At 37.5% G+C, this 220,246-nt stretch overlaps 4 protein-coding genes and 1 long non-coding RNA gene across 14 annotated transcripts; 2 read left to right on the forward strand and 3 right to left on the reverse strand.

Moving 5' to 3' along the window:
• Window positions 1-504: 504 nt before the first annotated feature.
• niban2a (niban apoptosis regulator 2a) lies at window positions 505-27,443 on the reverse strand. Its single transcript, XM_044095717.1, has 14 exons — window positions 27,305-27,443; window positions 20,562-20,692; window positions 17,695-17,823; window positions 17,512-17,617; window positions 16,047-16,214; window positions 8,874-8,989; window positions 6,998-7,102; window positions 6,767-6,929; window positions 5,056-5,243; window positions 4,806-4,961; window positions 3,740-3,853; window positions 3,545-3,652; window positions 3,357-3,468; window positions 505-2,347 (listed from the first exon to the last, which is right to left on the reverse strand). The coding sequence occupies exons 1-14, from the start codon at window positions 27,357-27,359 to the stop codon at window positions 1,485-1,487; spliced, it is 2,514 nt and encodes an 837-aa protein (XP_043951652.1). The 5' UTR covers window positions 27,360-27,443; the 3' UTR covers window positions 505-1,484.
• Window positions 27,444-27,512: 69 nt separating this feature from the next.
• On the forward strand, window positions 27,513-57,106 carry stxbp1a (syntaxin binding protein 1a). Of its 3 annotated transcripts, none has more exons than XM_044095720.1 (19): window positions 27,513-27,619; window positions 36,146-36,195; window positions 36,519-36,600; window positions 37,031-37,107; window positions 38,155-38,233; window positions 38,548-38,651; window positions 40,990-41,138; window positions 41,303-41,387; window positions 42,283-42,413; window positions 42,486-42,593; window positions 42,688-42,748; window positions 44,265-44,330; window positions 44,418-44,498; window positions 44,587-44,725; window positions 45,784-45,893; window positions 45,986-46,087; window positions 46,362-46,447; window positions 47,554-47,708; window positions 50,272-50,425. In XM_044095720.1, exons 2-19 carry the CDS (start codon window positions 36,151-36,153, stop codon window positions 50,379-50,381), a joined length of 1,770 nt encoding a protein of 589 aa, XP_043951655.1. In that variant the 5' UTR covers window positions 27,513-27,619; window positions 36,146-36,150; the 3' UTR covers window positions 50,382-50,425. The 3 variants fall into 3 exon arrangements, with proteins under 3 accessions (XP_043951655.1, XP_043951654.1, XP_043951653.1); XM_044095719.1 differs by lacking the exons at window positions 27,513-27,619; window positions 50,272-50,425 and adding exons at window positions 29,196-29,410; window positions 54,809-57,106; XM_044095718.1 differs by lacking the exon at window positions 27,513-27,619 and adding an exon at window positions 29,223-29,410.
• Window positions 57,107-58,832: 1,726 nt separating this feature from the next.
• akna (AT-hook transcription factor) lies at window positions 58,833-90,704 on the reverse strand. Of its 6 annotated transcripts, none has more exons than XM_044095726.1 (24): window positions 85,601-85,904; window positions 81,880-82,250; window positions 80,488-80,956; window positions 77,737-78,034; window positions 76,754-76,828; window positions 70,412-70,553; window positions 70,226-70,314; window positions 70,099-70,158; window positions 69,905-70,026; window positions 69,408-69,585; window positions 69,219-69,377; window positions 68,493-68,674; window positions 68,164-68,310; window positions 66,794-67,004; window positions 66,153-66,256; window positions 65,403-65,626; window positions 64,454-64,592; window positions 63,018-63,188; window positions 62,160-62,302; window positions 61,298-61,408; window positions 61,124-61,222; window positions 60,318-60,413; window positions 60,068-60,206; window positions 58,833-59,134 (listed from the first exon to the last, which is right to left on the reverse strand). In XM_044095726.1, exons 2-24 carry the CDS (start codon window positions 82,187-82,189, stop codon window positions 58,882-58,884), a joined length of 3,921 nt encoding a protein of 1,306 aa, XP_043951661.1. In that variant the 5' UTR covers window positions 82,190-82,250; window positions 85,601-85,904; the 3' UTR covers window positions 58,833-58,881. The 6 variants fall into 6 exon arrangements, with proteins under 6 accessions (XP_043951661.1, XP_043951657.1, XP_043951659.1 ...); XM_044095722.1 differs by adding an exon at window positions 85,215-85,289 and having other exon boundaries at window positions 69,219-69,585; window positions 85,601-85,756; XM_044095724.1 differs by lacking the exon at window positions 85,601-85,904 and adding an exon at window positions 90,603-90,704 and having other exon boundaries at window positions 69,219-69,585.
• An 825-nt stretch (window positions 90,705-91,529) lies between these two features.
• whrna (whirlin a) lies at window positions 91,530-214,039 on the reverse strand. Of its 3 annotated transcripts, XM_044095728.1 has the most exons (13): window positions 212,774-214,039; window positions 158,932-159,150; window positions 147,882-148,007; window positions 118,826-119,034; window positions 116,995-117,031; window positions 108,977-109,189; window positions 108,582-108,803; window positions 107,431-107,463; window positions 102,825-102,899; window positions 100,457-100,973; window positions 99,275-99,441; window positions 96,449-96,571; window positions 91,530-92,109 (listed from the first exon to the last, which is right to left on the reverse strand). In XM_044095728.1, the coding sequence occupies exons 1-13, from the start codon at window positions 213,506-213,508 to the stop codon at window positions 91,927-91,929; spliced, it is 2,859 nt and encodes a 952-aa protein (XP_043951663.1). In that variant the 5' UTR covers window positions 213,509-214,039; the 3' UTR covers window positions 91,530-91,926. The 3 variants fall into 3 exon arrangements, with proteins under 3 accessions (XP_043951663.1, XP_043951664.1, XP_043951665.1); XM_044095729.1 differs by lacking the exon at window positions 107,431-107,463; XM_044095730.1 differs by lacking the exons at window positions 99,275-99,441; window positions 100,457-100,973.
• On the forward strand, window positions 144,525-145,812 carry LOC122819200. The gene is made up of 3 exons (XR_006368570.1): window positions 144,525-144,593; window positions 144,758-144,833; window positions 145,405-145,812. It is a non-coding gene; the product is annotated as an uncharacterized LOC122819200 (long non-coding RNA).
• Window positions 214,040-220,246: the final 6,207 nt, after the last annotated feature.

The following is a 220,246-nucleotide window of genomic DNA, read 5'->3' on the forward strand; positions in this document are numbered from 1 at the left end:
CAATACAGTGTTTTCTTACTTGTATCCTTTAATGTATTTATAATATTGTTTAAAAGATCTTATGTGGTTACATGACAAATCTGCAGAATGTGCCAACTTTTTATCTAATTAATCAATTAATTGTCAAATAAATTGATTAACAATTGTTAGTTGCAATTATTAAATGCCTTTTTAGTGTCTATCTCCAATGTGGCCAGTATAAAAGTGACTGGAGTTATGATTTGACAAATAAAAAAATAATTTAAATGTGGAGTTAAACTAGAAAAAATGGAATTGGACCCTCAACCCTAACCTGGACTCATGACAGACTTGTTTCAGTTATATATAAATATTTACTATGAAATGTGGCTGGATGATATTTTGGTTAATTAACATTTAAATGAGTTTTATAAATTGTTTTGATAGCAGAGTTTAAAGAACATTATTGGCCTTTAGACAACCTGGTTTCCAAATAATGCATAATTAATGCCATCACCAGTTTTAATTAAGTTTTATCTCGAGAAATACACAAAACTACAAACCTTTATTTAAATAACTGATAGAGTAGCGTACAGTTTGATAATCACAGCTATGATCCCATTAATATGAGCGAATGAAATCAACTTTACATCATGACTGGTTACAAACTCCATGAGATTATAAAATATTAAACAAAAACATTAAATAAAAAAAAAATCACATTTAACTCAAATGTATTTACTATAAACACGTTCATGTATTTAAAACAGACGTTGTTGATTACCTTAGAAGATCAATAATTGTGTTGAAACAAAGAAAATACAGGAGGTTCTCAGCTGTGGCGCCCCCTGCTGGTCAGATGCACATATTTACAATCAAATGAAGCAAGCTGATTAAAACAAGGTGATAAAATGTTTGCAGATGATGAATCTGGGTGAAGTTCACAAAATTGGTGAGTTTGTGCAGTAAAATGTTTTGTTTGTGCCGCTATCATTTTAAATATGTTAATAAAAACGTTTCCAGAGGTCATCATTAATATCTTCAAAGCAAAAGCGGCACAAACATAGCCGAGTTGTTTGACACCAAATTTGTTTTCTATTAATATCTTTAAAATTATAGCGGCACATACATTTGACACCAATTCTCTTAGATTTGGGTAACATGAGTGGTCTGATTGACCTTTAAACTGTCAATAATATCTTCAAAACTAAAGCAGCACAAACAGAATTGTTTGTTGCACAATCTGGAATAAATGTAGTCGAGTTAATTGACACAGATTTTGTCTGTTTTGAAGAAGGTGGGGGTTGGTTGACCCTTCATGACCTCTGGAAACATTAATAAAATCACAATGATAGCGGAACGAAGAATTTTGTTGCACAAACGTTTGACACAGATTTTGTTAGACTTCTCTCGGGTATGAATTTAACGGTCTTTACTTCCAACGATTACTTTTTGTTAAATGTCTGACAAACACATTAATAAATAAACGTATATTTTCTCATCGTGTTTTGGGTTTTTATAGTTTTCTATGCTAGCAGCAGTTCCACGTCCGCCGGGTCGGCTGTTTGGTCCGGACCGTTAGTGATCGTTTCGGCCTCGGCCTCGTTGGTCGGGGACTGGAAGCCGCTGTCGTCGTTACGCGAGGCGCAGTCTGTCGCTAGCGGCTGAGAGTCGGAGTCAGAGGCTTCTGCCGTCTGTTCGCTCGTTTCCTGTTCACTCGCCGGTTCGCTCGCCGGTTCGCTCGCCGGCTCGCTGTCCTCCTCCTGCACCGCCATCTCCATCTCCTCGATGGCTTTCTGGACGGCCGCTTCGTCCTGCTGCTCCTTCTGCTTCCTGCTGCCCATCAGCTGCTCCATGATGGACTTGGACTTGTTGATGTTGTCGCCCACGATGGTGGTGACGTGCGTCACTTCCTCCTGCAGCCCGTCCTCCATGGTGATGGTGCCGTTGGTGGTCTCCGTTCCGTTGGTGGCGTCCTTTTCTGGACCCGGCAGAACCACCTCCACCACCGGGTTGATCAGGTCTCTGATTTGGTTCACGCTGTCGGGAGACTTTGGGTCCTCGGACGGACCTGGGTTCTCCTCGTTTTCCACTCCGTCGTCCTCGGCAACGTCCCCGTCCTCCTCGGGAATGAGTTCCACCCCCGGGACCTCGAGGCAGGACTCGTACGGGATGGGCAGCCCCTCCAGCTGGATCATGGAGACCACTTGCTTACGTCTGTCTCTGAATCCCTTTTCTTTTCCGCCGTCTGGACCGTCGGATCTGAACTTGGCGCCCCAGTCCACCGACGGGGTTTCCTCCAGGAGGTGCAGGTTGGGGTCGCTGTTGGTCAGAACGATGCTGTCTCTGTACAGGTTGTGTCTCCGCTGCACCGCCGCCTCCTTCACCGCTGGACAAACAAAACAGACACAAAGTCATTTATCTTCACACAGTTCCTACATGTTTTTATTAAAAATTTCAGAAAAGGCGTCCGCACGTCTGCCTGTCAGTAACATCGATTCCTGGACGATAAATTATCCCAGAAATTATTGCGATAAACAATATTTTGTTTAATCTATTTTCAAGTAATACATTAATAATGGTATAATGCAAATTTACCTGCTTAAAGATTAATAAAGCTTAAATTTTAAAAAAGACCTCACACTGTAACAAACAAAGCAAAATGACCAAAAACAATAAATTAAAATTAAAAATATGCAAAACCATGAATTAAATATATTATGAAGTCTAAAGAAAAATGCTTTTCCAAAAAATATTAATAATTACAATAGAAATTAAGCAACACAACTCTTCCTGATAGCCCCAGAAGTTATTGCAATAAACCATAATATTTTTTTGACAATTTTCCAGTAATATAATGCTAATGGCATAATAATAAAAGAACACTTTTATTTCATTTATAATAAACATTTAACAGTAAGACTGGAAAACATTTTAAATATTCAAAAAACAATAAACACAAAAAACATCAAATAGATTATGAAGTTGACTGAAAATGTGAAAATATCACTAAGTAATTGTGTTTGGAAGACATTATTAACAGCACATAAATACCAGCAATAAACTAAACAAGCAAACATTAAAATAAATATAATTTGTTTACACTTAGCTTGGTGGGAGCAAATAAAGCCTGGTGACCCGCCAGGCTTACAACGCATTGAGGCTAACTGATCTTTACAAAATTAAAGTTTATTACGGTAATCTTATTATTATTATTATTATTATTATTATTATTATTATTATTATTATTATTATTATTATTATTATTATGCCATTTTCGGTATATTTACCTGAAAATAATTTCCAAACAACAATGTTATAGTTTATCCCAATTCCTGATAAAATCCTCTTTTTTGGAGCGAATCAAAAGGGCAGCTGTTGTGTTTTTTTGTCCTCACCCATCATGATGTCCTTGGAGACGGACTGCAGGACCACCTCTTCGTACATGTTCTCCACCAGCAGGAAGCGGGACAAGTCCTCAAAGATCAGCTCCTGGAAGCGAGGCAGCTCCTGCAGAGAGCATCACAACTTTAACACGGCGAACAAACGTCTGACAGGAGCGTGGAAGAGCCGCTGCGTTACTGACTGGTGTGCAGGACGGGGCGAGCTGCTGCAGCATGTAGGGGATGACGATCTGCAGCAGAGCCTCTCTGAAGAACATCTTCCGCACCGTGCTGCTGTCGTAGTCGTATTTCTGATAGGAAGACAAACAGAGCCGACTGTTTTCATTCTGCTTGTTAAAAATAAATCGGATTTAAACGCAGATCTGCAGCTGGTTCACCTTGATAACTCTGTCCTGACACTTCTGGATGTTTTTGCAGAGGTCGTCCTCGCCCTGCGCCTCCAGAGCCTGTTGCAGCAGCTGCTCAAACGTGAACACCGCGTTGTCCATTTGCTGCCCAGACGAGCAAATTTAAAACGTTTCCACACATGAAACTCCATCATTGTTCATGCAAAAGTTTAAATATCAAACCTGGAAAAACCAAAGACTGCAAACAAGAAAGAGACGGACGGAGAACTGCAGTACTAAAGAGTAAAATATAACGAACCAAAGCGCGCCCTGCATGCAGAATGCTGTACTTTTAAAATTATTTGAATTTTAATGGAAGCAAATTATATTAAAATTAATTTACAGCTGGTTGTATAAACCTTCCATGCCCTTAATGCCCAAACTTCATGTTCATTTATTTATTTATTGTCTTTTAAAAGCTGAAAATTTAAAGATTTAGTAGGAATATCGTCATGGCAACATTCATCTTATCGTGCAGCCCTAGAAATTAATGGATCAGTTGGTGGATAAAAATTTGGGTCTAAAATCTGTAAAAATCCCTGGAACACACCTGTACCTCATTCCAGTGTTTTTCTGCTATGGAGTGTTAGGATAACTGTAGTTAAAATATTAAATAAATGGCTATGAAGGAGTGAATTTCCACCAATAAAAAAAACCTCTCAATTTTTAAGATTAATTTTACATAATTACAAGAAAAGCTTAGAAATTTTCCTCAAAAAAGTTACCAATTAAAAATTTCCATAATTAAAGCCATAAATTTGTAAAACTAAAACAAAAACATCGTTTGACTTTGTACAGTTAGGAAATTGTTAAAATGCCAGAAAGTCAAAGTGGTAAATGTAGATACCAAAATTTCCTCTGAACTTCTTATTTTGACCCATCTGATTATGTAATTTTTAAATATTAAATGATTAATTTGATCATTTACTCAGCACTTGAGTGGACTTTATACCAAATACCTTTTTCCTTCTTACTTGAGTATAATTTTCGGGTTCTCTGCCCACATCTGGTTATTGTAAAAGGCCAGCAGGTGGCAGCAGAGTTGCGCATGTCTCACCTCCCTCATGAGGATCTGGGCTCTGCTGACGAACACGTTGGGGCTGGAGACGTCAAACCTCTGCTGCAGCCCCTCCAGGTTCAGCTGCTGCATCTGCTGGTAGCCACTCTGCATCTTCACCGGGTGGAAGGCCAGCATGGACAGCCGCTCCAGTTGCTGCAGCACAATCACAAAGGCACACAGTGATCTCAGGCGTAGCCTCAGACACTCCCTGGTGAGCAATCTAAGGCCGCCGCGTTCCTCCGCTCACCTCTCCCAGCTTGTCTTTGCCGCCGCCGTTGAGCGAGTTCTTGCTGATCTCCACCACCTCCTTGAAGAAAGTGTCCCGGACCTCGGCGAAGCCGCGGCTGGTGGGCTCCATCAGGGCGTCCAGGATGGAGCCCAGGTACGGCTGGATGCTGCTGCGCAGGAGCTGCTCGGCTTTCGGCATCACCAGGGCTGGAGGTCAGCGACAGAACACCAGAAGAAGAGTCAGAACACCTGTGGGTTTCTCTCGGGAACACGTTGGTGAACACGTGTCATGTTGTTCTGGAGGATTTTTTACAACAGGTGGCTGGAATGCAGATCTTCCACCCCGCCTCAATAAGAAGAGCCGCATGTTTGAGATGATGACACGGTGTCAGGATCAGCGGACGACATTTTTGACTAATTTTTAAAGTGTAAAAGTTCACTGTGATGACGGAAAATGCAAAACATGAAGGAAAAACTAAGAAAAAAAGGGAAAGACTGAAGGAACTTTAAAAAACGTAAAGGATAAAAATGAGAAATACAAAACAAATGAAGGATGTGAGGAAAGAAATAAATAATGAAGGTGAACTGTAAAGATGTTTGGATGTGGACTGAAAGTTTAAATAGTATTCCCTTATGATAAGATAAAAAGCGAAAAAATTTGGTCCTGCACCAAATCCTAAACATTTCCTGACGGTTTAAGAAATTTCAAATCAACATCTTGGTCTGAGAGGAAATGCAGGCTGTAAAATGATCCACAAGTGGGTTGAAAAGCTTGATTAAAGATGAACGTTGTGAAAAATGTAGGCGATGTTAGTTGATTACTTTACCAAACGTCCAGGAAGCAAAGAACTTAAGTAGAATAAAGATAGCCTCTATTTAAATAACCTGTTTCATTACTAGATCTCATTTAAATGTCGTTTAGGTTTAGTTCAACGTGACAATAAAATTCCCATAAAAGGAAAAGCTGCTGAGCTACTTTATTCCTTAACTTGCAATGCTGACATGATGATGACATCACCATGAAACTCATTTTCTTTATATTTGGAAGGACTCAAAAAAACAGGATGCTTCCTCTCGATGTGTCATATTGGACCAATGAGAACAAACGGAGATGAAAACTGGAACCTAAAATAAGAGATGATTCATAAAATAAACCAGATGAAAACTGAGCTTCTCTGGATGTTTTCAGTCAGACTGACGGTTATCAGAGCGACGTAAATTAGTAAAAACTTGAATTCAGAGCAGTAAGCCTTAAAGATGCAGTATGTAGCTTTTATAAAATATATTTGTTGAAACTGTAACTATATTAACACTTCAATGTGACAGATAATCTGTGTCCAATTAGAGCAAGGAGGTGGGTCTTACTGCTGTCAATCATCCTTCCCACACACCCTCTTGCTCTTCCTGCTAGGCTGCAGCTAGCATCAATGCTGAGGCTAGTTAGCATAGCCAAAAGAGATGGTAGAGAAACGGCAACATTAAGCTGTTTCCTGGTCATTCACAAGCTTGATTGGCAGCGTGAAGCCCCGCCTCCTGGTTCTGCTTGGTTGATTTTGGTGCATTTATTCAGATGGCAACAGTAGCTCATGGAAAAGGTGGAGGAAGTTGATGTTTTTACAGATATTTTACTGTCACAACATGGTGACAGAAATGTGAAAAACATTTATTTATTTCTAAAAGTTGCACACTGCAGCTTTAAACCAGCGTTAGCAACTTCTAACTCCAACCACCTCTGATCTTGCCGATGACGTGTTCTTTGGTTGTGACGAGCATGTCCATGTCGCCGCGCAGTCTGACGTCCAGCGAAGGCTTCTGGGCCTCACAGGCGTCCACCAGGGCGGCGTACTGGCCAGTTGTCTGGGTCAGAACCTGCCGGTACACGGCGTCAGAGATCTGGAGAACAGGGAGACGGTCAGAGAGCCTGAATGGACTGAGAACGTGTCGGTGGGACAGAAACTCACCAACATCCACTTCCTCTGTCTGTCCTGCAGCTTCCCCTTGAGCCGAGGGCCAATCGCATTTCTGAGCTCAGGCTGGAGCGTCTCCAGAACCAGGTTAGCCAGGATCTGGAAAACAGAACCCGGTTGTCATGGAGACAAACAGTTCGACCAAGGAAACACCTAGAGCTAAATCTGATGAACGGACAGACAGATAGATGGACAGATGAACGGGTGTATGAATTTAGGACATTAGCGACTACTGCTTAGCATTTAGCTTGGATTAGCATGTGGCTAAGTAATACCCGCTAGCTAAACCGAGCTAAAGACGTCGGCTTTCAGAAATGAAGGTTGTAGTAAACTTAGAAAAAAACGTGTGAAAAATAAAAGCTTCGTCTGAATGTAGATCTGATTGAACTGAAATTACGTTTTTTTTTTTTGTAAAGTACCTCGTAATAAACTGAATTAAAAATAAGCCATCCGCTCTTATTTTAGTTTCCCTGCGTTTTGGGAGTGTTAGCTTTAGTCACAACCAATCAGGGAAAACACAGACGTTTAAAAACAGCACTCCGTCTTTTCTGTGTGGCTGCACGGTCGCTTTAGGGAGGCTGATTTACGGAGGACACATCAACCTCAGCACCAACATGGAGGCTTACATGTTTACTGAGACATTGTTCAGACTGAGCGGTTGGACAAACTCCACTGTTACCACCTGTTTATTTAAAAGTTTGTTGGTCTGGAAGCGGCTTGCAAGATGAAACTGTATCAGTTTGCAGCAAACATTGTGGTTTTAGTCCAAGAGTCACAAACTACTTTTGTACATTATTTTTTTAAATTTGTATATATATTCTTATTTTCATTTTAAATATATATATATATATATATATATTTCTAATATATTAATAATATAGTATTATAGTATATAATTTTTTAAAATATATTTTTCTTAAATACATATATTTTAAAAAATTTTGTCTTTAAAAATAACTTGTGTGTGTACATGTATATTTATAAGAGAAAAAAATTGTTGAAAGGAAAAAAAAACTTCTTAAAAAAACTTTTGAAAAAAATGCTAAAAGAAAATACTTTTACATATAAATAAACCCGTAAAGCAGCAGACTGCAGGCTAGGTATCAAAGGCGTTAGCTTTATAAAAATCAAAATGAGGTAACACTCATAATCTCATTTTCATATATCTCTATAGCATAAAAACTGATTGCTACAGACTTTCTTTTGCTCTTTGCATTTCTTTCGTCACACCTAAATATTCCATATCAAGCATATTTCACACAGCTGCTCCTTTCCTGCTGCAGGAACGCAGAAAAGTATGTTGCTGCTTGTTTTCAGTTCTGCCCTGAAGGACCTGGCAGCTCAAAGGGCGCGAGGCGGCTTCAGGATTACTGAAACTATTCAGGCTATGTGTTTTTTATAGCGGTCCTTCACACGGTGAAAAGGCTGAAATAGAAATATTATTGTCAAATTTAACTCCTTGTCTGCTAATTATGAACACATTAATGTGGGGGTTGTTTTTGTGGTTGTGTAGGTAATGCTGTCTTCAGGAAACGGGATGGTAAATTTGAATAATTGAAGTCTATGGAGGAAATTTCAAAGCACAAAGCTTTGGCAGAAACAGAAAGTAAATTATTTAGAGAGATGATAATCAGAAATGTTTATAAAAGCTCCAGAATTCAGGAGGAAACCTCTCCGTTAAAAGCTGCACGTCTCTCATCACCTGAACTCTTCCTGAGAAATACCTCCTCTGTGTTTAACCTGAAGGAAACCCGTCACCACGGTAACAATCCTCCCTTCAATTAGGGCGTGGCTCGTTAAAATATGCAGAGGCTCCCACAGAGTTTATGTTGCGGACATGTTTGAGACGTGAATAATTTAAGGTCCTGACCTGAGGCGGCGATCCGCACATCATCTCCCAGGTGCCGTAGTGACCTTTGACCTGTCTGTAGCGCCTCACAGAGTCGGTGAAGGCCGGAGTCTGAACCGTGTTTTCCTCTGACAGACCTGGACACAAATAAAGGCAAATAAAATATATATAATAGCTAGATAATTATACTAATAATGAAAAAATAAGTTAATTAATGCAATAATTAAAAATAAATTAATGCAGAAAAATAAAAAAACATAAAATGTAGTTGAAAAAAATTGAACCAAGTGCTTTTATATAAAAAATAAGAATTTTTATAGTCTAAAAATACTTATAAAACTTTGTACATTTAAATATGTTGGAAAAACATCACAAATATTTAAACCATATTAAAATTCTGACCAAAAAACAATAAAAATATTCTGATTATTAAGATAAGCCTAAAAAAAAAACAAAGAAATCTAAATATTGCAAAAATATAAGACGTAAATATGGAAATTTACCAAATAATATTTATATAAGTAAAATAAAATGTCTATTATAATAATTATATTAACCTGTAGTTTAAATAATTGAAATAAAATTAAATGATTTTTTTTTTCAAGTTTAAAGATAAAATCCAAAGTTGCAAAGTAAATTAAAACGGGCAATTAAAATGTTTTAAAAAATTGTATTTAATAAATTAAAACTATGCAACGAGTAAAAAAAAAGAAGAATTTGTTATATTTGGATTTATTTTGTTTCCCTGCCAACTGAGTCACATCAGAGGGAACATCTCTGATGCACCGTCACACACGTCTGTGTGAGCCCTAAAAACAGGAAGATGTTGACCTGCTGGTTGCTGTGGCAACCCTCCCAGTCTCCCCCTCAGCCAATGAGACGACAGAACAAAAACGTCGGATCGGTTTGAGGAAGTTTACTCTGGCGAAAACAGAACTGAGCTTCTGATTCTGAGTCGTCCGTCCCAGATGTGTTTCTACAGTAAATACCAAACATTAGCCGCAGTGGGACCTTCATGAATCGGAGCCGCTGGAAGCTGCTGTTGGCAGCAGGTGGCATGAGAAGCAGCAGCTTCCTGCTCTCCTGTTGGATGCTGAGTTAGACAGGAAGCCAGAGTGATGATTTGTTTGTTGAAAACTCCAACACACACACACACACACACACCGTTGAATGCCTGTCAAGCCGTTGACGAGTGTGTGACTAAGAGGCGGCTCACAAAGACAGGAAGTTACCCAGAACTCTGGACGAGGAGGGAAACCAGACAGGAAGTTCTGCTGCGCAGCCGGACTTTGGGCTCCATGTTCTCTGGATAAATGGCCACAGCACTCAAACACACCTTACCAGACTGATCAGCATCACTGGGACCAGTGAGGACATGCATGTGAATTTTTCTGTGTTCAGATTTAAACTTCATGCAGCGAAGCGAGAAGCTTAAAAATGCGTAACTTGCTGGATCAACCTGTGGACATTCCTGTGGCTTCAGGTGCGTTTCAGACGGTGCGACTAATTCAGAAGAGAACAAAACTTTATAAAGTTCAACATACTGGATGTTTTTACTGTGTTTTCATCAAAATATATCATAACTGATCCACTGCAGTCGCTCTGATGCAACACAGCAAAGTGAAGCGTTAACCACTATTTACTGCTTTTATTAAATATTTGTATTTTTTATTTACTTTTAAACATTATTTTAGCCTTTTGTTTTTAAAACTATTTGTAAATCCTTGTGAACTGCATTTTATGTGTAATATTTTCCTTATTTATTTTGGCCCAATTCTGATCTTTTCGCAGTTTGTTTCTCTTCCGTATGAGAAACTAAATGTGATAGAAGTCAGACAGACAATCTGCAGTCATGTCACATTAAAGCAGACCTGTGTGTGATTTATTTTTTAAAGTTACATATGCGTCATAATTCTGCTCCAGAAGAAGCCTGGGACTGAGAAAACAAATAATTACCAGAATAAAATTATGTGAGAAAGTTGTAATAATGCGATAAATATTTGTGTTTTAGGAGATTAAAGTTAAAATAATATGAGAATAATATAGAAGAATTTTTTAAAAATTAGGATAATAAAGTAATATAATTTAGTTATATTAAAAATAGTAATATTACAAGAATACAGTCAAAATTATACAATAAAGTTGTAATATTACAAGAATAACCTGATAAAATTGAGACAATAAAGTTGCATTAAGTTGTATTATTACAAGATTAAAGTTGTACGACAAAGTTAAAATAATACATTAATAAAGTTGTAATTTTATTAGAAAACTAACAGAAGTAGTTAAGATGAATGTTGAGCATCTTCTGAATTTATCTTATCTGTTTAACAAATCTTCATCTTTTAACGTCAGCATCAAATTATCAAATTAGAAATAATTAAACAATCGAAATCTGACATTTTTGATTCAATCAAAGCTTTTCTCTCTTAACTACACGTCTTTATTCTGCTAATATTATGACTTTAATCTCATAAATGTTTCAGATTAATATCATAATTAATATGAAACATAATTATTCCTGACTGCATCAGTTTTGACCCTTAAAGAAAAACATTAAATCTTAATTCTATGAATTTTCCAGGAGCTCTCCATGTTTTATCCTGTCAGGCCTGTAAAAATCTAAACATTTTCCAGCAGCGAGCTCAGTTCAGATTACAGCTGTGCTGCTCTGTGCGTGTGTGTGTGTGTGTGTGCGCTGAATGTATTATTAATAGAACATGTGGCAGCACTTACCACGGTGGTTTTATTTAAGGCATTTCCCTTTCTGCCCGCCTCACCAACACTCAGCCGGTTCTCTCTTTCCTCTCTGACCTCACAGAACGTTTTTCTCTTTGCTTTTTGTCATTTTCCTTCCGCCTTTAAAATAAAACCTGGTTCAATTTAAGCGCGTCTTTCTTTAACACTTCATACAGCGACATGCATGAGTGCTGTTTCCACATATGGTTGTAGTGAATGGAAGCAGCCAAACCCACAGGACAGTAAACACCCACGGAAACACACCATCAGCCGCAGACATCACAACCGCCGAGCAGCTTTAGGTCCCCGCCCGCCGGCCGCCTGACGGCCTGGCATTGAATGGGAGCAGCAGACCCAGTCAGGGTTTATTTAAGATGTTCTGGAAGCTAACACACACACACAACCAGGCAGGATTTCACATCGTAAAACAACGTGCAAAGAGCAAGTTAAGATGTAAAACTGCCCTTTAATTAATCCTGGCATGGTAACAAATTCTGCTGGACGATAAATAGTCCATGAAGTTATTGACATAAAAGGTAATATTGTTGTTTTGAGACCATTTTCAGGTAAAATAACTTTTCAAAGATTAATAAACTTTAGATTCTAATAAACATGTAACACTGGAACTGGAAGAATAAATATCCAAGATAAACAGTGTTTATAAGAGCTGTCATTTGGTACTTTTTTAATACACAATGTATTATTGCATTATTCTGTAAATAACGACACTTTTAAAGAAAGGTTACCTTAAAACTTGCACTAAAAGTGACATTATTTACATAATGAGACTTCTGGAAGGTTGATACAACAGCAGCAGATCTTTAAACCGTTCAGTGATTTATAAATTAACAGTGTTTTAAAGTCTATTCTCTGAGCTACAGGCAGCCAGTGGGAGGACTTTAGGATTGGTGTGATGTGCTCTGTCTTCCTGGTTTTAGTCAGAACTCCAGCAGCAGCGTTCTGGATCTGATTGATTATTTTTTCGGCAGACCTTTGAAGATGCTGTTGCAGTAATTAATGCGACTAAAGTTAAACATGTTGATTAGTTTCTCTAGATCTCGCTGAGACATTAGTCCTCTAATCCTGGAGATGTTCAAGTCACAGAAGGCCGACTTTGTATCTGTCTTAATGTGGCTCTGAAGGTTCAGGTCAGATTTCAGCCTAGTTATCTGTCTTCTGACACAAGATCATCTTTATTAGTTCAAGGGGGGTCAGAGATGGAGCTTTCCAAGTAAATAAAAGTCCCTTCCTGTTCTGAGAGGGCGGGGCTTAGATGACGTCAGACCACAATGACATAAGATGGTCAGGCATCCAACCAGGATCACTCATACCAAGTTTGGTGCAAAATGAGCTTTTAATGTGAAGCTGTAGCGACTCTAGTGTCCAACTGTAGTAACTGAAGCTGTGCGTTGACTTTAGATCAGGGGTGGGCAACTCCAGGCCTCTGGAGAACCTGACTGCACTTGTGAGGTGAGGCTATTGGATTCAAGTGTGTTGGACCTGGGAGACATCTAAGAGTTGCAGGACACCGGCCCTGGAGGACCAGGATTGCCCACCCCTGGTCTAGATAGTTCCTCTATGGGTCCAAAGATAATAACTTCAGTTTTGTTTCAATTCAACTGGAGAAAGTTTTGGCACATCCACACATTTATCTGTTCAGTGTTTGGATGGATTCAGAGTCACCTGGTGACGTTGTAATGTAGAGCCGTGTATCATCTGCGTAGTTATGGTTTCCTGTTATAACCTGAGCTACAGGGAGCATGTAGACATTGAATAAGAGGGGTCCTAGGACAGAACCTTGGAGAACCCCACATGTTACTTCTGTCTGCTTTGATGAGAAGAAATCCCTGTTCTTTGTGTAAAATTCAAACCGGTACCGAGTACTGGACTGGAGAGTCCGAACCAACTCTCCGGTCATTTCAGTAATATGTCATGATCAACACTGAGGTCCAACAGAACCAGCAATTTATTGATTCATTGCTTATTGTAACGGGTCTACCTTTATTCAACTTTTAAAAGATCTGATCAAATGAGACTAAAACTAGTTTCACTTGATGGGAAGATGGCGCTAAATGCAGAAAAATCCTGAAAAAACTCACCAACCTTCCAGCAGGAATTATAACCCAAAACGTTACGTGTTGGAATGGCCTAGTCAAAGTTTAGGCCAAAAATTCTCAAAATAAGTGAGTCTGACGTTCTGCATCCATTCAGCCTGATTAAAGTTTAAGTATTTTGGATAATGAGCAACAAAATTACTAATGTACTCAAAACTTAATTCTCCTTAAATCACATTTTGTAAAATCCCAACAAAATGCTCTGCAGCTCGTTTTAAACAACATGGACACGCTCCGAGTGTCCAGTTCTACATTTCTAGAGTGCGTCCAGTTTTAGTCGGATGATGAACTGAATGATTTGCAAATCATCTTGTTAAGGTGATGCAAAGCAGTGGCCAGTCGCTCAACTGGCTGATTATCAAGGATGAAACAAAGAAAGCTTTAGCTGATTCAAATGAGCCCTCGGTTTCTCTGAGTCAACATCTAACTCGCGGTTTCTCCACATCAGAGTCAGCTGAACAGTAAACAGCTGAAGAAAAATGCTTTATATTCCATCTAGGTATTGATATACCTAATTATTTTTGCAATGTTTCACATTCATATAAATTTTTTCTGGTTTCCGGCGCTCTGGTTTCATGTTTTCAAATGTCTGCCACTGTGAGACGGAACCACTGGAGATAAATGTTGAATATGGAGCAACAAGAATCAACAAACCAAACTGATTCTGATAAAACCTGATGGTCCTCATGTTGTAAACGGAGGATAAATAGTCAAAACCTCCAGGTTACAAACTCATCCACTTCTACCTCAGATGACCTGTTATGGTCTGGAAGGAAAAATTGAGATTTGTTTTCATTTATTGATTTATAACGAACATTAAAAGCACATGGTAATCCAGTTTTAACACTTAAGAAGAAACAGAAAGCTTAAAAAGGAATGTGCTAAAGACAACATTAAAGCAGCAGAGAAGTTTGTTATTGTCACAGCGAATGTTTTATAAATTAAAAGTGAAAGCACTGACGTGTGTAGTGCTGTTGCTGCTTTCTGCCCAGGCCTCTACATCTACTCAAGCAGAAAGGGTTTCATTTTGTAAATATGTTGCAACATAAATGTCACATCCCTCCTGCTTTTCCACCTGGCAGAAATCAAACAAGTCCATTCATGCAAATGTTAGTCTGCATTTCTTCATCAATGATTCTGTGAGAGTTCACATATTCCTCATTTCCTGCTCGTCACCATTCCTCAGAATCAACTGCGCTGAACTTCAGAAACGTGACCCTTGTTGTCATGAAGGCAGGCGGTGAGCGCCGCCAACCGAAGATCACCGAGGCAGGAGGTGGGGCATGACAACACAACAAACAAAGTGGTTCCAACTTCCTGCTGCGTCGCTGTTTTCAGTGTCTAAACAATGAGATGTGAGTCATGTCACTGCAAGTAGAGACGGCTTAAGAGTCGCTCCCCACCCTGATGAAAGGGACCGAGAAAAACTTTAAGTATCCTCCTCACTGCTAATATTTCTAAACAGAAATGCAATGCACAAACAAAAAGGACAGTTTTTCGATTCCTCCACCAAAGTAGCATAAAAATGTTTAAACATCTGTGAAGACGTAACGTAGCTTTACTCCTCCAGAAACTAACGCCACGTTCACACAGCAGGTTTTGATGCTTGGTTCTGATTTTTCTTGTTTGTTGCTGAAATCCAATTTATTCTGCGTGATTATTTACACCACGTCAAACTCAAGTTTCTGGCCCCCTGTAGCTTTTTATGCGACCCTCTAGATTCTAGACTAAACATTAACTGCGCTTAAATAAATATTATCAATCAAATCAATGCAGTTTTTATCCATTTACTGCCAGATTATTTCAATCAGTTCTTCCAGTTTCTTGAGATTTATTGTGGAAATTATCGCTAAATCAACAAGACCCCACATTTTTTTGCACTAATAATTGGGAGTTTATTGCAGATTTTTCTTAAAAATTGTCAAAAACTTTCTTACTTGTATTGAACAGCTGCCTCTTCCTTAATTGATGTCAGATTATAATCCATTTTCTTTACAGCGAGTAATATAAAGTTACATTTACCTAATTTAAAAACAACAAATGCTGTTTAGGGTTTGGCTGCTGAACAAACACCAACCAATACTATCAAGTATAAGTATATATGCCAAAATATTTCAGCTTCCTAAGTTGCATTTTGTTTTGAATATTTTACGTTTGTGTTACGTAAACTTCTAGAAATAAACAGATTTTCCACAAATACTGAACAGTAAAAATCCAAAGGAAGGCTTGGATTGTTTTTGGTGCTCAATTAAAAGACAAAGTTTGTTTTCTAAAGTAAACCTCTAAATTAAGGTACGTGCTGCCTCAGTGTGTCTACTGCGTGTCTGTGAGATGTCATTACTGTTGTTGCTGTGTCTGACGCAGTCCTGCAGCACGGCGTGCCACTTCTGCTGCTCCTTCTCCGTCATCACGCAGAAGTAGTAGTGGCGGGCGTACGGGTGCCACAGGATCAGCGGGAACTGGGTCGCACACTTGATGAAGGGAGCGTTGCTCGGTTTGGCCTTGATTTCTGAAACAGAACAGAAGGAGTCATTTGACATATTTTCGACAGAAAATATTTTTAAAAAAGGTTGAAGAGACGTGGCTTTAAAGCATCGTTCTTGTGTTTTTGATAGTACTCTGTGGTCAGTGTTTCGGTATGCTAAATGCTAGCCTAATTAACCTGAAACAGGTAACAGGAAAATCAGAATGATATGATTTTTATTAAACTCTGTAGAAACACAAAATAAGTAGTTTAAGGCCTTGTGCATGTAGCTGAATCTAAAAAAAATTAAATGTCATTACACAGAAATCAGAACACATGTAATCCACATGAACTCACATAAATCTGCTTTGAGCGTTGTTTTTAACATGCCAGGCCCATAGGGGGCAGTGTAGCACAAAGCTAAACCTGCGTCAGCCAATCCGATCGCTTTAAAAATGCTTTATTTATTAAGTAATGTTGGAACATTTTCCCTCACCATTTATCGATTCACTTTCATTTAATGTTTAATGTCAGTAAGATGCATTTCATTCAGTATTGTAAATTTGGAAGAATAACTTATTTTATCACATTTGACTGACAACATGCTTGCTAACGTTAAAGCAGCAAGATAAATGTGGTAACCATGGCAACAAGTGAGCATCGTGTTTATAAATAATCCCTCTAAGTTGTGTAACCGCTGTGAGACAGTCAAGCGTTTTATTTTTATCTTCATAATTTTTTTTTTATCACTCCCACAAACTGTAGGAGTTTTATAACCGTCAAAATCAACTGAAATTTCTCTACAAATGAATATTTTCAAGAATTTGAGTGATTTAAGTCGTGCTTTGTGATGTAGCTGCAGTGAAACACTGAAACCCTACAGGGCTAACCATGAACATTAGTTCTGCAGAAGCTAATGCTAAAGCGCTAACATCAGATTGCTTCAAAATAACCATGATTTCCTGTTAGAAAGTAAACATGGCGTCAGGAAGTTCCTTTGTGTGGACAGATTAGAATATAAGTTAAATAAAACAATGTCAGTTGGGAATCATGTGGATATATTGGCGCGTTATTAGTCACAGACTGTAAAGTGCCGGATCCTAAATCTACGTTTTACCCATGTAACACAAAACCAAAGTTTTCTCAAATCTCCAGTTTGGTTGGAGTTTTTGTTTGGATGAAACGCTAAAATGTTTAAAAATCTAATTGTTATCCCAGGAAAACTTACTACTTACTCTGTTAAACAAATAGGAAAGAACCATTTTCCCATGTCTGATGGTAGATTTTTTTGTAAAAATTGATACTACGGTTTTATTTTGAGGCGTTGGGATCGTTTTCCCACCTGGCAGGCTGCTGTTGAGCAGCTCCATGTACTCCTCCATGGAGGTCAGGGCCTTGTACCCGGCACAGTTAATGGAGACCTTCGGATGCAGCATTCGGTCGTGGGCCTGCGAAGCAAACACGGGGTAACAAACCGGTTTCAGATCCTCAGAACCAGCATCGGTTCACTCCGACGTCCACTCACCGCTTTGCTCTCGTAGAGGTCGACGGCGTAGCTGTTTGGGATGAAGACGAAACGGTTCCTCCACTTCCGGTTCTCCTCCAGGTACTGGAACAAACCCCCGGAGAAGATGGTGTGACCCGCCAGAGGATCCTGGAAGAACCAAAGATCTTCCGTTAATCCTGTGAAGACGTTCCTGACGCAAATCAGACTGGACGTATTTCTGACACGTTTTGGATTTATTTCATTCCCACGAGTCTCAAAACCTGAAGAGGAATTTCCAAACAGTGATGGGAGGGGAGTTTTACCTCAAGGTGTTTACAGAAGGATGTGCAACACCCCGGTTTGTTTGTAGAGTTCCTGCCTTGGATCAAATAATTTCCACTCAAAGGCGAGGAAAGTTTAGGTTGCAACAGATGTACTTTTATGTATTCTAAAAATGTATCAATTAATAATCAAAGAAGTGTTTCTTAGAGCTTAGGGGTGTCGGATAATACAGGCTAGCATTAATGTGATGGATTTATTAGTTAGGATTTTATTTCATTTTGAGGATTTTCATCATATTAAATTTGATGATTAAAAACAGAACAAAATGGAAGATTTTTTATGCATATGAGCAGCTGCCTGCATCTCTGTTCATGTGTGAAATGTGCTCCAGTTTCCCTCCAGTGATGGGTGGAAAAGCTCAACATTAGCTCCATTCATTAAAGATGCACAAAATAATCTAAAAACATTCAGTAACATCCTGGATCGGCTCATTGCTACATTTAAAACAAACTGTGATCCCTTCAAAATAAAGTCAGAGAAATCATGCACCATTTAAATACATAAAATATTGTAAATAATTCTATCCAAGCAGTTTATTTAAATACAGTCACATTCTGATCTAATTATATTCACTCTTCAGCGACCTTATTAGACTTATTAGTTTAGCTGCTAATTAAAACAGTCAGCCAATCACATTTATGCATCTACAAAACTTTGTGCAAATCAGCAGAGTTTCACTTCTTTACTTAATTATATTTTAAGGTTTGATGTTGAGAGATTTTGGCTTCATTCATAAAAGATGCGTTAATCGTATATTTGTCTTTAAATGGGAGTGACTTTACTTACTGTAGCATGTAACCGCTGTGAGAGAATCAGGTGTTTTATGTTTATCTTCATTTTTATTTTTAAATCTCTTTTGCAAACTTGGAACTTTGTGAGTTTTAGAACCATCAAAATTAACTAAAATTCTTTTGCAAATAAGTGATTAAAGTCACACTTTCTGATGTAATTGCTTTGAAACACTGAAACCCTAAAGGGTTAATCATAAACATTAACTACGCTAACGTTAAGAACGCTATGCCAAAACTGTATTTAGCATAATGCTAATGCTAAAGTGTTAACATCAAATTATTTGAGAGACTACAACCCTGGAACATCAATTTAATTGCCCATTTTTTGTTTCTTGTTTGAAAAAAAGAGGAAACAGAGCAGTCATTCACTTCAAAATAAAAGCATGAGTATAAATGTCTATTTAAATTAAGTTAACTACCAAAACTTCAACACAGATGTTGAACTTGATTCAACTGCAAGTTTACAAAAGCGCTTTAGAATTAATTTAGGGGAAGCTAAGTGTGCTAAATTGTTTAAAAGTTAGCTAAGTTATCAAAGTTAACTCTGACATTCATCCTGTATTGATCTAATTTTAAGGAGGTGGTTTCTGTTCTCAGATCTTAAAGCTGCATGAATGACTCAGTCTGAACAGACAAATAAAAAACTGGAAGTTTACAGATTAAAACATAATAGAGGGAGCGGCGCGTCTGTTAGCTTGATTAGTTCTCTGAATGAAGCAGCGACACAGATGCAGGGAGGATCAGGAAGGAGTGACTGTCTCATCACCAGATGATTTACCTAAACAGCGCCGCAGTTAGAACACAAAACGCCCTGCGCTGTTTCGGTTCCTGGGGTTAAAGGTTAAGGTTAACAGATGTGATGCTAATTTTGCTGCAAAAATAAACAATTTTTAACTTGGGCACAAACTTTACGTTGTTTTATTAGGGTTTTTATGTGGTAAACCAACTTAAGTAGTGCTTAAGTAAGTGGAAATTATACAAAGTATAAATAAATATTATAGAATAAAAAGAAATAGATGAATAAAAATAAATTATTATATTTTGGAGATTTTCAACCAGTTTTCTTCATTTAAAGACTGAAATTTCCAGCCATTTTTCTGAATGACTGGCCGGTGGGATGGAGTTGATCTGTGACCAGCAATTTTCAAATTTTGCCTCAGATTCTCACCTTAATTTATATTGAGACTTTGACTAGGCCATTCAATATGATTTGGTATCCAAAGTGTGGTGCAGGGGCCGTCTGTGACCCCTGGATTCATTTTGTGTGACCTTTTCCTCTCCTTTGTCTTGGACTGCATTTCAAAAACAGCCGTATTGACATTTAAAATTTTTTTTTAAGGATGTATAGTTTTTTTAAACAGAAAATATCAAGAATAACACAAATTGTTTTTCTTTAGTTAACTTTTTTTCTCCTTTTATTTCTGTTTAATAAGTTAAACATCCAGCAAATCTTTACTCCTAGCTAAATACACAAAGCAAAATTCTTATTTTTGTTGCATAGATTTAACTGATAGAGAAAATAATAAACTTGAAGTTAAGTAGTTGTAAACATTAAGGCAAACTTAAAATATTACATTTAATTTACTGCTGTGCAGCTAAAAGAGGAAGAATTCACTAATATTTTTGCGTGTTTAATTGGGGGAAAACAGTAAAACTTTGACCTGGACACATTCTTCTTGAGGATTTTGGCCGTTGGTGAAGAATAGTCACTAAATGAAGCTGAAATTTAACTCTCATCTCCGTGTTGTAGACATTTGGAGTGGTGAAACTTGCCTTTCGGTGCAGCAGCTGCGTCTGCGCGGTGCCGCCTCCTTCTATCTCAAAACGAACGACGTTGAAGAGAGCGACGGCGTACTGCTTCTCGTACAAATCGCCAAACTGCCTCATCACATCTCTGGTCCGAGCTGCAGGAGCAAAAACACAAATACAATCAGAAAACTCAATTATTTTCTTATTCAATGGACAATTTGTACAAAATTACACCTTTCAAAGTGAAAAGTGAAGTTAATATCTCCAAAGAAATGCTGGTAACCAGATTATTGTAAATACAAAACCACAAATTGGAAAATCTAACCAATAAGTTGTCAGTTAAAACATAATTTTTATCATTTCTATCTGAATTTGTCAACTATTACCCAAAAGCATCAAACTGCAGGCATTCTGTGTTTAAAGATTTCTTAAAATATATTCTATTCACAGACGTAACTAAATGTAATATTTAGTTTGTGAGGCAATCACTAATTTCTCAAACTACTCTGCATTTTGTCCTAGGAAGTCATGATAAATGACAATATTGTTTGGAGACAATTTTTAAGTAACGTAACGGTAATAATGGCATAATAAGAACACATGATAAAAGATCAATAAAATTTAAATTCTGATGAACACCGGAAATGGAAAACTTTAATGATCCAAAATAAATAAAACAGAAGCAGCAAATAAAAGTAATTATAAAGTCTCGGTAAACTAAACTTGTTTAGCTGGTTGAAACCAAAACACCAAACTGAAGACTTTTGTTGTTGTCAGTTTTTGGTAGGAAGAAAATTATTATTATAAGTTAACAAATAGAAATTTTTTAGCTCTTTTTAACGGGTTTATTGCGACCAGCGTACTCTGAATATCTTTTAAGGCTAAATAATCTCAGCTGAAATCCTAACTTCATCCTTTCGAAGTTAATTTTGTCCAATTAGTCAGAATAGTATTTTGGGTAACAAGTGGGAAGCAGCTAATTTAGATTTTTCTTCTTTCAGCCGTAGCTAAATGAACCTTTGACGTTTCACTTCCACGTCCACAAAAAAAAGCCCAGATTGTGTCAGCTTGGAGGAAGTTGTGTAGCATCCCAATAAAACTGTCCCAAGAACCTCCTGCAGAGGACAAATCAAGTTTTTTACTGCTGTAAACAAGCGAGACGTGGACTCTGGTCTGTTTATGGAAGCTTGGGGACAGGAAGGAGGGAGCAGAGCAGGAAGGAAACCGCTGACAGGACAGGATAGACATGGAGGGAATGTGTAGGAGACGGGGACAGGGACGCACAGGCAGATTAAAAAACATCAAGCCACTCATGGGACGAGATGGGAGGACGAGTCTGAGTCAAAACCCAGTGAAGAAACAGCAAGCACTGCAAGAAACGACACGTTTCTGATGACCAGCATCAGTATGGAGAAATAACTTTAATTCAGTCACATTCAATCGTTCTTGAGCATAAAGCATCTTCCTTAAGGTCACAGCACTATTTCTCAATTGGATTTGGTCCAGACTTTGATTGCAACCTTCATTTTGTGGTCTTTTAGAGTTTCAGCAGTTGCATGGTTTGGAACGGACATTCTCCGTCAGGATTTTCTGGTAGAGACCAAAATTTGTGGTTCCATCAATGTAATGAAGCAAGAAAGCAGCCCCACATCATCACACTACCACCACTTTGTTTGGCTGTTGGTTTCCACAACATTATGCTTCTTTTCATCCCAAACATTTCAGAAAACTTTACTTGGATTCACACCAGCCCTGTTTAGTCCACTTTAATCCAACTCCAGTTCGTTTGCATGTAAAGTCTGATTCATTTAGGGAGGTAAGAATGCGCAATCGAACTCTACAATAGCTCTCTGGGAACTCGTTTCAAATGCATGTATAAACATCAATCGGACCTCAGACAACTCCAAATGCAGGAAGTGGACTGCAGCTCAGCACATTCTGGGTAAATCCAATCAAAACAAACGTGCAAGTGCTAGCAGGAGAAATGGCTTGTGGTCTTGTACAAAAGAGGAATCCTACAACTGCTAAAATCTGACGGCACTCAAATTTAAGTTCACGAAGAAGGAAGTTGTGACTCTTGTAGTTGACTCATGTTCACTGACTCTAACTGAGGAACTCTGCGGTTCTTCACATGATATTTTGGATTCTTCAGGAATCTTCTGGATGAGTCGCCGGTGTTCTCTTGGTGTGACTTTTGTTCCTTCTCCATTGTCAAGTCTCACTCTTGCTGGTCAATCTCTGGTTCGGTTCTAGCCAAGTTGGGTGTGTCTCTATTGGTATTGTGTTCCTCAGTAATTGGTGCAGGGTTGTGGGTGACGTATGAGCCATGCAGAAACTGATTATGTCACTTTGTGCGGGTACACTTGGGAGGTCAGTTTCTCCAAAATCTCTCAGCAGATTTGTTTCCTGTGGATTGCCCAGTCCAGCTGACGATGTATCCACTCTTCCGATTTGCAGTTCTCCATTTCGTCTCGTCCCGGATTCCACATGCCCATCAACAAATTTAGTCTGCTGCCAGTCAAATCACTTGTGCCCGATACCGACTTGTACCACTCCTGAAGTGGTTCCAAAGAAACGGGTAGGAACTGTGCAGGATCTGAAAATGGAGATGAATCTGGGGAATCTGGGGAAGAACCAGCCACGCCTCTGGTGAAAGGGTTTCTGGTTGGCTAGCCATTCTTGGAAAAGTTTGCCACCGTTCTATGTTTTCCCTATTTGTGAATAATGAAGGATTAAGAAGGTCTGAGGTTACTTTTTCCACTCTGTGCCTGGTCAGTTTGGACAGTTTTATCTAAACCAGTTGGTTGAATTGCCATAATGGATCAATGAACTCTGAAGGAGAATGACCAACCTTTAGTCTGTGACTGTAAGCTCAGCTGTGGTTGGGTTCATCAACCGGACAATGATCCAAAACACACCAACAAGTCCAACTGTCAAGATGTTTTTTTAAAAAAGGTCCGTTGGGATCTTTGTGATAGTCCATCTTATTCTTCTTCTCCATTTTGTTCTCTTGAGTCTAAATGCTCTGCTTGCCTCATTGAAACCAAAATAAAAATGATGACTCAACAGTTTGGCACATCAAGCACTTCCCATCTGCATTCTGATCTCCAAACGTAGCAGCACTCTGTTGGATGTTTGCTTTCATGCTCTTCATACCAACTCAATTTTGCACCAGGTAAGTGTTGGTCACTGCGGTTGGCTCCACAATTGTGCACCGAGTTGGTACTTTCCACCAGACGTCCTGCAGGGCCAAAGTCAACAGACTGGAATGCTTTAAATAGTCTACTGGAGACAAAGATTAGAAGGCAAAAAAATAAACCAAAACACTGAGTCTTCTGTGTTTGACCAGAGTGGGAGCACCTTGCCTGGTCTGATGTGAGGAAGTTTCCCTCATTGAACCTTAAAATCCCTTATAAAAAAAAGAAATTTACTGTCTTGAAATGTGAAGGACTGCTGAGTAAGACTGATTCAAACTGTTTTTACCAGGAAATGTGATTTATTCTCTGAGGTCAGACTGGTGAGGAAACAGGTGGCCTATCTTATGTAATCTTGTTGTGTTTTTCATCGCAGCAGAGAGGTGGGGAGTCTTATTCAGACAGACTGAAGAAAAGACAAACCGCTTTTAGACCACGGGATTCTGGAAAAAATTCCCATTTATCTCATTTTTTCTGCAGATTCAGACCATTCCTTTTCCAGTTCAGCCTTTCCTGGTGATCCCAGTTACACCAACAGGTTGTTGACACAATGTGGTCACCCACTGTTAAAGATTTGCTTAACTGAGATATCCCTTTATCTCTTGTGCTGCGATCCATGTAGCATTTGCATGCAACAGAGGGATAAGGCTGTGCAAAAGTCTTGAATCGTCCCTTGTCCTGTATCCTACCTGGCCTGTTCCGTAACCAACATTGCTAGACAATAAAACTTTCAGGATGGTGGAGGACTGGAGATGTAAACCGCTGATCTGGCTGGACTTGCATCCAGATAAAAATCTGATCTTTTTCTGATCAGTAAAAGCTGTCAACACTCTTCAGTGTGAAAGCTGTTAAGGTTAGCAATTCGTAGGATCAGAGAAAGAAAATACGCACTAGTTAAAAGAAAATTTTATTTCCTACAGCATGTCAAAATCTGACTTCAGGGGCGTGCTGTGGTGACGTAGGGAATAGTGTGACCCACATTTGGAGGTTTGATTCCGGGATCCAGCGACTTTTGCCGCATGTCTTCACTCCTCTCCTTCCCCCTTTCCTGTCAGCCTATTTTCATATAAGGGACACTAGAGCCCACAAAAGATCCCCTGGAGGGGAGGGAGAAAAAAAACCTGACTTCAGTTCAGATTGCGAACAAGCAAGAGAGAGCAAGACTTTCAGCAGGAAACAGTAAGGCTAAATGACTGAGATTCCAACTTCAGTCCTGGAAAATGCTGGATTTGGAAACCTTAGCAGAGTTGAGGTAAAGATTTACGTTAAATCGCTGAAACTAAGAAAAGCATGAACATAAATTTAAATCTTCAAAACCAGAAAATTTGATTAATCTACCCTAATTCCATCTCTTTCCTTCCTTCATATTTCTTTTGGCCACCAAATTATCAGCATCAGTTACTATAAATGCATATAAAATAATCCAACTGGCCCCATAAAAGACCTTCAGAGAGAATACTTCTGGTTTTAAGTAATGACCTGAGACTTTTGCACAGCTCCATGCAGACAAACCCGAACAGCCGTTACAAAGTCAGACCAGGACGTGTAATAACAGACACGAACCGAGTCGCTCTCCTGTGGCTGTGGGAGGCTGGTAAAGGTTTGCTGCTTGGCTGCGGTTTCACGCGAGTCGCTGAGGAAGATGAGCAGGTAGAGGCGGCGGTGAGGAAGGGCGCGGCGCTGCCAGACTGAGTGAGGCATGTCGCTGCCTGCTGCACCTCGTTATCCTCCCCTACGACTGCGCTACTCTGAAAACAACGCCAGCGCTTTACTGCGAAAATTCAAACACCTTCCAAGAACTTTCAAGGTCATTTTCAGGCTTTTTCCAGGACCTTTTTGGAAATGAAATCAAAACAAACTAAAAAAATAGTTTCAATTCACCATCATTTATTACTGTTATTAATAATATCTTGTTATATTTATCTACAGTCCCTAGCAAGGACAAAATTAACTAAAATAAAAACCATTCCCACAGCCTGATGCTGCCACTGCCTCATTCAAAAATATTTTTGTAGTTTTTATTTTATTTTAATAAACGTCTTTTTTAACCTTATTATTCTTCATTTTTCACCATTTTGAATGTGAATCTAGTTTCAGTTTTATCCGTTTTGACTGGTGATCTAATTTTTAAAATTATTCTAACCATGAAACTGAAAACTCCCACTTTTTTTTGCCCCATAAATGTATCAATAAATACCACATTTTATCATTTAATTCAGCAGTATTTTTCTCTTTTCTACTTTTAATTCATACATCCACTAAAGAATATTAAACTAATTTGTCATTTATAATTCTTACATTTAAATTATGAGTTAAAATTATTAAATTTAAATATTTTTCTTTTTCTTCTGCATCAGTTTTGGTTAGTAGATGCATGATGCCGCTACGTCATTTCCAAATAGATTTTTTCTTCTTTTTTTAGATGTTTTCATGTGAATTGATTAATTTTTAAGTAATTATAGATTTTATTTATGTAATTGTTCCACATTTTAATTTTTGTTGTTTATACGTCATCTAACCAAGGATGTAAAGTCTACTCATAAAGTTTAAATTGAATTTTAATAAGTTAGAAGCTGAAACCAGCTTCAACATTTGACTGATTGTAACCAGAACCCAAACCATGACGGGTCCTCTACCGTGCTGAAAGCCTTGATGCACCAACCAGTGAGGAATACCAACAAATGTCATGATCCAGTTGGTATTGGTCTGATAAATAAAACTGGGTTGATATGAACAGCCAGTTGTTATTTTTATTTTGTTGCCATTGGTTTCTGGTCTTTTTTTAAGTAGTGAAATGTATAAAATATTGGCCATAACGACAACATCGATATCGGATATCGATATTGATGCATCGCTGAATTCAAAGTTAACTGAATTTTGTCCGTCCAGAGATGATTTTCTGTCTAAGTTTTTATTGAACAGCTGCTGCAGAACGTCTTTGAGAAACTATTTTTGAGTTTTGTCTTGACTGGACTTGGACTAGACCATCTGAAAACATGATCTAAGGTGGTTTTCCCACTGGATGGTGAACCACTACCAGGGTTCCTTCCATTTAACATTAATGGTTCGCTTTGCTACATGAAATCCCAATAAAAACAAAATGTGACAAAATGTATGATTCAGCTTTTATAACCACGCTGAATCTCTCCTTGACAAGCATTTGAACAAAGAGGCCCTTCCCTTTTTTCCTTTTCTCTAGACTTCACCAGAAAGCATTTTATTCGCCGCTTCACAAAAAGCAACAGCTAACAAAAAGAGAGTCTGCAGTTCAACAATCTTCAGATTCCTCCTCTCCAGTAGCAGCAGGGAAACAACCAACAATTAAAAAAGTCAGCAAAGGAGCAGAACCCTGATGTAAAATCCCTCTGATTGGGTTTGTTTCCATGCTCTGCTGGAACATTTCTCAGTGGGAGGCAGATCAGACCCAAACTTAGACAAACATACCCCCCCCTCTGCTGGAAACCTGCTTATTATCTCCTTTTCAAGACTCATTTGAACTCTAAAAATGGAGAAAAGTGCTCCAATTTGGTGCGTTAGAGCCTAAAAAGGATAAAATGGATAAATCGGTGTAACCTGTAATCATCTCCCGCCTGCTCTCGTCCAGGTGAGAGGAAACCACGTCCCCCATGGCGACAGCGTTTCCCAGCGGTGCTAACTCCCAGGTTAAACCTCCAAGACTCCGGCGCTCTGCAGGGAATCTGCTTCAGGCTCCCAGTCCGGCCAGTGCTGCTGTGGCTTCCCTCCTGTTTGGCTCCAGAAAACCCCAGAGAGGGAGGAAGACGAGGAGGAGGAAGAGGAGGTGAACACTACTCCTTTCACAGCGAGGCAGCAGGACACACCCTCTGGGAGTCATCACTGGTCCAACGTGTTCAGTCGGCCATGCCAAAGGTGTGGCCTGGAGTTTGTGTTTACTTGTTTGGCGTTATTGGAAACATTTTAAATTCTTACTGGTTTTACAGCTTCACTGGTTAGCGGTCATGATTAGATCTACTAGCTCTGATTTTAGGCTGTAACATTTTGTTAATGTGGTGTTGAAGTTTCTCTTTGTGTGCTTAGATAAACAGAACGCATACCTGCTGATGGGTTATGAAAACGAGTATCTGCTGCCCCCTTGTGGTGGCGTTCAGAACTACAGTTAAAATCTACTAAGTTTCTAATGTGATTTTGGCTAATATTAGCCAAAAACTGTACTTAAGTAAAGATAAAAAGATATTTGGTAAAAAGTCTTCTAAAGTACTGAGTAACTGATCAAATTATCAACCATTTATTATTTCAAAATTACATCATCAGACAGACCAAAATATAAAGTGAAGTGGAGATTTTGGTATTTTAAGAACCAAACTGACAATAATTCATATAAGTAACAAAAATAACAAAGACAGGCAAAATAAAATGTTTCAAAATCAGTTTCTTTCAATAATAAAACTTGTGAAACTTTAACAAAAACTGCAGGTGTGCAAAAATTCTGTTTATGGTGAATTTTTGACTAAAACATGTTTGGTTTTCATTCAGTGAGTAGAAAATACAGAAATTTTACTTAAATAAGAGAAAAATACTTCAGAATAAAATTACTTAAGTAAAAATATAGTGTAGTAAAAATACTCCTAAGGGGGTTTTTTTCTCAAAAAAGTTAATCAAGTAAATGTAATTGAGTAAATGTTACTAGTTACTACCCAACTCTGAATATTAGTAATATTTACTACATAAGTTGTAAACAAAATAATTCCTAAAACTGGGTGGATAAATAAAAAGATCTCTTTTAAACCAATTTCTTTTCCTGATTTTATTTATGTAAATTATTTCTTTTTTGATCGATGAAATGCCAGAATTTCCACATAACTTAATATTTCTGTCTGATTATGTAATTTGTAAATGTTAAATGATTAATGTTTTGATCAGTTGCTCAGAAAAAAAGTTTTTCTGTTTAATAATAAAAAAAAAAAACTCAATAGTTTTTCCTCCATATTGTGGCGCCCGCTCTACTGTGGCGCCCCTACATGTCAAATGTGCGCCATTGCTCTTTCATTACTTGACCACATTTTTCCTTTTACATAATTTTCCACTTGTTGGTTTTTATTTTATTTTGAAACAAGAATAAAAAAAATTTGGACTCTTCAAAAAATAACACTTTAGACTACATTTGTTGTGAATTTGGTTGTAAATACAAAAAACCCCCAACTTGAAATACTTTGTGGCGCCCTGTGTAGTGCAGCACCCACATTTTGCGCCACTGCTCTTATATTAAATACTTTTTTTTCCTTTTACTTAATTGTCCATAGTATGTTCGTTTTTGTTTTATTTTAATACCTAAGAAAAGAAATAAAGTATCCGTTTTTAAAATTTAAGACATTCCTCACAGTAGATGCTCATCTACGTCTTTAAATGAATTGTTTGTTGCTGCATCGGGATAAAAGTCTCATTTTGGGCTGTAAAAATGTTGCACAGGCGGTGTGTTTATTAGGGTAGCTGGGTTTCCTGATCACGCATGTCACGCAGTCCTGGCTGTCGGGTGGAGGAGGGGGGCTGTTGCGGGAAGGATACGCAGTGACGTTTCCAGCTGGAGACTCGTCCGCTGCGTTGAGAGTCGACCAGAGAGGAGGGAGGAAGCTCATCGCTCCGTGTGGCAAGCAGTCGGCAGCATCATGGCACCTATCGGATTAAAGGCGGTGGTCGGAGAAAGTAAGAGTTTATCCTGTTCATGGCGCTTTATCGGAGTGATTCTGGTGAAAATCTGCCGCTGCAGCGGATGTTTGGATTTCAGCGCAGGCCGCGGGTCTTCATGAGGATGAGGATGATGGTGGTGCTAAATCACTTGTGTAGCTCAGGTCTCCTGCATGGGAGCCTGCGCTGCTGATGCGCAGAAAACCGTGAACCTTATTAGCTCTAATTACGAACTGGTTTCATTCTGAAGCGAGGAAAACGTCCAAGCGCGGCTGAACAGCCATTCAGCGATTTTATATCTTCAATAATCTGCAGTGACGTCTGATTGAAGGTGTTAAATTAATGAAATATGGTAATCCGCGGGTTTCCCTGATTACAGCAGAGCCTCACCCCTCTGATGGAGCAGAAGACGTTGCGTAAAAACAACCCAGCTCGCGCACACGGATGTCGGGAAACATGTTTGCTTTGTTCATCCTCAGTGACGCATCGAGGCGTAGAGGAGAAAGCTGCGCGTTATGTGTGATTTAAGAGGCGATGCTTTGGTTAAACGGGCCGTTCAAAGCTGGATGTTTGGTGATGGAGGCGCCGCTCGGTGCGGGCCTGGTGGATAACAGAGGTCATTAAAAACACCCGGACTGTCACAGGAGTGGGTTTACTTTCATTTACTGCAGGCGTTTTACTGGGGATGCAGTGCAGGATTTGCTCCATTTGTCCAAATAATCAGAAGGAAGAGCTAAAAGCAGGAATGGAGTTAGTTGGAAATGTTTATTATGTAATTATCTTATTTAAATTCAGTTTTTATGTCCTTCTCTCTCCTCGAAGCGTTTTCAAAGCACATGCAGCAGTGAAATATTTAAAAAAATGCAGAATTGAAATAATTTATGGCGCCCCCTGTAGCTGGCGCCCCTATATATCGTATATAGTCCACTCCTACTTTTTGCGTCATGATACCGAGATACTTCAAAAACCTACATCTCCCTATTTTAATAGTTCAAACACCAAATATGCCTTAATATTCATTAACACTCAGTATAAAACAGAACTAAAATATCAATACCAAATCAATATCTGATCAATACTAGCATGATTAGATGGTTTAGTTTGAGATTCCATTTTGAGAAGTTATTTTATTTTTCTATTGTAGTTTCTAATTTCTTCCTCAAAATATATTTTATATTGATTTTCTTTCAGATTCTAACTTTTTTGCTCTTTATTTAGGAGAAACAAACATTTGTTTCATTTTTTTAAGAAAACTTTGTACACGCCTGTAACTAATAGGAAAAAACAGAAAAGCACCTAAATATCAGACGTTTGACACATCCAACATAAATTAATACCAAAATATTCAGTATTTCTAGGGTCTCTAGTTGCATCGTGGCTATTTCAGCTACCAAGCTGCATTTTCTGTTGAATATTTAAGAAATATTTGATAAAAATACATTTCCTGTGAATTTTTAGTAACGTTCCACAGAAAAAACTGCAAATACTGAACCAATATTTCTGTTAGCTGCTTCTTTAGTTCTTTTATACATCACTTTTGATACAGAGAAAAAAATTTAATCTGTTATTTTTTGAAAAGTTTAGTTTACTTAGATAGCTTATATATATATATATATATATATATATATATATATATATATATATATATATATATATATATATATATATTAATACATACATAGGAATAATGTTATATTTTATTAAACACATCAGAAAACTCAGTAGTTTTCATTTTTGTTTTGTGTAATTTAGTCCTTAGGAGAAAAACAGTCTAAATTAAAATTGTAATCAGGTGAAACCTCATCAGAAACGGTCTTAACAGTTTGTGTCCAGGATGTGTGTGGTCTGCAGAGATGCTACCTTTAATGTAGTTCATATCCAAGAACAGAACAAACAAAAAACAGTTGTAAATCTTTATAATTTAGAGCAGAGGTGTCCAAACTTTTTGTCACATGAGCTAAAATCAAGTCAGAAATACTCACAGGCCAAAAAGCTAACATCACTTTTTGTAACTTGCCAACGACAAACTAAGCAAGCTATATTTCAATAAAACAATTTAATCCCACTGCATATTTGCTTCGTTAGAAGAAAAGCATGCAGTTTGCACGATCTTTGGGACTCATTTGGGGAAAAAAATACATAAAAATTGAGTTTATTCTCAGCAAAAAAACAAGATTTGGTTCACTTTTTACTGTATTTGGTGAAGTTTAATAAATCACATTTTGTGGTCAGATTTACTATAAAATTAAGGAAAATGTAAAAAGGTTGGTTATTAAATATGAATATTTTGCTTTGTATCTTTTATTTTTATTATCATAAATTAAAAATAAAGTCAACATCTCCATTAACCAGCATTGCGGGGCCATAGAAAATCAGTCCGGCGACCGCAAATGGCCCTCGAGCCGCACTTTGAACACCCCTGATTAAATCTCACCATGATGTTAAACACGCAGATTAACAGCAGATCAGTTCCTTAAAATAATTTCCCTTCGGCTTTCATAAGCGGCGTTTTTAGTGATTTTAAGCTGCCAGCTACATGAGCGGCGAGCCGTGTTAAACATCGCGGCGGCGTGGACGCAGCAGGCCGCGACGGGATTGGTGGAGGTGGAGAGGGTTCCTGCTGCAGCCTGGAGGAAGGAGGGAGGAAGAGGAGCAGAGGGGGGGAAGGGCAGCAGGCGGAGGCTCCCCTCCCCCCATCAGGAGAGTCAGGACCTGAGGGTGGAGAGATTAGATCCTCCTGATTAGAGCTGCAGATAATAACTGACTCTTTGAATTTTTAATTTATTTTTTGTTACTGTAAATGTTCAGTGAGATTATGTGGAAATATAAACAACGTAAATGTAAATATGGTGATATTTACAATAAATTAGTTACATTTATACACACATAAACACATTACCACCATATAATTAATGCATGATGTGCATACATTTAATCAATTATTCTGATCATAAAAAATTGCCACGTTCTTCAGATTTTTTTATTTAACCAGTAAAGCTAAATTTATACAATATTAAAAAAACACATAAAAAATTTAAAAATATATGTACGGTAATCAATTAAAAAAAGAAAACATATTGGCTAAAATTCAATAATAGCAGATTATTCATTAAGGTTTGTCATCTTTAATGCAAAATGTATTTATGTAGTTCATATCCAAGAACAGATGTGTTCTTGGATAGAAAACTACCTAGCTAGAAATAGCAGCTAGCTAGCTAAACCTTTTGATTTTTTTCAGATATGTTCTTGGATATGAACATAACTTGTATGTAGTTTCAGAAGCTTTGGGTCATGACCGAAAGAACGAGATCACGGATACAAGCGGCCGAAATGGGTTTTCTCCGTAGGTTGGCTGGGCTCTGCCTTAGAGATAGGGTGAGAAGCTCAGTCATCCGGGAGGGACTCAGAGTAGAGCCGCTGCTCCTCCACGTCGAGAGGGGCCAGTTGAGGAGCATCTGGTCAGGATGCCTCCTGGACGCCTCCCTGGTGAGGTGTTCCGGGCACGTCCCACCGGGAGGAGGCTAAACTTTATAGCTCTGGGTTTTAATATGTTACATAAAAATAAACTTAAGCTCAATTACTCTAGTCTGCCGAACAGACTGGAGTGGTTCATCAAACTACATTGCTAACCTAGTAGCTAGCAAGGAAACATAACTAGCTATAAAAAGGCAGGCTAGGTTACAGCTCATATATTTTTTCTTTGCAAACCTGCATTTTCTTTTCTTAATTATCTTTAATAAGTTAACTTAATTTACCATCTACAATTAAGAAAATTACTTTTTGTTGTTGCTATTAGCAAAAAAATAAAAATAAAACTGGCTAAGGTAAAATAAATATATATATTTTTTTCCTCTCTAAGTTTAGTTTTTCACATAAAAATGCGAATATTTCTTACAAGATAACCAAAATGTGACAAATATAACAACAAAACAAAACTACCTAGCTACAAATAGCAGCTAGCTAGCTAAACCTTTTGACTTTTTTTCTATATGAACATTTAATTTATCTCTGGTATATTTTTTTTACAGTATCCAAGCTCTGACTGTGCCCTATATAATAAATTTGTTTTCATATCTCTAGATAACCACAGATCAAAATGTGTTGTTTTATTTGCTACCACAGACGGACTCAATGAGACACTGCTGTGCTAGAAAACTGGGCTAAACCACATTCAGTCAGTACAGATTACAGTCAGCCTGACAGCAGAGCTTGGAGAAACAATCATCCTTACATTTCGTCCTTTAACCCAGACTCTCAAACTCTGTTGGTTCCTCAGAAGGCAAGAGTGAGATTATATAATCTGTATTTGACAAGATGGATGTTGGAAAGTGAAGCACATCTAAAATAATGCTGCACTGAAGCCACCCACTGACCTTGGAGGCGTCACTGAACCAAATTAACACACACACACACACACACACACACACACACACTCGTCTGGCTCCAGTGTGTGACGCAGTGCCCCTCTCTAAAAAACAAACAACTAATACCTCTGAAACATGCAGTCACAAATAAATACCAGTCAGTGTAGAGCATGAAGAGCTCTGATTTATGTTGAGTCTGGAGCTCCAGTACATTTGGTCAGCTGGTTTTACTGCTGTACAATGGCTGCTGGAAAAGAAAAGAGTTCTGTTGTTGACTTACCATCCAGAAACTTCTTGCTGTTTGTGCAGGAGGCTCCACTTGTGCTTTTCAAAGATGTACGGCGGTATAATTGCTCAGGCATTTTATCGTTGAGTTAGGGGGCGTGGCCAGCAGCAGCTTGTTTGGATTTAAAGTGACAGGACGCCCTAAAACAGCTACAATCTCTTTATCTAAGGATGATTTTGTCCCCCAAAAAATATAATGAGCATGTTTTGTTTAGGCCGTAGACGTAGTGTAATGATTCACCTTGAGGGTTTTGCTCTCTGACCTACAAGTGGAATTTTAATAAAGTTGCAAAAACTTCAAACTTCTACTTTTTGTTTTTCTGTAAAGTTTTAGTTGTGTAACATCACTGTTGTTTAAATCCACATTTGGTTTCCACTGATCCGTTTATTATTGCCCAGAAAAGGGCGACTAATCAGAGTAAAGCTAGCAGCAGGATCAGATCTCAACTTTACATGATTTTTTTATCGCTCTGTAGCGTTTGCAGAGTTGGAGCGTTTCATCGAGCTCCGCAGCTTCGGCTCCACGTTCTGCATCCTGTTGAACGGGCCGAGGCCGGAGGAGCTGCAGAGATGTGTTTGTTAATGTTTTAATGTTTGGTTTGCACAGCTGTTTGCTGTGTTTGTTCAGCTCCTTCCCTCTCATTGTGTCTCTATCAGAGACGACAGAAAGGAAAAGTCCACTCTGCTCTTTCCTCCTGACACTAACAGTTTTCCACTCATTCAGCCGTTGGCGCAGGCTGGAGCTGGAAAGTTTAGTTTATAAATAATTAAACATGATTTTTATTAGTGCTTGAATTTAACTCTACAGTAAGATCTACTGATGTAATTATTCTATTAATGCTACATTTTTAAAATATCATTTCAGCATCTCCTGCAGTGAAATTAAGGTTTAAAGTTGTATAAATTTGAGTTAATCTATAAATCAAGTAGCTTATTTAGCAAAACTAGCTAAGACAGTTCATATTATGAGCTAAAGTTATTTATTTTTATTAGCAATTTTTCACTTTTCAAACTCAGATTTCAGAGTTTCTTTTCTAGAAAATCTGAAAATTAAAAAAAAAATTTTTTGCATATTTTTTACTTTTCCAATTCTGATTTTCTTTTTCTAGATTTCTGAGAATATTCTGAAAATTTCAGTTCTCAGAATAATTTTCAGAATTTTATTTTCAGAATAAAATGTTTTTAATTTTTTTATTTTGCTTTTCAAACTCTTAAATTTCTGAGTTTTTTTTCCTAGAAAATTTCTGAGGTAAATCTGAATTTTTAAATCCGTTTGCGTCACAGCAGCGTGAAGGAAATGATGAGTCAGCAGCTTTCGCTTTGATCTTGCAGGTTGTAAAATTTCCGTTTTAAAAATAATTCTTATTGGTTTTACACTTTTAACTTTCTGATTGAATCAACAAACGGTTTAAATAAGTGAGGTTTTGTCTTTTTCTACTGAATTAATGAAACAAATGATCTTTTAAATATCTATTTGTTGTATTTCTAGTGTTTGTTGGATTTTATTTTTTTCTCTAATCCAATCTTTAATTACTTAATGATCTGAATTTTCTTCTTTCTATTTTTTTTACATGTAGTTTAAGTTTCACGTTCCCTGAAAACAACCAATCAGGAGCTTCATAAATCTTCCTGTTTTTTTCTTCAGATTAGTGCTCTGTAATCCAGTTTATTTGATCTCCAGTTAATCTGTGATAATCCGTTGAGGTTTGAGAGGCTGAGCCTGTCGGTCCAACATGATGTTAAACCGCCGGTCCCTGTGAACGTTTCCGGCCTGGACCTGCTGGCAGATGGACGGTCACTGATCGGGCCAATATTGGCGTAAACATGGATCCACATGGCAGCAGGCCGGGTTAATCCCTGAGACAGGCTGGGATTAAAGACTTCCAGCCAAAACAGGAAATATTCACTGTTTAGTTTATTCATCAACTCATCAATTGGCCAAACTGGTGGCTAAACTTTGCACTGATTTCTCCCAGTTTTGATCAAACTCACCTTTTTATTGTTTGTGTGATATTATGATATAAAAGTTTAAATTGTTGGAGAATCTGTTGCTCTTTATTTACAGAAAATCCTGGATTAAAATCCCTTTACTCCCTTGTTACAGAGATTATGAACGATGTCATCAAGAAGGTGAAGAAGAAGGGAGAATGGAAGGTGAGACGTTTTCACCAAAAACTGATTTAAAATCATGTTTTTCTTTCTCTAAAATTACATTTAAAAACTGGCAAAATATGTCAGTATTTCTAAAAATCAACCAAATATTAATAAATTACAGTTAATTTTATTAATAATTACCTCCATTAAACTCTGTTGTTCTGTCTCCAAAACTGCATTCAAGAAAAGTTTTTTCTTTGTCAGTATTTATGAAACTTCTACAGACATTTATAAGTTACCAGTTTTGTTTTGTTTTTTCCATATGAAGAGTATTAATAGTAATAATAATAATGTGCATTAATGTCGGTGTTTTTCTGCCCCAGGCTCTGATTGTGGACCAGCTCAGCATGAGGATGTTGTCGTCCTGCTGCAAAATGACGGACATCATGACTGAGGGCATCACCAGTAAGACACAAACCCAGTTCAGCCTTTAACCCACCAACCAGTTGATCATCCAGCTTCCTGCTGTGTGTCTGAGATTAAAAAAAAAATGTTTAAACTTGGCAGGAAATGTGAAAATGTCACCATGTTGGAAGATAAACGCCAATTATAAAGTTTAAAACAAACGTTTCTTCGGCCCGGAACAAAATAGGAAATAACTGATCACCTAAAATAATGTGAAAATTGATGAAGCCTTTTTCATATTCCATAAAAGTTGGTTTTATTATTGAGCAAATAAAACTAAAAAAGAAAAAAAAAGGTAACAATGAACTTATTTTTTAATCTGTTTTTAATAAATTTTGTGGCCTGTTTTCCAGTTTTGCTCTAGAGTCTAAAAACACTGCTGTCATGATTAGGAATGTTTAATTAAATATGTCTGCCTTTACCTTTAAAGTTGTGGAGGACATCAACAAGCGAAGAGAGCCTCTGCCCAGCCTGGAGGCCATTTACCTGATCACACCAACAGAGAAGGTACAAATACCCAATCATCACTTCGCTTCATCTGTCACACTTTCTGGACTTCATGTTTATTTTCCCCCATTCTTCATTTAAATAATTCATGTTTGGCAACATGAAGTTCGCTAAAAGATCCCAAAAAGGACCAAATGTAAGAAATTCAGAAACTTGAGGTGGGCAGACGTCTGCTAACACGCTAACAGAGAAGCTATTAATTCTTATAATTCTTTGTTTAGTGCTTCGTTTTTGTTTTTCTGTATAATTTCAAATTTGCTAATTTACTTGGCTGTTTTATAAACTTTCAGTTTGTAAAAGTTTTAGTTTTCAGCTGTTAATTATTCAAGTATCTAAATGTTTATGTTCATGCTCTTATTTTGAAGTAACTGAAGACTCTGTTCCGTTTCCTCTCCTCACGTTTTCCTTTTTTCCCCCCAAGAAACTGTATTGATGAAATGGCAAATATAAAAATAAACAACCGAATGAGTTCTACTGAAGAATCCAACACTTACATGAATTAACAACCAAATTTATTCTCACCAGTTTCAGCTAACGTTGATTTAATGTCTACTGAACGCTCAGACCTCAATTTAACTTTAAATGTTTATTTTCAAACATTTAACAAAAAACAAATTCCCTTTGTTTTAACAGATTTAAAAATAATCAATAAATAAATATGGCTACTGACAAGTAAATTATGAAATCTGTGCTAACGAGCTAGTTTTTGTAGCATAAAAGATAAATTTAGCTATTAGCATAAATCTGAAAACTGATGGAGCCATTTGGGCAAAATATGTTGGCATAAAACGTTGCTAATAGTCTAAAATGAAGCAGAATGAAGTAATAAAATATAAATGTACATTTATCTTTATTTAATATTCTTTAACTGTTAGCATTGTTTTATTAGCTTGGCAAACAGAAACCTAAAGTCACTTCATAATGCAAGTTTCTGATAAATTTAACACAATAATATGACTGTTTTATATTTAAGTTGCCTCATTAAGCTCAGCTCTGTTTAGCACTGTTAGCCTAATGAGAATATGTCTGTTGTTTTTAATTTTTCAGTCAGTCCACACGCTCATCGCGGATTTCAAAGACCCTCATTCAGCTAAATACAAGGCAGCTCATGTTTTCTTCACTGACTGTGAGTTACACAAAAATACAACCCTGTGAAATGTTGCTTTTCATGGAAGTATTTCTGCTTAAAATGGGTTTTATTAAGAAACATAATGTGCTAATGTTAGCCACACATGCTAACATTAGCATAAGGTTAGCAGTCAGTGTTTGAGAACTTGAATATATTCTTTTAAAAAGTCTGTTAATATTTTACCATCACAAAACTAAAATGAGAAAGTCGTCCTTCAGTGTATAAATATGTAGTTATTCTACTATGAATGTTTTTTATTAGTTTATTGGTCAGAAGAAAGGATTTTAAATGTTTTCTTTGTTTCTTTCCAGCCTGTCCTGATCCGCTCTTCAATGAACTGGTGAAAAGCCGAACCTCCAAAGTCACCAAGACTCTGACAGAGATCAACATCGCCTTCTTGCCCTACGAGTCTCAGGTAAACAAACGGTTAAATTTAATCACATCAAGGCTACTGATTGGTTTTCCAGTATGCTCGTCAGTTTTCTGCTTTTTTGGCCTCACATTTGATCAATTTTCTTCTTTTTTGGTCTCACATTTCACTCAAAAATACGTAGAAGTTTGTGTTTAACTCAATGTCTGTAAGTTTGTCCGTCTCTTCGCTCATCCACCATCATGTTTGACAGTTTCTGTGTGTTTTTGTGCTACATTGTGTTTTAATTTGCTCCACATATGGTGAAATTATGTCTAAACATTTCTTCTTTGGTGTTAAATTAATTCAGATGTATCTCATTTCCCAATAAGATACGTTTGTTCTTTATTTTTCAATTTTACCAGTTTTCCATCCCAGCAAAGTCTAACCCAAGGAGAAAATCTTTACTGCTGCTCATAAAGTTCTCTTTTTAGATGGTTAAATAATTAAGTTTATTGTCAGTAAATTTCAGAATGAAGTTTTAATGTGAGAGAAAGTATCAGGTTGAAAAATTGGGAATCTTGAAGATAAAGTAAGATGTCATCTGCATATAAACGTATTTCACTTTAACATTGATGCAGCTTGTTACTAAATCCCAAAAAGACAGAAAATTAATATTTATTCTTACAATATTGAAGCATAATTATGAAGCAAAAAGGTATTTTGAGGTTAACAGCTGAACAGATGTTTTGTTCAGTTTCATGGTTTGAAATATTAAATAACTCTATTTTGAACCTTTTTGGGAAAGTGATCAGATTCAGCTGCATATTCCTGATGTTATTATATCTAATAACTGCACAGTATTTACCTGTTATAGCCAATCAATCAAGTTTATTTGTATAGAACATTTCAACCAGGCATTTCAAAGAGCTTTACGTCATAAAAACACAAAAATACACTGATAAACTGAAATGTTACATTTTTCTGTCGTAACATCAAAATGTTTAAGTTTCATTTATGACGATTCAAAAACAACTCTGACTAGGAGGGTTTTTAGTTTAGGTTTAATTTCCTAGAAGTTTATTCTAGATTTATGATTCATAGAAGCTGAATGTTGCCTCTCCATGTTTTTTACAACTATTGTTGTTTTTAAATTTGCTTTGTAAATATTTAAAACTCTTGTGTTTGAACGTTTACCCCTGAATTTCCCTTTGTAGAAATCTGTTTCTGTTCTGTTATTTAAAGCATAAACTGGATGAGATAAATGTTGTTTGTTGGAAAAATTGCAGAAAAAAAATATCCAGAGATAAAAAGTGGCTTTAGATCGATTAAAGCGGGAAGTGAAGGACAGAAATACTATCAGTTTGTTTTGTTTTTTTTATCTTGTTTTAGATTCAAAACAGACTCAGATGCTGAGTCATGATTCGCTCTGTTTACTGCAGACTGTTCCAGAAACGCTCACATTTCTCACACCGACTCCTTTCCCTCCATGTTTCCACTCCCACAGTCGATTCTCTAATTTTCCTCTCAGCTCCTCTTTTATTTATCTTTTTATTTTTCTCTATTTTTCCCTCCATCTTTCTCCATTAACCTCATAATGTTTTGAGGTTTTGCTGCGCTCCTCCTCTCCTGTCAGCAGAGATTAATTCAGAGTCGGTGGTTTTCCTGCTTGAGGCAAAGCGATGCCTCTTTGTCCCGCCCACAAACAGAATGAATGAATCTTATTGGTCAGAGCTGGACATACGCTGCCGTTTGTAGCCAATCGCTGCTGAGCAAAGCAAAGGATCCAACTGCAGAGCAGAAACGGTCATGTGATGATGGACAGATGGAGGCAGAGGAGTAGAGAGGAAGAAAACATGAAAGATAGAAAAAAAAACCTTTAAAAGAAAAAAATAAAACAATAAGAAAGTGAAAAGAGAGAGTAAAATGAAAGAGAAAAAGAAAAAGTAAAGCTACAGAAAGAGAAAGAAAGGAAGGAAGAGAGAGCAACTGGAAGGAAATAAAAAAAGAGAGAGTAACAGGAAGGAAATAAAAAAGAGAGTAACAGGAAGGAAATAAAAAAGAGAGTAACAGGAAGGAAATAAAAAAGAGAGTAACAGGAAGGAAATAAGAAAGGAAGAAAGGGCAACAAAGCAAGTAAAAGAGTGAACAAATAGAAAGATATCGACAGACAGAAACAAACAGGCTCATTTTCTGGTTTAAGTAAAATAAATGGTAAATGTTTGTTTCTAATAGAAGATAATCAGTTAAACTGGTGTGTGCAGGTTAAACTGGTTGAACTGGTGTGTGCAGGTTAAACTGGTTGAACTGGTGTGTGCAGGTTAAACTGGTTATACTGGTGTGTGCAGGTTAAACTGGTTATACTGGTGTGTGCAGGTTAAACTGGTTATACTGGTGTGTGCAGGTGTACTCCCTGGACAACCCGGACGCCTTCCACAGCTTCTACAGCCCCCATAAGGCCCAGCTGAAGAACCCGGTGATGGAGCGGCTGGCCGAGCAGCTGGCCACGCTCTGCGCCACGCTGAAGGAATACCCGGCCGTTCGATACCGAGGGTCAGACATTTTAACTCCTCCAACAATCTGAACCAAAACCTGCAACATTTGGTCTGAATCAGACAGCAAGTTCAGAACAGAGACATTCCTCCTGAGGAAGTTTAATTAAATGTATGTGACTGTTTGATATGTTTATGTTTGTCCTCTTGTTTTCTCTCTTTTAGGGAGTACAAGGACAACGCCACCTTAGCCCAGCTGGTTCAGGACAAACTGGATGCCTACAAGGCCGACGACCCCACCATGGGAGAGGTGATTTAATCCAACATCCCTTTAAAACTCTAATGTCTTTTTCCTTTTCTGTTTTACTCCAGTAGACTTGGTTTTATTGGGAACCAAAATTGCAACATTTGCTACATTTTCAATTGGTCCAGTTTGCTTTCGGTGAAACGATCCAAACTAACTGAAAAACCTGTTCCCTTCCTCGCCTGTGGGGGCGCTGCGTCAAGAACCACTGAAAGAAATGAAACAAAAACCTCCGAAGACACTGAGCGCAACTTTCTTCTTCATGAAATGTAAACAAAAATGGAGCGCCGCCAGACTGCAGCAGTTGTAGGATTTCTTGTTTGTCATTTCTCCCACTAGCGCTAAACTTACATGGTTGATTTGGTTGTATAATGCATATGTGAACACTAAGCGAACCGGAGACCACTCCGAAAGCAGGAAGTGGACTACAGCCCAGGGCATTCTGGGTAAATACAACCAAAACAAACTCACTAAGTTAGGGCTCATGAGAGAAATCCTACAACTGGTAAAATCTGATGGTACTCCATCTTTGTTTACATTTTGTGAGTGAAGAAGTTGTGCTGAGTGTTTTCTTCAGTGGTTCTTGGTGCAGCGCCCCCACAGGCGAGGAGGGGAACAGGTTGTTCAATTAGTTTGTATTCTTTCACTCAGCGAACCTCAGCAGCTGAAAATGTAGCAAATGTTGCCATTTTGGTTCCCAATCGAATCGAATCGAATCAATCAGGTGTGTGAATACCTTTAAAGACGTTTGTAGCAACGGTTGAGGAACATAGAAAACCTCGATGCTAAAGGCCAACCTAGAAGTGTTTCTACCGTCTGTCCTGCAGGATGCTCCCTGTTTTTGTCCGTTTCTTTGGTCTTTTTGTGTCGTTAACGCCTGTAAGTGCTTCTCCGTCTGCAGGGTCCTGACAAGGCCCGATCTCAGCTGATCATCCTGGACCGAGGCTTCGACCCGGTGTCGCCCGTCCTACACGAGCTCACCTTCCAGGCCATGGGCTACGACCTGCTGCCCATCGAGAACGACGTCTACAAGTGAGGGGAAAACAGAAAAGCAGCTGCAGTCTGCTGAGAAGGGAGGATAAATCGTCTCTGGTCCGTCCTCAGATACGAGACCAGCGGGATGGGAGACTCCCGGGTGAAGGAGGTCCTGCTGCACGAAGACGATGACCTGTGGGTGAGCCTGAGACACAAACACATCGCTGAGGTTTCCCAGTGAGTATCCGCCTTCGTCACGTTCTCTGTTGGACTCATAGAAGCTCTGTACGGTAGTTCTGAGGAGTTCATTTTGGTTTTGCTCTGATTTTAGGGAAGTAACACGTCAGCTGAAGGAGTTTTCCTCCAGCAAGAGGATGAACACCGGAGAGAAGGTAAAACCTGGGGTCAAAGTTTAAACCTGAAACTATACCATGAATTAAACAGCGTAAAGATGAATTCATACCAATAATTTTCCATATAGTCTACTGTATGGAAAGAATAAAGTGCTTTAAATATGCTTTAGGTGCCGCTAGGCCTGTAGCAATAATCAATAAATCAATAAATCATATGATAAATTAAAATTGTTTTTGTTCTCTTCAGTCTGGTGTTTTCAATCTCAACTAGCTTTTTTTCTCTACAGAGACTTCATATGTTTGTTGTTTTGTTTACTTTTGAACAAAACAATGTTCTCCCAGTTCCTGAGTTAAATATGGATTATAATTTATCGTTTATCTCAATAACTTATAGGACAATTTATCGTCCAGCAAAATTTGTTTTGCGCAAACAAAACAAAACAAAAAATCTTCCATCAAAAACTAGAAGGAACTTCAATGTTTCTTATTCAGTTACAGGAGCTGCGTCTCCATTGATCATAAAACTGGACAAATTGTAATTATAAAAATAAATTTACTTTATTTAAATACACCAATAAAAAAAAAATCACTTTTATTAATTAAAAGTTTTGCACCAGGATCAGATGCTTTTTACGGCTTTATCAAAATTTGTGTATTTGCCATAAAAACAGTTTTTTTCACACGAGTCACATGATCAACTACAGAATGTTACTACTGGCAGAAACGACAAAGAAGACAACATGAAATGTTAGAAAATGCATATTTCTGTATTATTTATGGCATACACAAACTTATTCATGTTCGATTTCAGTTGTTTCGACCCGGTCGGTGACGATTCAGCCAAATTTGTCGTGCCGTAACTCTGCTCCACTTTGCGCTATCTGAAAAATTCAAACGGTTTCTGAAAGGGGAGACGTTGCGCTTTCCAGCCAATATCGGGTTATTACGGTAATTTCACTCTCACTGTTGCAGGAATTTGGTTTAACTTCATTTTAATCTGATGAAACATTCTTAATAGACGCAAGTTGTGAAAATAAACTGCTAGATATTGAAAGTTCTAGTTGTTATGAATAAATATGTAAAAATATTTACTCACAGGACATTTAAAGAACTTTATACAGTTAAAATGAGCAAAAATATCCAGGTTGAGATTTGAAACTTAGGACTTAAGAGGTTTTTTTTTAAAAACCATTTAAAAGTAAAATATGAATAAGTTTTTCTTCTCAGACACTTTGAATTGTACCAAATATTTATAAAATATTATAAATAAAACACAACCAAATAAAACAATTGTCCTTCAAAAATGTCACCAGAATTAAAATGATCAAGCTCACTTTAATGTTTAATGACATTTATTGCTTATTGTGAAAGACTTATGCATAAAAAAAATCATATTTTTCTCCACCAATGAGGCTGGTTCTCGTTTTTCAAGTTTATTTTCCATCTTTGCATTGAAAGGACATTAAAAAGTTGAATTACCTTTTATTATTTTAATATAAACTCCATTTAAATCTTTGGTTGTGATTCTTATTAAGACTGTGGGTTGTGTTTTCAGACCACCATGAGGGATTTGTCCCAGATGCTGAAGAAGATGCCTCAGTACCAGAAGGAGCTCAGCAAGGTGAGCCTCATGTTTATCCACATAAATCACTTCCCTGCGTTGGGTTTGGATAACAGCACTCAGTGTTTTGTTTCGTGTTTTTGTCAGTACTCCACTCACCTGCAGCTGGCCGAGGACTGCATGAAGCACTACCAGGGAACCGTGGACAAGCTGTGCCGCGTGGAACAGGTTGGCCCGCGTCGGGAGAGAACCCGAACCAACAGTACCGCAGTAATGTTGTGAGGAAAAGCATGAATGGTGTGAATCGGTGTTTCAGGATTTGGCGATGGGCACCGACGCCGAGGGGGAGAAGATCAAGGACCCGATGAGGGCCATCGTCCCCATCCTGCTGGACGCCAACGTCAGCACATACGACAAGATCCGCATCATCCTGCTCTACATCTTCCTCAAGAACGGCGAGTAGACGATACATTTACACAGATCATCCCCTCCTCCGTTTTTAATTTTACATTTTATCCACAATAATTCAGAAGACATGAGACTGAGAAGACATTTTCTATGGTCTACTATCTGAATCCATACGTACAAACTGCAGGTCTGTGTCTTTGGTCAAAACATGTTTGTTTTTCATTCAGTGGGTAGAAAATCCAGAAATTTTACTGAACTAAGAATAGAAGTTATAGAAATTTTAAAATTACTCAAGTAAATGTAACTAGTTACTACCCAACTCTGGACAAAAAGGGGTTTATTTGCTTTGCAAGACAGCAAATACCTGAAGATAAAGGTAATAAAAAGGTTTTAGATGAATTACATTTAGGGACGTAAGAAGTGATTTTATACGGAGCCTGTAAGGGGACATGGAAAACCAAAATAAAGCAATTCCAGCTTACTTTCTCTAGATCCTGAGAAACTTTATGAAAAATCTTGTGCTTCTCTTTTGGTTGAAAAGTGTTTATACAGTTTCTGCAAAGCCAGTAGAGGTGATGGAGTTTAAATGAGATACAGAGGACAATTTACGACATTTCCTACAATCTGGAGAGGATTTATGATATTTACTACGGTCTGGAGACGATTTACTGCGTTTCCTACGGTTTGGAGATGATTTACTGTGTTTCCTACAGTCTGGAGACGATTTACTGCATTTCCTACGGTCTGGAGACATTCTAGATGACGATATTATGCTAAGAGACACGAAGCTGAGGTTGGTTTCTGATTGCAGTTCAGTATCTTTCGTAAATCGTCTCTAGGCCGTGGGAAACGTTGTGAATCGTTCTGTCTCTCGTTTAAACTCCACCACCTCTTAATAAACCCTTTCTCAACCAAAATAGAAACGCAAGATTTTTAAAACATTTTCTGGGAATCTCAAGAAAGTAAGTCGGGATTGCTTTCTTTTTTCCCTAATGATCCCTTTTTATGTTTTACCTCATGTCTCAAAATGTAATTTGCTTTCATCCTGTTGAAATATATTGAATGCTGAATATATGCTGAATATATTGAATGTGTGTGTTTGCAGGTATTACAGAGGAGAACCTGAACAAGCTGATCCAACACGCTCAGATCCCCCCTGAGGACAGTGAGATAATCACCAACATGGCTCACCTCGGCATCCCCATCGTCACAGACGTACGATTCTCGCCTCTGACGTAAAATAACATGTTGATTTTACGTGTTTTTATGTCATTTCCGTTCTGGTTTTTCTTGGTTTTCTTTCTCAGTCCACTCTTCGCAGAGGAAAGAAGATGGACAGGAAGGAGCGAGTGAGCGAACAAACCTACCAGCTTTCTCGCTGGACTCCACTGATCAAGGACATCATGGAGGTAACACACACCTCCAAATCGTAGCTAAAGAAGCTGAAAAAATATAGAACTAGAGTGAATACTTAGGACGTTTCCAATTACATTTGGGTATTTGTTTTTTCCTTCAAGCAAAAATAAGTCAGACTAACTGATTGGTTATTTAATTTTAACTCAACATGAATCCAAATCAGCTTCAGTCAAACATTTCCAGCTTGTGTTTCATCAACATATTTAGTGACTCAGGTGGTTTCGTGCCTGTTTCTGTGAGTAATAACTGTTTTATTGTTTCCTGCAGGATGCGATTGAAGACAAACTGGACACCAAACACTACCCGTACATCTCCACCCGCTCCTCCGCTTCCTTCAGCACCACTGCAGTCAGGTATTCTCGTTCTGGAGGCATCTTGGATTTTTTCTCTCTACAGACTGAGGGTTTGGATCGATTCTAGTTGGACAGAAGATGAGTCAGATAAATGTAGCTTACTGGTGATTGGCAGGTAGTGATCTATGAATTAATTAGATTGTCAATCAGCCTTTCTGCAGACCAGATGAAACTAGAAAACAGGAAATCGATTGATAAAAATCCTGTTTTGAACAAATGGAGATAAAATTAAAGCTGCAGCTCAGCAAACATGGCTGCTTCAGCCAAACATCTCTGAACTGGACACCCAGTTAAACCAGCATGTCGTCTGTTACTGGGAACAGTTTGGTGTCGATTAACTCAAATAGGTCAACCTTTCAAATGAAAACACTAAACTTCCTTTAAGGACTTTGGTGATCTCAGTATTTGACCATTATTCAAAATACAGATTTCACAAAAAATCTGTATTTTGATAACTTTAGATCCCTCATTCTTAACGGACTCATCAGTTTTCAAGTCAACTGATAAAAACCTTTGAAAGGCTAAAAATGGCCAAAACTGGGTCAAAACCAATCGGAATTCCAAGTTCAATCCAAAATGGCTGACTTCCTGTTTGTTGTTGAGTTCAGGAATTCTGGGAATTTCCAGAATTGTACCAAATTTCATACTTACTATCATAGTTTCATGCTATCAAGTAAAGTAAATAAGGATCATTTTTATCGTTTCAAGGGGGCGCTGTTGTAAGAAGCAGAAAATTTAAAATATTTGAATAATTCAGAAGTTGGAGCTTGGTATAATGTCACAACCGATTTTAGGTTGTATTCCTGTTGTAAGTGGGAAAAAACAATAATTTTCCTAATTATTTTGGTGCAGACTACTACTATTACCAATACAACCAAATAATATTGTTTGGGTTTTTTTCTAATTTATGCGTTCAAATGCTAAAAAGGTTGAAAAAATACTTTATGTACCACAGTGTTATAAATAATTCATAGGTAACTCTGGGCTGCTTTGATAAAAATAATTTGATTGGGGATTTAAAATTACTGCTAACGTGTTAGCATGTTGTGACGAGTGGAGAGAAAAGCTAAAAACTTGAGCATAAATCGTGTTTCTTTCTGCGGCAGTGCTCGATATGGACACTGGCACAAGAACAAGACCCCTGGAGAGTACCGCACCGGCCCCCGGCTGATGGTCTTCATCATCGGAGGCGCGTCTTTCAGCGAGATGCGCTGCGCCTACGAGGTCACGCAGGCTAACGGGAAGTGGGAAGCCGTCATTGGTGAGTGGAGAAATGTTGGATCTTGGGTCCTTACTTTACTTTAACTTACTTTTCTACTGAGTCGCACAACATAATCTGCAGACATGTGGCTTCAAAAAGCTCTACATTTATTGTTAGCTGAAATCTAAACAGGTCTAATTGACCTGGAATCCAGTTAAGAAATTCGTTCACTTCAGTGAAAGGTTGCCAGGTTGGAAGTTTAAAGTTCGGTCCAGTGAGTTTCCTGTAAGTTTTGGAAATATTTCATCAAAAACTAGGCAGTAAAATCTGTCCCGTCTGGGTCATTCAGAAAGAAAAACTCAAAGTTGTGTCCAATAAACTCCTCCCTCATTTGTATTTCAAAGTTATTGACGGTGTCTTGCAAAATTATTTATAATCTTTGAGTTTTTTTCCCATTTTTTGACATTACAACCACAGATTTCTGTTTTATTGGGGTTTTATTTGATAAGCTAAGACAAAGTTACTAGGAAATTAATTATTTCTCCATTAAAAACATCTAATTGATAAGTTTATTCTGATACCCCTAAATAAATTAAAATAATTTAGCCTCAACCATCTTGAATCACAGACTTTAAGTGTGACTCACACTTTTGCCTGACAGAAAAGTCCCGTGAGAATTTTTTTTTAAAGTAATGAGATTAAATAGTTCTGTTAAAACAAAATGAAGGACCTGTGATTAACAAATTTTAGACTTTTAATGATGCACAGACACCATGTTTAGGGTTAGTGCATCTGAGTTTATAGTTGGCAATGTGCTATACTGAGAGATAACTCAAATTTATTTTTATAGCACATTTCATCAACCAATTACAAAACAAGCAAAAAACATTAAATGTTGTCCTTCCATTTCTGAATCTCGAGTTTCCTTTTGATATCACATAAAATCCCAGTAAACGGTTCCAGTTTGTGGTTGTGGTGAGACGAAATGTGGAAAACTCAGAAGGTGTGGGTTGTTTTGCAAGGTACGGTACCAACTGTGTGACATCAGTTCTGTTTAGTACTGACGTCTTAAAGTTGAACCATCCACTGTTTTCTTGTTTCCTGTTGCTTTAGCTGTTGTCTCTCAATCAACTGTTATCTTTAACTTGCAGCCTTTTCTTCTTCTGTCTTTTTCTGTTGGTGTGTTTGTGACCCGAGTGAAGTTGGCTCCTCTCACCTACTTCAAATCTAACAAAATTGGTGTCAAACGTTTGTGGGGCAAAAATTTTCATTTGTGCCGCTGTGACTTTAGAGATATTGATAAAAATTTAAAAAACAGTTTCCAGAGGTTTTTATCAATATCGTCAAAGCAAAAGCACCACAAATAAAAATATTTGCTGCACAACAAAAGTTGACTGACACCAAGTTTGTTTGAATCTGTAAATGTGAGCAGGGAAATGGTTGACCTCTGACCTCTGGAAACTTTATTGTCCTAAAACACAGGTGTCAAACTCCAGTCCTCAAGGGCTGCTGTCCTGCAGTTTTTAGATGTGCCACAGGTACAAAACACTGGAATGAAATGGTTTAATTGCCTCCTCCTAGTGTAGATCAGTTCTCCAGAGCCTTAATGACCGAATTATTCTATTCAGGTGCTGCAGCAAAGGCACATCTAAAAGTTGCAGGACAGCGGCCCTTGAGGACTGGAGTTTGACACCCCGGTCCCAAAATGATAGCAGCACAAAAAATCATTTTTTCTGTGCAAACGTTTGACACCAATTTTGTCAGATTTGGGTAATGTGGGGGTGGAGGGCTGGTCGACCTTGTGACCTTTAAACTTTGATTAATGTCTTCAAAGCGAAAGCAGCATTTTGGCTGGTTGTCCTTTCATAACCTTTCAAAACTTTTTCATTAATATCTCAATGAACGCAGCACAAATAAAACATTTTGCAGCAAAACACATTAAAGTTTAGACACCAATGTTGTCTGATTTTAAGAGAGTGGGGTGGTGGTTGACCTTTCATGACCTCTACAAACATTTATTAATATCTTTAAAAAGGTTAGCAGCACAAACAAGAAATAATGCTGCACAAACGTTTGACACCAATTTTAGATGTGGGGAGTTGGTTGACCTTTAAACTTTCATTAATATTGTCACAGCAAAAGCAGCACAAAGGAAAACATTTTACACCAACTTTGTTGGACTTTCATAATGTGTGAGGGCTGTTGAACTTTTGACCTTTAAACTTTTACATCTTTAAAGCAAAAGCAGCAAAATGAAACATTTTGCAGCACAAACTTAGCTTTGAGTTTATTGACAGTTTGTTTTTGGCTGGAAACTGTTTTATTAACATCGTTAAGATGACTGCAGCACAAATATTTTTATTATATTTGGGTAACGTGTGGGGCCTGGTTGACCTTTAAACCTTTTTTAATATCAGCAGCACAAACGTTTGTCCCCAGTTGTATTTGTCGCAGGTGGAGGGGCCGACTTCACGGGGTTGGCGCCGCCCTGTGGGTCCATGTCTGCCAGTGGACGAGTGTCTGTGTGTTTTTCTCTTCACGTCGTTTTTGGGGGTTTATTTTGGAGAGTCGGGCTGTGGGATGCTGTGAGACGAGTGGTGAAGCCGCCTCTGTTCCTTCACAGGTTCCACCCACTTGCTCACCCCAACCAAATTCTTATCGGACCTGCAGCACCCCGACTTCCGAGAGTCCACTAGGGTGTCCTTTGAGGACGCACAGCCCTCAGACGAGTGAGGCAGACAGATTGGGAGGGAGGGAGACAGAAATCACAGGACAAAGTAAAGGCAGCCGCTCAGAGAAGCCCTTTCTGAACGTTTAGCACAAAGGGCTTCGTTTTGGTTCCTCCCTCTTCTTTAAACACTCAGAACTGTTTTATGTACCTCACCTTCCTCCTCCTCTTCCTCCCTGTTTCCCACCGGGATGGGCATTCCTGATCCCTCCTCACTGCATGGTCCGCTCCAACTCCGACCGGCTCTCCTCTATTCAAAACCAAAATAATCAAATTAAAAGCTTTGGTTTAGTGTTTGGGGTGAATCTGTGGATTGAGTCTGGCCTGTGGAGGTCGGCGGCGGCGGCGGCCATGCCCTGAGGAGGTCGTGGCTCCATCCCTGCTGCCTCCTCTCCTCATCTCAGCCGGTGGATTAAATCGCTCTGATTTATGACGGCCACCCGAAGCTCCTTCAGACCGTCTCACTCATTCACTTTTAACCCCCGACATCTTCAGCGTGTGGCGCCGTCAGTGCGACTGCTGTCCTTCAGAGCACAAACTGTGGCAGGTCACCGTTAGCCCGCCGTCACATGATAATACAGGGGTGTCCAAAGTGCGGGGCGGGGGCCGTTTGTGGCTCTTGGAATGATTTTTTTTTTTTGTGGTTGTCAAAAATGATGCAAATTTGACTCGTCCAGCACAAATGGTCAGCCGAGAGGAAGAGTTTTTATTTTTAGTCAGGGTTTAAATTATTACCTATGATGGAGTTTTAGGGCCAAACTAAGAATGAAAAATGAATAAACCTGTGAAAAAAGTAAAAATAATGAGAATAAAGTTATTATTACAGCTTTATTCTAGTAACATTATAACTTTATTCTTGTAATATTTACTTTATTTTCATATTTTTCCGATTTTATTCTTGTGATTTTATTTTTTTTCTTTAGTGTGGCCCTAAAAAAATAATAGAAATGGAATAGAAAATATAAAGTACAACACAAAGTATTTGTCTTTTTATAAGTGAAGCCATCCAGAGAGTTTTACTGAAAAGCTGACTTTGCTGCACTGAAATCAATTTATTTAATTAAACTTGACTAATTAGAGCAAGAGTTTGGAGAGTAAGTTGCCCAAATCTGGTTCTCGTAACTGAGAATAATTTGCCCAAAAAATACTGAAAACTAGATTTTTGTCTTTTAATACCAAAGTTTGAATCAACAGTGAATAATGAAATAATTTTACTGCTTCATCAATTTGATTTTATTTTATTTTTTTGGCCCACGAAAACTTGTGACTTAACTAATTTGGCCAAAAGTTTGGACACCCCTGTGCTAATATAACTAGCGGTTCGTCTGCAGACGGTGAAAAAAACAACAAAGCAGGGAAACCAGCTGCAGTTAGTGGTACCAACAAACAAACACTGGACAGGAGGTTCTTTTCCTTGGTGTAAAAATAAAAAAAAATCTAAATGTAGTAAAAAAGGGAAGACAAAAATTAAAACTTATTAGAGCTGATGCAAGAGAAGCTTCAATAAAAGGAAAACCAGAAAACAAAGAGCTAATAGCAGCAACGGATCCTTTTGGTTTTTCTTCAGTCGACAAGAAAAACCATTAAAGACCAGAAATTATAAAAAGTAGAATAAACTCTCTACAGACCTAAACATCTTAAAGTCATCTTAAACCAATAAATGCTACAGCTTGGCCTCCATCTCAACTTGCTAAAGCATCACTGTTTTTCTAAACAAAATGGCCCCCAAATCTTTACCAAACACTACAAAAATGTCTGGCTTGATTTAAGGAAAACTGAGTTGAGAAAGAAACTTTCTACAGACCTAAGCAGCAACATCTTAAAGTCTATAACCCCAATCAACAAAACGTTCTCATGTAATACGACAAACAAACATCGAATATTTAGATTAATAAGCTAAAGTCTGGATTTCCTGAACAAAATGGCCGCCACTTACTTAAGTAGACCAAGAAAACCATCGCCCAAGATCTTTACCAAAGATTACAAAAGAGTCTGGCTTCCTTCAAGGAAAACAAACAAAGCAGAAAAAATCTTATGAAAAACCAGAAAAACCATCTTATGTACGACCAACATGCTAAAGCATTACGCTTTTCCTGAACAAAATGGCCGCCCCTTGCGCCATCAGATCTACGTTTAAAGCTTTGTTGTTTGAGGCGCATTCGGAGAATCTGTGTAGTTAGAAATCAGAGTCCAGAGTGTTGTGTTTCTGTTGCCGGGAAAACGCCCACAAAGCTGTTTGTTTTCGGAACAACCTGCTCAAACATCTCAATCTTTAACAAATCTTTTCTCACTTTACCAACAAATTCTGCCTCCAACAGATGGAAAAACTCTCAGCTTTGCATCAGAAACAAACCTTATCACTGGTGAAAGGTGCTGGCAGTAAATCAAAGCCCGTTTGTCTCAGAAATAATTTAAACTTCCAAATATTTGAGCTAATTTATAAAGTTGTGGCACAAACTGTTTGCTTTACTCCAAGAAGCATCTTTCACGTTGTACGATGTCGCTAATGTGTCTCCAGCCGCCACAAACGCGTCTCTGTCTCAGAAATTCATATTTTGACTTTGGATTTTATAATTTCTTCAGGGTTTTTGTAGCTTTTCCTCTGCAGACTGATTAGCAAGTTTGGTAGTTTGAATATTCTGGTATTTTAACTTTACTTTCAACACACCGACTCTAAAACTGCTCTTCAAAAATCTCAAGTGAAACTCGGTATATTCTGGTAGGTTACACACAAAGTGATACATCTATGCATTTTACTTTCTGAGGATTGTGGAGTTCATCTTACAGAAACCCAAAATGTAGCTTCTTGCAAATTGTGTATTTTTAGAAGACCAAAAATAAAAATTTTTTGAAAGTAGAAGTACGTTGGTTTTGGGACCAAAACAACCCACAAAAAGTTAATATCCATTAAAAACCCTTAAAACTTTTTATTTTAATCGTTCCAACACCAAATATACCAACGTTTGGATCATAATACGCACAGTGGAAACCATTTTAGCACTTCATGACGCCTACAGTCGTCCTTATCTCCACTCTTGGGGTTTCAGCCAATCACCTTTAAGCAGGACAAATGGAGCTCCCGGATTGGCTGCTTTGGAAACGACAGCCAATAGCGTGTCAGCTTCCCCAGATTTGTTTTCTTTCAAATATTTTGGACGTGCTTTACAGAAAAATCTCTGACTGGATGAATTTTCTGTGAATAATTTGGAGTTATATCCCATAAAAATAGCAAACGCTAAACCGCTAATAATTATGGCAAACAAAATTTTTTTTTTACAAAATTATAGAGAATTTTTAAATGTCTTGAGAAGCGATTTATAAATAAAATGTTTTATTATTGAGATATTTTTGCATCTGCCGTCATTTGCAATTTGTGTGAACTTGGTAATTGATTAACCTATTGATTAATCGGGAAAAAAATGTCATTGTAAAAATTTTTTTTAATTGCTTAAACCTTTTTGTACAATATTAGAAATACATTAAAAGATGCGAATAAACATTTTATTGGGTAAAGTTAAAACATATTTACAGATGTTTTTATCTTAAATGCAAAATGTATATTTATATTGTACAAATTTGGCTTGAATGTGTTATTTTCCATCAAATGACCTTTTTGTTTTTACTCCAGTTAACAATTGATTACAAATTAGTTGAGGATTAATTTACTAGTTAGTCATGATTAATCACTTTTCTACCTACATTGCTGTATTAATCATCTTTCTTGATCACAAACTTTTGCTACATTTTGGGTTTCATTCGCTGTGAACAACCAAACATCTGAAATATAACAAAGTGGAAATTAAATATCGCTGAACTCACATTTTCCCAGCCGTAAACGTGTTTCACTGTGGAATTGGTTTAAATTCAAGCGCAGTAAAAGTCGATACGTAACATTTCTCTCTGTGTGTTAATGAAACCAAACAGCTGCTTCTGTTCGGACCGGATGTTGTGAAGTGTTTCTGGTAGCGAGAGCTTGTAGTCATTTCCTGCCTGCTCATGTGTTTGGTGTTGTGACCGATGGTTTCGGCCGCATGTGCATGTTAATAATGCATCGAAGTCCCAGCAGCGCAGCACTTAACAGCTGAATAACTAAAATATTTCCGCTGTTTGGTTTAAGAAATAAAGAATCCTTTGAATTGTTCTCGTTTCTCTGAGAAACGTCAGTAATGGGAAACCAGATAAAGTAAATCTTTGGTTTTTATAGCGTCTATTTAAAGTGAATATTGCTTTTTTTTTTTTCCTACATGATTCATTATTAACCTTCTGACTAACTGATTATGACTTCATAACTCCGGGCTTCCATCTTTTCTTTCAACGGCTGCTGTCATCTGCAGTAGGCATTCATAACAAAAGCTGAGAACACATTTTAATTTAGTTTTAAATGTAACTAAAGGCTCAGATTTAATGCTGCGTTTGTGTGTGTTGTCTCCAGGATCGACCCACATCTTCACTCCCACCTGCCTGCTGGAGCAGCTCAAGGCCATGAACAAACCAGACGAGGAAGTCACGAGCTAAGAACCCTCCTCTTCATCTCTCCCAGCCAAATCCATCACTTATGTATGCATAATGCCTGGAAAAGAGAAAAACAAAAAAGACGGGAAAAATATATATCAAAGAATAAAACTGTTGCAAGTATTCTTGTTTTACAATGGATGCAACTAATTAAATTTATTTAAAAAAGATGATATTTGAAGGCCAGATAAAATGCAATGTACCAAAATGTCCTATTGTATGCTAACATTATGCTAGGATGTGTAAACAGTTTTTTCCTCTAGCGTTCCTCCGCCCTGTGAGTTTTACTGTTGGCAGATCGAAGGGGGATGTGCAATTTGAGACGACATTTTGTAAAATATATCATGCAATATAAATGTATTCACTTATTTCAGCAGAGAGGAGCGCCATCCGCCCATCTGAGATGTTTGTATTCAGTAGCATGCTTGGACTCGTGTGGACTGTTCCGTGTTTTTGTGTCGAGTGTTTTGAGTGCAGAGGAGTTAGCGATTAGCTTACTTTCTTGGGGTTGAATACGACGCCAAAAACTTCTGAGTGTCAAACTTTTTAAAAACATGCTTGGTAACTAAAAATACACCTTCCTCCTGCTCTCAACTCATCTCCAGATTTAATTAAATATTACTTTCTTTCAAGATTTTATGCTAATAAGCTGTTAGCTACCCAAGCTAATGGCTAAAATCAACCAGTCAGCCATTTTGTTTACAAAATGCAACACGTGCACAAAAGTAAACTATAGCAAGTGCAAAAATAAGTCCTAAATACCGTACGTTGGTAATCAGTTTGTTTACAACAGTAGCTTCTTAGCATGTAGCTGCCAATAAAAATGCTAATTAGCCGTTAGCGAAGAAATCTGATCAGGCAAATCTAAATTTTTCACCCAATTTTGTTTTGAAAGTGTCTTTAAAGTTGTGTGTTCATTCTACATTAATCCACAAAAAATGTTTTACAATTAACTTTCTGCCAAAATTTAATTGGCCTGAGCTAATAGCTCATTAGCTTGAGCTAATTGGCTAAACTTTTTCCTTTTAACCATTTCAAAATAAATTTTACGTCACCACATTTAAGCTTTGCTTGTCTGCTAGCTACAGTGAAACAAGAAGACTAAGCTAGCCAGTTAGGCTAAACATTTTTATCCTTCTGTTACTGTATATTCTTGTAAAAAAATTTCTGTTTTGAAAATCTGAATACATATCATTTGTTTAAAAAGAAACATTTTTAACCAACAAACATCTCAGCAGTTTTTCCCCAGTTGAATTTGCTAACTAGCTGTTTGCTAACCAAGCTAATAAGCTAATCTACCAAACCTGTTTGTTTTTCTGTAGTAAAAACGTTACTGAAAATGTTAAGCACACGACAGGCACCAACAGAGAGAACAATGTTACAGAGATTTTTACGTTCTTCTTGTTTGTGCCGGCTTGTTTGACTCTCAACAAATCTAAAGTTCTTGGTTTCGGTATTCACCCAATAAGCTCAGTTAGGAAGAAGAATAAAAAAATATTAAATGGAAGCTAAAACCTTCACCCCTCCTCACTGTAACTTCCTGCACCAACCTTTTTTCCACTCAAACAGAAGAGTTATTGTTAAAAAAGGCTGTTGCTTGCTGATATTAATGATTAATCCTAAACGAGGCCCGGCTGTGTTTCAGTATTGTATCCTGTCAGATTATTAGTACTAATCGGGCCTTGCACTGAGTAAGTAGTGTCGTGTATCTGCCATTCGTTGCTGTTTAAGCGTCTTACTGTTGAATTGTGATTTATTTTAAAGCAGTGCAGTAGTGAAACCTTTTCTGTGAAGCCGCTGTGTTTGTGACGTTTTAGCTGTAGATGTTAAACCAGGTAAAATATTTACTACTATACTTTGTTTTTCCCTCTGGTGCAACGTAACTCCGTCCCTGAAGTTGAATGGCTTTGCAATGATAAAACTAAACCTGCGTGATATCGCCTCCCTTCTGTAGGCCAAACAAGTCGTATTTTGCACTATACTGAGTTTTCTGTGATGCAAATGCTTGAGTTTTTTTTATATATATATATAATTATAATTTAGGCTTTATTTGCCCAATCACTGCATTTATTTAAAAGTTATTCATCAGAGAAAAATACCAGTGTGTCTGTATGTTTGCGAGTGTGTAAGCACAAACAGTACATCCATGTGTACTGACATGTACTAAAGCTGTCTAATAAATTGGCTTCCATTGCGTTTCGCCGTCTTTCACACCTCATACATGTGACTGGATTTCTACTATCTACTTTATATTTAATTAAAATTAAAACGCTAGCTGGGTGAGAAAAGTGGAGAAGAAAAAATTTTTTATTTTTTTTTTAACATACAAAAGCATAATTTGTCATTACTTTTCTAATATTTTTTAAAATTTAATGATAAAAAAAGGAAATATTTTTATCGTAATTAATTGGAATTTAGAGTGAAAACAATTCTTACATCTTATATTCTTATATATCATAATAAATGATTACTGATACGATAAAGTTCAAATATCTTATTACACCTGAAATACAAAATATCAGCTTATTTTTTTTAGTAAATTAACACCTGAATATTGATTTAAAAAGTACAAGTTTCTCTTATAAAATGACATTCTTTTCCTTGTTTAGTGATTTAATTTGCAGTGGAATTAGAACTTTTTAATCAAAATTAAGGAATTATTTACTTAAAACATTTATATTTCTCAAATATAAATGTTGCTATAAGTTAGTTTTTGTCGTATTTAAAGTGTGCTAAGATAATTACACAAAAATACTTTTAAGATTTTGTTTTAATGTATAATTTTTAATAGATAAAAGTGTGTATCAACTGTAACATAACTTGTATATTTTTGGTGTGAAGTCAAAAATGTGGCGAGTTTAGATAAAAGTTCAGACATAAAACTAATAAAAATTGAGTTTGAGTTTTATCTGTTTTTGCAAAACAGAAATGGTTTAATTTTCTGTTTCTAAATGTGGAAAAGTGGTAAAAAATAAAACTCTGAAAGACCTTCAGCTGCTATTGTTTTATATTCAACCTTCATTGTTTTAAACGTTGAATATAAAACAATACTTTGCATAAAAATGTTGGAAAAAAAAAACATTTTCATTTAATTTCACCTTTAAAATCTCAGCCAATTTTACATAAAGTGAAAATGTTTAAAGTAAAATAAAAGCTAAATGTCTGACTTACATTAAAGCTGGTCGGCGCCATCTGCTGGTGAGCGGAGATCTCTGCAGGTCGTAGGTCACATATCCCATCTGGTCACATGACTAACAAACTATACCTAAAATAATGTCGAGCTCTTATTCTGAAATGTCTGTGATCTCAGCAGGCAGAGAGAGTTTAAAGTTCAGAATAAAAAACATTTTTCTACATAAAGAAAAATAATGGAGAAGTTAGTTTACATATTTATAAATATATAGAAAAGTGAGTTACAAAAACATTTACAACATGTAATGTTCTGTGAAGTAATTAAATCAATATGATCTACAGTATTTATTAAATATGAGTTATTTTAGTGTATGTCAGATCATTATCTAATATACATATAAAACTAATTTATTTTTCCATTGACCAGAAAATTACGCATATTGGAATTACTAAAATAAATTTGCCTGATGGGGAAAAAAAACTTTAAAAAAATTAGCTAAAAAGGTTTTTGTACTGGGATGAGACTTTTTTTAACTTCATCAAAACTGGAATGCAAAAAACAAAACAAGACAAAAAAAACAACAACTTTGTTTTGCAGGCGACCAACAACAGGATGTTACCACTGCTGGTGACGACAAAGAAGACGACAACAGGAAGTGGAAACAACAATTACAAAATTGCGTTTTTTTGACAGACAAAATTTTCACACATTTATAACCGAAATGCAGGAAAAGCAACAATAAAATTCAGCTTCAAAACCCGAATAGAAAAGTTTCTCCTGAGAGTAAAACCAAAGAAAAGTAACAAAGTGGAAAAGTTACTGTTTTTATTCACTTTGGTAGCGCTGCTGTCCCCTGGCCTCTAGTAGTAGCAGGACTGCGTGAGCAGCTTTTGGTAGACGAGGCCCGACGCCAGCGAGCGCGCCATGTGTCTGGACGTGTGCTTCATGCGCCGCGCCGCGCGGATGGCGCGCTCCAGAGAGCCGTCCAGCGACGCCTGACTCTCCACCAATTGCGACCGTCTGCGCCGGCTCTTCCTCTCTCTGGGACGCCAGAGTCCTGAGGCGCGGCCCGGCGACATGTCAGCAGAGGAATACCGAGGTTTGGAGGGCCGCCTGGGGAAAAAGGAGGAAAATATCAGGCTTGATAATAAAAAAACTGAGTATTTCTGTTCAACTTGAGCTAAATAAATTTATATTTAACACAATTAAATAAAAATTCACATCAAAATCAATTTGTATCAGAGTGTTGATTAATTGATAAGCGGCCATTTTCTTTAAAATCCCAGTTTTATCTTGTATCAAGATGGCCGACTGGAAAAACATTTTTATAATACTGTTAGAAAACAAAGCACATGATTATATTACATTTCTTTTATGTCAACTGAATTAAAAACATGAACAAGCTGATGTTTATTTTTCTGAATAATGAAATAAACAAAAATAATTATTTCTGTTTATTAATAATAAATAATAATAAATAGTGTTTATTAAACTTGGACATATTTATAAAATATAAAAAACAGGAACAGGCTGCTGATGTTTTCTGTTGCACTACAAATATTAAAAGTGTGTGTGGGCGCCCTCTGCTGGCTGGAGGAGAAGATCACCTGGGAGGATCAAATCCTAAATCAGAAATTTCAATGTTTTTTCTTGAAAATTCTCGGAATTTCAGATTTTTTCCTAGCAAATTTTTACCTTTCAGACCCTAAAATTTCAAAGATTAAATTAATCTTAATATTTCTGATTATTTTGCTAACATATTTTCAACTCTTCAAACTTTAAACTTCTCTCCATTAAGTTGTAAAAACCTTAAGATCACAAAAATTAATTTTTTTAAATCTTACACACGCCTTTTTAATTTTACCTGCTCAATAATAAACTAAACAATTTCAACTGTATAAAAATGAATAAAATGGTCAGATTTTTGTGTTAAATTGTGTAAATCATCGTAAATGAACATAAAAAGACTGACAGTTTCTACGTTGTTGATGGTTTTCTCATGTATTTCCCTTCGGTTCGTTACAGTTTTTGTGTGTTTCTGCTTACAGCAGCTGTTGCGAGTACAAAGAAACGTGATTCAGGGGTGAAGGAGAAACTGCGGCGGTGCTGAACCTCCTGGTGGAAACTCTGTCTGAGAAACTTGGCTGGTTGTTTACGTGGATGGAGGGAAAATATCTGTAACAATCTGTGAATAAAACAGTTTCATATCCAAGTTAGTCAGCTTTTTTTTGATTTCATAATTACTTTGTTATTGTTTTTTAACCACTAATAATTGATTATTTTCTCCTTATATCACCTGAATCTGTGCATTTGTGTATTTTGAGAAGTCCACAGATGGGACAGAGGCACCAACACGGAGGGTCCGACGGCTCTCTGCTGCCACCTGGTGGACCTACCAGCACATATCAAACAAAGATTCATCAATTATGCAGAAGTCATGCAGAATTATGCAGGTGTTAAAAATGTTTAAATAAAACTCAGAGGCAGTAGATCAAGGCCTTGTACACATGGAAACAAGCACATTAAGAAAAACACTTTTTCTAAAAATACTTTTTCTAAAAATACTTTTTCAAACTCCAAAATGACCAAGTTTTTCCTAGAAAAACTTTTTTTTTTCTTGCACATTTTCTACTGTTCAAACTCCAGAAATCTGCATGTTTCTGCTTGAGAATTTCTCAGATTAATCTGAGAAGCTCAGAATTTTTCTCTGGCAAATTTTTATCATTTCAAAGTTTTTCTAGAAAATTTCTAAAACTAATCTAAAATTTTCTGAGTTCTTCCTAACAAATATTAAACTTTTCAAAGCTCTAAAATTTCCATGGTTTTGCCAGAAAATTTCTGAGCTTAATCTAAAAAAAATTCAGATTTCTTTCTAGCAAATTTTCACTGTTTCAAACTTCTCTTTTTGCTAGAAAATTTCTGCATATTTTGGCAGAAATCTACACCTTCCCCCTGATACTCTCTTGTTTTATCAGGGCTTGGGACTTCGGCTGGTTTTGTATATTTTTTGGAGTTGAGTGAGTTTTCAGAACAACCCAAATGACTGAAATCGTGAGCAGATCCGCCTGAGTCGTCTTGATGTGGGCGGAGTTTGTGATTTACGTTCAGCAGGTTGTCTGAGGATGGACGAACACTGAGGACAAAGACGACTCGGATCTTTGCTGTCAGGTTTGTCTGCGGCTTCCGGAGTGGAGGACATCCCTGCAGAAACAAACCCTGAGTAAAAACACGTTTTATTTATTTAAATCAGCAGCAGAATGTGAGATAAGTCCGTACACGTCTGAGTGTTCCTGCTGCGAATGTCAGAGGAGACGTTATGTGGCGCCAGAAAAGTTTGGGTAAATCTGGAAACCTGAGACTGAAGCTGCTCCGGTTCTGATCCCCGGACTGGAAAAGACAAAACGAGATACAATAAACAACTTCCTGTTATTGAGCGGAGAAAAAAAACAGAGAAAAAAGGATTATTGGTTTGTTGCACCAATTTTTATAAAACCCAGAATGAGTCGTGATTATTCCTGTTTCTATATATTCAGGGTTCGTCCAATTTCCTAACAGAAAAATTCAAGAAGTTTGTAAGGATTTTCAAGGTAACTTTTCAAACTTTTCCAGATTGGAGATAAAAACAATACAGGTGAACTAAAGATCTGATTCACTGTTATGTGATATAATTTATTACTGTTATTAATGATAATTTGTGATTGTATTCTTGTAAACTAAAATTGTATTTCTTACTCAGCCTCTACATACTGACTGGTGCAACAAAATTACAAAAGAAATCTCTAAAAAAAATGTTCTCTTAAAGTTTTAAAAATGTTCTCTTAAAAGTTTTCTGGTGTTTGACAAACATAAATAATTTTTTTAACAAAATAAATTATTTAAGTCTGTCTTTTTATTTTCTTTAAGCATTTGATTCCAACTGTAAATAACATTTGCCAAATTTAGGATTTTAATTAAGAGTTAAATTTAACTAATATTTAGACGGTGCAGTTTAAACATTAATCACTTTTCAAGGACAGAAAGCAAATATTTCCAAACTTTGGAAACACCCAAATGAAATTCAAGAACTCCAGGAACCTTAAAAATACTGCAGCTGATTAAACAGCCTGCAGGGGTCTAGTTAAAGTATTGGTAAACTCACAGAAGTGATTCTGTTGTTGTTTTGGCGCAGCAGTGCCTCTCGTCTCTCTGGTTTGGTGAGAGACGAACGTCTCCGGTTCGATGTCATCGTAGGTCTGAACTAATCTCCTCTCCAGACCGACGTCACTGCAGAGCTCCACGGATCTGAAAAACAGACGAGGAATTAAATTAAAAACTGAAACATGTTTTTAGTTCTTGTTTCACTCAGAGGGAGTTTGAACTAGAGGAGTCCAAACGTCTCTCCGTTAAGCTGAAAAGTTTAAGCGTCTTATTTTATTTTAGCTGCTCGATAATAAACTAAATTTTGATTTAATTAAAATGAACAAATTTTGGATTTACTGACATAAATCAACCTTTTTCACAATATTCTAATTTTATGACCAGCACCTGTACATATGAATATTTTTTATGTAGTGACTGTATGAAGAAAAGCAAAAAATAAATAATATGATAAAAATTATAAAAAGTAAATATATTTATACAAATAAATATAGTCAGAAAATAAATCCTCCACAAAAAACGAAGCAGAAAATGTGGAATATCGTCTGTGATATTGTTATCGAGATATTTCAAAAATATATCGTGATCTAGTATTTTGCAATATTGCCCACCCAGTGAAATAATCTACAGTTTTTCATCAATATTAAGGAATTATTGACTTAAAACAAGCTTATATTTCTTGCTGAAAAGTTATTTTTGTCTTATTTCAAGTGTTGTAAGGTATTTTCAGTAGAAAGTAGATCAGAACTGCTTGGTAACATGTTGTGTTTTTGCAGTGTGTTCTCCGTTATGGTTTCAGTGAGGGGTGTGCAGACTTGGGACCAAGTTGAGGCGCTGCAGCTGCAGGATGAAACCTGACCTGATGGGAGACAGGGAGGAGCGGCGGCAGAAGTTCCTCTGAGCCGAAATCGTCGCAGCGCCCAGCGGCTTCTCGATTTTCGTCGAGCTCAGCGGTTCCTCGTTCCTCCGAGAAATTTCCAGTTTCTCCTTCAGTTGGTTAACTTCGGCTTGCAGCGTCAGGAACGCGTCACTGCAGAGCAGAAAAACAGGCGGGTGACTCAGGATCAAAAGATGCATGTTTACCTGGAAGCCTGGGTTTAGTTTTACACAGCAAACCAGTAAGAAAAGCTGCTTTACTGGGAATATTGCCAGTTAAATCCCACAAACATGCAGCACCACACCATGCAGTGAACAACAGGTTGTACCTCCTATTAGTAATCTCACTGAAAAGCAGCAGATTCTGCAATAAAATACAGAAAATTAAATAGGATTAAACAGAACATCTCCATAAGCAGGAATATTTATTCCAGCACTTTGATTTAAATACAGAGTGATAAATTTACTAAGTTTTATTTCTGAAAATTTCAACGTTTATGTTTACAGTCAATGAAAACCAAGAATTCAGTTTGGAGAAATTACATAAGACAATAAAACTGATTTTGTTTTCTTGTCTAAATATGCTTTATTTTTACCTAAATAAACCACACGTTATTTTAAATTACTTTAAATATCCACCTAAAAGTTTTCAGTGTTTTTCCACATGATCTTTGTAGGAACAGGAACGCTAGAATGTTTTTAAACCATCTAAGTAATATTACCAGTTTTTTATCCACAGTGGCTCAGTTTACCTAAATAAAATCTATTATTGTTATTCATGGTGAGCTATGAGCAGGAATTATTTTACTTTTCAGACAATAAAAGTATTTTCAAAGTAAGTTTTCATCACTTTAGATAAAAACAACACAAACTGACTTACAAAAACAGTTTCAATTCACAATTATATGACTATTTATTACTGTTATTAACAATGACAAGGTAAACTAAAATAATACAAAACAAACGAATTTAACAAAGAAAAAAGAACCAATTTCAAAATAATCTGAAAAATTTTCTCGCTAAGTTTAGCAATTATAAATAGTTTTGGTGACTTTGACCTAAAGTAAGAAAAGTTTAGTCGGATTTAAACTTCAGAGAGCGAAGAAAAAAATATGTCTGTCATTTTATTAGGGGTATGTAAACATATGGTTTCAAATGTAAATAATGTTTTTTTTCCCTCCCAAATTTAGGCTTTCATTCACTTTGTTACCAAACAAACTGTTACTGGAATCAACTCAACTCAGCTCAAAAACATTGCATTTAATTTCCCCAAAGGGAAAATAAATGTTTCTGCGACTCGTTTAGCTAAAAATCTGTTAGATTATAACAACCAGAGCTCCTTTAGGGCGACCTGAACAGAGTGGAGTCGGCCCTGTTTGCTCGGCCGTCGCCGTGGCAACTGCAGTTCCACACACTCACATGGGGCTCTCCCCCTCCCCCTGGCTGGAGCTCCGGGCTCTGGGGGGGTCGCCATGGCGATGGAGGGCGTCCAGCGGGGAGCTGGAGAGAGAGCCGACGGTGGAGCAGACGCTCTGCTGCTCTTCAGAGGCCGAGTGAGCTGAGAGAGAGAAACAGAAATGACTGAACACAGCTGGAAAATACTGGAGATGGTCACTACGTCTGTTTTTAGACTTTTAAAAATATTTGGTTTTATTTGAGTTTTTTTAAGTTAGCCAAAATATCATGACACAAGTTTGTCACTTTAATCCGTTTACATAATTTTGTCAGCATGTGTTAAGGCCAGATGAAGTTCAATAAATACATTTAAGACTTTAAATTTATTTACCAAACTCAAACACATTTACTTAAATATAAAAATGAATAAACATTTGGGTTAAGTGCAGTATGAAAGCTAGTTATTCAGTAACTAATGTGAATATATAAGTCTGGGAGATAAAGTCTGATTTTGATCCACATTCACAGATAACTGTTACTTTTTCATGCTAAAAAATGTTCACATTTTGGTTTTTATTGTAATAAGTAGCGTATTTTTTACATTTAATTTGAGTTTTGTTTATTTCTGGGTCAATATGTTTATAAAATGTAGCGTAAAATGAAAAATAATTATAGCTGTACTGGATCGTTGGTATGCTAAAATCTGCAAATGCTTCATTCTCTAAAATTGCTTACTATTTCCTATTTTAATAGTCCAAACACCAAATATAGTCACACACGGCCTTCTTTATTTTCATCCAATCAGCTCCAAGGAGCTCCTGGATTGGTTGCTTTGTAAACATGTCAGGCAGTAATGCTGTTCTTTAGAATATTCTAGAAAAATGTGTACATTTTCTCAATACTCTGAGTTATGCTCTACCAAACGATACTCCGGGATAAAAACCTGTTGAGTTCACTTTGAGCAGATTTTTACCGTTGCTTGTGCTCGAGTAAAAGAGCATCCAGAGGTCAGAGGGCCTGGAGTCGGCTCTGTCCTTTTTCCTCTGGCTGATGAAGCTCTGGGGGGAGAAGGTGCGCCTCCTCTGCCTGCTCCTCCTCCTCTGACGGGGCCCCAGCTCGGTGCCGTCTCCGGGCCCCGCATCCAGCTGGCAGGCAGACAGGGGCCTGTTTGGGCTTCTGTCCTGAGGTGACGACACGCTGCAGAAACAAATTAACAGATTCAAACAAACAGAAACAAACGTCCAGGAGAAACAGAAACAGAATGAATGAGATCCACCGATCTGAAATTAATATCTGTATTGGTCCTGATAGATAATGAAAAAAATCTAGATCAAGTATCAGTGACAATGTTTCTGATCTATAAAGGCAGATCTATTCAGTCCATCCCTATGCTTTGTGACATACTTAATTTAAATTATATTTATGATTCCCAACTACACTTTCTGAAAAAAGTGTTTGACAGTTTATTTTTACATGTTTGACCAAATTATTGTTTTAGTATCTTTAGTATCTACTTTACATCGGCTGATATTTATATAACGTTTTCCAAACTTGTGAATTTGTTTTGTGTATTTAAGTTATAAAATTAATTTCTAATTCAGTACATTCATGTCTATTTTTTAAAGAGACAAACGTTTTCTGTATTGGATCGGTATCGGCCGATACTAAACCCCAAATCAAATATCGGTATCAGAAGTGGAAAAGTGGATCAGGGGGGTCCCACCTCTCTGTCGCCACCTGGTGGTAGCGGAGTGAAACAGCACCAGGAATCTGATGGCTGCTCTCGGAGCCCATGAACCCGCTGTCTGTCTCTGGGGAGATTCGATCCTGAGCAAGGAAAACAGAGAAAACATTTCTGTTGACATGACAGAGCTGGGTAGTAACTAGTTACATTTACTCAGTTACATTTCATTTATTTATTTTTGATCAGATTCTTATCAACTTGTATATTTATAAAGTGCTTTAACTTGAGCCAGAGCTGAAACAAAGTGCTGAACATCAGTAATAAATTAATAAGATGGAGAAAAATAAAATGACAGACAGATAAAATCAATACCAATAAAAATTAAATAAAATCAAATCTCAGTTGGGTTGATGGCCAATGAGTAAAACTAAGTTTTCAAACTGATTAAAAATGTTTATATCACTAAGCTACTGATAGATCCAACAGCATGTTTTACACATCATGTGATTTCGTGGTTCTCAATCTTTAGCCTGGATTGTTTTAGTAAATATTAAAATCCAGATCATTTAAATGATCATGAACATCTGCTGTTGTATGAATGGATAAGTGTTTGTTTGATGGAGCAGATTAAACTGATTGTAGATCTGCTGGTAACAGGAAGGTCACCAGTCGGCGCTGACCTGAGACAGGACCCTCCTGCTTCCTGTCTGGACCTTGCAGCTCCTCCATTCTGGCGCTCCGTCTGCCAGGCTGCAGGCGCTGCTCAGGCTGCTGCTCCGCTCCAAACGTTTCTTGTTGCGGGCCGAAGCAGCAGGCGGCGTGGAGGGGGGGCTGCATGAGGGAAGGCTGCCCTTAGTGCGCCGCAGAGAGACGAAGTCCGATTCCACTTTTCTGTTACAGAAACAGGTTAGTGAGTAAAATTATCTAAACCTCTAAAATAAAAATGTTAAAAATGCTTTTCAAAAATATTCACACCCTTTCAACTTATTATCTGCCCTATAACAAGTTATGATACAAAATATGTTCATTACATTTTTTGACCAAAATCATTTGTATTGATGAGATTTTAGGTGTTTTAGAGTCTCTGTCACTTTAAATCCAGGTAAGCTGCTGCTGGCCCCGCCCCCCCAACTCAACATTTACAGTCACAGGTGAAAATGATTTGTATTTATAAAATTTGTAAAATTTGTATTTATACAATTGCACATCTTTGAAAAGCAGAAGTGGAGCCTCCTGCACAACCAACAAGAATGCAGCAAGTCGCTTCTGGATGTTGAGACAACAATCAATCAATCAAATTTTATTTGTATAGCACATTTCAGCAGGAAGGCATTTCAAAGTGCTTTACATCATAAAAACACAAAAACACAAAGTCATGCAACATAGAATCAACAATCAAAACACGACATTAAGTCAAGTTCCATCAATAAATTTGTAATTGATTACGATTCCAATACAACTCTAAATAAGTGGGTTTTTAGTTGAGATTTAAAGGAAGTCAGTGTTTCAGCTGTTTTACAGTTTTCTGGAAGTTTGCTCCAGATTTGTGGTGCATAGATGCTAAATGCTGCTTCTCCTCGTTTGGTTCTGGTTCTGGTCTGCTCGGCATCCCCAGAACCAGAACCAGAACCAGAAGACCTGAGAGGTCTGGAAGGTTGTTTCGGTTCAGTTGGAGAAAGTTTTGGCACCTCCACACATTTATCTGTCCTAAGCATCTGTTCAGTGATTGGATGGGTTCTGATTGAAAAGACAAAACACTTGTCTTTTCCAGCAGCCATTGTACAACCATCGTAAAACCAGCAGACCAGACATGCCAGAGCTCTGCTTGGGTTGCTAGGCAACGACTGAGTGCCTTGGCAATCAGGAGGTTTTGAAACGCCTCGCTCTCCAGATACATAAAAACTTTGGTTTTTGGTTTTCAGAAGCAGTTGAGACCCAAATGGAAAAATAAAAACATAAAAAATGTGAATTTTGCATAATAGGTCCCCTTCAGATTTGACATCAGCTCAGAATCAGCAGAACAGTCAGTCGTGGTTTAACCTCGACTCACCTCTGTGCAAAAGTTTCCTGGACTTCGTCGTTTCCATTTCTCCAACCTTTCTGCTCTTCTTTCTCTCCTCCGTATTTTAGAGCCGCCTTTGAAGGAAGGGAGGACGGAGCTTTGGGAACTATTAAACACTCCTTCCGTGTTTGGCAGCTAATCACAGGAAAAATAAATAAAAACAACAACGTAAACATGCTGAAGGAGTGGAAAAAGGATTCTTTTTAATTCTCCATTTACATCCAAAATGGCTACCGATCATCAGATCTGGTCATTTTGATTTTCTGGGAATGTTCAGAAACAAAACAAGACGCTTAAATCAGCAAAACTCCACTTACTAATCCAGAGAATCAGCTTGTTCAAACTCAACACGTTTGCTCCTTCTAGTCAAAGATCTTAAGTAGTGAGACATGAGATCTTCTTCAGCCACATCGTCCTCTTCCTCACACTTCTTACAAGCAGATTTTATCTCCAGCTCTGTTACAGAACCAGAATCAGTCTGGGAAGGTTCAGATGCACTCTGAAAGGAGAGGAACGCCGTTTATCAAACACATGAACGCCTTCACTTTTTAATGACATTTATTTTAAACATTTTTATTTAATTAAAAAACCATGGTCAGAATTATACATAACATAAAACAATTTATGGTTTTCATGTAGAAATTTCAGACTTTCTTCTGGATTTAGCCTCCATACTCCTTTATTAACACAAAATACTAAAGTAGCTTAAACCTCTGGGAAAATTATTACGCTAAATATAATCAGGATTACCAAGATTAATTTTGATTATTCATATCAATGTGTGGGGAAAAACACAATAGTGCACATTTGAAAAGTATTCTTAAAATTGCTTAGAAACCGTGATTATAGTTTGAGTTAACACACAAAACTGTTTAATTCTGGTTTAGGGCTGAAACAATTAATGAGTTTAATCACGATTAATCGATTGTTGAAATAATCATCAACTAATTTAGTAATCAATTAATCGTTAACTGCTGACTCACAAAAATGTTACTGAAAGAGCAAAGTTTCAGTAACAGACAGAAAGAAGAAAATGTTGGAACCTGTGATTGAGTCTGGGTTATTTCTCCTTCAGACAGATCAGATGAGGAGGTTAGAAGAGGTGAAGAACGACAAGAAGCAACAGCTTTGTGCTGCAGAACCTCCTGCTGAATCCGCTTCCTCTCAATCTGCTCTTGCTGAATCGGCTCTGGCTGCTGAATCTTCTCCAGCTGAATCTTCTCCTGCTGAATCTTCTCCTGCTGAATCTTCTCCTGCTCAAGCTGCTCTTGCTGAGTCGGTTCCTGATGCTCAATCAACTCCAGCTGAATCGGCTCCTGATGCTTACGCTGCTCCTGCTGAATCTGCTCCACCTGCTCTTTCAGCTCCTCCATCCGCAGCCCGCACTGAAAAATCAGGCTCTCCAGTTTCCTAAAACACAGCAAAAAAAAAAAACTCTGTGAAACACACCGAATGCCAAGGAACTGGAAAACAGTTTTAAGGCTGAAACGATTAATCGCAATTAATCAATTATTGAAATAATCGTCAACTAATTTTGTAATTGATTAATCATTAACTGATATAAACGGACAACATATTCGGAGCAGTAACTCAGCCATAACTGTACAAAGTTACAAAGTTTTGCTGAATTGCATCTTAAATATTTTATGGTTAAATCTTTTTCATTCGATTAATTGATTAATTGTCAGAATAATTGATTATTAAGCCTTTGTGTGGCTCTCCTGCTCACCGTTGAGGGTCAAAATCTTGGGTTACCAGTTCTCTCTGCTGCAGGAGTTTGTGCTCATCTCGAGCCAGAAGGTATCCTCTTTCTAGAGAGTTCAGCCCCTCGTAGAGCTGAGAAACGCCATGCTGGAGAGAAACGGCTCAATTTGGAAAACGGCAGCCAGACAGATTACTGATCAAAGCTCGGTTTGCTCTCACCTTTAACTCTTCTAAGGATGTGAGTTTATCCTTCTTAAGGAGATCCTCAAAAGTTTGCACCTGGGAAAAAAATCCAAAATTAACATTTTTAAGTCCTGTTGGTAGACCTTTGTTTTTGTTTTGTTACCTGCTGAAGGAACTTCTCAGACTGAGTGAAGAGGATATTAGAGAGTTGTTGTCCGAAGTCGGATGGCAAAGAAGAGCCGTCTAACTTTTCTGTTCAACAAACAGGCTGGTTACAGAAACGCATTCCTTCAGTTCCGTTTGTAAGAAAAGAACCAGATTAGAAAAAGGCAGCAGACGACGGCCTTACCCTGACGAGTAGCTCGTCCAGGAGAGCAGGTCCCAGCTCTGTGAGAAGGAAATAAATCCATCTTGAAGGGGTATAAAGCCTTCTGGTTCAGCCCAGCAGGCACGGCGTGACCGGCCATTGGAGGTTCGGAGTCCAGGTTCACCTGCACAGGAAAAACAAACAGAAAAATTATAAATCACCTGCTTCCAAACGTCTAATTCTACTTCACAATTTGGCTCATTTACACATTTTATCTCCAGAAACTGAGTGTTAAGAGTAAAGTTTGCACCAACTGCAGGACCATGAGGTAGGATTGGGCGATTAATCAATTTTTACTGATTAATCGAGTTTTTGTTTTTTCGAATATTGAATTTTGAAAAATCTTAATATTTTTCACTGAAGCTGCCATCTAGTTTTATAGCTTATTTGAACTTTGAATTCAGGTCAACTTTAGGAGTTTTTTTTTTTTTTTTACAACTTATTAGCATCTCAAAAGCTCAATTGATACCTGAACTATGACCCCAAATCTTCCCCCGGCTTTCTAACCACACAGCCAGAGGGATTTACAGAGGAGCAGCAAAAGCAAAAGAGGTGGATTAGCAGGGCCTGGAGTCATCCAGGACAGGTTACTGTGGAACGTTGCCTCTGCTGCCAGATTGTTGAGCTGTTAGCATGACACGACACTCATAACACAGTCAAACAACAGTCTTCAGTCAGAGACCTCTGTTACTCTTTTGTTTTTGTTTGTATTACATGTTCATCCGCTAGGGGCACTGTTGTGCTAGGAATATATGTTTATGCTTTTGTACTCTTCTTCAGTTGGAGTCGTCTGTTCGTGTGTTGTACTTGGCGGAATAAATGGCTACAAAGAAACAAGTTATTTTTACTGACTAACATTGGTAGCAGAGGATGGTTAGTAACTACAGAGTTCCGCCTACGTTTGAAGAACGAAAGCCTTACGAAAGCTGGAATAATGAAGTCAACATTTGGACGAGAGTTACAGATTTGGAGAAGAAAAAGCAAGCGCTTGCTGTCGCCCTGGCACTGTCTGGAAGAGCGCGGGACACGGCGATGGAAATTCCGGTAGACGATCTCAATAAAGACACTGGAATGACCACATTGTTCGCGAAACTAGATGACTTGTTCTTAAAAGAAGAAAAGGACAGGATCTATGAGGCGTACTCGGATTTTGACCGAATTGTAAAAGCAGTTAACATGTCGATGGCGGACTATATTATTGATTTTGAGCAGCGTTACTCGCGCATGAAAAAATACAACATGGAGCTACCTGACGCAGTTTTGGCTTTTAAGCTTTTGGACACCGCGTGTTTGGACATAACGGACAGACAGTTGGCTTTAACGGCATGCTCAGATGTAACGTTTGCTTCTATGAAGTCCGCTTTGAAGAGAATATTTGGCGAGAAAAGAGGTGCGGCAGCAGAAGGCATTAGCCAGGAGTCCGTGTTTGCAACGGCGGCAAAAAGGCAAGTACTGGGGGCAAAGTCCCCATCAGAAAACTCCGCAGCCTGGTACAAACCCGCTGGATAAGTACGGACGACGGTCAAAATGTGCAGTGTGCCAAAGTACTTTTCACTGGGTTAAAAGCTGTCCGCATAAAGCTGATAGTGTTAAAATTGCTGAAGATGCAAAAGACGTGGAAGAGTGCAACTTAACTCTGTACACCAAAGAATCACCAACAGATGCAGAAATATTCATGACAGAATGTTTTGGCTCGGCAATAATAGACACTGCTTGCACTAGGACAGTTTGTGGACAAGAGTGGTTGGACAACTACAGTACTGTACTACAAAAGAAAAGTGTGAAGATTATGAAAGAGACAGAAACGCAAAGTCACAGGCCCTTCAAGTTTGGAGATGGAAAAATCGTCTACTCCATTAAAAAGGTAAAGATACCTGCTAAAATTGGCAACACAAAGTGTAATATAGAAACTGAAGTAGTACCTGCTAACATCCCGCTGCTTTTGAGTAAAGCCTCGTTAAAAAGGGCAGGGACTGTTTTGGATATGGAAAGAGACAGTGCAGTGATGTTCAACCAGCCTATCAAACTGGACTTTACTAGCTCAGGTCATTACTGCGTGAACATTGTGGACAGTGAAAATAGACATTTTATTCACTCTGATAAACTATTAGAAGCTACTGAGGAAGAAATACTGACTGCAACAGACAAGATGAACAAAAGTGAAAAGATGAAAGTTCTCGAGAAACTTCATAAACAGTTTGGACATGCCTCTGCTGATAAAATACAGAGACTTTTGACTAATTCTGGCAATAAGGACACAGAATGTGACAGCCTGCTGAAAAATGTCGTGAACCAGTGTGAAGTGTGTCAAAAATATTGTAAGACCAAACCAAAACCTGCTGTCGGCTTACCATTGGCATCTACATACAATGAAACAGTTGCTGTGGATCTGCATGAACTTGAACCTGGGGTTTGGTACCTACATATTATTGACCAGTTCACTCGTTTCAGTGCTGGCAGTGTCTTAACCACCAAGAGGTCTTCTGAAATAGTCAAACGTTTTATCCATGATTGGATCAGTGTGCATGGTCCACCACAAAAGTTGTTCAGTGACAATGGTGGTGAGTTTAATAACGAGGAAGTGAGAGACATGGCCGAGAACTTTAATATTGAAGTTAAGACGACACCTGCTTACAGTCCGTGGAGCAATGGACTGTTGGAGCGCCATAATCAAACTTTGACGGAGATCCTACTAAAAGTCAAAGCAAGTACTGGATGTGACTGGAGCACTGCTATGGATTGGGCCCTGATGGCAAAGAACTCCATGCAAAGTGTCCATGGATACAGCCCACATCAGCTGGTGTTTGGGCAGAATCCCAACCTGCCCTCTGTATTAATAGACAAAGCTCCAGCTCTAGAGGGCACCACCAGGAGCGAATGGGTTGCCAAGCACATTTCAGCCTTGCATGCTGCAAGAAAAGCTTTTACAGAAGCAGAATGTTCAGAAAGGATACGCAGAGCATTAAAGAAACAGCTGCGGCCCATAGACGAGCGATATGAAACTGGAGACAAAGTCTTTTACAAAAGAGTGGATTGTCCAGAATGGAAAGGACCAGGAGTGGTGATTGGTCAAGATGGTGCAGTCGTTTTTGTTAGACACGGAGGCACCTGTGTCAGAGTGCATCAACTCAGATTGAGAAAAGTAACCCATGAGAATGAAGCGCCTGAGATTACCTGCAATGAGGAGAACATTCAAGGACAACATACAGTGGACATCATTGAAGAGAATGTAGGAGGAGACACTATGGCAGTAAATCCTGAGAATAATCCTTTGCCTGATCCTGGAAATGCAGAGGCCAAGAGACAGCACAATGGGAACACCATCGTAAAGACAGGTCAAATTGTGACATTCAGAAATGCAGAGGGTGTCTCACAAAAAGCCAAAGTGTTGGGGCGTGCTGGCAAAGCAACTGGGAAATACAAGGACTGGTTTAACTTGGAGCTGCTAGAGCCTGCAGAAGTGGCTGGCAACAGTGAATCAGCTGATCTATCACAGTTGGAGGATCTTCACGTCCAGGCAGATGCTGAGGATATGGATACACGAGGATGTTTTTGTGAGTAACGACATGTCGTTTGATGAAGCAAAGGAAAAGGAAATAAAAAGCTGGAAACAGAACCAAGTGTTTGAAGAAATTGAGGACAAAGGACAAAAGTGTATCTCCACTCGTTGGGTGTGCACTATGAAAGAGACTGAAACTGGAATAATACCAAAAGCAAGACTTGTTGCACGAGGATTTGAGGAGCTACAAGTTTCTGATCTACAAAAGGACTCTCCAACTTGTGCCTCAGAGTCATTGAGACTCCTTGTGGCAGTTATATGTCAGAAGAAATGGGAACTTCACTCTATGGACATTAAATCTGCATTTTTACAAGGAATGCAACTGTCTAGAGACATTTTCATCAAGCCTCCCCCAGAAGCCAATAGAACAGGTGTGCTTTGGAAACTGAGAAAATGTGTGTATGGTTTAGCTGATGCTTCACTGTATTGGTATAACAGGGTAAAAACCATCATGATGGAAGCAGGAGGCATTATGTCTAAGGTTGACCCTGCAGTTTTCTATTGGCTGGATGAACACAAAAATGTAACTGGTGTACTTGCTTGTCATGTTGATGATTTTATATGGGGTGGATCACACATGTTTTCAGAGTCAGTCATACCTCACCTGAGGTCAAAGTTTAATGTTGGTCGTGAAGCACACAATAGCTTTTCCTATGTGGGGGTAGATCTTGTTACTGAAGGTAAGATGGTACAAATACACCAAGAAACATACATTCAGCACCTGCAGTCCATACACCTCTCACCCTCACGAGCAGCAGAGTCGGCTTCACCTCTCACTGAAAAGGAGACAGAGCAGCTCAGATCGAAGATAGGTCAACTTCTGTGGGTGGCGAGACAGAGCAGGCCTGATGTTATGTTTGATGCTAGTAATTTAGCATCTCGTCTCAAACATGCTACAGTACAGACCATTAATGAAGCAAACAGAGTTGTGTGTAAGCTCAAGGCCAAATCAGTTGAATTGAATTTTCAACACCTTGGGGAAGACAGTAACTTAAGGATGGTTACATTCACTGATGCATCTTTTGGAAATCTTTCAGATGGGGGTACTCAAGGTGGGCACTTCATTGTTTTGATGGGTGACAATGGGCGGTTCTCTCCCATTTCATGGCAGTCAAAGAGAATTAAGAGAATTGTCAGGAGCACACTGGCTGGTGAAACACTTGCTATGTCTGAGGGGATTGATAATGCCATTTTTCTTTCCACACTCTTTTCTGAACTCAGTGCTGGTAGTACTGCTTGTCCTCCACCTATAATCTGTGTGACTGATTTCTCTCTTGTAGATGCACTTAAGTCTACTAAGTTTGTTGCAGAGAAAAGGTTACGCTTGGAAATCAGTTCAATTAAAGAGCTGATTCAAACTAAGAAAGTTCAAGTGTTGTGGTCTCAAACAAAAGACCAACTTGCAGACTGTTTAACAAAGAAGGGAGCATCCACAACTTCAATCCTTAAGGCTCTTTATGAAGGACTTTGGATTCTTCAATAAATTCATTTACAAGATGTTTCACATTCCATCGTGTTGACACTGTTCTAACAAAATCCTTAAGGGATGTGCTTTGTCATGAATTTTAAAATATATATATACTTATTTTTTATTTTATTTTTTTTTTTAAGAAAAGCGGGAGATTGTTACTCTTTTGTTTTTGTTTGTATTACATGTTCATCCGCTAGGGGCACTGTTGTGCTAGGAATATATGTTTATGCTTTTGTACTCTTCTTCAGTTGGAGTCGTCTGTTCGTGTGTTGTACTTGGCGGAATAAATGGCTACAAAGAAACAAGTTATTTTTACTGACTAACAACCTCTTCAGATTCACTGCAAGACTGACTGCTACTGGGGATTCTCTTAGAAGAGATTTGGATGATCCGAGTTGCAACATTTGATTTCCTTTTGGGGTAAATAAAGTAGATGCTGCAAAAACCACAAAATAAGTAGTTTTGATTTAGTTTCTAGTGGAAATATCTTTTAATATACTTGAACTGAGACAAAATTTACTTAAACTTTTCAGCAAGAAATAAGAGCTTGTTTTAAGTAAATAATTCCTTAAATTGGAGAAAACAGGCAGATTATTTCAGTGTTTTTAGTGAACTTTTCTATCAATCCCAATGAATTACTGACTTAAAATAAGCCCATATTTCTTGCTGAGGAGTCACTTGGGATTCAGTTTTCTCTTATTTCAAGAGTACTAAGATATTTGCAATAAAAATTAGACCAAAAATACTTGGTAAGATTTTGTGTTTTTGCAGAGTATTTGAATTTGAATTTTCCTTTTACATAAATTAAAATGAAGAAGTGGGATTGTTTTATAGGACATAATGTTTCAGCTTGTATTTAACACACCTTTCTGACAAAATAACTTGTTTTTCACCAATAAAAAGTTGGATGTAACTTTACAAAGATCCAATCCTTCATCTAACTACCATAATGTTCACCTGTAATGTGATTTGTTTGCACTCAGCTGATCCCCGGTGGTTAAGCAGCCATCTTGGAACAAGAGTAAAACTGGATGCATTATTTCGCTGAGCTGCAGAGTGGTCAAATAAAATAAACAAAGGCAGCTGGATTTCATTTTTCTATTTAATTTCAATCTAAAATCTTCCATCTAATCTTCAACCTAAAAGCAATTTTGGGAAACGAGACTGCAGTCATTGTTTTAAAAGTGGGATCAATGATAAATCACATCGGCATCGTTAGTAAGTGATGCTTTCTTGAGAAAACGCAAAGGTTTCCATCTCATGAAAAACGACTTCAGACCCAGAGATGAACTACCTTTGCTTCCAGACGGAGACGATCGATGGTGTTCTCCGCCTCCGCGTACTTGGTCAGCAGCTTGTCGTAGTCTTCCTGCAGAGCGACAAAAAGTGAGTGGATATTCCTCTGAGCAGTTTTGTTCTGGAAAACCAGATTCTGAAGTTAGACTGTGAAAGAAAATTAGTAGAAAGAAAGTAAAATAATTTCTGAAGGATGATAGAATCTAGTAAAAACACTTGGTATGTTTTTGAGTTTTTACAGTGTATTATGTATTAACGTCATTTTATAGCACAACCATGTAACTGTGTTAACTTCAGCTGATAAAAAATGTTCTATACATCAACTATGACCTAAAATAAGTTTTATATAGTAATTTATCACCTTGAAATTGGGCCTCTGTCTCTTTAAAAACTCCTGCTCTTTTTGAAGCTCTGCCTTCAGGAAGTCATCACAACATGGCTCCTCCATTAGCCCTTTAAAACATTTTTAGCAGCACTGAACTGACAGGTGTCTCGCTTAATGAGTTCAGCAGATCCACCAGATGTTTGCTAATTGCTGCTGGCTAGTCTGAAGGAGCTGAGTGGAGGAGTTATGGCGTGGAAGCTGCTCAGAGGAAGAGCTGTGCCTTGAAGGCGGGGCTAGGTCCACCCAAGCATTTTGCACAGCTGAATGGTTGCCATGGTGATTAAAGGATTTCTCAAACATGCATGAAAGAATCAAAACAACACTCCAGGTTTGTTTTGATGATGGAACAACAATATAACACGATGTACAGCTCAAAAAAGTCAATTTTACATAATATTGTGCCTTAATTTAAAACCTTGAAATTGGGCCTCTGTCTTTTTAAGAAGCTCCTCCTCTTTCTGACACAATGTCTTCAGCCCAATGGTTCTCCATGATGCTAATTTTCCATATTACCCAACCTAAGTATTATTTCCCTGCCGCTTTCAGTCAGGTTTGCAGTAGACGGCTAGCTGAGACGCGTTTCCTCCAGATCGTACCTGCAGCTGTTGCAGCAGAGTGCTGGCCTGCTGCCGACACCTGAACTCTGGAGGGACGGTGCAGTTGGGAGCCTTGGTGGGCGTGTTGGTATCGGAGGAGTAGGAGGATACGTCACTGTTGAACAGGACTTCCTGAACGATGTCGGCGGGGGACTTAAATACGAAGGGGGGCTGCGGCGACATCGTGGCTCTCTCTAACGACTTCTTGCCTTTCGGAGGCTTGTAACCTTGCTTAGGGAAATGAATCCTGGGTTCCACCTTCGAGAAGTTTGGGATTTGATGAGTCAGTGATGCTCTCCTGGAAAGGAAAAACAAAAATGAAAGCTAAGATATGAGGTGTCAGTAGCTCATAAATCTTTAAATTGATTAATTTTAAATAACAAAAAAAATAAATTATTCCTTAATGGAAACACTCCGATTTCGGGGGACATAAAATAAATCACATTTTACTGCAAAACGTTTTGTTCTATAGAATCTGGTGGTTTTGTCAGCAGTACACTTTTTTCACATCACGAATTAGATGATCAACTACTGACAGAAATGACAAAGAAGACAACAGGAAGTAGTAGGGGGATGATGGGTTTTTTTCCCGAATAATGTGCTGCTTTCTCTAGTGTAAAATCACCGGCTACAATTTCCCCAAAACGTTGTTTACGTAGCTGCTCCAAAGTACTACAGTAAATATCACTGATGTTTATCTTAGTATTACACAGAGGTGGGTAGAGTACTCAAAATCCCACAGAAACTGCCCTCGTAAAAGTGTTCAATGACATCCATATAAATATGGACTGTGGGAGAACCACAGTGCTGGTTCTGTCGGACCTCAGTGTTAATCATGACATATTACTGAATGGACTGGAGAGTTGGGTCGGACTCTCCGGTCCAGTGCTTAACTGGTTTGAATCTTACATAAGGAACTTCTTTGTTTCAATTGGAAACTTCTCATCAAAGAGGTCAAAGGTCACATGTGGGGTACCCCAAGGTTCAATCCTAGGACCCTCTTATTCAATATTTATATGCTCCCACTAGCTCAGGTTATAACAGGAAATAATATTAGCTACCATAACTATGCAGATGACACACAGCTCTATGTTACGATGTCACCAGGTGACCTTTGACCCCATCCAATCACTGAACAGATGCTTAGAACAGATAAATGTGTGGATGTGCCAAAACTTTCTCCAGCTGAACAGAAACAAAACTGAAGTTATTATTTTTTAACCTAAAGAGGAACGATCTAGACTAGAGTCATAGATCTAGAGTTATAGATCTATAGTTACAGATCTAGAGTTATAGATCTAGAGTCAGTGCACAGCTTCAGTTATTACAACTAAAAACCAGCGATCAGCCCGAAACCTGGGAGTAGTGATGGACTCTGACCTGAACCTTCAGAGCCACATAAAGACAGTTACAAAGTCGGCCTTCTATCACCTGAAGAACATTTCTAGGATTAAAGGACTAATGTCTCAGCCAGATCTAGAGAAACTCATCCATGCGTTTATCTTCAGTCGTATTGATTATTGTAACGGCGTCTTCACAGGTCTGTCCAACAAATCAATCAAACAGCTGCAGCTGATCCAGAATGCTGCTGCTCGTGTTCTGACTAAAACCAGGAAGATAGAGCACATAACACCAGTTTTAAAGTCTCTCCACTGGCTCCCTGTAGCTCAAAGAATAGACTTTAAAATACTGTTGCTAGTATATAAATCACTAAATGGTTTAGCACCACAATACATTAAAGATCTGCTGCTGTTGTATCAACCTTCCAGAACTCTCAGGTCTTCTGGTTCTGGTTCTGCTCTGCATCCGCAGAACCACAACCAAACGAGCAGATGTGGCATTTAGCATCTATGCACCAAAAATCTGGAACAAACTTCCAGAAAACTGTAAAACAGCTGAAACACTGACTTCCTTTAAATCTCAACTAAAAACCCACTTGTTTAGAGTTGTATTTGAAACGTAATCAATTGCAAATTTATTGATGGAATCTGACTTGATGTTCTGTTTTGATTGTTGATTCTATGTTGCATCGTGTTTTTGTGTTTGATTTGATGTAAAGCACTTTGAAATGCCTTGCTGCTGAAATGTGCTATACAAATAAAGTTTGATTGATTGATTGAAAATTGTGATTATGTAATACTCGTAATATATTTTTCCTGTTTATAAGTTAGACAGGAACGAGACGAGAGCTAGCTCTAAGTTTGTGGCTTGTTTATTGTTGTCATAGCAAATCCATAGCAACTGCCTGCCAAGATGGCTGCCGGCTACAAAGTTTCCAGAAGTGCGACGTCTCATGAGAACTACATATAACACATCAGCATTGTTCCATTTCACCCATATATGTACAAATTATTTTTTTACTTAACACCAATATTGTCAATGTCTGTAGGTTTTTTATATTATTCTAGCATTGTGATATTTGTCATCATATTAAAGATTTCAAACAAATGTAATTTGTTTGAAATAAAGTCAAAATACTGTACAACACATCATTATCTAGTCATATTTTCACATTTCCTGGTCACCATTCTTCACTGGAGGACAGCCATAGTGCCTCGCTACCAATGCATTTAGCAAGTTTTCTGGGGGAAACTAACTGGGATTCTTAATGACTTATCGCGTGAACAGGCAATTTTTATTTAATTTCTTATTTAATGTTATTACAGAAGTTGTGAAATGTTGCTGTAGTTTTCTTGACATTAGCAGAATACTGAGGAAGATTTGCTACTGAAAATAATCAGATGAGCCCACCTGAGCTCGTCCGTTCCTGCAGGGTTACTTCTGGCTCCAGCAGCTTTCATGTTCCTGTCACAACCTCTGGCCTCTGGCGAGCTGTTCTTGGCCCCACCGAGGGAACTCGTCCTGGACTTCAGAGCTCCAGGAGGGAATCCAGCTTTCTGCTTTTCTGATCCTTCTGAGAGAATATTCTCCAACACAACTTGTTCAGAAATGCCCATGGTTGGCTGAGGAGAACCTCTGAGCTTCAGCTCCAGGCGCGGCGGGCTGGACCTCACGCTGCTGCGGCTGGAGTAAGACTCTGTTTCTGTGTCTGGGTAGGTTTCTGTGTCTGGGCAGGTTTCTGTGTCTGGGCAGGTTTCTGCTTCGATCCCAGAAGCAGCTGTGAGCTCCTCCTCGGTGAATGTGTAAAGGTGAGGTGAAAAGGAGGAGGTGACCGTGGACTCGGAGACCCGACCGTTAGGCTCTGGGTTTTCAGCTGCTGCTATGAAGGAAGAAAACATTCAAAATTACTTTTACATAAAAGAGGTTGGTGTTTTTAACAAATACTTTTGATAAACTAGCTCATTTTACGCAATGATTTACAAAGTGGTTTCTCAAAATCTTTAGTTTTACAGTTTTAAACTTAATTTGTAAGAAAGGTTTATCAAAATGCAACAAAAAACCATTCTAATAAACAAATACAAGCTTACATTTACAAAAATAAACTGATTTAATTCTGAAACTGATTGACTTTAAGACAGTCATTTTGGACGAAACATTTGAATGTGATTTATTATGCCTCTTTGAAAAGGTTACAATAGACCTATGGGTGATACAAAACATTTTTTGCTCCAAATCATTCTGAGATAATTAGATTTTAACCGTTTTAGGGCGTCTTATCACTTTAAATCCAGATAAATTGCTTCTGACCACGCCCCCTACTCAAAGTTTGCATTCGTATATGAAAATGGCTGCAAACAGATGTGCAATTATACAACCCCACATCTTTGAAAAGCATTAGTAGAGCCTCCTGCACAACCAACAACATTGCAGCAAGTGGTTTCTGGATGGTAAGTCAACAACAAAACAATTGCCATTCCCAGCAGCCATTGTACAGAACATATAGCGCTAAAACCAGCTGACCAAACATGCTGGAGGTCCTCTTTGGTGTAACAGGTAGGATCTTACACTTGTTACCTAGCAACTGTAACCAAGGGATGGGGGAATTTAAAACCGCTCATTTTCAAGACACCAAAAAGCTTTAACTTATTGCCTAAAATTAGTTTTTAGAAGCAGTTAAGACCCAAATAGAAGTACAAAAACATGCAAAAAGTTATTTTTTTACAGTAGTTCCTCTTTACAATATGTCGAATATTTAATCATTTAGTATGAAAACGAGAACATTTCCAGGAGGAATAAACTCACGGGCTGGCCGGGGTTGAAGATCGTCTCCTGAGGACTTTAGAGATGAATCCTTGTCGCCACCACTAGGAACCGTGTCCTCTGGGGAGCAAGGATCGCCACTCGGGTTTCCTAATTCCCACTCCTCCAGGGCCTCCGACAGCCCAATGATGCCATCTTCATTCATTTCCCTGAAGAAGTCATCCTCTTCCTTTTTGTCATTGTCGTTGTCCTCCTCCCAGGAGTCGTCCGAGGTCAGTGTGGAGGAGGGAGACTCTGGGATGGGCGACGGAGTCCACTGGAGAACCCCAGATCTGCTTTTTCTTCTGTCCATTCAGCCCTAACGTCTCAGCTTCTCAGTCGAGCACAGGGAATAGTCGCATCGTTCTCAGGTTCTGTGGTACCAACAGAAACCAGTGCAGTGACGCTTCATTAAAATACCGACAGTGAAATTGAAATGCGGAAGATCAAAAGTGCTGAAATTCAACAAATTATGTATTTATTTCTGATGTTCATTATATGGGTAAGAAATCATTTCATGTTTTTTCTTTGCTGATTTATGGCAATCCTGTCAATTTAAACTGTGGAAGGTTGTAAGTGCCACAATACAATTATAACTTTTTTTTTTATCATAGCTGTGTAATGTATCAAGATTATTGATTATTGATTGATGTTGAGCCTTTAGATATGCATTGAATTTTATATAAAATGATAACATTTATAAATATGTATTTGGCAACAGTTACTGGATGGTGGCATGTTTGGCCCTCCGTAGAGAAGAAAAAATTTAACACAGGTGAATGTTTGTCAACGGGTAGCTATTTTGGTATATATTTACACAATTAAAATAAATATACTTCATTTCCTCTGTAAAGAAACAAATTTAATATTATATTATTAATTTTTCCAAGTAAATTTAAAATTTTATTTTTGCTTATGGTTGTATTGTATTTATTGATTAACACTTTGGATGCAGTAGCTTGTGAATATTTTTGTGAATTATTTCCCATTGGGAATCAATAAATTACATTCTATTCTAGATAAGAAAAACAAAAATCAATTTAAAAAAAGCAAAATAATTTTTTTTCTTGAATAAAAATATACAAGAAAATTTAAATAGACTAATGAATATTTTTTTACAATTATTAGTATAATTTTAACCAGAATTTTAGTTATTTCTAAGATTTAAAATATCAAAATCACAAAAATAAAGAGACAAATGATACCAAACGAAACAAAAACTGTGTTAAATAATTAAAAACAATAAATGGCCACACAATTTTTAAAATCTATAAAGTACAAGCAGAAGTTTTGTTTGTCTTGTTTTCTGTAAGCATTTATCTGCACGTCTAAACGGTCGTCAGATTTTAACTGATTACAGAGGGCTAATCCTCTAAAACAGAAACTAGAACAGACATAAAATATGTTATTTTATATGACGTGTAGCTTGGTGATGATGTAGGATAATAAATTCAGGATCCCAGACAAAAAAAAAAGTGTCAAAATGTGCCTGCCGTGTCATGTGACCTCAGAGGGATTAATATAGATGTTTATTTAATGTCTTATGATTCACCTCATTGTTTTATTGAGTTCAGTCTTGTTTACTTGAGCATTACGAGGCTGCTGCCTTCACACAGAGAAGTAAGATTAACATTCGCTGCTGTGTTGCTACAATGAAACCCCACGGAGCGGCCGACTTTTTAAAATCTATTGTTTTATCAGTAGAAACATAAAAGCTCACCTGTTGACTCGTTCAATCTCCCTGCAGAACTGAGGGTTTATCTCAGCTACCATATGGGGGTTAATCTGCTCTAAACTCCTGCCAGGGGGCTTCACTGACACCCAACAGACCCCGATCACCAGCATACATCTACAACGCTAATCAGCTGACATTCAGGGAGCTGCCATCTTGGACGGACGTTAAAGAAATTAAGGGTGAGAAAAAAGGAAAATAAACTGTGTTTTTTTTTTTATTTAAATGGCGGTGAAATCAGGTCATGTTGAGGATGGGGTGAAGCACGGCCTGATAGGCGGCTCAGATATTTGACTGATAATCTACTTATGGTTCACCAAGCAGAGCCGAGGACACTGGAGGCTCACGCAAGAGGACCAATACGCAAGCTATGTTACCAATGTTACTAAAGCTTAATAAAACTGACCAAATAACAACAAAAAAAACATAGAAAATATTTTCATTAACTGAAATAAACAAAAATGGTCATTTAAAGCAGAGTTGGAAAGAGTATACAAAAATTGTACTCAAGTAAGAGTAACATTACATCAACATGTTTTTACTCAAATAAAAGTAAAAAGTAGCCATTAAAGAAATACTCAAATGATAGTCAAAAAGTATTTACCGAGTAACTGATCAAATTATCAATCATTTAATATTTAAAAATTACATAATCAGATGGAGCAACATATAAAGTTAAAAGTAAATTTTGGTATTTTAAGGACCAAAATGATTCATATAAATAACATAATTACAAAACAACTAAATTAAGCCAAGAAAAATTTTTCAAAATCAGTTTCTTTCAATAAAAAACCTTCATAAAAAATGCAGATATGTGTCTGCGTCTGGTGTTTTACTGAAGTAATAATTCATAATAACTTTCACCTTTTTCATTTCGGCAAAAATAATTCACCAAGGTATGAAAGAAATGTAATTACTACTACAAGTAATAAAAAACTAAACAATATTTTTACTAATAAAAACTACCAAAACCACTCTTAAAAGCTTATTAAAATTAAGTGAATTAGACAAAAAGTCACAACAAAATAAAACTAAACTATAATGAAAAACCCAAAATTATTCTAAACCTGGAAGTGGACCAATGAAATAACATCCAACATATTTTGCTTGGCCAATGTTTACAGTTATGCTAAACTAAAAAATAACATTTGAAAGGACTTTGTCAAATAGTCTGTAATTGTGCCCTAAATTGAAAGGCCAAAGCCACAATCTGGTGAGAATATATTGTTTTTCCAACAGCTGCTGAATTTGGAAATTAATAAAAAAGGATTAAACACTTTTAAAACACATTCTTATGTTCGGCAGACTTTAAAATAAATATTCTGGTAATTTCTACACGTTATTGTTTGGGTCTTTTTTTGTCATTTTGAAATATAAAGCTGTCCTAATATATTTTTCCCCAATATAAACTTATAAAACCAACAATTATAGTAGGTAATTAAGACTTATGATTAGTAGTAAATAGTGTGGTCTAGTAAAACTACTTCTAAAACTTTTATTTTTTTTTTTAGGACTGTTCAAATAAATGTAACTGAGTAATTAGATAATGCAAACCTTTGTAACACAAACAGCATAAAAACTTAGTTTATTGTCAGCTCCAAATTACCAAAGAAAGGAGCAGCAGATCAGATGCAAAATGCAGGTTTTTACAGCAGCGTCTCGTTGCCTAGAAACCATAAAACTAAAAAAAAGAAAAAAAGAAAAGACAAAATGAAAGTCCCACCCCTCCGTGTCTCCATGGCATTCACACCACAACAAACCACCCACTGAGAACTACACACTGAAGGTTAAAAGAAAGAAAAAGCAATGTAAACTTATACCAACAAAATTATCTAATTCGTCACTCAGCATTAACGAGAAAGTGCGTCACAGAAAACCGTTAGCTAGCAGTTCAAAAGTTCGTTACGGTTTACAAACACGGACAACAAGTTAGTTAAAAATAAATGTCTTCAGCCCATTTTAAGATTAATTTTGACATAAAAACGGTGTTACCTTGTTTTACAAAATGTTACAGGACGTCTTTCCTCCAGACAACGTTGGCACAGGTGACATTTAGAAAGCTAATTATCATCAGTCCAGAGCGCAACACTGATTCTGCTGCCTGGAAGGCTAATTACCCCGAGCAGAGTGAACGGGTTAAATTTCGCCCTACGTTATGACTTGCAGGTATTTCTTGGTGAAATTATTGACACAAGCGTACCCTTCATCTGATTGAAAGCATTTGTGTGCTTTAGAAATTAAATATGTTCCACCGATTTTCTAAAATACGTGTTGAATTTCTGGAGATTGCAGGTAGTGTTTACCTTACAGTCAGCGCTGGGGGTTTTGTATATCCTTTCGAAGTCAGCCTGAGTTGTGATTGGTTATTATCTTAAAAGGAGGCGGGATATGTCTTTCAAGAATAAACCTTAGTAAATGTAGTTATTAAGCTACGCCACAAGAGGACACTGTTTAATAACATTTTTTTAAAACTTTATACTCTTCCAAATAAGTTTTAAAATCAAATAATTAGCTAATATATTTATAAATTTTACCCAAGTAATAGTGAAAATTTTTTTGGTAGAAAGTCTACTACCAAAGAAACTGATGAAACTATTAATCATTTAATATTTAAAAATTACATCATCAGATGATGTAATTTCCATTTTACAAAGTTAAATGGAAATGTTGGTATTTTAAGGACCAAAATGACAATAATTTATATAAGTAACAAAAAAAATAACAAAATCAGGCAAAATTAATGTTTTCCAAATCAGTTTATTCCAGTATAAAAGTTCAGAAATGTTAAGAAAAACTGCAGGTGTGTGTCTGTGTCAGGTGAACTTTTGGCTAAAACATGTTTGTTTTTCACTCAGGGGGTAGAAAATCCAGAAATTTTACACAAGTAAGAGTAGAAATACTTCATAATAAAAGTACAACATCCCTCCAGGATTTAGCAATTTTTTATTTTTTGCAAAATTATTGACTTTTGGTGCTAGCTCAGAAATATTTTCAAAAAAAGTGCAGTATTTGTACTTATGTAAGATAGCAAATGTGACATTTTGTCGTGTTCTTCATGAGGTTGAGGCAGCAGAGTAGTAGAAGTAAGAAACACCGCCACCTAAAGGTGGGAGGTACCATCACTTAAACCCCATGTTGTTAATTTTTGCAGAAAATTTGCAGTAAACTCACAATGAATTAGGGCCAAAAGAGTTTGTGGATTTGTGTGAAAACTGGAGGGACTCACTGATGTAATTTGGCAATAAACAGATAAAAACTGCTTTGATTTGACCTGTAGAATAATATTTAAGCACATGTGTGTTATATTTAAATATAAAAAGCTACTGCTGGCCGGATTTGGTCCCCGAGCCTTCAGTTTGACACCTAGTAGACGATGGATGGATGTTAACTTTCATCCATCAGCAGTGACAAATCAGGCTGAATATTTTTTCTTTTCTTCCATATTTCCTCTTCTCCACCTGATGGAAAGTGTCATTTGTTTCCCTGAGAACACACACACACACACACACACACACACAGGCAGCAGCTTGAATGTCACGTCTGGCATGTCTCTGATGCATTAATTGTCCTGAGATGCCCTCTAACGCAGGAAGAGAATATGGAGGCAAGAAAGTGTCAAAAGTTGGGGACAGACTCAGCTTTAGCTTGTTTTAATTTTTATACATGGTATTTTGCAGGTCCTAAACGATTAATGAGTGGAAACTGACATGGTGATATTTTTCAATATAAATGTATGGAGTTAAATGGGGGTCAAAACTTTTTTAAAAAAGAAGGAAAAAAAGACACTGAAAACAAATGACTAAACATAGAAAATGCCCACTCTAAAACACAGCCAGATATTTGAAACTGAAAAAATAGAATCTGATAAGTGGATTTAGACTTTTCCACCTCCATGTTTTGGTCAATTTTTAATACTTTTTATCAGCTTCAAATTATTGTTTCAGTTTTTTTTAATTTCCAAAATTTTTTTCTGATTAAACATTTTTTCAGTTTTTTTCTCAATTTCAAAAGTTCCTTTTCAGTTTCAAATCAATTTATTTTTAATTTTAGTTAAGTGAAATCCAGTTGAGTTTTTTTTTTTTTTTCAGATTCAAAATTCATTTTTTGTTTTATATCATACTTTTCCCTTAGGTAATTTTTTTAGTTTGAAATTATTTAAATATTTCATTTTAGTTTTAAAAAATTGTTTTTGTTATTTTTTTCAGTTTCAAATCTTTTATTCAAATTCAAAATGTATGTTTTCAGTTCAAAATCTTTTTTGTGTTTCAAAAGATTTTGTTTTTTATTTCAGTTTCAAAAAGGTATTTGTTTAATTTTATTTTTATTTTTCAGTTCTATATCTTTTCTCATACAAAAAAATTAGACAAAAAATATTTTCAGTTTCAAATTACTTTTTTCAAATGCAAAGTTTCTGTTTTCAGATAAATAAAAAAAATTCACTTTCAGTTATTTTTCTTTGAACAAACCTTATGGCTCTAATGTAGCTCCATATAAATATCCTGGTATGTCTTCTTCTTCTTTAGATTTTTACGGCAGCTTACATCCATTATTGTTGTTCCAAGTGACTAGAGCAGAAACAGGCCCGCAGCATCACAGATTCTCCACCGTGTTAAACAGCAGGTTCTTCATGTGGTGATCAAAAAGAGCAAAATCAGGCAGATTAACTTATCTGAAAAGGGTTTAAATAAAATGTTATAAAGTTTCTTTTCTCAGGATTTTGGTGGATCTTTTACATTTTGAATCTGTGAAGGTTAAATAAACTTTACTTTATTAGTCTGTTGAATCCAGAATCAGCAGTTTGATCCGATGACAGACTCACTTTAAGTCAGTTTCCATCAATCAGTCGCTGACATTCACCAACGGACAGCAGGATGTGTTGGAAAAGCTCATGTGGTGTTTTCCTTTAAAATGACTGACGAGTGTTTGATGGTGATTTGTCAGAACCGTCCAGGCAAACCGTTTCCTCTCTGCTGATGACATTTATATTCATCTTTAATCACCATCTGCTTGTTTTGACCATATTTCTCTCGTTTCGTCCATTAACCGCAAACAGACACGCGCCATCTGCAGAAAACAAACAGGATGCACCTTCCTGCACCAAGTACAGATTAATTTCTATAATTTCAACCCAAACCGGCCCAACATGAGTCAACAGTGATGAACAGAGGAGAAAAACTCCACAACAAATTAGATTCATTTTTGTTTCCTCTCCATCTTTTATCGCTTATCTGCTAATTACTGTTTCTAAAAACGGAGCGAACGTGGACGCCCACTCGCTCTGCACGTAGGATTTTTATTTTAATATTTAGCAATGTCATTCTGTAAATGTCTCATTACTTTCCCTCTCGGGTGTAATTGCTGCTCCTGAAAGGCCCACAAGAGGGGAATGTGATTAAATGTAGCTGATTAAAAAAATTAAATCATCGTCTGGGGAACCGGTGCAGTCTGGGGTGAAAGGACACAGCAGACTGAGCCTTGCTCATCTGAAAACATAGAAATATCGTTAAATAAAATGGAAATAACTCAACTATTTATGAAAAATAAACAACTTGTGCAATAAAACCCAAATAAAAAAGGCATTTTTCTTACTACTTAAACTAAAACATTTCAAAACACGTACAAAGTGCGTCTTATTTTGTAGAGGTAAAATGCTAATTTGTAGATTGTTGTTAATTTTGAGATTTGAGTCAAAATTCTGAAAAAAACTCAGAATTCTGAGAAAAAAATCTTAATACTGAAACTGAGCTCAGAATTTTGATGAAAGGGTCAAATTTTAAGATTAAAATGAAAATCCTGAGAAAAAAAGTCAGAAATCTGAGGAAAAAAGGCTGAAAATTAAAATCATCAGTGGATGTTTTGATGGGATTCTGATCCAAAACATCTCCTCACATAAACAGACAAATAATTCACCAGACACTGAACTAACCTTCTTGTAAAAGATAATGAAAGTAAAAACTAATATAGTATATAAAATATCAGCTTGTTTTTAACTGCTAAAATGTATTCCTGAAAAAAAGATGTAATAAAATATGTGGTATATAATTAAATCTGTGATTCAGCTTTGTGATGCATTCAAACGACAGGCTGTTTGTGTTCAACAGAGGAAGATAAATCGGGGAGATTGCCTGGTACATCCATAATTACTTCCTTCCCAAACAGTTCGAGTTTTTCTATCATCTGTTCAGATGCTGAAATTATGACAGCAACTCAGGCAAAGAAAACTTTACGAGCAATATTATGCACCTCATCTCTTATTTTTACAGAAAATTATAACTGGGATAAACAGTTTAAATTGCTTTAAAGTCAACAATATGTCTTCTTCGATGGTATTTTATTTTACCAAGCTGATATAGATTTAATTTCTTCATCTTCAAGCCGCTAGGTGGCAGTTTTATAAAATCTAATTAGTTATCCACTAAAAATCTGCTTCATAACAGTAAAATACATTAGCAAAGTTACCCATAAAGTACAGCAGAAAACCTGACGGACACTCTAGTGTTAACATTAGTGTTAGCATGCTAACGCTAACAGTAGCATGCTAACGTTGCATTCTAAAGAAGTTAGATTTTCTTGGAAAAGTATACAGCTCTGATTTTAGTTTATAGTATAGTTACCTTTAGTGTAAAACTGAGATAAATACGTCGTTTTGAACTTGTGCCACTGATAGAAAATGACGTCAACTGCTACATTTAGAAAAGAGCACAGCCGCCATTTTAGGTTCGGACAAACAAGAGCGTTAAGCTGCGTTTTGTGTCTGAACAGCTGATTTTTGTTGGTGATCGGCTGGTTTAGGTTATTGCCCACAAAGGGCTGTTAGCCAACCGCAAAAACACTCAAAACGAAGAGCTGTTTTACGACACCGAGCTGATATAGTCACAATAATGCTGCTCAAGATGCCGCAATCTATTCACAGGCTTTTCAGAATTCATATTTAATTGCTAGCGAGTTTTAGCTACCACACCGTTAGCCAGAAAACAAATAAAACAAAACCTACCGTTCAACCAAATGCCTTCTTGCCGCTCACTTTGAGTCCTCCTCATGTCAACCATTGTTTAAGTTTCTCTACTCTGAGCTTCTGTGTCAAATAAACGAGACTCCTGTGAGGCCTTCATCTTCCCAGGATGTTAGAAACTCTTTTTATTTTAGACTCTCTGTGCTGTTTGTCCGAACATCCTTATTTGTGAACCAATATTTTATCCACAGTGAGCCTATCTCAAATTTACTTGGTAGATTTGAGTTTTAAGACTAGATTTGTCTGATGGTGCACGAGCTATTTAAACAATTCAGATTTATGAGGGGAAAAAAGTCAGAATTTTGATTTTTAAAAAGACAGACTTTTGAGAAAAAAGTCAAAATTCTTAAAAGTCAAATTCTGAAATTCATCTCCAAATTCCGAGGAAAAAAGGAATTCTGAAATTCATGTCAGATTTCTGAGGGAAAAAAGTCTGAAAATGAAATCCAAACTCTTAGATAAAATTAAGCATTTTGAGATTAAAAGCAGAATTCTGAGAAAAAAATTCTGACATTTGTGTCCAAATTTTAAGAAATTAGAATTCTGAAATTCAAATGCAAATTCTTAGAAAATGTCAGCATTTTGAAATTAAAGTCTGAATTATCAGAATAACATCATTTTTAAAATATTTTATTGTTGGCCCTAATCTTCTTCCATACTTTCCATACTGCAGGCATTGGTGAATTTTTTTATCTGCTCTTAATTGTCTGTGGATTGTGGCATGTTGAGCTGCTTTTTCAAAGTAATTAACCTGCTTTATGTCATACAGGAAGGAACAATTTATAAAAATTTGTTAGAAAATTATTAAATAACCCATTTTTATTGATAACTGACATTTATCTGGTACCCATTTAAGTCTAAATCTTTGCATTTCTGAACTCTTCATACAAAAGGTTTAAAGATAACTCAAAAGGTTACACATGTTTTTATTTATATAGGAGCATTTGAATGTGTGCAGCATATATCCATCTGTATCTACATATGTCCATTTTTACATACAGTACAAACCCGAGCTTGTAAAGTCAAGCATCCGTCGGTTCCAGCTGTACAGTTCACTCTCGGACAGAAGCAGAAATAAAGGTTAAAAAATAAATAAAGGAGACGTCAGACAGAAAGAAACCAGAAAGGTAAAGATTCATGAATCCTGGCTGCAGGCGCATCGGGTCTCACAGCTAGAGGTAACACGTTGAGGAAATAATGCCTTTCAGTTAAAGGTTGGATTAGAAAAGAGAAGGGCTCAGAGATCAGTCGGTGGTTCTGTTTCGGTTTGTGCCGTCGGATCGCCATCGTCGTCGCCTGCTAGCAGCTATAGCGCCACGTTGAACTCCGTCACCAGGAAGTCAACGTGGTCCCTCTCTTTGGTCTTGAAGGCCTCGGCGATGAGGCGAGCGGCGTCCCGGTGCTCTCGGCCCCTGAGGGAAACCCCGTTTACCTCCAGGATGATCTGACCCACCTTCAGCTGGCCGCAGTTATGGGCCGAGCCGCCCCTCTGCAGCACAAACACAGGAAACACAGGAAACGCATCAACGCAGCACCAAGACAAGGTCACATTTAGAGCTGCACTAACAGTTAATTTGCTTTAACATATTTATTTTAAACAGACAAAATGTAAAAACAAGAAAAAAATTAAATTAACACCAATAATCTTCCCCATTGACATTTTTTGTTTGAAAAGAAGCAGGTAGAAGATACAAGATATTATGACTTCCTGCCAACAAATATTCTATCGATTAATCTGATGATTAATGGGGTAAAAAATAAAATTAAACACTTAAATCAATAACATATCACAATATGTATGAAATGCTTACATTGTTATAAGTATTTCATTCTAACCATATAACCAAAATATTAAAAATGAAAATAAGCAAATAATTCAATTATTTATTTTGTGAATAATGCTCAGTTTTATTTCAGTATCGTATCAGTTTTATATTTATACCGACCAAAACAAAGTATGGCGTCACCATGGATATTCCTTTAATGCACTAAAATCAAAACCATTAGTAATTTCACATAAGTCTATTTATTTCTAAATAAGAAAAATGGTTCCACTAGAAGACAAAATCACCAGCAGAGGATATTTATTGCTAAATTTGCATCACAAACGGCACAAATCTTTGAAAATCAAACAATTTAAACATTTTACAAACTTCTGCTGAGTTTCCCTCTGAAAATGTTCTCATGCTTTCATTACATCTAAACAAATTGCTTTAGTTAACTTTGTTTTACTTAATTCATTAAAAAGGATTTCTTAGTGTCTTTTGTTGGTAAAATTTACAATATTGGCAATTATTTCCTGAGCTCTTGCATAATGCCTGATTTAAATATGGATTAGATAAATTTTAATGATGCAAAATTATTATAAAGGCTACATATCTTACATAAATACTTACAAGAATGTAATTTCAAAGGTGCTTATGAATAAACATGCTAATTAAACCAACAATAAAACTTATGAAAAACATTTTTAGGTCACTTAGTGAAATGAATATAAATTTTTGAATAAATAGATGGGTTATTGTAATAAATTAAAGTAGCTTTTAATGGAAGTGTGTTATTTAATTCTGGTTCCTTCTAATGTAAAATTCTTGTGCGTCTTTAATTTTTTAATTTCTTATTTTTAAATATAAACCTCTGAAGCTGCATCAAAAGAAACACCATGAAATTAAAATAAATGTCTCAATAAAAACTATCATGTATTTTGTTCATAAATGAGAAACAAACTTTCAGAGAATGACTGTTTGATTATAAACTGACAGAATTTATTTGTAATAAGTGAAGAAATGAGAACCAAAACGAACAACAGAACCGTTTACATCAGACCCACTTCCTCAGATTGGTTTTGAAAGTGACATTTTAATTTTTTTTAACAGGTTAGGGAAGGAATTAAAGAAATATTTTACACTGAGTAGTTATTAGTGCTTTATGGTTAGCGTAGTTAACTTGTTAGCTAGCGCCGTCGCCACTGCTTTACTGGATTAAAATGCAGTTAATGGTTCAAAAACCTTCTAACATTATCAGTAAATTGTTGCATTAATATATATATACATATATACGTATATATATATATATATATATATATATATATATATATATATATATATATATATATATATATATACATATATATATTTCTCCCCTCCAGTGGGCTCTAGTGCCCCTTAAATGAAACTAGACTGACAGGAAGGAGGGAAGGAGACGGAGGAAAACATGCAGTAAATATCGCCGGGTCTGGGAATCGAACCTGTGACGAGGACACAGGGCCTCCAAACACGGCACGCCCGGCTCTAATATATTTAAGGTGTCTATGATAACTACATCACAGTTGTTTTCAAATTAAAAACTGTCCTTTAATTGTGAAATCTGAATGTTTTCTGACAGGAAGTTTCATTTGGTTTCAGGTGGAGACGCCACTCAGCGGTACAGACAGAGCTCCTTGTTCCTTCCTCTGCTATTATCCACTGTAATGAGGAGCATATTTTTCATTATTAGTCTCTGAGTGAAGTGACTCAGAGCTCCATTTTGGAGGAATAAAGGTTGTTTGTGACTCTAAATTTAGAGACACGATGAATTAAACGGAGGTTCTTATCGGCGAGGCAGTAATGGGGAACGCTGCCTGTAAAATGGCTTCACTCAAAGGCTTACTCCATTATTCGTGATAAAGAAATTTAATTCCCAAAAAGCAGAGCGTTGTGTAGTTTCCTCTCACTTGGCAAATGAATAAAAACTTTTTGTAAACCCATGATTGCTTTCATTTGGTAATTCCTGAGTTTTGCATTTATTCAGCAGTCGGTTCCCGTCGGTTTCTGCTTCAGGTAGAAGCAGCGGACCAGAAGAAGAAGAAGTTTCAGAGAGGATTTGTTTTCTGATTGCTATCAGAAGCACAAGCAGCACCGTGACCTCCGACCTTCACGTCCAGAGCAGCAGCCCTGCTCTTCCTCACCTTATTATCCTGCTCTCCAGCCGCCTATTTGATTCTGAATGCACTGATTTCCAAACCTTTCATCCCTCCCTTGGCAATCAGCCGACCCAACCCCACTTCTTCATTTTTTTATTTCAATCAGCGTCTCAGTGAAGTGGGAGGCTGAGCGACGGCTGTGAATGCTCAGACCTTTTAAAATCGCAGGTCCTGTGTTCCCTGAAAACGATCTGCTGACTCACAGAGACAGAAAGTAGAAAGATGCACCAACAGATGCAGACGGAAACCGTTTTATATTTTCTGTTCACAGCAGCATCTCAGTAAACCACAAGCTCTTTAAAAAGTCATTCAAAAATGCATAGTTTCACTTTTTGCATTTTGGATCATATAAGAAATAATGTTTTACAAAATAGTACTAGAAAATAATTTTTTTTTACGAGAATAACGTAATAATATTGAGTTTAATCTCGTGTTACTACGACTAATCTCGTATTATTTTGAGTTTATTCTCAACTCCTGCTTTTCTGCTGGTTTCACAAACTCAAATTTAAGACTTTTTAAGATTTTTATGAATGAAATTTAAGGCACTGAATCAAACAATCCAAAGGAATTGAAAACCTATTCCCCTCCTCGCCTGTGGGGGCGCTGTACCAAGAACCACTAAAGGAAACAACATGAAAACCTCTAAAGACTCTGAGCGCAACTTTCTTATTCACAAAAGGTAAACAAAAATGGAGTAGAGTCAGATTTTAGGTTGTAGGATTTCTCTTTTGTCTTTGGTAAAAAATGTCTCTCGCTAGTGTATGCTAGCAAATTTGTTTTGGTTATATTTACCCAGAATGCCCTGCGCTGTAGTTTATTTCCTGCTTTTGGAGCACTTGGCATTCACATACGCATTCAAACCGCACCAGAATTCACTTCAATCAAACTGAAAGGAAAGTTTGTAGGCAAACCAGAGTTAGAGTTTTTTTGCTACCATCAGATTTTGGTCACACATTCGCAGCTAAAAACTAACTGGAGTTTCTATCCAAACGAACTACAGTTCGATTAAAGTGGACTAAACAAAACTGATGTGAATGGACCCTCAGTCCCAAAATCTAAATCTGAGCGTGAGCGGTCAGTAAAAATGTTATTTATTTCTGGGCTTCTCATGCATTACGTTTAGAGAAAAGTAACAAACTTTTTAGCTAACAGATACAGGAAAGTTCTAGAACACAGGTGTCAAACTCAAGACCCGTGGGCCAAAACCGGTACACCGTAGCTTTTCATGTGGCCCTACAGATTCTAGACTAAACACTAACTGTGCCTAAATATTATGTTAATAGTCAAATTAATGCAGTTTTTATCTGTTTACATCCATATTATATCAATCAGTCCCTCCAGGTTCTTGAGAATTATCATGGAAATTCAAGCAAAAATCAATAAATCCCAGCACTTTTTGGAACTAACACATAATTGGGAGTTTATTGCAGATTTCTCTCAAAAATTGACAAAAACTTTCTTAATTGTACTAAACAGCTGCTTCTGCTTTTACTGATGTCAGATTATAATCCATGATCCACATAAAAAAATTACTGTCATAAATATTTCCAAATTGGTGCCACAAACACTTTGATTTGTATATCCAAAAAAACACAAAAATCCTGGAGGGGCTGACAAGATGTTCAATAATACTATTTAATTTAAAGAATTTATTGATATTTTAACAGTTTATGATCAGGTTTTATCAATACATTCTGGAGTAACCGGCCCTTTAAGAGCTTTCATGATGTTGACCAAAAACTCGTTTGACAGCCTGATCTAGAAGGTTCTGTAACCAGAGAGGAGTTTCCTGCAGCTTCTCATCAGAGAGACCTTTAGGATGCTGAATCTGTCATGGATTTTCCTTTCGTTCTTCTGAACTCACCTGGATTGTGACGATGCGCGGCAGCGGCTGGCGAGTGTTGGCTCCGCCCTCGATGGCAATTCCAAGGGTGCTGGCACTCTTTGGCACCCTCACTAGCATGGAGGTCGGCTCCAAGAGCCCCGGCTGGGCCAGGAAACGGAGAGGAGAGGATTTTATTAAATATTTAAGAGCATCACTTAGTGAAATTATGTTTCTTCTTTGCATTTGCAGTTTGTTCTTTGAGCAAGATGAGTTTTTCTAAAAAGGCCAAGACCTTTTGTTTCTTAACCAACTCAGTGTTATAAATATATTCATGAATACTTTCAACATGTCAAAGGTCAGAAGCATTATCAGGATTTTCATTTCATCTCACTTTTTCTGACTCATTTAAATGTTTATTTCTTCAGTGAATAATCTGAAGCATTAGCATTAGCGCTAGCGGGGTTTAAAGTTCTGGTCCAGTCAAAGCCAACACCAAAGAACATCTTATATCCATGTTATATCATTTCTGTTTCAGATGTTTATGAATGCCCAGTTACCATGAAAACAGAAACAATATAGAATGTAGGTAGTAGAGAAAAAGATATAGAAAACAATATCTAACGGCATTATAGAACATTTAAATTAGAATGTGAAAACTAAATTGGTACTCGACGGTTATAGACTTTAAGGGCAGATATAATTTGAACTGGTGAAAGAGTTTAAGCAGCTTTTAGCTTTTGCTAAATACCATGTTAGTGTGTCGCTTTAGCATTAGCTTCCACTAAATACCATGTTGGTATAGAGCTTTAGCATTAGCTTCCACTAAATACCATGTTGGTATAGCGCTTTAGCATTAGCTTCCACTAAATACCATGTTGGTATAGAGCTTTAGCATTAGCTTTCATTAAATACCATGTTGGTATAGAGCATTAGCATTAGCTTCCACTAAATACCATGTTGGTATAGAGCTTTAGCATTAGCTTTCATTAAATACCATGTTGGTATAGAGCATTAGCATTAGCTTCCACTAAATACCATGTTGGTATAGAGCTTTAGCATTAGCTTTTGCTAAATACCATGTTGGTATAGAGCATTAGCATTAGCTTCCACTAAATACCATGTTGGTATAGAGCTTTAGCATTAGCTTTCATTAAATACCATGTTGGTATAGAGCTTTAGCATTAGCTTTCACTAAATACCATGTTGGTATAGAGCTTTAGCATTAGCTTCCACTAAATACCATGTTGGTATAGAGCATTAGCATTAGCTTCCACTAAATACCATGTTGGTATAGAGCTTTAGCATTAGCTTCCACTAAATACCATGTTGGTATAGAGCATTAGCAGACCTAATGTTTATGGTTCGTTCATCAGGGTTAGCATAGCTAACGTTTTAGACAGCAGTGTAAATTACTGCTGTGAGATTTAAAATGACATTACTGTGGGCGTGTGTCACATTTAAATGTGTCCCTGAGGTCCATATTTGCATTTTTCATATCCACAAGCTGTTGTTTATCAGTTCATAATGTATAAATAAATACCAATCACCACATTATCTATTTTTTTCTTATGAGACGAAGAGAAAACCCCAAAACCATGTTTCAGTTTTTCCCCAGTGACAACAGCAGGAGTTTTTATGTGTAAAATCTGACCGAAATATTTCCAGTTTCTCTCTTTTCCTTCTCTTAATGAAGAAAAAGGTAAATGCGTTGCTCTTTGTGACAATAAAAGCTTTTTATTACACACAGTCCATTTAATCCTTAATTTCCCAGAGACGTAATCCCCAGTGCAAAAAGAAAGCAGCCAGTTTGGAATAAATAAAACACTCCCATCCTTACTTGTTATTCCTGACATCAATCAACCAGGAGCAGAGAGCGATTTCACTTTGGTTACATTAAAGCAAGCAAGTGAACGGATAAATGGCGGATCATGGCTGAATGAATGGATGAATGAGTGATAAATGAAGAAATAAGTGAGACGATGTGAACAAACAAGAGGGAGGAGAGAAGAGATCGCAGTTAGGGTTAAATTCAGGATCAGGAGAAGGATTAAATATCAGACACGCTGATTTATCGAGCTTCTTCCAGCTGGGCCCGATTTCAGCCACACACACACGTTGGCAGACAGCCAATCAGCTGCAAGGAAAATGAATGGAGCTCCGGGATTGGCTGCTTTGCTAACACAAGCTAATAGAGTGTCAGCTAGCATTACGGCTAAGTGTTTCAGTTTCCCAAGCTGTATTTTCTTCAGAATATGTGAGAAATGTGAATATTTCGCAAATACTTTTCAATTATGTTCTGCAAAAAAGAAATAAATAGAAAGTTTAATTAATCATAATTGGAAGCTGATAACGGCCAAGAAGAATTTTATTCAATTAAAAATACTTTACTTATCCCAGAGGGAAATTAAATGTGACAAAATAACTTGGGATGCACAATATATCAGTATTGGCTGATATTAGTGATATATTAACATATCGGTATCGGTCCGATAAATAAAACTGGGCCGATATGAACAACTGATATTTATTTTTTGCTGTTTTTGATTGTTTCTTTTCAAAGGTTTCGAAACAGCAGTGAAATATAATTAACATTGTTAAATATTAGTTATCAGGCTTAACAGTAATATTAATATCGAATATCGATATTGGCCCAAATTTTCATATTGGTGCATCTCTAAAAAAATGGACTTTCACAGGTTTTATTTTCTGAAACAAACCTATATCTTCCTTAATTAAGCCATTATTTTTAGAGTAAAAACAGTTAAACTGAGCCTCAGAAAGACAAAACCACCCGTCTAAACATTCGTCACGTTCTCAGCGGTAGATAATTCTCAATCTGCAGCCGGTTCCGAAGCGCCATCTCACCGGTTTGGTCGTGTTTTCCCCTCCGCCGTCCTGGGAGTGGCGTGCGGGGCGTGCGGATGAGGATCGGGGGCTACCGTCTTTACTGACGTGTCCCGACTCGGCGATGTCCACGCCGCTGTCCTCGCTGAGGGTCTGTCCGCTGTCGGACAGCTGAGACAGGGCGCCGCCTGATGGGAGCACTCCATGTTAAAGGTCACAGATAATCGCTTTCATTAAATTAGTTAAGAATTTACTGAATTTATGAGATATTTATACAAACATTTTTCTCAGATCTTATTAAACTGGACGTAAAAATTATTTGTTTTAATTTTAAGCATAAACAATTATCACTACTGCTGTAAACATAAATCCACATATTGACTATTGCATATAAGATCATCGTTAAAATTCAATTTTATATTAGATTAGAAATAGATTAAACACAAAATAAAACAAGTTATTGCAATTTTGCACTTTAGTGCTTTAGCATTTTGCTAACTTTGAAAACAATTAGCGCACTTAGCTTCTTTCAGGTAAATTTTTCTGATTTACTTCTAAAGCGCTCATTTACTTGGTTGTTTGGTAAACTTTATGTTTATGTGTCAATTGGGCTAGTCAACAGTTAGCAATACTCAACAACTATAAAGCTACTGCCATGAGTGAAAGGTCCATTTGTTGTGCAATAACAAGCTAACGTTATTAGCGTTATTTCACTGACACATGGTGGATTTCAACAAGATTGAATTTAGCACTTTAGCTTTAGCTTCTGCTAAATACCATCTTTATGTAGCGCTTTAGCATTAGCTTTTTAGCACACTAAATCAACATGCAACTAATCTTTTAGCTAGTGGTGGCACCCATTGATGCTTTGGATCTTTTTTGCTGTTCTTATTAACAAGTTAAAAAATAAAAAAACAACTTAAAAATCAGATGTTAGCTGGTTATTTTTGCCTGGAATACAGAGGATCAATTTTAGAAAAGCTCCCATCCACATGAACTTGCACAGTTCCTCCCCCAATTGTTGCATTAAGCATGCCAAACCCATAGGGGGCAGTGTAGCACAAAGCTAGTAACTATGTTAGCCAATCGGATTACTTGATTTTTCTCATCTGTCTCATAACAACAGTTTCAACAAATAGTATTTTTATAATTGTTGCATACTGCAGCTTTAAAATGATAAAAACAGTTCGGATCATTTTTTACCTCTAGCCTGGGGGAGCGGCCGCACCTCGTTGACGTCCGGCTCCGAGTTGGGCCTGTGGACCTCCACCGTCACAAACTGCGGCTTGGAGGCGGCCGGCGGGCCGAGGGAGGCCTTGGACAGGGACACCGGCTTAGAGGGAAGCACAGGAGGAGGAGGCGGGGCAGGAAGTGGCGGCGGCGGCGGGGGAGAAGGGGACGGGGCGGCCGGTTTGGGGCCTCTGTTGGGCGACTGGACCCTGGGAAAGGGGCCGATGTTGTGCTGGGAGACGGAGGCCAGCTGAGCGGACGATATTTTCTCCTTGGGCATTTTCTTCTTGATGGCGGCGTAGTCCCGGGAGGCGTCGCGTCTTGGCGCAGAAGAAGAGCTCGGGGCTGTGAAGTACAACCCAGACTGGGAGGATTCGGAGGACGGGCACTTGATGAGAGCGTCCCGCCTACCTGGGCGCCTCTGAGACCCCGGAGGGGGCGGAGGCTTGAAGGAGGGGGGCGACTCTGCTGTGGCGGACTGAACGTCATCCTGAAGCGAGACGATATATTCACCATCACCGTCGCTAACAGAGAAAACGCAAAAACACATCGACACGGCGCCCGGCGCGCCGCCTCAGGTCCGGATCGTTAAAGCTGACCTGAAACGTTTCCTTCTACAGGTCAGAACTGATGTATGGCCTATTCAAAACACCAGAGCAAAACCAAACAATCATGTTATCCACAGTGAAACGAGTTGTAATGTGGGCTGAAAGGCCGATCAGCAAGGAAGAAGCCATCAATCAAAACGTAACAGAAAGCCATTCTACGGAACTGGCTAGCTGCCATAAATACAGTTTTAACTTGGAAACAAAATGACTTTAGAACTTGCAAACTTGCATTTAAAGGTGACCCATTATGCTTCCTTTAACGAGTTGGGATAGATCTATGGCCTATTCAAAACATGTTCATTACATTTTCCTGCACATAACAATTCTTAGATAATGAGATTTTAGTGTTTTTAGGGCATCATGTCACTTTAAATTCAAATAATCTGCTGCCAGCCACGCCCACAAACTCAATGTTTTGAAAATGGCTACAAGCAAATGCGTAATTATGCAGCTGTACATCTTTGAGTAGCAGAAGTGGAGCCTCCTGCACAACCAACTAAGTGGTTTCTGGATGGTAAGTCCACAGCAAAACATTTGTTGTTTCCAGCAGCCATTGTAAAGCGGATACAGCCGTAAAACCAGCTGACCAAACATGCTGGAGCTCTGCTTCGGATGTTGGGTAACGATGCAGAGCCTGTCAATTAGGACTCAGTAATCGGGAAGTTTCTGAAATAATTTGTTCTTCAGATGCTAAGAAAGATTAACTTATTGCCAGAAAACCGTTTCGCTGTGAATAATGTGAGAATTTTTTAGAGTTGTGTTGTAATTGAATGTTTTGAGTTAAAAGATCTTGTAGAACCATAAAGATGTTCAGTCACCTGTTCTGACTGGATCCTGGCCTTTTTCCAGGACAGGAGAACATTTCTTTACTTCTTAAATCCCTTCACTGCAAATTTTTATCAAGTATTTTTGTCTGGTTTCTGGTACAAATAGCTCAGAGCATTTTTATTAAGAGAAAACGGACTTACAAGTAGCTTTATTGCAAGATATAGGAGCTTTTTAGAGTAAATAATTCCTTAATATTGATGAAAAATTAACAGTTCTACAGGCAGATTATTTCATTTTTACATGTTATAAGTGAAATAATCTGCCAGTGGGATTAGTGATTACTTCATCAATATTATGGAATTATTTACTCCAAACAAGAGCCAATAAGTTGCCGAAAAGTTACTTGTCAGTTTTTTCTTGGTGAGATTTTGTGTTTTTCTGTGATAAACCCTGAATTTGTCCAGTGGTGTGCAGATGAACTCATAATAAACCACAGCCCGACTGTTCTGTATTCACACGGCTGTATTACGCTGCTCCATCAACGTCGGTAACGGTTACGGTCGCCTTGACGACGCATCCAGCCTGGACGGATCCTGCTGATTTCCTGCATTTTCCAAATGTGAGTGAATAAACACAAACTGAAAAGTGGAATGGGCACAGAAACAATATGTGATAAAAAATAATCAAATAATAATAGAAAAAGGAGATGTGTGAGCTGAGCAGTGAAGAAATTAGCTGTTTTCAGTCATGAAATAGGATTTTCAGACCTCACTGAGCTGCTTTCAGGAGGAAAAAAGGCTTCAAGTGTCGCTCACTCCCACTTTTCTTCTTCCAAATCTCACATGGCTCCCACTCCACTCTGGTTTTCAGAGCCTGCAGCCATGTTTCAACCACCTTCCCATCTCCCTTCGCCCTCCCCCGTCGGCCTTATCTCTTATTTTCTGGCTGCTTCCAGCAGAGCTCACCAGAGAGACGTCGGTCAGCAGCGTGTTCAGGCTCTCCGGAGGATCCGCCTCGTTACTCTCCGCCACGCTGTCGTTCTGCAGGCAGGAGGAAGAGGAAAGACACCAGCCGAAGAGTCAGGCAGAAATGATTAATCGTGACTAGTCACGATTAATCGATTATTGAAATTACAGTCAACCAATTTAGTAATCGATTAATCGTTAACGGAAGTAAACAGACTCTACAAAAGACCATTCGCTGAAAGAAGAACCCACTCAGAGCAGGAATTAAACCACAAATGTTGAATTTAAGATGAAAAACCTTCTTTCTATGTAAACATGTTTTACCCAGAACTCAGTTTCATTTTTAGCTTCACCTGATTAAAAAAACCTCCAGCCTCACCTTGTATTGATGGTAAGTCAGGAAAAGGGGCTCAGATTTTCACATATTATTACTATATTTTAGATTCAGGTGAATCTTTTTGCTGCCAATTATTAAACGTTCATTAAAGGATTGCTGTGCTGTTTCATTTTAAGAAATAAAATATTTATTTTCTTGTTTAAACAAAGAATTACATAGATGTTTTATTTGGATTTTTATGTATTCTTAGTACAGAATAAAATAGGCTTAAGTGACTGAATGAAAAATCTGCGGAATTTGCCAATTTTCTTATGCGATTAATCAATTAATCATCATAATAATCAACTAATCATCAAAATAATCAATTACTGAAATAATCGTTGGTTGCAGCCGTAGTTAGAAGTATTTTTTTTGGTGCAGATTTATCCTTTGCTACAGATGAATACCTAAAGGAATGTTTTTCTTATCCGATTAATCGATTAATTGTCGGAATAATCGATTGCTGAAATAATTGTTAGCTGCAGCCGTAGTTTGCAGCCGATGTTTAAATCCCAAACAAACCCCAGATTTCATGGCTGCTCCACGTTTGTTTACAAGCTGGACAGGAAGCAGTGCAAGCAAAGAAGAGATGCAGCCCTCAGACAGACGCTCAGAGGCTCCATGTCTTCTTCCACAAACAGAAACACACACACTGAAATCGATAAGAACCCTTCAGCTCCGCTCAGAGCTGGATCTGGAGGACCGACCCGTCTGACGTGGCAAACGGAGGCAAATCTGAGCGCGAGCGGCGCCCTTCATTTACCTCTGCTACTGAACCAAAACAAAAGCCCCATCCATTCAGCTTGATTAGCCCTCACTGCAGCATGTGCAGCACTTACACCCCGTCCATTTATCACAACAGTCAATCGACTTTCCGCATGCGGAGATGCTTCTCTGCACTGTAAGCAAACCCGGGCTGGCTGCCATGACTGTACAGCACATGCAGCTGTGAGCAGGTGATGCACAAAGATTCAGCAAATTCAGTTGGTTGTGCTAATTTCCTGCAGCGTTCTGTTTTCCTGCCATATATTAATTAACAAATATTAATTAAAAGGACTTTTAAAAACAGAGCTGTTATACAAAATAATGGGAAAACAAAATAACTCATTGTGTTTGTCTTAAGGCATAAGAATGGAAAGTTTAGTGGAAGGTAAATCTACATGAAAATACTGTTTAGCAGAACCACATTTCTATGCTAAAGTCTATGAATAAATGAATAAAAATATACATTAACCTTAAAATTATAAATAAATTAAAAACAGAAATTACAAAAAACATAAAAATAAATAAAAATGACAATTTATGAATAGATAAATAAAAAAGTACAAAATATAGATACATAAAAAATTTAAATACAAATTAGAATTATGAATTATTTAGTGTTTTCATTGGCTTTATAGAAATCAATTACTGAATTATATCACTGTGTAATTATTCTTTATCAAGGATTTTCAGAATGAAAATAAAAGTAACCAAAAGTATTACAGATGTTTCATTCATTTCATTTTGTTGCGTTCTGGGCTTTGGGATAAAAACATAAAAAAAACAAAATGTCCCCACAGTAACAGCGATACAAACATCTATTGCTCTGCACCTGATTATGTAGATACCTGCCTTTGTGAGCGGCTCAGGAACGCAGACCCACCCAGCTCTCTAATCTGCACCAATCACCCACGGGTCCAAAACGGCACAAATGGAAGCCGCATAAACAGCCTGTGGAATAGCCAGCATGCTAACGCGGCTCCTCAGAGGAGGACAGGCTGAACCTGCCTGAATGAGAACCGGCTGGTAAACCTGAAGTCAGTCGACGGCTTATCTCTGCAGACACCCAACCAAATATTCATGTATTTACTACTTCCTGTTTGGGCTCCTATGTGAACCCAAACAAATAAGAACCCGAATAAATACAAAACATGCATGAGAACATTAGCAAACAGAGCTGCTGTTCAAAAACCAGCTAAACTGTTGCCGGCTAGAAAACCCCCCAAATCAAACACTTTCATCAGAATATTCAGAGGTTTTCTCTAAAAACAACAGAAGGCAGGTTTCTACTCTTATTTTAAAAAGTAATATTTAACTGTGGAACAACAATATTGGAGAAATGTTGACAAATATCTTCCGAGTCACGTCTCTAAAGAGTGAAATTAGCATTCTCACGTCTAGGCTGCCAGAAACACAACATTACTGCAGGTCATGAATTTAAATCGCTAACTCTAAAATTAATTTGGTTCACTAACATTTTACTTCTTCATCTGTGTCAGAACATGTAGAAAAACGGAATAATTACTCAACTTAACCCCAAAAACATGAACTGTTGTGACCGTGGATGTTTAGATGCCTGTGAACGCCTCACAAATAACCTTTCTTTTCCAGTTGACAGCTCTGTAAGCTTTGTTCCATAAATTATTCATGATTGATTATTAAGACAGGGATTCGATTTACTAAAGGTGACCTACTATGCCTCCTTAAACAGGTTAGGATACGTCTGTGGGCAAAACAAATCATGTTCATAACTGTTTTTGCACAAAAACTTTCTGAGATAGTGAGATTTTAGTCTGCTTATACAACCGTACAACTCGGAAAAGCAGAAGTGGAGCCTCCTGCACGACCAACAAGATTGCAGCACGGGGTTTCTGGATGCTAAGACAACAGCAAAACACGCAGTGCAAAGAGCAGTAAAACCAGCTGACCAAATGTCCTGGAACTCAGGTCCGGTTGCTAGGTAACGCACTGCAATTGCAAAAATTGCACTAATAATAATAACAGTAGCAATATGTACATGACTCTCCAAAAGCTTTAACATCTCCACTGACAAAATGGCCATTAAAGAACAGAGTCAATGTATGCATTTGACCTCCATTTATTTTATTTTGTCTTGTTTTGGGTTTATTGTCATCGACCACCAGGAACTTCTGCTGCTGCCTGCGAGACTTAAATGCTTTAAAAATCGAGGTTAGGAAATGGGCCGCCATCGTTCATGTAAATAAAATCTATTGAGAGTCACAGGAAGTTATCAAATCCTGAAAATATCCAGATTCTGCTCTGAAAGATGCTTTTTCCTGTGTGGCATCCCATAGTTTTGGATTCCTCAGACGTGAGGCAGCAGGTGAATTATTATCGAACTGACCTATTTAGAGGGAGTGAAGGAATAAAAGATTAAACACTCTGTGAGGGTGATCCATTTGTTTTATGTCAACTCTGTCAGAAAAGTCACACCACTAACCTTTAAACTCAAGCTTTCCAGTTGGTCCAATTTTTATAAATGTGAATAAAATTAGGATAAAAGTAGAAAAGTGTTTTTACTGAATCTTGTTGGAACCACTCAGAAAAAGGAAAAGTGTTTTCTCTGCACCGGCTGCATGTGAGATGCATTAAGATCATTTGCTTGGTGGAACGGACCTCAGGTAATGACTGCTGTCATATTTTGGTTTTTGGTAACAAAGCGCCCGGCTGGATTTGGCAGAGATGGAAAATGATTAATGAAACCCTGAAGAAATGTAACGAAAAGAAACAAATTATTTCTCCTAAAAACCCAGAACTGATTCAGACGGACGATGAAACTGTTCTGACATGAACCCAGAATTTATTCTCAGGATATTAAGATTTTATTCTCATGTTAGTAAGAGATTATTCTGCTGTTATTATGACTTTATACTGTCATATGAATATGTTCTCAGAACTACTTCTTTATTTCAACATTATTCTAAGAACACTGACATTTTGTCACAACTTCTGTCACATATAACTTTATTCTTCTTAAACTGTCATTACTAGTTTTTTTATTACAAGTTTATTCTCATAATTATGACTATTTTTGGATTATTACAATTTTATTCTCGTATTATTAGTCCTTCTATTATCACTTTATTCTCTTGTTATTATGATTTCTTCTTATAGTTTGACTAAAGGTGATACAACTTGTAATTTTTTTCTGACCCTAATCAAACATTGTAGAATAAAAACCCTAAAAAAGGCTGAAAAAGTTACTTTGAGTATATAATAGAGTCTTTTTGCTATTCATAACCTATAATTTACTGTACATTCTGACTTTGTAAGCAATGAGAGCAAACAAAAAGCCAAGAAGGATAAAAAACACAGCAAACAAAGTCACTGCAAAAGCCCAAAGTGTGCTGGTGTTTTTGATTCGCCTCAGGGACGTTAAATTGTGTCGTTCTGTTTGTTCTGCATTGGTGATGGAAGCCATTCATCATGTTCAGCAGCAGATCCTACCTCCATCATGTCTATCAGCCACAGCAGCCTCTCCTACGGAAGGGGAGACGGGTCGGGTTAAAAGCAACAAACTGGGGGAATGAAAACCCATAAAACATCAGCAGGTGGAAAATGAAAAGCGTCACAGACGAGCTGAGCATCAGAACAGCGTCTTTACCAAACAGATATTCTAAAAAATACTGGAAATGACGACGATGTGAAGCAGTAAGAGGCAAACTGAAGGTGACAGGGAAATAAAAACGAGCTGAACAGAAATTTTACTGAGAATCAGTGATAAAATGATACTAAGACAAAATTATAAGAAAGCAAAAGTAATGGAAACAACCATTTGTGGAGCTTTAACTTTTGTTTACATCCAGATTTATCTGTTTTTTTCTGGCGCAGAATTATGAGGCACGTCTCACATCAACGACGTAAAAGTCTGATAAAATACGAAGAGACCGCGTGTCTCATCGTATCTCATTACACAATAATGATGTGTAATCACAATAAAACCCAGAAACATGATAATGATGTGTAATCACATCATTATCATGTTTCTGGGTTTTATTTTATGTGAGTAAAAAAATGTTTTAGAAAAGACGCCTTGAAAGCTTCTTACTAAACTAGAGCTGGACAATCAATCAATAATATATATCACGATAGACACGTGATCAATATCAATAGATAATACTTCTGATAGAATATTTAGTATTCAATTTATAGCATATTAGCCGCACAGCATTCTGGGAGATGTAGGCAGAGGAAATGCTTCAGCTAGCTAACCTAGCCTAGCTTGGTGGAATCAACTGACTCACTCCCTTTTTGGTTGCCTAGCAACAACCTGCTGGGCAGGAAGCAGTTTCAAGTCCCCCCCCTAACTTTGGTTGCCTAGCAACAACCTACTGACTGACTCAGCAGCAGTTTCAAGTTTCCCCTCAGCGCCTCAAAACTGCTTAAAAATACAAAATAACGACATGAATAAAAAACGTGACTTAACAAATGGGAGGTTTTTGAAACGACTCTTTTTTTAGACACTGAAAAACATTAACTTATTGATTTACTAAAATGTTTGTATTGATTTCAGAAGCATTCGAGACCCAAATGGACAAAATGTGAATTTATTATAACAGGTCCCCTTTAAAAGATACGGTTTGGTGAAGCTTTCCTACCCGCGCAGAGCTGAGCGTTGTGTTGGTCATGAAGCTGGCTGATGACGACGTCAGCGTGTCTGGAAACGACACCATGGACAGGCAGTCCGGCTGAGCGTTGGCGGCGCCCGCCGTCCCCTGCCGCGCCTTCAGGGCCTGGATCTCTCGCCGCAGCACCAGGCCGTCGAAGCGCTCCAGGTCCTGCGGCGTGACCAGCCCTCTCACCTCCGACAGGAGGGAAAACTGAGCAAACACAGGGAAGCAGACGCGTGACGTAGCAACTTTGAATCAATTTTTTCCAGCATTAAACATGACGAAGACGACGGAAACCAAAACTCCACGGTTTTAAATCTCAGCAGAGCTCAGGAAGCTTGAGTTCAAACATCAGAGGTACAGAAATCGATCCTCTAGCTCACCTTGGCGTGCGTGTTGAGCAGCTCGAACAGCGCCATGACCAGCGGCTCGATGCCGATGTGTCCGTCCCTGTACTCCTCCACGTAGTAGCTCATGGTCTGACGCTCGGCTTCGGTCAGCAGGTGGCGCGCCTGCTCCTCCAGCATGGCGCGGGATTGGTTGACCAGGCTGGACAGGGTCACCTGAGAGCCGGCAACGCCCTTATAGAAGCCGGGCTGCAGTCAGTGGAAGAAAAGACACAACACAAAGATTTTATGGTCAGACTTTTCTGGATTTACTTGGGTTTGATTTTTTTTTATTGACCAACTACTAATATCAATAAAGCAACAAATATTTCTCAGTGGTTATTTCTTCCTCATGCCTGCAGGTTAAAGTTTTTATAAAACTTCATATAAAGAGACAAAACTTTTGATGCCCTTCTGTTAATGATGGAAAAACCCACAATGATCACTGAAATACCTTGAAACTAATGAATAATAAATAAAAATTTACTGAAAATTAACCATAAAATTGTCTGTTAAATCAAATAATTTTTATTATTATATAGACATAAATGCATTAGTTTAAGATATTTTACCTTGTCTGTATTAAGTTTCCAACATAATCTGTGATATCTGGTTTCATGTTTTCTTCTGACACCTTTCAGAACTGATCTTTATTTGCTTTTACTAATTATTCTATTTTGATTTAATCAGGTGAAAATTTATTTCCGGCTCTTTCTTGAGAATTTCCTGCCCCTTTGAAGTTATTTTCTGATAAATATAACACGATGTCATCTGCAAACATGGTGAATTTTGACGCAAAACAAAGATCAAACAAGTCAACAATCAGTGTTTGACTTTGTTAACTAAAACATGAGTTACTCAAACAGTAAAGCAATAATCATAAACATTAGTTCTGCTAATGCTAAAGTGCTATACCAACATAATATGTAGCAAAAGCTAATGCAAAAGCGTTAAATTCCTACAATGTGTCAATGATACAATTTATATGATTAATTAAGTTAAGAGCTAAGCAATATCAAAGTTAGCTCTGCTATTAGCGCATTAGCGGAAGTTTAACCATCACCTAAATGAATAAAGTGGGCAAAGAGGAGAACAATAAAAGAACAAGAGAAAATAAACTGAATCAAAAAATAAACTTCACCAACTTACACTGGAACTGTATTTTCAATCCAAAATTATAAATTACCCTCAGACTTCCGTCTTCCTGTTTTCCCTCATTCATTATCATTATCCTGGTTGCACTGCAGCTTGCTGCTGAACAGAAGCTGTGATGTTCACACATGTGGGCAGCCGGGATTTTTTTCCTCGTTGTTACAGCTGTCAGCGTAGCGCCAGATGGCGTCTCTGTCATCCAGAAACGTCAGAGCTGTCAATATCGCTTCACGGCTCCATATCTCCTCCTTTCCCTGCATATTTTCTCCCCTCTCTCCGTTATCTACTTGCCTACAAGCAGCTCTTCTTTAATTAACTCCTTAATCAAAGACACCACTTCAAAGTCAACGCTTCGGGGTCTGCGCCTGACTCCGTTTGCAGAGATGAAAACAAAAGGAGGAAACAGAGCCGGTGCAACCTCCCTACGTCTCTCTTTTCTCCTTCCCACCTCATCTTCAACTCTGGCTGTCATTATCAGCTGTGGTTGTCGCAGGTCCCCCCGTTTGAGCGCAGCCAAAAAACCTGACATGGCCAAGGTGAATTGAGCCGTTGCGCTGCCTGAATCCTAATAACCGGAGTGCTTACCACGAGGATTCCTTTAAAGCTTCCGTGCTCTGGTTACTTAACTCAAGGGCGCAGCAGAGCGAAGCGACAGGACCACACCGGGAATGTGAGCGGCCTATTGCTGTCGGATTACAGAGCGGATTGACACTTCAGGGAGCTTTAAAAAATAAAATATTGGTGTCACTCAGCTGGAGCGGAACACCTGGAGTTACCTGCTAATAAGATGTGGGGCATTTTAACCGCGAGGATGCGGTTTTCCAGTGAACGGACGTCCTGTGTAAATGGTCTGAAGCTGGATCAGATCCATCGCTGCTCTCATTTACAGTCCAGGCTGCTCAATGCCAAACAATTCATCAGTATGCCAAGCAAATAAGGCCTCTGACCACACAAGGAAGGGGTGTAACCATATGAAAGCTTTGTGAGATGATTATTAAAACCTCTCTATGAAAACTCAGTGCTGCATTCAGGGCAAAATATGGCCTTTAGGAAACAGCGGTAATGGCTAAGCTACTGCTAAAGTGCTACACAAGCTAATGTACTAAAGCGCCAACTTCAATTCAAACTAGAAACATTTACATTTCCATGCTGTGAGAATGCTATCATTTGGGATCAGTATTGAATTACAGTTGCAATAGGGTTGGAAATATGGTCAGATATAACAATATGAACGCTTAGCTATTGCTAAAGTGCTATGGAAGCTAATGCTAAAGCGCTAACTTCAATTTAAGGGAATTAGGACTGTATTAAGATCGGAAGGAAGGTTGTGTGTAACAATATGAAAGTTTTTTGAGATGATTATTATCAAGACTAAAATATCTCTGTTGAACCTCAGTGCTGCGTTCAGTATAAAATCTGGCATTTAGGAAACAGTGGCATTTGTTAAGCTAATGCTAAAGTGCTACAGAAGCTAAACTGCTAACTTCAATTCAAACTAGTAATATTTACATTTCCAAAACAAGAGCATGAACATAAATGTCTAACTACTTAAAGTACTCTTAAGACTCCATAACCAAAACTTCAGCACAGATTTCAACTGAAATTTTACAAAATAGCGTTTTAGAATTTATTCGGATAAATTAATTTAGGGGAAGCTAAGTGTGGCTGCACAGTGGCGCAGTTGGTAGAGCTGTTGCCTTGCAGCAAGAAGGTCCTGGGTACGATTCCCGGCCCGGGGTCTTTCTGCATGGAGTTTGCATGTTCTCCCTGCGCATGGTGGGTTCTCTCCGGGTTCTCCGGCTTCCTCCCACAGTCCAGAAACATGACTGTCAGGTTAATTGGTCTCTAAATTCTCCCTAGGTGTGAGTGTGAATGGTTGTGTGTCTTGTATGTCTCTGTGTTGCTCTGCGACAGACTGGCGACCTGTCCAGGGTGAACCCGCCTCTCGCCCGGGACGCAGCTGGAGAGGAACCAGCAACCCTCCTGACCCCATTAGGGACAAGGGTGTTCAGAAAATGGATGGATGGATGGATGGATGGAAGCTAAGTGTACTAATCACTTTTTTAAAGTTAGCAAAAGTGCCAAAAAAAAATTTGTTCCCTTGTCAGCGCAGTAACGGAAGTGTGCCAAACCCTGAAATAAAGTAATTATGTTACTGGGGTAGCATTTAAAGAAAACACAGTTGATTTTTTACAATAAAAATATATTTTTTGTAATTTTAAGTTCTTAAAAATGGGTATAAACATCCATGATAACTCTTATTTTGTTCATAAAGTGCTAAAGTATTCTAAAAATTTGATAAACAAAACTTCAAAATAAACTTTATTCAACAGAAATTTCACAAAGCAACCAATTATATCTGCATTTTCCCAGAAAAAATGATTTTGGGGAAGCTCAGTGCGCTACATGTTTTCAAGGTTAGCAAAAGTGCTAAGCTAAAATTAGCCCACCACTGGTTCCAACCATACCATTCATGTTACAACCACTTTCAGATAAAATCTGGATGTGATTCTGAAACAAGGTGATGGAAAAATCTCCAGCCACAAACCCTGACCAACTTTGTGCTCATCCTTTGCTCTGAAGCATTCTGGAGTCTCTCAAACCTCATTCATTTGCTGCAGATCAGCTCCCAAATGGGTTCAGGGGGAAACTAATGATTGAACATTGCTGTGTGACCTACACTTAATTAATTAGCTTATCTGTCTGCTTTGGCCTTTGGGCTGCAATTCCAGTTGGGAGGGAGGTGGAGGACGGCTAAATGTAGTTCAGAACTGACAGAGACGGAAACCTCGTTGCTTGTTTAAGCGGTGTACCCACCTGCAGATAAATATTGATGCTGCGGCGGTGGGAGGTTAGCGGTGGGGGTCGACTCCAACACGGGCTGCCTGACACACATGGAGGAGCAGCAGAGCCTTGAGTTATCGCATTGCTCCTCTCCGCTAAGCCCCAAAGCCCTAGCGCTATACATCTTCCCCTCTTAATGCCCCCAGACTCGCTCCATCATGCTAGCACAAAGCGCCCTGTTCAGTGGCTCATTCTGAGCTTCTTCATGAAAACGGCAGCATTTCATTTTCCTCATGCTGCATTTTATAACATGATTACTTCAAGTTGACACAATCTTCTTCCTGATGTCTGTACCCAGCAGATTTAAGCTAGCTAGTTTAGCAACAGAGCGTTAAGAAAACCCTTAGCAACAAAACGTATGTGTGCTCATTTATTACAATATGTACATAATATTACATGTAAACATTATGAAATACTATACATATTTAAGTGATACATCTTTTAGGGCTGGTACTAAAGACTATTTTAGTAATCAATTAATCGATTGTACTAATGATTAATCAAATGAGAAAATTGGCACATTCTGCATATTTTTTATTTTACCAATTAAATTAATTATTTTATGTAATATTAGAAATGTGTTAAAACATGTATTTTAACAATATACCAAGATTACTTCATGTTGTCACAATCTTCTTCCAGACAATTTAAGCTAGCTAGGTTAGCAACGAATTGCTAAAGGAACCCTTAGCAACAAAAAGTGACAATATATTTCATATGTATTCCTATATTGTGAAATGTACATAGCAATGTATTATTATATAATTTATTGTAATATATATATATTTATGTGATATACTGTAATATATTTTAGTGCTACAGCTAAGAATTATTTTAGTATTTGATTAATCGATTGTACTAAGTATTAAATGATTAATCAGATGAGAAAATTGGCACGTTCTACAGATATTTATTTCATCAACAAATCCTTTTTCATGCAGTGTTAGAAATTCAAATGAACAAATTAATCAATCCCTTTTTAAAATGAGAAAATAGAAATTTTATTGCATAAAATTGAAAACAGCATTTGCTTAGTGTAGACTTTTTTAATCTTTAATGCAAAATGTTGACATTTGTATTCAGTTCTGGCTTAATTAAAGCTCTGACTGTGTTGTTCTTTTAGCAAATTCCTTTTTTAAAAAGTCTGTATACTCCAGTTAACAAGACATAAATAACTGAATTAGTTGACAAGTATTTCAATAATTGATTAATCACGATTAATTGATTAAATGTAATGAAACATTTTCAAAATGCTCTCAATATTTTGGTTTAAGAAATAATCATGTCTGTCATATATTTTAAGATATAATGCAGTGGAAGATACATCAATATAGTTCAGATTAACTGAAAATGTATTTAAAAAGAAGCAGAAAGAAGAAGAAACACCTGGAAATTCAAAGGCAGCAGCATGAAAACAGAGAGCAGGAAGCGGTGAATAGCTGCAGTCAGCGTTGGTGTTCTGCTCCGTCTTTAAGGGCTTGGTGGCGATCCAGTTTCATTTTCCACACCAATCAAGGAAAAGCGTTTATGGATCTGGGTTTGTGTAGGAGGGACTTGTCATCCGAGAAGATGAATAGCTCTTCCCAAAACATGCCCACAAAGTTTAAAAGCACTCAAATATAAAACATTCATACAATTTGTCTTCTCTTTGCCAAATCATTAACATTTTATAACACAAACTTGTTGCAGTGTTAACTATTCCCACTTACTGAAAGGCTGCCAAAGATTTCAAACTACAAATGGAGCCAGGTGAAACAGGAAACCACAGCCAGATTTTATCCACAGTGGATTAAAAAACACAATAACCAAAGCAGTGTTTGTGAAAAATCTCTTTAAAATCTAAAATTACCGCCTTATTTAATGTTAACCAGCAAATCAGACATCTTGATCAACCTGCTTCTCCTTTAATCTTGCAAATATTTGTCAGTTTTATATTTTTTGTGGGTTTGTTGACAATCTGCCTGCACATTTTATGTCACTGACTGGTTGGTAGCCATGATGCATTTTTATTTGGAGGGTTTTGATTGGTCTAGAAACCAGAGGAATGCTATTTGTCGATTTAAACGCAAAGTAAGCATAACTTTCTAATGACTGGGTTTCTGCAGCTTTCAACTACTTACATTTCATACTTTTTAAGACCATTAAGAAAGGAATGTGGGACTTATATCTCCACAAAAATACATGAACTTCATCCATCCAACTGGCAATAAATGAGCATTTATCCAATATAGACACAACAATGTTAGCTAATTAGCAATGGTATGCTAGCAGTGAGTTAGCCGTAGCCTCAAAAGTTCCTCAACAACAAAAAAACCTAAAATATGAGACTAAACAGTCCTGTGATTAACGCAATTAAGGCCAATTTAGTTTTTAAAAGCAGTTTAAATTTTTTTAAGGCCTTAAATTTGGGTGCATAAATTTAAGACTTTTTAAGGATGCATTGACCTTTAAATAATTGTTATAGTCTGTTTGCACGCAGCTCTGGAGTTGGACTGAGAAATCCAGAAATTTCAGAAACTTTTGGTGAAAATTTTAACTTTCTTTTGAAAACAAAAACAAATTAAACAGCAAATTAAACTGGAGTGAAAGATTTAAAGATTTATGGACAGGTTTTCATGTTTTCCTGTTTTTACAGATAAATAAAAAAAATACCTTATTGATCCTCAAAGGGAAATTGATTATTTGTTGTTAAGCAACTCCAATTCAAAGTGTTAAATATAAATGTATAAATATAACAGTAACATAAAATTTATAATGCATTTGAAATTAGAAGTAATTTAAATATGAGCTGGATAAAAACAAAATAAAGAATGTACATGGAAATAATCTGAAAATATGAAGTTTTTATATTCATCTTATGTTCTGGGTCTAAAATTATTAAAAAACAAACAAACAGTATTTTCTTGATTTTATTAATAATTTAGTTTTGAGCAGATAAAATATATAAATATTTGTTTAAAATATATTTTTTGTTTCCCGTTTAACGGGATGTTTGTAAACCACTTCTGCCAGCAGATCTAAACAAAACCAATAAATCAATTTAAATTTGAAGCTTTTTTCAGTTTCTCACTCAGTCAGCCTCCTTTACTGCGGCGTCCCGGTTCTGTTGGACCCAAACTGTCCATCAGAGTCTCCGTAATAAAAGGTGAGCTCTCCTTCCCACCTTGCTCTTCGCTGCCGTCAGCTGCTGTCGCTTCCAACTTTCCTGCCATTTCGACATTTTCTTCACAAAGTCGCAGCCAAAGTCAGAGCGGAGGGAAAGTGGTGGTTCTGCTCCGGGGAATAGTTGCTTAGATTTTTAAAAGTTGATCTCCAAAACAATGTATTTAGAGCAAAAGGTGAAATGTGGATTATATTGCGGCGGTTTTTAGCTCCCATTAGCTAAAACCTGGAGCTGCTGCTCATCCATGCAATCATGAAACGTCTCAGTCGGGTTTCATATCGCTACGTTAATGTGAAATTATTCCAGGGTTTAGTTTTCTCTTATATCAGCAACTAAACATTTGAAAATGTTCACATATCTAAAGTCAGATGGATAAACGTGACAAAAGACTTGATTTTGGATGAATTAGCAACATTTAAATAAACTTTGGAGAGAATCAGTGAATTATTTTGTTACAAAAACACTTAGTGAATAACTACAGATTCAGAAAACGAGGAAAAATAGGTGAATTTCTACATCTTTAAAAAGTATTTCACCTTGTTAAACATCGAAAAAGAAACTGAAACCATATAATTACAAAGTTACTTTAAAATAAATGTCAATAAGGTAAAATAAATTATTCAGATTTGTTGGTTAAATGTTTTGCAGTTGTTGCAGTTTTACTTTTATTTGAGTCACAAATCTATAACGAATCCATTGTGGGGTTCCACAAGGTTCATCACTGGGATTCTTGTCATTTATTACATTTTTTTTGCTTTTAAATTGCCACAATTCGCAATAATTTTGTTACAGAAGGCATTTAAACTTCACTGGTTCTAAACATCGTATAAAACGTTTGTTCAGATAAAAATCTCACCTTTCCTGCTGCTGAAGCTCCTGGATCCACAGAGAAGCTAAAGAGAAAAAGACAAAAAGCAAAAACTGATGATTACAGGAGAAAACATTACAATACAGAAGGTCACCTTACATTCTTGTATACATATAAGATATATCTTCAAAAGATCACTTTTATCTTTTAACAGTGAGGCTATAAAAATATGACAACTAAACTTTTACTTTTTCTTTTTTCACTAATTAAGCAAAAATAATTTCACACAAAAATATTCTTGTATAAAATCTCTAGTAAGAGAAAAAAATTTATTTTGGAAATTTATTCCGACATCCTAACGGTAACAAATTGATCTAATTCAATATAAACAGTCATTTAAATTTTCTTTTATTTTTTACTGTTTTTTTGCAGGTATTTTATTTAAAACTATATTCTGTTTAATTTTTTGTGCTATCAATTAACTGACTTAAAATCATCCAAGTTTACAAAAATATATTAAGTAACTTGTTTAGATCAAACTTACTAAAACTTAATAACACAAACTTTACACATGTAAAAAAATAATATTAACTTTAATAAAAAACAAAACCAAACTGAGCTGAGCTCAAGTTTCTATGCACATATTTTAAATTTAAGATGAAAGGAACATTTGAAACGTCTTGAATGGCAGCTTTTCATCTTTTGTAGCTCATTTCTCATCCATCACAGCCTCTCATTTTCAGTCTGCATCACAGCTTTTGTGTCTCTGAAATGCGGCAGAATCTGTTGTTCAGAGAGGAACTGCAACAGGAAAATGTTTTTCTCAACACATTCGGAAATGTAAACCACAAAACAGCATTAATTTCTCCTCTTCTCTCTCTGAAATGGTTAAAGGGAGTTAAAGCTGATGTCTGGTTGAAAGTAAAGTTTAAAGTACACGGGTGTCTAAAATAAAATAAATACTATGAGGAAGCATTATAAGCCAAAACTCACTTCACTCCTCCTAGTAATGAACTAAAACACTTGATTTAAAGATTTTAATTTAACCAAATGATGCTTTAAAAGTATTTTATTTTCTAATTTTCCTGAAATATCCTCACAGAACGTGAGAATAAATTACAAAATACAAAAAAAATGAACAGAGTCATTAAAAAACATATTTCCTACACATTTATTATTTTTGAAGCAACTTGAACATGAATCAGTTTTGTACTCTGAGTTAAATTATTATCACTTTAAACGTGTAAAACAAAGAAATTGATCCGCATTTTTACTCATTTATGAATGCAACACAGTACGGCTGAAACAATTAATCAGATTATTTGTGATTAATCGATTACTGAAATAATCAGCTAATCTGTAGTAATCGATTAATGGTTAACTTGAATATACAGACTCATAAAGAGCAACATATTCAGAGCAGTAATTATTGTCTGCTCCTCTTTTTGGGTTCACAGGTTCAGAATCTGTATGTAAAAAAACACTAAATTATTTGTTTATTTGCATTTTTAATGTATTTCTAACACTGTATTAAAAATTTACTTTCTTTCCTGTTATTTTTTGACCAGGGAGTCAATTTTGACTTCATAGTTTTGGCCTTTTTGACAAAAAAGCCTGAATACCTCTGGCCTGAAAATAATCTGTATTTTGTTACTTTTTAATATTTTTTGTTCCTTTTGTTCCCGGATCCAATCTGACCTCACAGGTCACAGGTCATAAAAGAGTTTGGACGCTCATGGCCTAAAGAGTCAGCCTTGTTTCTTTTTTCATTGTTTTTAACTTGTTAACCGTTACGTTTTTGTCCAGGGAGTCATTTTGACCTCTCAGATTTGGACTGAAACGTCAGGAACCCAGATCCCGGTCCAGAGGCGGCGCTGACCTGGCCAGGCTGCTGTTGGCGGAGCTCTCTGCGATCTGCGAGCTGGCGATCCACTTGGTCTCCCCCACCACCGTCCGGGCGTGCGGCAGCCGTCCCACGTCCTTCACCGTCATCATGAGGTGGCGCGACGACTTCAGCACGCGGACGGCCTCGTCGTGCGGGACGCTCAGGAAGTTGTGGCCGTTGACCTCCAGGATCTGGTCGCCGACCTGCGGGGGCGGAGCGGAGAAGAGAGGCGTGGTGGGAGGGGCTGAGCAAGGCGGCGAGGGCGGAGCGGGCAGACACTGTCGCATGCATGGGGTCAGAGGTGAGAGGTCAGAGAGAGGTGGAGGTGTGTGAAATGTTTAATGAATCAGAGCGAAGTCGTTGTCGCAGCTGCGGCTCGGAGCTCCTGTGGTCAGCGGACTGTAATAATTAGGATTAAAATTTGCTCTGCTGGTTCGTTTGCAGCTGAAACGGCTTTAAAAGTAATTTAGCTTCGGATCAAAGAGTTCAGGCTGCAGAGGAAGAGTAATAACGTTCACACTGAGAACCACCTTGAACTGCACCTTCAGCTGCCAATAATGAGCCTTTTCTGTAGATACAACCAACAAACTCGACTCTCATCTCCCTGAAGGAAAATGGCTCCTACGTTTCTACTGTTGGTAAAAACTGATCTGAGTTTTACCCACAAATTGGCTGTTCTGTTCAGCCAGGAAGCAAAGGACCGGAGTTCACCACCACCATCTTTAAAACACATTTAGTCCAAGCAGATCTTAAATGTATTCAATACACAAACAACTGAAAATATTTAACCCTCTCAGATGAAGTCTAACCGGTAAAATACCAGAAAACGCCAACAGGAATTTTAAAAGTTGACAAGAAATGTAGAAGCAATTGTAAAACATTTGACCTTTTTGAACTTTTACTGGTGGATTTAATTCAAATCTGGTTAAGAATTAAAAGTTTCACGGTTCTGGAAAAATCTGAAAATCTGTTCCCTTCCGAACATTTCAGAATTTCAGAAACGATAAAAGAAATTCATGCCAAAAATCACAAAACATGAAGTAGGAGATTATTGTAGGACACTGAAAAAACTGAAAGTCTCTCTGAGTTTGTTTGTGTTTCTACATCTTAGAAAATTAACCCAGTTTCAACAAGATATAGGAACTTGTTTTTAGTGAACAATCCTTGTGTATTGATAAAAATCCCTAATTCAATGGCAGATGTTTTCACTAAAAATGTCTTAAAATAAGTTGCCACAGAACTGGTCCTTTTTATCAATATTTAAGAATTATTAACTGGAAAAAAGCTAAAATATCTTTCTGAAATGTTACTTGTAAGTAAGTTTTGTTTTATATCAAGTGAACTAAAATATCTGCATTAGGAGTTAGACTAAAAATACTTCAGATTTTGAGTTTTTACAGTGCAAGTTGTGTGTTTTTGTTTGTGTTTTCAGTTTTTTTCACTACAAAAAACAAAATCTTACCAAGTATTTTTGTGAAGTTTCTACTACACAAATCTTAGTAAACTTGAAATAAGACAAAGTAACTTGTTGGTTGTTTGGTTTTAGTCAATAATTTCTTGATATTTACGAATATTAATTAGTATCACACTGCAGTATTTTCACTTAGTTTCTACTGCTAATATTTTTGTACACTAGAAATGAGACAAATGTAACTTACAACATGAGCTTGTTTTCAGTAAATGTATTTTTAATATCAATGAAAAAGTGCTATTATTTAATTTATAATAAGATATTTTTCTCTTCTATAAGGTTGGAAGTGGAGCCAATATGTTTTCATCAGTGTTAATGAATTATTGATTTAAACCAAGCTACTGCATCTCGCTGAAAAGTTTAAGACAAATTAGTTTTGTCTTGAAGTGTATCGAGATATTTGCAGTAGAAGCGGAACAAAATATTCCCCCTTCATCCCAGATTTATCGTGTTTCTCACGTGAAGCTCGCCTGTAAAACGTCTGGAGGAAAACCTGAAACAAAACCTGAAACATTCCTGTCAGCTCGTTTGGTTTCCAGAAAATGAAAACCTGCAAACTGAACCGTTTTTCTTCCGCTGCGTCTGATCTCAGCACGCCGCCGTGCACGGCTGTAGGAAGAAGGTAATTACTTTTGTCACTAAAATATTCAGCGGTGGAATGAACTGGTGATATAAATCCACATTTTGGGAGTCGAGAAACTGAAGGAAGGAAAAGAGCTGCTTGGGTTGCAAATACTCACTTGTTTCCTCTTTAACTCACAGCCAGGCTGAATAAATGCAACATACAGAGAATATGCAACATTATGATTATAGAGCAATCAGTTCTTATTAATATTTACTACAAATTAAAACACAAAGTGATGCTTTTACTTTAGTTACAAGACGTTTAGTCCAGCTGCTTTCATTTAAAGTAATTCAAACCAGTTATGGACGTTTTTAATCTGATGAATTTACTGTGAAGTCGAGGTTGAATTTACATTTTTAATGTTAAAGGAGTGGATATGCAAATAAAATTTCAGCTTTTTAAAAAACTACCACATAATTTATTCTGATACCAAAGGTGCAGAATGAATCGGCTCACAGTTTGACAAAATAAAAATGAAGAGAAACTAAAACAAAATCTAAAATTATTCATAAACCTGACAAGTTTTAAGTTTTTCCATTTTGAAGCAAAACTTAAACTTTATTCTTATTTTGTAAAAAATATTTAACATATTTTCACATTAACAGATAAAATGAAACCTTTATTTCAAACAAGTAAAATAGCAGAAAAATTAATAACAACAAAATATGTACAGTATGATAGTAATAAAAGATAAAAACAAAAAGTTTAAAAAGGAGAAAATGTTTCCCACATTATTCATTTTTACACATCTACTTTTTACTGATGTCACAACTTCTGCTCAACTTCTTTTCAGGATTTAAAAATAATTATTTTCAACAAAAACCAATAAAAATATCAATACTTGATTGGCACATTCCCAAAAAGAAGTGCAGAAAATAGTGAAAATAATATTTCAGTTATTAACTAAAATTTATGATGACAAATAAAAATTATTGGGGTAATAAACCTTTCATGGTAAATGATAAATAATACAATAACTGCTCAACATCCTGCTGTAAAATCTCACTGGCTGCATCTCCATGAACCATAAAATTGTGCAAATTGAAATTCTGAAAATAAATTTACTTAACGGAAATTTAAAACAAAATCTCACATTTACCGGTAAAACGTTTCTCAGCCATATTGAAACTAATTTATTTTACAACCTGGCAATGGAAACAATTTTTTGGCACCATATGAACCATGTGATCAACAACAGGATGTTACTACTGATGGAAACGACAAAGAAGACGACAGGAAGTAGCAGCAGGATGATGGTTTGTTTTGTTTTGGGGTTTTTTTTGGATGTGCAGCTCTCAGCATCAGACAGATCATAAAAATGTGTGCATAATTCAAACATGTTAAATCTGTAGCTCTTCTGTAAAACCTCTGGCTACAATTTCCCCAAAACGCCGCAAACACAGCGGCTCCAAAGTAGGCGGAGCTTGTCGCTTCACACCTGAATCAGACACATCTCCTCTGATTGGCTCAACTGTTTACATCCGTCGCTGCCATCATTTTTAACAACTTATCGTGTGAACAAACTTATTTACATGCGACTTTAATTTCATTTCCAAACATCACTATTGTGAAATAAATTTTTTTCCTGATATTAGCAGAACACAGTCAAAGATTTGCTCACATTTCTAAAGGAAACCCAAATTCTGTCCACCCAGAAACCTGAATGAAGTGAGTAAAAAAAACTCAGCTTGCGATGCTGCGACAGATTCCAGCAGCCGCCTGATAAACCGCAGCAGGACAAGCCGACATGCCACAGCGAGCAGAAAGAACAGGTGTAAATAATTCAATTATTAATCCACTTTCCTCTTTGCAGCCCGCCGGCTCATCCAGATATTGTTCCTGCTTCCAGGAGGCTTAGCGGGAACTCAGTCCTTCTTAACGATACGAGCAGCACCTCTGGCCGCAGCGCGGCGGCGAGGCGCGGCGCGGGGAAAAGCCTGTTAACAGGCGAACTGATGGAGACGGGCTGTTTGCCTCGGGGTCCGGGGTCAAACTGAGGACATCCCCAAAACAGCAGCAACCGGCTTTAATTCAGAGGTTTTATATGTACAGAAACAATAAGGGGGGAAATCTTCCTGAGCCTGTCATACGGAGGAGGATTAGTGGCTTACGAGCCGCTTTCCTGACGTTCACAACAGCAGGATTTTACTGTCACAACGACGCTACAAAATAAAGCTTGTGTCGCCTGAAACAGAAATGGATTAACATAGAGCTAACTGATGCTGAGTTTTAAAGATAAGGGATTCAATTTAATTTATTTTGAAGTGAATAACAAAAGACATTTACTTTTTCAATTAGCAAATCAGCTTGAAAGGGTCCAAAAAATTTAATGGTTTTTCTGCTTGGATACGTAGGGAATCTACAGAAGTGTTTGTGACAACAGAATCTGCACGGCTTCCTGCCTCTACTTGTTGAATTTTCTGATAAATAAAGTCAACATGGACTAATTTATGCCATCAATATTAAAAAGTTATGACTCACTAAATAACATGTCCAGTGGAGATATTATATAAGTCCATATTTGAGGGACCAGAACCAACTGAAAGTCACTAAAACCCTCAAAACCATTTCTAAAAACGCTTAAAACTTAATATGTTCATCTTTAACGTCCGTCTTAGTGCTAACACAGAAGCTAACATCTACTTGACACGCCAGTAGCGTTGCAGCTAAATATTTCAGCTTTCCAAAGTGCCTTATTGCCCAAATATGTTTGCTAAAAAAATTCAGCAAACAGGCAAATTTTCCACAAATAATTTGGAGTTACGTTCCAAAGAAAAATCCATGAATACTAAAGTAGGAGGTTAGCTTATTGCTAAACTAGCTTCCATTGAACTAGTAGGAGAAAACTGTAGAAAAGTTAAACTTTTGCCTTTTTAATGTAAGTTTTGTTTTCCAATGCATGACATCTAGTTAAGAAAGCACACTAATACACGTTTTAATTAGTATGTAATCCGAACATGCTACTGTCAGCTAGCATCAGCCAACCTGATGAAGCTAAAGCTACTATTAGCATTTTAATTTCAGCTTCCAAAGCTGTAATTTCTCTCAAAATATGTTAGATACAAAAAATTCTGCAAACAGTCAAATTTTCTGAAAATAATGTGGAGTTATTTTCCACAGAAACATCCACAAATACCAAACCACAAATCCTTAGATTAGCTTATTGACGTAGAACCATAAAATTACTGAAAAATCAACATTTTTAAAAGTAAAAGGCTTGTTTTCCACTGCCTGCTTAGCATATAGTTATATAACAAGCTAAACCAAACATGCTACTGTCAGCTAGCATTAGCTGACATGCTAAAGTTATCATTAGCCTGTTGGACACAGAAACAAACGATTTGTAAGATTTGTTAGTTGGTGACGTCTGCAGCCCTCAGCAACACATTAAACTCTCTACTTTTTATAAATGTGAAGTGATTGATGAGCAACTAACAAGATAAGAAGGAAATTTGATGTAAATGTTTAGCATCCATTATTAGCTTAGTGTATTAAAATGAAAAAGTAATTTGGTTTTACTTATTACTTGATACATATTTTTTAAATGCATTTATTATGCATGCATAATTAATTTTAATAGTTTGAAACGTATGTCCTGTGCTGAGTTACTCTTCAAAAATGGCTGAACATCTTTAATTGGATCTGTTTTCAAAGTGTTATTTTGAAACATCTATTTGAGTAAATACCTAAAAGCTCAACAGGAATTTCTGAGGGAAATTTAAAAGTTCACAAAACGTATTTTTACTCAATAAACAGTAATAATTGTGACCATTCTGACCACAACAGAATTTGTATTTAAAAAAGGGGAAAAAAATCATGCAGGTAACTTCATTTTTAAAAAACCTGATAACTCATTCATATTTTTTAAATAATAAAGTAACCAAAAAATTATAAAATATAGAAAAATATTGGAAATGTTGGTTTTCCTTCCTTTAAGTAAAAATAAGCGACTTTTTTCAGTCTTTTTGAAACCTGTGGCTAATAAGAAATGTTCTTTGTAGTATTGAGTTTAAGGCTTTTAGTTGGAGGCATAAATAATGAGTATTTCTGCATTAAGGTGTTACATGTTGCAAACATCCTGATAGTTCATAACTTTTCCCTCTAAGGACCAATAAAAGCTGCTCAGATTAATCATGCTGGCTTATTTGCACCTGCTGTATCTTGTAAATGAACACAACTGTAGTCCTGACTCTAATTACACGCTGTTTTAGTTTTATAACCGTCATTAAAACCACTCCATTAATTACAGAGGAACAAATTAGATAACGCCAATTCACCGTATTAATCTCCCAGTAAATGTCTTCATTGTGAAAAAGGCTCAGGGTATTACGCCGACTCACATTCATTTCCTGAGGACTTACTCTCATCTTAACCTTAAATATCACCTTCTCTCCTCTCAGCGCAGCCTTAATCTAGCAGGAACCTAACCTTTAATTCTTTTCCTCTCGTTTTAAATTGAGGAAATGTCCTCATGCTGCGTTCCTGTAGTGATTTTAAGTTCAAACAGCCTCATGTGGATGAAGGTGAGTCACTGTCTGCTGCCGTCATTTAGCTGCTGCAGCTCCTGTTCTCTCGCCTCATTAATCTGCTACTGCATGTTCTCCTCTCACCCACTATTTCTGTCCACTTTCTAAAGCGAATATCTGAAATTAGACAAAACTGACTTTCCAGCAGGATATAGGAGTTTATTTTAAGTAAATAATTCCTTAATATTGATGAAAAAGTTCTAGTTCAGTTGGCAGAATGTTTCACTGCGCCGTTACCTAGCAACCCCAGCCAAGCCAAACCCGTCGCTTAGCAACCCAGTGCTAGTTCCACTGGCAGATTATTTCACTTATAACAAGACATTTTCCTATGTTGTGAAATAATCTGCCAATAGAACTAATAATACAATATTAAGAAATTATTGTCTCAAAATAAACTCCTTTATCCTGATGACATGCTATTTGTAAATTAGAGTAAATTAGTTTTATTTAGTATTTCAAGTATCATAAGATATTTGTACTATAAACCAGAGAAACATTTCTGTTTTTTTGCAGTGTAGATTAAAAATAACCAAAATGAGTAAATTTTCTGAAATGTTCTGGGAAATTTCTGCATTTGAAAAGTTTAAAATTTGCTAGAAAACAAATTCTGAAATTTTGAGATAAATCTCAAAAAGGTTCTAGAAAAAAAAAAAGTCAAAAACATTTTATTTTTTGAATTTTCTGAGTTTCAAAGGTTTAACATTTCCAAGTTGTTTTTTAGAAAATTTCAGAGATTAATCTAAAAATTTCTTCCAATTGTTTTGGAAACGTCTTCCCTCCTCCCTTTTGCTAAAGAACCATCATAGACTTTGCAAGTTTTCTGTATTTAAAGAAAATCATCTAGTTTTCACTTTCTACTGGGCTCAATTCAGAAAATTTATGTTTAATAAGAACAGAATTTGTGTCACTTTCTTTCAAATGTTTGCTATATTTACTCAACTTAAATAAATTAAATCAAAGCTGATTTGGTCAATTTTCAGTAAAAGTTTCTGGATAAATATGGTTTGTTATGAAACACTTTGTATTGTATTTACATTTTCCAGAGTAAGAAAATTATATCTGTGATAGTTTTACCCTCGTTGCAAATTAAAAGTCTTTTTATCACTTTTGAATTGCGGCACAAAATCAATCCAATGGCCACAAATGGCCCCCAGACCTCACCTTGGACATCCCTAGTCTACATGGAAGTACAAATTATAAACAGTTCATTTTTTGTGATCAATTCTGCAGGTTTGCATTCTGGGTAATTAAACAACCGCCAACATTTACGCTTCGAGTGCGAATCAAAGTCAGTGCATGATAAAAACACATTCTTCAAAAACAGAGTGAAAGAAATCAGGCCGTCGACTCGGAGTTGATTGATTGTGCTGCAACTTTTCCCATTTCAGTAACAACGGCTCCAAACAAACGAATCATCAAAACTGTCTGAAGTGCAGCGCCGTCTCAGCGGACAGGAAACATACGTTTGTGTTTCAGGGCCAAATAAAAGTGTTACAGTGAAGTTTCTTCATTCAGAATGATCAGTTTACAGCAACCTTACTGTAATACAGATAAACCTTCATCATTAAGGGCAGAAAAGTGAGATTTCTAGCTTCTTCCATTCACTGGCACTTTGTTTTACACATTCATCTGGCCAATATCGAGTGTAGTGTTGACTTTGTGCATCTGAGTAAGAACAGGAGTAGAAATTAGAAGATTTCTCCAGAAATGTCTGTTTTTAATCAGGATGATTGATAGGTGATCGGATGATTTATTGACGACTTCCCTCATTTTGGGAGATTGGAGATCAGTTTGGACTTTGATGCTAAACAGATCTTATCTGCCTGAAAATAATGAGAGAGAGTTAGAAAAATATTAAAATGTGAAAATTATGAGAATAAGATCGTTTCCACACCTGGTAGTTTGGTAGATTTGGTTCTATTGGCGACCAAAACTACAACATTTGTTACATTTTCAGCTGCTGTGGTTTGATTTTATTGCACTGTGACAAACGAACAAAACTATTTGAAAAAAACTGTTCCCCTCCTCGCCTGTGGGGGCGCTGCACCAGGAACCACTGAGGGAAACAACACAAAAACCTCTGAAGACACTGAGCACAAAACGTAAACAAAAATGCAGTGGAATCAAACAGCTGTAGGATTTTTATTTTATCTTTATCTAGTGCTTTTATTTTGGTGGAATTTACCCAGAATGCCATGGGGTGTAGTCCACTTCCTGTGGTTTGCGGTTTGTTTGGCATTCACGTATGCATTCAAACGGCACCAGAGTTCACTTCACACCAGACTAACCAGGCTTTGTGAAGCCCTCTACAGGAACAGATGTTTTATATAGTTTATTTCTATTTATTTTTTTTAGCACTTCCACCTCATGAGCAGGTAAAACAAGTTTGATTCACTTTATGGAAATTGTTCAGTGTTTTTAATAAAATAATAAGGTGTGCTGGGACCTTAAAACTGACAGTGCCACTTATAAAAACGTAAAAATAAAATCTGCGTCGACCAAAATCGGGATCAGCAGGTCAGGATTTGAAAGATTGGCGATCGGCCAGGAAGCTGCAATCGGTGCATCAGACATTTGAGTTGCAGGAAGACCTGATCTGAAGGAGGTTCTCCACAGGAAATGATCCCTCAATCTAACATATTTGACATTTTTGGGAAACTATTTCCCATTGATGATGCAACACCAACTCCTACAAAAAGAATAAGTAAGTAAAAATGTATTTTAAGACTGTGCAAAGCAATGCAACTAGATTGAGGACAAACAGATGTTTAATTTACCTGATCGGATTCCATATAGCTGGACATTTAGCTTGTCTAGGCAATTAAATCAGCATTGCTTTCATAAATGGATCCTTACAAAATAATTTACAACATTTAATTAGCCTTTCCCCACAAACCTGATCCCTCAGGAGGAAAGGAAGACAAATCCTTCATGCAAATATGAAATATTTGCAGTTTGGACTTCTCATGTCTCAATGTCACAAGGATAAATTTTTGCTTCATCTGAATATGATTAGTGTAAAGAAAACTCATATTTTTAAAGCCACCTTCTGCACCTTGACGTAAAACCTCGTCTATTAAAATGTGACCATCAGTTTGGATCCCTGATGAACTTCAGGACAATTAAAGTCGGTTTTTATTGTTTCTCGCTGCAGAGAAGCAGCTCAGCTCTACAACACATTAAGCTGCTGCCAGTTTCATCTACAAGCGCTCAACACATTCCCCCAGTAAAACCAGTAAAGTTATACAACCTGTTATAGGACAGGGTATTAAAGGGATTAACACAGAAAACATCTCAATTCTGCCGTTTTTCTCCTATTTGATGACGAATCTGAATGTTAAATAAAGTGGTTCACTGCAAAAACACAAAGTCTTACCAAGTCATTTTAGTCCAGTTTCTAGAGGAAATATCTTATTACGATTGAAATAAGACAAACTATCTTAAAAGTAACTTTTTAGCAACATATAGAGGCTTGTTTTAAGTAAATAATTAACAAAACGTTACTAGTTATATCGGCACATTTTTCCACTTATAACAAGACATTTTTCCCACTTTATTAGTTCATTTATCTGCCAATGGAACCAGAACTTTTTCATTAATATTTAAGAATCATTTACTTAAGCAAGCCTCTATATGTAGCTGAAAAGTTACTTTTTAGTTAGTTTGTCTTATTAGATATTTGCACAAGAAACTAGACTGAAGCTACTGGTAAGATTTTGTTGTTTTGCAGTGTAAAGTAAGTGAGAAATCATATCGTTGCCAAAAATCAGCACCTGAAACTTCAACAGCAATTTAATATTTAAATTAAATGTTATTTAATATTTTAAGGGGATCTTTATGGATATTGAGGTCGTCTTTCACAACAAAAAATACCTTTAATTTCTACAAATTTAGTTACAATTCTTACTTCAGTATGAGTGGATTTGATGTGACAGGGCAGCACAAAGTAGGGACTAATTGTGAAGTTAAAAGTGGTGAAACAGAGGCAGTCCGAAGGAAGATAAATACACCCATAAAGAATATTTGATAAGTGGGATTGGAAAGCTTTCATGAAATTAAAATGTGCAGTTTGTGAAGCACTACTCCTTCAGGAATCAGATTAATTTCAAACAAAAAAGCTGAGTTCTGGATATTTTTGGCACTGTTGCCGTATTACCCTGGCATCAGTTCAGATCTGAGGAGAAAATCCTGTGGTTTTGTTTAACATGTGGCCCAGGAAGCACCGTGTTGATGAAAAACGCCACAGACAGCAGCGTTTCTGAGTGAAAATGTGATGCAGTTATACAGGAAAATAAACTGAAGGTGAGTTGGCATGAGAAACATCTTAAAGGGACCCGATCATCTGCAACAAGTGAGCAAAACTAGATGCAAAACAAGTTACATTTTTTGCACCAAATCATTCTCAGATGATAATATTTCACCTGATCTGTGTATCTTAAGCTTTTTCAGAATGTGCTGTTTTAGACGTCTGTCACTTTTATGCAAATTAGCTGCTGCTGGCCACGCCCCCCCAAAGGTTACATCCCACTTTACTCCATCCACAGCAGCTGTGTTCTGCTTTACATGTTGGATTTTTAACAAAACTAAAAGTCAGGGATGCTTGGAAACGGAGCAGAAAGAGCAAGAAAACAGCAAAAGTCTCAGAAAAGTAATCCGACTGCTCGCGCTCAACGCTAAGTTAAAGCGCATTTAGCTTTAGCACCTCCTGCTAGCAGCGCTGATGTTTTGATATGTGAAATTAGTTTTTTCCCTGGACATAAATCTAAAAACAGTTTGATTTCTGTCAAGATGGAAGGAAGGACTAAGCAAATTTCTCTTCTATGTTGGTCAATCATTTAATAATTGCTGCAGTTAAAATTGATTTGTTAAAATTTAACAAACCACGGCTCCTATACTTTATGAAATATTTCATCCTATTTGATGATTGTTATGAATATCGTCACCTTCTACAAACAAACAAGGAAATTATTAGTCCAGATTTTGTCGTTTTTATTGTAGGTTTAAAAATTACAGCAGCTGCCACAGCTAACGAAAAATAACTGATAAACCAGGTGGAAAACAACTTTGAACCAAAAACTTATACTCTGCTTTTCCTCGCTCTCTGGGTCGGCTGTGCTCTACAGGCAGACCCGTCGCCGTGGCAACCGACACAACACCTTCGAGAGTAACCAGAGTGCTTTGCGCCGTAGTTAGCGTCCTGCTTTTGGAGCGTTCTCCGATTCGGTTGCATTCACACCGCACCAGAGTTCACTTCAACCAAACCGAGAGCCAGGCCTTCAGGCGGACCAGAGTTCGTTTTCTTAGTCCACATTCTCATCTCCCCAAATGAACCAGAGCTGGATTAACGTGGACTAAACAGGGCTGGTGTGAATGCAGCCGCAGTGAGAAGAAAAGTTTGAAACTCTAAAACCTCGGCCCCTAAATCACGAGGCTCCAAGGATCCGCTGGTGTGGGCAGATTAATCGTTGCTGCGACGACTCAAATCACTTCTTTTGGGAGCTTTTTTAAGAGTTATGAGAAAAACTCTTGATCAATTTTAGCTGGAGTTTGTTTTTTTCCCCTGCGAGTCGAGGGTGTTGCAGCTTTGAGCTACGAGCTGTTTTGGGGAAAACACACTCAGGGCTCAGGGGAAAAACACTAAACTACAGAGCTGTGAGCGCGGAGATGGGACGCATTAATTTGACTTTCCCAAGGTTTCCACTGAGCCCTTCATTAAAACGTCCCACTGCAGGTTTCGCCTGTTGTTGAGACTTGAACATTTCCGCTGTAATCTGCAGGAATCGATCAACATCCGAGTTCTGGGAAATGGCATTTCCAACTTACAGACTCCAATTCGGTTCATTTAAATGGAGCTTCAAGGCACTTTACAGCAAAAGTCACGTCAACTCAATAACTGAGGAGGATTTAAATTTCCATTACAGATGTAAAGAAAACATTATTCTGCTTATTTCACAATTAACTAATCACACCTCAATAAATATTTCAATAAAACTATAGCTTCCTGAGAATAAAGTGATAATATTAGTAGAATAAAACAACAAAAACACAAGAAGAAAATTACTAAATGATTATTATTTATGTCGGAGTTAACAGTTTATTCTTATATTATTAAAACTTTATTCTTGTATAATCATGACTTTAGTCTCATAATGACTTTTTATCTTACAACTTTTACAACTTTATTTTTCTAGTTTTATTATTTTTATTCTAGTGATATTATGACTTCTATCTCATAATTAAATTTTTTACTAGCCTCATTATCCGTCATTTCCTTTTGATATTCAAATTGTATTTTATGAATATGACCTTTACTCTCTCATTGGGGGTTAATTCCACTTTGATAAAAGGTAAAAGAATCACTTGTCCTGACCTAACAGCATAATTTAGAGATAGTTTTTTATAAAACATATTAAAAATGTCTGAAATTATTTTATTCTCAACTTGACAGAAGATCAAACTTAAACTAGGAGTTCATTTATTCAAATATTAAGGTTTTTAGGTGAGCAAGAAACTGTTTTTTAAGCTTCAAAGTTCTTCTCAGATGCTGACTTTGTACCTAAAGGGAAGAAAGGATGTCCAGTTTTTCTTGCACTCTTTTTTTTAGCTACATGTTGCTGTTTTTTTTCAAGTTTTTCATTATTATAACAAGCTAAACTCTTTTTGCTCCCTGGCACTCTCTGCTACACATCACACTATTTCTTAATCAGGTCTAATTTTCTCCTCTTTAACCTTTGCCCCCTCATTTCAACCCTCATTCTCTACATCTCCATCACCCTCCTCCCTCTTTCTTCTCCTCATATTTTATCCTGTGTCTGTCCCGGCTCCATTACAGACTCGGACCACAGCCAGTTCAAAGTCCTGCTGCAGTGACTGGTAAAAAGAAACAAAGCTGTTTGATGGCAGTCGTTTTGACTGCTGCGATAACATCCATGTCTAGATGGTTTTGAGTCTTGTTCCGACTCATTTAGATCAAAGTATCTACGTAAAATAACATCCAGGGACTCTTAGGCTGCGTTCTCACTGCAGCCTGAAGTGACCCAATTCTGATTTTTTGCCAAATGTGATTTTTTTTTTTGCCGTGGTCGTTCACACTTCTAAATATATGCAACCTCTAAGTGAACTCCAGTGTGAACGACCTGCAAGTGTCTCCCCTGTGCAGTAGAGGGCGCAATAGCGCCACAGCGTTCTCAGTGTTCTGCCAACCACCATAAAACGTAGAAGAGCTCAGTGTTCATGGACGTAAACATGGATGCTAACGGTGGAGCTTAGCTGACACATTTGAAGCATTTGTCCGACCGGAGCAGCATATTAACAACTTAATCCTCATCATTGTCCGTCATGGTTGTTGTTTTTCTTCCTGCTTGCTCGAACGGGATGCAGAATAGGGACATTTTTGAGAATCGGTGACGTTCAGGTCGGATGAATGCGACCTGAACTTTAGGTCACCCAAATGGCCTGGATCGCATTTGAAAACAATCCGACCTGTGTTGTTCAGACTGTTATGAAAAGATCAGGTGTAGGTCAGATTACATAAACAAAATCTGAATTGGGTCACTTCAGGCTGCAGTGTGAACTCAGACCAAGTGGGCCATTTTATTCGGCACTCCTTGCTAATGCCACTTTGGACCCCGTTTTTTCAGAGCTGCTTAATTTTCACTGCTTGGTTATTTTGTGAACCCTGGATTCATCACGGCTCCCCCCAAAGGTTCCCCAGGGCTCTGTGCTCGGACCTCTCCTCATTGTAACTCCACCTCACTGGGCCAGTCATCCAATCACATCCTAGCTTCTCATACCACCTCTATGCTGACGACACCCAGCTCTTCTCTGACATAATCCTCGCTCCGTCTGCCTCCGTCGTTACGTCCAATGGTGCTTCTAACCAACATCAGTAGCATCAAGAAGACGTCCTTTCTTCCAAACCTCCACCAAGAAGCACTTTGCTCATCCGCCATGTTTTTCCACTGTACGCATAGTTGTAATACTTAAGAGGTGTGCAGTGTGAATGTTTGTAATATTTGAGCATTAAAATATTTACAATATATGAAAATGAAACTATCCAAACAGCACGGCTGTGCAGAAATGTTTGAAATGAGAATAATATGTTCCACCGGAGCCCAAAGGAAGTTCTGCTGTGTTTAGATCTGGTGACTGTTGAAGCCACTGGAGTTCAGTTTGAGACCATTTGAACTTCAAAACATTTTTTTAATTTATTCTTTGGTGAATTTAGATTAATGTAGTACTAACTTGCTGTGATAAATAGCCTGAACTGAACTAGGTATAAAATTTCCAACTGTTAGTTAAATCTGTTTTTCACCCATGCTTGGCCAGACTTTTCTAAATGAACAGTCGGCTTCTGAAAAGGTTGATCAGAGGAGTGCGAGAGCTGGCCTAATGATGCAACACTGACAGCAGTGGCGCCCGTCCGATTCCTGCCTGAATGAAATGTGTCAGAATCAGCCCGACAGATTCACGCTGCGCATACTAAGATCTCGCACACGACGGCTGAAGCAGGACCCGGACATCCAGACTCAGACGTCTCATCATTCCTGGTATTTATTCAGATAATGATAAAAGTGATGATAAAAAAGTGGTTAAAAATACTTTGCGCTGTTTTTTGGCAGACCACTGCAGTCAAAACCAAAAATATCAAAGACACGTATTCTCTATTATTTAATAGGTAAGGATACATAAAGAGAAGGCAATAGTTTTGCACAAGACCATCTAATAGCTGCATGTAACCACACTTATATGGAATTAACAGTGGTAACAACAATACTTAGTTTTTGTGGGTTTCCAAACATCAAGTGGAGTTTAAGAGGTTTTGGACTTTAGTTACTTTTTACCTGATTACAAATGCTGTCTATGTTTTCAGAGTTCCCAGAAGTCTGAACTGGAAGAGATGGGCGCCATCTTGGTAGGTAAGCGCAGCACAAAGCACAGTGGACCGATGGCTTCCAGACCAACAAAAAGGAAATATGTGGAAACTCTTGACTGATGCGTGAGAGAAAGATTCATGAACAAAATGGCTGCTGTTGGGATCGACCCGTATGAGACGTCGATCTTGTACTATGACATAATTAACTACATGAAGAGTGAGAACAAAATGGAGGAGCTTTGCCAGAAACCCATGAACCAATACTCTTCGCATGAATAACAGGTTTCTGGTGACTGTCAGAGTTCGTACATGTAGGAACAGACATGTAGGCTGCATCCCCGTTAGCTACAACTGAAGGGTTCCCAGGAACGGGGTGGTACGGGTCGGTTGACTGGGTTGTTCTTACAATGGAACCAGACCAAATAGATCAAGATTACTTTATTGACCCCCTTAGGGAAATTATTTTGTCAGAGTTACGCAAAATACAGTAAAAATATAGAGCAGAATAGAATGTATCTCAGGATACATTCTATTCCTGAGATACCTATCCTAATTAGGTAGAATTACATAATTAGGATAGGGTTAGATAAAATACCACGTGTGCAATCTGCCGCAGTCAGTCCAGGTAATTAGTTGGTAGCTGTGTGTTCTGGTGGCTGTTGGGATAAATGCCCTCTTGATGCTCTCAGGAACCGTTGATGATGGGTTCTCTCTTGCCCAGCCAGGCTGGAGTTGAGGGCAACAGATTGGGTCGCTCTCTGCCTGCCTCCAGCGGAGCTTCTCAAAGACACTCCCCACATTGTCCGGACTCCTCCTCATGACCAAACCTGCCCTGCCTGGATACGTTTGTCCCAACACTTCAAGCAGCCAACCTGCAAAAATGAATTGCCCCTACATCTATACCTGGGGAACCTTTTCATCAAGTGTTTGCAGTAACTCCCAATGGATGTTTTAAGTCACTGTGGAGGGATGTTGGATAAGTCCAACTATGAGAGTATTAGTTTTCTGGTTGCTCGATTAGAAGCATTCGCTAAACCTCACTGTTTTAAAGGCGAATCAGCATTTATGTTCTTAAATGTGAACATTTCAGCTCCAGTAAAAGAGGATCTGTTGAGGGTTTGATCCCCAATATTCTCCCTCCTATAGAAGAAACACATCATGGCTTGGGTGATAATGACTTTTACATGTGTGTCAATTGTAACTAATTAGTTTAGTCTCAATGGATGAGAAATATGACCTTCCTGCAGCAGTTAAACCAGGCCAGGGAAAATCAATGCTCCTAATCAGCACTAACTACGACTGCTGACCTTTTAGCCTGAACACACTCTTTCACTCGTGGCTTGACAGATTATTCTGGGTTATCTGTGTTGTTTATCTACCAGTTGGAGACTAATTGGGGACGGGGAAAGCTTTTAGGCTTAGGGTATTGCATCCTTCTCTGTCTGCAGCCCATTATATCTCTGAAAACAAACAGGCTTTGTTTGAATACAACAACAGTTGGAAACCTCAAATCATTCTGGATTAGGATTAGTTTTATTGATCACCTTTAGATTTGGTGGCTTAACACAAGTAAAATCTGCAATTTTATGAAATACAAGAAGAAAATTATTTTTCAATGATAAATTAGACCTTTAGAAAAAAGGTATTTCAGAAAAAAAGAAGAGCCAACTCTGGAACATGGTGGAGGCAGTGTGATGATGTGGGGTTATGAACTCCTGCTCTCTATCAGACAATCCTGAAGGGAAATGTCCAATCAGCAGTTTGAGAAGCTCAAGTTTACTTGGACTATACAGCAGGATACCTACAGGTTCACCACAGATTGGTTAAAAAATTCAACGTTGACGCTGATCAATCAACGATTTGAATTCAATCTGATTGATAAGATGATGCATGATGGTACAACCAGCCAGCAGGTCCAGGGGGAAAATACTTAGAACCAGTTTGGTTTGCATAACGTCTCCCTCTTTAAAGAAATGAAACTATCGATTAGGATTGAAAGTAATGTTTATTTTATTTATCGATTAATCAGTTACCCTGACGATTAATTGGTTAAAAAAAATAACAAATTGTGCATATTTAGCCCATTATGTTGTATTAGAAATATTTTAAAAGGTAGAATTACATATGCAGCTAAAAGATACTTCCAACATCAACATGTGCTCAACTTTTGGGCTAATATGTTGACTATTTTTGGATTACCAATAATTGGATGCTTAACAGGAGATTTAAATTATTTTATTTGACAGAATTTGAACAAAGTGAAGCTAAAACTGCCACTTTTTGGTGAGAACATTTGCAGAAACATTTATAGAAAATCCTAAAAGCAAAATTTATATAAAATTTATATACGTTTTCCTCAGTTTTGGCTCTGATTGTGTTGTTCTTTCAGAAAATGACCTTTTCTGAATATGTATACTCCAGTTGATGATTAATCGATTACTAAACTAGTTGACGATTATTTCAATTAGTTGATTGATCTGATTAATCGTTTCAGCCTTACAATCAACCATGTAGCTCACAGGTCTAGATGTGCCTCTGCTGCAGCACCTGAACAGAATAATGAGGTCATTGAGGTTCTGGAGAACTGATCTACACAAGGAGGAGGTAATAAACCATTTCATTCCAGTGTTTTTTACCAGTGGCACATCTAAAAACTGCAGGACAGCGACCAGTAAGGCCTGGAGTTTGAGAGCCCCGATGTAGCTGAACTCTGAAAACAGAAAACTGGAGTAAAAATGAAAAGTCGTTTCTATCTGTTTCAGTGAGAGATGTGTTTCTGTGCTGCATTAGCCTGCATTAATAAGTTTCACCTTGCTAAATAAAGCGCTCTGAGGTTTCGTCCTCTGTGGTGTTTGTGTGACGGAGCAGTTGCTGTAACTTTGTGGCAACAGATAGCGGAGTGTTTCTGCTCTTTAGCTCCGCGGGGAGATTGATCCTGTGGAGCGCGCTCTGCAGGAGACATCACAGAGAAACAGATGGGCTGCACTCCCGCCTGCGCCCTTAATGTGAAATTTTAATTCACCCCCAGAGTAGACGTCCAAAGGAAACTAAGGACACAACTCCATGTTGGGGAATTTTCAGTTTCAGCAGTGGTGTGTGTTTTCTTTATAACTGCACAACAAATGTCACATTTTCAGCCTCCATATGTCAAAAAAGCATTTCTTTCTATCCTTTGGCATTCGGCCCATTTAGAAGTGATTTATGCAAACAACCTAAGTACAGCCATGCTGCCTTTTTGGGATATAAGAGGAAAGGAATCTGGCCAGGCGCTCCGAATGCACTCCATTAATTGATCATTCTCTGAAATGACATTTAGAGTTGGTTCTGTTGCCGGATCTTTGTGTCCTTGGGCTACGATGAAGGAATGGGTGAATGAGTGCAATGTAAAGCGCTTTGGAGTCCTCGGACTTGATTAAGTGCTAAAAAAGAGCAGGAATATTGGAGGCCAACAGAAAGACATCGGATGTTATAGAGAGAATATAAAGTATTCATTAACTGCAGTGTAACTATTAAGGATGTTTTCCCAGCTGATAGTTTAGTAGATTCGGCTAAATGGCAACATTTCTTACATTTTCAGCTGCTGTGCTTCTCTTGAAAAACACAGTTCACCTCTTCGCCTGTGGGGGCGCTACACCAAGAACCACTGAAGGAAACGACACAAAACCTCTGAAGAAGATGCTGATTGCAACTTCCTTCTTCATAAAACGTAAACAAAAATGGAGTGTTGATGATATAATTTCTCTTTTGTCTGGTATTTAAACACAAGCTCTGATCGTGGACCAGAAAATGTTTCTGTCTAAAGGCTAAAACTCTAATTTCCAAGTAACTTGAAGTCCGTCATTCTACAGTAAGGAAGATTAACTGAGTGGACCTGAAATCAAAGGAAGCTCAGAAATCCGGCTAAGACTCTACAGGCCTTGGTTAGCATGCTAAAGACAAAAGACACACTACCTTCAAAAACCAAGACAAATTTGGCCTTCAGGTGAAGTTTATGAAAAACAAGATGAGCCATTAAAGTGTGACTTTTAACTAGAAGCATGCGCTGGTGATTTCTCCATCTCAAACAATAAATTGAAACAAAAGCCAATAATAGTGGTGGCTAGAAGGAGGATCGTAATTCCTATTCCTGGATTCTGGATCCATTCAAAAAGTGACTTTGGTCTGATTAATTTTTTGGTAAAATTAGATTTTGGTGGCGGCCAAACTAACTCTTCAATAAGACAATGATCCTAAACGCTACAGCAAATCTAAAAGTGTAGAAGTCAACCTGACTGAAGCAGGTGTGTGATAAAAATCATTTTTTCTAATACTCTACATTCAGATTTATTTTAAAATAAAAACAAATGTTATTGAGCAGAAACACTGGAGTGTATTTACATCCAAATCACTATTTGTCATTTCCTTCCAGCCCGGTGCAGAGAAAGAGTCGAGGCGTTGCTGGATGGACCTCCAGGTATCAATCACTACTTTCTGCTGTCTGTAAATCCTGATGCATCTCTTTGCATCTGAATCTCATGTTTATGAAGGAGCGCAGCCTCCTGTCTGTTTCTGCACAGCAGGTTGTTAAAGTGAGAACAAACAGTCCAAAATACGGGGCAAACATAAATAAATGACACAAATATGAAACACAGAATAGCAGAGACTGTGTGATGCTTCTACTCACACAAGGGCAAGAAGCAATTTCCCCCCGGGGAATTAATTACATCTAAATTTGAATCTAAAGAGCATTTCAAGCAAATGGCTGCAGGATCGTTTCAAGACATTTTCAGATGATTGCATCGTTTCGCTCAGAGGAGAGACGGCAAACCAAGTAAACAAAATGTTTACTGCCGCAGATTTCATCAATAAAAATATTACAGGTTACTTTCAACCAGGTCAGAATTAGAGCTGAAAAGATTAATCTGATTATTAGTGATTAATTTGATTAATCGAGTCAGTTTGTAAAGCTATCACGATTAATTAACTATTAATCGTCAACTAATTTAGTAAACGGTTAAAAGTAACTGGAGCATACACTCAAAAAAATGTCTAAATATTGTTTATCCAAAACTCATTAAGTGGCATTCCCGTGTTATTTCATTTTAATCAATAAAATGTTTATTTTCTTATTTTAAAAAGTAATTTTATTGCTTTCATGTGCATGTTTTAATGTATTTCTAATATTTTATAGATAAGGTTTAAGTGGTTAAATGAAAAACCTGTAGAATATCATTTTTTAATCCGATTAATAGTCAGAATAATTGATAGTTACAGCCACTCTGCACATTAATGCACATTAAGTGTTTTAAGTGTTTTTAGAGACTAATACACTGTACAAAATGTCCACCTTCCAGCGAGACAGCAACCCCAAACAAACAGCCAAAGGTAAAATGTCAAAACTTTAAACCACAACATTTTCATTTGTTACAAAGGTCCAGTCAAAGTCCAGACCTTAATCCAACAAGGAATCTGTTTAAAACTGATGTTCACATAAAACAATGGGGAAAATATTTTCTACAGTCCAAGCAGACATGTAGCTCCATAAAGTAATAACTCATGAAGAGTGAATATAAATGCATGACACACTTTTCAGATATTAATATTCGACACCATGCACCATTTTCCAACCAACCTCCCAGTTCCAGATCAGAGGGAACTGGGAGGTTTAAAATGTGTGGAAAAACCAAGTCCAGGGATCCAACCAACAATTATTGGATTAATCAATTATTCTGACGGTTAATCGATTAATTGTACAGAAAAAAATATTGGCACTCAGGATTTTTAAACATTTACAAAAATACATTTAAAGATGTAAATAAACAAATTCAAAGACTTGTTTAAATATAAAAATATATTTTTCTAAATTTTATACGATTAATCAGTTAATCGTATAAAAATGGCACATTCTTCAGATTTTTCATTTAACCACCCAAGAAATACATGTAAAGATGCAAAACAAAAACAAATTCCTTGTTTAAATACGAAAATAAACATTTTATTGTCTAAAATACAATACTGTAACGTTCCTTTAGTAAATCTAAAGCTAAGCTATTCCACTTGAGTGGTTTTGGCTAAAACATATTTATAAACAAATGGTGTTTTTATTTTAAATGCAAATGAAAATATTCTTGTACAGTTTTGGTTATTAATTACAGCTCTGAATAGATTGTTTTTTCAGCAAATGAACTTTTTAAGTCTTCTCCAGCTAACGATTAATCAATTACTAAATTAGCTGGTGATTTCAGTTATCAATTAATCACGATTAATCACAATTAATCACGATTAATCGATTAATCCGATGTTTTTCCAAAGAAAAACCATCAGAAAGTTTGTGGATCTTATTTCTGAGGTAATAAGATCCACAAACCTCTCATGTTTCCTCTCTGTAAACATGAGAGGAAAAAGGTTTAAGGACAAGACAGGTAGAGGCGAGCAATATCCTGAAACAGACGCAGGGTGTGGGTGCAACCATGGCGACGTTTATTACAGAGCATTAGAGGAGAAAAGGTTCACAGACATGTTTTGTGAGGTGTGAGATCTGAAACTCTTTAATTTGCTCATTTTCAATCAGAAGATTCATTTCTATTCACTTTCCTCTGTTTTTCAGGACTGTAATGTTTTCTTTAGTTTATGTAGCTGTGCTTTATTCCTCAGAGTCAATATTCAAACCTTCATGTTGATTTTCTTTTCTCTTTCTCTGTTTTTTCCCCTCTAAATTTACTGAGTGCAGCTTTAACTGGATGCATGGAGCCTCCTCTGGGATCAATAAAGCACGGGGCCATCTCTCCGTCTAAAAGGCCATGTAATCACTGGAGCTGCTTCCAGTTCAGCTTGGAGAGAGATTTGTGTCTTTGTTATCATCCTGCTGAAGTTCAACAACCCTTTTCTCAGCTGTATTCAAACTCTGAAAACCTCAAACGTTGCCTTTATGGGCGATATTGTGAATATTTTATGGCTGCACCTCATCTTATTTGTCAGCAGCAACACCTGGATGGATGACTCAAAACGCAGGCACTGACTTACGGATGTATTTATTCTGGTTTGTATTTATCTTCTCTTTCTATTGACTCATATGGGTGTTTGATGTAAAATAAGATATTAAGCTGCAGATTTTTCTCACCCTCTGCTACCTGTAGGTTATCCTCCAGCAGCAGAAACTCTCAGCATGCCTGGGAAATAAAAAATGGACAAACGCTGCGTTTTATTTCTCTCCTCTGCATGCAGCAGAACAGAACCTGGTGCCAGTTTTCAATTGGAGAGAAAATAAATTGTTTATGCACATAATATTTCCTGACAGCAATCTGGTGCAATGTAATATTTCAACCAAAATACTAATTTCCTTTTCAAACATAGATGTTCGCTGTTTAGCGTTTACGAATAGGATCATCCAGGCAGAAATGTTGATTGCCACATTTTCACTCACTTAGCCTAATAGGTAAATATTTAACTGGGATCGCCATCAATAGATCAGCGTTTGGTATATTAACATTGCAAAATACTGTTTGGAATGTAATAATTGTTGCCTAATAAATCCCAAGTGGTTTGAGTTTCCGCTTGGCATGCTGGTGTCACATCCAGCCTGTTGATTTGTTTCTCTGCAGGAGAGATTAAACGCTCAAGCTGCTGCAGAACACCAAGAGGGAAATGTGGATTCATCGATAACGTCGCTGCTGCGTGATAAAAATTTCTAATGCACTTTTAAAGAGGTGGAAAATAAGAGTTTAATCTATATGAAACAGACTGCCTGCAATACGGGAGTGCTACCACAAGGTGGCGGCAATGTGCCAACAAGCAAAGACGAAGAATTTTGCAGTAATTTGTGTTTAACCATTTTTAAGTCATATTTTCATTTAGAAATGAAAGTTTTTAACTAAATATTTAGCTGCCAAGCTAACAGCAGGAGTTTATAGGAAGACTCAGCTTTTATTCTGATAGTCTCCTAACAGCTATCAGCGAGTAAATTTGCATATAAGCTAAGCATTTAGCATGATAGCTTAATATTTAGTTTTAAGTAAAATATTTAGCTTATTATTTAAGTATTTAATCTGGAGATAAATATTTTGTTTGCCAACTAAATATCTGGCTGAATACTATGTACTTTGTCAAAAAGCTAAACATTTAGCTCAAAAACTAAATATTTAATTTGGATCCAAGTAATTAGCAATACTTTTCTGACCAGCAGGAGTTTATATAGCTGTATGGAAGACCCAGCTTTTATTTTGATAGTCCATTTAAAGTTATCAGCAAGGGAATTTGTATATCAGATAAATATTTAGCTTTAAGCTTTTATTTAGCTAATACTTAGCTTAGAGCTAATATTTAGCTAGCAAACAGACTGGTTTGGAGCTAAATATTTAGTTTGCCATTTATTTATATATTTGGTAATTTCTAAGCTTTGGTTTCATTTTGGTGAATTTACTCCTCCAATAATATTATATTTTAGACGTTTTTTACTCAGATCTACCCAACCTAACACCTCCAACGTTCAGCCAACAGAACAAAACTGGTTAACTCTCAAAAAACATGAAAGAAAGTTTAATTTCTGCTTTACATGCTACAATCAAAGTGTTATTATCTTGTATCATCAAAGTGTAGCTTTATTAGATTATTACTGCTGAGGGTAAAATAATCTTTGAAGAATTAATAAATACTTCAAGTTACAGGCTAATTCCTTAAAATAAAGTAGATCGTTGTTTAAAATTAGTTTTTAAATGTGATTTTATTTGATTTAATTTTAAGCCTAAATCTCCTCTTCCTGTAGATCCCCGACAGTTTAAACCCCTCCTGCAGCTGGATGCTCTTTTCAACATGACATTTCAGATTTATTAAACTACACAGAGAGCAAAAAAAATAAATAAATAAAAACTGGACAATAGGAAATGTGACAAAGCAACAAAATAGATTGGTGTGGAGGTCAAAGCTGTTACAGTGGAGTCATCGGGGCGGCTAACATTGAACAGCCTTTGTCTGTGAGCCGGGCTGAACAAGCATCAAGCTGAGGTTCTGTTCACCTTACAGGGACTTAAAGGACCGATGGTGTCGATTTAAACCGGAGGAAAGTCGCTCCAACTAAAAGGCTGGTCAGCATTTATCAACCTTTATCTACCATATCCGAGTTCAGAGGAAAAACTCAGAGTTTATAGCAGAGGGTAAAAGTTTAATCTGTCAGGAGATAAAGAGACGGAAAGATAAGGAGGGAAAAACTGAACAAGAAACCTTCAAGATGGACGGATAAATGGAGGGATGAAAGGAGGGATGGACAAATGGTGGATGAATGGATACAAGCACGGATGGATGGAAACCAGATTAACTGGTTAATTTGTGACCTGAATAACTGAGTCAATTTGTTCAACAGTTTCTGTAACAATGTGCAATAATATAATAAATTTAATATTTAATCAATCTGTGGTTTTATGAAAGTGTCCGTCCCTCTGAGCACACCGACAGCTCCTAACAAGATGCCTTCAGGACCTGGAGAAGGATGGGAAACCGGAGCTCCACAGCATGAAACCAACATGTAACCTGAACGTCCCGGTTCTGGAGATTTACAGGCCTCCACATCTGGAAACATCTGGTGATCCAGAAACTCTCTCTAATGCCCCAATTCCTCTTTATTTTTAATACAAATGACATCTAAGTCCCAACAATCTGTCCAGGAGACAGAGGCAACGCCGTACGTTACAGCAGACGTAACCTTTCCCCGGGTCTCTGATCAGATTAAAACCAACCGGGCAGATGTCAACAAAAGGCCAATGAGAACAGGTTGACCTTTCCTTCCCCAACCTGCTCAATGGGAAGGAAAACGTTAAAAAACAGAAAGACAAACACCTGCAACAAGAGCCGGTCGCCACGGTAACATTTACACCTGTGGACCAGTGTCTCTGAGGTCTGGAGGACGAGATGGTGACATGGTGGTGGACCAGTCCAAACAGGAAGACTTTCTGATGGTTTCACTCCGATTTAAGACTTTTAAAGACCACTATGAATGAACTTTAAAACCTGGATCCCCGTAGACATGTACAAACTTCAGTTTACTAGTAATCAGTTACATTTATGCAAATTCATTTAATTGAGTAACTTTTAGGAAAAAATTTACTTTTTTTTAGGACTGCTTTAACTGAGCTGTAATTTTTAACTTTTACTTTAGTAATTTTATTATGAAGTTTCGCTATTAAAACAGAAGCAAACCATTTCATCCGGAGGCTGAAGGAGGGGCAGAGAAATCCAGCAGATTTTCACTGATTGAATGCAGGTGAAATGGAGGCTAACAGTAGCTAAGCTAACAGGTTGGTAATTATACATTCACTTCCTACGAAGAATAGAACTGTTTAAAAGCTGACACCCTGTCTTCGTCTTTCTTCTTTTCCCTCTTTTCCCATTTTTAAACACCTGATTTTATTATTTTATTAGGTAGCATGGTTAAAGTCACCATCTATCTTGTCTTCCACAGACTGCTACTAAACACGTCAATGTCAAGTGAGCTAAAGCAGGAACAAACCATTTCGCCTGGTTACAGGAGGTGTTCGGTAAATATGGATGTTAGGAAATTGGAAACATTGATCAATATTCTAATAACGATATGTATTATATAATTAATTTTCTGTCAGTACCAAATATTTCAGTTTTATTGTGTTATTGTAAAACGAGCAAAAAGGAAGGGAAATTCCCCCAGCCTCCATTTAATTGATAAAATGTAGGTGAAATGAGAGGCTAACGATAGCTAAGCTAACTGGTCGTTAACCATGCAGTAGTCTATCTAGCCCTTTAGGGTAGGGGTAAATGGGCTAAAACGAGACACCCTGTGTTTGTCTTATTTCTTTTTTTTTTATCGGATTTTGTTAATTTACTAAGCAGCATTGTTAATTTCACGGTCGTTTTAGTCTTTCACCGATTGCTGCTACACCCGCTAACAATGGAACAAACCATTTCATCCCGTTACAGGGGGGTGTTGGGAAAATACGGCCGTTTGCTTTTTGGTCTAAGAGGGGGGGATTTTTACTTTTACTGCCAAAAAAAGTAAAAACAACGCCATTAATATTTTATTATTGACAGAGGTCCCCAAATATTATTTTAAATAATTCTATTTCTTTTTTGAAGGAATTGTCTCAGCGTTTCCCCCCTATGTAGCGGTGCTGATTACAAAGGCCTGAAAGCGAGAGTCGTCATCCATCTTTGTCATCCCAGCAGAGAAGCAGCAGCAGCGGACAGTTATGAGGAAGCCTCCTCTCCCGCTGAGCACCGGCCGTCACACGCATCCATAGAGTGTTGGAGTTTGAAGCCGCAGGGTGTTTACAGCAACTCTCAATATCTCTACTTCACAAATCATTCATATCTTCTAGGCATTTACTCTAAAACTATTTTTATAAAAGATTAATATTGTCAGGTAGAACACATCAGTTATTTAAAATGACAAGATATAGAGATTTTAATAACGCAGCAAAATAGGATAAAGGTTTGCTGCATACTTCTACAAGAAATCAGAAAAAATAATTAACAAAAATTAAATAGAAAATATATGCGTAAATAAATAGAATTAAAAAATGAAAAGTATTCTACAGAAAATAAAATAAAGTAAAATGTATTTTTTTAATAAATAGATTTATAAATAAACAAAATATAATTATTGAAAATAAAGTAAAAAGATATATGTGTGTTGCCACAGACACATCAAGAGAGAAAGGTTAATAAAAAATGCAAAAATGTTATAATAAATAGATTTATAAATAAAAATAAAATACAAATACTGAAAAAACTGACTTAGTAGTAAAAGATAGATTCATATTAATAAAAATAATTAATATAAAAATTCAAAAATATGTGTAATTTGAAATATATATTAAAAAATTAATTCATGCAAATATAAATAGCAAAACAAAATAAAAGTGCATCAATACTGTCATGGGTACTGCTATGAAGAATAAAATTGTAAAATCTAGCACCGCCTAGAATAAAAGAATTTAAGAATTTAAAAATGTTAGTAGTAAATTTATAGTAAGTTTAAATACTTGCTTGGGGCCAGACTGTGCCGTAGTTTTAAGATAAAATCAAACATTTAGCTCTCTGAAAGCAAACAAAATAAATCAGAACATTCATTCCTCTGTGGAAGGTTTCGCTGCTGTGACTAAAATAAACTAAATAAAATAAAACCAGGTTAAATGGGAGCCGTCATCAGCTGTGGCGTTGTGGTCTTTGCAGGATTCCCTGTCGCCTTCATCGCTGCTGTCTGTCTCCGTCATGCTGCCAGCGCTGACAGCGTGAAAGCAAAGTCACGATTTATCTCCTTTTGATTTATTCCTAAACTTCTCAGGAGGATCTTCAACTTATTACATCCATGACAGTTTCAACATCTGAACTCGCTCTGCAGAGCAGCTCAGAATACCAAGAGTAAAAAACAAATGGACAAACTAACTTCATAAAAGTTTGAATTTAAGAAAATATCAAATATTAGAGGAGATTAAAGTCAAGATTAAAAAGCCCTTTTGTCTGGATCAGACTACTGCGTGATTTAATTTTTTCTGACTTAGAGAAGAAATATTTACCAGTGTATTCATGTATTAGAATGGCCCAGTCAAAGTCCAGACATAAACCCAGTGGTCAGATCTGAAAATGGCTGTTCACAAACGCTTCCCATCCAGTCAGACTGGACTTCAGCTGTTTTGCAAAGAAGAATGGACAAAAAAATGTCCATTCAGGTAGAAACAAACCGCAGCTTGTTATTGCAGCAAAAGGGGGCTGAATACTTTTGCACTCTGTATTTTCACTTTTTTTATTTGTAAAAAATGTTTTGAATTTTCTTTCTACTTCACAACCGTATCCCACTTCCTGTTTTATGTCTTTCACATTAAATTCCAGTGAAATATATTCATGTTTGTGGTTGTTATTTGACGAAAAATGGGCCACTGAATGAGAGGCAACAACAAACTGATCCTGATTTTACCAACACTTGCACATTATGGTGTGTTCAAGAGCTGAAAAACATATCATGATATAAACGTTTCATATCAGTCAATAATACCTATAATTATTGACCAATAATGTCTGAAATATTGATGTGAAATTTCCTGTTTTATCCAGTTTTTACTCCACACAGTTATGATTTATTTTTAAGCAGTTATGAGGCACGGTGGTGAAACTTGAAACTGCTGCTGCGCCGGTTACTCAGCAGGCTGTTGCTAGGTCACCAAAGAACGAATGAGTTGCTAGGTAACCACAGCGCGACAGAGTTAGCTGATTCCATCAACTTCAGAGAGGCTGAGCTGCTAAAGGGTTTTATTCTGCCTGATTACGTCTAATGCGTTTTATTTATATTTATTTACTCTCCAGCCCTACTGGACTGTTAAAAGATCAGAAGAAAATGATTTAAGTCTTTTTTTACTCACCAAACTGTGCACCATTACACCATAATTACCACTTTGACTGATATTTACATTAACACAATGAAAACACCAGTGTCTTTCTCTTTAATTACTCTTGTGCTTTTCACAAGTCCCTACGATTTCTGTTACATTTCTTTAAAAATGTCGCCTTTTCATTCCATTATTTAGATAAACGAGACAAAGAAGAGACAGGAATACCTTGAGTCCTCCGCACTCCGCTGCCGATCCCTTGTCCACTCCGGTGATGTAGATTCCCAGCGCGTATTCAGCTCCTCCTCGGATCATCAGGCCCAGAGACCGTCCGTCATCCAGAACCAGGTTCACCTGTTTGTGACGGGCAGAACAGCAGATAAAACAGGCGCTCCATAAACATCAGCGCTTTACAGAACTCAGATTGATGACTGTGGCTGTGGAGTCGGGCTCTTAATAAGACAGAAGACAGATAACACGTCCGATTAATGAAACGCCGTCGAGGAACAAACCTAAAATTCTGCACATTGTTAAACCTGCAGCAATAAATCCACATTAGATGTTTAAAAATGGGGCAGAGGATCATTAGGTTCCCAAAAGGGTCATAAATACATGAAGCAGAAGAAAAAAATCACATGAAAAATGTAACACCATTTATGGATCATCTTGTCAGGATTCAGCGGCATGAATTTAGATGAAACTGGAGTAATCTGAGAGCATCACTTCAGGCTGGACGTCCATTTATTACCTTTAACACGTCGTTATGTTGGACTTTAAAGGCAACACAGAAATACGACCATTTTGGAATTTAAAAAATCTACTTTTACAAACATTTTTATCTTAAAGGCAAAATATTTATATTTTTGTACAGCTTTGGCTTCACTGCTCGTCTACATATGTTGTTCTTTCAATAATCATTCTTTTATTTAGTCTGTGTAGTCCACTTAATCGATTACTGAACTAGTTGACAATTATCAATAACTAATTAATCACGATTAATCAATTCACCACTCAGACATTTTTCTAATGTTACCTATGTAATTATTGAAAATTAAAATTTTTAAGCTGTTCTCAATCATCAGTTTTGTAGCGTTAGCTCTGTAGTGTTAGCTCGTAGCATTAGCATAGCATGTGTCTTCATTAAGGATTTCCATAATTTCCTGTAAAGATTTCAAGTCGTCTTGGAGGATTACTGTTCTCTTTAAGATGCTGTTAATCATCAGCATTGACTCATAGCATTAGCTTGTAGCATTAGCGAAGCTAGCATGTGGCAGGATTTTTATCATTTCTTGTCCGCTCATGTTATTCACTCATGAGGGTCACATAAGTTTTTTTTCTGGATGTATTCAACATGCTCATTGTTTTGGTCAGCTGATGCTGCCAGGATAATTTTCTAGCATTGATTAAATTGAAAATCGATTATTTTAACAACCTTAACAGAAAATTAAACCTTAAAATTAAACCTTAGCAGAAAATTGGGGGAGACATTGTTTTCCACTGCATCTAACGCATCGAGACGACTTTAAAAAGTCCCTGATGAGGGAAAAAAAACACTGCTGATAATCCATCAGTGAGATAAATGGTTGGAAGATAAAACAGCCTCTCATGGATTAATGACTATGTCTAGTTCAATATACATCTTTCTGCATAAATGGAGGGATATTATGATGCATCTGGGAGGCACCGCTGATCTGACAGATCTCACCAACATCTTTAATAAGCAACTGAAATAGTACATGACATACTAATCAGGAAACAACTTGGAAAGCACAAAACACCTCAGGCATCCTCTTGGACTCCTAAATGTTCCTGCTGCCGATCACTTTTCACTCTCAGACGTCCATCAAGACAGAAAAACAAAAGATTTGGAAGTGAGTCAACGGCTAAAGCTGGTTAGAAAAGTTATACAAGCAGATCAACAGAGAACACTTGAGTATGCTCTTTGGGTAAACTGAACATCAGAGCAACCATCTTCTCACTGAAAAACAACCACTTTAACCGCTCTAATGAGAAAAACACACAGAGGCAACTACACATGTAAAAACAGCTGTTTCTCTAATTGTGTGTGGTTGGCCGCCTGCCAGTCCTCCACGGCACGCTGCCCTGAGACTCTGCAGTGCATCGTTTTATTTTAAACCATCACAAAAGAAGAAGAAAAACAAAAGCAGCTGTTCTCTACTTCTGGAGCAGTAATGTTGGAAGGAAAGTAAAAGAAACAACTCACTGTCTCCTGAAGAGATTGAACAAAAATGAAGATTTGTACAAATATAATATAGTGACTCTTCATTGGCTCTGATTGACTGAAGAGTTTAGATGCTTCTTTGACTCGTCAAATGTAAAACCAAGAATATGTATTTAAAACGATGTGTTATCAAAATAACACGTTTACTGTTTATTTTTCCATCCTTGCAGTCAAATTTATTGATTTTATATTGCTACTTTAGAAATATTTGCAAAGCATTTTGTGATATCTGTCCTTATTGGAACTGCTTCAAAAAATCTACAACAAAAGATGAGAAAAAAAAACACAATTATTATTCTTTAAAGAATCTTAACAGCTCAATTTTTGTTTATCGCGATATCGATCACAGACTATAACTTGAAATCAAGTCACGCTAAGCCAGCAGAGTAGTAAAAGTAAGAAATACTGGCACCTGCTGGCGTTTTTTAATATATTTTTTCGTCAGCTTCATTTTTGTAAACTCATAGCTTTCCCGTATCTTCTGATTTATGATCATCTATGACATATTTCTCCTCTGCAGCTAATATTTTGATAGCATCTTGCAAAAAAAATGGCGGATCTTTTCCACTGCTTTTGAAAACAGCTACGGGGCTAAATTAAAATTTTAATTGAGTTAGCTGTGCAATCTGTAATCAGTTAATCAAATTTTCATCCAAAACATAACAAAATAAGCGACATTCTTAATTCAGAAACAGTTTGTGCTGCTAAATTAAAGAATACACATATGAGCTCAACAACGTCGATATTTGTTGTTTTTAATCTATTATTGAGATTAAAAACCCCTGACTATTCATATTATTTTATGTTTGAAATAATATTTCTTTAGAAAAGTGGATTGTGGACGCTGACATTAGCATTAGCTAGCTGCAACATACTTAGCACCGAGATGCTACTTTAGGCTAGAAAAGCTTCTCTGATTGAATAACTCGTTTTAGCAGAACTTACACTCAGCAGCCGTCTTTCCCAACATCCCAACAGATCGTTTTAGAAGTAGAAATTAACTTCCAGTGGGGCAAAAGAATCAGTTTTACCGTGCGGATGCCGCACGTACGTCAGAATTACAGCCGTACCAGAAACACAACACAAAGGTTCCGTCTCGGAAAAAATTGATTAATTGTGTTAAAGAAATTTAAGGCGTTAAAATATATGCGATTAATTAGTTAAAATTAACGTATTTAACTGCTTGACCTTGGATTTAACTTTTATTTCAGTTTAATAAAAGGTTTAAAACCCTTTCCACAATTTTATTTTCTTTTTTGGTGAGGGGGTATTTTATAGTAACACACAGGGGGCCCAGAAAATCTTTGGGAACCAAAGATTTAAGAGAATCTCTTTTTACAGAGAGCACCAGAGGCTAAAGAGCTAATGAAGAGTTTATTTATATAATAATAATAAAGACAATGTATTCTGTCCCACTGAAAGTCTTTGTTTACTGCCTTTAGGTCTTCTCATGTCCTTATGACTTTATCTACATCTATTTGTTTTCTCCCTTAAGCGTCCTTTGTACTTAATGGGAAAATCATCTAATGTCATGGTTCTCTGTATATAAACGATAGGCATATGGTTTATAAATTCACTCATTTAAGATTTAGGATATAAAAAAAAGTTTTGTTGGGATAAAAAAAAAAAAATCTAACAAACTTCTTGAAAAACAGTAAGTCAGCATAAAATTCATACTTCCATTCAGAGACCAAAGGCTGCCTTTTTTAATTTCACAGTCTGCAGCGAGAATGGTGTAACTGTGCCAAACTTGAAATGTTATCTATTCTCCCCATCACAACGAGGTCTTTCATTACCCGGTCCGCGATGCCGCTCACGCTCGCCAAGATCGAAAAGTGGAATCAGTTGGACCCGGGTGGCTGCAGGACGGCCTGTATGCAAATATCTCAATTAAATCATGTCGGTTCTGGACCCGCAGGCGCTCAACCGGCATCTGGCACTCCAAGCCTCAGTTTCCTTCAGCGAACGCCGAGCAGCTCCTCTTGTTTTAATAACAAGTGTCTGGGCGTTGGAGGCAGGGACGTCACCTCGGATCACCTCGGGGAGAATTATAGCGTTCAGGTTCTGTGACATTTCTGCAGGACGTTGAGAAAAGTTTTAATTACCAGAGCCATCTTTTATTGGCTCCACGCAGCGTCCCCGAGCATCGACTGCTGCCACTACATCAATTAATTGCTCCCTCTCCTTTCCTACAGAGGCACTGACTGGTCTGCTGCTTCTGTGAAGCGCACAGCAGAACATTTTTGGGTAAAAGTAACGGAACCACAGGAGCTTTTTAAAATGTTTGTTCATGCTGCAACTACAACTTTCAATATATTTTCTGGGATTTAATGTGACTGACCGTCAGAGTTGGGTAAAAAGTTACATTAACTCAATTATAATTACTTGAGTTGTGTTTTTTTAAAATAATTTACTTTTAGGAGTATTTTTACAACACTGTTCTTTAAGTAATTTTATTATGAAGTATCTCTGCTCTTACTAGAAACTATCTATAATAAGAATTACATCATGCCTTTAAAAAGCTAACAAAAACATACTGAAAATACAGATTACAACATTCTTAGTTTTAACTGACAGCCATCTTGGTAGGCAGTTGCTATGGCAACAATAAACAAGCCACAACAATACTGGTACATTACAACTATTATTCATTTACAATTTTTGAGTCTTAAACCGGATATTAAAAACGAGGTTTAATCAATCCTAACCAACTTTCAACAAGATTTATAAATCAATAGTTTCAGTTTTTATCTTTTACTTTTTCATGTTGTTTACATCGATTTATTATGAATTTTCTTTCACACTCTCTTTTTCCACAATACAAAAAAAAAATAAATGTTTGACTAAACAAGCAAAATTAACTTCCCAATGTATAGATATCAAAAAAAGTTTTCTAGTTTATCATTTATGGAATGTGTGTCAAACTGAAGGCCCGAGGGCCAAATCTGGCCCGGCGTAGTGTCTTATGTGGCCCTCTAGACTCCAAATTATAGCAATAGGCCCCTCCAGTTTTTCACCAATAACTGCAAAATTCACACAAAAATCAACAGATCCAAACATTTTTTTCTGAATTTATCAACATTTTTTCTCAAATTTGGCCAAAAACATTTGGGTTGAAGTGACTGCTGTCTCAGTCTGACCTGATGTCAAGTTATAGTCCATGACCAATAGAGCCATTAATTAAAGATCACATTTAACATCATTTATTAGCACAAATATCGTAAAAATTTCTTTCAAATATTTCTAAATTAGCACCACAAAATCTGTGATGTTGATTGAAGAAAACCACAAAAACAATCCTGGACCGACTGATTAGAGTGAAAAGATGTTCAATGTGTTATTTTAAGAAACATTTATGTAATGCTGAAACACCTATTTATTGATATTTTAACAATTTAATTGGTTTTTATCAATATGTTCTGGCACAACAGGCCCTTTATGAACATTCAGATTTTTGATCTGGTCCAAAACAGAAATGAGTTTGGATAAAAACATGGACTATTTTGAATGTAAACAAGAATAAAGACTAAGATATTTGGTGGTGGAATGATGTCACACCGCCAGCAGAGGAAGACTCTGTGATGTCACTGGCGATGCAGTCTGTGATGTCATCAACTGCAGAATTGTATGTAACACAATTCTGCATATTTTTCATTGCTTGCAATAACACTGACCAGTTCAGACGTGTGCAAAGCTCTTTCAGTTAGTTTACCGATCGACGATTTTAGTGATTGTATTTAGGAGAAAATGTTTCAACTATTTCAGAGTTACCGCAACAAAATGATGGGACCCCAGGCCAGAAGGGGAGTCCAGCAAAACCACCAAGGCAGCTTCCCTCCTGCACACCTGGACATCTTAGACGAGGAAATCCAGAGACTGAACTCCTGTCTGGAAATGGAGAACGCCAGGTTAGAAGAGAACCAAAACATGGCCGACCTGGAGGCCAAGCTGGAGGAGATGGACTTGAAGATAAAACAGGAGGAAGCTCTCAGAGAAAGACTTATCAAAGAGGCCGAAGAGGCAAAGAGGGAACTAGAGAGACTGGAGAGAGAAGAGAGAGAAGAGACGTCCAGTGATCCAGTAGATGTTAATCCTGCAGTCATTGCTTCCAAGTTTCATGAGAATGTGAAAAACATGAAGAAGAAGCCTTTGCAACAAGAGTTTGAGGAGTTAAAGGAGGCCCACCTCCTCAGCCGGGAAGCATTTATAGCTGGAATACAGGCTGAGAGAGAGAAAAATGAGGCCCTCCAAGAAGAACTGGACCAACTCCAGACTTCCTACAAGGAGCTGCAGTCCAAGTATGAAGCCGAAGTTACTCTGGTGAGGCAGGAGGCCGAGACAGAAAAGTTTTATGAAGAGAGGCTGAGTGAGGAACAACGGCTGCTGGAGAATCTGAGAGCTGAAAAGGATGAAATGATTCAAAAAATGTCTCAAAAGATCACCGTCCTGCAAGACAGTGAGAGACTCCTGGAGAAAGAACTGAATCAGCTCAAATGTTCATATAATGAACTGAACTGTAACTATGAAAGCGAAGTTTCTGAACTAAAGCAAGTCGTGGAAAGATATCGGCAGGATGCAAGACGTGAGAAAGACGTCAAGTTAGAAAGAGAGAAGAAGAATCTGCAGCTCATCAACAAGCTGAGAGCTGAGAAGGAGGAGCTCTCCCAAAAAATAGAAAGAGAAATCACAATCTGGCAAAAGAGGGAGAAGAAGATCCTCCATGAACTGGATCAGGTTCAGGTTTCACACCAGGAGGTAAAGAGTAAATATGAGAGAGACATTATGGATTTAAAGCAGCAGGTTGAAACCTACCAGGAGCAGATAAAGCAGGAGAGAAAAGATCATCTAGAGAAAACAGAGGAGGACAAGATGCTTCTGGACAACCTGAGAGCTGAGTTTACTGTCCTCAGAGAAAAAACAACAACAGAGATTAAATCCCTGCTGGAGAAGGAAAGAAATGCCCAGGATGAACTGGAGAAGTTTAACAGTTTGTACCTGGAGCTGAACGTTCGATATGAAACAGAAATAACTGGAATGAAACAACAAGCAGAGAAATATCAGCAGGAGATCAGTTGTCTGAAAAATGATTTAGAAAGAGAGAAAGAGGATTTACTACTGGCAGAGACTCTGAGAGATGAGAACGAAGATTTACAACCAAAACCAAACACAGTTTTACAAGAGATGGAGGAAACCTCTCAGAACCAAGTGGACCCGGTTAAAGTCTCAAGTCCTCAGGTTTCTTCAGAGGATGAACTCTCAGGAGAACCTTTATCAGGTGTTTCAACAGATCCAGAATCCTCAGAAGAGACAAAGATCCCTGCAGAAACCGTCCTGGAGGATTTGGACCATCCAGACACTGAAACCATGAAGGACGGCAAAAAGAAAAAATATAAATTTTCCATTTGGAAAAAAGTTCGAAAGACTCTGGGACTGAAGAAACCAAAAAAGAAACAAAAGAGTGAAGAACATCAAGAACATGTTTAAAGTTCTTGATTTTGATATTTAGGGAGGGAGAAAGACGAGCAAGAGAGGAAAAGAGGAATCAAACCCACGGAGGTTGTATCCTCTGTGAACGGGGCGCCATGCCACGCTCCGTCAAATTTAACATTTAAAACCGAAAAGTTTGTCCCCCATTAACAGACTAGAAATTAGATCCCTTCCCAACCCAACTGGAAAAAAGGTGGGCAGCACGGTGGTGCAGCGGTTAGCGCTGCGTCTTCACAGAGACCATCTGTGTGGAGTTTGCATGTTCTCCCCGTGTTTGCGTGGGTTTTCTCCGGGTGCTCCGGTTTCCCCCCACATCTCCTAAAACATGTCGGTCAGGTCAGTTGGTCGCTGCAAATCGACCCAAAAGAATTTAAGAAACTCCAAACAATAAAGTTCAGTTTTATTGTTAAACTGGTCAGATTAACTGGTCAGATTAACTGGTCAGATTAACTGGTCAGATTAACTGGTCAGATTAACTGAATCAGATTAACTGGTCAGATTAACGTTACGTTTTGCCCTTTTCCCTTCACTGGTTTAGAGCAACAACACTGGGCTCAATATTTATAGCAACTTATTGATTTAAGAGTTAAAATGTTTTCTTTTAATAATAATGATTTCTGTTTATTTTCTCTGTTCTTGTGCTGTTATGGTTTGACCTTTGACCTTTTCTACACACTTTTTATATTAAATTGCACTGAATTGTAGCTCATTAAACTGTTTAAATCTGTATTTTAAAAAGATTATAAAAGGATCATGCAGTGGCTGTTTTAGTGTGACTGTGGCTCAGCGGGTAGAGTGGTCGTCTTGTGACCAGAAGGTTGTAAGTTCGATTCCAGCTTCCTCAGCCACATGTTGAGCTGCCCCAGGGCACTTAGTGACAAGTTGCCCTCTGACCTGCATGTGTGTGTAAATGTGTGTGAATGTGACTGTAGTGTGAAGCTCTTTGAGTGTCAACATGACCAGCAAGGATCAACACAAGTTCAGTTCATTCTCCTGTTTTTATTTGATAAATCCTGTTTTTGTTTTTATACCAAACATTAAAAAGCTGATTTAACAGGTTTGGATTTCTTCAGGTTCCAGGATGTTAAATTAAGATTAGAGTTTAATCTAATCATAATTTAATACTCTGGACCATGAAGAAGCTCAAACTTGTTTTATCTGGTTTGTTTGTTATAAGAAAAAAACTATTTTTATCAAAAATAAAAGTTACTGTGTGATCTTTCTGTTAGTCTTTATTTATAAATACGGATTCAAGATAATATAACAAACTTAACAAAAAAGTTCAATTTAACAAGAAAAACTGTAGAAAAGGTAAAAAGAAGAATTAATTAAAGTATAAAAACAGAGAATTGAATCAGAAATCGATTCTTAGATCAATACTTTGTAATAAATATAAAGCTTTTGTGTTGTTGAGTTTATGTGCTGTCTACTTGTATAAAAGAGAAGGAAAAGTGGCAGGAAATGCCCAATTCAGTTACTTTTTTAACAGCTTTTATAGTAAAACTGTAAATGATGTTTTGTTTAGGACGTTACTTCTAGGTTTTGTTTGTCAACTGGGTTTAATTCCCAGTCCTGCAGAATCAGCTGCATGTCGTTTCCTTCTCTCTTACAATTTCCTGTTCAACCTGTTAAATAACGGCCTAAAAAACTTTAAGAGACTAAAAAACTTTATAAAAGAACTACAAAATTAATTTCACCTCACAAATGGACCAAAAGTCAGAATATTCTTACCAACACATTGTGCTCGTTTAAAAAATCAACTTTATTCCTCTCTCTCATTTTCTCTCTTTCCCACATAATTAACAGGTTACTTAATACACACACACACACACACACACACACGCACACACACACCCTCCATGCGCTGCCACCTTATCATGTTGGGGGGTTTCAGTGTCCCAGTGATCCTAGGAGTTAAGCTGTCTGGGCTTCATGCCTCTGATTGGCCCCCCAGTTCAGACGGGTCCAAGGAAAGGAACCAGACCAAGTGCAGCCCAAAGAATTACATGTGATTCACACATTTATATCTAGATATAGATATATATAAATGTGCTATATATATAAATATTATATAAATATAGATTCACATGTGAATCACATGAGATTCACATATATATCTATCTATAGATATCTATATATAGATCTATATATCTATATCTAGCTATAGATATCTATAGCTAGATATAGATATATAGATCTATATATATATTTATATATATATATATAGATCTATATATCTATCTATAGATATCTATAGATAGATATATATATATCTATATATAGATATAGATAGATATATATATCTATCTATAGTATATCTATATATCTATAGATCTATCTCTATATATATCTATTTATCTATAGATAGATAGATATAGAGATAGATCTATATATCTATAGATCTATCTAGATCTCTATATATCTATAGATATATAGATCTATATAATATTGAGGAATGTAAGATGGTATGACAGGAAATCTGATGATATGGACGTGTGAAAAAAAATGTGGTGCACATGTGAGAATTATGTGATCACAAGATGCAGGGAACATTAAACACATGAACAAAATACTGGATCACATGTGGAAAATGTGACCCACATGTGAAAACTGGATTATTTTTGTGAATTATGTGACCCACATGTGAACCACGTGAAAACATGTGATCAGATGTGAAAACATGATTTTCATGGGATTTCTTTGTAAGGGGGGAAACTTCACTCAGGTCTATTACCTGCTACTTTACCCACCATTGAAAGTTTCCTTAAAAGTTAGTCTGTTAGTCTGCAGCTCATGTGAACAAACCAGGTGAAAAGTTAAAAGACTAAACCTTGTCTTGTACAACAGCAAGACCACCAAGTCTTCTTTAGAGATACATTTTTTTTAGTTCATTTTTTTATCTCCAAAGTGTTGTGTTGCAAGAGTTTGAAAACATTTACTGGGAAATGCTTTGAAAACACTTGAATTTTGCTTTTTTTTGTTGTTTTTTTAAAGTGTGTGAACCTTAACATTTAATAAACACACGTTCTGTCTGGAGGAGACTGGGAGTCAACATGCCAAAATTCAAGATGGCGGAGGAGTATTCTTCCAGTTATGGGCAGGACCAGCCGGTCCGGTAGCCTGTCAGAACCTTACACACCTCAGCATGGAACCGGGCCTCAGATAGTGCTGTAAATCAACCTCATGTACTCGCTGCTAAGCGCAGAAACAACCTACATTACAGGAAAAACGTTTATCTACTGTCAACGGTGGCTAGGCTAACTAGCCTTAGCATCCATGACATGCCATGCTAGCTGCAGAGAGCACACAGGAAGGTGAATGACAGCACTGAGCTCCACCTCCTGGCTCTGATTGGTTGTTTCTAGGTGCCACTGGGAGCACTGGGAGGAAACAGAGGAGCTTGATTTTTCACAGATTATTTGTCTCATACCAAACGGTTGTGACATAACGACAGTTTTTCTTTAACCGTGTCGTGGTTTGTTGGTTTTTCCTGACATGTAAACTCCAGCTCTGCCAGCTGGAGGATGGACCGGTTCTGAATGTCTCTACCTTCTTTTCGTCTCCCTCCTGAAGCAGCTGCATGTTGCTGCGCCGCTGGCTGTCGGTCCGCCGCAGCGTAGCGCTCCGATGCTCGGGTAGATCCGGAGGAGGAGACACGCTGCGACCCTGAGGATCCACCCAGGTGTAAACGTGGTTGGTGACGTAGCCGCCCGGGATCCGGCCGACTGAACGCACCGACAGGTTCAGCTTCTTGCTGCCCTTCAGCACCTGACGAGGCGACAAGAACGAAGCAAACAGACGTTTTACAAACAGAAAGAGGAGGATCAACCTGTCAAAACATGAATTTACTGCCAAAAAATGGCTCTGTGGGTTTTTTTTAGAAGTAGTAGAAACTCAAATAGAAGTGCACAAATATGAAAATATGTGATTTAATACATTCAAACCAGCAGCTGCAGGTAACACCAAGGAGAGCCGGAAGGAGAAAACGTGAGATTACAGGCAGAAACAACAGATTGCTCTCAGATGAGCCTCATTTCTCTCCGATGGCGTTTTCTACATGCAGACGTGCAGCAGATCCAGATCCAGATCCGGATCCAGATCCAGGAGTTTTTAAAACAAACACGAGTTTCTACTGAGAAACGGCTCTGAAATCTACAGAAGATTAAATCATCCTTGATTTATTTAGACTTTTCTTCCCTCTTGACTTCTTTAGGGTTGGACTGTTCAAAGAAAACTAAAAGTAGATAAAAGTCGACAAAAAGAATTTCCATGAGGCTGATATCGTCCTCAATTTGTTTCACATTTATATGAATATACAGAGAAATCTCAAACATTTCATCCAAACAGATGTTATAAATTTAAATGTATTTGTTTACATTCAGTAGATTGATTTAAGTTGATACAGGAGAATGTTAAAGAATCCCAAGATCTGTGGTATGGGAGGCAAACAGGGTTAAAAATCAGCTTGTTTTCTATGGAAGACAATTACGACCACCAAATTTAATTTCAGAATTCTAACTTTTTTCTTCTTTCTTTTTACTTTTCTAAGAAGGTAACATTTTCTAGAGATGCTATTTTCTAAGAAATTTTGAAAGTAAAATTTCTAAAATTTTACTTTTGAAAATGAAAATCTTTTCAGAAAAATTTACTTTTGGAAAAAGAAAAAATGCAAAAAAAAATTTTTGCTAAAAAAATGCAGTAAAGTAAAAATACTTCTACATTTTAGAAAGTAAGAATTAACTTTCTAAAATTTTTAGAAATTTTGAGATTTATTTTCCCTCAAAAACTCAAAAATTTTAGAGAAAAAAGTCAAATTTCAAGTTCGACTTTTTCCTCATAATTCTGACTTTCTTTTTTCTTACAGATCTGAATTTTCACTCAAAGTTAGATTTTTTGCATTTGATTAACTCTAATATTAACAAAAGCTGATTATTTGTTAGCAGAAGCAGCTGATTTATCCAACTCCTGTTTCATGTTGTTTTAATGTAATTTTGTGTAAAAACTCCTTAATCTGGATCCATCCAAGTAAAAACACAACGTCTCTTCCTGATCTAAACAAGGAAACGCCCAACATAAATCGTTTTTATCCGTCTTCCATCGGTTCTTGCTAGGAAAAAGCCGAAAGCTTCAGTTGAAATCTTTATCGGCGTTTCTCTTGTGGAACAAGTCGAGTTATTCCCCGTCAGTGAATGAGAGCAGAGAGGGTCAATCTCTCCACCCAGATGGATCAATTTCCCAATCCGGGTTTGTGTTTGGGAGATAATAACTCCACTTAAAACGCAGTCAGCTGAAAAATAAAAGATAACCAGAAGAAAATCCCAGGTTCTCAACTCCTCGTCTGGCTCCTCTTCCTCTGTTCATGGGAAACGTCGATGCAAAATCGCAGACAAAAACTTTTATTCTGATAAATACACACGAAAGTTTTAATCAGATTAATTTAAAAATTTTTGTTTTTCTCAGACTTGTATTCATTTTCTCAGACCTTCACATGAGATCCAGATAAAACACAATCAGGTTTGAGGTTGCAGCATTAAAAACCTTTTCTGAGGTGAAGCGTCGACGTCTTTCAGCCGAACGCCTCGGCGCTCTGAGCTCATTAGCAGTTTGCTGAAATCAGGACGACGCAGTTAGCAGGTTGTTTCTGCAGCGCTGCACACTTTGAATAACAGAGAGGAAGAAAATCCCTCTGGTAGGAGAAATAACAGTTGTGAAGAAGCCGTTTCCTGTGCAGTAAGTGGGACGTTGTAGAGGAACTGGGACATGTTGGGGTTTGGAGAGGCTGCTGCGTATTTTCAAGGTAAAGCTGCAACATTTCTGCAGAGGAAGCTTTGAAACGAATCAACAGGAGGGCAGAAAAACGCACACAGGAGCTGGAATCTCCAGATTCTGAGATTTATTTGCATTGACGGCTGCAGCGATGCAGGAAGAGGACACAGGAGTTTACAGCTGAGGGGAGAAAAACCCCTCGGCTGAAGGGGTTTTGTCTCATTGTTCTTCAGCCGAATGAAGAACAATGAGACAGAAATTGCTTCATTAGGTTGCTGAATAATGGCAACTTTCTGCTCCAACAAAACACTGCAGAGCTTCTCACAGACACTCTGGTAAAGACGAATTTGAACTCTCAATATTAGTTAATTGTTCACTAAATTAAAAACAAAACTTTAAAGTTGTTTACATTTAATTTCTCCTCTTTGGAGTGAAAGTCTGCAGTCAAACTAGATGGAGATGTTGAGAAGTTAAAACTTGATCTGCCTGAATTAACGCAAATCACAATTTTCTGTTTTTGCTAAAATTTGATTTCATTTAACTAAAATACGTTTTTTTAAAATATTAGAATTTTTTTGTTAAAATGTCATTTTTTTTCTAAAATTTAATGATTTTTCAAAATCTGGATTGTTTTTGTTAAAATATCGAGGTTATTTTTTCTCTTGCTATTACTTTTTTACTAAAACCTGAATTTTCTTTTGCTAAAATATCAGAAGTTTTCCTTTTTGCTAAAACTTTATGGTTTCTTTAGGATACAGGAACTTGTTTTAAAACAATAATTCCTTAATAATGATGAATAAGTTCCAATGGCAGAATATTTCACTTAAGGGTAAAAATATGTTGTTACAAATTAAATAATCTGCTGGTGAAACTAGAACTTTTTCATCAATATTAAGGAATTATTGACTTAAATCAACCTCTAATATCTTGCTGAAAGGTTACTTGTAAGTTATTTCAAGTGTACTAAGATATTTGCATTTAAATCCAGACACAAAATACTTTTGTGTTTTACTTTTCTCTGATAATGAAATGAGTTTGATTATGTGAACCATTGAGAGTCTTGAGGACAAATGTATCTGTATAACCTGCAGAGAGAGCAGCAGAGCTGGAGGTGCAGCAGAGAAAAACTCCCCCGACCCGTAAATAAGACAGAGCTGTAATCAGCGCCATGGTGGCTCTAATGCGTCTCTCCTGCAGGAGAAGTGCTGATTGTGACCCTGGGCTGATGAAGCTGCGCTGCCCCTGAGAGTGGCACCAAAAACAGACGGCGAGCTAAAAATAATGGAATACATTACGGAGCAAAATGGGAAACAGCATCAACAGGTGAAACGCCCTGAGAAAACACAAACCGGCCTCATAAAATGTCAGGAAATCCATTCCGGGATTAATTTCAATCCCACTTTTAACCCCGGCTGGAATTAAACCGCAGTCCCGCTGTCATCAGGGACCGGATGAGGTTTCCGTCTGGACAGATGGAGTTATGGGCCAGAAAGGAAAACACTTTCCCACTCCTCTGTTAAACGCATTTCTCCTCCTGCCAGCAGCGCTGATTTGAAAGCTCTCCAATTCTTGTTCATGCTAATTACACACGGAGAAAAACACGCAGATTCACCGAGGCGCGCAAAGCAGCCAGTCTGTCACACAAAGCCGAGAAAAGAGCCGCGTCTGTCTGACGGATACCTGCAGACAGTGCAGGTACAGCAGCGCAGCAGACGGGCAAATTGCCTTTCACCCTGGTTATTTACTGCTGTCAGAGGAGATCTGTCAGCCGCAGCTGATCGCCTTCACCCCGGCACAATGGCGGGGCAGAGTGTCCCAAAACAATAAATATATATACACAGAAAAACAACAGAAATGATTGACACGGCTGCCAGCGCCACGTTGTTGATAGAAGCTGATGGTTAAGCTGTTACTCTTAAATCTATTCTTTATGAGGTTTTATTGTATTTCAGTGGGAATCGGTGGTTTGGTGCTTCAGGCTCTCTACGTGATCCAACGTGGAGCTAAAGTTTTCTGTGGATCCGTAGTGTGAAATTTCGCGCATGCGCACAACGCTGGAGGGCTATTAACGGCTGTTTTGCCTGCCGTCTGCAGCCGCGGTAGAACAACTAAATGAAACCTGGAGATGTAGGAGTTATTAATTCAGTTCAGTGCGTCACAGCAAAGGGTGAAACAACGCAGAAAAAAAATCGTTAAAGAAAAGCTCACAACCATGTTCATCTCTGCTCTCTGCGTCGGCTTTACGCTGAAGACTCGTTGCCATAGCAACTGACAACAAAGCCACTTCGTGTTTCAGGATTCAACACTAAAAAGAAAACAGTAAAACATTTCCCACCCAAAGAACAGAACATTCAGTCCGGTACAGTTTTATGTTTTCAGGCTTGATGTTTATGTTTCGATCATTGAGTGATCACTGTGGTAGATTAGCTACCGCTGCAAATAGCTAGGCTAACATAGCAGCGGTGGTAGATAGCTAATTTAAACTCCTGCTCTGCTGGTAATGTCCTGTCAGAGATGTTAAGGTCAACAGGTCAATTCCACAGCACATCTACATGTTCAGGTTGTCATAGTCAAGCTAGCATAACTGAACTTCTTTCCTCTCCCTCACTATTTTTTTAATTAAATTAAAAGATTTTCCTGGCATTGTTAGTACTGTATGAACCAACAAATATCGGTTCATACAGTTCATTTATCTTTTATTTTATTTCCTCTAAAGGATATGTGTTAAACTCGAGGCCCAGGGGCCAAATCTGGCCCGCTGAAGATTTTCATATGGCCCTCTGTTCTCCAAATTACATAAATACGTCTCTCCAATTTTTCACAAACTCTCAAAATTCACACAAAATCAACAGTCACCCACATTTTTTCTGATTTTACTGAAATCTTTTTTCAAAATTGGTCCAAAAAATTAAGTTTAATTGCCTACAAGGGATAGTCCGGTAATTAATAAAGTCACATTTAGCGCAAATATTGTTAAAATTCCTTACAAATATTTCTATATTATCACCACAAAATCTCTGACTTTTATTTTACAAACCCCACAAAAACAGTCATGAAATCCTGGATGGACTGATCAGCTGAAAAATTTTTTTTAATGTTATTTAATTTTAAGAAACACTTACTGAAGGCACAAACAAACAGCTATTTATTAATATTTTTAACAGTTTAATGGGTTTTATTAACACATTATGGATCTACCGGCCCTTTAAGAACATTCAGATTAATTTCATGGTCCAAAATAAAACCGAGTTTGACACAGCTGCTGAATTTATACTAAACATTTATATGCTAAGCGCTTTAAACTTACTTTTTTGTGCAGTACAGTTGATGAAAAATGAAAGTAAAATGAAAAAATGCTGTTTTTTAATTTGACCATAAAAGAAAGCTTTATTTTAGTGAGTGCAGAACACAATAAGCCAGTTTTCTGGTTATTAGTGAAGTTTTTCTGTGAATGTTGCAGAGCCTCGATAAGCTCTGAAGGAACAGAATGGCGTGTCTAACTTCTGCATCTCTGAATTGGATGTAAACCTGCTTTCTCTCTGATTTCACACTTAGATCCATGCAGCTCGTCTGCAGCGGCGCAGAATCCCCACTGAGGCGTTTTAAAAACACGCTGCAGCCCTGAGGGGCTTCGTGATCATTTTAGGGGCGTTCTTCATGAGAAATACCCCTAATTTTCACTTCCAGATGTCTAAAAATTATTTTAACATAACAAGGGACAGGCTGTGTGATAGCGGCTAATTCACAGCATGTTCCTCAGATATTTTCTTTAATTTGCATATAAAAACACCTTTCAGTGGCGCTCGGCTGCATCAGCTGTCGTTGTGCACAAAGTGTGTTGTCTCGCTCCTTTCTGGCTCAAATCGATTCAGGCAGTTGAGATGCAACAGGGGGGCAATTCGCTGCAAGTCCTACCTGGAAGATACGCTGGAAGGAAACTCACAATGATCCCAAACCGAGAGGCTTTTGACCTATTTAGTTTATATCGATTTTGATTAAAATGAGTATTTTTAAATGATTTTTCTAGTATTGATTTAATATAAACAGTGGACCAGATGACAGCAACCAGCAGAGGAAGATCAGTGAGAAAACCATGAAAAACTGCAGATAATCTACATGAAATCAGAACCAGAAACATGGAAACATCCGATTATCCAGATACAGAAGCTCACCCATTATTGCAACAGATGCTAAATTCATGTTAAAGGGATAATTTCATGCCTTTCAGTCTTTTTGAGACTCCTCCATCTCTGAATGTACAGCTTTGCCACATGTGAACAGTTTGACACAGAAAAGCGGTAAACACTCGGGAGGATTAATGAGTAATCGACAAGACGGCAAACACGAAGAGTTAATGGAGCCGAGTCATCAATCACAGAGATTAACCGGAGCAAAAACATCCGCAAAGATTCGCCCAAGCCGTCTTCGCTAATCCGCACATTTCCCAATCCACCCCGTCTGTACAGTCGCTCCTCCAAATCTAAAGAAAACCAGGGATTACCTGCAGCAGAAATCATCTCTGGACATGCAAATTACAGACAAGTTTAAGGGAAAATGAGCCGGAAAAAAGCATTAATTTTACAGATAAAACAGAAAAGATTAATGTTGCTTCATAAGAGTGACAGGCGGGATAAGGAGCGATGTGCCAGAATGGAGGCAGAGATTTTAGAGATTGTGCCATCTGAAAGTATTCACACCCTGGGAGTCCAACCGCTGGAGAAACCTCAAATCTAAACACCAGCTGCACAATTTCCTACAGCGTTGAGACTCTTCGTTTTCGTTGGGAACGTCAGAATTTGATGATTTTCAGGTTGCAAGTTTGCTATTTATTAAAGGTGAGCAGTTATGCTGCCATGAACAGGTTAGGAAAACATTTTCAGCACATTTGTTTGCACAAAATCAATCTTACATAATGAGATTTTAGCTGTTTTTGGGTCTGTCACTTTAAATCCAAATAATCTGCTGCTGGGCACGCCGCCCCAACTCAATGTTTACACTCACGTGAAAATAGCTGCAAACAGATACATTCATCTTTGAAAAGCAGAAGTAGAGCCTTCTGCACAACCAACAAGGATGTAGCAAGTGGTTTCTGGATGGTAAGTCAACAACAAAACACTTGTCTTTGCTAACAGACATTCTACATACAGCGATAAAACTAGCTGACCAAACATGATGGAGGCTCAGCTTGGGTTGCTAGGTAGCGTGCAGAACTCTGCTGGGGTTGCTAGGTAACATGGTAATTTGCAAAGTTACATTCTGAAGGCTTCTACATTGAATTCAATTGTAAAACCAGCCGACCAAACGTGCAGGAGCTCAGCTTGGGTTGCTAGGTAACGGGCGGAGTTCCGCTGGAGTTGCTAGGTAACGGGCTGAGTTCCGCTTGGGTTCCTAGGTAACGGGCGGCGTTCCGCTGGAGTTGCTAGGTAACGGGGCTGTGGCTGCTGATTTGTGACGTTACATTCTGAAGGTTTCTAAATTAAATTCAGCTATAAATCCAGCTCCTATCTTGGGTTGCTAAGTGACGGGCTGCGCTTGAGGTTGCTAGGTAACGGGGAATTGTGAATCAATAATAATCAGAAGGTTTTTGAAATGGCTCGTTTTCCAGACACCAAAAAACCTTTAATTTATTGCCAAAAAACAGGCTCGGTGTGTTTCTTAAGAGCTTGGTTTGTGTTTAGAAACAGTTGAGACCCAAATGGAAGAATAAAAACATGCAAAATTTGAATTTTGCATAATATCTCCCCTTTAACATCTAATGAGGTTGAAACTGCTAAAAAAGACAAATAAAGAGTTCATCATTGGATCAAACTACTTTGCTCCACCTCATGAATCAACGAGTCCTCCGTCTGCTGAACTGAATGCTAAATCTCTCAGCAGCCGTTATTTACGACGCATCCTGCCCAGCATCTCTCACCGATATTCCCTTAAACTAGAGAGAGGTCAGGAAAGGACAAGATGAAAACTAAAACTCTTAACACCTGATAGTCAAATAGACTCAATTTGATAATCAACATGTGAAAAGCTGAGCGCTTTCTGCTGGACTGAACATCAATACAGTGTGGAGCTAATCTGGTGATTATTGATTGGATTAACAGATTAGAACTGGATGGCAAAAAAAAGTTTTTATTTAGGCAAAAACTAACGATTATATGAGTTATTGATTAATCATTGTCAAAGTTTTTTTTATTATTTTCATTTTAAATGCAAAATGTATATATTTTTTTGTAAACTTTTGGCTTATTTACTGCTCTGAATTTGTCTTTTAGAGTCTGCATAGTCCAGTTATTGATTAATCAATTACTACATTATTTAACTGATTTGAAACAGATAAGATTTATTTGTCATTGTCATCAACAGATTACAACGAGATTGAGACCATGCTTGCAGGTTATATACACATGCACAACACACAATATAAATATACATACATAAAAAGATGAAGAGACCAGAACCAAAACCAGAAATAAACAGACATCAGAAGATGGTTGCAGCGCCTGGAGGTGTCGCAGAGTATACAGAATAGCTGATTAATCACGATTAGTCGTGTCTTTTACACAAGGTTAATTGGATTAATTGTTACTTTATGTTTAATAGACGCTTTAATCCAATTAATTACCGATTAATCATGATCTATACGATTAATCGTTTCCGGCCTGGTTTCAGTTTGCTTCGATTTCACCAGAAAATGGTGCAGAATCGTGTTCTGCCACTAAAACAAAACCCCGCAGCTCCACTGAGCCTCCAACACCTGAACTGGACACACGGTCAGCTCTAGCTGGAAGGATTAGAAGAATTAATTGGCACTAAACTTTGAGCAGCATTTCCAGACTTGGATTTTTACACGATTCCCTGTTGTGCAGGTAAGTCCAGGCGTTTCTGCCTTTGCTGCTCTCCCACAATCAGTTAAAGCTCTCTCAGGTGCATTGATGGAGCTCCACTTGTAGTCGAGAGTTATGCCTCAGACCATCGGTGAGGAGACTGAAATAAATTCACTTTAATGGCTATTAAAGTAAATTTATAGCTTGCAGGGTTTTTAAAGTGGAATGAAAATGGGAATTAAGCAAAGTGCATCTCTTAATGGCGACATCAGACCACATGTAACTCTGTAATACACCTGATCTGAAAACAGATTTAATATCATTGCATATTAACACTATTTATCTTTCCATTATTGCCTCTGCAGACAGGAAAGGTTGCACTGATCCACAATCAGCAGAGAAAAACTCAGTGGAGGTTTGACTGCAGCAGATTTCAAGGACAAATTTATCCAAGGTGGTTCTGAGCCCAAAAGGAGAAACTAAACTGCTGTACAAGTGATTCTATCACCAGACCTGGTGGAGCATGGATCCGACTGCAATTTATCTCCATGCAACTACAGAGCAAAGTTACACTAAAAGTTGCTTTTAGAGTCATATAAAAGTGACAAATCTGCATTATTCTGTAAATAATTACATTTTTAAAGCAAAGTTACCTTAAAAGTTGCACTGAAATTGTCAACTTTGCATTTTTTGGTAAATAATAAAAAAAATTTTGCACAGTTGCAATAAAAGTTGCATTGAAAGTCCATTAAGGGTATCACCTTTGCACTATTTTGTAAAAAGCAACACTTTTAATAAAATTTGCACTAAAAGTTGCATAAAAAGTCTCAACTTTGCATTATTCGGAAAATAATTACACTTTTAACAAAATGTTACAGTAATGTTACAAAATGTTCAGTAAATAATGACAATTTTAATCAAACGTTATAATAAAAGTTGCATTAAATGTTGCTGTAAAGAGTCAACTTTGCATTATTTGGAAAATAATTACACTTTTAACAAAATGTTACAAAATGAAAATTGAATTAAAAATGCATTTATGTCAAAAACAAACATTACAAAGCAACTTCTAAGGTTTTTGGATTTCAAGTGAATCACAGTGGGAGCTATTTAACACAACAAGTTAGCATGTAGCTTCAGTTATTACAGCTAAAAAACAGCGATCAGAGACTAAATCTGGGTGTAGTGATGGACCTGGACCTTCAGAACCACATAATGATGGTTACAAAGTCGGCCTTCTGACATCTGAAGAACATTTAAAGGACTGATGTCCCAGGAAGATCCGGAGAATCTCATACATGAGTTTATCTTTTATTGAAATTTCAATTTATGTTTTCATTTAACTTTGCATTAAAAGTGACATTATTTACAGAACAATGCAAAGATGACGCCTTTAATGCAACTTTGTCATTATTTACCAAGAGACATTTTAGACTAAGCAATTTCAGCAATTGTTTTAAGTAAATAATTTCTTGATAATGATGAAAAAGTCTTGGTTCTGTTGGGAGTATTTAACTTGTAACATTTTTCCCTTTATAAGTGAAATAATCTGCAAATAGAACCTTTTATGTCAATTTTTAGGAATTAGTGACTGAAAACCAGCTCCTATTTCTTGCTGAAAAGTTTCTTGTAAATTAGTTTTGTCTTATTTCAGGTGTACTGAGGTGTTTAAATAGAAACTAGACCAAGACACTTGGTAAGATTTTGTGTTTTTGCAGAACTCCTTCCTATTTTCCTCAGCCTTTCTCTTTTTTATTGTGTGTTGGTTTCTCTCTCTCTCTTCCTCTCTCTTTTAAATCTCTCTTTGTGATCTCAAATAAAAAACCAAATGCAGCTCTGGCCAATTTAATCTAATCCTTTTGGAAAAAGCAAAACCACACAAGTTGAAGTTCACATTAAGGTGAAAACGTGGAGACACTCCACCGCCGCTGCTGCTGCTTTGGGGTTTTCTCAATCAACACATCTGCGGATGAAGATAAACCCGTCTGAAGGTTCAGGCGTGTGGCGGTGTAGTGGGTGTTGTACGTATATCTGTTAACACCATCGCCCTCCAACCCACCAACAACCTTTCAGTGTGAAGGTTTCATTCATCTGCTCTCATTTCTTTAAAAGACATTGTGCAGGCGGGGAGCCGTGAATAAAGCACAGCAGCACCTTGACCGCAGTCGGCACATGTCTGAGCTGAGCATCGGACGGACTCATTACGCACCATTAAACCCAGAGCAGGACGAGTGTGAGCGTTTAGAGTATTTATGCCGCCGTGTTTTGTTCCCGTCTGAGCGAGCGTTTATCTTTGTTTTCAGGTGAGTTAGCTCTAGGAGTGGGGGAGGAGCAAAAGGAGGCACACAAGTTTCCACGTTTATTTTGTATTTCCTTCTTGCCTCCGGTGATGCAGCGTTACTAACAAGAGTAGGTAGTTCCACAACACTCGCATTTCAATTGAGAAACTGCAGACTGATTCATGACTTCCTCTGTAAGACGAAAAATATGAAAAAACAGAAAAAGATGCAGAAACTGACACCTACGTCTCTGTTGCAAACTTGGACCAGACAGACAGATGTAGATAAGAAACAACTGCTACGAAATAAAGTTTTGCCATAGCAACCAAAGATTTCAATGTATTTTATTAGGATTGTAAGTCATAGAGCAACAAGATGCTGCATAATCATGATGTGGAAAGGAAAATTAAGGATAGTAATCCAACATTTTTCTTGTATTTTTGAAGGATTCATTATTTAGGGCTGCAACTAACAATTTATGTATTATTTCAAAGGTTTTGTTGGCCTTTATTTGAAAGTAGCCAGACAGAAAACAGGGTAGTGAGAGACGGGAGGACATGCGGCAAATGGCCGGGAATCGAACCTGCAACCACCACCACCAGGACTAAGGCCTCCATATGTGGGTTGTGCTTTGACTCTGCGCTACCACAGCACCTAAACGATTATTTTAATACTCGATTATTCTATTGATTAATTGATTAATCAGATTTGAAAAATTGGTATATTTTGCCCATTTTTTTTCTTTTAGTCACTCATTATGAATACATTCCTTTAATTTAATTCCTTTTTAAAATAAGAAAAGAAATGTTTTATTACCTAAAATGCAATAATATAAAATTCCTTTGGTGAACAATTAATTGTTTGTAGCAAAAGATCAGCACCAAAAAATACTTCGAATATTTATCAAAATGTGAAAAACTCATCTGTTTCTGTTCAACTTAGCATCATTATATACTAGCGTTAATCTGTTGATTAGTTTTTTTAGTTTAAATGATTAAAAATTGGAGAATGTGGGTGAGGCGAAATAAAACTATGCCACATGAAAAGTTCAGGGAAGAACATTTTTACAGAAATGTGTTTTTTTGGTATGATTTTGTTTTAATTACTGCGCTGAGTGTTGTTCTTTCAAAACAAATTTGCTTATTTAACATCTGCATACTCCAGTTGATGATTAATTGCTTACTAAATTAGATGACGGTTATTTACATAAATGATTAATCACGATTAATCGTTTTAGCCCAATCTGAAAGTAAAAGATCTTTATTATCTATGAACGTGTTAAAGAAAACAGCAGATTATGTGTGTTCAATCAACATTTAAATGTCTCTGTAAACATACTTTCTATGAACGAATGTCCCCTTCTGTTGGAAATATGTGTAAAGTCCTAGTGGAGTCAAAATGTCCGACCTCACAGCGGAGAGGGGAAGCACAAACATGAAAGGTTTGTCCAACAATGTTCTTTATGCATGCAGGCATGCAGCCTGTACGCGGCTTTTGTCTCTTTCACCTTTGATGTTCAAAGCCGTGTTTCCGTGTAACACATAAGAGCCGGATGAATAATTCCTGAAACAAAAACCTGCAACCCGGTGAATAGACATCAATATGCAGAGAAGGTTCAGTTTATGGATTTAAACGAAAAAGACTGATTTTGGTAAATCAAATTAACAAATACAGGTTGTAGTGTTTTGAAACTGTAATTAAATTTTTAAAAAAATTAAAGAAATGATCAAGTGTTGACTAAAGGAATGCTGTTACTGCATCTTCAAAAAATTTAATGTTTATTTTTGTATTGTATTATTTATTTAAATTTTCTTGTGCATTTCTAATATTATACAAAATAAGCTTAAGTGATTAAATAAAAAATTTCCACAAACGTCCATGTTTTTATCCGATTAATCATCAAATAATCAATTAATCGATTACTTAAAAATTGTTTGTTGCAGCCTAAATGTGCAAAACAAATAAAATTGCAACATGGAGAAAACATGTAGGAGTTGAGAACGTTCCTAAGGGTTCTAGTCTACCAAAATCACTCCGACACCGCAGTAAAGGTCAGAGGTCATGATTCAAACGACAACAAAGAGTCAGCAAACTGATTCTTTCTCTGCTGCATCATTTGCAAATACAAACTGTCAGGAATATTGCTGCTGCAGAGCTTTCCCTCATGCGAAGCTTCTGGACCAACATCAGTCAATCATAAAGAGATTAAACATTTGTTTTTTTCAGCGGGGCATTGATTTTATGTCCTGAAATAAAAGCGCTCATGTGTGGAGGGAGACCCTTCTGCTTCGATATAAACTAACGTATCGGAATAAGCCGCGCCACAAATCTATCAATACCATCTGACAGCCAAGAGAGTTGTTTACTTCTACATTATTTCCAAGTTTTTTCCTTCTTCGCGCTCAGCCAGAGAAAACACGAGAGCTGCATCGCCTCCAGATCCAAGCATTCAGGCAGATTCAGAACAATAACAGCCGGCGAGTCAAAACAAGAAGCTGAAAATGATTTTTTCTCAAAGCAAACTTTCTTTATGAGCCTCCTGCTCCCAAAGCCATTTAGGGCTTTTATTCAATCGGACGTTATGAACACACCGGCCGTTTTTACGGTGAGCAGCAGAAGGCAGAGCGTGGATTCAGAAAACTGCAGTCAGCACCTATAAATAAGCCCCACTCAGGGCCACGCTGGAGTGGATGCCACTCCGGTCCCTGGAGGAAATTCAGGGATCTCAGCCAATTAAAACGCACAGCAGAGAGGCGCAGGTGGCCGTCAAACCCGCTTGTTTCTCTGCGCTTTACACAGGTTCTCCATCTGTGTTCATCTGCAGACCTCAAGGTGACGCAGCACGCCTGAGAGTTTAGCTTTTATTTATGGCTGCAGATGGATCAAAAAGTAAAAAAAAAAATAAAAAAAAACACGGTGAAGGAGAGTTTCTGCTACTTTCTTCCCTCAGGACAAAGTCATCTTTCAGTAACCAGGACTTAGTATTCTGTTCCTGCATCCCTCTGACAGTTTATGTAGCTAGTAGCTAGCAGTAGCTAACTAGCTAGTTGGTGGTACAGCATGTTTGACAGTTTATGTAGCTAGTAGCTAGCAGTAGCTAGCTAGCTAGTTGGTGGTAGAGCATGTTTGACAGTTTATGTAGCTAGTAGCTAGCAGTAGCTAACTAGCTAGTTGGTGGTACTGCATGTTTGACAGTTTATGTAGCTAGTAGCTAGCAGTAGCTAACTAGCTAGTTGGTGGTACAGCATGTTTGACAGTTTATGTAGCTAGTAGCTAGCAGTACCTAACTAGCTAGTTGGTGGTACTGTATGTTTGACAGTTTATGTAGCTAATAGCTAGCAGTAGCTAACTAGCTAGTTGGTGATACAGCATGTTTGACAGTTTATGTAGTTAATAGATAGCAGTAGCTAACGAGCTAGTTGGTGGTACAGCATGTTTGAAAGTTTATGTAGCTAGTAGCCAGCAGTAGCTAACTAGCTAGTTGGTGGTACAGCATGTTTGACAGTTTATGTAGCTAGTAGCTAGCAGTAGCTACCTAGCTAGTTGGTGGTACTGCATGTTTGACAGTTTATGTAGCTAGTAGCTAGCAGTAGCTAACTAGCTAGTTGGTGGTACTGCATGTTTATAACAGTTTATGTAGTAAGGAGAAAGCTAACTACATAACTATATAGCTAGCTGTCTACAGTTTATAGATAACTGTATAAACTGTTATATATAATTGTATATATGTATATCTGGCTACCTCTATCTATTAGTAGGAGTTAGTAATAAATAGCTTGTTGCTACTAGCTAACTACTGCTAGCATTAGCTATGGCTGAACACAGTGTTAATATGTCCTAGCAGGAAGATTTCCTCTCCATTGTAGCTACATGTATCCTCAGTATGAGAGATTGTTGGATAGTAAAGACTAAATGCAACTGATGATCCAGCTGGTGTTTTCTTGAAGTGAGAGGTTGCTCCTCAAGAATGAGTGACTGCAAGAATATTGAAGACTGATTGCAGGAGGGATTGATCAAGAAGGAAGGATTGCTGATGGATTGTGGATTACTGAACAAGAAGTGATTGCTCAACAAATAATTTCTCAGGGGGGGTTTGGCTAAAAAGGAGCGGTTGCTGCAAAGTCAGTTACTCGATACAATTGATTGTTTCCTTTAAAAACATTAAAACTTTTTACCAATTTGAATTCTAATCAAAAATCTGAACCTTACTGTGTTGCTTAATAAGTGGATTAAACTGGAAGGAACTTACCGTTGTTCAGATCAAACTGATTGAACATATGTATGTAAATAAACTTTAGATTTTTGACTGTTTCCTGTTTAGCGCTTTGAGACGACATTGTGAATCGCAGTGGTCTTCAAATGAATCAATGTTTGATTTAAGCTTCTAACGGAAAGAAAAAAGACGTCTTCAGTACTTTGAATTCTTATGCCAGGACTACAAAGACAAATGTTTTAATTAGTTCTTCTGGTTAAACTTTCCCGTTTTCCAACACAGTCGATCTTTTTGAAAAGCCTCCAAAAGAAGATAAACATCTAGAAGAGAAACTCTTCTCTTGCGGATCTATTCTTTGTAGTTTTTTTATGCAGCAGTTCAGAACCCGGTTCCAGAGTCGCAGTTTTTGTCCGTCTCCAGCACACCTGAGATCTTATCCCGGCGGAGCCGAGCTCAGAGTCCGAGGTGAAAAGAGTAAACATGAAACGAGGACGAACCGTCCCCTGAGGCGCTCCGAGGAAGCTCACTGTGACAGGCAGCCGACGACCCGGCAGGCAGAACCATCCTAACCCGACCAGAACAAGCTAAACCCACTAACCTTTCTAATAGACCACAATATTCCTCTGCGCTGTTTAACATAACAATGACAGCCAGACTCGCAATAAATCAATTAATCGCATGAAGAAGTAAAATGAGCTCAATAATTTCTTTCTAAAGTTTCAGTCTGTTGCTTTTTGACGGACAGTTTTGATTACAGAGACTTAATAATTAAGTTTTATTTGTTGTTTATGTTGCTTGTGTTCTTGCATTTTTATGCCGTTATTTTATGACATAAAAATGGTCTCAAAACAACAATATTATCGTTTATCACGATAACGTCTTGGACAATTTATTGTTCAGCATAATTTGTTATTGTAACAGGCCTACTAAGATACTAATAATATATATTTTTTTAAACAAAAAGCATCACATCGAATCTAGTTTTATTTAGGGATGCAACTAACAATTATTTTAGTTATCGATTAATCATTAAGGGTTTTTTTTTTTTAATAATTTTGATTTTGATTGCAAAATGTGTCAATTTAAAATTACTGCTCTGAATATGTTGTTCTTCAGCAAAGAACCTTTCTTAGAGTCTGTATACTCCAGTTATCAATTAATAGATTACTAAATAATCAAATACTCAATTAATCACGATTAATCGTGATTTCAAAACATAAAAGTCACGATTAATTGTAACATTAAACATTTAACACAGTATCAGTGTTAAATGTTAATTAAAATGTAAAGTTTATTTATTTTTGAGGATTTTTTCTTAATAATAATGATTATATTGTATGAGAATGGTCTCAAAACATAATTATTGTTTATCTTGATAGCTTCTGGGACAATTTAAAGTCCAGCAAACTTAGTTATTGTGACAGGCCTGATGCCAGGTGAGATCTATTTTCATGGAGCTGATCACTCCATGAAAATGGGCTGAAACTAACAATCATTTTTAGTTAGCGATTAATCTACAAATTATTTTTGACATTCTGTAAATTTTTCAATAACTTTTTATACTTTTATGTAAGAGATGCAATAAAGATGCAAATAAATAATCAAATAAATTTTTAAAATGAACATTTTATTGCCTGTAATGCAAAAGCACAGAACTGGTTTAGTTTGATCATTTGTACCAAAGGATAAATCTGCTGCTAAAAAATCCTTCTGACATCAACATGTGGAAAGTTCAACCCATTCTGCTTAACTTATCAAAAAGGTGTAGGGCTGATCTGTTCATTACTTTTTAAATTTACAAAATAATTGGATATTAGTTTAGTTAATTTCAAATATCGATTAATCACGATTAATTGACTCAGACAACACATTGGTCTGAATCCAAAACATTTTATATTAACTAGAACTAGAGGTTTGTTAAAGCTGAATATGTTACAACCCTAAATTTGCGCAGAAAGCTGGAAAGAGAGATGTTGGAGTACGGGAAATGACTCGTGCCCATTATGATGGATGGACGATATTATTTCTCTCTCTGCATCCATGAAGAGTCATTTTCACTCCTCTGGGACTTGGGGTCATAGTTCAGGTGTTATTTGAGTTTTTGAGATGCTAATTAGCTGCTCTGGTTGTAAAAACAGCCCCTGGTTCCCATGTTTACACATCAAAACCCTTCCAGTTTCGGTGAACTGCCAGAAAACTCCAGACTCAGGGTTTTAGGGGGATTTTCAGAAAACTTTTCAGGTGACACACAAACAACATTGGCTATTCATAAAAGTCTTTGTCACATTTTCTGTTATTGAGAAACAGACCTGGGAGTTTTGGCTCCAGGACTTCAGCAGCTCCCTGTCAGCACTGAAGTCCGCGCTCTGATCTCGTTCGATATGTACCCTGGCTTTCATGCGGCGCTGTTTGGTGAGTCAACGGGCGTCAAGCCACCTCTCCAGAACCCCGCAGCGCTGCAACGTCTTGCGAGCATCTATATCTCCCTCCAATTCACAGCTGTTTTTCATGCTTTCACTGTTCAGCTGTGCAGAAAATTAACTCCAGGAGCTACAGCGCAACCACACAAGCCAATTTACATGCAGACTCCGCCACAATCACACATCTCTGTGCCCTTCGTTCTGACCTGAACCTGCAATCAAGATGATGATGATGCACCCGCTGCACCATCAGTCAAAGGGTCACAACACAGCAGCTCCAGAGACACAAGGTCTGATCAGTCGAGTCTAAAGGCTTCATCTGTTTTCACAACAGGCCTAAAACATATTTTTAAAAATAATTGATTTCCATCTTTTAATATATTTATAATATTGCATAGAAAAGTTAAGTATGTAGTTTTGTTTAAAACAATCAGCAGAATGTGCCCACTGATTAATCTGATTAATCGATTAATCATTAGAATAATCAATTACTAAAATAGTAATTAGTTGATTATTATTATTAGTTAATTATTCTCAGTTGGATTTGTTGGGTTACCTGCAGCTGCCTTGAACATCAGTTTCTCATGCAGGGTGGAGAGTTTAAACGTCAGAGCTGCTGTACAGCAGGCGGCATATTAATCGAAAGAACAAAAGCAATAAAACATGACAGACAGGAACATGCAGATCTCATCAGCTTGGAAAACATAAATGATCAGATAGCGCCTCAGATCAGTGGATAAAGTGATGGGTAGTCTTCTTCATGCGCCCACAAGCAGCCTCAGCTGGGTATTTCATGCTGCTGTCAGCTGTCACTGTGAGCAGCCTTCCTCCTCCTCCTCATCCTCCTCCTCATCCAGGCTCACTGCTGGCAGTGGCTGGTCGAAAACGACGTGGGAGGACAGGAGATGTCGAAACAGATGGGTGCTGGCACCAGCCAAAAACACGTGAAATAAAATAAAATAAGATCAGAGTGTGACAGTAACGGGCCTGCAGAGCAGCGGAAAGCGAACGGGACCATCTGGGTTTAATACCCACCAATCAGCCTGCAGCAAACATCCACAAACACACAAAGAGTCCGGCCTCCGGCTACGCTTTGGATCTGATTTACATAAAAGCCCTGGTTTGTTTCTGAATGACTTATCGTGCCTACGTCTCACAAACTATTCCCTAAGATCTAAAAAAATATTCTTCCTTTTGCACCGTGAAGCCGCGCCGTGGGTTCAGACCTCTAAAGTTTTAGCAGCAGACATTACCAGATCTCTGCAGAGCTGAAGGACAACCTGAGGAGCAAATTCAAGTTATGCCTTCAGGCATTTTATACAGGTAACAGTAGAAATACTTCGTAGTACAATTACTCAAAGAGTAGTGTAGTGCAAATACTCGTAAAAGTAAATTTTTTCAAAAAAGTTACTCAAGTGAATGTAACTAGTTGTCGCCCAACTGTGGTTATATGAATAATTGTCATTTTCATCCTTAAAATACCAAAATTGGGCTGCACAGTTGGTAGAGCTGCTGCCTTGCAGCAAGAAGGTCCTGGGTTCGATTCCCGGCCCGGGGTCTTTCTGCATGGAGTTTGCATGTTCTCCCTGTGCATGGTGGGTTCTCTCCGGGTTCTCCAGCTTCCTCCCACAGTCCAAAAACATGACTGTCAGGTTAATTGGTCTCTAAATTCTCCCTAGGTGAGTGTGTGAGTGTGAGTGTGTGTGTGAATGGTTGTGTGTGTGTGTGTGTGTGTGTGTGTGTGCATGGTTGTGTGTCCTGTATGTCTCTGTGTTGCTCTGCGACAGACTGCTGACCTGTCCAGGGTGACCCCGCCTCTCACCCAGAACGTAGCTGGAGAGGAACCAGCAACCCTCCCGACCCCATTAGGAACGAAGGGTGACCAGAAAATGGATGGATGGATGGAAATACCAAAATTTCCACTTAACAGCGTAGTAAAAGTACTCATAAAAGTTAAATGTAAATCTTATTTCTGTCAATATTAAAGGTACTTTGTCTTATTTTGCTGTGAAAATAACTTTCACACAGATCTATGATTTTATGAGCTCCAGTGTTTATTGTGAATCATTTAAAACTGTAATTAAAACCATATTGTGCTTTATTATAGTTAGATATAAAGGTGTGTTTGCCAGCTGCAATCTTCCTCTTTGCAGCTGTGAATCTGGAGGAAACTCAATAAAGCAGCAGATAATTAGGAGGCATTGCGTCGCCAACAGCTCATATCTCTGATAAGTGAGTTTGCAGGAGAGACATCAGAACCAGGATGAAGATATGAATCATGTTTGAAATGTGAGATCTTTATTAATTTCCTCGTTAGCAGCTGAGAATATTCCCAGATTGATGACATGAAGCAGGATTCCTGCTCTGTCCGGTTATTTCATCACACCAAAGACATCGAATCGACAAAAACGATAGAAGAAGAGTCTCTCCTCTCCGTTAGTGAGACGTTAGGAATATTTTAAGTGTTTTCAAACTGATTTAATTCCCCTCATGTTCCAGGAGGATGTCTGTAACTTTAACAGCCCGCAAACCATCAACCAGCCACCGAGCCGCCATTTTCCCCTTTCCCTCGTTAAGGAGGGAGAAATTAAAAGAGGAGAAAATAAAACGGCGTCTGAATTTGTTGTAATATGAAGATACAGCGTTTAACTCCCGGCTGTAATATTTTAATGTTTTATCCGGTTTAATCTGCTGTTAAAGTGACTCGGCTGCGGCACAAATAAAATGCTATGGAGCGTTTTGAATAATGCAGCAGGTCGGCCGTCAGTCCTGAGACGTGACTCAGCAGGTCGTCCAGCTGACAATCCAGATTAACCTCTGAGGTAATCTGCCAGAATAACCAAACAACCTTTAACAGGAAGGGCTGTGTGTTCAGCTTCTGAAAGACAAACTTCACCTCCTTCTGTTCACATGCAGCAGAAAAAATGTGGAAATTTCTGAGGTTCAAAAGTCAAATTTTCCACTTTTGGAAGTTTTTTCTGGCTAATTTTTGATTTTTTTAAAAAACTATGTTCAGGTTCTAAAAGCTACAGATTAAAAGTTTAATCCATCTTTATGCAGCACAGAAGTGTCCATACTTTTATTGATTATTGATTCTTATGGTTGTATTTTGATGATTCCTACAACAATTTTTTCTTATGTTTTGTGTGGTTTTTTTTACAAGCTAGAAGAAAAAGATTATTCAAGCTAGCCATGATCAATCAATCAATCAATCAATCAATCAGTCAGATTTTCTAGAAATGTTTGAAGTTGAAAACTCAGAAATTTGCTGGAATTTCTGAGTTTGAAAAGTCAAATTTTGGACTTCATGTTTTAAAAGTTACAGATTAGAAAACGTCCATCATTCTGTTAACGAGCAGCTTCACTCAGTCACGTTGAGGAGTAATAATATCAAAAAAGTTACTTTATTTTCAAATGTTAAGTAGGTTTAGTGGCTTTTGACATTTAATAAATCAAGGTAAAAAATGTTAAATATAAATGTTGCATTAATCGGCGAACTTCAACTAATCAAACCAAACTGGATATTTCTGCACAACAGATTTATTTAAAAACAATTTGAGATCCATGAAGCCTTTATTCTTTATGTGAAAAGAAAAAATTTACAAATTTAGATTTTTTTTAGCAATAAGACAATAAAATTACACAACTTCAAAAGTTGCTATAAATGGTAAAAATCACACTTAGTTTGGAATATTCTACACAAACTAGGATTTTTCTTTATAAACTTCCATAAATTTATTTATTTCACAATTAAATAAATCTGGTCTTGTATATTATGAAACTCCTGGGAAGAATAAATTTGTAATTTTAACAACAGTTTGAAATAAATGTTGAAAAGGATTACATTGTGCATATTTTTAAGCTTTTTATGTCAAATTTAAGTTAAATTGACCATCCAATAATGAAGCCGAGTTCTGTGGATGTTTTAAACTCCACTTTCTATTTTATTGCCTTAATCTTGGTTTTATTTTGTCTTCCATCTCCTTGTCACGTTGTAAGAAAAAGCTTATGACTCTGGTGTGTTTCAGCCTCAAACAGAAGCGTAGTTTTAAATAAAACCGTCCAGAAATGTAAATTTTCAGGTCAAACCTCCTTCCCAGTGGGAGCAGAACGAGGTCAGGGACCTGCAGCTCTGTGAGGGCGGGAAAAACGACACCAGAGGCCGCATTTCCAGCGAGACAGTGAGGATGCATAAAGAGCTTTCATGAGCGCTGGCGCTTGGAAATGGAGGCGAGCAAAGAGGCATCGCCTGGCAACACAGAGCCCAGGTTGGACCCGGCGACGTCGCTGGTCATAACTCAGAATGAAAGTCGGTTTTGGGCATAAACACCTCTGGATGTCGACTCTTCCAGATGAGTAATGCTGCTCAGCTGAAATAGTTACACACGTTAATGCAGAGGGTGGATCTTTTTAATCACCTCAAATTTCTCGTCCTCTAACTAAATCTTCCTGCAGCAGCGTGTTCCTGCAGGCTTTAAATCATTCCCACATGCAGCTGAATCCATTTTTAAGCTTTCACTCATTTTTCCCCATCTGCACTTTGGTCTCTGAGTCTGAGAAAATGTTGGCAAAGCAACAACAAAAACATTGATATGTGAGGGAGTGGAGCGAGGAGAGATCCTGCTCTGATAGTCTATTGATTACTCCAACGATTAACTGATTAATCAGATTAAAATTTGGCACACACTCCAGATATTTATTTTGGCATAATATTAGAAATACATTAAAAGAGTAAGAAAATTATTATTTTTTTAAAGAGGAAAATATTTTTTTGCCCCCAAAATAACATAAAAGCTTTCTTTTAGAAAACTGTCTTCTGATTTGTTGATTAATAGCTAAATAATTGGATATTTGAACCAGGTGAAGCTAAAACTGCCACTTCTGGGTAGAACATATTTACAGAGAAAGAAGCCTTTCCATCTCAAATGCAAAATGTATCTCTATTTTGTGCAGTTTTGTTTTAATTACTGCTCCAAATGTGTTGTTCTTTCAGCAAATGGGCTTTTTTAATAGTCTGTATACTCCAGTTAACGATTAATCAAAAACTAAATTAGTTGGAGATTATTTCAATAATTGATTAATCGTGATTAATTCAATTAACTCAATTAATCATGATTATCTGATTGATCATGGCTAACTTGATTAATTATGATTAATTCAATTAGATACAATTAACTCAATTAATTATGATTTATTTGATAAATTCTGAACAATTAACTCAATCGTGATTAGTCACAACTAATTTGATAAATTGTGACTAAATCAATTAATCATGATTAACTTGGCTAATCATAACTAGTTAAACTAAATATGATTAACTCAATCATGATTTAACCAAATAATCGTGTCTAATTTAATTAATTGTGATTAATTTGATTAAACATGACTAAATCAATTAATCATAATTAATTTGATTAATCGTGACTAATTCAACTAAATATGATTAACTCAATCATGATCAAACTGAATAACCTTAATTAATTTGATTAATCGTAACTCTTTCCATCAATCGTTTGAGCCCTAATAAGGCAAAGGTACAAGTTTTAGTCAAGACCACAACAGTAACTACAGCAACTACAGAATATGTTCAAAGCCAAAGTTGCTCATAGAAAGCAAACCTGGCAACCAGATGATTGCCCTGACCGCTTTGTGCTCCGGTTTGAGCTCAGCATGAGGCTCTGCTGCTGTTCTCTGGTCTGAGTCATGTGTGTGTGTGTGTGTGTGTGTGTGTGTGTGTGTGTGTGTGTGTGTGTGTGTGTGTGACTGAGTCTCCCAGCTAGAGTGCCCTGCTGTGCGTCTGCACTGCATGACTGTGATCGGTTTGTCTATTTTCCAATGACACCCCGAGAATCACAGCCACTCAATGCGCCGACGCACCGAGCAGCTCCTCTGTGTTTTCCCTGTGTGAGCATAAAAGGAGTCGTCACTTCACAGTCATGTTTGTCTGCTGTGATCTGAGACAGTTTATGAGACTGCAGCTCAATCCAAGACTTTAAAATCCTTCCATAAAACAGTTAATGGGGGAAAATATGGAGGAAATGTTTTAGCTTCAGTAGATTTAAAAGGTGATACAATGAAATTCTGCCTATTCAGGGATTTTTAAAAGATATTATAAAGAAAATGCAGCTTTGGAAGCTGGGCTAAAGGGCAATGAGAGGAAAAGTAAACTGATATCCAATTGTTTAACAGTATATGTTTACGAAGATCAAATGGAAGTAGCAAAGTATAAAATGGTGTGAAAGTTGGCAAATGGGTGAACAGAGCCAGAGCCAATTGAAGTGAAGTCCAAAAAACCTGGTGAAGTGTTTTTAATTGCTTTTTAATGCTTTTACTGGTTTGGCATCTTCTCTTTTGAATACTCCAGTAGTTTTGTACCAAACAAGACGACTTCCAAGGTTCCTTCTGGAGAAAAAGAGACAATTTACTGATTTCAAAATGCTAGGGGTGAGATTTTTTAGTCCAACGTACCGATTGCCTACATTTCTCAAGACAAATTTGTTAATTTCCCACAATCCAAACAGATGCTAGCAAGTTTGATGAGCAAGCCAAATTCAGCCAGACTGCTAACTAACCACCCCTAAATTAGCAAGCTGCAGACGCAGCTAGCTAACAAGCTAAGTGATACTGCTAGTTAGGTTGCAGTTAATTAATTACATGTAGTTACTTACTATAGCTAGACCTAGCAAACTGTTGTCACAAGCTAATTACTGCCAAAGCTAAAAGCCAATTAGCTACAGCTAGCTATGCTATTTATTAGCTACATTTTATAGTTGGTCAGTCAGCAAATCAACTACAACCAGATAGCTAGTTAGCAACCAGTAGTTATGTTACCTACCTGTAGTTACAACTAGCTAACAAGCTATGTGCTGGCTAACAGCCCATTAGGGTGCTTACTAAGTGCAGTTTGTTAAGTACAGTTAGTTACCTGCTATAGTTATGCCTAGAAAGCTGTCACCACAGTTAGCTACTGCCAAAGCTAACAAACTAACTGGCTACAGCTAGTTATGCTTTAGTTTATTAGCTACATTTTACAGTTGGCCAGTAAGCAAACCAACTACATCCAAGTAGCTAACTAGCTACCAGAAGTTAAGTTAGCTAGTTGAAACTACAGCTTGCTAGCAAGCTAAGTTCTGACTAGCAGCTAGTTCAGTCATTTCCAAGATGCAGCTAATTAACTACTGCTTGTTACACGTTGTAGTTACACCTAGCGAACAGTTGTCACAGTTGGTTAGCTACTGCCAAAGCCAACTAGCCACAGCTAACTAGATTTTTACTAGCTACACCTAACTAACTAATAACATTTAGTTAGCTAAGTGCAGCTACAGTAACTACAAAAGTTGTAGTGAAAGCTACTTACTTAACTACAACTAGCTTCAGCTACTAATTTGGCTAGCAAGCTAGTAAGCCTTTCATTGTTAAAGGTAAAATCTGCCAAAAACTGATTAATTTAAAGTTTTCAATTTAAAAAAAACATTGAAAAAGTACAGATTACTACAATATGAAACAATAACTGATCTTCTAATGTTCAAGAAACAAAGATAAATTCAGATATTTAAGGTTTTTACTCATCATGTTGAATGAAAAATGAAAACCTTTAGAGAGCAGAAGTACATTGATAAGACACTGACTGTGTGTACTGGGTAATATAAAACCCAGCTGACATTAGTAATTAAATCACTCATCTCTCTGAGCTTATTAGTGATCAGAATGACACACTTCTTGTTCTAATGACCAAACGACATCGTCAAGATGCTTCCTGGCTTTCAGCAGCTTGATGTGAGGAGGAAACGTAATTAATCATTAAAACACTTAGAGAGCAGATCAGCTGCATCATGACTGCTGCTGCTAGCATCTCCACCTACACAGTTTTTCAAACCGCGCTCATGAATCAAGTGTTTCAGTACACAATGTTGTCTGATAGGTTTATGATAATGACTAATTGGTTTTGAATCAAGCACACTGATTTTCATTTTAGCTGGGCGTCTTGTCTTCCTCCCAAGCAGACAAAGGTCCCTGAGAAAAATTACGATTTAAAAATGATTAATTGTTCCCTCCACAGCAGCTTCACGCCATCCTTTAGACATAAACATAAAATCTGTGACCAGACTAAATTGATGACTGAAATCAGGCTCCTATTTCTTGCTGAAACGTTAATTGTAAGCTAGTTTTTGTCGTATTTAAAGTGCACTAACATATTTGCAAGAGAAAATAGACCAAAATTACTTGGTTTTGAGTTTTTGCAGTGCAAGTCCTGGGAAATTACCATGCAATTTCAAGCAGAGTGGTTTTTAAATTCTGTGGAAGAGTCAGTACTGCACGGCAGCGTGTTTGGGCCACTGCAGATTTATATAAAGGAGTAAATTTCCAGCAAAAATCCCAGACATTCCCATGGCGACACAGAGGATCAAAAGAAATTTCTGTGGTTCAGAAGTTGAAAAATTGCTAGAAATAACTCACGAAACTTTGTGATTAATCTCAGAAATTTGAGAAAAATTTGGAAGCCTTTCAGTTTCAAAAATTACAAATATGTTAAAAAAAATTCTTAAATTTCAATAATTTTTTCTTGACAATTCTTTCTCAATTGATTTCTCAAACTCAGAAATTTGCCATTTTTTTTCTGTGATAAATCTCAATATTTCAGACCGAGCAAATTCTCCACTTTTTAAACTCAGAAATGTCCTTGTTTTTTCTAGGATGCTTTTGGGATTAATCTAAAGAATATCTGCGTTTTCTAGCAGATTTTCACTTTCTCAGATTCAGAACTTTTCAGCTTTTTCTCAAAAATCTGTTTTTGACTTCAAAACAGGAAATGTTAGGATTTTTGTAAAAACTGAGATTAATGTCCAAATTGAGTTTTTCTAGCAAATCTTTGACTTTTCAAACTAAGAAACTTCCTTGTTTTTTCTCAAATACTTCTGAAATTAATCACAATATTTCAGAGTTTTTTTTATCAGGTTTTCAATTTTAACTCAAAAATATCCTTTTTTTTCTAGAAAACTTCTGTGATTAATTAAAAAAAAATTTATGAGATTTTCCAACAATTTTTTTTTACTTTTCAAACTAGAAAATTTTGTTTTTTTTCTAGAAAATTTCTGAGATTAATGTCAAAAGTTATGATGGTTTTTTGGCAGATATTTACTGCTTTTTTCTGTCAGCAATAGAGACGTAAGGAAACCGATCCTGTCCGATACCGAAACAGAAATCCTGGCGTTAGTCAGAGAAGCCAAACCAGCGGTTTTCGAGTCCGTTTAATAAATGAGGTTCTGGTTCTGGTCGCCGGTGGTTCTTATCTGCGCTCTCTTCCATCTCTTCCTGTTTGCCAGCGGTGATTACATAAAGCTCATTAGACTCCGGCTCCTCCAGAGACTGACACAGCAACTCCATCTCCGCCGCTCCGCTGCACACGCAGAAACCCAACAGGAATAATTTATCTCCAGTTTGATTATTTTTTACATGCGAGCCTGATCTTAGTGATGCACGCCAGCATGCACATGAGAGTAATTTTCTGCATGGACAGCTAGCCCTTGCGGCGGTCCGGCGGTGATGGTTTTATGGCCCCCTGCAGTCACAGAGTAATCCATTTCCTGCGCCGGTCGGTCCTAACGGCCCGGTGGAGGGCGGCGGGGGAGCAGTGGATGTTCCACCCCAAACCGAAATCGAATCATCGACTAGTTGTGGCCCCACAGTCTGGCCTACTTCCCCTGGGTGCATTTAGAGTCACAGGACGCAGAGCGGCTACTGGAGGGCCGATAAACGCTGGAGGAGACGCGAAGCAGGAACAAAAACAGGCTGATGACGGAGCTGCGACACAGGAAATGACCTGGGAAACAAATAAATCACTGCAGGACAGCAGCTTCATTCACAGGATGGGCAGACATGGAAGAAGATGGTTCCCATGGCGACGCAGAGGATCAGGAACCAATCAGATCTCCAAGTTCAAACTGGAGGAGTTTACAAACTTCCATCAGTTCATAAATGATCAATAAAACTGATATTTCTGAAGAGGTTTAACAAAATCTGAGAAGTTTAATGATGGATGGATGGATGGATGGATGGATGGATGGATGAATGGATGGACAAAGGATGTTGGAAGGAAATTATGGATGCATGAAAAGAAGATGGATGGATGGTTTTCCATTTCCTTCATTCAAACTGAACAGTTGCAATCGTTTCCATGACAACGGTCTGTGTGTGTGTGTGTGTGTGCGCGTGCGCGTGTGCGTGTGTGTGTGTGTGTAACGAGCAGCGTTCGTTTCTCAAACATTGGCTTCATTTTCACCTCACAGTTAAAACTGAAATGTCAACAAGTCACCAAACAGGAAACGGGGGGGAAATAAAGAAAATCAAAACGTAGAAAAAAAATAATATAATATCATCACAAAACCACAGTAAAAGTGAATATTTATATAAATTACATTTAACTGAAAAAAGGAATAAAATCTGTCTGAAAAGCAAGGTCGCAAAGCAGCGACCCGTTTCAAGACTCTGCCGGCGCCGTTTCAGTGCGTCGTCTACAGTGGCGTTTTGTTTTGTTGTTCTGCTCTGAGCTGATCTTCAGGTCCCCTCGCTGTCAGACGCCACATGTTCCTGAACCACCGCGCAGAACCAAAAACATTCACTGATGCACAGAAGTGAGGATTTAACAAAAAACCCAAAAACATCTCATGTAGAATGTGTGTTATTTGGGGAACAGTAAAAAGAATAAGATGCTAATCATATAATCAGTTTTCTTGTTACTAAATAGCTGCTTGTCAACACAGATAGCAATTATGGAACAATGGCTGCGTCTACTTTCAGCTGCAGGAGGCTTTTAAAATGTCAATTGCAAAAAAAATTTTATTTAAAAAGCATCTAGCTTGTTTATTTTCTAAACAAACAGGAAACCTTGATTAAAATACAGAGACGCCTTTCTTCATTTTTTTGTTTAATATTTCATAAATCTAAATCTAGAGTTATGTAGATTATGATTTTAAAATTAAATTGGTGTGAGTTGTAGTCTTTCAAGTTAGCATTTTAGCTAATGTTAAATTAGCCTTCAAAGCCACTTATACACACTAATTCAGCTAATTCACTAAATTAGCTCATCTTAGCTTCAAATGCTAAAATTAGAAGGTAAATACTGTGTTGGTTTAGCGCTTTAGCGTTAGCAGAACTAATGTTTATGATTAGCGCTTTTGGGTTAGAACATTTTCATCAATATTCAAGAATTACTGATAAAACTCCTGCATGTTCCTGAAAAGTTGCTTTAAGTTAGTTTATTTTCAAGTGAACTAAAATATCTGCACTAGAAACTAAACTAAAATACATGGTGAGGTTTAGTGTTTTGCAGTGTATCCATTATATTAGAAGCTAACTTTAGCTTCTAATGCTAAACATTAGTTCTGCTAACACCAACATGGTATTTAGCTTCTAGTTTTAGCATTAGATGTTACAATTAGGTTTTAATGCTAAAACTAAAAGCTAAAATATGGCATTGGTGTAGCATTTTAGTGTTAGCATTACTAATGTTTATGATTAGCACTTTTGAGTTAGCAGAGTTAATGTTTTAGCAGGTTTGGGAAAAACATCACATTTCTGCAGAGCTCCACCTCAACCTTACAAGACATTTTTGGACTGAGTAAAAAACTGAGTCAGTGTCAGAAAACCCAGTTAATTTAGGTGAACTCTGCTATTTCTGAAGGCAGTGCTCAATTATCCAGAGCTACAGTCTTCTTCCTGCCCTGTGTGGATTAGAGAAAATCCATAATAAATCCAAACTTCTGCACCAAATTGCTGCTTTGAAAACAAAGCAAGACGTAAACATCTGACTGAAACCGTTCTACCAGTCAATAAATCAAGTTTTATCTAAACTTTTCACAGTCGTGACATTTCTTCTGCAGGATTTGATTAGCAACAACAAAGATTCACGTTTTCTGGGGACGCTGATGAGGTCATGAGGTGGACATGCAGCCTGTATGAGACGTATTAAAACTCATCTCAATAATCCCACTCAACATATGCTCACAGCATTGATGGTCAAAATGAAAAAGAACCCATCTATGTCATCATTAATCTAAATTCACTTATTGAAGGACGTAAGCAGGACATTTAAAGTCATAATCTATATGCAAAACCAAACATGAAAAGCTGTTCCAGACAAAACGCTCCCAGTGTTTTCTTTCTTTTTGTACGAGTTAAGCTGATTAGCCGCCGTCTGGCAGTGAGGACATCGTGTTTGGGTCTGCGCTTTACATACGTCTGCCTCAGCTGCTACGCCAAAACAGAAAAACAGAGCTCAGGGAAGATGTTGATGTCTCTAACGGGTCTTTCAAAGGGTCAAAGTCAAGCCTAGACGTTAAGGGTTCAAATCAGTTTAAGGAGCAGAAGTAGAATTTAGTTTTAAATCCATCCATCATCTATATCCAGCAGCCATTGGGCAAAATGGGACTGTATAATGCACAATATTCTACTAATGTTTATTAAGTTTTGAAAATTGTTTTTTATTTTCCACCACTGCTCTCCTGGGGTTTTCATAGTTCAGAGTGATGTGAGGCGGCCATTTTGTTTGGCGGCATGTTCTACAGCTCCTATTTATTTGGACTTTGAATTCCAGTCCGCTCTATGACGGGATGTGGAGGCCGGGCTATGATTCTTTTATACTGTAATAAAAAAGTCTTACCAAGTATTTTTGGTCTAGTCCTACTACCCTTGCAGTGTGATGTCACACACACAGGATCCTGCCCCCATCTCCCTGCTGGAGGGCAAAAAGCTGCTCTCCAACAATGACTACCATTAGTTTTAGCTGTCACGTTGTCAACATAAGGCACTAAATCTTAAACGTAAGCCGATATATGAAAGAAAAAAGAACACAATGCTTTGCTACACTATGACAACTAGATAACAAGGTCAGGAAAAAGTTTTAAGAAAAAAAATAGCGAGGGAGATGGAAGTAGTTCAGTTATGCTAGCTTGACTATGACAACCTTAGCATGTAGATGTGCTGTGGAATTTAGTTAAAAAATAAATAAAAGGGGTGCTGTGGTGGCGCAGGGGCAAAGCATGACCCATATATTGAGGCATTAGTCCTCGTGGCGGTGGTCGCAGGTTCGATTCCCGGCCTGGCGACATTTGCTGCATGTCTTCCCCCTCTCTAATTACCCTGTTTCCTGTCAAACTACTTTCAAATAAAGGCCACTAGAGCCAAAAAAAAAACTATAAATAAATAAATAAATAAAAGGCGACCTAAACACAATGCTAACAGTGCTAGCTAATCTACCACAGCGATCATTTATCAATAAACATAAAACTGTAACAAACTGAATGATGTTCTTTAGTGGGACATGTTTGAGTGTTTTTTGGTGTTGAATCCTGAAACATAAAGTGGCGTTGTTGTCAGTTGCTATGGCAACGAGACTTTACGTAGCGTAGCCGACAGAAAATGAAAACAAAAGAAGAATCCAAGTGGTTTTGAGTTGTTTCTTTAATGGTTTTCTGCATTATTTTTCACATTAGTGTGGCGCATTACGTTAATTAATAATACCTACGTCTCCTAGTTTCATTTTGTTAACAGGATTGTTCTACCGTGGCACAGAATCGCCAGCGTTGTGCGACACGGGTCTATAGAGTAGAAGAGCACATAGTAAAAGAGAAAAAAAAAAGTTGAATGTTTTGATAAAATGTCCCATAAAGCAGCAGCCATATTCCTGGTTTGTTTCTAATCCAGTTTTAATTAAATCTCAGTCCTTCGGCGTTTTATCACGACGAGCCACGCACATAAACACGCCCGACAGATGAATACGTTTTCATTTCTGACAAATCCTCTCCACCCTCCGCATCTATTAAAACACACCCTCCCAACATGTGCGTCCCACCGTCTCAGAGACATCTTTGGTGTCTCTGTGTCTTTTTCCAGAGACATCTGGCTCAAACAGGACCAGCTGCACGGTTAGCGCATGATAGCAGAGCCCGGGCGCTGAGCCAAAGCAGGGAAAGTCTTGTCGCTCCACGGGCCTCTTCTAGCGTGCCACATAAATTTGAGTGCTTCTTAATCCACAGGCACTAAATGTACAAGCACACACATTGAGACTGCACTAAGTAAGCCTTAGTCAGCTGCAGTGCCCTGTATATAAAGCCTGTGGGCAAAACTGCCATCATTAAATCAAGCCTCTTGGTCTGTCTTCTGGTGTTTTAGATTCTGTCTCCGTCATGCTGAAATTCAGTCAGACATAAAAGACTTTTCTCTCTTGCAGACACGGGGTAAATAAGATAAGGAGATGACTGAACAGACTCCTTTGTGAACAAAACATCTACTGACAGATGACTGATAAGAACGTGTGTAAAAATTCAAAAAGGTACAAAGAAAAAACTTATTTTGCATGTTTTTGTACTTCCATTTGGGTTTTTACTGCTTCTAAAAATAACTCAAGGGCTTGCAAAACAAAACACTGGCCATTTTTGCACAATAAGTGTCTGGAAAATGATCCTTTTAAAAAACCTTCGGAATGAAATGACACAAATCGTCAGGGACTTTCTGTTACCTAGCAACCCCAGCAGAGTTCCAAAACATTTGGTCAGTTGGTTTTACTGCTGTGTGTGCTGTACAATGGCTGCTGGGAAAAAAGTATTTTATTATTGATTTAGCATCCAGAAACCACTTGCTGCATTGTTGTTGGTTGAGTAGGAGCCTCCAGTTTTGCTTTTCAAAGATGTGCAGTTTGCAGCCATTTTCAAGTGCCAGTGTAAAAGTTACGTTAAGGTGCGTGGCGAGCAGCAGATTATTTCGATTTAAAGTGACAAGAGGCCCTAAAATATTTAAAATCTGAATGTTTAAGAATGATTTTGTGCAAAAACGTAATGAACATGTTTTGTATCACCTATAGATCTTTCCTGACATGTTCAAGGAAGGATAATGAGTCACCTTTAACCTAATTAAAACCTACAGAAGCAGCTACTGTAGTTTTTTTTTAGCATATAAATCAGATTTTACAGATTTTCATTCTTCCTGATACTATAAAAAGTTCAGATGCCTGCCTATTAGACGTGTTGGTCGTGCTTTGGCAGCCAAAACAGCTAACTGGGGATTCCAATAAAACCCCTGAAGGTGTGCTGTGGTATCTGGCACCAAGATCTCAGCTGGATATCTGCTTTAAGCGGCGTAGTGGAGCTTCCATGGATCAATTTGTTTGTCCAGCACATCCCACAGATGCTGGACTGGGTAGATATGTGGAGCATTAGGCAGCATTCCCAGTTCTCCTGCAGCTATTCCTGAAACATTTTGTGTTTTATTCTGCTGAATGGGATCTACTTTAATATATTCATAATCTACAAATAGAAAATATGAATGTTTGACTAATAAACAATATCTACGCGCCAAGAGGTCGTCTACAGTTATTTTGGTCTCAACATGATCTGTCATATTTCATAAGACTCAACTGACCCAAATAGGCCTGAAACAATTAATCGATTGATTGATTTTATTAACTTTAAAGATACTTTCCAGAGGTCATCAAAGGTCACCCATCCCCTTCCTCCACACAATTTTGAAATCAAACAAAACTGATGTCAACTGACCTCTGACGACCTCTGGAAACTTTATTAACAGCTTTAAAGACAGACAGCGACAAATGAAAACCTCAGCTGCATAAATATCTGACTCCAATTTTTAGATTTGAGCAATGTGAGAGGGGCTGGTTGACCTTTGACCTTTTGACTTCCATTAATACCTTCAAAGCAAAAGCAGGACAAACGTAAATATTTTGCAGCACAAACCAACACCAAGATGTTGGAGGTGGGGATGCCTGACCTTTCATGACCTCTGGAAACAGTTACCATTTTTAAAATGACAGCGGCACAAACACAGCAGTTGATTCTCACCAGTTTAGTTTGATTTTGTAAATGGGTGAGAGAACTGGTGCACCTTTAATGACCTCAGGAAACAATATCTTTAAAATTATAGCGGCACAAACAAAAAAAATTGTTGCAAAAACTTTTGACACCAAGTTATTTTTATGTAATGTGGGGGGGAGGCTGACCTTTGATGACCTCTGGAAACAATATATTTACATTGACAGCAGCACAAATTAAAAAAAATTAAATTTGTTGCTGCACAAACCTTTGACACTATTTGTTAGATTTGGGTAATGTATGGGGAGAACGTTGACCTTTCATGACCTCAGGAAACTTCATATCATTAAAATGATAGCAGCACAAACCAAGACTGTTGCTGCACAAATGTAGCACAAACATTTGACACCAATTTTGTTTGATTTGGAGAATATTGGAGAGCAACTTCCCTCAGGTTTTCGGGTATTATAGTTGCAAACATGAAGTTGCTATTGAGTAAAGCTCCCCTCCACTCTATACTAATCTTGTTATGTAAACGTAAGCCTTTAATGTCATGCAGGCTTTAGAATAATACCCTAAACACTCTGCATGCTGCGCAGCATAATATCACATTCAGGTAAACTGCTCCACTAGCAGCATCTCTTCCTTTCCTGACATGACAGAATCCCACCCACAAGTTTTGGCTCTAATGACTCACACCTGATGCAGCGGCTGAAAGCTGTGATAGTGTTACATGATCGCAGAGACAAACACCTGAAAGAGACGGAAGTGGCTGACGAGAGCGCAGAGTGCCGACGGGGAGCTTTTATGATAAAATGAGCCTGAAGTCTGCATCGCTTTGCATTCATTTACATCCCTCAAGTTGGCACCCCAAGACTCCCCGCAGAACCAAACTGTTACAGTTGGCCTGAATTAAAACAGCAGAGCGGCAGTGAAAAAGGCACAGATTTAATCAGCTGCCGTCTCTAACATCTAAGCCAGTTACAAGGAACATCTCTGAATATATTTCAACTCTATAAATTTAGGCGCCCCTGACTCCGAGACTGAGAAGCAAAATTCACATGGTTTTACTTTCATTTCCACAAGTAATTTGATATTTTCCTTGAATTAGTGACCACTCCTTCCCTTTCCATTGACTTTCAGAAGAGTCTTGACAATACGGAAGGCCAAAAGTGCCAGATTGTGCCCCATTTAGTCCGCTTTCAACGGGTAATCGCACTCCGATTTGGACCTAGAAAGTGAACTCTGGTCTTCCGAACCTCTGTCTTTGTTCGGTTGAAGTGAACTCTGGTGTGGTCTGGTTCCATATTGGAATGCCAAGCAGACCAGGGACTGCTCCAAAAATACGAAGTGGACTACAGCGCACAGAATTATGGGTAAATACAACCAAAACAACACAATGCAACTTCTAAAATATGACGCTACTCCATTTTTGCTTACATCTTGTGAAGAAGGAAGTTGCACTCAGCGTCTTCTTCAGAGGTTTTTGTGTTGTTTCCTTCAGTGGTTCTTGCTGCAGCGCCCCCACAGGCGAGGAGGGGAACAGTTTTTTAAAGGATTTGGTTTGTTTGACATCAAATGAAAATGTAACATGTTGTTATTTCGGTTCCCAATCAAACCAAATCTACCGGACAATCAGTTGTGAAAACACCTTAAAAATGATTCTTTCCATTATCAAAAAACAATGCATTAACAAAATACAAATTCCATCCATCCATCCATCCATCCATTTTCTTACACCCTTCTTCCCTAATGGGGTCGGGAGGGTTGCTGGTGCCTATCTCCAGCTGCGTTCCGGGCGAGAGGCGGGGTACACCCTGGACAGGTCGCCAGTCTGTCGCAACAAAATACAAATTCCTCATTTAAATATATAATATTAGTTAAAAAATGTATTAAATTATATTGCAATTTTCTGGCTGATATTGGTTGTTTTCTTCGTTGAGGTTCCATTTTGATTTCAACTCAAAACTTTTACTCCGATTTGGACCAAAAATGTGAACTCTGCTCCTCCTAAAACCTTGGTTGGTTGAAGAGAACTCTAGTGCAGTTTGAACTCCAAGTGGACCGGAGACCGCTCCAAAAGCAGGAAGTGGATTGATTGCGCTGCAAGGAATTCTGGGTAAATACAACCGAAACAGACGAATAGCACTAGAGGGAGAAACGGTTCGTGATTTTTTACAACAGATGAAAGAGAAACAGGTAAAATCTGACGCTGCTCCATTTTTGTTTAAAGTTTCGCAGTTTGTTCCAGTCGGTAGACATCTCCTCCATTTGCAGTCCTTCCACACGTCTCCGAGGCTCCGTGGGACATTTTCTCATTTGCCAGTTGAATTGGAGCGCTGTAGAAACAGCTGGAGCTCAGGCTTCACCTGTGGTTTTAATACATTAACACTCAACATTCAGCCTTGAACCCGACCGTCGGCCATTAAGGAGCCACTTCAGCTGAGAGCCCATCAGGTGGGGAGAGGGCAGGGCCCCGCGTCGGCGACCGCTCCGCCGAGGTTCTGGTAATAACACGGCGGACGTCAATTACCCTGTTGAGCCGTGATTATAGCCTTTCTGCCCCGACCCCGTGTCTCTCACACCGTAACTCCAACAGATCTGCTTCCAGACGGGATGAGAAAACCCACCTGCCGTTTACCGCTGCAGCAGAATCTCTCTCTGAGAAACAGACGAATCCAACCCAGAATTTGAGTTTATATCCACGCAAAAAAAAACAAAAAAAAAAATTACTGAAATCAATGGAATTAAAAATACTTGGTTCATTGAGAAATTTGCTCTATTTCTTAAAAGTAAAGCAGGTTTTTAGTTATTCTGAATGCATATATGGTTTAATGTCATGAGCTGAATTTATCGTTACACTTTTAACTTTTCACTTTTGTATGGAAGCCCATTACTGCCATGAAACAAAAGATAGACGTCTAACAGAAAGTCATAATTTTGAGTTTTAAAGTCATAATTTTGTGATAAAGGAACAAGCCAAGAAATAGTGAGTCATTCTGTTATAACTCTAAAAATCTAAATTATCACTTTTAATCTTGGAATTAATTTAAAACCTTAAAATTATGACTTTTATTCTTAAAAGTCTCATAATTATGACTTTTACTTTGATAATTCACTTACATTCTCATAATTATGACTTTAAAATCTAAAATTGTGACTTTTACTCTCATATTTACCACTTTTATTTTGTAGTTATGACTTTAAAACTCGCAATTATGACTTCCTGTTGGGTATTTATTTAGGAATTTGATTCTAATCGACTGATTGGTGCATATCTAATAAACAGTATTCTTAGAGAAGGAAATAAAATATGTGATCATTATTCAAATTTTCTGTTTCGTGATTGAAGAAACTTGACATTTAGGAACTTTTAAATCATGTTACTACCATCTATAGAATAAAATGCCCATAAAATCCATAGTAAACCGTATTGAGACTCAACTTTTCCTCTTGAATTTTCACTTTATTCTCATTTTAATCAATTTTAGATAAACCTCAGGAGTCCTAAAGCTAAACCTTGGGAGCTAATTAATAAAATTAGCTTGTTTTTTGGGGGGAGGTGCTTCTAGCTTCTCGCCGTGTCGTTGTGGACACGGTTTAGTTTTCAGTGGATGTTTTTCTGTCACCATTAGAGGACGAAGGCAGGCGGGAAACGGGAGGTTAAAGGACTCAATATGTGCTTGAGGTGCTTTCAGACACACACAAATGTCTGCAACACCTGTCAGGAGGTGTAAACAACGCCTCTGGGAGATGGCGACAGGATGATAAGGAAACGTTTAGTCAGAATCTGTGATATGTCATGTTTCCCCAACTGCGGCCATTTTATTGCTACTCACAGAAACCCAGGAGCCCCATTACAGCGACATGAAACCATTTCAGGATGGAGGAGGGCTTCAGACAGGAAACAATGCAGCTTCATCCATGTTTTATTATTACAGCTGCTCTGGTTTCTGCTCTAAAAACGATTACAAAGTAATAGTAACAAGTTTTATGTGTTAATTTTGAATCATAAAATAAATTCTATGCACTTAAGTTACAGAAATGTTCATTTTAGTGAAGATTTTTTCTGTCAAATTTAATTCCGCTTTTTATTTTTTAAGTTTCGAGTTAAAATCAAAATCAACATGTAGAACCTCAAAGAAAAAACTAATTGGTATTGAATTGGTATCAGCTCCTCCTCTAAGCTACAGTTTCCAAGTTGTAGAGCTTCCAACTCGCAGAGCGGTTCCTTCAGACTAGCCAGCAGCAATTAGCAAACACCTGTTGGAACATCAGCCGAGCTCATTATTGGAGCTACTTCTCAGAGAAACGCTGGTAAAAACGTTGCTAAAGCGTTAATAGAGGAGTCATGTTGAGAGGATTTCTTGAAGGCAGAGTTTCAGAAAGAGCAAGAGCTTCTTAAAGAGACAGAGGCCCAATTTCAAGGCGTTGAAGGTAACATAGTTACTTGATTTTGCTATAAAATGGCAAAATGTAACTGAAAAATGCATAATGCCGCCCCTGTAAGTTTTCTGTTGCTTACTGAGACGTAGTACTGCGTCTCCATGCCAAGAGACGCCGATGGCCTCAACCTTGACCTCTGGAGGTAATAAAGCACTAACCCGTCCCGTGTCATCCCTGACTCTCTTCCTAACCCTGACGAAGGCGCTTACAGTACGGAAATCTGCACAGGCGCTTCATAACTGCAGGTTCAGTTCAGCTTGCTGACTAAGCTTCACACACACACAGTTGAGGTTAATGGGGTGACAAGCTGAGGACAAGGCCTGTATTACAAGCATGGCTCCATGCCATGTTAACCACACACACACACACACACACACACACACACACACACACACACACACACACACACACACACACACTCATTGTTATTCAGCACAAAACGACTCAAGATGGAGGAGGGACTCTGTTGTTCCAGCAGGACTGATGTGACGCAGCCCACAGATTATTAATTGATTTGTTTTGTTTAGCGTAATTAAACATTTTTAACGTCTTTCGTTTAATTTTTTAGACAACTGATGTAGAAAATAACCTCAAAAATTAGAGATGCGCTGATTATTAGCCAAACGATTGGAACGGGCACGATTTCCGCAGCACCGGTGAAAAATCTGATTTTCACAGTTTTTGGTCTATAAATACATAAAAAGACAACATGTAACTAAAAGATAAAGTGGTGGACAGATGATTTTAGTTTCTCACCTGAGGTTGTTCAACAGACTCAGTTTGATTTGGCACCAAAGTTGCAACATCTGTTACATTTTCAGCTGATGTAAAACGATACAAATCTTTTGGAAAAGCTGTTCCCCTCCTCGCCTGTGGGGGCGCTGCACCAAGAACCACTGAAGGAAACATGAGCGCAACTTTCTTCTTTGAAAATTGTAACAAAAATGGAGTAGTGTTAGATTTTCTCTTTTGTCTTTGGAAAAAAAATTTTTTTTAAAAAAAGCAACAAAACATTTCTCCCACTAGCGCTAACGCTACATTTGTTTTGGCTGTGTTTACCCAGAATGCCCTGTGCTGCAGTCCACTTCCTGCTTTTGGAGCGGTCTCCGGTCCACTTGGCATTCACACGTGTTCAAATCGCACCAGAATTTGCTTCAATCGAACCAAGAGCAAGACGTGATTTTACAGTGGACCAGAGTTGAATTTTTGGTTTGCATTAAAGTTAACAATTAAAATCAAAATAAACCTCAAAGGAAAAAAAAAAGGTATCAGCTAAGAAAGGCCTGATCAGAGCATTTCTTTTTTTATCACTTCAGGAACTTTGTAGCCGACAGCCATATTGGTAAGTATCTGTAACTAACCATCATGGCTGTTGCTATGGAGTTGCTATGACAACAAGAAATAAGCCTTAAGCTTAGAACTAGCTTTTGTTTTGTTCTTATCTGATTTCTAAATAAGTACAATACAATTATTACTCTGTTATAATTTTTGCTTTGCGCTGCGTTTGCCTACCAAGATGGCGGTTCAGTGGCGAGGATCACCTCTGGTTCAGACTTGTGGGAACTATGTAGAAGCAAAGTCCATTTTAAGTTTAATAATGTGAGGAAAACACAATTTTCTGTTTATTCAGTCAGTATTTAAGGCAGACGATAAAAAATGTTCAAATATAAAATGATGTGCTTCTTTTTTCAGAAAGTTTAGTGTAATGGGAAAACAGCCTTTCCTCGATACAAGAGAAAACTCAAGTTTTTATGAAAATGGCTGTTTTTTAATCAACTGTAGATTAACTCAATCGATAACTTTGATAGATGTTGCAAATACATTTTTCTCTTAAAGAAATGATAAATTTTCTCTGTCTTCAGCCTAAAGTGATGAGAAACAAACGATTTTAATTTGTTTCTGACATTTAGATGAAAACATGTCCATTGATCAGTCTGGGCTGCATCTGATCAGTAACGACCTTTCCTCTTCCTCGGACACTGTGTCCGATTCGGACGCCAGCTGTGTCCGGATGAGTCTCCCGGCGTTTGACCCATTTCTCCAACTCTTTCCTCTTCATTCCCAAACTAATCTGTCAGACAAATCCAGACGGTAAATAATCATCTTTCTCTCCATACCGGCTCAATTATCTGTCTGCCGTCCTCCGGCGTAATCCGAGTCAGATCAGCGTTCATCATAACTGCAGCTGGTTCGTTTCAGGCTGTAGAGCCTGTCACTGAACGCCACATGTGTTGTCCTCCTTCACTTATCTTCATGAGGCCCTGAAGGCAACCTCTTACTGTAATTATCTCCTCATCGCCGGGCTGGAGGACATCAGTCACTGTGGCTTTAAACGGGGAGAGAATCTGTTGCGAGCGAGTAAAAATCCTCCGTTATGTAACTGGGATGTGATTTTAATTCACTGCGCATAAATTTAATATCAAGAAGAAATAAATGCTTGACTGGAAAGTTTTGTCATTTCCCTGCATTTCTAATCTCAAAACTCAAAACCAGAAGCCCTCATGGACCAAATCTGTTGCTTTATTTCTCAAATAGTTTGTTTTTCTAACTAATGAATCCCGTAATTAACCTGAAAGGTGGATAATATGCAAAATTCTACTGCTTCTAAAAACAACGGCTGCTGGAAAAGACAAGCGCTTTGTTGTTGAATTACCATCCAGTACTGCATTCTTGTTGGCTGTGCAGGAGGCTCTGCTTTTCAAAGATGTTCGATTCTATATCTGCGTATCCGTTTGAAGCCATTTTCAAATGTAAGTGTAAACATCGAGTTCGAGGGCGTGGCCAGCTGCAGCTAATTTAGATTTAAAGGGGAAAAGGTCTAAAAAAATTAAAGAAAGAATTAAATGTTGAGTTTAATCTCAGGAATGTTTAGGAAAAAATAAGGACATTTCTGAGAAAATTCTCTTAAGAGTTTTTAACTTTTTAAGTTCTGAAATCTTATGGGATCAAACTCAAAATTTCTAAATTTTTTAGCAGATTTTTGACTTTCCAAACTTCGAAAATTTCAAGTTTTGTTCTAAAGAAAATCTCAGATTTATCTCCAAGTAATTTTAGGCAGAAATGTTCTTCCTGTTTTTGTCTGGTAGCACAATGCCCGTTGAATGTAACTCAAAAATCAGGAGGTTTTTGAAGCTCATTTTCCAGGTACCCAAAAACATCTGGGTGGGATTTTTTTTAAGCACATAGGATGTTTTCAGAAGAAACTGAGACTCAAATGGAAAACCATGGAAAATGTGAATCTTGTATAAAAGTTACTTTTAATGAAGCCACATAGAGTCCATCTTTGTTGGAGAAACACTAAATATGGAACTTTCTTGTTTGTTTAAAGTGTGACGTTCTTTATATGTCGTCTGATTCGCAGGATTTAATGAGAATTGTTTCTGAAAGGCAATAAAGAAACACATCCATCAGTCTGCTAATCAAATAATTGCATGGACCCCAAACGGTCCAACCTGCTGCTCCTTTGCTTCACACCTCATCGTTCTGCTGCTTCCGTTTCAAAGCGCCAGGCGTGAGCCAGGCAGCAGACGGCGAGTGGGACGGTGGTCGGGTAGAAAGGAAGATAAGGCGGCTCACAGGTGTCAGATATCAGGCAGGACTCCTCTGCGCTTGTCCTCCACATAAAAGAGACATCTGGGCCGGCTGACGGACCGCTGCGGCGAAGGAAGTAATCTGAACCAGAAGCACAGGAGGATTCAGGCTTTTTTATTCCTGCTCTCCATTTTGGACTAAAATCTTCAAAGCGGGCCTGAAAATTACAAAACGGCATCAAAGTTCCCCTGAAGACTCTCAGTGTTTTACCTCATTCACACATCAGAGGAGTCCCAGGACGCCCGCCTCCCTGCAGATTGTTTAACTCGGCTCTCCTGAGTTTACATAACCATTAAATACCTCCACTTCAGGCTGCTGCACCACAACGGGTTCGGCTCTCAGGATGAGTCCAATATGAAGCAAAAGAAACAAAAATTACTGCAAAAGCACTAAATCTTATCAAGCATTCCTGGTCTGGTTCTGGGGTGTTCAAAGTGCGGCTCGGGGGCCACAAATGGCCCCCAGCCACAAACTGACTTTCTTTGCCTACAAAATCCAGAAGGTTAACCCAGAGTGAAGTTTTTACCAACATAATTTTCCTACGATGGAAACAATGAAGTTCAGCACAAAGCATGCGTCTCTTTATGACCAATATAATAATTATAACTGGCTTCATCCAGAGAGTATTACTGAAAAAACAAAACAACAACAATAAATAAGAAGTTATGAAATTGTCCTACTTTTATTATGATAAAAAAGCCACTTTATTTAATTAAAATATTGGATGTTGCTTAGCACGTAATGCTAAGCAGATAAATAAATTATTTAGCCTCCAGAGTACTTTCATCTTTGGGATTCTGGTCCAAAACCTTTCCTACCATTCTAACTTAATCATTACTTTAATTATAAACAATGTTGCTTTTTCTGTTTTTTTTTTTATTTTATTTTGAGAATCCTTTAAAAAATCTTTTAATCACGACTGCCACTCTAAAAAGGTCTCAGTATTTCTTCTTCTCTAATTGAGTCTCTGAAGAAGATAATAATCAGCGGAGCGTGTGAGAGTGTGTGTGTGTGTGTGTGTGTGTGTTTGATGGCGCCTCACACACCTCTCTTGGCTACATTTCATAATTATACCTGTCATACAGCAACAGACAAAACCAAAGTAGCAATGAAACCTTTCAGATCCTCATTTATATTCAGAGTCGACCTTCTTAGTCTCATGACTCGACGGCGACGGCGACAGCAGACACCCAGAGAAATTTACCCAATAAGCTCAATTCAATAAATCCATGCTGAGGATTAAAGGGGGAAACTAAATCCAACACCTCAGATTTAAAACATATCAGATAATGCTGGGATTTTATCTCTAAATAGGGATAAACTGAAACGAACAGATCGGATAATCTCTCATTTTAACCTGTTGATTATTAAGCTCCAAAATACTGACACTGAACAGATTCTCATTTCTTCAACTCTTCTTGTCCCTCATTGAATGCAATTATCTACAAAAGTTGAAAACTTTTGGAGTTCTTTTAAAAGGTTTTAATGAGTAGGAGTTGAAAAGAGGCATCAGGAAACAATCATTTCATCCTAAATGTCAGATTTAGGACAAAATCTAAATCATCCTAAATCGTGGATGATTTAGACGATGGCAGATTTCACATCAAACACCAAAAAGAATGGGCAGATTGGATCTTACTTCTGGTTCTCTAAATTATGCAACAAGTTCTGTGACAGTAACCTGTAAATGTTGCAAAAGTGCATGAATATTACCCTGTAAGTAGCAGAATCCAGGAAACTAATTTTCAGGTTCTGGAAAGCAAAATGTAGATTCTTCCAATTATTGCAATACATTTCTTCCAATTAATGAAGTTTAAAATCCCCCCAAACTTGTCCATATTGTTAGTTTTACTATTTTCTCCACGCAATACCATGTGCCATTTAGTGATGAAAGTCTAAACTTTTTATGTGTCTGGTTTCCTAAAGTAGCGCATCACAAAAGGAAATGTTTCTCAAAGCAATATTTGCTGTGAGACAAAAATATTATGTTTGCAGCCATACAGTTACTTAAAAAAGTACTAATAAGTAGTTATTATCCTAACTTTTATCGACATGGCTGATAAATATTAACACAAAGCGTTTCAAATCAGCGATAGATAATTAATTATTGATTAATTTTTTCTTTGTTTTAAATCTGAAAAATGACCGAACTGGTGGCGTGACCTTCCCTGTTTTATCCAGTTTTCTCTCCACAGTTTTTTTTTATAAGCAGTTTTGAGGCACTGAGAGGAAACTTGAAACTGCTGCTGTGTCAGTTACTCAGCAGGTTGTTGCTAGGCAACCAAAGACAGAGAGAATGAGTTGATTCCACCTACCTAGCTTAGGAGTTCAGTGAATATTCCATATAGTGAATATTTTATCAGATATATTATCTACTGATACTGATCATTTCTATCATATATTGTTACTTATTTATTGTCCATCTCTATTTGATCTTTATGAGAACTGTGTCACAAAATATTGGGATAGAAATTAGCCTAAAAATAAAAAAAATGAATAAAAATGTAAAAACAAAATGAATATTCCTCAGCTGCATTTTAAAAATCCAATAAACAAAAACACAACAGAGCTTCGATCGATAGAAGTATTGACACCTGCTGCAAAACTTTGACCTTAATTAAGGCAGGATTTACTTCAGAAGTAAGCAGCTTTGTTTAAAACAGCCCATTTCCCATGCAGGCCTTAATAAAATCAGATTACAGTTAAACTAAAAGCACACAAGGGACCAGGAGAAGCAGCCATTTCCTGCCTGCAGGGAGAAGTGACCAGAAACGGCAGACATTCGGCCCGTTGACGGGATATTAATGGCTGCTTCCGCTGATTTAGAGCCGGAGACGGATGGGGGACACCTTCACTGGGAAGTCGAGCATTCGGTGGCTTCATTGTAAAGAAATTAAAGTGCAGCAGTGGAGTCATTTTGGCAGGTCTAATGGACCCCAAGTGGGCCGATCAGAGGAGAATATAAATGATGGACGAAAATATGAAGTTTTGACACAACAAACCGGCACTTTAAACGTAAAAGCAGCAGAAAGACACAAAAAGAGAAAATATCCTCAACAAAGACTAAAATTCAAGTTGCATTGAGTGTCTTATTGAGTAATTTTCCTTCTTGTTCCGATCGTTACACAATGAAAATCATGTAAACTTTTCCGTATTCATCACTGCGCTGGAGGAAAGCAGACTGGGTTCCCACCCAAATAATTAAAGCAATTTATAAATATTTCACAGTATAATTACAGTGACAAACTGAACCGAGGGAGCCAAGAGAAAACCCTGCTTTATTTAACTTTCTACAAGAGATGGACAGAAATGCAACCAAGACAGAACAAAACATAGAAAAAAAAACCTTTATAGAGGCGGAGCTCAAACTTAATCATTTATCTTCCATCCCAACTAACAGACATTTATTCCAGTCTAAACATGGAATACAATAATATTGTAATAATAATAAATCTGTGATTAAATAAGGTTTAAGCACCTGGCAGCATAATCCATGATTATTTTAGTAATCGACAATTAATCAATTAATCAAATTTGTTATTTAACCAAAAGCTTACTTTATACAATATTAAAAATGCATAAGAAAATACAAATAAACATAATTTAAATATGCTTATATTAAGAAAATAAACATTTTATTAGGTTAAAATGTAATAGCATAGCCTTTCTTTGATCGATTGATCATTGGTGGCAAAGAAAGTTAAATAAACAACATGTGACGTGTAGGGATGACATGTTCACTTATTGATCTGATTAACCAATTAATAACTGGACTACAAAACTGCCTAAATAAGAATTTCATAAAATTTGAATCAGGTGACACTAAAAACCAGCTAAAAGTTTTGGGTAGAATTTATTTACGTTTAAAGGGGGTTTATTTTATGTTAAATGCAAAATATATTTTTTGTACAGTTCTGGCTTAATTGCAGCTCTGAATATATTGTTCTTTGATTTGGTTGAACAATTAATCTATTACTAAATTAGTAAAAAACTCATTGTGTCCATTTGTGATAAAGTATTAAAAATTATTTTATTAGACAGTCAAGTTGCACTTTTAGATCCCAAAAAAACCAAAGACTATTTGTTGATTATTTCAATTAATAATAATTAGTTGATTTATTCCAACCTGAGATCCTGAAGAAGTTCCCTGAGAAAACTGGGAAAAAGTTGGACAATAAACCAAAACTAATTATGGGAAGGATATAGCAGAGAAAATAAATATTGCTTTCCTCAGATATTATTGACCCGTAATTATGCAAAGCCATAACTATACGGGTCAGACATGGCTGGTCAGGAAACCTGCACAAAAAGTGGTAAAATGTCAGATTCCTGTGAGAAACTCAAAGACAAAACACCAAGTAATTATTTAAAAGTAGAGGAAAAATGTGTTCCAATTAATACTCGTATTGATTTTTTTAAAATAATAAACCTTTAAGCATTGGTTAAGAAAAATCTCAACCTGGGTTATTGGAAAACGATCATTCAGGTAGTTTCTGCAGCATTTCATTAAATATTCTCCTCTCAGGTGAATCTTTGCCATAAAGCACATCAGGATTTGCATTCTGGACATAAAGTCCAACATAAAAGTTTATCAAGCAGCAATAAAGGCTTTACAGGAATGCACAATAAAACCTGAGCAACGTGATTATGTAAATCTTTGGGCTTTTGGTGATAAATATGGGAAATGTTGGGGCAAAAACCCACGTTAATTTGTTTAGTTTAATAAAGTCGAAGGCCAGCTGAGCTTCTGGTTTTCTTTCATTAACAAACTACTTTTATAATAATTTATTATAGCTGCGTCCCGATTGGATGAAGGTTAATTATGTCTACAAACAGCATTTAAAACATGGATGCTGAAAGCTGGAGAGAAGCTCTGTTTACAGCTCGACGTTTCTCCAGGGTGGAATGATGATGCAAAACAGCTTTATGGATTTTTAGTTGAATTTATTGAACAGTGGTCTTAAATACGTAAAACCAAAGCTAACAATAATTGGCTAGAGGATTTTAGTGAGTCCACACTCTTTTTGTTGCTGTAAACAAGCTTCTGGTGACCAAAATTGGCTGAATTAATTAAAATCTGTTGTGTTTTGGGGTAAAATAAGACAGTGGACCCCAGCTATTCACAACAATTAACAATCCCAGCTAGCTACGAAATGCTAAAATCTGCAAAGACTTGAAAACTGCTCTAAAAATGTCCATAACTCAAAGGTTTCACAGTGCAAAGAGCAAATATACCTCAGTCTGCATTGATACGCAGAGTGGAAACCAATGCTAACATCGACGGCTGCTTTGCTAATGTCCGCCAACTAGCATTGCTCCTGGGTATTTTAGCTTCCCAAGCTTGAGTTTCTTTAAACATTTTAGCTATGCTGTACAAAAATAATCCACAAATAGCTTTGTTTTCCATAAAATATTTGAAGGAACGTTCAACAGAAAAATGCAAGAATACAAATCCTGAGGCACGAATAGATGGAAGTTCAATGCACTCACTTCCATTAGCATTGGAGAGGCTAATAATTAGCATGAATATACCGGCATCAGGAATATGTAGGCTAACGACTAGCATTCAGAGAATGGTCAACTAATTTAGTAATCGATTAATCATTAATCGTAGTAGAATACAGACTCTAAAATATGTTATTCGCTGAAAGAACAAACTTGTAGCAGTAATTAAGCCAAAACTGTATGAAAAAAATATAGATTCGCATTTTAGATGAAAAAAATTGTCTGTAAATATGCTACCTAAAACTTCAACAGTCATAGTTGTAGCTTTGCCTGGTTCAAATTCTGTAACATTTCCATGTTAAGCACCTTTTGCGGTCCAGTTATTAATTGGTTAATTGAAAAATAAAAACAGTGGTTCTGAATCCCGGTCCTCAGGCCCCCCTGCCCTGCATGTTTTCGGTGTTTCCCTGCTGCTACACACCTGGATTGAATCAATGAGTGATTAACAGGCAGCACTTGATGCCTGAACAGGTGATGCAATCATTTGGATCAGCTGCTCTGGAATAGGGCTACATCTAAAACATGCAGAGCAGGATGGCCTGAGGAATGAGAAGCTCTGCATTAATAGTAAGTGAAAAAGAAAGGGGATTATTTAAGTATTTATTTAGATGCAGATCCGTCCTTCAGTTTCTTATTGCATTTTAATTTTCTTATTCAGAAAATATTATTTTTTAATTATTTGGATTTTCTTATACATATTTTTTTAAATAAAATAAGCCTAAGTGGTTAAACATTTTGCAGAAAGTGCAATTCATTGATTAATCGCTAAAATAATCATTACTGTCAGCCCTGAACTGATCAACAGTTTCCTAAAATAAGTTTTCCAAATATCCGTGTGCATGTATATATTTGAGTTTGTGCTTTTAATTTTGACAATTTGCGTTTTAAAAAAGTAAAATCCAAACTTGCGCAACCAACTCTGTTGAAAAGTCAGAAGCTAAAACGGCGTTCGTGCTCAGGATGAGTGAGTAAACATCTCCATCAGGCCTCAGATTTGTCTCCACACGCCGCCGAGCATGACAGACGGTCTGAGCCACGAACAACCACGAAGAAAGAAGATCTGAGACTTTTCACGCTCGTCCTGCTGGGAAAGTTTTCCAAAGATGTGCAGCTTGTCGCTCATTCCCGTCTTTCTGCTGTCAGGCTCTGAAAGCGGTCAGAATTATTATTCCAGTTAGTTTTTCCCCTCACCAAGGAGAGAGCCGTCAGCTTGACAAGCGATCCAGTTCCCAGTCTGTCTACTTTATTTGACAAGGAAATAAAACGACAAATGAATACAAAGTGAGCATATATTTTTAATAACACTATCCAGGGCAACAAGGAAGTATAAAAATCATTCAACTGAATAAAATACTTAAGACTTACAGGGATTCAGAAGAGGTTTAACCAAGTGAGTCGAAGGAAAATCTATTTTTATTGGCGCAAAGATGCTTTTTATTGCTGAAATATTTTCTGTTAATTCCCAGGATGCAAAGGGGTTGTTAAGATCCTCAACTAAAAGGTGAGGTAAGGTAAGTTTATTTATGTAGAATATTTTCAGAAACAAGGAAAGTCAGAGTGGGAGAAATCTTTGCCAACAATTGATTCATTTTGTCATTTTAAAATGTAAATGTTTCTAAAATCAGGTATTTTTATCAGCTTATAATGCACAAGATTAGGGATACAGCTAATGATTATTTTTGTTATTAATTATTCTGAAGATTAACCGATTATTCTCACAATTAATCAACTATCCTGACGATTAATTGATTATTCTGACGATTAATTGATTATTCTAACGATTAATTGATTATTCTAACGATTAATTGATTATTCTGACGATTAATTGATTATTCTAACGATTAATTGATTGTTCTAACGATTAATTGATTATTCTAACAATTAATTGATTATTCTAACAATTAATTGGGGGCTTAGAGGGATGCTACATTCTGCTTATTTCACATTTAACCTCTTAAACCTTGTTTATACAATATTAGAAATACATTCAAGATTTAAGTAAACAAATATTTCAATTCATTTTTCAAACAAGTAAATAAACATTTTATTGCTTAAAATGAGATTGCATCTGCAGCTAAAAAAAATACTTATTTTAATTAGTTATTTTTTCAACTTGGCTTGATATAGAGTTACATTGTTGATTATTTTTGGGATCACAAATTAACATTTGGAAAACAAAAAGTGCTTAACTGATTTTTTTTTTTTTTTTTTTTTTTTATAAAATTTGAACCAGTTGAAGTTAAAACTGCAACTTGAGGAGTTTTGGGTAAAGCATATTTACAGATGGAGGTTTTTCAAATTATTTTTCTTCTTTTTAGTTTTACATTTTCAGGTTTGTTATTTTTCTATAATTTAGCTCAATAAAGGAGGTTTTCAAAGCTCATCGGCACAGAAAAAATCATGGAAATATGAGTGGAAATATTCAGAAAATTGCTCAAACTTTGTTTAAAAAGTTTCAGTTTTTCCATTGATTACTTGGGTCATTACGTAATGAAATGCAGCTGGGCCATGCTGGTACTATTAATCCAGACCAGATTAAGCAGATTTAAAAGGTAAAGAAGTTACTGGGGATTTTCAAACTTTTCCACACGGCTGCTGATTGTTTTCAAAAACAGGATCAACTTTTAAACCTCTGCATGTTTGTTTCTGGGCATAAAATGAATCATTCACCTTGTTTTCTCCTCACCATAATCTCCTAATCAAGCTTAATCCCTTCCTCTGGTCCCAGCAACTACTGGCTGTTGTTTCTCTGAGCTCAGAGCAGAATTTCACTTTCATCTTCTCTGGATCCGGACTCGGCCCCTGTTTGCCTCTGTCCGGGACGTGATTGGGACGTAAATTGTTTTATGCTGGAAGAGTGACTCTGTTCTCCCCGACAGTCTCTGTGTCTCTGGTCTTTTAATTTGATTGCTTTCTGACATAAGGAGGGTGTTAGGAGGGACACAAGAAGAGACGGTATAGCTGGGGATAATTCAGTTACATACAGATGTGTCTTTCTTCTGCATTTGGTTAAATAAACCACAGTGCAGGAGTCGGACAGAGCATACTAGCAGCTTCATCTCCAAGCTGCTAGCATGCAGATTTCCACCCAGGATTAGCCAACATTTAGCTTACTTTGAATATTATGCTTCAGTTTTCCGTTGCTTCTGCCTTTTGTAACAAGACATTATTCACTTTATAATGCTGCATTTACACCAATCCCATTTAATCCACTTTAGTCAAAGTCCAGTCCGTTTTTTCTCAAAAGTCCGGTTTGTTTGGGGAAATGTGAACATGCAATTGAAACAAAAAATGCTAACTCTGGTCCCCCTACAAACCTCAGTCCCGGTTCAGTTGAAGTGAACTCTTTAGTGGTTCAAAAGTATGTGAACGCCAAGCGGACTGGAGACCGCTCCAAAAGCAGGAAGTGGACTACAGCGCAGGGCATTCTGGGTAAATACAAACAAAACAGCGCGCTAACTAGAGTTAGCAGGAGAGATGGTTTGTGATCTACAACCGCTAAAATCTGATGCTACTCCATTTTTTTTACATTTCATAAAGACAGAAGTTGCGCTTAGGGACTTTTTCACAGGTTTTTGTGTCATTTCCTTCAGTAGTCCTTGATGCAGCGCCCCCACAGGCGAGGAGGGGGCACAGCTTTTTCAGACCTTTTGGATTGTTTTACTTTGCAGCGTGAAAATGCGACAAATGTTGCAACTTTGGCTCTGAATGGAACCGAGTCTACTGGACTATTATGTGGAAAAACACCAACAAAATAAATTTTCTGGTTAATTGAAGGATCCATGCAAGCAGAACCTGATGACATGCTGGAAGAAACGTTTTTCTACATTTACTCTGTACAACTAATTCCACCAAAACCTGCTGTTTTTTAATTGTAAAAGTGATTTTTGCACCATTTTGCAGCAGAAGCCATGTCTATGACAACCAGCCTTTATAGTAAACAATAATCTAGAAACAACCAGCCCAGATCTTCTCCTACCACTTACAGCGCTTCATGGAAAGCATGCAGGGTTTGGATAATGATGCTCGATGAAACAGATTCAATTAAAGCTTTTTAAACGTCCCAAAGGTCTGAGATGCAGAGATGCATGACGAGTTTCTAATGTAGGGCGATATTAACACCAGGCAGTTTAAATTAGACACTGAATAAAAAGACCTTCTGCTCATTTATGTCTGGAATTAAATCACACGAAAGTTTCTCTCTCTTTTAGGATGGTCTGAATCACAAGAATTTTTAATGACTTTCTTCAAAGTTGAGCATTTGCAAACGGTAAACTGTGATTTTAAATTATTTATGATCACAGTGGCGTTAACTGTACTAGTTCCAAAATGTAAAAACACATTTTTCTTGGTTTCAGGCCTCCATCCTGTTTGAAAAGACAACCTGCGTCCATTCAAACCTGCACACAAACACAGGCCACTAAGGTTACCGCCTGCTGCAGGCGTCCGGTTACACTAGAGCTTCCTAGATCAGTTCCTAGAAGAACTGATCTAGAGTTTACTTTCTAGATGTAGAACATACAGATGCTTCCAGATAACTTCCTCCGATATACTCTATTAGGTAGTGTTTTCTCCAAAAGGAGTCATGTCCGATGGTATATTAGTGCCATCAGAGAAAGAAAAAAAAAAGGAGTGAATTTCACACCAGGAAAAAAATCTGGAAAAAATTGAAATTTCTGAACTCCAAAAGAAAGAAAAAATATACATTGCGAGTAAAAAATTAGAACATTTTGGGAAAATTTTCTAGAAAATAGCTCTGAAATTTTTTATCTCCAAATGTTTAAAATTTGTGAAAAAGAAATCTGAAATTTTGAGATTAATCTGAAATTTTCCATAACAGAAAAAAACAAAAACTTTCAACTTGTGAAATTTTCAACTACATTTTCAACTTTTGGACCTCAGAAATTCCCAAGTATTTTCTGGGAAAAATTTTAGAATAAAAGTTTCAGAGTTTTTTTCCAGCAACAGTTTGACTGATTTCTATCAGTCAGGTTTATCTGTAAAGCATATATAAGCAACACAGCAGTTCAAAGTGCTGTAATTCATAAAAACAAAAGTCATACAAACATAATCGACTATGAAACCTGTAACAAACATCACATTTTGTCGAGTGTCATCAGAAATGTTGGTCAGTATTCCAGTATTTTTGGTGTGAAAGCAGCTCTAAACAGGTGAGTTTTTAAAAGAAACCTTGATTTAAAAGAAATCAGTGTTTCAGCCGTTTTGCATTTTTATGGAACATTTTCCAGAAAACTTCTAGAAAATTTCAGAGATAATTCTCTAAATTTTAGAGTTCTTACGGCAGAAATGTACTCCTATTTTTATTTCCCATCTACAGTGGCCCTAACATGCTGTCATGTACATGAGATATGAGCGTGCAGCGGAGGAAAAAGCAGCTGTAAACAGCCTGGCAGCCTTGACTCCGACATGCAGCAGACCAATGATTTAACCCCAGAGCGCCTACAGGAAGTGATGCGTCACTTGAGACCGAGGCACCGCTCTTCGCCGACTCAGATCTGAGAACAGTCTCATTTTTTACCCCAGAATCAAATATTGTCGCTTCCTGACTTCCTCTGAACATTCAGAGTCACATAAAGATGGTTACAAAGTCAGCCTTTTATCACCTGAAAAACATTTACAGGCTTAAGGGACTAATGTCCCAGCAAGAACTCAAAAACACATTTACATTAACTTATCAAAAACATAATTTCAATGTGGGTAACTTTATGAAATGCAGCCATTGTTGACAAGCTTTCAGCTGTTTGTAGGACACCCAATCCGCAACTCCATAGTGTATATAAAAAAAAACACATTCTCATGGTTTTTACACCACATTATACAACTTTCAGACTTCTTCACTTGTAATTTTGACAGACATGGGCCCAAAAATTGTACTCAAGTAAGAGTAGCACCACATTAGCATATTTTTAACTCAAGTAGCCAAAAAGTAGCCATGCAAGAAATTACTCAAGAGTAAAAAGGTATTTGGTGGAAAGTCTACTCGAGTACTGAGTAACTGATCACTTCGGTTTGAAAGCAGCTCTATTAAATATATTAAAAAATTCAGTTGGACCAAAATATTAAGTTAAATTGAAAGTTTTGGTGTTTTAAGGATGAAAATGATAATAATTTACATCAGTAACAAAAATAACAAAATCAGGCAAAATAAAACGTTTCCAAATCAGTTACTGTCAATAAAAAAACATACTAAACTTTAACAAAAACTGCAGGTTTGTGTCTTGTGAATTTTTGATTAAAACATGTTTGTCTTTTATTCAGAGAATCCAGAGATTTTACTCAAGCAAGAGTAGCGATACTTTATAATAAAATTACTCAAGTAAAAGTAAAAAGTACAGAGCAGTAAAAAGTATTTATAAGTTACTCAAGTAAATGTAATTGAGTAAATGTAACTAGTTACCCAGCTCTGAATTTTGACATCATTTCCTATCCATACGTGTTGGGAAGGATGCAACATGTGGCACCAGAGGCATTCCATAGTTTGGCATTTACAAACAGAAACACGCTGCCTTACCTTCACCGCTTCGGCGTGGGTGACTTTCTCGAACACTTTGTCGTTAACTTTCATGATCTGGTCGCCGATGCGGAGCCCCTGCTTCTCCGCCAGGCTCCCGGGCTCCACCAGGGACACGTAGATCCCGACCCCGTGCTCCGAGCCGCCGCGGATGCTGAATCCCAGGCCCTCGTTGCTCTTGTGGCGCTTCATGGTGACCTGCCGGAGCTCGCCCGGCGGCTCGTGGATGAAGTTCCGGCCGAGCAGCGGCACCAACGGCGCCGCCGTCCCGTCGCTGCTGGTGCTGAAGCTGTCCGGGGAGCCCCGCAGCGCCACCTGGAAGTCCGGCGGGATGCTCGGCGACAGGTTCCCCGGTGGAGTCGGGCTGGAGCTCAGCGGGGGTTCGGCGTGGCCATTGTTCGCGACTAAATCCGACTTTAGGTAAAGCCCCTCGGAGGTGTACTGCTCGAAGAGGAGCTGGTCGGAGCGGGGGATGACCAGCCGCAGCATGGGCAGCAGCTGCCGCTTGCTGGGCGCGTTCAGGATCACGTTGAGGGTCTGAACCAGGTCGTACACGTTGCGCTTGGAGTGGTACACGTTGAGGCAGTGGATGAACTGCTCCCGCTCCAAGTCGCTCAGCAGCAGGTTGAGCGCGTTGTGCAGCTTCCGGACGTTGGCCGACAGCGTCCGGGCGCTGGAGGCCACCGAGTTGGCCGAGGAGCTGAGCGACATGCGCTCCAGGTCGGTGCTGCTCATCCCGGCGGTTACAGGGCACGCAGTCCCGGCTGGAGCGGCATCAAGACGGCCGGAGGAGTCCGATGACCCCCATAATGTCGAAGTTTATCCCAACTGTTTCAATAATCGGACGCTGTTACCTGGAGCTGGGAAACTTTAGTTTCCAAGCGGGTGAGAGCTGGAGAGCTTAGTGCGCCACGTCAGTGTCATTATCCGCCGTGTTATTTTCCACGGGGTCAGGTGGACACCGAGCCGCCGCTTCTCTGGTGTCCAGAAAAAATCCAAACCAACCACAATTACATCGACTCCTTCCAGTTTAACAACAAAAAACTATACATTCCTTCGCTCCAGAAACACAAAAAACTTATTTTTCTCCGCTCCGAGCTGGTCGGAGCGGCAGGTGTCCGCTCCCAAGACGACCCACGGCTGATGAAAATGTAAATCCACGCGTGAAAACTGAGCGGTGTCGGTTTGTAGGAGAGCTGCGGCTCCGCGTACCAGTTCCACAGACGTTACTACAGCGACTGAAGAAGCGTCTCGTGCCGTCATCTGTGCGGAAATGACGCAACCACACAGCAACCAATAGGATTTTGGTAACAAACTGCACGCGCTTGTGGCTGTGTGTCTAAATAATTCAAGTTAACTACAAGTACAACACTTATAGGACGGCAATGTAGACTGACAAAGTTTACTAGAAGAAACTGAGAATCTTTTAGATTAATCTTATAAATATTCTGGGGAAAAACGGGAACATTTCTGAACTTCAAAAGTCGAAAATTGTCTTCGAAAAAATTGAGATCAATCAAAAATTTTATTTTGAAAAAAGTTGGATTTTTTTTTGTTTCAGAAGTCAAAGTTTTGCACATTTGAAACTTGGATAATTAAAAGATTTTGACTTTTTCTTTTAGAAAAAAATTTGACTTTTCAAACTCAGAAATTTCCTTCTTTGTTCAACAACATTTTTGAAATTAATCAAAAAATTTCAAAGCTTTTTCAAGCTAATTTTCAACTTTCAAAACTCTGAAATTTCTTCGTGTTTTCTTGATAATTTATGGGATTAGTCTAAAACTTTCAGATTTTTTTTTCCTAGAGAATTTCTGAGATTCATCTCAAAATTTCTTAGATTTTGGTGAAAATTTGCTTCTCTTTTTTATTTCTATGATGGTCCTTTGTCCTCTGTTGATTCTTCTTCCAGTTTATCCACAGGATATAATATATTTATAACAATGTTACTTAAATTATAAGCAAAAAAACATACGACTACCAATAAAAACAATATTAAATAGTTGCTACATATAGAAATAATCAAAGTCTACAAATGAAATCCCCTGTTGCAGTTGCACTTTTTCCTTCCACTCAACTTCCTACAAATACACTTGCACACTGCAGGTGTTCTGAGCTAATTAGTGGTTGGTTGTGGCACTGATAGTTTTTCATATAAATTTTTTTCCACAGTAGATGTTTGTTAGTTCCCTCATATTTAAAGCTACTGCTGAAATTCTTCCTCCTTTTTAAAGCAGAAAGTCGAGTTTGTAAAGATTATTTAGGTCAGTTGAAGTCAGAGAATAAAAAAAAAAAACAAGTTGCAAAATGTGTAAATGAGAGTTTAGGAAAATCAAATAGTTCTGCTGAAAGCAACTAAATGGATAGAAAACGAGACGGAGGTGAATGAGGTCGAAGCAGAGCCACACATAAATTCAGACGCTGAAAGTGACGCAGCGAAACTGTCAGCAAGCAGCAAACGAGGCAACGAGATAAAAGCTGCAGCATCTGATAATGTGTGAATGATTTTAGAGGCAGCAGTTTATCTTTTAATGATTTCCAGCCCTAAATCAATCTTCTGTATCTACATAAGCTCTGAAATGAAGGAAATTTGGGTCAGTTTTTTTAACATTCATACTATTAAGCATCTCAGATGAATTGATTAATTGGAGCATGTACCACCAACGCAGCTCTGTGGAGAAATATTAGAAGTGACAGTAGCAATGAGAAAAGACCTTGACCGCCCTGCAGAGCCCTCCGTTTCAAAGCGAATCAATCCTTCTGGGGAATCACAGGAACATCAACTTCAGCTCGGTTTTATCACCTGTCCTTCTTCACCGTAATGGGAAAAAAATCCCTGCTAGCCTGGTTTTTCTAACGATGCATGCTGTCATTCAGCAAAGGTCTCTGCAACAGGACATAAAAGGTTTAATCAATCCTCACATGTAATCCTCTTATTTTTCACCAAAACAATAGCAAACGGTACGTTATGATTAGCAACTAAAATAAATAAGAGAACAATAAAAACAAAGCGAGAAAGAGCAGTCTAAAACTGATATGCTAATTTTTTCTAGAACTGTTTTACATCATTTAACAAAATCCCTGACACTTCACTGAGTAAAACCTTCCAAATATACAAACTGTAGGCAAAATAGTGGGGAAATATAAAACAATAATAAAGAATATGATCCTACGCCAGGTTCTGTTGACCTTACAGTCCCTGACGGCCTGCAGAGGGAGAAATTACAGTATTTAACCGGAGCTAATGATAAATTACTATTCTAACATGGTATTTAGCAGAAGCTAATGCTAAAGTGCGAGAACAACATGGTATCTAGTGGATGCTAATGCTAGAGCGCTATACCAATATGACATTTAGCCATCGCTAATACTAAAGTGCTATATCATCATGGTATTTAGCAGAAGCTAATGCTAAAGTGCTATAGCAACATTGTATTTAGTGAAAGTTAACTAACGCACTATACCAATGTAGTATTTATCAAAAGCTAGCTCAAGCGTTATAACGACATGGTATCTAGTGGTGCTAATGCTAAAGTGCTGTAACAACGTGATATTTAGCAAAAGGTAGCACTAAACGGTATAACAACATGGTATCTACTGGATGCCAATGCTAGAGCACTGTACCAATATGACACTTAGCCATAGCTAGTGCTAAAGTGCTACACTAACATTGTGTTTAGTGAAAGTTAACTCTAATGCGCTATACCAACGCAGTATTAATCAACAGTTAGTTAAAGAGTTATAACAACATGGTATCTTGTGGTGCTAATGCTGAAGCGCTATTCTAACTTGGTATTTTAACAAACGATAGCAATAAATTGCTAGATTCCCCCATATTGATAGCTGGAATGATACGTGTCACAACATGTCATCTCCAGCAGGATCAGACTTATAATATGTAATAAACGTCTAACTAGTTAAAGAGTTCTTAACAGTCGATTATCAAAATATTAACACACTTTATACACATGACAGTTTACAAAACAGCTAAGTAAATTAGAATTTCTTCATTAAAATCTGATAAGTGTGCTAAACGTTTTCAAAGTTAGCATAAATGCTAAAGTGCTTAGCTCTGCTATTAGCACACAGAAATGCTGTATATTTAGCTGCAGCCTGAAAACCAAAACCGGTGAAAATGAACCAAACTAAATTCATCACACGTGTTTTTGTTGCCTCTGGGTAGCAAAACTAAATCTGTCAGTACAGGTGTAAACAGCAGGGGGCTAACAATGCTGCCTGCGTGCTTATCCGCGACTGATGAGAGTAATTACCCAGCGGAGCTGCGGGAAACAATGGCGGGCCAAACCGCATTGTACCGGACAAACCCCGACACGCACAACAAGCGGGACAAAAGGAAAAGACAGACAGAAAATAATTTCACTGCGTGACACCGGAGAGTGAGCGATGGAGGAACGAAGAGACGACGACAGACTGAAGGAGAGTGGAAAGACCGCAATAACCCACCCACGGAGCTAATTACACCGGCTGTTGTCACGGTTTTTAATTTACACAAAGCTGAACATCCAGTCCCGCCACCGGAGTGACGGACAAAGACAGATTCTGTCATGCTGGCAGAACAATTAACGTGTTAATGAAGAGGTGACCGCTGTGAGCTGCAGATGATGTGCATGTAGCCGGCAGCTCGGTACTTTGACTAGGAAATATTCCCCCCACTTCCAACATGAAGAGTTACCTACTCCTAATTAAATTTCATGGTTAAGTGTAATCACTCTGGAGGCTTAGCAGGCCTTAAATACTTGGCCTAATAGGCTTAGATGCTAACCAAAGTCATCAGTTTTCGTCAAACAGCTAAATCTCTGTCAAACAGATGTCTCTGAAATCCAATTTGCTTCATTGGTATAACAATTAACTGTTTTAGACCCCCTAGTGAGAGTTTAATTCTGTTTTTCTTGGTCTCTTTTCAACATAAATATTTTCACAAAGACTTTTTTAATGCTGAATTATTTTAATAAACATAATACAATAACTCTGAAGAATTTTTATATGAGAAAGAAAGATATTTAATTTCCTATTTTTGAATTTGAATATGTGAACTATTTTATCAAATTTGTTGTCATTTCTAATGTAAATTTCTCAGTAGACTTTAAATAAGACAAAATTAACTTACAAGTAGCTTTTCAGCAATATAGGAGCTTGATTTAAAGCAATAATTCCTAAATACTGAGCTTCACCTGCAGATTATTTCACTTATAACATGAGAAATTTTTTTTTTAAATGTTGAACATTTTTATGTTTAGGAAGGAAATTAAATCAACCAAACAAGTGAGAACAAAACCACCTTCCAACGTCTGAGAGTCATCCAAATTTGAGCACTTTTTGTCAGATCATAGTTTAATACTTCAGCTGAGGTGAAAACAATCAGTAACATTTAACAGGGGGTTGTCTGAGAGGTCAAACAAAAAGTGAAAAATGCAGTCAACAACTTTCAGGAGGTAAAAGCGTATTTTACCCTTAAATGAAGATTTTATTCTTATTTTACAAATAAGAATAATCAGATCTGTAGCAGGAAAATATTCTTAAACGTTTTCTTAATTCTGTCTGGTTTCCTAATGAGGCTGAAAATCACAAACCTTTAACAACTACAAAGGATTCTCACTGCAGAAAAACATAAAAACAATTAGGGATAAATAAAGAGAAAGTCGAAGCGATCATTTATAGAAATCCAGTTAATTTGTGTCATTTAGCTGAGAGATGAAGGCATGTTTGAAGTTTCCAAGTCAGAAATCCCTCTGAGTAACGCTCCTTTCTGTGAGTTTGGTGTCATTATTTTTTCTTTTCCACCTGTGATCCAACGGCAAAATGATCTAAAACAAGCACACACACACACACACACACGCTCACACACACACACGCACACACACACACACACACACACACACACACACACACACGCACACACACACACACACACACACACACACACACACACACACACACACACACACACACACACACACACACACACACACACACACACACACACACGCACACACACACACACACACACACGCTTAACGGCGGGGTAATCTACAGAGGAGAAACGAGCGTCCACCATCAATCAAAACCAGCTGCAGAAATCTGAATGTTCAGATGACTGCCAGTCAGCTTGGCGGCAGGCAGCACCTGAATCGACCTACAGTGAGAATCTAAAGGCCAGAAAACAAGAAATTGATCCCAAAATCTGTTTTTTGAAACACTTTACATCAATTCGTACCTCGTTTTCTGTCTAATTTTTCACTTTTTTGGCAGTTCAATTGCTTATGTGAACGCCAAGTGGACCAGAGGCCGCTCCAAAAGCAGAAAGTGGACTACAGCACAGGGCATTCTGGGTAAATGCAACCAAAACAAACGTGCTGGTCCAGTGTCAGTGGGAGAAATGACAAAATAGAAATCCTACAACCGCTAAAGTCTGACGCTACTCCATTTGTTTATATTTTGTGATGCAAGAAGTTGACCTCAGTTTCTTCTTCAGAGGCTTTTGTGCCGTTTCCATTAGTGGTTCTTAGAGCAGCGCCCCCCACAGGTGAGGAGGGGAAAAGGATTTTCATATTAATTTGGATTGCTTTGAATATTCATTATTAAAAAGTTACACTATTTTGGGCGTGCTGTGGTGGCGTAGGGGATAGCACGACCCAGATTTAGAGGCCTTCAGTCCTCGACGCAGCGGTCGCGCGTTCGATTCCCGGCCCCAGCTAACGATTGCCACATGTCTTCCCCTCTCTCCTTCCCTCTTTCCTGTCAGCCTACTTTCGAATAAGGGACACTAGAGCCCACAAAAGACCCCCTGGCGAGGGGAAAAAAAAAAAAAAAGTTACACTTTTTGCACTTTTTTGAAATTATTTTCCATTGAAAATGTGACATTCCACTGGGAAAACATGAATTAATAAAATAAAATTTCTTTTGTGTACAAAAGTTTGATAACTTTTTCAGCAGCCACTGTACAGCAGTGTAGCCAGCTGACCAAATGTGCTGGAGCTCAGCTTGGATTGCTAGGAGATAAGCAGAGTTCCACTGGGGTTGCTAGGTAACGGTGCAGTGCCTGCTGATTTGTGACTTAACAATCAGGAGGTTTTTGAAACGGCTCATTTTCCAGACACCAAAAATCTTTAACTTATTGCTAAAAGAACGTGTGGTTGTTTTGGGACTGATTGAAGAAGCTGTAAAGATCCAAACTGAAGTCCAAAAATGTGTAAAATGTTAATTTGCACAATATAAAATAATTTTTTGAAGCTAAGCTAGATAAGCTAATTGATTTGATGCTCTTGTGTCTCTTAAGTTTTGTTTAGGTGAAACAAAAGCAAAAATGGCTCTCTGGGTTGAAAAGGTTGCTGACCCTATAGAAGGCCTCAGAAAAACATCTGGTGGGCTGGATTTGGTCCCCTGGCCTTGAGTTTGGAACCCAAAAACTTAACCAATCGTATAAAATATGATAAATTTTCTGTATTTTAATCTTAA

The sequence above is a fragment of the Gambusia affinis genome, linkage group LG17 (assembly GCF_019740435.1).
Source record: "Gambusia affinis linkage group LG17, SWU_Gaff_1.0, whole genome shotgun sequence".
In the NCBI taxonomy this organism is placed as follows: Eukaryota; Metazoa; Chordata; class Actinopteri; order Cyprinodontiformes; family Poeciliidae; genus Gambusia; species Gambusia affinis.

Coding starts and splice junctions, on each gene's coding strand:
- niban2a (XM_044095717.1), bottom strand. CDS start 27,359: ATGGGGGACGTGGTTTCCTCTCACCTGGACGAGAGCAGGCGGGAGATG. Junction 6,930..6,997: donor GACAGAGGAAGTGGATGTTG/GTGAGTTTCTGT, acceptor CCTGTTCTCCAG/ATCTCTGACGCCGTGTACCG. Junction 5,244..6,766: donor CGTCATCGGCAAGATCAGAG/GTGGTTGGAGTT, acceptor GCTGACCTCCAG/CCCTGGTGATGCCGAAAGCC.
- stxbp1a (XM_044095718.1), top strand. CDS start 29,374: ATGGCACCTATCGGATTAAAGGCGGTGGTCGGAGAAA. Junction 29,411..36,145: donor AAAGGCGGTGGTCGGAGAAA/GTAAGAGTTTAT, acceptor CCCTTGTTACAG/AGATTATGAACGATGTCATC. Junction 47,709..50,271: donor GAAGTGGGAAGCCGTCATTG/GTGAGTGGAGAA, acceptor GTTCCTTCACAG/GTTCCACCCACTTGCTCACC.
- akna (XM_044095724.1), bottom strand. CDS start 82,189: ATGGACAGAAGAAAAAGCAGATCTGGGGTTCTCCAGTGGACTCCGTCG. Junction 70,027..70,098: donor CATCCTTAGAAGAGTTAAAG/GTGAGAGCAAAC, acceptor GTTTCTCTCCAG/CATGGCGTTTCTCAGCTCTA. Junction 64,593..65,402: donor TTACTCGAGCACAAGCAACG/GTAAAAATCTGC, acceptor TCTCTCTCTCAG/CTCACTCGGCCTCTGAAGAG.
- whrna (XM_044095728.1), bottom strand. CDS start 213,508: ATGAGCAGCACCGACCTGGAGCGCATGTCGCTCAGCTCCTCGGCCAAC. Junction 119,035..147,881: donor CGGAGTGCGGAGGACTCAAG/GTATTCCTGTCT, acceptor CCGCCCCCGCAG/GTCGGCGACCAGATCCTGGA. Junction 96,572..99,274: donor GGGAAAACACGACCAAACCG/GTGAGATGGCGC, acceptor TTCCTGGCCCAG/CCGGGGCTCTTGGAGCCGAC.